This window comes from Chlamydotis macqueenii, chromosome 4 (genome assembly GCF_036417535.1).
Source record: "Chlamydotis macqueenii isolate bChlMac1 chromosome 4, bChlMac1.mat, whole genome shotgun sequence".
Taxonomy (NCBI): domain Eukaryota; kingdom Metazoa; phylum Chordata; class Aves; order Otidiformes; family Otididae; genus Chlamydotis; species Chlamydotis macqueenii.
Window position 1 is genome coordinate 17,625,330 of NC_141559.1, and position 288,358 is coordinate 17,913,687.

General features: G+C 41.3%; 3 protein-coding genes across 7 annotated transcripts; 1 reads left to right on the forward strand and 2 right to left on the reverse strand.

Moving 5' to 3' along the window:
* The first annotated feature begins 13,011 nt into the window (after positions 1-13,011).
* On the forward strand, positions 13,012-32,469 carry PPM1K (protein phosphatase, Mg2+/Mn2+ dependent 1K). 2 transcript variants are annotated; one of them, XM_086747125.1, is made up of 7 exons: positions 13,012-13,112; positions 16,257-16,750; positions 17,336-17,436; positions 24,754-24,919; positions 25,446-25,590; positions 26,617-26,751; positions 27,205-32,469. In XM_086747125.1, exons 2-7 carry the CDS (start codon positions 16,311-16,313, stop codon positions 27,334-27,336), a joined length of 1,119 nt encoding a protein of 372 aa, XP_086603251.1. In that variant the 5' UTR covers positions 13,012-13,112; positions 16,257-16,310; the 3' UTR covers positions 27,337-32,469. The 2 variants fall into 2 exon arrangements, with proteins under 2 accessions (XP_086603251.1, XP_010128333.2); XM_010130031.2 differs by lacking the exon at positions 13,012-13,112 and having other exon boundaries at positions 16,156-16,750.
* Positions 32,470-36,656: 4,187 nt separating this feature from the next.
* WDFY3 (WD repeat and FYVE domain containing 3) lies at positions 36,657-221,086 on the reverse strand. Of its 4 annotated transcripts, none has more exons than XM_086747767.1 (67): positions 220,741-221,086; positions 184,221-184,316; positions 162,550-162,760; positions 153,594-153,717; positions 144,712-144,821; positions 143,502-143,663; positions 141,539-141,731; positions 138,162-138,348; positions 133,881-134,047; positions 130,612-131,079; positions 129,103-129,201; positions 125,692-125,885; positions 123,184-123,641; positions 120,243-120,326; positions 114,434-114,611; positions 113,159-113,373; positions 111,366-111,478; positions 109,028-109,259; positions 106,269-106,369; positions 104,963-105,181; positions 101,375-101,556; positions 99,670-99,901; positions 96,638-96,798; positions 95,422-95,533; positions 94,802-94,992; positions 93,157-93,309; positions 90,793-90,866; positions 90,529-90,690; positions 89,016-89,110; positions 87,155-87,275; positions 85,394-85,611; positions 82,578-82,768; positions 81,117-81,251; positions 78,989-79,168; positions 76,758-76,991; positions 74,735-74,834; positions 73,033-73,193; positions 72,231-72,460; positions 71,228-71,337; positions 70,159-70,341; positions 68,158-68,315; positions 66,763-66,840; positions 65,520-65,747; positions 64,616-64,669; positions 62,112-62,280; positions 61,732-61,895; positions 60,812-60,960; positions 60,416-60,536; positions 59,966-60,051; positions 59,529-59,609; positions 58,921-58,975; positions 58,443-58,562; positions 57,553-57,670; positions 56,281-56,387; positions 55,352-55,505; positions 53,051-53,142; positions 52,500-52,712; positions 50,085-50,232; positions 48,876-49,030; positions 48,289-48,447; positions 46,631-46,810; positions 45,323-45,505; positions 44,350-44,446; positions 42,949-43,278; positions 41,765-41,876; positions 41,213-41,410; positions 36,657-40,427 (listed from the first exon to the last, which is right to left on the reverse strand). In XM_086747767.1, the coding sequence occupies exons 3-67, from the start codon at positions 162,727-162,729 to the stop codon at positions 40,307-40,309; spliced, it is 10,539 nt and encodes a 3,512-aa protein (XP_086603893.1). In that variant the 5' UTR covers positions 162,730-162,760; positions 184,221-184,316; positions 220,741-221,086; the 3' UTR covers positions 36,657-40,306. The 4 variants fall into 4 exon arrangements, with proteins under 4 accessions (XP_086603893.1, XP_086603892.1, XP_086603895.1 ...); XM_086747766.1 differs by having other exon boundaries at positions 82,533-82,768; XM_086747769.1 differs by lacking the exon at positions 120,243-120,326 and having other exon boundaries at positions 82,533-82,768.
* A 20,084-nt stretch (positions 221,087-241,170) lies between these two features.
* CDS1 (CDP-diacylglycerol synthase 1) lies at positions 241,171-279,725 on the reverse strand. Its single transcript, XM_086746579.1, has 13 exons — positions 279,627-279,725; positions 271,450-271,577; positions 267,414-267,510; positions 262,845-262,942; positions 257,462-257,601; positions 255,853-255,911; positions 253,549-253,631; positions 251,985-252,072; positions 250,831-250,899; positions 249,877-250,029; positions 247,209-247,328; positions 245,118-245,221; positions 241,171-243,926 (listed from the first exon to the last, which is right to left on the reverse strand). The coding sequence occupies exons 1-13, from the start codon at positions 279,723-279,725 to the stop codon at positions 243,797-243,799; spliced, it is 1,368 nt and encodes a 455-aa protein (XP_086602705.1). The 3' UTR covers positions 241,171-243,796.
* Positions 279,726-288,358: the final 8,633 nt, after the last annotated feature.

A 288,358-nucleotide genomic window follows, 5' to 3' on the forward strand; every position in this document is an offset into this window, starting at 1 on the left:
CCGGGACACCGTCCTCCCGCCTCCACCGCCCATCCCGGATACCCAGCCGTGCTCGACCCTCCGCCTACCTCCCCCGCCCTTCTCGGGGCTTTCCGTGGGTCAGCAGGCGCCGCGCTCCTCCCCTCCGTGCAGGCGCTGGGCCCAGGGGTTCGCTCCGGTCGGGGCTCCCTGCTGCGCTGGCGGCCTTACCCGTTCGCGCCGCTGCACCCAGCGAGAAGAGTGTCGGTCGAGGGTCGTTAACGGCAACAGTTCAAACTGCAACATTCTCTAGGTTGTCCTGCGCTAACCTTACTTGGAGATGGGAAGAGAACTCACGCATGGACCTCCTTGAAGTACCCCAGCAGAGGACGTTAAATGTCCACGGATGCTATTTCATCACCTCCTCGCGGCAGGGAACACTCCAGGGGCGCAAGGCCAAGATAGGAGGCGAAGGGAATGAAGTGTCTCAGTCACAGGGCTGACAGTGGTCACACAGCTCGAGTGCACTACAGGTGGCTTTGCTGGGCAGCATCAAGGGAAATGAATCCAGCCTGGTCTCTCGGAAAAAGAGTGCTGCTTTTCGTCCTGCCTTAGCAAATCGCTGGGAAAGCCTGCTCTGGCATACTAGGGAGGCACTGCAGAAAAGCAATGTCTTGGCTATTTCTGCTTTCCTTCAGAATACCTAAGCGAGGCAGACAAGTGTTACAGCGCTAAATGCAGTTCTTGCATGGTAATTACTCTGAGATATTTAAGTCAGCTCACTATTACAGTCTTAGTCCCTTTCCCATCTAAGGCGTTCAGAAATTTCTGTGGCTACTAGAGTGCTTGCTACAGAAGCACTCCACAATGCTGCAGGAGCACTGCAGTGTTGTTTCACTGGGGAGTTTTGTTCTCCACCTTTCTTCCATAAAGTGGGCAGTGCAATGTGTGCCATCCAGGCATCTTTTTCATGAGCCAGCTGCGTTGGGATGCAGACCCGACAAAAGCACAGCCCTGGCAAGGCATGGGACTCAAAAGCAAAGATCTCGTCTGTCACCCACGGGCTGCAGAGTGTCTCAGCAGGACTTGGGTAGTACTCATGCTTTGTGCTCTTAACCTTCATTTGCATTCACAGGGTCTTTTCTATAAAAGGAAAATGCTGTCTAATATGAATCTGTGCCATAGAAATTGCAATGCAACTTACTTAACTGACATGCAGGTCATGTTACCTGATTTATTTCTGTACCAGATTCTGAGGTTATATTTAATACGCCCTTTGGATTCTTGCTGTGAATGAGGAAGGCAGATGCGTGGACACACATCTTCTTAGAAGAACTGCTGTTTTCAGAACTGGTCCTGATGACTAGTAACAAGATACAAAAGTATGTTTGTCAGTAAGGAATGCATTTTACAAAAATACAGCTTTTCCAACAGAGCAGGTGATGGCTCCCCTGTACAGACAAGGGAGGACAGATCTGTGGGGAGACAGACTGTTGCCCATGTGGTGAGTTAGGGAAGGGGCTTTAGAATAACTTTGCAGCCCATCTGCCATCTCACCCCCAGCTTTTGCTATTGCCTGGTGTGTGTACAAGCTGCACATACTCAGATACCCCATAGTATGCCCTTTGGATGGTGTTTTGCTTTCTTCCTTGTCAAGGCACTTTTGTCTTCAAACAGTCTTCCCATAAAATACTTCCCATAAACTTCAATTTTGATTGCAGCTCATTTAAAGAGGTGCGCAGAAAGCTGGTGTTGTCCAAAGGCATGAGGTGGGTGACTGTAGCACTGCTTTGCCCTCAGACAGCAGGTAAACCCGGCAGTCTCACTTTGGTGAAGTGCCTTCAGATTAGCCAGGGAGCACTTGCTGAATGGGTAGGGAGGCACATGATGAAAAGCTGACTCCACTGTGATCCTGCATTTGTAATTCTATGCCTGGTTCTATGAAAGGCCCCAGTTCTTGAGAAAAAGGTGCAAGGAGGTCCCCTAAATGCAATGCCCTAATCAAACCTACTCTCCTTTAGCACCCAAGAAGAAATACAATGTGAGAACCAAACAGCAACATCTTCACTCATCAAGCCTGCAAATAAAACCAAATGGATAAGTTATCTGAAAATGTCCACAGCAATCTTGTGATGCCAGATAAACCCCTCCACAGCACAACAGACAGGTTTTCTTGATGTCAGTCAATTAATTCTCTGTTTAGGTATAAACCAAAACACCTGCTACAAATCATCATCATAAAATGTTGCTTGAGGTTATGTTTCCCTGTTTCTTTTCTACATGTTCTTTCTGGAACATGCTCTTCTAGATTTGACAGAGAGTAAGTCAGAAATGGAATTCAGGTATATGGATGAGTCTTAAAATCTTGAAAATAATATTGTGAACATTTGTGGAAGCTGCTTACGCTTTCATTGCTTGGATATTGTCTTCACTTGAATCTGTTTCATATTATGTAGATTTATGCAGAGACATAAAGCTATCAGATGTTACAGCTACTCATTGTGTTTGCCTTCAGAGCATCTGAAGGTCTGTCCTCTCAGCTGGATTGCCCATCTATAACTTGACACCTCCCCTCCCCGATTTACACACGTTGGGAAAGTGCCCAACAAGAAACTGGCCATCTGCAACAGGTGGTTCATGTCTTGATTTCTTACTGTCATAGACTGAGGTCTGTGAAATTCAACTTCGCTGCACAGTGTTACTTAAGTGCATTACCTTGCCCTTTGAGGCAAACAAATTGAATTTGCTGCTTCTGATGCATACTGTGTTGTACTGGGCACTCTGCCTTTTCTTTATTCCAGCCTTACGACATCAAAGCATTAATTGAAAGAAGATGGCATCGTACTGTCTGCATTAAGTGACATTTTACTGTGCAGGTCACGCTGGAGTCCTGTTATTTTCCATCTCCTTTATGGTGTTTTTAGTCAGTTGTTTTAAAAATTCTGGTAAGAAATAAGGATGATATTTGTGTGGCTTTGTCAAATATTTTTAATGTAGTTTGTGCAAAGGTCAAGTGCTCCTATGTGGTCAGCAAGTCATTTAAAATGAGTTAGTTACAAGACAGTCTAAAACTGCTGCTTTCTCAAAGGCTCATGCAGTAATACACTGAATTCAGAAACAGGTACATTGTGACTGCTGTGGTAAGTGGAGGCCTCAGACAGCACAGAGGCCGAGCAAAAAGAGACAAGAGGTGCCTGTGGAGAAGAGGAGGTAGAAGTCTTGCAGAAACAGCAGACAACTCAACTTAGCTTGAATAAGGTATTAATGGTGACCCTAACAGCTGGCCTTCTGGTCTTGGCTCCCCTGAAATGAAGACCCAGGGTGCATGTCTCCTGTGTGCCTGGAGTCTGGTTATCAGCCCCTGCAGAGGGGGAATGGCTGGGTCTCCTTCTCAGCTGCCCAGAGTCTGCTCAGGGATGCTGCAGCATGCGGAAAGGATCCTCCACTCCGGCTCTGCGGTTTCAGCCCAGACCTAAAGCAGCATATTGGAAAAGATGCACTCTAGCATCTCATTCACTGTTCACACTATGATTTAGAATTGACAGCTGTTAAGACAGAAGCAGAACGTGTACATTTCTGTTTGTTGCAAGGGCATTTAAAAACAGACTTTGTAAATTTCCAGACAATGGTGATGATGGCAGGGTGCAATGGCAACCACTCTGTTCTGTGTAAGAGGGAACACTGACCAACCATAGCTGGAGCATGATGATCACAGGGAGGAAGGAAATGGAGCCAGAGAAGGGGGAGATTTAATAAAAGTTAAATGTACTTTCCTGGAGCGTCTTGGCTGGTTCTGGTCTACAGTAAAACATTTACTGGTGTCAATAAGAAAATTCCCATTGATTTTATTGCTATGAGACTACTCCCCCCACGCCCCCAAAACAATTAAAGTTCTGGAAAAAAAAAACAGGAGGTGCTGAGTGTCATTAATTCTCTGTGGAAGTACATTGCTGAAGAAGCATCATGGCTTGTGGACTGAAGTGCTAAATAAAAGCACTATACTTACAGCTGAGCAAGATACACTGGATGTGCCTGACAGTACTGTGTTTCAGTGAAGAATGGCTGCACTTCCATACGTCCTGCACCTCTCCAAGATCTTACCTGAATGTGGGCCAACCCATTCATGCATTTTCTTATTTGTGGCACCAAGCATAAAACAGGGTTTTGTTTATTTCAATACATGAATCAAGCCATATTAGAAAAACACTTGTTTCATGGTGGTGTAGAAAAATAGGAGATCCAAAGAAGTCCCAAATGACAGAAACATCATAACTGTGCACAGATGCAGCTGCACAAAATGACTTACCTGGAAGATGAAGACAGCATCGTCTGAACAGCTCACAAAGATCTGCAGGAGCAGACACCCAAGGCACATGGAGTAAGGAGCTGTGAGAACCCATGAGGGAACACTCCTGCTTACCCAGGTTTTCCCAACTGATCAGATTACCTCTGGCATTTTGGTGTTCATCCAGGGCTACAACTGGGCTAGGCTTGCCCAGATTTAGAATACAATACGTGACAAACTGAATCAGGATGTGCTCACCTCCTTGAAATTAGCATTCCCTTAGCTAGATGCCAAAAACAGGTAAGCTCTGCCACCTCTTGTCACAGTAGAGCAAAGAATTAAGGAGTCATTCTTCATTTTTGTTTTCATCAACACTTTCTATTCTATGGGCAACTTTTTTCAAAACTGACTTCTGAATTACCCTCCACTTGGTCTTGGAAATATTCAGATAATATTCCTAACTATTGTCCTAGATAGTTAATCTCGCTCAGGCGAGTAGATGCAAGCGGACTAAGCACCATGTGACCAGTGTAACCATGTCACATCCGCTCCATGAACGAAGCTAAATACAAATATTACCTCTTTCCTCTCCCTCTATTCTGTTTCCCTGAAAACTAAACAGGCCTTTTCCTTCAAATGCTATCATTAATTTCTTTGTGCTGAAGAGTCTATGTGAAAAGGCAGAAGCAGGATTAACTTACTGCTGATGTAAGGAGATGGAGTCCTGTTAATTTCAGCAGAGCTGTGTTCTCTTGCATCAGTGGGGGACTTCGACCTGAAGATGCACTTTTGAAGATGAAACTAATCTTTCTGAAAATGGTGAAATGTTTCCATAGAAAAGTAACTAATTGCATGGGTCTTGGTGACTGGCCTAGCCATCAGGAAATCATTCCAGTGTCAAAACATTTTCAGGAATTTATTTGCCCACAAACAATCATTGTTATTTACTACCATAATTACTGTAACACCTTGGAGACCGGAAGACCATTGTGTTCGGCACTGCACAGAAAGCCACTCAGAATAAATCCCAAGCTAGTGCCTGCTTGCTGTCATCTGTCAAGATGAGAGCAGCCCCTTTTTGTCAGTTTTTCCCATGTGACACTGCCTTTCTAACAGGAAAGGTTGTCTGTCTGGCCACAGCTGGAAAAGGCTGGGACAGTTTTGTGTCAGTGGGCACCAGGGAAGGATCAGCACAAATGCTGGTGCTCCAGGCAGCCTGGAGGGCAGGCGTACAGGTTAGACAGGGCACTCCTATAATCCTTCTCAGTTCTTGAAGGAAACCGACAGTGGCAAGGAAGGTACCCTCACATTTCCACAAAGCTTCATATTAGCTATGCACAGCGCTGACAATATATGGAGCTATGTGCCATGCTGAGCTGGCTCCTCAGCCTTACGCTGCTAGTGGACCAGTACCTGCCTCGACAGCTAGCCCAGGAGCTAGTCCAGCCTCTGCTGAACTCATCACAGCTGCTCCTGTGATCACTCTTGCAACACCCGCTTTGCAGATAAGCAGTAGAGATAAAGCTGTGACTATGAAGTAAACTGAGGACTCAGCCACAGGCTTGGGTCATCCCACTGAAAGAGCTTTAAGTTAATGTTTCCCATCATCTCTGATATCCTAGAAAAAGACCTTGTCATTGCAACTGAACTGACAAAATAACCAGTTTATGCACCTTACCTCAATCAGGAAAAGTGCAATTTCCCATAAATCTCTCAGCGGTAGACTCAATTCTGGTTGATCTCAGCATCCTTATTCCATATTTATCCAGCTGTTTGTCCCTACAATCCACTCTGTCTCCCAGGGATAATAGTCTGATTCATGCACTAAACTGATCTGAGTTTTAAAATAACCAAAAAAATGGCAGAAGATTTCAGCAACAGATAGTCTGCAAGTGAAGAATCACAGCAACTACACCACAACCCAGATTCCCACTAACTGTAATGGGCCCATCCAGAAGGCAGATGGCAAAGCAGGCAAAGATTGCACGTGGAATGCAGTGGTATGCTGCTTACGCATGGTATTTCTACATGACACTCTCATGGAAAAACAAACCAAGGTTACATGCTGCTGAAGCTTTTGTTCAATGCTGGATGTGATTTTGAACACACCCCTCTTCCTGTGACCCAATGCAGTCCATGCTAAGTCAGCATGAGGATTCTCAGAAGTGAGAATTCTCTCCCCCATGCTTTGGGTGAGACCCTATAAGCTGAGAGGTTCACTTGTAAAGACAAGATTTCATTAAATCCGCTCCATTATAAAATGATGCTACAGGATTTCTTTTTGCACGTGGGCCCTGTGCTTTTTGTTTTATTACAAACATGTATTTTAACATGAATATTGCCTCAATTTTTGTCTTGCAGAAGAGGCATGGATTTATAATGCTGAAAGGTCATTATCCTATTCTTCCCTTTCGCTCTGAGGATGAAGTAGTAACCCTTGCTGTAACAGCAGGCAGTGTATTAGCAACAGCCAAGCACAGATGAGTACAGCATCAACAGGAAATAGAAACTGCTACCAAGTACAATAATGCCACAGACTGGGTGACACACGAGCTGACTTCTGCATGATTTCTACCTTCAGAAATTTCTGCTATTTCTGCCTTCAAAACTACAAATACAAAGTAGCAACCACTGTCAAAAAGCACTCTCTTTTTCTGTGTAAGTTCTAGAAAAGCCTTTCTCTTGAGAGTTACAGGAAAAAAAAAGCATGGCCAAGGAAGAAGGTATTCCTACTGATATGCAGAGCAGGCTTACCTAAAACCCCACAAATATTAGAATACTCTTATTTCTCAAGGATGGTCATCAGGGATTACTGCACTTTACCTCTTTTACCTATTTTCCAAGTTGCCCGAAAAAGACCACCACAGCCTAGCTCTGAAGGTCAACAGAGATGGGCTATTTCAGACCAGTGATGCAGTGACTGTCAGAGATGTGGGCACTGGCAGTCCCTCCTTTTCCCTCTTGAATACCTGCTCCAATTTTAGCTCAGGCATAGAAGCCAGAGAGGCTGCCTGTCTCTCAAAGCAACACCCTGATTAATTCATTTAGGAGTCTATCAGTAGGGCTTGGCATTTCACACTGCACACAGAATCCCAGGCCTCCTGGGTGCCAGGCTGGAGTGAAAGAACTCGCTGTTTGCATTGAGGGCAAAGCTGGCCGCTTTCACATGGTACACTAGGTCTGCCTCTGTGCCTCTGAACAGTTTTAGAGAGATGCCTCACATAGAGGCTTTGCAGCAACCAACTCCCAAGGTAACAAAGGCACAAAGTGAGAAGGCATCAGGAGAAAATGACTTTTATTCCTTCTTACTCTATGGCAGCAGGAACAAGCTCTGACCTACCAGCCAGAAACAGAGAAGTCTGCCCCTAGAGAATCCAGAGCTGCTGGGGCATCCGATCAGGCTCTCAGGACTAATGACAAACACCAGGCGAATGCCCTCCATCGGGATCACTGTTAAACACATTTTCCCTGAGCAGCATTTGTTTTTCTCATGTCAATTCTGCTAAAGCTGCCTTGAATCCCAGATGTCCATAGCAAATAGGGAAAGCAATTCAAAGCAGAATAACTAAATAACTCTAAAGCTTTAGAGGAGAGCAGGAGAGATATTTCTTTGTATTAATGACACCTCCCAAGTTCTCCACCATTAACTCTGCTAATGGCTTTACATTCCTGTTGATTGTAAACACTGAATAGAGGATAGAAGGATAAATTATTTGATGCCCCAGACACTTGAGAGAAAAGACCAAAAAGAAAGAATACGAGCTGTGCTCAGCTAAGAGCTGTGTTTGGTACCTCTTTAAAAGAGACTCACAAGTCAATAACATTTTGTTGGGGCTGAGGGGCAGAGGGGTAGATGAATGAGAAATAAAACCCCTCATTTCTCACAGTCGCTGGATGAGAGAGCAGCCAATAGTGAGCAGGGCCAGCTTCTCCACCCATCGGGGTGCCTAAGCTAGCTCACCAACAAGAGGTGTGTCCTTGCACAGCTGGAAGAAAGTCTGGCAGGCTCCAGGGCTGTTGGACAGCATGGAACTGTGTATGACCTGGCAGTATTTTAAACAAGTGTCTTTAATATTGCAAAGTTGATCCGAACCCAGCGTGATACTTAATAGCATGAGTCGATCTCTGATGAAGCATTGTTGCTAAGGAAACCACTTAAAAGCCTGCTTTAAAATATTTGCCACGTATTCAAAAGCCAGAATAATTTCCTGCTGTCAAATTACAAGAGCTCTTCAAAGGCCATTAGGAATATTCTTTAATCATTAAGATAGAAATATGCTTGTGGTTCCTCTCAGCAGACAGAGGGCTGAATTCTGATCTGGGATACTATCTTTGTAATACCCAAGTCACTGAAAGGAAATCAGCTGTGCTACTGTGCAGCCATCCCAGAGATCAGATTTTTCAACTACGTATTTCAAATATGAAGCTACCATGTCTGACATCCTAATGTTTTGAGGTATCGCAACTTCTAACTTACGATACTTCATAATGGTTCAAGTTCAAGGACAAATTCAACTTCCACAGCTAAAATGCTATAAATGAAGAATGCCAAAGGCACAATGTGAAGGACTAGGAACATTCTGTTCTAACTCACTTTTTCGTGCATTTAAGAGGACAGATTCTTCACCAGAAGCACAAAAAGCTCAGCAAAAATATTTTTCTGTTTCCAAATAAACTGCTCGAATACTCAAAAGTTTCAGGATAAACAAATCAACCACTTTTTTTTTTTTAATGTATGCTCTTTTCAGAAAACATAGTGTATTGGGTCTGGCTAGGATGTAGTTAACCTCCCTCATAGTGCTGTGTTTGTAGCTAGAGCGGTGTTGAAAACACACCAGTGTTTTGGCTACTGCTGAGCAGTGCTGGCACTGCTGGCTGAGGAGGAGGCTGAGGAGGGGGAGTGATAGAGCAGCTTGGTGGGCACCTCGTGGCCAGCCAAGATTAAGCCACCACACCTGGGATCACTAGGTACAGAAACCCGACTTTCCTTTTAATGACTACAGCTGATCCTCTAGGTATGCTTTTGATCTGACCTTCCCAGAAAGTGTACCGTGTTTAAATAGAGGAGTTTATTCTTCATCTTTACCGGGACAGAAGCAAGCCACGTAATTTGAATTGAGAGGAGTTCTGTGGCAACAGATGTGCAGCTGCCTCCTGTCTTTCCTATGAATGAGAACTGGTTTAGAGCCAGCAGTTTGATCTGGGCGCTCCCGTGACTCTGCTCAAGTTACACCATATACCTTCTGTCTCTGTGTAACTCGTGGGTCCCAAATGAGACAGAAACTTGTTGAGTAAGATAATCAGAGGAAACAAGACTATCATATCCTAAAATCTAAGCACGCAAGGGATGTCACATCACTCATAAAAGTATAGAGCATGAGTCTGAGAATTAGGTGTTGCACATAATTTGAACAGTGCCAAAAAAATATGGTTCAACTTTTCTATTTTTTTTTGTTTCTAATCAGAACACTTATTAGCTTTCTCAGTCATGTTTCCCTGTTAACAGTATTTTTATTTATGCAAGGACAATACCTGGCAAGAGTGCCAAAAAGCGCATTTCCCTGGAAGACGGAAGCAGCTTTTCACTCACAGCCTGAGGACTTGTGCAGTCCTTGTCAGCAAGAAGCATGGCTGCTCCACCAGGGCAGGCAAGGTGGGATAAGGGTGACAGTGAGGCAGGCAGGGATCTCACTGACAGCCCCACAGCACCCGAACAAGGAGAGCCAGACCAGCTGGTGGCAGCAACAGGGGTCAGCCACCGTCCAAGGACCAGCAAACCTGACAATAGAGACAACACAGGCTCAAGGTCAAGCCAAGAAGTGATATCAGCCAGGGAAGCAGAGGATCAGCAAAGTACACAGCCAGGCATGGGCATACCTACAGCATAGTTTGCACAAGGGCCTGAGCTTAAATTCCGCTCCCAAGCCAAGGAACAGAGATCCCCAATAAGGTTTCCCACATCTTCTTTCCCAGCACAAAGGTCCACGCTGACAGCTGGGCCATGTCAGGGCTGGCCATGAGCGCAAGCAACCAAATGCCTGTGGCAGGCAGGGGTAGAGCCTGTGGAGCTTCTCGGTGCGCTTAGGGTCTGACAGCAGCCATGCACGCCTTTCCCACATCAGCTCACTTGATTTTGATTTTGGCATTTGAAAAGTGCCATGAAAAATTATAGCTGTTGCCAGTTATCCGAAGGTCAATGTTAAGAGGGTGGCTACTTCCCTTCACCACAGCCATGGGATGTTTTCTGTTCTCTTCTGATCTGCTAACAAGCCGAGGGAGTACAAAGAGATAATTAGCTGGGAGTGTACCACAGGGAACAATTCTTCACTTAGGAGGATAGAAAGCACGGTGAAAAGGTAAGTTCTCTCACTTGTAATGTCAGACATTGCAGAGCACATCGTGCTGGTGAGAAAAGCACAATGTTCAGAACCAGTTTGCTCTGTATTTCTAGCTCAATCTGAGATCTAATACATGGAGATTACAATGGATATTTCTTTTCAACTCACCCAAGAATCACAGCTGCTGTGTGTTCAGTTGTAACGCCGGGCAGGACAGCATGCTAGCACACCAGCAACCAACCTTCCCCTACCCCCCGTAGTTTGGTTTGTTTTCCAGTCACATGAGACAGTCAGTTAAGCCTTTAGAGTCCAAAGATGGAAGCACACAGAAAAGAAGGATGCATAAAAAAGGGAAAAGAAGTAGCCGGAGAGAAATAATCACAGAAAAATATGTGCAAATTGTGAAGGAAAAGGAGAACAAAATAAAGCAGAATGGGTGGTGGGGGAGAAAAAGGTCAGGAACATGATAGACAAGCAAAACCAGAAGCAGTAAGACAGAAAAGAGTGAGAAATATAATCTTGCAGAAGCAGAAATTCCTTCTTAGGAGAAATGGAATCTAGAAAACCTAACTCATCCTTTAGGGAAAAAAATGCAAGGGGAAAGTCCAAGTTAACTGTTGGCAGTGAAAAACAAATGTTGCATAGTACAGGTTCCTGCCCTTCCTGTTTCTGAATTCTTTTGCCTCCTGTCCTCTGAGTGCTGTCAGAGGTCCCTAGCTGCACTAGTTTGCACACATTGCTGTATGGATCACTTCTGCTCAGGAGAACAAACGCTCTTTGCCCAATGCCAGGAGAACTGTTTTCCACAGAGCACTGTTTTTTCTTTGTCTCACTGAGGACAAGTGGGAACAGCCTGCAGTGACAGACAACAGCATTGCTATCCCCAAAGACTCACAGTGTCAAATTTAATTCAAAATGTTGAGTGGGACACCACACATCTGGAAAACAGAACAATCTGGTAGGTGCTACCATGCTTACGTAACCCCTTCTTCTACATGTAGATCCATATAATGAGAGCTCTGAGGGATTTTCTTGCTGCTTTTCTGTTGCTGGGAAGCCAGCAGCCTGTGGATTTTGCAGTCAAGGCAGATTGTGCAGCAGGCACTAGGACTGCTTAGCTATCCTCTGCTGAATACAGAAGGGAGACAGCTGACATTAAGCTTTATTCAGAACACGGTAAAGATGACATTGCAGCAGATGATAAATAAATAAACATAGCTTTATATATATTTTATATATATAGAAATACTGCAGCTTTGACAGTTGAAGGATGCCACCTCATAACAGCACTAGATACAGATATAGAGGTCCAAGTTTTTAAGAATCTATACTCATAGTCAGGAGACCAAAGAACTTGGTTTCTTGAAATATTGGTGCCTTTGTGAGGTCCCTAGTTGGGCAACTGAAAAAATCAGTCAATCTGTAAACCTACAGGTCCCGTATCACATTTTAAAGGGCTTTTTATAAGGTGACGTCAAAGTCAATCACAAAGAAAAGTTAGAGGAGATAATGCTCTTGAAATTTAAAAAAATAAACTACAAAAACAATAAACTTCCTTAGAGCACGAATATCCAGGATAAACTTGACAGCGACTCCCTTAAGCTCCTATGGAAACTACGTCAGCTCACATTTCTCTTCAGGTTTCTATTTTCAAGTACTCTTGTCTCCGCTGGACAGCGTGGGGTCAAGGGGAAGGTGTCTTTCACAGGCTTTTGTAATGAGAGTCGTCCGATTTGCCAGATTGCGTCCAGGGTCAGAGGCTGTGTCAGTAGCGCTGCGCCGTACAAATGATCTCTTTAAGCTGCCATTTGGACACGGGTCAAAAGAGAGGAGGAAGCACGGGTGGTTTTTTCCCATAGCAACCGGCGCCTTGAGCAGCACACACGACTGTATGTGAAATCTGTGGCCGTATTTTCCCTTAACAACATAACCACTTTTTTTCTAAAGCTCTCGGAGAAACCCGTGCGCAGTAGCTGCAGACACGGCCTCCGTGTCCTTGCAGTCGAGCTTTCCACCTGGCCGAGACCGGCTTCGCAGGGCGAGGAGGCCGGCAGAGCGCAAATAAGGGCCTGTGCAGCGCCACGGGCCCCACGCCTTCGCCGAGGCCGTACCTGTTCGGTTCCCTGCGAGGGGGCGGAGGGAGCCAAGCAAGAGCCGCCCTAGGGCTCTGCTCCCCGCGGGCCGCCGACCTCCCCAGCCGGGCCCCTGCCTGCTCCCGGCGGCCCGCCACGGCCCACGGCCAGGCGCGCGGTACGCGGGGCGGGGCGGGGCGGGGGCGGTGGGGGAGGCTCGGCCGCCGCGGCGGCCGCCATTGGGAGCGGCGGGGGGCAGGGTTGCGGCGGCGCGGCCCGGCCGCCGCCCGATTGGCCCGGCGCGCTCCCGCTGGCCGGCGGGGCGGGGCCGGGGGGAAAAGCCAGCAGGCGGGCGGGAGCGGGGCCCGCGCCTCTGCAGCCTCGTACCGGGGAGGCGCCGCTCTCGCACCGCTGGGGCGCAGCTGCCCGCCGCTGCCGGCTGCCCGGGCGCGGAAGGAGGTAAGGGCTGGGGCCCCTCCGCAGGGTAAGGGAGGGAAGCGGGGAGCCGGGGCTCGGAAACTTCTCCCTCCGCTCGCCCGTTTCGGGGCTTTGGGGCGGTGGCTGGGGCGGGGCCGTTGCGGCGGCTCCGCTGCCGCTTACCCCGACACCGGTCCCTTCCGGCGGCAGGTGCGGCCTCACGAGCCTCGGCGGGGGAAGGCCGGCCGCCCGGCGAGCCCCCCGCCGTCAGGCCGCGCACAAAGGCGGCAGTGGGGAAGCGAGGAGCGGGCGCCGGCCCGCCCGCCCGGCGCAGCCGGAGGGGAAAGGCTGCGGCAGAGACGCCTCTCCCGGCACGGACGGGCTTGCGTGAGCGATCCGCGCTGCTTGCATCCGTCTCTCCTCAGAGGCTGGAGCGGCGCTGCCTAACGTCACTGCACAGCTTTTGTGTGCGTTGAACACACCCGTCCTAGCGCGGTCACTCGGTGGTGTACTAATTCATAATTAGGAAAGAGCGGTAGAAACCTCTTTAAATTGCTGCTGGCTGTGTGGCTTATTATCCAGGCAGGAGGCGAGATTACATTGTCACTGATTTTAAAAAAAACCTCTCATTTAACATGAGCTTGACATACAGAAATGTACAGTACTGCACACATCTGTGGGGTTTGGAAAGCATGTGAGGCAAGTGCACTTATATGTGTTCAGAGTCTTAAATTCCTTTTTAAATACATTTAATTCCCCAGGGCAGCAGTCATGCCTTCTCTGTCTTCCGGGTTTCTTTTTTTTCCTCCCTTTCCTTCTCATGGTCTGGAAAATTTCCATCTGCCAAGAAGCAGACAGCCTGTAAAAGGAACACCGTGCATGTTGAAGTACAGTTTAATCACTCACTTCATTCACTTTAAGCATAGTCCTGCCGACAGGGGCGGAAATACAATTTCTTTAAGGATCCGATAGAGCACCTCAAAACAGATTTCCATCTCTGTCTTGGACTTTGGCTTTAACATCAGTGCCCCACCTTAACAATACCTCGGTCTTGTTTTGCCCAGATAGGCTTGCCCTGTGCTTGCAAACATACCGGTTAGGAAAGCACAGACTGTTACATGTCCAACTGAAAACATAACTACCTGCATCACAGAAACTAACAATCAGGTTCCTGCTCCTGATTTGCAGAAACACTTGAAAGGCAACGCTGTCATCAGTATTTATGCTTGCCTGGAAAAAAAGGGCCTTTTGAGAGTTGAATTTGATAGGGAACAAACACATTGATTAGCTTAGATTTTTTCTTTAATCCTCTGAATCATGCTGTGGATACTAGAAAATCTAAATAGAGCTAACATTTTATGTTCTCCTTTCAAGCTGACAGAAGTGAAGCCAAGTGTGGGTTTTGGCAATTGTCAAGCTTTCAATTTAGTCGTGCTGTGTTTCACAGAAGGAAGTTAGTATACTGTTGTTATGAGTCAAGGGTAACAGAAAAGAAAAAGCAACTCAAGAAAGTAAATCAGTTTTTAAATACCTGTAAATATACTGAAATAAGGATTTGATATTGCTGCCACCCTGCAATAAAATGGAAAATCTTAAAATTCCAAGTGGTCAGTTCCACTCACCGGGTGGCCTAGCCTACATTTGTCTGGTGCAACAGCTGTGATTCCCAGCATGTTCGGCCTTTTATCAAGTTGACAGCTACTCTCTAAGTGCTAAGCAAAGAAACCTTTCTTCATCTAAGACTACATGAAAGGTGAACCAAGAGCATCTAAAGCAACTTGCTTTGAGCTGTGAGGGACAAGTGTAATGGAGGCCTCCAGGAAGCTCCTGGAGTCACAGCCATTTTCTGCTAAAGGAACCACTTATTAAGTTACCTTTGACTGTGTGTTTTTGCAAGCACCTGTATTTTGTCTATTAAGTTTTAAAAGTAGTTTTAACAAATGTTTCAGATCTACAGATACAATTGTGATTGGCATGGGGAAAGCACAAACGGCAAGGCACTCCAGCCCAGAATTACAGCATCTCTGGGGTACATGTGTTGCTCTTTGCTGCTCGATTATGTCAGACCACCCTGCTGTCTTTTTTTTTTTTTTTTTTTTAATTTTGGCATTCACCATAAGCCTGTATATTTTAAATTCCTTTATTATAGCATAAAATATCTTTCACTCATAATTTTGCTCTCAGCAAACTTTGAGCAATTAAGTTAGAAATCCCTCACTTAAAATTTAATGTGGTTAGTTACAGTGACTTGATGGTCAAATTATTCTGGTGCAACAACATGGGCTTACTACAAACTGCATCCCAGCCTGCTGGACTTTCATCAAGTCGAGTGTTACTGTACAAAAGGTTAAATAAGCCAATCTTTCAACATTTTTCAGCATGCTAGACGAATCATCATTAGTGAATTTTTATCTGTGCTGAGCCAAGTGGTGTGTTTAATTTATTTGGGCTGGAAAAGATATATGAGAAGCCAGTCGAAGATCTTGCTTGCTTGTGTTAGCCAAGGGAGCCCATTTCAGGGTTAGGTGGCAGAGAACTGCAGGCCAGACAAAATAGCAAAGAGCTGCATGGATTTTTTTGGGGGGAAGTTTCTGTGTGCAATTGTGTTGGTCCATGGCTACACTCTTAGCAGTCGTTATTAGATAGCCTAAAAAAAATCACAATTCACTTCACAAGTCTACGATAAAAAGTATTGTTCAAGTCCTCAAGAAATGTGACAGAACCAAATATCATATGCAGATGAAAAAACTCTTTAAAATCTAAGCAAATATATTTCTCCTGCCTTCCCCCCGGGAGCCACAGTGCAGATGTTTCAGCAGTTGTTTGTAGGGCATGCATGATAAGATCATTTTCATGACCTTACCTCATATTTTCACATATTCATATTTTAGCTGATATGGAGCAAAGTCATTATTGCTGTCATTTGCTCCATCACAAGCTCTTCAACGTCTGAGAATTCAGGATATTGTTATGCAGGTGGCCAGCAGAAGTGCCTTACCTTGATCTGTCTGCGGTACTCCCCATTAGATGTGGGCTGGTCTGTGTAGGATTGTTTCTCAGTGAGTCATGCAGGCAGTGCTGTGCTATGCGGGCTCTGAGGGTGACATTGTTTCCCGAAGAATGTAACTGAAAATTCCCCTTCCTGTGCTTCTTGTTTCCTGATCGGTTTCCTCTTTGTTCTCGAAGACATTCCAGCAGCTCTGTATCTTTCATTCCTACGAATCTCTGTGAAGACAAGTTATGTCAACAGCTACTTTAATTAATTTGGTACGAAACGGAGGGTATCAAGTAAGAAGGAGAGCTGTGCTGACGTCCCGCCTCTTGCAAGACGAGAAGCGTCTGACAGCTGTGTGCTACAGCTCCACCTCCGAGCCCCGTGCTTCCCGCTTTGATCCAGATGGGAGTGGGCGACCTACCACTTGGGACACCTTTGGCATCTGGGACAATCGCATTGACGAACCTATTCTCCTCCCACCAAGCATAAAGTATGGGAAGCCAATTCCAAAAGTCAGCCTGGCTAAAGTGGGCTGCGCTAGCCATATTGGGAAGCGGAAGGAAAATGAAGACCGGTTTGATTATGCTCAGCTGACAGAGGATGTCCTGTACTTTGCAGTATATGATGGACATGGCGGGACAGCAGCAGCAGACTTCTGTGATAAGTACATGGAAAAATATATTAAGTAAGTGTGCATCAAGTGAACGCGTGTCAAATTAATTACAGTAGAGACTCCTTCCTTAGTACTGAAAGGGAACTGGTGGGTTGTACATTGTTGCTGATCATCCTAGGTTATATAGCCACCTAGCCCAATGGGGCAGCAGGAACACCAGACTGGAACAGTCCCTGTTACAGCAGACGTGCTACGAACTACTTATTCTGTATGGTCACTGCCCCGTGGAGCAAGCCTACAAAGACAAGAGAGGAAAATGTGATTGTACCCACCTTCTAGAAGAGGGCTGGGAACACAGAGAGAGTGTGAATTGACTCTTTTCAGATGAGGTCACTGTGATGGCTCACCTGTGGCTTGCTTGCACTCTTCTGTATCTCTGTGTCACATCCCTGGGTGTTGGAAGAGGAGGGTTCTCTGTCTGCAAAATTACAGGATTATGCTTCCAGTGCAGGTCATTAGTAAAATCATACTCCCTTTTCACTGAAATCCAGCATTATTCAATCCATGCAGGCAGGAGATAAGGCTATGGAAGAGATTGATCAAAAAGTATACTTCTTGGAAAGAAGTTTAATTTCCTGTTTGCATGTTTATTTCCAGAGAATTTCTTGCTCAGGAGAAGAACTTGGAAAATGTTTTGAACAAAGCTTTTCTAGAAATAAACAAAGCATATGAAAGGCACACTCATCTGTCTCCTGATGGTAGGTAAAAAAATATTCTACTTGTTTGGGTGTGGGGAATAAGGTTTTTCATATTTGCTCAGTAGTTTTGTAGTAAAATGTCCAGAAAAATCCTTGAAAGCAGTTTTACTTAACATAGATTTTTGCTCTGATCACTTACTGCAAATGAAACATTTATGCTTTACCTCCTTAAAGTGAAAAAGCTATAAAAAGTCTAAATCAAACTTACTGGGGGAGTTATTAATCTGAATGTTAGCATAATCATAAATTAATTTCTCTTAACATTATTCTGCCAAGTAAAGTGTTTGTCAAGTCAGCAAAGAGTGATTTAGATTTGCAAGGAGCATAACTTTACTCTGTGGGAAACCTGGAAGGGGGTTTTGGTTTGGGTTTTTTTGTCGGGAGTTTTGGTGGGGGGGGTGTGTGTATGTTTGCTTTTTTAAAAAGAAGCTGTTATTCCTATGTGTTAAAAGCAACAGAGTCAGAAGTTCCACTTTCTAACTTTGCTGCTGCACCTGAGGAGGAACGTAAGCCAAAATTAATACAACTGATGTTGCTTCTGCACAAACAGAATCACAGGAGTAGCTGGGTATGAAAGGGAAAAAAGCAGTGAAGAGGAAAATAAGGTTGGCTGTGGTAAAGCTGGCATCAGCCCTTTTAGATTCCTTAGTCCTGGCTGTTAATCAAGTTCTATGTAGTCTAGAGTCTAAGTACATCAGAAGTTCCAGTTTCAGCAATTGAAGTAGGGTAACCTGGGAAGGGAGATAGCATTCCCCATCCCAGTTCTGTCACAGGAGTTTCCTCAGCCAAAACAAAACAAACCCAACCAAAAAAACCATCACCACAAAACCCAAACGAAAAACCTGTCCCGGTGCTCGTGCAGGTGCTGGCAAAATGACTGAGGTTGATTCAGAAGAACAGAAAGTGTCTCTCCAAGAAAGACTTGAAGTCAACAAGCCCTCTAGCGACTGAAGTGATACTGTATTCTCAAGCTACTTTTCTTAAGTAATGAATGAATACAATCAAGCAATTGGAGTGGCTTCCTGCACTTGAAGTGCTAGATGACTCCAGGTGGACTCAGATACTTCATGGCAGGCCAGGTAGCCTGGCTGTTGCAGCACTGTGAGGGACACACACCTTTCCTCTTTCCTGGTACAAGCTAAGGTATCAGGGGTATCAGGAAAAAAAAGTCTTAAGTTCCAAAATGCAGCTCTTAAAAAGGGGGATTATATCTATAACGCTCTTTTCCCCATTACAGCCCTTTTTTTTTTTCTTATATTGAAGTACTTTAAAAAATAGTGATCTGGTTAAAAGTCCAGAGTCACTTTTGACCTATGGGCTGAGTTTTAACTGAGCTCATGAGAGATACCTGAGTAGAGCAGATGTGCTTTTTATCCAAGAGCCTCCTTCCAAGTACGTTTTCTTAAAAGCTCAAATTCAAGAAAGCATCTGAATACAGGCTTATGGGCTTCCCTGGATAAGGACCTTTCATTTTAATTAACGTGAAGATCTGGCTTGGCTCATTGATGTGACTTCTGTTAAGCTCCCTGAGGAGAAGGATTGGGAACTGTACTTGGTGTATTATTCTGTAACTCTGAAAATGGTTTCTGATTATAGCATTTTGTACGTGAGACTTATGGAATTGGATAACAACAACATTTGACAGACAAGTTGTGCAGCAAGCTGAGCATTTGGGAACTGTTTATAGGATTTTTTTCATATCATTTAACTAACTGGTGCTGCTTAATGAAACGTAATGCAAATGCCAGCAAATTTATGAAATGGTTACCAAGATACTGGACAAACCCTCTTCATTAAAAAAAGCTTGAGGTCAAGCAAAATAGAGGGCAAAAGCATTGTCAAACATTCACAGGGGCCACACTCTGCCAAGTACTCAGTGTTTCTCAGGTAAACTGAGCACTTGCAAGTTCTTGCAGGAGACAGTGCCCAGGGCTCTTAACCGGTTGCCCAGCTGAAAACCAAGCTATAGGGGAAAGGGTGGAGTAACAGGGTGCAAAGACAAGTGCAGATTTCTAAACAAATTAAACTTTTTGCATATCTGTTGTTAAAGTAATTCAATACTATGTTGACTGCTTGGTGTGGATATTTTTGTTGTTGTTGTTGCTATTTTGAAAGTTACATAAAATTTCAATGCTTGGCATGTATCCTTGTTAGAAGCCTACTTCCAGACTCATTCAGTTTGCCAGCAAAATTTCTGATTAATTGTGGCTATTCTAGATGTGACAGTCAAGACTGTTGCTGAAGTATCTTGAATATGGTGGCTGGTTGTGTAACACTGGGTATCTGGGATACGCTGGATGCTTCCCAAGACTGACCTCCTTTCAAAACCTGGCCATAACTGACAAAGTGGAAAGTAATAGCTTAGTCTTGTTGTAGACAACCATGCCAGGGTTCACTCCTTTCACTGTATCTGCAAAGAAACCTGGCACATGTTCAGGATGTCTAGGTCTTTACTAACACACAGCCAGCTTTGAAAGTGTGTCCCTGGGTGCTTGAAGGAACGTGACTCTTGGGACAAATCCATGTAGCCAAAATTGCGTGGATTTTGTTTGATGCATTGTTTATAGTACCATTTAAGGGGTAAAAACCTCATACAATGGCACAAATTTAAAAGAACTATGTATGTGCCTTGTTAGAGCACCTAGGTATGTCTTCAACGACATGCCCCTTTGTAGATCACTTTACAATTAAAATTAATAGTTCCTGTGAGCTTTCAATTTAAAAAAAGGTGTGTGTATATATATATGTGTGTATGTGTGTGTTCCAGATACTGCTACTGTGTCTGGTGTGCTCTACTGACCCACTGGAGACTGGTCCACTGTCTCTGCTGACAGTGATCTGTACCTGTTGTTTCACACAAAAGTATAAGAAACTTGCTGGAGGCAGATCTGGCATAATCTGCCCTCCACCTAAATCCTTTCTAATCATTAACAGCTGAGCCCTGAAGCATGGTGTTTGATACCTCTTCAGAAATGCATTTTCATTTATTTCCATGCATTTAAGTAGAGCAAATCACTTTTAAGTCACTGCTAAACTTAGGTATAGGACACAGTAAAGGAAGCTCACGTCCAGCAAATATATCATTAGCCACGGGACAACCGTTAACATAGATGGACAGAATTTCCTGGTGTTTTTGACCAGCCTTAAAAACTGAAATGCAAAGGCTGATTAGCTTTGTTCAGCTAGGACAGAAATAAAGAAGTAAATCATGTGCTTGAGGAAATTTAGAATCTCTGGAGAAATGTAAGACAAACCCTCTCCTGGCTTGGTGCAGTCCTGCAGGGTACTGCAACTGCTTCTGTTCACTGTGATCCACTACTCAGAGAAAACAACAGGGGGTCTTTCCATCGACCTCCACATTCAGTGCATCCAGCTCTAATCACATTGGCCACTCACTTCTGGAATAGCCATCTTATTTAAACATAGCCAGGTATTAACAGATGTATCTATGTTTGAAAGACACTCCTGGAATCTTATTATGCTGAGCAAACAGCAAAAGTTGTTTAAAAATAACTAAATTTAAAAAGTAGTGGGTTTTGGTTTTGTTTTTTTTTTTTTAAGTTACTATTCAAACATATGATTTTTATTTCTTTGAATATGTTAACCTGCAACACTGAAGAAAAGGGAGAGCTGCAGAAATTGTAGTTAAAATTCATAAATTCATTAGCATTACAAAGGCAGCCTTTTTATCGAAGGGCCCTGATAACTTAAGTTAGAAGATACCAATTACAATATAAAAGGGGTGTTTATTTTGCGTACTTGCCCAGAGGTCAGAACAAGTCATATATTCAGTGCCTTTAGGATGGCCCCATTATAGTTGGCACTGGATTGAACTCCCCGTTTTTGTCCTATGTATAAATATATATATAAAAACAAATAAATAACCTTGAGGAAACAAACTCGGCCACATCTTGTACTGAAGATGCTCTTCAGAGTGACCACTTGCCATGCATGAGACAGCTGGTCCTCTAGCATTGATATAATTATTTGGTTGATTTGTTGGTTGGTTACTTACCTCCACGGGGCAGGGGGGGAAGAAAAAAAAAAGTAGCTTTTATATTGACTGAATTTAAACTGGTTTTGTCACAGAGTTGTAGTGAGAAGGCATAAACGGTGGCAATTCTCCAGAAATACTAAGGCTGATTTATCTGTGGCCAAAGATGCATGTGTAAGCCTCAAGTACTTCCTATATGACCTGGAAAAGACAATGCAGGCAAATCCAAGAGTGACTGCTTCCCTTGTTCTGCAGCTCCTATTCTTTCATCTCCAGTGTTGCAGGTTTATTTTGTTTGAACAAAGTCCCTGGGTGAATTTCCTATTTGCCTCTGTGTGCGTGTTATTTGTGGCAGACACTGTACCTGGTCAGCAGCTCTAGAACTGGAGGCCCTGGACACTATATGCTGGGCTTCAGTGGAAAGAGAGATCTGCTTAATTTTGTCCCAGGTGAAGGAGTCCGGCGGTTCCTAGCCTGGACTACTGGAAGGTTCCCACATCCTCTTTGTCACATTAGTTGAGATGACTTGCAGTAAAAGTTGTCCAGTGAGTGTTAAGAACCTATTGAAAGATCTTAGTTTTATAGTGATATTGTTAGGAAAACAAAATAAACTCTTTAATTGTTAAAACCAACATATATGCTGATGCAATGTATTTGGATATTATTAAATAACCTAGCAGCAGTTGTAATAAAGCATTAGAAATGTTATCCCATCATCATTCCTGTGTTTTGGAGCTGTGCTAGAAATCACATAGTGTGTGTGGTCTAGCTAGATCCATGTTCTTGCATCCCAACCCAGATCATGAACTGGTTCCAAGGAAGAGAGCGTGAGCAGCATTTCTTTTTCTGGGAGTGCTATTTAACTCATAAGTGTTTATAAAGCTCAAGTCACTGTAACCATTATCACAATTCTGAACATTATCTTGACTTATTCTTTAGTACCATCCCTTAATTTTGTGATAGCAGCTCTTTTGGTGTTGAGAGTTTACACTTGAAAGGTGCAGATTCACCTGAATATCCAAATGTTTCCAGTCACTTATAAATTAAAGACTACAGATCTTAACTATTTCAGAAACTGCTTATGTTTGTCAGCATAGTTCCAAAACCAAGGAATGAAATGGGAGAGTAGCGGCAGTTCTACATTAATTTTAACGTCTAAATAAAATGTATTTTCTGTGAAATAAAAAGGTAGTTCTATGTAAGTTCTTAATTTCGCTTTTTTAACTGTTGTCTAAAACAGGTATTTTACTGGTTCTACTAAAATTTCTAATCGCACTGGTACTTGTTAGCATCTTGCTTTCATAGTGTGCCTCAAAGTGAGGCTGCACTGGATTAGGCCTTGCTTCAAATTAGAAACAGGATGTCAGTGCTTACCTGGACAGTCAGAAGCTGCTGGCATCTACGTAGTTTTGAATATTGTAGCCTGCATGGCAGCTTTAATGTAGTCCCAAGATTTGACCTAGGTCCCCATGGTTGATGTTCACGATTGACGTATTGGTTAAGTGTATAGCTAAACCAAGTCCTCACTGCAGTAATAATACCTGTTTTAAATAATAACGCAAGCTTAGTTTAGACTGTTTTGTGAGTTTTCTTTGTTTCATCAACTCACTGCTTTTGCTGCACAACAAGGCTCAATGCATCTTTCAGGGCTTTGTGCACTTCAATTTACTCCCAGCCCTGTTTTGCTTGCAGGGTGCTGAGACCTTGGAGGGCTGGGGAAAGAGGTCGCTAAGATCCCAGAGCACTCGCATTTCTGTTTCTGTAGTCCACAGAGGGTTGTGCTGCACATACGCAGTTTGCTGGCAAGCTGGTCAGAGATGGGGCTGGCTGGCATTCCCCAGGCTTAAACGTGCACTCCTATCTCAGATCCATCCCACCTTCCCCATGCAGAGGTAGGAGTGCGTGTAGTTGTAGCTGAGCTCTGCAGAAGTGGTGATGGAAAGATCTTTAACTGTTAGTCATGTGAAAACAGGAGGATAACTGGGGATTCTGATTCCTAAGTTAGCCCCAAACCCCTCTCGAACTGGCTTGCTTTTAGAACCTGGAAAAACTGGAAAATCCCAGAATGCAGGAGACCTACAGAGGACCTTTCAAGGGGATTTGCATTGGCTGTGAATGCAAATGTATTCCTGGCAATAGCTTGTCCCAGCCAAACATTTTACTGTAATAGCTCAAGTCAGCAGGAGTTACCACTTTCCAGGCACCTCTCACTGGGTTACCTTTGCATAATTTGCAGGAAGGGAAGATACTGACTGTAAAATGGGACTGCTCCTCTCAAAAAGCAAACAAAATAGGAAAGCTGGACATTTTCTTCACCACAGATAAAACCACAGATCTTTTCTGAAATAGGCAGACTTGCATTTTTCTTTTTCAAGCATTTCTTTTTTTCTAAAGCATTGTAGAAATTGAAATGAGAACCCTTAAATTTACTGGCCGCAGATAATCCAACCAGTTCCCTGAACGCAGGCTCAGTTCACTCCCTTACCCAGTAAGAGCAGGCAGCAGCAAGGGCTCTGGTTTGCCCTCTAGGCAGTCACCGTACACCCCTGTCAAGTGACCCCACCAGTGCCTGGGGCAGATGAGAGCCACTGCCAGCTGACTGCATTGGTTTGCAGGCACAAGGCAAGGCAGGATCCAGCTTCACCTTTGTGCTGGGACATCCAGCAAGTTGACAGGTCTGAAAGGAGCAGTGTCCCTTTCTGAAAAAAGCCAGTGGCCTGCTGGCTGAACCCTCTGTCTCTTGGCAAGACCGGAGGAAGCAGAGGCAGATTGTAACAACTCTGATAGCAACAGGAGGACCCTACAGACTGGGGTAAAGGAGTGATCTAGTGTTTCTGTTCTGGTGAACTCTGTGGAGGTACAATTACCATTACTCAATTGCCCACTTCACCACCTAACAGAAGGGAAGAACCATCACTTTATGGTGGGCTACCCGTGCAGTCACTGTGCCCAAGGATAAGGACGGTAACCCTGTAACTGGAGCTGAGCTAGCGGGGCAGAAAAACTGTTTGCTGCAAGCTGAAAGGAAGCCACTGTACCTTGTACCGCTTTTATTCCACTTGCCCTCTTTGCATGGAGCCATGTTGTTGCACATAAATACTTATCCTTTCCACTTCCCCTCTCTCCCCCTGGTCCTACATGCATGCATGTTTGCTGTATTTTCTTTTCTAAATGTAGATTTAGTTTAAACTTAAAAGCAGTTACTTACTGGTAATGTAGAGCACGAGTTGTCTTCATTTTACCAGTTGAAACTCTTGCTGTTATAAATGGTGCCATGTTTTGAGGCAGTGCTAAAACCTCTCTGTTTGATGTGACGTTTATAGCAACTCTGATGAACTCTGGGACCACAGCAACAGTGGCTCTGCTCCGGGATGGTATCGAGCTGGTTGTGGCAAGTGTGGGAGACAGCCGTGCTCTGCTATGTCGAAAGGGAAAGGCCATGAAACTCACCACTGACCATACTCCAGAAAGAAAGGAGGAGAAGGAAAGGTACCTGTTGGCTGATGATGTGGCTTCCCAGGGAATGGCTTGAGTCAGGATGTGCTCGTGTTCTGCTGCTGGGTTGTGGCTGGAAGAAAGCAGAGAGTTGCACATAATGCCCCAAAATCACCTCTGAGCTGGCAGAAAGCAGCACAGCTCCAGTTAATTAATCTGGTTCCATTTAGAGGACTGGGGATGTGGAAAGCCCTGCATGAGCGTAAACTGTCTCAGCAGGAAGATCAGCATAGCTAGGACTCGGTACAGAGCTGTGGCCATTTGGTTCAGACTTACCAAGACTGCCGAGTTAGAGACAAGACCTGCAGAAATGCACTATGGTTCCCCAGGTCAGGACTCAGCCCCCCAAGCCACATCTCTTCTGTGGAGCCCTGCAAACAGCAAAAGCCAACCCTCAGTCTTCCAGCTTAGGTCCTCTGTACCCCATTCCACATCAGTAGCTAGTGTCAGGAATTGCAGATGGGGTAAACGGTGCACAGCAATAACTCATATTCACTTTTTCTTTTGTGCCTCTGGACAGGATTAGGAAGTGCGGTGGCTTCGTTGCCTGGAACAGTTTGGGACAACCTCATGTGAACGGTAGACTTGCAATGACGCGGAGCATAGGAGATTTGGATCTTAAAAACAGTGGTGTGATAGCCCAACCAGAAACAAAAAGGGTTCAGGTAAAAGAAGGTCTGGTTAACAGGGACAGCAACATTCGGAGTAAGGGGCATCATAGGTATTTGATGCAGGTGGTGGTACGCCCACAACATGTGCCCATGTGAAGCCTGATGACCATGCGTTGATTTTTATTTGTGGTGAAGTACCCAGAGGCCAATTCCAAGTCATTTTGGATTAACAGTAACAGGTCAGAAAAGAATCTGGCACTGATACTAAATTCAACCAGATCAACTTCTAAATCACAATACAATATAGGATGAGGGAGGAAAGATAACACGTGATATCTGTTACTGAAATACAAAGGTGTTAGTCTGTTTGGGGCTTGTGGTCAAATGGGTAATTTTGAGGTGAATGCTGATATAAAACCATCACTGAGAACTAGGTGGGATATTGATGGGCTGTCATTGAAAAAAGCAGAATACATGGAGGTTTGTACAAAGGAGGAAAGGGGAGTTGCATGCATCTCACCATAGCTCTGTAGTTGACTGGAAAACAAATTAACCACCCAGAAGGTATTCAGCACAGTTGCCTTCACTTTTGTAGGAAGACTCTCCTCTCAGCTCACATTCTGTTTAATACTTTTCCCCAGTGGACCTCCCAGGGCCTGGGGAACTTATATTCAGTTGGTCCTAAGTAAACGCCACCCACTAGGCCTGAGGGATTTAGGGAGATGACCACAGTAGTGTCATGTCCTCTTTGAAATCCTCAGTTTAAGGAAGCATTTTGTTTACTGGGTAGTGTATGGATCTGGTCTTTTGCCCTGTGTGTATGCAGAGGGCTGCTTCCTCGAACGGGAAATACCTTAAGACAGTCTGTGCAACTGATGGATGTGCTGGAGGATCCAAGGGGCAGCCTTTGGCTAGCTGAAGGTTTCGGGGTTCCAGTTAGTCCTTACATGGAAAGCAGGAGAGCACTCAGCAACCCCAGAAAAAGTGCTTTGCAACAGAATGTAAAAAAAAAATGAAAGGAGTTACTTTGCCCTGCAGCACTTGCTCCATCATTGTGCATACTGTGTGCCTTTATCGCAGTTGCATCATGCAGATGACAGCTTCCTGGTCCTTACTACAGACGGCATTAACTTCATTGTGAACAGCCAGGAGATCTGCGACTTCATTAACCAGTGCCACGATCCTGCTGAAGCTGCCCACGTTGTTACTGAGCAGGTAATGCCATACCAAATGCTTGCTGGTTTTTGTTTGGTTTCATTTAAAAAAACCCCAGCAAGTATACGACCACATATTCAAGTGAATTGAACTGTGCTGGTTGAGACATTCAGTTGGCCTTTTCCTTACGCTGGGTCTTGCCACATCCTTGCTGGGTATAATTTCAATTAACTTGCTTAGCTCACAATCCACTGAACTGCATGGGACTGTAAGTGCAGTTTATTCCTGTGCTGAATATGTCATCAGCATAGACAGAAATGGCCAGTTTCTCACCAGGGTTCTGGATGGTGGCATATCCTATGGAAAGCTCTGGGGCATACCAGAATGCAGCATGAGGACTGGCAAGCGGCAAGGAAGTCTTGGGCCTCAGGGTGTGCTCTCCTACATGCACCCTGATGCTTGTTTCCTTTTCCAAGCAAGATGATGATACTGACAATTTGTTTCTTCTCTCAGGCAATACAATTTGGCAGTGAAGACAACAGCACAATTGTCATAGTGCCATTTGGAGCATGGGGAAAGTACAAAAACAGTGAGATCAACTTCTCCTTCAGCCGCAGTTTTGCTTCCAGCGGGAGGTGGGCGTGAAGACCTGCCACTGCTAACTTTTCCTGCCATAATCTGGACACAGTGTGCTACAAGAGAACACATCCATCTGTTCATACGTTGACTCAGTGTCTCGTCCATCTCTTCTGTTTCCAGTGTTATAGAAGATGCCACTGTTCCCTCGGTGCGTAATGCTCCGTTGTTGCTTATGGCTGATCGCATTTTGCTGGGTTTATTTATTCCAGTTGGTGTTTAGGCAGCTATTTCTTTGGGTTTGTAGTCCCAGCAGCTCTGCACATCACTTTGTTCACAAAGGTGAGGCTCGGGGCTTTCACCTAAGCCCAGTTGCACAATTGTTTCATACCTACCTACCTATATTACCCAGGACCCGTAGTTACCTGGCAGCTGTGTAAGTCTGAGTCTGAGCCACATGCTGGCTTCTTTGTATGGTAATACACGGCGGAACAGAGTATTCTTAGGTAGACAAAACGTGAGTTTGTCGTCTTCCTCTGCTGTGCAGCCACCCAAAACTCCCCTGTGCTTCATGAAAAGTGGGTGAAAAATAAGGGAGAAGTTTCAAAAGTGTTTAGGTTCTGATGCCAATGGCGTTTGGTGTAGCTGAATAACTTCCTAGGACAGTGCTGCTTTGCAGGGGTTATGCTCTTACCACAATCATCTGTGATCTTCTAGCTCCAAGGAGACGGAGCAGGCTGGAGCCACGCGCTGTCGGACAGATGGGAATGTTTCTCCATTGGGTGCAAAGCCTGTACGGTCTCTGTGGACCATGCCCCTTGCACTGTCTTCTCTTTGGTGTGCCAGTGCTTGACAGGAGCACAGAGGAGGGAAAAAGCTGCACATCTTTGGTATCCAGAGATTCGCATCAACTTGAATTTCTTTTTTTTTTTAAAAAAAAAAGAAAACCAGCTAATTTCAAAGAGTTTACTAATCAAGATTCTTTGGATGTCTAAGACAGGAGAATTTATATCTTCTTAAATATATGAGGATTTTCCTGCCCTTCGCTGAAGGTTTCTTTCAGTTAGCTGTGATCTCCTGTGTCTCTTCATGGTGTACAGGGAGCTGTAAAATGCCCAAAGCAACCCAGCTGGAGAAAGGAGAGAGCATTATAATAATGTAAGGTAATTTTTATAAGTTTTGGGTGTTGTTTCTAGTAGGTGTCAGATATTCAGACACCAGAAGGTAGTTTCATACTTAAAGGACACGTTTCCACTTCCCTTTCTGGAGGGAGTTTGTGTCCAGTGAGGCACTGGGGGCCAGAGCTCTTGAGCCAGCTCATCACTGCTGTGACATGGACTGCAGGCGATGTGTCAGCAGCAGGTGAAAATCTGTCCTAGTGTGTCCTACGCCTCGTTCAGACCTCCTTCTTCGTCCGCTCCACATCAGGTGTGCAGCTCCTGTGGCCTCCAGGTCACCCTGTAGCAACGAAACATGGGCAGAAGAGAACTGGGCTCTTCTCAGGCTTGCCACAGTATTTTTCGTTTTATGGATTTTTCCAACAACACAATTGTAAAAAAAAAAACAAAACAAAACACAAAAAGTGAGAGGTTGGCTGATACTGAATCACCTTGCAATAAGGAAGAATATTTCTGAGATGCCTGGCCCGATTCTCATTTTCCAGTGTGACGTACGCATCTTCATTAATTTTAGCCCTTTCCTTTCAGCCCAGGGTTACACCTTAGGCAGTCATTCCACATATTTTTTCCTTGCCTCTGGTCGAAAGCCTAGGAGCACCCAGTAGAGCACAGTGTTGTACTGACAGCATTAAGTACTAGGTGTTTAGAGAGTACGCTGGTTTTGTCCCATCGTGTGGTGTGTTACGTGGTGTATATTCAGTTTCTAAGTACAAAGAAGCTTCTGAATTGGTAAATGTAAATCTCTGTTGTACTGGATGCCATTGCCCAGGCCTCCGTAATGAGCAGATCACTGGTTTACAGTAGTAATCCCTTCTCTCTCCCCACATTTTCCCCAGGGTTGCGGTTCAGTGTTCACCTGAGGTCAGAATGTTTGCTACTTGTGGTCCCGGGCTCAGCCTTGCTTACCTGAGGCAGAGGGGCTTCTCAGTCTGCAGCAAGTCTGGAGATTCCCACAACCTATTTGTGGCAAAAATGGCAAAACGCAGCTTCTCCCAAACATTTGAGGAGAGGTCGCACCCGACAGCGGTTCAGAGAGCTGCTCTGTTGTTATGACCGGTTTGTGCTGCAGCATGAACAGCTGACAGCCTTTCTCCTGCCAAAGAAGTGACCTGGTAAAACAGCAAGTCCAACAGTTCCTAACAAAGGGTTAACCACAGCAGCAGCAGTCTTACTCTGGGCCTGTGAAGGGTTAGAGTCAAGCTCCAGAGAGGGAGTTGCTGTGGGGGTGGCTTTGGTATCAAGTGTCAGCCAGGCTTGAGAGGAGCTGCAGGAATTTGGACAAGCTCCATTGACCTTGTCCTGTTCCAAATGCTGCTCGTTTCTGTTCCACCGGCTGGCCCTCTACCCAGACACAAGATATCAAGAGCGCTGAGGGTGTTCGTGACATAGATTTTTTTTTTTTTTTTTTTTTAGCAGTGCTGGATAGTTGCCAAGCTGAAGACATGGTATTAAATGCAGGCTGCTAATGAAAAACACTGCAGATGATGAGGAGCAGGTGCTCTGAGGAATGACCTGGCAGTTAGAGTAGCTTTTAAACACTGACTCAGATCTAACGTGAAATGACAAGTTGTTTTTTTTTTTCTCATTGGAGGTTTTGGGCAGTTTTTGTTTTATCCCTTTCTGGTTGCCTGATTTCATAGAGAACAAAAGTGTTTCTTCTAACAGATTGGTTATCCTCTCAGAGGAAGGATCAGTCCATAACTGCTTGAAAATGGATGGGAGAAAGAATTTAGCATGCAGTGCAGTTTACCTGTGGAATCACTTAGTTGTATTGAAGTTGAAAACTCACCAGTATTTAACAGGCACTTTGAACAGCTACCAATGAATGTCACAAATAAATTAGCACATAGATAAAAATAAGATACAAGCCATTTTGCTTTAAGCAAAAGCAAATCAATAACTGAGAGGAGATTACAGAGGGGCATTTCTTACGCACAGGGTATTCCCTGCCTCTTCACTGTAGTTTTCTGCATCTCGTTCTGAAGTAGATGAGCTACTGATGGATGGAGCTACACTCCATTACCAGGACCATTGGCCTCTGCCTCCTGAACCGCAGTACTGCTTTTTCCTGCCGAGGTGACAGTGAACTCCTCTAAGGTTTAGCAGCAACTGCACCAAACTTTGTTTTTCTCCAAGAAGTCAGGAACAAACTGCAATTTCCTGAGTGATGTATTTTTCATCATTTGACACTTCACACTGAAGAATCATTAGCACAAGTCCCTGCCCTTACATTTCAGTTTTGGGGCTGTTTTGACACTGGTACCGTGTCGACAGAATGAGCTTTGCCAACACGTTAATGTGGGACATAGGTGTATGGCACTGAATTTGGGGTGCATGGACTACAAAGTCAGTTGAGTAAAGCCATGTTGGGGAAAATGGAAGTGGTTTGTCATCGTGGACCCAGGGGATCAAATTAGCAGTGCTGCGGTAACATCTGGCCAGCAAACCTCTTGGCACAGGGTTCTCCACCAGAGCTAGGTACTGCTCTGCTGCGATGAAGCTGTACTTCTAGGTTTGTCAGTGGTTTTTTTTTTTTTTCTGTGTGGTTTTTGGTTTTGGTTTTTTTTTTTTTTTCTATCTAGTCAATAATAAGCCTCCTGCTGCCTATAGCAGCTCTGCAAGCAACAAGATTTACACCCCAGGGATCAGCAAAATTCTCTTGCCTAGCTGAGAGCTCCTTTCAGTTTGAGGACAAAGAGCATATTGTCCTAACAGCAGATGTTGCCTGTCAGAGAGGTTTAGTATTGAAGGATCGGTAGAGGTATCTTACACTTTGAAATGAAACAGAATCGCAGTTTGTTCTCTAGCTCCCTGTCTTTCCCGTGCATCTGTTGTTTCAACAAGAAGAGTGGCATTTTTTTGTTTATTACAGACTGACCTGAACATTAAGGGTGACCTACTAAGCAAACCATGACAAATATTTGCTTTTTTTTCCTGCCTTTTAGAGGTGGATTCTGGACTCCATTGGATCTGGTAAGGGTATTTTTTTTTTGCCTGAACACTCCCCCTGGAGCAGTGGTATCTCTCACTGTACAGGCACTGCAGGAGGCGGGGCTGGGGGTGCAGAAAGCCAAAAATGCTGTACAGCTGTGAGGATATGGAATGCACAGGGGGTCTCATGTTGCTGGAGGATTTAGTGGGACACTTGCCGAGACTGCAACTGAAGTTCCAGCTCAGTCTCTCCACCACCTGGAAATGGGTCTTTTCGTACTTTGTAGAGGGAATTTGCTAAAATGCCATTTGCAACCTTGATTTAGAAGGGCTAGTCTCTCTGGAACACAAGCACAGTGCAAGAGACTGAAATGGGGATGAAATCTAACACTTTGCTTAACACCAAATCCTCAACACAGTGAGGAGTGTGGAGAGAAATTGGCAATATTACTGCTATTTACGTACTTGGGGGAAATGAAAATTGAGATAAGCTTAGATTCACCGCAGGATTTCTGCTGACTTCCGTAGGATGAGGGTATCAGATCACCTTTTCTGTCTCAGCAGGGGAATGTCCTGTGGTCAAAGGTATTGCGATTTCTAGCTAAGGGAGAAGCACAAAACAACAGGTAACAGTGAAACTGGCCTAATATTAATTTATCTTAAATAAATTCAGTTGGGCACTGCTGGGTCCATTGGTCACTCACCAAGCTGAATGTTTGGTCTAGCAACACTCTGGGTGTTCCCTGGTTCCCAAGCTGCTGCTCTCAATGCAGAGATACCCAGCGGGGTGTCCTCTTGACCCAGGAATTAGAGGCCTTGGGCAGTGGTTTGTGTCATAACTTTCTACAGACTTAAGTGCAATTACATTCGTTACATAGTTTGCCTTAAGACTGTGTGTAATTCCTGTGATTTGATGTTTATGTTTGGTGTAATCAGTGTCCATAATTCATCTAGTACTTAATTTTACAGAATGTCCATTTTGCCTTTTTTTTAAAAACACATTTGTTCGTCTTCGTCAGTTCAAAGCTACAGTGGAGCAGCTAAGTCTGTACTGGAATGCTTAAAAGATCTTTTAATAAAGAATTGGCTTCTAGAGTTGTGTCACTTCAAATGGATTTTTCATCTTCTATTGCACTGCAAACTACCAGAAAAGTTTCTGCTTCTCAGGTTTTGTTGTGACTGTCCCTTGGCCTCAGCCCCTGCCATAAAAAGCTTCTGATAACCAAGGCTTTGTCTACAAAGACATTCATCCAGTGATAATCAGTGCAGAGTACCTTCTGTCTCTGTGCTGTCAGTGTCCATGGGCTTTGCTGCATCAGGACAACATGTTCCAACTTGCTATTTTTGTCTCTTGATATGTTACAATACCAAGTAATCAGAAAGCCCTCCCTCTAAAACAAGTCCCTCTTAAAAAAATAATTATTTTGTGAAGCAGGAAAGCACCGTGGGTAGTTGTCATGGTGAGCAATGTCATCCTGTGACACAGTGGAAAGAAATTAGGCCTCCTCAATAAAATAATGTATTTTGGCTTCTGCATGCATTCAAGGCTTTTTAGTTATCCTAAAAAAAAAAGGACAAGGAAAAAATAACAGCCAAGGGTTTCAACTCACCCACAGAAGTAACCCTGAGAGCAGTGCTATTCCATTTACAGCTGAACTCAAACCTACTTTTATTCTCTCCCTTGAAAGGAGCAGCCTTGACTTCAATGAAGTCCTAGCAGTTTCCTACAGCTGAGCCCCAGCCCTTCCTTTTAGGACTGAAGTGAGTCCTTTTTTGTGACCCTTTGTTGCCAATCCCCTTCTCAGCTCAGCTTGGAGCCGATGATCTGCTAGATGGATGCATGTATCCCATGGTGGTAAGCATACAGTAATCATTGCTCAGGTAGGTGAGTTGGTGGCTTGGGTACTGTGTTGGGAAACCCATTGGCTTTGCCCTTGCCTCACGCCTGCCCTTTCACAGGAGTTGGGAAACGGCCCCCAGCAGTCCTTGCTTTCATGTGGGGCGCTCACAGAAGCTGGTCCCCTGGGAAGGGGTGAAAGCTTTGCCCAGAGCTGAAGGCAGCTTGTGTCAACACCCCCCACAGCCCACCTGCATGGGGCAGGGGTCGTGGCTGATTACACAGGGTTTTTGTCACTGCTGTTGGGCAAGAGCCATGCTCTGCGTGCACACACGCACACCCCGTACATCGGTATTTACGTTTGTAACGTACCCTTGCCCAGAGGTTGTCTTTGCTCTTGCTCAGCACTGCAGCACTTTAACCTCCCTGCAGCTCTGCCCAGCAGAGCAAAGTGGCACAGGCTGCACTGGCACCCAAAGTGGGAAGGGAGCAGTCCCTTCTGCCAGGGCAAGGTGCTGGTGGGACAGCCAAAGGCCCAGCACCCAGAAAGCTGGCTGGGTTTGAGCTACCACTGGCTCTTGGTAGTCTGGGTTTACTCTTCATTTATTTAATGTGGTCATTACATTTTTTTGATCATTCCCCTCCAAAAAATAATGACTTCACAGCTTTTCCTAAACATTCACACTTGGGAAAACAATGTTGCATCTCCCACTGGCCTGCCTGCCCCACAGCACACAGGGCCGCAGCCGGGGCAGTGTGCCAGGGCCCGCGGTGGACTCTTGAGCATCCATGAATCTGCTTACGTTCATCAGTGGCTGTGTTCAAGTTTTGGTCCCATTTCTTACAAATTCCCCTTCCTTTGTGGCCAGCCACACCCCCAGTGCAATGTCACTCAACTCCCCCAGGAAGACAGGGCAGAATGTGCCCCCCCAACACATCAGCCCTGTTTCTGTGCTTGCTTACCCTGTCCTCCTCTGTACATTGTGTGGCACACTAACCTCACCAGTGAATCAACAGCGTGTCCTGACACGGAGACAGATGTGTTCCACTGCCAGGAACTCTTTAAAAATACATATGCATTTTTTACAGTAGCATACAGCACAAAACACTCCGAGCCTAGAAAGCAGGCTCCAACCCTCACCTTTCTGAACTGTCAGTCGTCATAACCCTGATTAAAGACAATTTGAGCACAGCAAATTGCCCACAAATTTGGTAACATTGGACTGGGCTATGGCACTATCACAGAATGAAATGCTGCGTTTTTTTGTTTGTAACAGTTCCCCACCCTGAAACCAGACAGCTACAGACCTTCTGTGAACAACTGGCACACCCACCAGGTGCGTTGGAAGGACCCAGCCATTTGTTTTGGATGCTGAATTGAAAAACTGTCCCCAGGAGGTGCTTCTGCCTGGTGGGAGCTGTGGTGGAGCTGGAGTTAAAGGCTGGTGCACTTGCAGTGAGCTGCCCTGTCACTCACCAACTGCCTTGTTTCACTCCAAAACTGGCTGCTGGCCCATCTGATGCCTGCTGGGATTTTTATGGCTCCAACACTGATGTTTCAGCTGCTGACGTTTCATGAATTTCACAGGGCACTGTTCTTCCTTCTCCCGGACTCAGGATTAGTGCAGGAACCTCACAAAAGGCTATGGCTTTCCTAATTAATCGCCTTTTTGTTTGTCTGGGCAGAAAGGAACCAAAGTAACTCTCCCAACATCTGATTTGCAACAGGGATGCTTAATTGCACTATCTTAACATCAGCATGGAAACCTGTGCTCCACAGGGCAGGGACGGGACTGCACTTTCCCAATCAAAAGGTCCATCAGGACTGCAGCCCCCACCACTTGCCCATGCTTGCTCCTGCCACTTCCACTGTCCACCACGCCTGGGGATGCCAAAGGCAGCGGCACAGCCCTGCCTGCCAGGCTCTGGTCATAGCACTCAGCTTCTGGCTCCACAACCCGCTCAGAAAACTCAGAGTGGCAATTTTTTTTGGTATTATTTTCATCAAGGCAGGCTTCTCAGAGACCTGTGGAAGGGAGTTTTCGGGCACAGCACCGGCTGGCAGAGGTGGAGAAGAGCATGTGCACACTGGGATGCTGAGGGCACATGAAGATCACCGCCCCCCCCCCCCGCGAGGCTGGCTCACCTTCCCAAACTGAGCGATGCCCTCCATCAGACTGCACGAGCTGTGGAGTCGAGGCGCTGCAGTGCGCTCTGTAGGCAGGACGTGACACTAATTGCAAGTTCTTTGCATCACTCGAAATGCTGTACCAAGTTAAGCAGGAGTCAGCTAACTTAATATGGCGCCCACCAAGGAAGGTGGCTGATGCATTTTTTGTCCATGGGAAGATGACGTGGAAATAAGTGCATACTGAATGATCCAGCTGCACAAACCAGCCTGGAGCTACTGTTAGGAGAGCATCTCTCCCCTCAAAGAGCGGGCAGCAATGCCAGACCCTACACCCCGCAGGCAGAATGGTTTACTGGCTCAAAATACTTTGACAAAGTTCAGCCGTGCCCTGCTCCATGACAGCAGAATAGCATGCAGGACTGCAGCTGTCAAGCGTCTGCAGGTATGCTGAGAAGTACAGCAAATCCCTCGTAACTGTTAAAGAGAAAACATCTTCAGTGTATGGAAAGATTTAAAATATGGAAATCCCTGAGTAGGAAATTACCAATGCTATATAACCAAGATACGGCTTAGGAAGGCCATGAAAACTGCCTCTATAACTACTGCTTCAGAGTACACTTAAGTGTAACTAAAAACCACAAAGAGTTCACGGAAGGAGTTAAATGCAGTGAGCATTGACAGTTAAGTTCATCGGTAGAAGTTCCTTTTCTTTTGCCACCAAAGAAATCACTTACTGTCAAATACCAAGAATGCAATGTCAGTTCTGGTGCTCATCAGCCAAGGAACATGGTAGGCCCAACTGCATCAAAGCCTGGTTTTTAGTTAGAAAAAAAATCTCTTAGCCACCAGTGCTGGCAAATAATTAACTGCCAACAAGAAAACCCACATTCTTTAGCATTACCAGCTTAGAAAAGGGTATAAAAATGGACTGAAGATATTTCAGCATTTGGGGATCCCAGGCTGTTTCTCACTGGATGTCAAGTTCTGCTCCCGTAGTCATTCTCTCCTTGGGGAAGATAATTTAAATTGGATTTCAATACTTCCCTCTCTTCCACTGTCCTTATCGAGCACGACTTAAGTAATTCTCTTCTGTCTGCTTTCTCTACATTGGTACAGCCTATTCTTCCACACACTGTCAACTTCTGCTGGCTTCACACTCTACGACGACACTTATAAAGTAAAAAGAATACGCAAAGACACAGGATTTCACACTCCATCATCGTGGATGACTGTAGTCATGTTCAGAAAGCAAAATGGTAACAACAGAAATTTACTCCTCCTCTCGACAATACAGAAACATGTCACTCATTAGTTACCACTCCCTTGTTAAAAACATTTATTCAGCTGCCAATGTCTTTCCAACAAATGCAAAACAGCTTTTTGGTGGTAAATAGCAGGTATTTATTTGAAATGAAAAAAATACTTCAGTACCTGAACTATTGCATTTAATTATGTATTGTTGTAACTGTGTTACTCTACCTTTTTGCATTGGAGACAAATATACAATGAACATTCAGATATCACAGATTGCACACTAGATAGTAAATCGTCAGGCCTTTTACGTAACCACCAAAAAACAGATATTGGATTCTGCAATATAGTACAAAATTCCACACTCCAGTCTTAGCCAGTTATCTTCAATTTACTCCTGATGCTGTACAAATAAATGGCCATTTAACTAGGGCTTACAAGTTAATAACAGGACGAAAAAAATATACATTGCACTGACACAAAAAGTCAGCTGTGTTAATAGTCATGCAACAAGTAACCAAACTTGCTGAAATTAAAAATACTTTCTAAAAACAGTTTTAACTGCATAAATATTTTATACACAGTTCATTTACTGAAACAAAAGGAGTCTTTTAAATGATACAAAGCAAATATAAGTTTCTACCAATTTTATACATAAGAAAGTGCAAAATAACTTATCTAAAGTGTTTTGCTATTGAACCGATGAACGTCGGCTGGAGCAGCCAGCCCCCTCTCCTAAGCATGACATTACAGTTGCACACTACGTACGAATGTTAAGAGTACATGAATAAGCATACTACAAAGAACAAGGCAGGAGAAGACATGTGAGGTACTTGCAGAGAATAGAGTCTACTAATGTAAGTGTACATGAGTATATTTCTACTCAACAGATTTTTACGTGGAAAACAAAGCAAGTATTTGCATTAGAAGCTTGAAAGAAATGGAAAAAAAACCCACTCCCAAGTGAACAAAACAGTTGCCCACAGCACCAGCTGCCAGAGGAAATACGAGCAGGTGTGTTTTTTCCCCCTCCACCTCCTACAAGCAAGAACGTGGGTTTTGGAACAGCGCAACCAAAGAATTACGTCAGAGGGCTGCAGTGATTTGTTTGCAAAATGTAAATTGGGACTAATCTCTACACCACAGAATTGGTAAAGAATAATGACCTTGGTTTTTCAGTACACTGCCAAACATCAAAAGCGTAGAACACCACCCGTACAACGTGCTTATGCAGCTGAACACAGTCGACTACCTCCTCACTGACGGCCTGCTATCTTCACGACCCCGCATTAGTACTATATGCCAACTGTTCGCTTTAATGTTTAGATTATGTTGGTGTCACTGTCATAAACCTTGTTTTTATTAGGGTTTAATTATGTGGCTGTACAAGTTCCAGTCCGTACAAAAGAAGTCTTCCTTAAATTTGGGTTTGATGTGAAATCTGGAGGCAAGGGGAATAGAACTCTGTGGACTCAAAGGCATTTAAGAGTTGTTAAAATAGCCTTTTCTTCAAACTGAAAACATTAAGGCCACTAGCCTGTCTTCTGAGCTATGCTGGTTTTGCATCATTTTGGGAAGGGTGAAGGCAACATTAGAGAGAGTAGCTGAACACAGAAATTCCAGTGCTCCGCATATGCTTACTGAGGACCCTCTTGTTTTTAGGGACAGATCTGTCAGGGCAGCCACGCAGCTTAATCATCACTCTTTGGATCCAAAGGGATCTGTTTGGGTCAGCTAATCTCGACAAACCTGCATTTACGCAACAGTGTGCAAGGGCTCTAGAGAAGCCTTTCTGTTCATTTGGGGACCTAGGATACATACTAAAACAGGAATATATCTCATTTTACAGACCAGCACATACATAATAAACAAACATGTATCAAAATACATATTTAACCTTCAGTGCATAAACATGTTATACCAGGGTAAATAGTAAGTGGTCAGGATTAACAAATTATTCACTGCTAGAAGCTCAAATCAAGAGAAGGCAGGCGTGTCCCCACAGTGCCAAGGACCTTCTGGAAGGAGCTCACACCACCACAGAGGGTCTGGCATTTTTCATGGTGCAATTCCAATGACGACAGTGACAGTTTTAACCATTTGCTGTCCCAGGGCCAGAGTCTGCCCAGATCATTCCAAGTGAAGGATAATCTCATCGTCTCAAGTGAAGACACTCAAAAAGTGGGGCCACCTGTCTTCTGTTGGTTTGGGCCACATCCTTACTGCTATTTAAAAGAATCAGTTGTGAATATACCTAGATCTAGATCAGTTTGTCACCCATTTACAAAATATATACACATACGTTAAAAAACAAAACCAAACTAAACACCAGCCTGCTCCCTGCCCACCCCACCCCCCTCCCCGCCCAACCAAAAACCCACTGGCAAGACCTCATTCAGAAGTTTAGTCCACGGGTCTATCCGATGCATGTGTTCCAATCCCAGTGGATATCAGTGTCTGTACTTCATCCCATATGTAGTGCAAAATAAATGACAGAGTAGTAAAAAAATACTGCAATTAAATTCATATTGGAACTTAAAAACCACAATGGAAATCTACTGCTGTCCTCAAGTCGATGCCATGTGCTGAAACACTAGGATGGCTCTTCGAAGCATTTCTGACATGACTAGTATCACCCTGGGTTAGAGCAATGCCTGTTGTTCCAAAAGTTTTTTTGCAAACAAGCTACAGGACAACAGCGGTTAAATTTTATGCACAAGGAATTCATTCTGTACCTATATGCAAGCCAATTGCTATTGACTAAAGAAGATAAAAGCTGGTTCTTGCACTGCATGAATCAGCTGCTAATGAACATTAAGTAATTAACAAAACTGCAGCTCTGGCATATGTATAAAAGAGGCCTTATTAAATATGAACAACACTGAGGTGGTAAATAGTTTGGTATAAAATGCAACACAAGTGTACAATTTAGTTTCTTGGTTATCTTACAGCTAGAATAAAATACTCCAAGTCCTATTCTCAAAAATGTTTTCTTTTGAAAAAATCCATGTAATTCTACGAATAGCCTTACTTAAATTAAGATAGATACTGTGAGCAACTAAAAGAACAAACATGCACAGACTGGATTTTTAACAGAAATACGCATAATGCCTTTGAGTTCTCTGGGGTTTTTTTGATTTTTTTTCTTTTTTTTAAACATTCATACTTAAATTGATAGATGAGATAAAGATGCCACACAAAGTATAGTGGTTAATCTGAAGTCCCATGTAACAGGCAGTTAAGTTCATATTTAGATAAAAAGGCCATTATACCTATTTACAATATACACAGTTGCTTGCGAAGAAGGCAGATTTACAACTATCTTCTAAAAAGCCTTCCCCTCCCCCCCTCCCTGATAGAGATGACTAGGCTCTACAAAAACAAGACAAGAACGGGTGTTTAGGATAAGTGAGGATTTTCTCGATAGCCACGTCAACATAGGTTTAGGGATTGACAGTTCTATTGGGTTTGTGGTTATTAATCATGTCTTCCTGGGCCTTGCTCTTCACTTAATTACGCTGTTAGCCTCATTTACCTTCTGTCAACACCAATCAAATCAATGATCCCTTTTTACTTTTAGTGCTTAAAACTCAGTATAAACTTAAGTGTAAACAGACAATATTCTAATCCCTTCCAATCACTGCACGATACTCTCACTAGTTCTGGGAGTGACGGTCGAGCTGGATGGGGTCTCTGTTTGCCAGGACCCCATCAATTTCTGGGCCCCTCCTCTGAACCCCGCTCATGCTGCAGGTTGTAGAAGCAGTTCTGGCAGACTCTGACTGGTGACGAAATCTTCAGACGCTTGATTTCGGACTGAAACCTACTGCACCTGTAGTGGAAAACAAACATCGCTGTGAACACAGGTCCTCTCCCAGCCTAGCCATTTTCTGTCCAGGTGTGGAAATCATCATCATGACTTCAAATACCAGAAAACTGTCCAAGCTTATCTTGACAAAGAAATGCAATGCAGTGTGGCTGAAGCAGGATTTAGCTTGTACGATCACCACAGAATCAATGCAATGACTCTGCCAGAGAGGTAATTTTAAAAAAGCTGTTGTCACCGGTTTAGACTCAGAGCATAGCTACAGAGATGAAACTAGAAATACCATCTCTGATGCAGTGCTGCAGAGAAGAGACTCCCACCTCAGTTCCCAGGTAAGCGGAGCTCACCTACGTCCTCCGTGTCACACATTTTCCTGTCTGAGGCTGCATGCTACTAGCTCCTAAATCAGCATTCTAACAGTCCTGCCCACAGTTTACATTTTGATCAGGTTGCTTGTAGACTGACATGAACAACTAGCTGCTGCAAAAGAAGTTTGGTTGGTTGGGGTTTTTTTTTGCCTAAGTTCATTTGTCTAGAGTTTTTCCCAGATGGGTGACAGGGAGCTTTTCAAAGCTGCAAGCAGATTTCATTCCCTCCTGATACCTCTGGGCTGGTCTATCTTTTCTAATTCCTCCCTGGAAATTTTGAGAGTTTTGATGTTTTTTTCTTCATCAGTTCTGTTTAGGTAAGGAAACCTTATTCTTTCAGAAGTTCTGTGGTATGTTACAGTTTTACCCAGCCTAAAATTCTCTATGGAAAAGAGCCCAAAAGGAGACTGTTGGCTAGCTTACTTCTGGCAGAAGAGCTGTCCACAGTTCCTGCAATGGTGCCGCCTCTCAGTGAGTGAAAACCGGACCGCGCAGCCCGAACAGCTGTCTCCCCCCTCGTCCTTCACCCAGTGATCAGCTGCAGATCGGCCAGGCTGATCGCTTACGGACCAGCTGAACACTCTGCCTCGACCATCCCCAATAAGAATTCTGCTGTGATCCCTGCAAGAAAGAAGCAAAAGCATTCCTGCAACAACTCTGACACAGTAATGCGAAGACATCAATGACGGATTTTACATGTCAGAATATGTAATATGTTAACCTACTGGCATAGTAACTAATGCTCAAATTAGCCTGGTCTGACTGAGAAATGGAGCTACAACACCACTCCATGTAACGTAATACAGCCAAGTAAGTTACTTATTTTAGTGTGTTTTTATCTCAGTCCTTGAACAAGGCTGCCCTAAACAGAAGCACCACAAAACAGCATTATACAAAGAACAATGGCTGGTTCGTACTGCTTCCTGCTGATAACACTGAAAAAATGTTTTAAGCAATCACTTGTGAGCTACTCACTTAGAGATGCCGAGTGCAGTGATTTCTGCTGGATGTGCGTTGTCTTTGCGATCAAAGGCCGTATGCATAGTTAGTTTGCTTCTAAACACCAACTGCCGCTCCCATCTGTATCCTAGAAATGAGTGGGAAATAGGAAAGGAAAAAGCAAAATTACTTGTTCTCATTTTTGTTCCCTCCTCCTCAAACCTACCTTTATGTGCAACTTTGTAGAAAGAAAAAATCAACCCCCACAGATAACTCTGACTCAAGTTTCACTCAGGGAAAACGCATTTTTCAACTGCTCCCCAGTGCACGTAAGAAAGGAGAGGATACAAAACAATGCACAGAGCCTCCAAGTTCTCTAACTCCAGTTGGGAGCTGCAGAGAATGGTGACATACACAGGGAAGCCCTGTACCAAAACCTGAAAGGACTGGGACAGCTTCATTTTTTATTTTATTTATTTTCTTTTATTTTTAAAGTCAAGAATCAGATTTCCAACTGTCATTAATTTTCTTCATAAAAAAAGACTAAACAGTGACTAAACCAGTTCCGATGACATAGCAGTGTTTTGGCTGTTGTTCAGCAGTACTTGCAGAGTGTCAAGGTTTTCTCTTTTTTGCCACTCTGCTCTGCCCCCCAGCACTTGTCAGGAGTTTGGAGGTGTGTGTTAAGTTGGGAGGGGACATAAGCTGGACAGCTGACTCCAAACGACCAAAGGGATATTCCACACTGTATGACATCATGCTCAGTAATAAAACTGAGAGAAAGGCTTTTTGGAGAAGGCAGCCATTTGCTCAGAAAGTGCCTGGTCATCATTCTGCTTGCGGGAGGTGGCGAGTGATTACCTTTGCATCACTTGTTTTGTCTTCCTCTTTCCTTCACTTATTAGACTATCGTTATCTCAGCGCAAGAGTTCCCTTGCTATTCTCTCTATTCTTGCTATTCTCTCCACCATCCCACTGCAGGGGGTTGTGGTGGTGGCAAGCAAGTGGCTTCGCTGCTGGCCTGAGTAAACTGACCACAGCTTCTCAGGAAAAGTTCGAACAACATGCAACCTTTGCACACAACTTTTTCTCTTCACTGATCATCTTGGAATTTATCAGCCAGCCCTGCTCAGAGTTGCACAGACAGAGAGAGACTGCCTCGTGGATCAGTGCTGACAGCACATTTATCTGACAGAGGAAGTGTGCTCAGTTTCTTTTACCTGGTTTGAGCTTGCTGTAGTGCCGTGCTTCAGCATAGCTGGGGTGCGGGTAGTTAACCTGAGCATGGGGATGCATTTTTGCTTGTCCCTCAGAATAATTCACAAAGATAAAGCCATCTTTCTCATCCAAGCTGAGCTGGTCTGACCAACGCCTGGAGTCATCAGAGCCACTGTCTGCTGACCATGCTGCCGCTGCTCTGTTTGATGACGATCTAGGCCTGTGACTGGTGCTGCTTGGTTGACTCTGGCTCTCCTGCAGTTTTGTGTCCTGGCCTATGCATGTATCATCTGCTTCGGAGTCACTGCTGTCCTCTTCGTGGGCTTCCTGCCCTGGATTCACCCAACAGGAGAGAAGAGAAGATGTTGTTAGCAAGGCTGCTTATAGCCTGAGCTTTTTCCCCACTCTGCTTCCGCAGTACCTACAACCTAACAGGTACCACCACAGCGTAACTAAAGGGAAACTGCATGCAGGCATCTCAAAGCCTTTGCAGAGATTCAGCTCCTGCCAGGAATCACACTATTCATCGTCTCTGCACTGGTCTGTCGGAAAACGGCACTCCTTAGCTGAAGCTATTTCCAGTGATAGTCTGTCTGAGGTAAGCTATGAGAGACACGATGAGTAGAATTTTTTAAAATGCTCAAGTTAACAAAACCAAAACCTGCTGTCTTTCAGCCAAACTTACACAAGTAAACAGTCAGCCATGCTGAAACTCCAGTTGACTAAGAAACATGATGCAGATTCATTAATAATACGTTTTGTTAATACAGAAAAGCAACTGCCAAATAGATTTATATTCCTAGGGACATTGGAAAGAAAAAAAAAAGCTGTATTTATATAATAATTACTAATGAGTATCATGCAATCCAGATCCAAATCCAGATTATATCTTCAGTATGAGGAGGGCAAGAGGAAGACGACATGTCTAAAAGAAACACCCATCGAGCATGGACCACAGTCTTCAGACAGGGGAAAATGATATGGCCAGCACTGCTTGTCTAAACAGCATGTTGGTCCTTCAGTAGATTTTTTAACTCGGCTGTTACGCTGTAATTCCATTTCAAAATAAAAGAAAAAAAATATCTAGCTTTTGGACAATGGTAGCATCCATTCAGTTCACCGATAGTAGAAACAACCACCCACAGAAAAGTTCAGTCTTCACAGAAAAAAAGCTATCATGGGCATGATTTTTTCTTACTCATAGCAGTACGAAACTACCCTAAGCGAGGTGGTAAAGAAAGAACTCACATTCTCTATTTTTTTTTAATGCCCACGGGATGTCTATTGTCTTTTGAGACAAAATCTGGTGTCGTCCAGTCTATACTGCATTACCACAGGATTTTACCTCTATATGGTGAAGATCAGATAAAAGGCAAATACAAAACACTTGTCAGGAGACATACCTATTTGCGCTTCCTGACAGTCCTCTTGCATTTCCAGCATCTCCACAGGCTCTGGAGCTGGTGTTTCTGGAACTTGCAAAAACTCCATTCGCCAGAACTGGAGGGACAGGGGATAAGTAAAACGGAACTCTTAGCTTGCTTCTGAGCTACTTCTAGAGTTAAGATGGCTTATTAGAACTGTGCGTTTGCACTGGCAGCACAAGAGGCAGGTCACATCTCCATACTAAGCCCTATTATCGGGGGCTAGAGGACATCTGTGTTCATGCCTAAATCACAAATGAACAAGCCTTGTGCTGTTATTTAACATCTTAGCTGTTCAAATAATAATAATAAAAAAATCCACTCCACATAGCAATGTGACCAGCAGACTCCAGTTAATGCAGACTAGGACTGCACATGGCAAAGTACTGAAAATCAGTTCAGACTTGCCGTAATCAGAATTGCCACTAAGTTCCCCTTTTCTTTCTAGGCAGCAAAATGAGTCGTCTCAAGGTGTGTAGAACAAAAATAGTGAACAAAAACTACAATCTCCAGGCATGAAAGCTGGTGACCAAAAAGTGACCAAAATACAGCAGGAAGGAAAATGTATGTTGGTGACTCTTGTTAGTTACCACACCACAATGGGTGCATTGAAAAGGAGAAAGAAAACAGAAAAACTGCATAGGAAGGGTCAGCTCACTGAAAGAGTTTTCCATGAATCTTCAATGTCCATTTAACTTGTGGACAGGAGACAGTGCACCACCCTGGCCAGAAATGGCACAGCAGGTTCCAGCACCAAAAGCAGTATGCATTGTCTACGCAGCCTGGACTCCCTCCTTCCTGCAGGACTAATTCTTCAGGTGGAGCACCCAAGTACAGAAGGATGGCTTTTGGTACCAGCCAGGACACCATGCTGGACAGACATGACTTCTCTGACTATTACTACTACTAAGGCATACACTTATTTTTCCAAGCAGTGATTCCTGGTACTTACCCGGACAACTCCATCTGAATGTCCTGTTACTATGACGTTCTGGGTATCCCACTCATTCATCTCTGACACAAAGCAACACATTATTTGCTGGCTTCGGCCAGTGAAAGTGTTTACACTTGCGGTAGGGCTGCCATTAATGCTCCACACGTGGATGTAAGTGCCAGCACATGATACAATATCCCCCTGCAAATACAAATAACACCTTCATTTTTCAATACAAGCCTCAGGTTTTCTTCAGCAAAAAATACAAGCCAAGTTCATTTATAAGCCAAGTTCAGCTATCAAGGCTGGCACTTTTCAGGAAGTTCTACTCAAGCTGAGTTTGGCTACCTAAACAAATCTTTAGGATAATATGCATTATTTTAAAATTGTACATAGACAACCAGAATTAGTAGCAATCTACTTGTTGTATTTACAGCATACAAGGAGTAGATAAATTCCTCCACTTTTCACAGCATAACAATCCAACAATCCAGCAGCCTATTTTCAGTACTTTCCCTTCTCAGTTTTCAAAGACTGCTGATGTAATCTTCATTTTTTTTCACAAACATGTACCACCTTAAATTTCATTTGCTTCTTTATTGGGAAAAGAGTAAGAGATGGTCCAAACTAGGGCAGAGGGGAAACAGGAACTGCAGTCTAAAACACTGGCAACACTACAACCACCAGACTACTAGCAGCTAATAAACTGTGCCTTTTGCTATCCTCTCCTTGCATTACAGCCCCATTTTGTCTTGATTTTAGCTACTACCTCTGCTCCAGTTGCAACACGGTCCATCCAGCCCTGATGTTCCACCTACATAAAGTCTCAACTCTGGCAAATTCTTTGATGTGTATGGGAGCTGGATAAATGGCAACCTGTAACTTACAGGACCACCAGGGAGACAAGCTTTTAGGATATGCCTCTTTCCACTAAAATTGTCACTGCAGCTTCATCCAAGGTTTCTACTACTTCCTTTAAATCAAGTGTAAGGGAACAGAAGTCAACCAAGGTCACATATCAAAACCTTTTCTTAGCTCCTGTGGCAGGTTTAACAACCCACTTTGAAGGCCACGCTAGATGTACTGCTGCCAGCACAGTTAGTAAGTCCTTCCGAGCTCAAGCCGCGTTGCATGGAATAAACCCACATGCGTCTCTGCACAAAAGACGGAAATTATTCCCTAAACCAGCTAATTAGTTTTCAGACAAGTTATATGCGTTTTGCCAAACTAACTGAAAAGTCTGGTTTGTTTTTCTTCAGTTTAACAATTTCTGACTCTGTTGCTACTGTTCCCACTGCACACTGGTGAATGTTACTTGGTTCTCACCGTTAATTCATTTATACAGAGTGCTGAAACTGGAGCCCTGTGACCTCGAAGCTGTGTTAGAAAGGAGAGTTTATTCAAATCCCAGATGATGCAGGTGCGATCCCGTGATCCACTCACAATTATGTGATAAGCTAGCGATGCTGTTAAGCACGTGACAGTGTCAGTATGACCCAGTAATGCCTGCAAAACAAAAGTCAGGAGGAACAAGCTGCAATCAGGAGAGAGCACAAAGATTCAGATAATGTAAACATAAATATCCTATCAGAAGATGCAACTGACTTACAACTGTTCAGTTGGCAACTATTTTCATAATTGAAAATGATAGGAGTAACATTTTTTCCATTCAAAAAGTACTTTCACAAAACCAGCTTTCAAGGGTCTAATGTTATATAGCCTTCTACTGAGAAAAAAACAAAACAGAACAAAATTTCTAACCCATTCTGCATCCCCCATCTGCATCAGCAGCCTATTTGTAGGGTCAGTACGTGTACCAGGCTGCATCTGGAATTACATTCTGAAAAGTGAAATTCTTTGTAAATACAAAATGGCTCTTACATAAACTTCTGTTGTAGTTTGAGAAAACATAAGAGACAGAAGAAAGAGTTGCAACCAAAGAGGCAAAGTCAATTGGAAGGAGGAGAAAATCACAAGCATCTACTTTATTAGACATTTACATTTTAGTCTTAACCTAACCTTGAAACAGGAGTCTGGAATAGAGTCAGATTATTGCATCTTACTCAGTTACAAACCACTGACTAAAGTACAGTAAATGGCCTTCAATATGCCCTCCTGAATTTAAGTAAAACGCTTTGGAAACACAGCTTTGGACAGTTGTTGGAGACCATGCAAAGTTATTAAATAATTCTCTCAATTTCTTCTCCTGAGTGGAAGCTTTCCTCTCAAAAAAGTCCTGCTATTAAGATGCTAACAGGAACAGTAACACTTAACAATCTAGCTACCTATAACAATAATACACAGCTTTTAGAATATTTAGAGGTAGCCGGGTGTTTTTTTTTTTTTTTCGTTTGGGTTTGGGTTGTTGGGTTTTTTTTTTAAGTAAACACACAAGACTTACTCTGCACTTAGCAGCAACTGACTTTAAAGCACGGGTGCTCATTTGTTAGATTAAAAGTTGATGTTTTGAATTAACAGAGCAAGAACAAGTTAGGGCGATCCTGAACAAGTACACTCTGCTCCACAAACATCACTGCCAGAATGAGCAAAGTTTTGTGCAGAAGTGTAATTTAAATATAGACATTTCTAAAGAAAAAAGTAATTAAAAAAATCAGAAAGGGAAAATGAACCTTTAAGACAGTCTCCGTCACTTCCCTACCTGACACAGTTTTCAGATGGGAGTATTTTACATACAACACTACAATAAAGCAGATGATTTCACAAAATACACCTGTATAATTTTGTTAACATCACTACCAGATTCCCCATCTCACCAAAAAGTTCCTGGTGATCAACTATCTTTAAAAACGTTGCAATTTTAAAGATGCATTTTGGCCACTCAGTGAAGATCAGTAGCTTGACTACTCAGTTCTCCAAAGGTCTGCTGGACTCATGGTTCCAAAGCTTACTATGCCAGCAACATCCTTTTCATAAGTCCTTTGATCTTGTAACATAATTTATGTAAAATGCATCTTTATTTTTACCTGTTTCAGCGTGAGGGCTTTAGCTTTTTCTTTGGAGATGCCCATTTCCCACACACATACTGCTGTGCTTGTTCCTCCAGTGATAACAAGTTTGGGGTTTGGGCAAATGGCACACAGTATCTGACCCCATTCTGACAAACATTCATAAACAATTACTGCCTAGAAATAAAGAAAACAAAGAAGAATTACTTGCAGGATTAGTGTTTGGTAGGAAAAAAAAAAAAACCTGAGTGCCACTCTGCATGCTGGACCACTAAGCAACTAATTACAGTTTTTCCTCAAACAGAAGCAATTGCAGCCTCTGCCATAAGATGCCTCCTGAGCGAACATGAGAGATGAGCTTTAACTACATAGATTTAATTCATTTATGTTTTACAGACCTAGTAAAAAAAAAAAATAAATTAGTTAGTTTATGTCATTCTGCAAGTGTTATGATGAAAACCACCAACTAGGGAGCAATAAAACATAGGTAGTACAAGATTATTTCATTCACATGTTAAATAAATTTCCATTGTTATATTTTTTCACTATTGAGTACTAATTGATTTTGCTACATTCAGCACTGAAACAAATTTCAGATAACAAACCTTGTCCGACTCGTAGGTACCCAGTCTACAGCTGAGGTCCGCATAGCCCCAAGCAAAAGTTTTATTCCATGTAGGTGGGATGAGAACCTTATTCTGTTCTACTGCCAGAATGCCTTTATCTGTACACACAATCTGTCCCACAGGCTCCTTGAGCTCTGAAAAAGAAGACAGTTATGTTTTGTTGCTAGCAGAGACAAATACTATCTGATCCCATTAAATAAATACTTGACACTCTGCAAAAGCAGGATCTCTGTATTTGCTGTGCTATACATATCTTTGTTTCAACTGCAATAATGGCAACTTTTGCTAACATTCCTAACAAATGCAAGGCTAAGCACCATTAGTAGTGGTGATAACACCCTGAGGATCACAGCAGCTCTGATCCCATCTGCAATGCTGCGCAAGGTGTTCTTCACACAAGGTGTCTGTGCCCATTAAAAGTGATTGTAGCATTTTCAGCACAAGTGAAAATAAGTTTTTGGTATCGATTCCAACATCTTGGCCAAGCATTCCCACAGGCTACGTTCCTGACTACAGCCTGCAGCGTCCTATCTGTTTTTCCCCAAGCTTTGCAAATATAGATTACTGATTTCTAATTTCCTGCCTTAAGAGTGTAGCGCTGCTATGTCCTGTGTAATAGTATGTCCTTCTCTCTTTACAGCAGGAAGGCACAGATTCATTTAATCAACTAGGAAAGAAATAATGTATAGCATTTGCCTGCCTCACAGACAATTAACTTCCGTTCAGTTCAGTGTTAGATATGAAATAAAAAGTCAGCTTTTTTTTGGTCTCAGTGCAGCTACCAACACTAGCCTTTCCTGCTAATATTTCTCCATACTTCTTGGCACTGTGATAAAGAATCCCTCTGCTATGAAAATCACAAAACTTGAGGCTATCGCAGGCCAAGAAGCAATGTACTCTGAATACTGTTTGTTAAATTAAAACTTGAGAGGCGCTTGGGCCCAATTTTATCCCTCTATTTTAAAAAAGTTATATTAAAGGGACACAGATTTGCTGCTTCCCAAGTACACTTTAAGGTAGCTAAGAACATAATCTCACAGCATTAGGATATTTTAAATTTGTCATTCCCACAAAAGTACAGGTGTTAAGAACATTAGAACTAAGCAAACATGAAAAACGATGATCTTGCTGAAACTCTGAATACTCTGGCAAAGAAACTGGAAAAAACACCATAGTTGTATAGTTTACCTTTCACTGGGGCAAGAGAAGGCCGCAGGTTGTCCAAATGATGGAAAAAAATCTTGTCACTTGTGGAACCAGGGGGCACAGAGGTTCCCACAGCCTCTCCATTCAGTCGGCTTCTAACACGCTTTGGTGGGTGTGGTTTTTTAAAGAGCTGAAATTCATCAAGAAATTAATTATCATAAAAAAGTACAGGTTTACAAGAGCAGAAGCTTAAGAAGATCATCAGTATATCCAACCTACCTTCTAAAAATTCTACAGGTCAGCAGATGTTACTTAACTGTTCTCAGTATTCACTAATAACTTACGGCAACCGTTTCAATAAGACTTCAACAAACAATATTAAATTAAACAAGGATATAATGAGCAAAGGATTTTTAAAGCTACCTCCAGTTGCAAAAGCAGCTGAAGTAAAGCAAGCAAAAATCCCTAAATTGATGCATAAGTGGTATTAAATTCTAACCTAGGACAAACTGAAAGCTACTTTTTGGCTTGGAAACAAATTATGTCCCACAAACAGCAACTCACGCACTTGGAGGGGGCCAAGCTACCAAGGAACAGAGTAACAGCATGGGTGGGCAGGTATTTGGACCTCATATGACAACCACGCACAAGAAACACATCTTAGCACCTGATCATCTTCTGCCTTGCTTTTCATTACAAGTGACTGAATTTCCATTTTACTGCTTCAGTGACCACGCCTGGTATCTCAGACAGCATTAAAAAAGCTGATCACTGCCTCTATTACAGCACTGAAAGGACAACTGAAATTCCAAGGCTGAAAGTTATTTTCCTTACAGCCCTTTGAGATCTGTTACCTGTCTGCCTATCCAAAGCAGGGGTGACATGCATAAGCCTGAGGTAGCTGAGCTATGAGCATGCTTGAGCTATGAGCATGCTTGCACCTACACTCTTGAGTATGAAGAGTAAGAACAGGCCAACGTGCCACAGCTCTCCCTGAACTACAGCATGCCTCCCATCTAGCTTGGCTATAAGAAGACAGAGAATAGAACAAACCCTACCATTACATAAAAATGTGCTCCAAAAGCACTCAGCTCCAAATATTATTTAAGGAAGGAGTTTTGAGTTTCCCAAGTCTATTGCAGTCTGCCGATTTCCTCTAGCAAAGCATCATGCAATTTCTGGTAGATCTCATGATAGGTTTGTCCCTAACAGGCATTTGAAGATTCAGGGAGACCTTCGGACTCAGCTGCAATGCTCTTCCACTGCCTCGCTCTCAGCCCGAGTCTTTATCTGTACATCTGGTTTTAGCTGGGTCATGTCTGATTATCATCACAACCCAGTGACTGATTATTACTTAAGAGGAGAAAACCCCACAGCCACTACATATCTAGATTATTGAGAGAGAGCAAGGAAGTGAAAAAGAAAAGCAGCCACAGAGGATAGATGAGCAGTTATCATAGCCTTCCTTCCAAACAATGAGAGACAGATGGCTGTTAGTGGGTCCCCACAGGGAATATCCTGTGGCTGTCCTGAAACATTATGTGCTGCTGTAGTCTAGAGTTCCCAACACATGGGTTGGGTTTCCAGTGAACTGCTGAAGGTATCTGTGGTTTCCATCAGATCTAGGACTGGAAAAAATTCACCGCTGACGTTTAAAAGTTTCACAGAGAAAAACCCCTAAAGAAATGCCTAATGTAAAAAAACCCCACCAAACTCACACAGTAAAACTTGAGGGCTAATATTAGATTTAATAATTTAATGTAATCTCTTAAAGAGAAAACAAACTTTGAAGGCACACCAAAAACATGTCTATATAGCTCCTTAACTATAGGTGTCCTACAAGAGTCAATTGTCTTAATGTAAATTTTGAAGGTTTTTTCAACAGATTCTTCAAATAAAAGATGTGGCCAAGCCCTGCAGAATGCCAAGAGACTGATGTAAAAAAAAGGAAGCATAAGTTCTTATAGAAATTATTTTATTGTAGGCTCTGAGCAACCTGACCTAGTCAGGGATGTCCCTGCTCCTTGCAGGGGGGTTGGACTAGATGACCTTTGAAGGTCCCTTCCAACCCTAACCATTCTATGATTCTATGATAACTTAATATACCTAAATACTAGGCTTTACTTTGAAGTTGCACTTTCACTGCTCTCTTCTGACTTTGCAGCAGGAACATACTTATTTTTTTTCATCCTGATTTTGAGAGTTGAACCATAATTCATTTTGCCTTTATTTTAAGGGTGCAAAGGGGAAAAAAAAAGACGTTTCATATCTCACAAAGTCCAAAGTTGATATTTGTTGCATTTATAATGGAAATACAAATGATTTCACATCATTGGAAGAATATTTATGGAAAAACACTCCCAGGAAGTTTCAAGTCCTAAAACACTTTGCCATTCTATATTGATACATTTCAATTTGAGTGTCATCTGGCAAATAAGAATTCTACAAAGGGTATACCTGCTTTGGTATCTGTCCAAAGTTATTAATGAATCCTATGGTAGCCGTCTCTTTTAATGGATCATTGATGTTATATATGTCCACTTGCCCCTCATAGAAGAGATGGTGAAAGACATTTACGGCTTCTACTGCAGCAGGACCTTGCTGTTTATAGCCAAAGATCAAGTCAATCCACTCATGCAGATGTGCACTCACAAAATCACACTCCAGAGCCTGAAATTCAAAAGGGCATGCATTAAAACTAGCTATATCAGTCACCTGTTGAGTCTACTACATCTGCCACAAAGAAAAATGCAGAATATATTTTGACATATTCTTGTTATGTTTTGAAAAAGCTTTTCATTGAAGAAAGTTTTGCCTTAACATACTCCCTAGCCAAAAAGGAAGGGGAGGAAACACTGGTTCTACAGAGCTCTGCAACAATGAGCCATCAATCCAGAATTCATGGACTGGCTAGTAGCTGTGACTGCACAAATCGAGCTTAATAGATTAACATGCAGTGGAAAGTCCTAACTGACCTTTTCCATTGTTATTCTTAAAATGCAAATTACCTCCCGATGAACTCTGATAAATTCACGAGGATCTCCTTTTGCCCATGGGGGGAGTATTACATCACCAAGTTTAGTGCCATTTTGTTTGCAACCTATTAAAAAAAAAAAAAAAAAAGAAAGAAAAATTTTGAGAGAAGCATGGAAACTGCACTGCAACAGCAATGGTGGAAAAAAAACGAAAAAAAAAATCTAATTCTAACACATTTATGTTAGAACTCAGAACTTTTATGTTTCCCTATAAAGTGCTCTTCAAACATGATTACGTTGTCTTTATTTTTCTATTTAAGTAAGTTTCTTGCTTTTCTCTCCCCATCATGGGAAAGACCCACTGCAGTGCATGAAACTTAATGAAAACAACAGCCAGTAAAATAGCCTTCTGCAATCCTTGCACAATAAGAAGCTTGTTCTGTCAGTTTAGCTCGCACCTGAGTGGTCAATCCTGCTACTGGGAACTGCTACCATAGCAGCTGTCCATTTTGCACCCAGAGGAATGAGCACGGCAAGGTTCATTTTTCTCGACTTCCTTGTTCTTATTCTATGAGGAAAACTGGAATAAATGTACTAGCCCTGATTTAAGAGAGGACAATTTCCTGTATCTGGCATCTGCTTAGTATGTATATTGCAATTGCATGTCAATTGAGTATATTCTGAAGAAAATAAATGCCAGTATGAGACAGTGTAAAAGCAAACTCTACTGAGAAGCCTTGCTGGAACAGTATTTCATCCCAGGATTCATTTTCTCCACAATACAAACATTCTGTATCAAGGAATGGAATTATTGTTTTACCCATGAGAATGGCTACACATCACAGGAACACAGGCTAAATATTAATTTCCTAACAGTGAAAAGCTAACTGATATCGCCCACAAGCTTCACACCTAAGGACACTGGTGATTCCCCTGGGCACAGTCTGGCCACACACATTCATCTGGGTCCTGGATAGCCCTCTTCCCACTTTGAACATTAAATGGAGGCATGCTGTGACTACTAAAAATGTATTTGTTAGGACTTCCTAGTTATATTCTTGTTTTGTCACTGGTTGCCAAGAGACAATTCCACGCTTCCTGTTAGCTCAGAGCAACACGTAACAAGTTTCCAAGTTTACATGGGTATACAAGTACATTGCTCCAACAGAAACATTGCTTGCATCACCAGACTTTGAATCTTACTCTCTTTTTATGTGGAGGGAAGGGGAGCAGGATTGCTATGAATTAACACAAAAGTATCACACAGTGTTTGATAGCTGCTCATAACAAAGCCTGTTGTTCCTAAGGCTCAGTGAAGAATTTCTAGGACTCTGATGGTCACAGTCCAAAATTACGAGATACAGGGCTAAGTGGACAACACCTCAACATTTTTCTGGCAATGGTCATACACTTCTGCATGAAATAATACTTGGAAGAGGTTTTGCAGGGTGTTCTTCTGGTTTTAGTTTTGTTTTTGCAAGTTGTGCTTCCAATCTCTTACAATACATTTTGAGTAAAAGATTTGAGGCCATTATAAACTACAGCTTGATTAATCTTTATTATTGCTATTAGATTCATAGCACAGAGTTTAGAAAATATGATATACATACTAGGGAACATGTATCTCCTAAGGCCAATACGTGTGAAATCTGACCCCTGTTAGACCATCACTTTCACAAATGCTAACATTTCAACAAAACCTTTAGGAATATTTTAAGCGGAAGTTCTAAAAATGAAGACTGTCAAACAGATTTTGCAAAGCCTAAAAAAAAATATGCAAAACAGATGGTGAACACCATCATGGAGTAGTAAGTTACATGGGGAAAAATGCAAATTGGAGAAACTCCAAGTAGAACATGATTATCTGCTCATTTTGAACTGGTGAAAAAAAAAAAAAAAAAAAAACTAAAACATGCCATTCCAAACAAAAATCCTGTTTGGGTATTCCAGTATCTTGTTCAGCAATTCTCAGAACGAACTTTGCATTAACTGATGAACACTCAGCACTTGAGAAAATACCTTGTCTGATCTGAAAAAAAAAATCTTGAGGTATCACAGAGGAAATAAGAACTCCTGCTACACTCTTCTAAATAAAATGATGAGTTCTGAATACATCAGACTTTCAAACAGAATACTGCATAAATATATAGTATCAGGAAATACCAGAAGTAGTCCTGCTTATGCTTTCATGTCAGAACGTGCAAGTCATCTATCATTTTCTCATGCAGTCAAACAGATCTTTTTCTGCCTGTAGTACAAGACGCTCTTCTCATGTTGGACTGTCTGGCACTGCTTTCACACCCATAGCAATACTGTCAAGCTCTTTCTACCTACCTAGGTCAAAATTGTTGGAATTGAGCAGGAACTCGGGGAGGTAGAAGAACTCTGGGATGAGCTCCTTCACGTCTGCCATGTTGTGCTTTGATGCTGAATACCAAGCCTCCCGTACACTGTGAAACATTCGGTCAGCCAAGTCAAAGTGACCGCCCTGTGGGACAGAGCAAGAAGCATGTCAGCATCAGAGTATCTCTCAGCACAACTCATTTTCCCAAGGTGGCAAAATAATCTCTGCCTAATAAAGACACTATAGAAGGTAGCACATTTCTTCTTCTAACAAAATGGCTTTAAACAGCTGTATTAATTTTTGGTACATAATAACAATAAACATAAAACACTGAGATACAGATATACAGAATTTTAAGAAGAGAGTCATCTAGTCCTATTTCAAAGTTTAGTTTCTCCCAAAGAAACATAAATCTTTTTGCCTGATGGCTTCTGTCTAGGAAAATATTTGACATGTAATGTCATAAACCCCATTATCCAAACTGGCAAACAATTCCAGACTCTGCAAATGTTTGTTTATTTTAACACTCAGTACTAAAATGGTTCTTTGGATAGACATATTGGTTTAAAGTAACAATCTTTCAACACTTCCAGCAAAGAACTAAACAACTGGCATATGATTCTTTCAACAACAGACACATAAAGCATGATGAGCAAAGTATTTTTCACAATGAAACTTGCTTTGTTTTTTGTCTGCTGATATTTGGTTCTGCATACATTTAGAAAAGTGTTCAAACTATGAAAAAAAGTGAATTCCATTACATCTTTTACAAAGAAACATCAAAAACATCACAGGGAATAACAAGTCTGCTAAAAATATTTCTTCTACCATACCTGATAAAAACAAAGTCAATTGATCATATTTTTCACTCAAATGGACAGCAGGAGAAAAATGCAAAGTGAAGTGATGTAATTTTTACCTGTAATCGTAAGAAAATCTGAGTAAAAGGCTCCATCCGGACAAGATAGGAAGCCACTATCATGGCCGATGAATAGTGGGTCCCATAGTGATAAGCTGGAGTTTCCCCTGCAGAAGATTAAAAATCATCACCATAAAACAAATAAAGTAGTAAGGTGACAGAATCAGTACTAACTGAAAAAAAACCCATGTAATCAGTACTGCATTTTAATTACTCTGTGACCTTAGACACATTTAAAATTGGAACTGGTAATTTTCATTGTTGAGAATCTGAAAGCTTTATGTTTTGTCACAGCCACCACTTGAATTTTGGCTGCAGTCCAGTATCCTTAATTCAATGGGCTTCTGCAGAGCAATACTGAATGGTTAGTCATTTTTTATTTTAGCTAATTGAAATGTTGCAGTGCAGCCACGGTGATTTCTGCTGAAGAAACTTTTTTTTTTTTTAACTTTTAGTCTTATTGGTTACTGTGGAATTAAAGGCTTGGGCAGAAATAGATCTTGGAACTGTTGGCTACAGATTTTGTACAGTTTTACTTTCTTAATTTCCTGGCAAAAAGGCTGCATAAATACACTTAGAACATACCGATTCATTTTTAGAAATGAACGTCTTTGCCACCTGCTGTTGTTTGATACAGAACAGCATTGCAGTAGTTAAACAGGCTTATGTTTTCAAAAAAAGCACACAGAAGAAATGTATCATATAATAGCTGCCTTGCCAAACACACAATATCTATTTTCAATATATAAGGAAGCTCTAAAATCAAGAATACCTAACTTAATTAACAACTCATTCTGAGGTGGGTTTTTTTAGCTAAGAAAATGCTATTTCCTTAGCAAAAAAACATGCATTAAGAAAAGAAATGAAAAAGCTAAAGTGCTGCTAATGCAGAAGTATTCCCAATCCTTTGTACAACTTATTCTCTTGCAGTAGCACTCAGACTGTATCAGCAGAGAGAACTGGTTGTGTGCTTTGTGTGCCTGCCCATTTTAGCCTTTAGACAATGTTAAAACTGTTCTGAACGTGCAACTGGTTTGTCTTTATTTTTACATATAAATAAAAGCTGTCACTCTGATTTTAAACAAACAAGATAGGAAGAAAACCAATGCCCCTTTGCTCCAATTTAGTACTTGTTGGAGAGTCACTAAAAACCATGGTAGAGTTCTGCACATCCACTTCCAGGCCTCTTCACCCATAATATAAAAATCCATGACTCCCTCCCATCCTGTGACATGTCCCTCTGCTCTTCCTGCTGGATGTATCATTACTTACCATTGGGATCTTCCCAATCTTTGTATCGCTTCTTGTACTGGGCAAGCCTGTCTTCTGTTTGAGCTCCCATGGGCTTGGCCAGGTTTCGGAATGTCTTGGGATTAGTAAGATCTAGTTCCTTTAGAAGTAAAACAGACATCAATTTTATAGAAACATTACAAACAAATAAATCCTTTCAACACCTCTGATTACTATATTTAACACCACATAGCTCCTAAGGCTACACATATAGCAGGTGCAATGTTGGATGTGCTCGAAACAGTCCTTAGGTCTGATCTAAGAGAGTCAGTGTTTTTTAAGTCACATCTGGGCTTTAGATAATTTCTGCCCCCTTCCCTCATCCTGCTCTCCAGTTCCCCCTAATTTTGTTCTTGAACACTCAACATGCACACAAACAATATTTTGTGTTATGGTCTAGCTGGTAGCAACAGTTGCCTACAAAAGCATTAATAGGATGTTTCATCTTTTTCAAAAGCAAATTCTTCACTGCGGGGCCTGATTTCATAGTAGCCCCTACCACAGTCTTCTGGACAAGTATGCTTTCTCTGTGGGCAGTGTTCATCGGGATATTCAATAAAAAACTAATGCAAAGACTTACAGGAACTGCTGCAACTGCCTTAGAAGAAGGTATGTATCCCAGCCCTTGCTTGTGCACAGCCCAATAACGTCCGTAAAATCAGCGCAGGCATGAGCCCGCACGGAACAGTCAAGAATCTCTAATACCCTACCCACTGATAAGTGGGAGAAACATTACAAAATAGATGAAATAAAAAAACTGGTGATAAAGATAAATCGCAGTTTTACCAAGGCAGTACGAGCCAGTTGTAATATTTGCAAAACTTCCAACACATAAAAGACTACTGACAAGGCTGACAAGATGTTTTATTTACCTCGGAATCATAGTCTGCGAGGATCCAGGGAAAGACAGGGTACTGCATGAGATCGTTATAGGATCTGCCCGCCAGAGTGTTTAAGTGCATCAGGTACTGGAAGTTACTGATTTCTCCTCTCTTAAGGAAGACAGATAACAGCACTGTAAAGTGTTCACTTTACAACAATCAAATGTCTATGCTGCCAGAGTGTCAAGGTGTTCGGCTCTCTCCAAACATACGAAACTTACTTCAATATTACAATGCTCACTCTACTTTTATTACAGTCCCTCCCCTTGGATTTTCAGTGGTAGAACCATTTCCTATTTGATGATGGTATCATTAAATACTACAAACTAAAATGCTGAGATACACTTTCTATAGTAGTATATTCCATCTGTTCTATTAAGAGGATGCAACTTATCTGCACTGATTAATTATGTATCATCAGAAAATGTGTAATTTAATACAAAAAAACCCCGAGAATTTTCATACTTACTTCCCATCTTTGAGTAACAGATTTTTCTCCCACTAAACTGCTAAGCAAGCCAGACCTAATGGGAAGAAGGAAGTACATTTTCTGACTTAGCAGTATGATGTAGGTTACAGCTTTGCAAGACAAGCCAAAGTTTTAAGATTAAAACTTGTAAATTGTAACAATTAGAAAAACAGGGCTTTGCTTCTTTTTTGCTTTAGCAACGCCTTTTTAAATTTCTAATCACAGGCTGTTAAAATTATGCACATTATTTATGCAATTAAGTGCAAGTACAAATGTATCTAACAGGCTGCCAGTGAGGATAATATCTTTAACAACCTGAAGAAATCTAATGGCTATGGCACTCCAATTTCTTTCACAACATAACTGTATACCAATAACATTAATCCTGATAGCATACATTACATAAGTAAGAAGAAGATATACCAATGCTGCCAATTATATTAGTACATTTAAAATAAGGGGAGCCCAACATCACTAGTTATTTATTTAGACAATGCCCAATTTTAAATTGAGGTTGCAGTACTCTCCAGCAAACCCTCACCTTAATACAAGCATCATTTATTTGAAACTGATGAGCTACAGAGCTTCTGAGGAACAGAATCACCTACCCTTGCTCTACGCTGGTGTTTGGTCTCTGCCCAGACACTGACTCGGAACTGTCAGTTAGAGACGGCACCACAGCCAAAAACCTGCATCAGCAGTTAAAAGGAGATTAAGATTAGTGTTTCTGTCCTTGCTATGTCTTCTCCATAGAAACAGACTGCATTTAGTACAGACTTCGTTTAGAGCAGCTACGTAAACATCTTCAACAAAATTGGAATGACCCTTTTCTCACTGAACCCATACCACAAGTTTCGCATGCAGACATCAGCACTTCCTAGTGGTTCTCTTGTGCAACACTAAGTTGCTGTCAGGTTATCCACTGCCAAACATTCATCACTCTTGCAACCTGCTTCTGGTTGTTAGGCCATTGTAAGCTCAAATATGGCTCAACACAGACATTTGCAAGCATTCAGATTAAATGTTCTAACTTATTTTACAATACCTTTGATAAACTTTGTTTCTAACCCCTTTTTGGAAAGCTAGAAGATAGTTCCGTCCATCTCCTGAGAAAACTTCAATTGCAATTGGCTGAAAACAAAGAGGAAAAGCCCATGTCAACACTAAACATTTGCTCATCACCTCTGAAGGTCAGGTACAGACCAGTTTAGTCATACTGTACTATATCTGACACCAAATTATGGTGAAGCTGACTTTGCTTAGTGCAGCCAGATGTTTTATTTTCAAAACATTAAAATTCACCAATATACCAAACAAACTAAACAATGGTAAGCCAAATGTTCAAACAAGGATGCCTGACTTCAATTTCAACAGAGTGAATAGCTTCATTTTCCAAACACTAATCAGTTATGTACTTATTTTACTTTTTAAAATGACAACATCGTCAAAAAATTCCAAAGTAGGCTCCTTAATGTAAATATGGTGTCCAAGTTACCTGCAAAAGGTATCTCCTTTTATGTACCTCCTTGATATCTTCATATGCAAAAATGCTGCATGTTCTTTTGAGTTGACTTGGACCTTGCCTTGCTCCCCTAGGTATGATTGGCTCATGCATCCTGTAAATGAGCATAAACAAGCAAGACAGAAGTGATTCAAAAGGAAAGAAATTGAAAGAATTATTCTCTTAATTCATATGAGTTTCCAGTTACAGAAACAGTTGATTTTCACAACATAACCATACTACATTGAGCAATTTGTGAGCACAGAGAAAACTGCTCCTGAGGTCTTTCTGAATCTGACATTATTTTGGAGTTGACTCCTCAAAAAATCTCATTAAATACCTCTTGTTCAGCTATTACAGATTAAGGAAACTCTCTATTAATCTACTCACTTTGGAGGCAGTGTCTCAATATCCCGTATTTCTCTGGTGGCTGTCATTGTAAATCCATCAATGACGTAGAAGTGCTCTTTCCCAAACAGAAGCAGCCCTTCGCTGGTGTCAAGGCCCTGAACCCGAGCACATCGATACATATGCTGAATCTGTAACAAAAAGCAGATACTTAGCAAAAGCAGGTTAACGAGCTCAGGCTCGGACCATTGCTTTGTTGTAACAAAGCTTAGACACTGTTTTATTACTTGTAGATACAGCAAAAATTCTACTATTTTTCCTCTTAATCAGAGATACCTAACACCAGCGATTAGCAATTATGAAGGGAGTTAAATAAAACTCCCTCTGTATAAGATAGATCGATTTATTTACCTACTTAGCCACTCACAGTGTGCTTCTTGAGCATATTCTGGAACCTGTAGCCCACTCGACTATGATCACAAATGGTATACTTCAGATGGACAAAGTATGAAATACTGAATACACAGCACAGTCATTCAACACTGTTCTTGGGGGTAAAATACTACTTAACAAGGGGTTTCATTCTAATGAAGGGAACAATTAATTACAGTCTGCCGAGTTCAGTATTTGCATTTTCAATGTGTATTTTCTGTCTGGATGCATTAAGCTGACAGGGTAATAATCCAAGCATGGGATAGCTCACAGCTTTCATTTCAGGACAGGTTCTTTTTTTCCCCTAGCAGGCAGAAGGAAAGACAACGACTGTTTCCAGTACAGGGTTTTCAGCTCAGGACCTCTTGGAATCAGAGCACACATTTGGTTTCAAGGAAGAAGCTGACGAAATATTAAGCAAATTCAGCTGTAGATCAGGGAAGGTAGTTAGGACATTCATTCACGCTTGCAACATGTAATGCAGAAATTCCAATACAGTAAGTGCCTAGTATGTTTGAAGTACACAGTACCTTCTCTCCTTCTTCAAGAAGTCGAAGTAGAGTTGTATTGTCAGTCTTCTCCTCTTCATCTATTGAACTCCCCTCAACAACTTGATCCTGCGATTGGTCCTGGTTCTCATCATCTCCACCATCAGGAGCAGAGCGAGATCTTTTCAGGGGAGGCTTCACCAGGCCTGGAAAAGAAGAACAGAGATAGATAAATAAAAACCTGACACACAAAAATTCACTTCACAAAACCTTTGAACTTTGAAATTACTGATCCAATGCTAAGACAAAAAAAATAAAGACTCCTACAGGATCCTTACGCTTATCTTAGTGCAAATGGACAAGAAGACATAAAGGCAGATAAATTTAAAGAAACCAGTACAGGACAGAACAAATGATCTAACCTTTGACTCTTGCAATAGTGTCCTCCCCGTGTTCTGGCTCCTGCTGAGTTGTTTCACCCACTGTATTCTCTTCTATAGCATCCTGAAAGACTGCAGGGTTTCCAGAAGCCAGGCGCATGTAGTACTCCTTACTGTCATAACTTATAGCTCTTCGGTAACGTGCAGGTTTCTTAGAAATAATTGAAGAAATTGCTTGGTCAAACAACTCCTTCCTTACTTCAGTGAATGTGTTTCAGGACTACTGTGTGTAGCACAGTGCATGCCCACCAAGTGTTTTGTGCATGCTCAGTTATACATCAACACATACAGAAACAGACTCTTCAGTAGATCTAATCTGCCAGCTGATTTGCAAGGGAGCTATTCAGCCACTCAAGTATTAAAGGGGTTGCAGAAATGCCTGCAGATAAACCTACAACATGGGAAATAAGAAGGGTAGCCAGTATGCTATGAACTGTCACAAAAGACTGGGATACTTGTGCATAAAATTGATAGATCAGATGGCCACTTTATCATCTTTCGTAACTCCCTACAACGTATACAGCTTATTCGTTAGCCAGCTGACTTATTTGCTAGGCAACAGTTTGAATAAAAAATCACCTCACGGAAAGATACAGATACGTGAAAGTTGATATGAACTAAAAGCAGCCAGGGATCAGCTTTAAGGCTCAGAAATTCTTAATTAATTCAGTTTTTTCTTTTTTAGTAAAGATTCTGACAGTTTGTGGCACAAGAGCATCAGTTTAACCAAAGTAATTCTTCAAGTACCATTTGTACCTTTGGGTGACGACAACAGATTATGATACACTGCATTATGGCGGTGTTGGTGTGTTTTGGGGGGGTTTGGGCTTTTGATTTGTTTTGTTTTGTTCGGGGGTTGGTTTTGTTGAGGAGTTTTTTCGGGGTTTTTTGGTTGGTGACTTTTTTCCCCTTGTCTGTCCCGCCCCCCACCACAGGCTAATTCTTATGTTCCTCACTTGATTATGGAGGTAACATTTGAAACAGAAGTAAGAACCAAGTGAGGACAATAAATATATCAGAAACATCACAGGAGACACAGGTGAAGATAAAAGAGGTATTAAAGAGCCCAGAACCTTTCCAAAATTAAAACACACTGATGCACATGGATGGATGAAAACTCATTGATTTTATACTGCAGTTGAAAATGTTCTTCTCCAACTACTGTTTAACTGCACCCTCAAACTCTAGAAAGCTTTGTGAACGTGTTCAGTTCTCCATCACCAATATTTTTTTTTGTTTTGTTTTGTAGCATTATTTCCCACGAATTTCAAGATTAGATTGGGATAATTACAATTACTGGATTATTATAAATCCAGTTCAATGCTTTATATTATGTAGAATTGTAGAGTATCACTGCCATTTCAGTCAAGATTTTCCCTTGTTCACTTTTGTAGTAATAACAGGAAATAGGTAACTTAGGGGTTTTTTTGTTCCTCTGTATGACAGTACAGTGGGAAACTAAATGATTCATAACATCAAACTAGCTTTATTACAAGTGGATGCTCGGGATGACAAGGAGGTTAAGATCAAAACCATAGAGATTTATTATTTCAGGTCAAATCAGCTGCCTCCAAAATAAAAAATTTAAGGCACTGTGATCTAATTTGCTCACTTATGTTCAACTAAGACTGCAAAAATACCACTTAAATTATGCTTAAAACATCTACGGAAACAACTCATGAGTAGCCTACAAAGAGAAATCCTAACTAGCACCGCTAACATGAAGAAAGGAAAGAAGTAACAATTTATATTAGATATTCTGTATATAAAATTACTTTAATTTACATGTATTAATTTATTGTTGAATGTAATTCAAAATGAGTGAACACAGATTACACATTGTACTTAGTGATGGGCAAGACTGCGAATGCAATTAACAGAGAAGTAGCATGATACTGAAATGCTCAAAGAGCAGCCACTTCCAAACAAGATTGTTATTTTCAAGGCAGGATTCATATTTTTTGGACAAATGTGTCTATTTCATTAACACTAAAAATCAGAAGAGTCAGCTAAGACAAAGTTAATCTGGGTTCTAACAAAAGTAGGACTGTTAGAGCCCATTACAGCCAAAAAGGACAAAAACTGTTCACCAGATCCCCTCTTAGAAAGAAACATTTACTTTCCCAGTAAGTGCTTCCAAGTGATCACGTTGCCCATTACTAGACATGTTCCACCAACCATTAGTTCAGATCCCAAAGCCACAACACTTCACACAGTGAGAACAGTGATAGCACAGCCCAACACAGCCTGTTAGTGTGCAGCAAGAAATTAAGACCTACAGAAAGTTTTATTAGGTGAAGGCTAAGGAGAGCACAGTAACATCTTCTAACATGATTACTGAAAACACCTTTAGGCCTGGAAATATTTATTGAAAGAGCAAGTTGAAAGCCAAACGTAGAAGCCTTGTTAAGACTGCCTAACATGCAGGAGGAAAAAAAAGTTGTATTTATTTTACATTCTTTCAGTCGGTGTACTTGTTTCTTTACCTTTTGAGGAACGGTATCATCAGCTGTCTCAGGAAGTCTACTTGAGAAGTCAGACTGAAAACAGGGCATCAATTACATAAGCATCAGAGAAGGAACACTTTTGAGAAGAATGTATGATGGCATGTTCTCCACTTTGTGTGAATTAAACTGTCACTACAGCTATTCTGTGTCAGACTGCAAGCAGGCAAATATACCTAATGGTTTAAAACTGGTTGAAGGCTATTTTTTGTTTGCTTGTTATAAGTACTTTGACACTCATGCTTAATTTCAGGAAAAAAATCCTGTATGTATACACGTGCTTAAAAGACACCATAAAGACTGCTCAATTTCTTAAAAAACAGTGTTCCAAAATTAACAGGAACTGACTGCCAAGCTTTCAAAGGCCATGTGCATTTCTGCCACACAGCCCACATTCATATTTACGGATGGACGAAAGCACATTTCACAAACACACCCAAACCAAGGCCCATAGCCTGTTTGTTTTTGTTTTTTTTTTTTCTTTTTTTCTTTTTTTTTTTCAGATCACTGCTTACCGCATTATCTAGCATAAGGCTAAGAACTCAGACTGAAACCTCCCATGGTTACGGTACTTCTCAGGCTCTAGAGGCTTGTGAAGGTGCCTCTGCTGTTCACTGGCACAATCACTTAGCTGACACAAGCACACCTCATCTTATGTTGCAATTGCCAGTCTTTGAGTTCACTTAGTTTTGAGCCAAGTGATGCAGTCCCTTGCCTAAATATACTATGAGGAATAACTGGACCTTATTAACCATTTAGGACATACAGACTGAATATCAAGTAATACCAACAAAGTTAAATATGTTTCTTACAAAAAACTTCTAAAAAAATACGGATTTTACAACAGGGCATAAAATTACTTATCACAAAAATCTTGGATACTTACCAGTAAGTTTGTTTCTTGCTCAGCTTCAGGCATGTAGGGATACTGAGTATAAAACATGTCATTTCGCACCATCTTTTTCCTCATTCTGCAGGGACCCTCAGTCATCTCTAACATCCACTTGTCAAGATGAGAGCCAATGGGGGGACCCCACAAACCTCGCTCTCGTAGTAACTCGTATTCAATTTGAGACCACTCTTCTGTCACGTATTTTAATGCATTCTGCTGACGCTGAATAAAAAGACATTTGCACATGCATCAGGAGTGATGCTTTTAAGCCTGTCTCCATTGCGAGCAGAGATATTTTCACTACATTACAGAAAAATGTGCAATAATTTATAATTCTAATAGCATTTTCTAGTACATCTTAATAAGATTTCCGATGTCAGTTACCATAAAAGCAGGGCTCATATTGTAATCTTCTTAACAAAAAAAGAAAAGCAAAGAAAAAAGGAGGGAAAAACTTTGCTTTTGGTTTGTATAATTAATTGAATGTATTTCTGAATGGCAAATATGAAAGAAATGTAACACTAATCCACTGATTTTGAAAAGAGATTTTAAGAATGAAAACAAAAGACCTTCCCTGCCTGTATTTACACTGGAGAGAGAAGGTAAATGAAGCAAAGTTTGGTGGTTGCTTTTTTTAACTAATTGCTTTCAATTACTTGTTTCACTTGGAATTTGATTTCTTAAGATTCTAGCATGCAGCTCAGCAACCAGTCTGAGCCAAAGGTCTTTGGGGACATTTAGAAGAAACCACAGGGGGCAACGATTTCATTTCTGGAAGACACAGAGCAGCCACCTTCCATTGCCGCGTGATTTGGGAAAAGTATCAAAATTTTCTTTGTGTTACTATAAAAGTAGTGTTTGTACACAGTGCTTCTCTGCATCTTCTCTTTTTGTACAATGTTTTAGAAAGACAGCATATTCTAGCATATTTCCAATCTCTCTTTTTTTTTCCCACATGTCTAAGGAAAGACTACTTAAGCTTCTTGAAAAAAATTAAGATTTAACATGTAACATTGCTATAAGAGTTTTCATCTACAACCAGATCAAAATGAGCTTCCTCATTTGTTTGACTGCATTTAAAAAAAAAAACTGTTAAAAATAAAAGACATATCTAAACGTTCAAGGATTTTCACCAGGACAATCTTAATATTTTACAAGCCCCATACTGAGAAATGGGATCAGTATAATGTAACAGATGAAAATATCAGTGTCAGATAATTAATCCTCTGAATCATACCTCCTGATATTCCTTATACTGCATATCAACCAGGTCCCGAACCACTGCAATGTGAGTAAACATCCACTGGGAAATTTCCTAATACAAAAGTAAGAGGACAGACAGAATGACACTTTATACAAGATTTTGTTTGAATTAAAAGCCTACGAATACATCACCTTGCAAAAATTGCTCAGAAATTAAAAAAAAAAAAAAATTACTTAGATGATGAATTTAAAACTACTGCATGCAACAGTACTTCAGGTTTTGTTTTGTTCAGTGTTTTCGTCTTTTTTTTTTTTTTTTTAGAGAGAGGCAGTAAATTCATGTACGGGAATATCCTTTAAAAGAAACTGGCAAACATTTGGAAAATATTCCAAACACATGACTAAGAATTCAGAACATTCCCAAACAGCACTGACAAATATTACTGCTTTTCCCTATTTCCTTTTAAGTAATATTTTCTGGATGCTACCTAGTTTGTCAGAAATCCTTGAGACACTCAGCACTCCTCACTCTGTACTGCAATATACCTGTTTTCACTTATTGCTATTACTGGTAGAGCCAGCAACAGTTCCTGTCAGCTCAGTTTGCGGGTTTCTTCATTTTAGTTTTGATACGTATTCCTGCTCACCAGGAACAGGACTGAGAACACTGAGAATTTTTTTATTTTATCAAAATCACTGAATAATTTCCAGATCAGAAAGAGAACTGGTGCTGTATTTTTTTCACAGGACACAAACTCCTGATTAAGTTAACAGGAGTTATAAATTTCCTTGTAGCAGGAATACACCTGCCTCCCTTGACCCAACACGTCCTCAATGTTTCAAGTGCTAAATACAGTAAGAACTGAATCCTCCAGAACTTTTAAACCCCTCTCTTTCCTTTGCTTCCAATGCCTCAAATACTAATTCCTTGCAATGCCCCACCAGGTTCTGTACCACCAACAGCACCACTACTGTGCTACTCTGGTATAATTTAAAAAAAAAAAAAAAAAAAAATTTTTTTTTTTTTAAAGCAAGCACATTTGTTAAGTGACCATCCAGTTCTACCATCACATATTGTTTCACTGAACTCTTTCTGTATTACAATAAAAAAAAAAGTACAAAGCAGCATTTTTTTAGTTATGATGCATATATACTCATATAGGGATTTTCCAAAACCACACAATCTTGGGGGCAGGATGGAAAATAAGCTGAAGCATCTATCTCACAGCTTCCATCACAGAGCAGTATTGCAAACTGAATTACAGACTCAGACTAACAAAGCTATAAATTATGTACGTAACCAGAAGCAGCTGAGCGGTCTGATATCACTTCACACTCTGCAGGATTCCTTAGATTTGGATATTTACCACAAACTCTGAACATACATTGCTGGATTTTAGACAGTGTGTTACGAATGGACAGAAATTACCTGTGTAGAGAGGTTGTGTTTATGGAGTCCACTCTCCTTGCGGCTTCTCCTGGAACCAGTTAGTTTAGAGAGGCCGAACCCACTGCTAACTCGTGAAAGTTTGGACTGTGTGGTTGGAACCAGAGCCTCCCCTCTACTGATGCATTTCTTCTCATGAGCTGAAAAACAGAGTGTTGGGAGCACTTTTTAGGTGTTTTTTTTTCCTCTCCCTCCATTATAGTTGCTTTTAAAAACAGAATAACCTTTTCTGCTGCTTTAAAAAGGTGGATGTTTTGGGGATTAGGGTTTTTTGTGTGTGTGTGTGCAATTTTTTTGGTTGCTTGGGATTTTTTGTTGTTATTCGTTTGCTTTAAGAGTGCCCAGCAGCACTCATATTCATGTCATACATTCATGACTTGTATGAGGAAAGATCCTCGGGTAAAATATGGGAATTGCTTGCATTTTGAAATGAAGCATGACAAACAGATTTTTTACTGCTTTTATTGATTATCAAAAATCAGGGTCCATGAGCTATGAATTCTGTCCTCATCTGAAGAGATGAAAACCAGCTACGTATAAACAAAACCATCACCTAGCCTCCCTGTACCCCTGTCAACTTTAATTTTGATGATTTACATCCCTTAAAGAACACGTGGGTATTCCAAAGAAGGAAGACAACGTCTGAAGAAATATTTCTGTCTCAAAACAGTTACAAAGATAACAGAATTTATATTATAAACAGTAGATACTAGGGAAAAAAAATGCATCTGAGCACCTTATCTCTACCCAAAAAGTAGCTACTACATGACCACACTAACCAATCTGGCAGCAAAATACGCTGTATTGAGTGGAGAAGCTAGATAGGCCTACTGCACCTTTTTGTGCACATACAGCTATCCCAGTCAAGTCCTTAAGACTGGTGTGCTTATTTTAAAAATGGAAGTAAAAAAAAAAAAAACAAAAAAAAAATCACAGCTTAGTTCAACTCTCTCAACAGTTTAACATTCTCCCAATATTCAGTTAATGGATCATACTGTATATCAGTTACCTCCAATTTAAAAAGTACATGCTCATGTTCCTCGCTGTTTCTTCAATTCATTCCACCTCTGAGCTTTCTTCTTATTCTTTTAAAACCACTACTACTTTCTTATAGGAATAATTTCTCCAAAGATCTTTCACTCTACTCAAAATATTTCTGCAAATATGCTGACTATCAGGGAGACACTGGAAACTTGAGCAAACATCAGCCAAGGACAAAGTACATCTAGAAATACAGACCACAAAAACACGTATTCCAAGTTTCCAAAAATGCTTTCTGTCCATCCAGGTTAACCTCAATTATTTCAGAGTTGTGTAATCATCAGGTCTATGGAATTTTATTATCTGCTGTCTAAACTCTCACGAAGTCAGTCCAGCAGCAGCTGGCTGCCTTTATTACACAGGCCCAGGGCTAACTTGTGCTTAACTCATTGTCTACGAGGATTCCCAGGTCCTTTTCCTGTAAAGCTGCTACCTATACTGAACAGATTTCCCAGCCAAGAAGGAGATGTCATAGTATCATCGCTGCTGGAGATGGACTGCTCAGTCACACATTTCCAATTGTATCACCAGATCGAGAGGTCGCATGCTGCACCCAGACGTGCTCAAGAGGGGTCCCCCCCTCCCTGCCTGGTACATCCAATCCTGAAAACAGTAACACAACTCATCCCAATCCAGGTGTTCATGGGAAGGAGCTAAACGATTCAGTCACTGCAATCCACAATATGCTATTTGGTGCACACTGACTTAAAACACAGGATGCTGTTGAGACCACTGACAGGGTTGGATAAAGGCCCTGTGTGCAGTGGAGTGTAAGTATATCCTATACACAGTACAGTTTTTGAATGAGAGATGTTAGATAGTGACAGTTTAGAGTACTTAACCGCTACACAAAACCTAAGCCCATAATAAAACATCCAGTGCATATTGTTCGCTTCAGGAAAATCTGCCATTCAGAACAGATAAATCCTCAGTTACACTTACCCAAATGATTTTGCCAACACTTTAAACTTGCTTCCTCAATAAATGGCCTTGCAACAGTTATATCCACTTGGCCACGATCATTGACAGGTAGTGTCACTTTGAAAACTTCTTCTAAAACCTGTTTTTTACTATGGATCAGCTCTGTCCACACTCTGTTTATAGCTTTTAAAAGAAGCTGTCGACCTGCATAGATACAAGATCACAAACAGCAAGCTCTCTATAGTGCCTATAGAATTGGCATTTTTACAGTAGTTAACAGAATAATTTCTGCAATTTTACTCTAGTTTCTTCCCCTCTTGCATGACTTGTGAAATGCCTTTGGGCAGACTGTCTTTTTTTTTTGCCATTTATATGCTATCAGAAAGTAACGGTTAACTTCGGCAATTTTTTCTCTGTGAATCTGAAATACCAGCTCTGATTAGTTGTGATTCTTCTCCCACATCCATCTATAAACAAAATGAGATTTAAAAGATCTTATAGAAGTATATGTCTATAAACACACACATAATTCCATACATACTTTATGCTTTAACAATTTTACATATGATTATGTGCATAAGTTCACAGTGGCATCAGTATTAAATATAGACACGTAAGGGGAAAATAAATAAATAAATAAAATTAGTGAATAATTTATTCCACAGCTAGTTCATAAGTTTCCTTTTAGTGAAAGATCCTGAGGATGCCACTGAGCTATAATTTTACAGCTTATACCAATTATTTCTTACCTATGCTCATGTAAGATCCATCTGATACAAAACCATGGTGCACACTTAAAATGACCCATTTCTATTGCATTCAACATCGTGCATATAAAGCAGTATTTCTAATTCTGGTGTGTGTGCAGAGAACAATGAAGAGCTCTTACTATTTTAACAAAACAGTAACTTATCCTGGATATGCCTGTTTTGGTATTTCTAAGTGTTTTTTAATCTATTTTTTATATATTTTTGTACACACACCCCCTACACACCCTCAGCTCTAAGAGTAACTGGGGTAAAAAAGATCAGTGATGACAATACAGAAGTGGCATTAGCAGACATCTGTGGCTTTGTCACTTTCTGATTACCTTCGCTGACATCTTGATTGTAGACCCCATCTGGTTCTATATCAGAGGGGATCATAATGTGCCAAGTTGTCATCCTGGCTTCTGCTTCCAATCCAAACCCATCAACGTTGCTACAAATACACAATGAATCAACAACAATCACAAAAAAAAAAAAGAAACAAAAAAAACCAAAAAAACCCCTCCAAACTACCAAGCTAAAGCATTTGATTCCCTGTGACGGTATCACAAAGATTAATGCAATGCTACTACATTACTACTTCCCTTCTGTCCACTCGAGTTCTGATAATAGGCGGTCACAAGCTGAACTGAAGGTTTATGAAGAATGACACACCATGGACAGTAATGTTGCTAGAGGAAGATGGCAATATTTGAAAAAAACACAAAACAGATGAGGCCAGAAATGGAGAACATTAGCCCTAATGGACACTTCATCCAAGTGTCTTTGGATGAAACAAGTTGTCTGTGTTTTTGGAAAGAAAAACTGAAAATGCCAGGCAGACAACTGCAGCTATGCAGAAAAGTGGGTGTCTAACAGCATTTGTCACGGGCATCTGATTTAATGCTTCACTGGACTTACTCAGTGCTATACATCTAGGCACTAAGATACGGAATTCGTATGAAATTATTAAATAGACAATAAATCTAGTGACAGATCCCTTTGACTATTAATTACTTAGCACTAGTGTTTCTTTCTACCTTGAAAATATTTCAAATTATCAAAGCAGAACAACAAAACGGTAAGCTAAGCACTTCTGTCAGTATTTTAGAGTATCTCTGTAAAAGGAGGTTAAGAATGTTCTCTATACCTGAGCTCTTCAAGCCTAATTTTGTTTCACAATGAAAAACTTAAGCTTGCTTGCATTTCACTGGCTGGAAAGTTATAAACAGTTATCCAGAATTGCTGACTTAATTGCGAGGTGAATGTCATTGCTAAGAGAGAACAGGTCATGTTAATACTTCACAGCCCTGCTTCTGGAATGAACTTCTTATCTGAGATACTTACCTTCCCATGTGCAGATTAATCAAGCAGTGAGCTAGGCAGCTGATGAATTCTTGATCATGATTTCCAGGTCCCAAAATTAAGTTTCTGTTCACAGTAAGGACTCTTAGGGAATCAAGGAGAGCCACTTGCTGAGGAACAGTTTTGTGCGCCCTTGAGAACTGATACAAGATGGTCCTGTTCAGGCAGTGATAAATAGCATCCAGCGATAGTCCCTGAGATCTTCTTTTTGACTGATGTGAAGTAAAAAAACATTATCAGATAGTCGCAGAAACTCAATTTACTGGCACACAATCTTCCCCTGAATTGACCCATGTGAATTTTTCAAAATCAGCATTTCAGTAAAAGCACTAATGCCATGAATTTCAAGGACCAAAATGACATTAATATAGGATAATACACTTACAATTTTAACATCTATAAAGATGCTGCTGATTTCTAACAGTAGAAGTCTTCTAACAATCTCCAATAAAAGCGCATGAGGAAGCTTCCCAAAGGTCAAGGTAAATTTAGGAAGCTTCCCAAAATGAACGTGAGGTAAATTTCACTCTTTATTTTGTTTATTTCTAAAAATTAATGTCATCTGAAAGCAGTTTTTACTCAACTGCCTCATATTAAAGCACCCCACAGTGACAAGATGTGCTAGGAAAGCTCAGTAAAGAGAGAGAAAGCCTGGGGAAGAAAAACATACTTCTATGCTGATCTGACACACGTCATTAGCGGGTTGCTTAGTGACATGACTCCATGGATTTTATCATAACCTGTGAAAATGGTTTTTGCAAGCAGGCTAGTATAACACTGTTACCTGTGCAATGAGCTGGATTATGAAGTCCACAAGAAGTTTGGATTCTTTGTTGAACATGCCCTGCCAAAGCTTATCTACCACACGCTGTGTAAAATAAAACACATTGTTCACCAGCACTTGGTAGCTTCCTCCACTTGTTATAGGTAGAGAAGCATCTTCACCTAGGCAAAAAAAACCCAAAAGATTTCTTCATTTATCAAAAAAAAAAAAAACCAAACATATTTGTATAAATACATTCACATTAGTCAGTGCTTTCTAGACTTCTGTAAAAGGGAAAAAGTCTCAGTCAAAGAAAAAGCTAAAACCTTCCCTACAATGATCTTTGATGGTAAGTGAATATTTGAAATCAACAGTGACAAAGACAAAAAACGGTGGGGCTAGGGCGGGAAAAGTCCCAAAGAAATGGTAGTCTTGTGATCCCAAGGCATCATATTTATGTGTGGTCCTCCTTTCCAACTGGAATTGTATGTGTGCAGAACCACCTGTAGCTTTTTTAAATTATACTTTTGCTTTTTCAAAAAGAAAAAAACCTTTTTAAACACCTTGAGATGACAAGTCATATCAACCGGCACCACTTCTGCCTTGCTGTGCTTCGCTCAATAAAATTGAGAGTCAATGGGCATCAGCTGCACTGTGTCTGTGTGTACATAAATGCCAGTCCAGCTATATTAAGAGAAGCTTGAAAAATGCAAGTGCTTCCGTTAAAAAAAAAAAAAGTCATCAGTGGTGTTGATTTTGCTGGAAGCTCACCTACATTTATTCCCTTGTTGTCTTATCTGCACATAAAACAACTGATAGCATCACACCCAGAGGAAGCTGCCAAAACCTCAAAGAACAAGTGCCTGGGGCAACTAAAGTCCTGCTCCTGGGCTGCACAGAAGTACTTATAAGGGCAAGAGAATCTTCCCGAGAACCTGGCCCAAAGCTTCGATTCTGGATTTATTTTATTACTGCACTGCACTGCACTGCACCCATTGCTGTGGCAAGAAAGGAGGATCCTTACAAGCACTTTTGAACAGAAACACATGCTGCCCCATGACATATAGGATGCAGATAGAGCAGACCAAGAGCTCCTGGGAAGTCCAGCAGACCACTGTGAAATCCATCTTGGCACCTGAGCAGCGATATTCCTACAGGCCACTTCACGATCATCTAAACCCATGCTCTGGTGGGACAGCCTACCCTACTGACATCCAAGTTACAAGCTTCTAATTCTTTTCTTGTCCATTTATTGACTGGATTAATGGAGTGCTAATCCCAGAGGCTCCTTTTGCAGTGCTACATTCATAAGAAAACTACAGTAGGAGGAAATGGAAACAAAACTAACTTTTAAAAACCAAAGTCTCACCCATGATAAATTGACAAAAGCTCCAGATCCTCTACCAAAGCCAGAAGGACATGAGAGATGATGCAAGATCCAGTTTCAGTTCTTTTTGACGTGATTGCTGCTTGTCTGGCTTACATACCCAAAAGATTAATGCCATACACATTTTTTTAATAACCTATTTTACAGCTTTGGCACAATCAAGAGAGTGAGGGAACATGCAAGCACATCAACACCATTTACACATCAAAGGAAAAGAAAGGGCAGGGGAAAAAATATCAAGTTGTAACAAAACAGGACACTGATAAAGAAAAAGCTAAATAATCAAATCCTTTTTGCTAATTTCAATAGATTGATAAGTAAAGTTTGCTATATTACCCAGTAAAACATCAGCTGCAAGTAAGTGGTCCATCACTCCATCCAAAACGTATGTCTGAAACTCCTTCTGCTGTGTTCGTGTTGATCTTTCAGGGGAAGCCTGATAAAAGACATACAATGTTACGATAATATCTCTGAATGAGCAAAAAGAGAGAGGGGGAGGGTGTTCTATGTGAATTTATCTTTTCTCAGCTCTTGTGAATTGGTTTTTTTTTTTTTTTTTCTCCTCTTAACGTTCTGTTTTAAATAAAAAGTCTTGGCTTTGCCTAAAAACATTGCCTGTATGCAGTCTTATAAAGTAGTTATTATTCCTATTTAAATCCAGTAAATTTATCTTCTGCTGTAATAGGAACTGGAAAAGAACACATTCCCCCAAAGGTGCACAAATCTCTTACTAAACAAATGGTTAAACTATGATCTCCTCAGTTCACACAGTCACATCCTTCAGTAAAAAATGAGCAAATGGGACAGATCAAACACGTAAGTTGATCATTGCTTCTATGTGGAGTTCTGCATATTACTACAGCAGCCTTGCTGTAGTCATATAATGGATGTGCTAAACCTTTCTAATCTCCTTTGCACTTAATGGGGAATAACACTTTATCACCTTGTGTTGTTCAATGCATACATAATCATACCTAACTGAATGATCCACTTAAACACTCCTAGAAATCAACATAACATTAAGTCAATCTACTTTGTGTTACCCTGTAGCAGTTTAGCAGCATTATGTACCCAGTTCTCTGCTTATGCTAAGGGGCCAGTAACATGAACCAGTGATAACAGATTAGAACAGCAGTAAAACAACTGCAACCCACTGAACATGGCTTCAAATAGGCTTCCTGATGTTTGCGTATAACTGCATCTCTTGACAATTCATTCTTTGCTTTGTAACACCAAAGAGATGCCCATTTGCCCCAGAAAACTTCTTAGGAAATATATAAGCACAGTTCAAAATTCCTGCAGCTGTCAAAAAAATCAGTGAGAGTCAACAATACCTAGAGGAGGTAACAAATAGACAGGTCAAGGGAGAATGTGAATTGACGTGAACTGAACATTTCAAAATACATTGTCTGAAGGAGGCATGGGCAGTCGAACCGTAATTGAACTCCTCATTCCCTGCCTCACCATTAACAGAAGGATGCTTCCTGCAGGTGTCAAGAACTTTAAAAGATAATTTACAGGAAGATAACACAGATAGTTTGTGAATTTTTACAGCATATGGTGCCATATGTCCTGCCACTTCTTTTTATCTAGTATGAATAAAATAAAAACCTTAACATTTCTGCAGGGATTTGCAGAGATTTTATATTTTCAAAAAAGCCAATATAGCTGTCATGGTTTGAAAGGTGTTTAACAAATGAATCATACTCCACAAAAATAAAACTTGAAGAAAGCTACAACTTTTAATGCTGCACTGTTGAACATCTAGTGGTGTGATCCACTACCTGTGTTTCCAGATAAAAGGAGGTATTGACTAAAATGCCAAAACAAGATTATGGATGATCTAAAGTGAGGGCAAATAGAAATAAAACATGGACACAGCATGCTCAACAACTACCAGAGCAATCTGATTGGCCAAATGAAAGTTAAGAAGCCCACAAACAAAAGGGGTTGCAGTGTGGATGGGAGAACAGAGCACAGCAACAAAAACGCCAGGTAAGCAGCACACACTGTCAGCTCAAGCACCCGAGATGGTCACCAATACACACAAATGCTGGAGGGGGGCAAGGAGGAGAAGAGAACATTCTCAAAGGAAGGCTGAGATAAATCCTCTGCATTTGCTTTCTTAGGTCTTCCATGCTGCCAAAGAAAGGTGAGCAAACTACTTTTTTATGAGATACTAGCGTTCCTTTTTTTTCCCCTCCTATTGCATGATTATTTACAGGATTCTACTAAATCTCAGGTCATCACTCCCCTAACTTCGAAAGGTAAGTAGAGGAAAACATTTTAAAGAATAAAATGTCACAGTATGTTCAAATAATAAAAACAAAACAAAACACAAAAACCAAAGAAAATGTACCTCTAGCAGAAGGTCCACCAGTGGAGTCTGCTTGCTGGCTGGTGTGAGACATAAGTTATCAATTATTAGCACACGCATGAAGTCAAAAACAAACTTCTTGGCAGGGTGGTTGGTCAGGTATGTCTTGGTGCCAACATTGCAATACTCTGATTGACTCCTGTTCATGCCAGAATCGGCTGCAAAGGCTTTAAACTCTTCAGCTGGGGACCCAACTTCATCATCAAGATCAGTGACCTGTGAAAAACAGCATGTTAAAACTCTAGAGATCAGCAAATTAACAGCTGTCTTTTTGCTACTCTGTTCTTTACTTGTCTTTCTAAGGCTGTTCACTTCACATTTTGCTTCTCAAGAAGCCTTTTTACAAGATTATTAAGGATCAGGATTGTTCAGGATCAGTTCCCAAAGACACAACAGGAGAAACATCCATACTCTAGTTTCAGATTCCCAAGACAAACAGTAATCAGTAAAGACTCGCATGAGTTATGTGAACTAGAAATCACATTTCACATTCACTTACCAAAAAGAAGTACTTGGGCAATTTCTAGATATTTTGCAAAATAAATTTTCTCATTGCAAAACAGAAAAGTTTTGCAAAAGTTATTAACTAAAGTAGTTACAAAAAAAATCAAGAGAGAAGACAACTAAAAAAAGGTTATCAAGCTTACAGGACTGAAAACAAAAAAGGAACTGAGTCTTGTCTTTTTTTAATACAATAACTTCATCAGAGTGCAGTTGTGGGTAAGCCACAACTAAGTCTAAAAAAAAAAAAAGGGTCTCTACAGCTTTCCTGTTTCTGATGAACAAGAACCTTCGAGGGGCTAGCTCTTAAAAAGTGCTGTAACAAAAGCACAAACAGTAACAAAAGGTGTCAAATCCAAAAGACTATTTTTATGTAATGCCTTCCTCCAAATGCAAGAGGAGACAATATGATCTCCCTCAACAGACTTAGCACATCACTAGCTTACACGTGAAGTAACTAAATGTTTTGAACATTTAGGCTGCTTCACTAGGAGAGTTTTATCAAGAAATTAAGAGAAGCCTGAATGTGTACTCTTTCCAATTTTATTGGCAATCTCAGAAAGGCTGGAAGATCAGTTAAGAAATTCCTCCTAAGGCTAAATTTGTGTTATAGTGTTTTGTTGCGAGAATCTGGCTGTTATTCATCTATTTCACTGGAGATTGATTAGTTCTACACATTCGGGCAGAGGGAAATGCCGGAGGAGCAAATGAATTTGGAGTTAAGAGAGCCCTCAAACAGCAAAGAGCTCAAGTTGTCAGGCAGCTACATAAAGTTTCAAGGGACCTAGCAGTTAAAGTAAGACCTGCTCAGAGACACAAGGCTTGGCTCCTCTAAAAACTCTATACAGGTGAATGCCAAATCAGCATTACCAGTTTATAACTGGCAGAGAGATAGAGAGGTCCTAGCATCTACTTCAAGTTTAACTTAAAAGCAAAATAAACTATTTTTAAGAGAGACTCATCAGCACACACCTTTAAAAATTGATTTCCCACTTTTATTGACAACAAAAAGATAGCATGCCACCAGTAAGTATTTCCTGAAATGTTTTATCATATTCTCCCTAGTTCTAGCATCTGCCAACCTGTATTGTTCCATGTTCTTAGCAAAATTACTTTTAGATGTTGGCTAACAATACCTGTTTGTTTCCTTTCCATTTATATTCTAGAAATAGTATCATTTGTAGATGACACTAAGCTCAAAGAATATTTCAGGCAGCCATGCAAACGAAGTTGCCCTCTTCAAGCCCTCTTCTGGCTTGAACTCAGTAGTTCCAGGTAATACAAAACACTGTTTTGTGGTTAAGCCACAGAAGAAGAAATGGGAAGTGGGAGGAAAAAGAAACTTTAGATTTTATCACATCCTCCAGAGCAGAGGGCTGAAAGCATAGACTAACTCAGTTTCTTTCACTTTTGTAAATCTGAGCTAACATTGTTCAGATGATTGAAAACAATGGTCCACCACAAAACAAATAAGCCGTGTACATTCCCCCTAAAATGCATTTTCAGATTTCACTGCACAGCAACTGCCCCTTCAGGTGAACATGCACTTCCCTCAGTTCCAAAAACCAAGTACAAAACGTCCAGCTCAGCCTTTACTTTGTCGTCTTCTGTAGGATAAGCAGAGCTTTATCTTTGTACGACTGTTAATTCATAAATCCCCAAAAGTAACATTACCAGGAAAACCAAAACAGCTAACTAGTTGGATTTCCTACCATCTCAGAGTAAGGTCGTATGTTGAAAGGAAACACTGTTGCTGCCAGCGCACACAGAAAATCTGGACTCATCCACAAGGAAATGAGGTCTGGCACATTGTGATACAAATATCGAAAGAACTGCATCAAGGTGACTGGATATTCTCGAAGCCAAGAGCCTTCTTCCTCCGACTGCCAAGGCTGGGTTGAAAAACAAACAGGACATTAGCACAGATGGCACTAATTGAAAAACCTATGTTTCAGGAAGGAGCTGCAGGAAGAGGAGCTGTAGGGTCAAATATGCAACCAAACACATTGTCAAATATGCAGTGAAACACGTGATCGTGACATGTGATCAAAGATGGGGCTAAATGCGATCAACCACGTGGACAAGCACTTTTTCAAGCAGAGTAGAAATAAATGAACGAACATGTAGCCAAGCACATGACCAAGTGTGAAAAACACATCCAGAACATGTCAAGTGTGTGTTGGAGCACTTGTCAGAATACATGATCAAATGCGTGTCTAGAACATGACTGAAAACAGTGTCCTAGTATCATGTGACCTAAGAGCATGTGACCTAATATCTGATCAAACAAGTGTTCAACAGAACACAAGACAGAAAATGTGTTCGCATGTGACAAACTTGACCCAATGTGACAGAACACGTGTCTGAGCATGTCACCATATGATGAACACCTGACCAAACATGTCACCAAATACATGGCTAATCTTGCCTCCAGAAAGTGTGACACTTGAACAAGTTACTAACTTCTAACAAACACATAAACCACACATCCAAACCATGTGCCTGCAATAGGTGAAAACAGAACATGTGATAAGAGAACATGTGTCCAAGCCATCACAAACATGTGACTGAACACATGCAGCATGTCCCTGTATCATACATGCATGAGAAACACAGAGCTGAACATGACAAACATTACAAATAGGACATGTCATGATAAAACAGACTAGTTCAAGTTGCAACCACATGATGAAATGTAACCAGACACATGACTGAACATGTGATAAACCCACACCGGTGACACACAGCAGCCTAACACATAACAGTAACCTATGTCTGAGCATGTGTTTGAGCACATCACAAACAGGAGACTGACCATGTTTACAACACATGACTGACTATAAGACAAAACATGGGTCCTAACATGTACGGATTCAAAACATCTTGGTAAACATGACCTGACCCATGTAAAACCAAAATGTGATGTCACCTCTGAACATACACCTGATGACACAGCACAAGACAGCAAGGCAAGAGACCGTACATGCCTCTGAGCATGTCACAAATGCGTCTGAACAGGTAAAGACCAAACACAGGACAGAACAGGTCAGCAGCAAGAGACAGAACACGTGAGAACAAGAATGTGTACCACAGCATGTCATGAAGACGTAGCCAGTACACATGTCCAGAAGACACTTGTGAACATGTTAATATGAGAGAGACATGCAAGCAATGCTTCTCAGAGTGCATCACAAACTCATGACAACAAAGCAGGTGACAAGCAAACACAAGCTGCTTTTGAAACATTTAATGAGATAATTTTCAGCAGATAACCCACTCTGACTCCAAGGATATACAAAATTTTCCCACTAAGAAACCAACTTTGACCACTCTTGACGTTAGATTCAAAGACAAGAAGACGACACATTTTTCTGGCAGTAAATTCATTTCCCCCAGCATGTGGCTATTAATAGTCAGGGGACTTCTCTGCATCTGGAAGATTCATGCATGAAATCTGTAACTTGCATAGCTCTGAGCAGATGGGATATAGAGTCTCAAACATTCCCCCATGATGTTAATCAGAAAATAAATTAAATTATCTATGCCAAGGGCATTTCATCCTTCTGCTTTCTTGTTTTGTTTTAATTGCAGCAAAACACAAAGTCTAGCCTTTTTGTGAAAAAGCAGCATTAATTTTGTGGCCACTAATATTTCTACAGATACTGAAAAATAAAGTAAGATAGAGTAACCCATTGACAATGACGAGTTTCACCCAAGTATTACGAGCTTATTTCACAGCTGGGTTTGCAAAAATCTCAACTTTTCTAATTTGGCTTTTGACCATGTGACAAACTCAAACAATTCTGTATATTTAAATACGAGAAAAAAAAAAATGCTTACAGAATTCAGCATGCTCCTCAGCATTCCCAGTAACAAGAACGCAGCTTCTGTGCAAACACTGTGTATTGAAGAGGTAACAGTGCCACAGGAGGCAGGAACTCCAAAAATGAATGTCCAAATAGAGTCTAAATCAAACTGGAAGAGGTGAAAGAGAAGAAATAAAACATTAAATAATCCCTCTGTCCTATGCAATTTGATACTGCTTTTTATTATATGTACAATACACTCATTTGGCAGTATCTAAAAAAAAGAATTATTCCATATCCTCCAGACTTTATCCCCAAAAGCTTCATATGAAGGACACATGTGACTGAAGAAAATTCCTTCTAACTACAGGCTAACGTAACTGCAACTCTCACCTTCTCAAAGTACTTAAGCATTTCGAAACACGACGAGACCTATCAGCACAAGTGCTGCACAATTACCTGTTTACTTTACTCACATCTAGCAGTGAAACCCACTTGCCACCTCACAGAAAAAAAAAAAAAAAAGAACAGACCAACCAAAGCCGCATTTTCCAACACTTCAAAAAAACTTCAATCAATTAACAAATAAAAAAGCACAAAGTGCCCACCTCTAGCATTAAGAGTGTTACTGCTAAATATTTTAAGTAATTTAATTTAGCTTCGATTTAACAATATCATGCTTCAATGCTGTAAGCAGGTGGTGAGCTTCATGCTTCTACTTCACTGTAGCACAGTGCTGAATGTGCTGTCAAGCATTCCTCTTGAGAGAACAGGCAGGCAGAAAACCTTCTGGTCTGCAATTTCTACTTTCCAGTTCCCACTGCCAAATAAATACATACATTGACAACAGGTGCCTTGTCTATCTGGGGTGTGGCTTTTCTCTGTAAAGCACTACGCTAAGGCTTCCTATGACTCTGTTGGAGACCATATAATATCTATTCATTATATACAATTAAAAACAAGTCCAAAAATCAACCTGTTCAGAATAAGAACAATGAATGTTTTCCAGCAACAACTGAGATGCCTCCCTAGAAAACCAGAGACTTTCTGAAATAAAAACTTGTTTTGTCTGTAACCTCATGAACTCTAACACAGCAATTCCCTACTCTTAAACAAAACAAAACAAAACAGAAAAACAAAAACGCAACAAGGAAAGCAAGCAAAAAAATTATGGCCCCTTCAATGCCCACACCATGCCAGCTTGAAAAGGGATCTGCTTCTCACTTGATCCCAAAACAGACCAGAAAGACACCAGCAACAGCTATGCCATAAGACACTGGCTTCCACATATTCCCATAGCACCTTGTCCTCCCACCCCAAACTGTTCAGCACTAAACACCACATTGTAACGGTGAGTCAGCTGCAGAGAAGAAGGAGAGGGGCTGGTTAATCCATTATTTCCTTTCATGACAGACAGAATTACATTTACAGCTTACTAGATAATCCCTACCTGGCAACCCTGATTACATCGGCTGCTGATGACAGGTGCACTGACCTGCAGGTTTTCGGGCAGTTCAGTGACTGGCTGCTGCAGGAAAAGGGCCATGAGGAGGAAATAGAGTGCAGGTACATTAGTGTGCTTTGGGAGAAGGGACTGCAGAACGGGAAAGCCTGGGAAATGACAAGCATCCCGGTTAATCTCCCGGACCGTCGACCTGCCACCAGCACTCCTGCCGACATTGAACCCTAAGAAGAAAAAAAAAAATACAAAAAGCCAACAATATTTATAGGGAAACGCCTGTGAAGCTCACTCTTACTCAAGTAGTGAACTCAAGAGAGTAATTCCTCAGAGATTAATGCTGTAAAAAATTAATGTGTTCATATAGACTTACGCAATTCTGCTTCAGATGTCTGATTTTTTTAATCAACAAAAAAAGGAAATGATTGCCTTCCAGTACCACATAGATGACACTGCTCCATACACACTGCCCAATGCTACTACATACACAGCAAGATTCATTTTCTGACCACGACCACAATTTCAGACTTTTAAAACATCCAAGCTTCTGAAAAAAAAGATATTTTGCTGGCTGAGAGGGAAGTATCACCTTTATCTCAGGTACCGATTTAGATGACCAAACAGCAATCTCATGGCCCATTTAAATCAATGGGTGGCTCATTTGTTTCCAAAGATGTCTCAGGGGCACCTTGTTTCAGCTGTTTTGTTACTAATTCATCAGCTGGTATAAAGCATTAAATGCTCTTATTTTATCACAAGTGCTGCCAAAGGCACAAAACTCACCTTTCGTGACCCTGCTTCTAACTAGGTATTTCATTTTCCGATTCAAGAATTCCCACACCAGGACAGCAGAAGCACTTATTTTCAAGTGAGGAAGGAGGCAGGGAAGACAGTTCAGTCTCCACATCAGCACAGACAGTGAACCATTCTTCTGACACTGTCAGAGATCACTTTGTTTTTCTGAGGCTGTAATAGATATTCTTTCCACCAGAAACTGCCTTTTTACAGAGAAAATATCTTGCAGGAATCACACTAACGAAATCTCTGCTGCAAAGTTGCAGGAATTCCATCAATAACCTTGAACAAAAATGCCTTGTATTTAGTTTCATGAGAAATATTAGAGCCAATGTGTTGTAATTTATTAAAAAACACAGAGCATGAAAATTAGATAATCTATCACTATCATTTGATGAGACACAATTTTAAAAATATCTGTTTGGTCATAGTCTATATTGGATTCAATTAAAGTCATACTGTAACAAGAAAAACAGGAAAACTCTACAAATGTTCTCCAAATTGTAAATAAAAATCTTATTTAGAAGTATTTTGTAACTAAAAAAATGTTTATGTTATTGGACACTTAGAGTGGATACAAGTCAATTCCCTAAAATATCAATAGCTTTCCAATTTTAAGGCACATGTAGAAAAATTGTTTCTTAAATAAAACACAGGATTTAATTAGAATTAGTCAAACAACAGATGCTATAGTATGTTAACAATAAATGTTTGCACATGTATTCTGGTTTCAGAAAAACTGTTTTCCTTAACCTTCCCAATTCAATAATAATCATAGACTCATAGAGTCATAGAATGGTTAGGGTTGGATGGGACCTTCAAAGGTCATCTAGTCCAACACCCCTGCAGGAGCAGGGACATCTTTGTCTAGAAAGTCTGCTATCCTGAAGTCCAGGGCAGAGAGCTTGCTGTACACCCTTCTCATCGATCTTGAACTCCACCATTTCATAGTCACTGCAGCCAAGGCTGCCCTCAAGCTTCACATTCCCCACCAGCCCCTCCTTGCTGGCAAGAACAAGGTCCACCATAGCACCTCTCCTCATGGGTTCCTCTATCACTTGGAGAAGGAAGTTATCATCAATGTGTTCCAGGAACCTCCTGGATTGCTTAGCCCTGCTGTGTTGTTCCTCCAACAGATATCGGGGTGGTTGAAGTCTCCCATGAGGACCAGGGCTTGTGAACATGAGGCTGCTCCTATGTGTCTATATAGGTCCCCATCTCATCTGCACTATCTTCCTGGTTGGGTGGCCTGTAGCAGACCCCCACTATAATGTCACCTGTCCCTGCCCTCCCTTTACTCCTGACCCATAAGCTCTCAGTCAGCTCCTCATCCATCCTCAGGCAGAGCTTCATGCACTCAAGCTGGTTATGGCATAGAGGGCGACATCCCTTCTCCTCTCCCCTGCTTGTCCTTCCTAAAGAGCCGCTATCCCTCCATTTCAATGCTCCAGTCATAGGAGCCATCCCACCACATCTCTGTGGTGCCAATAAGATCACAGTCATGCAGGCACGCGCATGTGTTTAACTCTCCTTGTTTATTATCCATGCTATATGTGTTTGCATAAAGGCTTTTAAGTCAGGACCCTGATGAAGCCACTTTGCTGGCTGGAATTCCTTTGTGCTGCCCTTCAGGTGCTCTCCTGCTGACCCGTGATCCTTCTCCAGGCTTTGGGTATGTGTTGCTGACACTGGCATCAAACCGGTAGGAGTTGGATGAATTGAGGTTCCCCTCATGTTTCATTGTTCCATGATAGTTACAGAAAAAACTGATCAGCTACACAGGCTTCATGCAGATGATGAGGTAATACTGAGCTACAGTAAAATCTATGTAACGTCAACAGAAGGACAGTTTTGTAAAACCACTCCCCTTTGCCTAGGAAATCCAACTCTCAGTTGTAAGAAAAACAAAGTGCAGACGCATCTGATCGCAGCACAGACAACAGGAACAGAAAGGATGCATCCAACAGACAGTATTCATACAATAACCTCCGCCTTGACACACACGCACATGCACTCCCACGCAATCCTTCAGTCACGAGGGGGCTGAGATGCCATACCTAGCACAGTACCAATCTTATTGGTCAAGACAGAATCTGTCTGATCGAGCCAGCCTCCACCACTGAGACCCTCCTTAAATTTGATAAGGATCGACTGATTACTCAACAGGACCACAAGAATTCGCATGGCTGCTGTGACGGTGGTGGAATGCAGATGTTCTTCCATAAACAACAGAATCCAATCAAAACCCAGTGTCTTGATCAGTTCTTCACATGCCCTAGTTAAAGAGAGAAAAAAAAAAAAAGTCACATTTTACAGCATTTTGTTTCCTACTAGGTAGCAAAAATCAGTGTACCCCACTACAGGGCAAAATTCAAGATTAGAGAAAATTCAGATCTATTGAAGAGTTAAGTGAATTTTTAGGTAAGTTTGCTACACAACAAGAAATGTTGCTCACCAAATCTTGTTAAATGGAACACACAGTGTATCTGTTTAGCAGAAACAGAAGACTAAATACAGCTCCTGGGACTATTCCATTGCATGACATTTCTCCAGTTGCTGCTTTTGATAGCAAATGTGGAATGCTGAGCTGGAAATGTCTGTCAATAAATTATAATTTCCAAATACTTTTTGTTGAACCATCATAGGTAGAGAGTTTTCACAAGCCTTTTTCATAAACTGGTATTAAAAAATGAAGGTTGTTTAGTTTGGTTTTTTGTGGGTTTTTTTTTTATGAAGGGAAGAGTTGCTTGGGAATATTTGAAAGAATACCATCCTTTTATTTATTTATTTATTTATTTTAAAGCAGTATTGCTGAAAAGCTCAAACAGGTTTGAGTGGAGTGTCAAACAACACTCAGTCAATCACTACATAATCTACATATGCCAGCTTCCAGTAGTCTCAATACAGCCTACTGGGCAGTTGCTTAAGTTATATTTTGTCAAGGTTTAACCTGACAGTGTTGCAAAGTCTCTTCTCCAACTCACCATATGACTCTAGTGCCTCATTAAAATAAAATGCAATTTTAAGGAACTAAGGAGCATTCTAGGGTCAGTGATCCTAACGGTAAGTTGACTATTCCACTTCTCTAAACCCATATTTTCTCTTTAGACAGACCTTATTTTCTCTACAGTCACACATGAAGTTATGAGAAAACAGCACCAAGAAGTACGCGAGGAAAGCACAAGGTTAAAGAACTAACTCTTCAGATAACAAAACTTTAAAAAAAAAAAATCAAAGTATCTAAACATCCACACTTGTTCCCACTGCATCCTACTCAGTTGTGATCCTCTGGCTCTCAAAGTTTTAAAATTAACAATTTTACAAAGGCTATTTTTCTTCCATGAAGTAACAATAAGAAGCAAGCAATCTCCCCTTAAATCTACTATGTATTTTCCTCTCCTGCTGACATTTACTTCTGTTGTTCCTAACTTGAAGTGTAAGTTTCTATTCATGCTGTAAATCATGGTCTTAAACTTTTTTTTTTTTAAGATTCCAAACAAAACCAGGTTAATACAATAGCTTAAGATATGTGTTAATTACACCAGTTAAATAATTAGACCTGCTAAAGATACGTGTTAGTTACACCAGCATCTGCTTAGTATTATCATTTTTGCTACCAGAACTGGCAGCATAGAACTCAATAATCATACATTCAATTTCTGCTAGCATACCCAAAGCTAATTCAGTGACATCTGCATAAATCATTCAATAGTTCCTATAAAATTATATAATTCAACAAATGAACTGAGGGCTGTAGCATTCTCCCCCCTGAAATAAAAAATTATATCCTTTCTCTACCTCAAGATTTTTGTACTTACTGCAAATTAACAGTTGTCTTTTCTTTAGATGTATATAGAAGTTTTAGAAGGATATCCAAAAGCCTGTTCCGCAGTAGAATAAGATTAGCTGAAACAAGTCCTCCAAAATCATCCTCTGTTCCTAGACATAAGAAAAAAGAAAAAAAAAAAGAAAAAGGTAAAATTAGGCTTTTGGAATTCAGATGTTTTAACGGCTATTCATAAATTCCATACATAAGCAAATGCAACCAGATCCTACTCAGGTTGCGAGGAAGCCGTGCTGAAGTGCAGGCAGCCTGCAATACACTGCTGAGAAATGCTTGGTGCCCCATTATCATTGTAACACTGAGTTTGGTCAGTTTGAATAATGGATAAAAGGTAAAAGTAGCTTCTCAGATGGTAATCTACACTGAGATGGTCCAAATTACCTAGGTGAGTCACTCACATACAAAACAATCAAACCTTGTCCCCTTCATCCCTCCCTCTCCCCAAAACCCCACATAGGTGATGGGGAATCCCAAGGAATAAACCCGATACTTCACAACTCCCTCCAAATCTAAGAAATAGAGAGCAAAATTAGTTTCCTCTTCTGTCAACAGATCCCCAAAATCATCATGAGTTGAAAAATAAGCTTACTGCAAAATAAGCCAATACATGCAACTCAGGACTAGCGTTACAGTTATTTTGCGAATCTCTCTTATTGTACCTTATGCTGTCAAAGGAAGACCACATTTTTACATTACTTAAAAAGAAGAAAATCACAACTTAAGGTGATGTGCAAAAAATGAAGATAGATAAATGGACACTTTCTGGGCCAATGTTTTGTGCACAAGTCAGACACAAACACAAAGTATCTTCTATGGCAGAAATACAGCAGAACTGGTGAAGACCAGTAACCTAAAAATTTCACGTCCTTTGCCTCAAAAGCTTCTCTCTCCATTCCTGCCACAGCCTGAATTTCTCCTCAAGGTTCTTCAGTCCCCCAGGTAGGCAAAAAGCACCTCAGGCTGTGGCTAGCCAGGGGAAAAAAACCCACAGCTGGAACATAGAGAGAACACCAATTTGGATCTCTCTCCAATACCCACTCCCTCTTTTTCACTAAGAAGCTCCAATTTAATAATCTTTGAGACCGCAATAAGCAAAAGTATTCAGAAAAAACAGGAGAGGCACAGGGAGCTAAGGACGAATGTGCAGACTGCCTAAACATTGTTCTTTGGTAAAAAGACAAACAAAGCCAACTGTAAAACAGAAACACTTCTTTCTCTTGTCCCTGTGCACTAGTATATTCCCAAGAGATGTAGGAACATAGGATCTTTAGGCACTCCCTGCTAGCTATCTGAGTGGCATCCACTGTGGAGCTAAAACATTTCTGCTCAGGGAGACTGATCAAAACCACAATCACATAACTGTTATTTCTTTAGGAAAACAAAGGAAGAAATGGTCTCAAAACAATTCAATATAAGTGTTCTTGAAGGACAGTAAAACTACTTTTTTTTTTTCCCTAAAAAAACCCTAGGCTGTCTTAGTTAATTCTTATACTTCCTCCACACTTGGAGGGCAGATGCACGTAGTAATCAATGTTTGTCTTTTTTTCTCTCCTCACAAAGAAGAAGAGATGCACAGCTGACTTGAAGGAGCAAGTGGAGGAAACAGAACAAAACCATGCAGTGTTAAATGAAGGAAAACAAAAGGAAAGTACATGGATTTTGCACTACTTTGCATGCAATACTGAAAACTAAAGCACCACAACTAACTGGCAGCCAGGTTATAAGAAAATTCGAATATTGCTAGTGACACTATTTCTAACATTTTACGTATTTAAGCACAGAAGAGATCACAAAGTATTTATCTTCTACTGCTTCTAAGCCATGTCATCACTTACCACTGTCAAGCTTTTCTTCATTGTTTACTTCCATGACTACAAACTTCTCACAGACTGCAAATGTAGGTAAAGTGGAAGAGATGAACTGTCCAAACCTTGATGGATATAGAAAAAACATCATTCATTGATAAGACAGATGCACTCTCATCTATCAATAATTCACCTTAAATATAAAACCATAACACTAGTGAGAGGGAGATACCCAAAACAGTCAACTTTCTCATATCTGAAGACTGAGGAAAACAGTCTCTGTCTAAAGTTACTACCAAACCCCCAAATTAACGTGTAGTAATTAATGTAATCTTTGCAGACAAGTCTGCAGGTAAGAGATCCTGAAAATGCTGGGATTCAAGAAAGGAAACTGGGAGATACCACCAAGTCCTACTAAAAGGAACACCACAAATTAAAGAAAGGAGAACAAAACATTATTCTCAAACCATTAGAGCTGAAAAAGTATTATATCAAACCAGTGATTACTCAATTCTGGTGTAACATTTGTGCCTACAGCTTGAGATGATATAACACAAGCTCATGGTTTTCCAAGACAAGATCATTATGTGCTACCCAAAGAAAGGAGATGCAATATATTCCTCTTTCCTCTGGAACTAACCTGAAATGGTCCCTAGCTAGTATAACTTTTCCCGAGTTATATAATATTTTCCATTGTTATTTCCAGGAAGGAGAATAAGGAACACTCAGATAGGCATTCTACAATCTGTTCTGTAGCCATTTAAGCATAAAATCAACAGTTTCATTCTTGAATAATTTACTTTGTCCGGTATAATTAAAACAAAAACAGGTAAGATGTCCAGGCTGATGCTTCTGGTACCTTTTAATTGTACTTAAAGTGAGAAGCTGAAAACATGACCACTCGTACACAAAGAACTCCCAAGCCTTGTAATATTTTATCCATTTCCATTATAATGAAATGGGAGATGAGAAAAATTAAGTTATCAAGGAGCTGAACTCATCTGAAAGCATTTCAAGTACTCCTGTACATATGAATTGCCATTACTTATGTAACTTTCATCAGTCAGAATTAAAAGTACTATATCTGACAGCCTTAAATATTATTTTTTTTTTTTTAAAAAACTGATGATTAAGAAAAAAAATTTAACTAAATCTTTCATGCAGGAGCGTAATCAAAGCTGCATTTTAACCAGAAATATCGTTATACTCCATCTCAAGTAACATTCAATGGTATTTAAGAAAAGTGCTGTGCTTCACATGAACAAGGGAGCTGCAATACAGCATCTTCTCTTTTTGCCTGCAGAACATTAAGTCAGTTTAATAATTCATACCCATTTAGATACAAATTGAATTTAATATGCAAATCAAGCCATTCACAAAATTATTGCCTATGTCTAGTCAGTCTAGTTCTTAGAGGAAAAAATTCAGTACATGAGCATTTCATGTTACTTACTCCACAGCAGTATGACCATTAAGTATTTTTGACCAAGATCACCATCATTATAAAAATAAGAAAGCCAGAATTATCACAAGTGTGGACTACCTGAGCAAGTCACAGCTGCTAGGGAAGCCTTGAAGCAAAAAGCTCAGCACGTTACTAATCGCAGCAATAGTAGGCTGGGACAGAGACATATCTCGAAGAGTCAAGAGCAATCTTGGGATGAGTTGGAATTCCCTCATTAGCTTAGCGTTCTTTGCTGCTTCGCTGGAAGAAAGAAACAAAGGAGGTGTCAACTGAAAATCGGAGCATCCTCTACATACTACCTAATCTTGTAAGTCTCATTACTAGGCTGGCATCGGCTCATACCTTGACTCAGTGAGAAGTTCGATGAAGTGCTCAAATAATGACAGATGAAGCTCATAGGGTGCATGAAGCCAGACCTGAAATACAGAATAAACAATGATACGTTTTGTACACAAATCCACTTTAAGTTTAAAAACTGACATTAATATACCAATGTTTACAAAGAACTGCTCTTCTCCATGACTATTTACCTGGACATGCACTCAAAAGCTCATTGCAAGGTTCTCAATTGTATATTCTTCAACTTCAGGTAAGTATTAAACATACTAGTAAAGACTACAGAAACACACATTGGTACCAAGCATATTCTCTGTAAGAGTATCATGCTGAAAACTTTTAAAGAGTTGTAGACAAAAAAGTTACACGCTATCTGGAATTTCTCTTTAAACAGATGGTGCAATGACTCCAAAAGAGTTGGTGGGGTTTACAAGGCTGATGCGAAATGACATGTTAAGTTTATCTGGATCAAGTAAAGATCAATTCTCTTTGTGAAATTAGCTTACTATCTTCTGCCTAGATTAAACTCAAGATCTTCCCTGATGTTGATTTTTTAAATTACTTTTTATTTTTACTCAGCATTTCCTGCAAACTGTTTTAAATTATTTAGATTCTCTACACAAAAAAAAAAAAAAAAAAATCAATTGTTCAATTAATAGAAGTAATAAAGGACATAAGAACCAGAAAGTACATAGTTACAGCTGCAAATCTTAAAATTGACTTGCTGTTGAACAAAGTATAATTAATACTTGTGCTCTGGTATACAAAACCAGCTTAAACAAAAAGATTTCTAGCTTTTGTTTTTCTTCAACTCTTAACACCTAAAATGATCAGAACAAATCTTTTCATTTCCCTGTTTAGCATAAGAGTAAGAGAATCTGGGTCACTGATTTCTGAATACAGAAATAAAATAAGTAATTAAAAATAAAGCCAAGCAAAAAAAACCTGAGGCTTTTGGAAAGTTTCTTCTTAGTGACTCACAAACCTATTACTTGCACATTTTTTAATTTTTTTAGTCTCTTAAGTGTGGTCATTCTCCAGTTTTTCTTAGTCTTCAGGGGAAAAAAAAAAGGACAGACATGAACAAAACAATATGAAATTGGATCTTTTGTACAGTAGTTGCTATCTGAGTAACTATATATCATTGATGAAGTTTCTCATCTAGCTCCTTTATGGGGGAAAGAAAAAAAAAAAAAAAAAAAAAAAGAGAGAAAAATATTCTTCAGCAGAATTCATGCCTCACTGTAAAAGCAGCTGGGCTGTGATTCACACTTTCCTCTCTGCTAAACAGTTCATCTACCTTAAGATCTCTAGCACAAATATTACCTCTTTTAGATGTAATAATTCCTATTAAGTCTGTGCTTACTTCCGTCAGTACAAAGGAAGCACTACTGTAAAAGTGTTTGTTAAAGAATAACTAGTTACATGATACCGAATAATTTACGTTTAGACATGGCACAAACTTATTTCTAGTTTTAACATTATGCCTCAAAAAAAGAGGAAACTTTGGTGGGTGACGAATTACCTCTGCATTAGATCCTCACTAAGGTTCAATTAAAAAAAAAAAATTTAAAAAAAAAAATTTAAAAGAGAAGTTCAGCTCTGCCTTTTTCATGTCTTCTTTCTTTGTGCCATAAGTATAACATATTGTTGATCTTGGCAAGGGGGGAGGGATTGGGTGCATTAAAGACCTTTAAGCTCTTGAAAAAACAAAGTTAAGGAGGTCAGTTGATTTTATTAAAATAAAAGCTATAGTAAGCAGCAGGAGTTTGTGAGTCAGAATACTTTTACAGTCTGTGTCAGGTACAGATAACGCCAAAGGAGCAAACACTAGGTGACTAGTTCTACATATCATTTAACAGCCTCTATTACATTACCATTTCCTTCTGAACTTCTCTACTTTCCTTAGTTTAATAAAACAACACTTAAATATTTCATAGGTTGTACAAGCGGAATTTTAACTGCCTTATTATTAACTTTGCTGGAGATGTATGATAAAGTGATTCCTATGTGTTATGTTGAAAGTTTACCTCCTACTATTATTTTCAGTATGACTTTCATGCCTCGATACATGTACTGCAGTAGAACAAACAAGTTCAAAGAAATTGCTGAACAGAAAACTACGAAACAACAAAAAGCAGAAACATCTGTGGTACACATTCATTGTTTCTACAGTGATTCAAGCCATTCCAGCAGGAAAAGTTACCAGTAATCTTGCTGCTTAGCTGCTTTACTGTGCTATATATGAAATGGTTAAATTCTCAGGGTAACAACCTAGTTTGCTGTTGTTCAATATTTAAGGTGTGCTGTCAGCATCTGACATAATCACTATCCAGCATCATCATCACTTTTCTGTGCAGCTTTACATACTTCAAAATCACACAGCAGATCCTGGAAGGCAGCAGAATTTGGAATAATGGATGTCTCGTGTCCACTGTCGACAGTTCCCACCAAGGAAAAGGTCAGATGGAGTATGTGGCTGTTCAGAAGGGATCGTTTCTTCTTTAAGAGCATCGCCAGCAACTTGAACAAGTAAACAGAAAAGGAATTAGTAGTCTATGAACACAGAGCACTGTCTTAAGCACAAAGAAGCATAGATGAAATGTCTGTGTCCCTTTTTAGAAGGCCCTTAAAATATGTCTGATAGCTGAACTTTTGATGAAAAAGCTTGAAAGTGGCATTACAGGTGATTAGAAGAGGGGCACATCTAGGACACCCTCCAGCTCATAAAACATCTGTTCTACACTGCAGACTGCATCCAGGCCCTGAGGATTAGGCACACACACACTCCTCAGCTCTCTGGTAGCCAGTCATAGTTAAAGACAGCACATGATTCGTTCTCAGATAGTTTTGTTCCTGGACAGCAACCATGAACCCGGCAGACTTAAACAGAGCACCCTTAGAGTACTGCATGCACAAATGAGAGGTATTCTGGCACTGAAGAAAAGCAGCCATGACAGCATAAATCCAAGTAAGTCTGACTTTCTTATTTCTTGCTACCCTTTGTTGCCCTAGGCATGACTTGCAGATGTTGTCCTTTCAGTCCTCATTTCTGCTCTAACTTCTTATAATCTGGTTTGGGAAAGAACAAATTGCCAGATGTACTACCACTCTTTCTTGTCTTCTGATGCAAACTTGTTAAACTCTCAACATACTGGCCTGTTCAGCTTCACCATCCTCCTTGAAACATTACTAAAGAAACACAGATTTCTGGGAATCTCTCTCAAACCGTGTTATTTCCCAAGGTCAATACAAGTGGAATGTAAGGTTGTTATGCAGACTGCTTATGGTGTAAGAAGGACACAGTCTAGATTTATTTGGTCAAAATAGCAACAGGCTACCGGAATAATATGTTTTGATATAACTATACTAGCCACTAGCATTAAAAGGTCTGTAAATACACCACCCAAATGACAACATGAACTTTCTGCTTCAGTAAAGCAGTCTTCATGAGAAACATAAAATGCTTTGGTCACATGAAGATCTTTTCAAGTCAGTCAACCAATATGTCTGCGTAATATTGTATTTTCGCCATCCCAATGGAGAGTTAAGAAGTCTTCAGCTTGAAAGCAAACAGCATCACTAACTATGAAGTGTGTGCAGTCTCCTCAGAATGATGATTGTAGGACTCCACTTGTTCGGTTTTCTTCATGTGTCCCTATCGTCCCCTCTTGTTGGCAGATCATGGAGACAGAAGCTCCCAGGCTTGCAGGGGTGGGTTACAAACAAAGGAAAAGAATCATCTAAGTGCCATAATTGTGCTCTTCCTTGCTATTAATGGAGGCTCAGTTTAAGCAAAGCAGCTAAACAAGCACAACTGCTCAGCAAAACTTTCCACTCTCTCCTTTAAAAGCCATCATAAATAACGCATCTATGCTAATTAGCCAAGAGCTCAAATAAACTTAAGAGCAGAAACCCAGGTTACCACAACACAACAAGGAATTTCCACAGGAACTGCTAGGACAGACAGTGAAATTCAATCAGCCTGGTCTGTTTTAAGACATTTCTTACATACCTGATAACCTTTGATTCTTTCCATTTCTTTGCTGGCTAGTGGATTGCTCTTTACCACACAGACCAAGGCCTTCACAGCTGCATACAACCCTTCTACATCCGATGCCATGGCTACAAGTCCCAAAATTGCAGCAGCTCCACCAATGTACTGCAGTGTAGTGGCAACAGGCTTGGGGACAAATGTTCTTACTCCTGAGTATAGGCAGAGAAAGTAATTTAAGACAAAATGAAATCTAATTCTTGTAGGAAATCATTGTGAATACATGCAAGTAATTTCCATTCTAGCATTGCTTGAATTGTGAAAAGAATATCACGAGAAGAACTATGACACCTCAGAAGAGGACATGAAGGAAATATTGCACTTGGAAATAGTTTGTGACCTACAGTAAAGTTATTAAGTATATTTTCATAATAATAACTCATATAAACTGAAACAAGCATCCCATGTTAGCAAAAAAAGGAAAAAAGATAATAGTACGTTCATAAAACATAAACATTTCAAATAAATTTAACATTTGCCATTAACATTCATTAATTACATGATTATCTTCTAGATCAAAGTTCTTATTGACAAGTAATTAATCATGTTTAAACATAACAATTCTCAAGTACTCAACTCACCCAAATATCCTATTAAAGCTGCACCAATGGAGCGCGCTGGTCCATTCAAATGCCCTGCTGAGTTATGTAACAGCTTCACAGGTGTGGCATTTTCATGAGAAGAAATTGCCAGCTGAACAAAACAAGAAAAAAAGAAAGAGCTAAAGGGAAGAGTTGGTTTTTTTTTTTTAACGTAAGCCTGAACATAACTTACGTATTTTCCTCCTATGATAATGAGTGAGTAACATATAACAAAATAGAACTATGCTAGGGTTATTACGACATTCTCTAAAGTAAAGAGAAATCTCCAGCCTTCAAAGTTTAAGGAAGATTAATCTAACTTTAAAAATAATGCCACCGGATCATAGAATGGCTTGGGTTGAAAGGGACCTTTAAAGATCATCTAGTCTAATCCCCTTCTTGTGGGCAGGGACACCTTCCACTAAATCTGGTTGCTCAAAGCGCCATCCAGCCTGACCTCAAACACTTCCAGGGATGGGGCATTCACAGCTTCTCTGGGCAACCTCTTCCAGTGCCTCACCACCGTCACCGTAAAAAGTTTAATCCTTATGCCCAATCTAAATTCACCTTCTTTCAGTTTAAAACTCTTGCTCCTTGTCCTGTCACTACACACCTTGGTAAAAAGTCTCTCTCCATTGCTCTTATAAGCCCCCTGTATGTACTGAAAGGCCACAATAAGGTCTCCCCGGAGCCTTCTCTTCTCCAGGCTTAACAGCCCCAACACTCTCAGCCCTTCTCTATAGATGATCCTTTGTACAAATAATTCACTGACTTTTAATGTACTTTGAAGAAAAATGTAAACTGATATTCTAGTTTCCAAATCTGAATCACAGGCAGATGACTAAGCTATCAGCTTTGTTCATCTGCAACAGTAGAAATATTGTTCAACAATATAATCTTAACTGTTTTTCAACAGGATTACAACTGCCATCCACATTAAAAAGCCAAAATACCTCCAAAAGGTGCTAAGATACATAGCTACTGCTAATTTCAAGAATGCAAATAAAATCTAGGATTACCATCTCCCTCCATTTAAATAAAAAAAAACAAAAAAACCCCAAACAAACAAACAAAAAAACCCCATAAAGTGATTATGGGCAACTCTTCTGACAAGTACATTATTGCTCCTGGTTGCACTGAGCAAATTGCCTTGAAAGAAGTTAAAAGAAAGGAACAAACAAGTAGTACATAGTAACCAACTCATCTCCCAACATACCTGTTTGGCAATAGCTTTACTATCCAACTTGTTGTAAACTTTCCTTATCTTTGCCACTGTAAATGAAGAAACTGACAGTGCATAGAGACCAAAAGAGACCTTCTCTTCTGGTACCAAAGATACTGGAGATGGGTTGATTCCTTCAGACTTTGAATCTTTGCCTTAAAAACAAAACAGAAGTTTGTTTCAGTAGCAGCACTGCTTTTCTGTTCAGTTTTAAGACTAAAATACTAAGCAAACTATATTGCAGAATAGGTATAGAAGAAAGATTTTGACAAGTAGCTGAGGTTTGATATTGTCTTTGCATACTTGCTCGCTGCACCAGAGTTGCTTGATAGCATACAAGTCGTGGAATAAATCTGTTTAAGATAAAACGCCAACACACACTGAATACTTCCTTTCTAGAAGGTCTACAATATTAACTCATAATAGCAACTGACAGCCTGTGGCTTGGTCAAGCAATAAAAGATGTGGTGCTTCCTCATCTGAATTTCTGGAAGGCAACATTTCTCCTGTACTCAATTTGCGCATAGCCTAAGGGCTGTTCACTTCCCTTCCCACCTGAAGTAAAACAAAGAAATATTTGGTACATCTGCGTGTTTGCCTGAGACAATAGGCTTTTTACAGTGGTTTGCTAGGAAAACTACCTCAGAGAATGGTGCAAGAGATGCAAGACTGAATAAAGACCAAAAGGCCCAGGCATCAAAGAGAATATACAACTACATCTCTAATATTTTGTATCCACTGCTCCACAAGTGGATGCTTGTTGGGAGGCACTGGAAACACTATGACTGACAGCTGTCTACAACACTCAGAGGAAGCATGCAAAACTCAGCACCTGAAAGCTCAGTATAGAGATTCACTTCTGCATCTTCATTCTAGGTCAAAAGGTGTCTGCAACGCCAGTGAAACACACTAACGGAATTAAAAAAGCATGAAGGCTTCTCACCTAACACTGAAACAAATGAGAAGCTGGGTGTATACATAATTTTTTGAACCAGGGTGAAGTCTCTGTCAAGTCTCACTTAAAGAATTTCAGAGTCTTGACTTCCCAATAAATGAAGTTCTCATTGGATACTCTGTTCATGCGGATGCCCTAAGACCACTCCTCCATTTCAGCAAACAGACAAAAGGAATTCCTTCTCCTGAACTAGTATAGTAACTGCTCTCTGAAGTGTTTTTCCAAGACTTTTAAAGGGTATCAGGTTTTTCATTTTGTTTAAACATAGGACACACTCTCAGAAGATGATAATCTTGCTCACTGAAAACAGGGACAAAACTTCCGAAAGAAGCATTGCATGGGCAAATTGCAAATCAGACACAAATTCCCTGTAAAGGATAACAGTGGAAGACTTCAAGGGCTCTTCCTGTCTCCAGGATTCCCACAAATAATCATTACACTAGGGAAAAACAAGCATTTTTGGAAAGAGAAGCCAAGATAAAATACACAGCCTGACACTGCACCCCCATCAAACTCCTTAGAATTTGGCACAGTGCTCATGTCGTGGACACAAACTTAGCCCGAAACAGAAACATGTCCTCTGTTCTGGAGCAGACCTCTCCTGAAATACAATGAACTGAGCAAAGCTGGTAAGAAAGAAATACACCATCACACTGGAAAAAGTCAGTATGCTAAGAAATAAAGAACTCTTTTAAGTTACTGTGGGCTTCCTGGTGAATGTGGCCTTAGCATAAAGGCAGGAAGATCTTTAATCCTTGGAAGTGACTGAACAAATCCACATTCATGGAATTTGCTTTGCATAACTGTACTTGCGCAGTGCCAGTCAAAATGCCTTCCAGGAGAAATTATAATTGACTAGCAGATACCTAAATCCAGAGTTGCTTGCCAGGTTTGTCTAGTTGTCAAAAAAGCAAGTATGTGACACAGATTTGTAGATGACAAAATTTAATTCCCTAAAGTTTTTCACTCAAGATGGGCAAGGAAAGCTACCTTCTCTTTCATGGTACTTTGTTCTGTCACAGTCTGAATATCATCTACATTTGGAGGGTGTGTGCCACTCTAGGGCAAGCTTTCACCATGAAAAGTCAGACTCTGTGCACTCTCTGTATGTACTTTTGTTTTCCTGCCACTCTCATCACTAACTGCCTGCTTCCTTGAGATGGTGACAGTTTCTCTCCAGAAGAGCTGGAAAGCATTATGGTCCTTATGAGGAAAGACAATGTAAGGAAAAGACTACTTGATACGTGTCCCATTTTTATTTATGTTTCACTGAAAAGCCCTGTGATAGCCAAGTAAAGCAACGAGCATCTTCTGATGTAATACTGATGTTAGCGAAGCGGTACTCTAACTGCCCAGAAAGACAGGCAACTCTACAGAACGGGAAAATCTCGCCAGTGACAGTTCATCTTACCAGAGCTAATGAAGAATCTGTCATCTGAATAGTTAAAAATGGGGTAATGGACACACATTTCTAACAAGGTTGTTCACCTCTTTTTGTGTTGCACTCCCCTCAACTTCAAACACGAACACTTAAAAAATGTAACTGAATTGCCCATATTTGTTTGCAACAAACGTTTAAAGACTATCTGCTGCATGACAATCCCTCCCATTTTGATTTTTTTCTCAGTTGACCTATTTAGGCCCTAGAAACAATGACATTTCAAGACAGCTGTGTTTAAAGTACAGAACACATTGCAGATTTGCAAATGAGTGCTATCACTAGAAACTGACAAGTTAAAATGCCTTTCCAATTTCACTTTCTACAGATACATATAATATACAGTATGAATAATGACAACTTTAAGCACTTCTAACTGGTTTAAAACCAAAGTGAGGAATACAAGCACTTCTATCATATCTCAGTACAAGAACTACCAGAAGTATGCTAAAACAGTAATTTGGATTTCTATCATCCTCTTCAATAGCAGCTACTAATCTTCTTCCTATGAACAGCAAGCTTTTCCTCTCTGCTACGGCATACTCTCCTTTCTCACCTCTTCTGTCAATATGCATACAAAAGATTCCACTACATCTAGGCCAAGCTACTGGCTGCCATTTGAATTGTACTTACATGGTACGTATACAGCTTGAAAGCTTCCGACATAATTTGGTCCCAGCTCATAAATGGTGCTAACACCCAGGGCAGGCAAAACTTCCTCCAGGAAATGTGTAGGGCCCAAACGCCACACCAAAGAAGAGAGCTGGCGCTGTGCGGGTGGTGTGCCGATATAGGCATAAACAGTGCTGACCACGGGTGGATTGGCAGAACCAGACCCACTAGGGCTACTATGGATATAGTGAAGCTGCAAAGAGAGAAAAACACAGTGAAGGTATTGAGATAGCACAGGTATCGTGAAAAGAAAGTAGACAGATTCAAAATTTGGGAAAGTAATTTGCAAACCAGGGGACCTACCAAATGATTGCTATGTAACACTTGGTATTCTGATACCATACAGCAAAAGTCAGTGAAGAACATTAACCAGAGGGTAACTGCAAAGACCAGAAGTTAAGTGGCTTTCAAAAGATGAAGGTGTGTATGGAAACACGGGATAAGAACATGTGAGTTCTGTGCTTAAAAATGCTAAAGAACAAGGGTGTATCTTGCTTCTAAAACAGGGCGCTTTATGACAGTCATTTTTTGCAAAAGCAGTAAGATAATCTCATAACCTTGTGTTCTTTCTCCTTTTTCTTCAGCTGGTGAAAACAGGTCTTTGGTAATTATACTGTTTCAAGCTAAAGTGCAAACATGATTAACTCAGTTTGGTAAGATTTTCAGATGGCAAGAAAATGCTGGCCTATAGATAATGGCAGTAACAATCTCACAGGCAATTTCTATCTACCTTGTAAAAATTCTGTTACCAGATATTGAACATAGTAGCTATGGTCAGATACATACTCATGTTATCACAGCTATTAGCATAACAAGTAAAGTTATTATAGTCTTCTTTCTGCAAAAGGAATACAGAAAGGTAAACTTTGAAAGCAAATATATTGTTTTACCTATAGCAGTACAGTAATAATAGCTAATTTACACCCCACGCTGGGATTAGTTTACTCCCTTAAGGCCCATGTGTGCCAGGTGCCAAATGCTCTTTATCAGTTGCAGGTCAGGAATACTTTGTGCCCAGTGGACAGGTCCCACAGTGCTCCTCACTGCTCTCTGCTTTTGGTCTCCTAGTTTCTTCCACCTAACAACAAAATACTGACCTTTACAACTAAATGTGTTTCATCTACAACCAACTAATTACAACGCTGGACATCTCAGTGGCTCTCACTGACACAGGGATGGTATTTCTTGGGTGGCAAGAGGGTTGAGAAAGGAAAAATGTGGCTAAATTTGAAAAACTGTCTTACTCTGTAATCTCCCTATGATTCAAAGTTAGATCTGCTACATGGTCCTGGGATAAACTGTCTTCAACTTTTTATCATCCTTCTAATTAACCTAGTCAGCAGCTTAGCCATGCCACACTTGCCTCACATTCAATACAATGTATCCACTTCACTACAGCATTACTATCACTCATGCCTGAGAAAGTATTCATCATCTCCTCTTAACAGGACTAGCACTGGTTCTCAGCTGTGTAGTGAGCAAAGGCTCCGTTTTGCAAGGCTCCTCATTTTCAGTTTAGTTTTGGGGTTTGGTTTGTTTGGGGGGTTTTTGTGTAGTTTTGTTGTTGGTGGGTTTTTTTGTGTGTGGTTTTTTACATATATGTATGTAGAAGAGAGAGAGAAATCACTCCAACCAGTAAAAATGAGGACTTAAAGATCTGTTTTACCTTAACGGTGTTAACAAGCTGTCCATCAAGGTAAAGCGCAGCTGTGCTGTTCTTTAGCATGCCTTTACTCATGACCAGAACTAGATGATGCCACTGGCCTTCCACAATGAGGTCACCACAGCGAAAACGGGCACAACAAGGAAGAATTTCATAAAATGACGATTCCTCACTGAAGTCATCAACTAAAGGGAAAGTACCAATTAGTACTGGTAGAAATGTTATTCATCTTTTAAGCTTATGTCATTAGATTTTAAGCAAAACAATCTACAGCAATACACCAAAGCCAAAATTTTAGAAAATACATAGTTAATAATGTGACCAAAAATAACAAGATAAGAAAGAAGTAATATGATTAACAACATATGACTTTAGGCTTTCAAATACAAGAACTGAAAGAAAGAAATCAGAATTTTTGAGAAACTACTCAGATAAAATTGTCACAATTTGACAGGCTGAATGTCATTAGATATTTGCTTATTAACAAACCAGTATAGTTTTGGTAGTATTAACAATGCGTGTCTTCTTCCTTTGCCTTAATTCTTCTCTAAGAAAACTCTCAGCATACTTTTAGACTTCTGACAATTACATTTTACTTCCCCTCTTCTATCCTCTGTTTGAAATCTCAGCTGGAACGACTAGTTTGCTGAAGTTTTACTAACCTTCTCATGCCACTATGCAAGCCACAGAAAGAATGTTGTTGTTTTTCTGAAAAAGTTTTTACAGCAGTAGTCAGCAAGACATAACATATGTCTCTGCAGACTTACAGAGCTATTTTTCACCTTTCTCATACTGTAGAGAGAAAGATATCCATACTTCCTGGACCTTCTCCTCACACTTTTTCCTGCTCCACTGTGGTCTTCTCCATCTGCCGCAGGGAATCTCTGCTCCAGCGCCTGGAACACCTGCTCCCCTCCTTCTTCTCTCACCTTCGTGACCCCAGAGCACTTTCTCTCACATTTAACTTACTCCTCACTCCATGCAGCATTTCGCCCTCTCTTTCATGTATTTTCCCACAGGTGCCACCAGTCTGGCTGCTGGGCTCAGCTGTGCCCTGCGAGGGGTCCGTTGCAGAGCCACCCAGAACCGGCCATATCCAGGCCCAGGGCAACCATGGTCTCTTCCCATAGAAGCTCCCCCTTGCCCCTTCCAACACCTGACCACAGACACTCAGTGTACGTTTGCCACTATCTTGCTTAAACAATTAGGTCACACACAAAAGAAGATACAAGTAAAAGGATTGCCTTTCAAAATGGCTGCATCAGAATCATGCTAAATTACAAAGTAAAGTGAAGTTAAAGTTGAGGTTGAAAGCCTGAGACTTTTCTCCTTCATGAAAGCCACAAATACGGTGTCTGGCTAGAGAGACACACATCAAGCATAGACTGGGGGCACTCCTAACTCAAGCCTGAGCACAGTGGCTTCTCTTCTTCCCTTTTTGCAGTTCTAAGGAAAACTAATATTCTGAAGTGTTTCTACAGAAAGTGTAGCTCAGGGCTGAGACATTTCTGCCCCAGTCAAAACAAAGACTTCACAATGTCTAGTCCATTCTATTTTAGTACTGTAACTCCAGCGAGTCACCCTTGCCCTCCCTTCACCTTACCAGCAATGGTGCCTGGGTCATAAGGCCGCTGTCCTGACGTGACCACCAGCTGCTGTGGGGTGAGGTGAGTTGCACCCACAGCTCCATGGGCCACCCTCGCACCAATGGTGAGAGGAGTCAGAGATGGATGCCTGCCTTCCAGATGTGCAGCTAGAAGAACTCCCTCCCAGCCTCTCCACAGGGGCTGCAAACCACAAGCTGCTGACCATCCATCCCCAATTCTCACACCTATACTCTTCAGCATTTCCCAGGTCTTTCTTCACTCCCCTCCACCCCACCCACCCAAAAAACAGACAAAGATCCAAAAGTCTCCACCAGGGAACAATTCAACAGAAAACAGGAGCTTTTCCGATCTCTCTTCATTCATTCACATTGAAGGAAAAGACAACACTAATCCTCTTACGTCAACTGCCACCTGCACAGGGAGAGCACTCATTTCTTTAGAAACAGCACACTGAAAATGATAAAAGCAGAGTACTTGGAACTAACTTTCAGATACAAAAATAATCTCAAGGTCTTTTTCTCAGCCAAAAACCTTGGAGAAAGATCTTTAAACCACCTCGCTTATTCTCACAATAGACTGTCAGCGCTTGCAGTCCCTGCGCTGGCAGGCCTGCCATCTCAGTTCTTCAGGTACTTACCTGCTCAGCACTTGACAATACACCACCAGCTACAAATCCAGTAAAGCAAAGTATCCCGTTCAATTAAAAAACAGTCTTTGGAGTCAGAGACCTTCAGATCTCTGACAAAGCCTCTTCAAATCCAGCCTCTTAAAAGAGTTAGATAACAGGTCCTTACAGACTAAAAACATATGATCTGCAGCTCCAATGCAGGCTAAAGCAATTAATATAAAGATAAATCTATTTAATCCTCTCTTACAAGAATCTGTTCTTCTGAGAAAGAAAATACTGTCAATATCTTTGTAAATTAAGAGGTTTAGTTCATCCTTTATACTATGGGTCTTCAGCCCTCAAGTTTTAGGTTTTGAACCTGATTTCCACTAAGAGAAACTACTGTAGTGAATGATGTGAATGTTCGCTTATCATGAAAATAAGGAATATTCTATAACAGCTTGCTTCGTTGTTTGGTTTTTTTTTTTAAATAGTAACAGTTGTATGAATTCTTTATTAGTGCCTGCTACTCAAAAGGAAAGAACTGAAGCACAAACAGATTTTTGATAACTACTTGTAACCTAGTGTGTTGGTCTGGTAAAGAGCTAAATCTGAAACATACGCAGGAGGTTGCCCTGCTCCTCTCAGCTCCACAGCCAGAGTGCATAAATGGCCTGTCAAAATTGACCATTTTTGGAGGCTCTGATTGAATACAAGGCAGGGGACGAGATGGCTGAGCCTGAAGCCCCTGACCACACCAGTAGCTCTCTAGCAAGTTCACTGGCCACATCAGCTTCACTTACATCTTTCACTGCACCTCTTGTAATTCCATCTTTGATTACAGATAATGAATGAAGCTAGAAACTCTTTCTGAAAACTGATTACAGCACTAAACCAAGAAGTGAATGACTGATTGCCTTTAAATAGCTCTCCAGTGTTGGGACTATCCAGACTGAAAAAGCCTTCAGAATCTGTTAGTTTACTATTTCCAAACATTTTCAAAGCAAAGATAGACATCATCTCTCAAGGTGCAGATGTTAACTAAAATGAACGATGCAATACAAGTAAAAGGCAAAAACCTTCCAAAACCAATTATGTAATCCCTCCTTCAAATCTATAATACTCAGGATTTTGGCAAAAGAAAAATTATTTAAATGCAGATATCAAATCTTCTTTGGAAATTATGAAAGCCCCTTAATTTTTACATTAATGTTTACATTTTACATTTCTCCACTGTCAAAACTCATTAGGAGCTGGTGAAGTTGCAACTGAAGTTCCACCACACACAATTCTTCTAGATACTAGGTTCAAAATAAACTTGGTGTTGCATCCTCACATTACTGTCATGATTAGCTGATGACACAACACAACTCTTACCATAATTTTGAAGCAATTCTTCTTTAGTTGAAACAATCAGTGACCGATCTTTTGCTGAGAGGACAATAGCAAGGCACACATAATGCTGCTCCGAGGAGTTTGCACGCCGCACTACAGTAAGAAGTCTCACAGGATGGTTATTAGGAGGCATGCTAAAATGTTCAATGCAAAACCAAGTTGAGTAGCTTAAACCGGATGGTGGTGGGAAAAATCTTTCACCTAAAAACAAAAATGAAAGCCCATTACATAGCTGGAGTAGCTAGTACTTAGCATACCTACTTGTTCCTGTTTCTTTTTTCATCTCAGCTCAGCTGATACCAACTGTGTTTTCTCAAACTTTTTTTCATGGACTTCAGTGTTACTTCTTTCATTTCTGACTCAAGCTTGGAGGAATAGCCACATAAATCTAGCTCAGAGGGATCTTTTTCAAAACAAAGTAAAGCAACAATTTCATACTATTCCCTCCTTTTCTAAAAATAAAAATCAACTCTAAAGCTGTGCTTTTCAGAACAACTCAGTTTCAGTTCCCTAGACAAAAAAAGTGGAAATGCATCAGACCCTCAGAAATTGCTAATATAATTATGAGACGCTTCTTCAATGTGTGTGACTTGCTGAAGAAACCTTGGTTGAAGATCTCTCCACCACATACATCTGACTCCATTTAATCTCCTGGGGTGCTCCCACAGAACAACAAAGACCTCATAGACTTTGAGTAGTGTCTAACACTAATTCTGTTTTACTGCAGTAAACCTTCAACTTAGTTTTTAGACTTAAAAATTTCTTTTAACTAAGTGATCACGTTCAATTAGCCCCACAGGACACCAGGTTCCTGTAGGGTGAACAGCCTACAGTGAACAAGTATAAGGGATAGAAAATAATTTAGATGGAATTTTTGTGATGATGTGTGTAACTACACTGGTAATAAATTCAGTCAAGAATTCAGCAGAACAAAGCCACAAGTACAGCATTACAATCCATTCCACGTTTCCTATGCTCTTCACACTACTACCTCAACTTGTTCTTAACGCATCCAGGTTCATTATTCATATGCTTCCCTTGATTACAACTTAACTGCCTGCTGAAAGCCCTGTACTTTAAAGCAATTACACATACGTATTTTATATTGCTTTTCATTTACTTGGGGGCAAAGAGCAACAGGAACACACACACAAAAAAATCCAACAAGTTCTCAGTTACGAGTGTACAACGTCCAACACCATACTATCACTTCGTGGGTAATGAAGAGATGTAAAAGAACCAAACATCAGATACAAAACACTGCTAACAGTCATACTCAGGTACTTACCAGTGCCAATTCCACTGACAACCGCACCGTCAATAAGCCCTGTTGTAACAGCATTATTTGTAGGTGCATTATGGGGAGCCAAACTTGGCAAGAACAGGCAGCTGTTAAACAGAAGACCAGTAACACACTAGAGTTTATGAAAGTCAATATAACTGGAGTTCAATACAAACAAAACATAGCCTAGGAAAATATACCATAAGTACACCATCACTCTCCTTGACTGTACATATTCATGAAAAGTAGAAATGAATCCTCGAGATTTCTCCTTGTGAGGCTAAATTACCTCCAGTGCAAAGAGCTTTAGCAGCGTATGCCTTTGGTGCACAGGCGCAGAGACTTAGGTCAACGCAGCTTCACAGCATAAGATGCTCCCTTGTGGGCAACCATAACTCATTGCAGCCTTTGAGATGTTCTTGACTCTCAAAGAGACTGGATTAGCTAAACAGTCAAATGATCTAGTAATTGCATACTATGATGTTCTTATTTTAAGTATGTACACTCTCACAGTAACATCATATTTCACCAAATTAGCTACGTTTGGTCCTTACAAGAGCCACTGATGCTGTGGACACAATGAAAACAGATATAAGGAGTACCTCCCTTAGGTACTAAAAGATGTTTCATACCAAGATGGTTTCAGTGACCAGCCCATCCAAGGTGGAGTGAATCCCCACAGGAGCTGAGCTTCCAGTTTGTACAGATTGTCCTAGTGGAGGCAAAATGATGGCTCTTCTGCTTACTGAAGAATCACCATTTTGTTGACACTTAGACTTGAGCAAGCTAGTTCCACTATAGTGTAGCTGAGTTGCCTGACAGTTAGGAGTTATTTTGTTCTCATGTAAGTTTTAAAGAGTTAACTTGAACATCCATCTTGAAAGCAACAGCAGTCCACAGTTCTGGTCACTACTATCTCCCTTTTGATTACAGTTCTAATTATATACTTCTTCCTCCCTCTTGAAAATGTTCTTCCCTGGGCAAATCCCCCACGGTCAATGGTGTTACAAGCATGTTCTCTCTAAGCAGATAATTTGGAAGGGTATGCCAACCGTTGAGTTCATGAAATACTCTCGCACTTTAAAACAGACCAAGAAGGTTTTAGATTTTTTTTTTTAATTGATTACAACAGCCTTCTTAGGTGACTTGTTGAAACTACAAGAAGTCGTAGCTGCATGATGGGGACTACTTTCAGACACATTACCAGCATCTACAAATCTCCTGAAGCAACCACAGTTGCAGCACATTCATCTTGCTAGCCTATTTCAAGTTCTTCTTAAGTCCAAAACATTTTCTTTTCTCTGATGAAGGACGTAGAACAGAGCTTTAAGCACCACTTAGTTTTCAAAGAATCCCTGACTATACCGGATATGAAGGCTAGATACAAAATAGGCACTGCACCTTGCTTTGCAAAGCTGAAAAGAGAATGCAGAGCAGCAGAGCTCCGAAATACCCAGGCTGGACTGTGCTCTCAGACCAGTCATCCCAAATAAACCAGAACAAGTGCACTAAGATGCAAGTGGCTCTATCAAAGACCACATCAGAACAGAAATAGATTTAAGAAACACAGTAGTATAAATTTTAGGTCTGGAAAGAAAGATATGATTCTGTCAGGTGGAGCTGTTTCTGCTTTTATGAAGTTGTGGTACAGCCGGGGACAACAGATCAACCCACCACCACCAGAGGAGCTACTCATCTCATACAAGAATTTCTCACACTCTTTTGGGCTTCACAGCAATTGTAATTTTTGGCTATTCATGTCACTAAAAAGAAAACCTTTTAATAAAGCTTCTAGTCAAGGTTTTTAAGCTTTTAACCAAGCTTCTGGGAAATTATGAACTACTAATCATTCGAGGTGCCATTCACAATTATCTGACTTGCAAGGACCTCACAACACTGCCCTCTCTGAGATACTGGTTTTCAGCCTATTTGTGAGCCTCCCGCTATGGACCAGTTTACAGGCAGTTAAGTGTGTTCCTTACACTATTGGTCTGAATTTTTATAGCAATTTTTGAGATATTTACCCTTTAGCATAGGACAAAATGAGTGTTTTGAGGTTTTTCTATTCCATTTTTATAATCGAAAAGACATTTTCCTTAAACAGATGCTGAGAATGATGTCATGTTTTCACCTTCTGAACAGTCAAGTTAAATTATATTACATGATCCTCATAAAGTGCATCACTCAGCAGGTGTTTAATTACAGAGAGAAAAAAAAACCAGTAAATTAAGGTGATGCTGGGTGCTCAAAGACAAAATTAGTCAAGTGTTCTATTCAGGCTACACTTCCAGTTAATAATCAGCTTTTTCCAGTTACTTGGACTCAACATAGCTTCCTTCTTCGTTTTACTTGTACATCTGCTTTGCCCACTTCCTCATTTCCAAGTTTTTCAGCAATTTTAAGTGGGTTTCCAAGCATCTGGACCATCCAAATGTTGCACATAAACCCTAGCAACTAATGAGGTTCTGCAAGGGTATGCTAGTCTTCCTTTGTTCTTAAAAGGCACATGAAAACCAGAACTGAGAGATTACTACCAACACATCGACTTCTGCTTTCACATATGGCAAGCAAGCATTGGTTTGGAGTCATCAATAACAGAGTGGAAATGTATGTGGCTTGAAGTATTCTTTTCTTTTCTTTAAAGAATTAATTTATTTCTGGTTTGCAAACAGTCCATTAAAAATTACAAGTATTTATCTGAAAGAAGAAAGGAAGACGACATTGCACTGTGCCCCATGCTATTTTAAAGTACCGTAGGACCTTACCCGAACCCTTCAAGAGACATGTCAAACTCAACGAATGCCGGTGTAACTGATGATCCATGAAGCCTGATATCATGTGGGGTTGTCATGGAGACCAAACACTTCACTCTCGTCAGGGGTACTGTGCTCCCTTCTGCTGGCTTGAGCAGGCTCTTGCTTATCCGATAGTGGCTGTCTTCATGTAAACTGAAGACGCTGTCAGAACCCAGACCTTCCATTGAGGTAACCATGCTATCTACAGTAGAAGCCAAGAAACAACACAGCATTGCAAAAGGGAGGCATTATCAGGCTATTTATTTGGACGTTTCAAGTACTGCTGCCAATGCAATAGCTAAATTGTGAATCATGGTCAATTAGTTCAGCCTCTCAGTTAGAAGATTAAGAGTTGGGAATTATTATTCTCATTATAAAAATGTTCAACTCAATCAGAGAGATGAGCATCTTGTGCAAGTCTGTTATAAAGCAAAAAAATTGAGCCAAGAGGCCATCCCGCTACCTAACATTGGGAAAGTGTCCCTTTCGCAGAGGCTTTGTTTCAGATGCATTTCTGCTACCTGACTTAACAGGCAGGAAAAACTCTGCTTCACATTTTTCAGATGAAATAACTCTGAGCTAAAAGTCTCAGAGCTCTCAATAAGCAGAAAGGCTCATTAAGCTTAGTTTAGGAAATTTAACATAACTTGCAGTATTCAGAAGCTATCTTTGCTTTCTCTTTCCTAGGTTAAAAACTTCTCAGACTCACATTTTCAGTTTGCATTGTTTACTTTCCCCTGTGACAATACCCTTCTAAAAATAAATAATTAAATAAATAAAGCACTGGCTGAGAAAGAAGTTGAATCTCTCCTTCTCTCCTCTTACTTAATATGTATTGAACCTGATGACATAAACATGAATTATTTATTTTATTTATTTCATTTTTCAATGCTTGTAATTCAGTACCATCCAGGATACTTTCTAGTTCCATTTAAGTAATTCAGACATTTTAACTATTTGTTACAAGTGGCCACGCAACAACTGAGTTGACACCTAGGAATAAATATCACATGCTTTGGATGTGATGGCTTATCAATGATTTCTTGTATTACCATTTGCTGAGGCTCTCCTACACTACACAAACAGCTATTCCCAAGATCTACAACTCATGGATAATAATAAGAAAGAGTGCACATGGAAGAGAGGTTCAGATTAGCTGGAGGAATCTATCAGTTACAGATATTCAGTGCAATTTATCAGATTGATTCATTAAATGTCTGGAAAACAGATGCAACTTTCCAGTATGATAATCAGAGCTGATGTGTAATTGCTGATAGAATATGAAGTATTGTATCAGATGGATGAACTTCCACAACAAGATACCACACAAAGGTATAATGAAAATTTCCACTGCATGTGTCTATGTATGTCTATCTGTAATCTAGGAATATCTAGTGAATATTCTATCAAAATACATTGTGAATGCCCTCCTATAGTATTAAAACCAAGACTAAACCTGAAACTGAATTGTCATGGTGTCCCTTCCTCCTCCCTCCTTTTTTTTTTTTCTAAAGCTGATGGAAGTCTATCCTTGTTCTTGAAAATTTTTAAGTTACTCTACACTCAATGCATTCAATGCATGCTTACCACATACTAGTAAAGATTTCAATTTTAATATACTAGGAACATAAACACATTGAAAGCAAGTAATGAGCAGACTGCTGAACTTTAAATAATTAAGAGTGGGTGTTCCAATTCAAAATTCTACCTCTTTATAAAAGAAACTATTATTAGATTTATATTTTGCCAGATTAGGGAAATTGTACTTTTTTAAATTTTCTTTTTAATTCTTTCTAATTCTTTCTCTTTACTAGTGATGTTAATGATGACCCAGGTTCTTAAGTCTAGCTGAAATTAATGGAATCACGCTTAAGCACAGGAATTTCAGTTATTTCATCCAACATCTTACTGAACCCATGAGACACACTGCATAGATTTAATGACATGTAATGTGCATGTGAAAGTATCTGAGAAAAATATTTTTCCTTTTACTCTTAAGTAACTACAAACTCAGGATCTACTCAAGAGTTAAAAGCAAAATACTATCATATTTAATAGTTACTGCTCCTAAAATAAAAAATATAATTACCTCACTCGATATATATTAAATACAAATATTACATTCCCTCTGCTTTTAGAACCTTTTCCAATCAGACAGTTTGATGATTTCACATTCATACAAATCTGGGGTGAAGTTAGGTTTTTCTGTATGCTTATCTACAAATTTTACATAAGTATGCAATTGGGGGATGTCAGTGAAGCATTCTTTACTTTGCAGCATGCAAATTTCTAGCACTTCAGCACCTACTTCTCATTTCTGGTTCAAAACTCAGTGAACTGGGTTTGTGCACTCGGTACTGTTTCAACAGCTTTTTGTCCCAAGCTCCGCAATTCAAAGGATTTCCCAACCGTAAAAATTCCCTAAGAGAGAGAATAAAAAAATTACAAAACATTTTGTCTATTTAATTGCCTAGAATGGCACCAAAACTGATAGCATGTTTAAGACAGTAACTACTTGTAATAAACATAACTTTTGACTTAGATAATACATAACCTAATGCATAATTACAAGAAACACATTTGATCCATTTGAAACTATTTAAAGGTTTTAACACATACTCTCAAAAGCTCACACTATTTTGACTAATCAAACAATTTTGACAAAGCTCCCAATTCCCTTCTCTTAATTCCAAAGACTTGACAGGAGGTGCTGCATCTTGTAGGAGAACATCAGGATGCTCACTGATGCACATTCAGGAAGCTGAACTCTTCTGGAAAGGCAGACCACAGGCTGAAGTAAGCGACCTCAGTTTTGTTTTATCCATGTGCTCTATTTGGCTGGAGGATAGCATCACAGCCACCAATATCTCATCCATAGACAACTACAGTATCTGTATCTGTATCTACAGCTACCTAGGGCTATCAGTAGCTATGCTTAGGGAAGCTTAAGTCCCTGTGATACAACTACCAGCAAGCATGCTCCTTGCAGAATCATTTCTCACATGACTACATGCCACTGAAGTGAACCAACCAGCTGTTCTGGCTGCAGGTCACAGATCCATAGGAGATAAAACAATGAAGTTCCTTATTCCAGCTCAGATCACAGAATGACAGCATGGTTTAGGTTGGAAGGGACCTTTAAAAATCATCCAGTTCAACCCCTCTGCTGTGAGTTGCGATATCTTTCACTATACCATGTTGCTCAAAGCCCTGTCCAACTTGAATCTGAACACTTCCAGGGATGGGGCATCCACAGCTTCTCTGGGCAACCTCTTCCAGTATCTCACCATCCTCACTGTAAAAACTGTCTTCCTTATGTCCAATCTAAATCCATCCTCTTTCAGTTCAAAATCCTTGCCGTTGATCCTGTCACTACAGGCCTGGTAAAAAGTCTCTCTCTGTTGTTCTTACAAGCCTGCTTTTCATATTGTAAGGCCACAAGAAGGTCTCCCCAGAACCTATCAAGCAATCCAAAGCATCATACAACTGCATGAGTATTTAACAAATGGTTCAAAACATGCTCATAAACTTTTCAAGCTTGCTTTTCTAGTACTAGCATAGATGTACAAACCTACTTGCATTAATATGCAGAAAGATCAACTTTTTAAAGCTGCATTTCCTTCACACAAACTGAAGTGCTAAATAAAACTGCTGGCCTGAATCTTTTCCAATCTGAGGTATTTAACTTTGCACAGAAAACTCTAGGAATCCATCCTCTTCTATGGCAGTGTTGCTTTTAAAACCACCACATTTCCTCTTGCTGAGGACTTAGCCAGGAATGGCATTTTTTATAGCCTCTCAAGCTTTGCAGGAAGAAAGCAAGCATTTAACTTCAGTACAATCTCTGTGAAAAAGAACAAACAGATTTCTCTGCTCTACACTTCTCCTTCCTCTGCTGCCCTCCAATTCCCAAAATCTCTGGGGTTACATGCTGATTAACAGAAGCAAGACAGTCTATTTGATGAGAAATAAAATGGAATCCTGTGCAATCACTACCACACAAGATCACTTATGCTCTCTACCAATCTGAGCAATTTACAGCCAGAGGCAGAACAGGCAGCAGGGCTCAGCTCAACCAGACTTCAATGCTCTCTTCCTGACCTCAACACCATTGGCTGCAGCGCCTGGGAGGCAAGCCTTTCAAACATCCTTTGGAGTGGCGGATGCAATGAGTGGTCCTCATCAGCCAAAGCAGCACTGCATCTTTGTAGAAGTCGTGCATGGAGCCCAGCTTCGCACATGACTTGCTGGTTTCTCTCTGTGTGCACTAGAGATTGCAGGATATTGGCCACTGCCAGCTGGAGATCCAGTGCATGCTGAAAAAAAGAAGAGCATGCAACTTGAGAAGATGCAAACTGAGAAGGCAAACAAAAGGAAGCCCTTATGCATAATAATGAAAAAGAAACTACCATTAGCAAAAACACACAAAATGTCCTATACTTAAATATATGTGTGTGAGGGTGTGTGTGCATGTGTGGGTGAAGAGATACTTCCATCTCTTTATGAAAAAGGATAATAAGTAATATGAAGGATTACCATGACCATTATAAACAGAAACAATTCAAGTACGGATGGTTAAACTAACCTCTCCTTTTTACCAGCAGAAGTGAGTCAGTTTATAAGTTCTCTGTGCTTAGAGAACTTTCATTTTTGTGACTGCTAAGCTACTCCTGGTAACTTAACGTCATCATCCATACAAAATTTAAGATACACGCACCATGACTGCCAAATTAATGCCCTGAAGACAGCAATTGCCACACTTATCACCAGTGGAAGAGAAGAAAGAGGAATCAAATCTAGCAATTCTTTTAAGCTTTCGGAACTTTTTTTTTTTAAAAACCCCAGTGTTCTTCAGGGAAGACATCTCAAACAAAAAAATACCTCAGCAAGTTCAATACATGTCCACAAATCCTTTCTATACAAACTACCAGTAGAGGTTTTTGTTTGGGAGTGGTACAAAGTAGGCAGCACAATTCTGGAACTACAACATATTTCAGGTATTTCAAACAGCAGGTATACACCAAGCTATAATGCCCAATCCCATGTCCTCCTCATATTACATGTTAACACCTGATAAATCAGGGAAAACAAGGATTCATCACAAAGCTTGGAAATTTATCTCATGGCCACTCCAGACATTTCTTTAAATTTGCAGTGTTGCCAGGAGTTTGAAAGAGACAAGCAAAACAAAGCCTGTGAAATGAAACATTTTGTATCAGACCTCTATGTCACCACAGTTATTCAAATCAATTAGTCTGTGCAATCTATTGGCTTCTCAGCATGAAATGAGATAACATAATCAGTTTTCCTATTTCCCATAGCCATCCTTTTTCCCAGTCACTCTCAAAGCTTGAGATAGTAGACTTTTTCCCCTACCTCTGGGTGTGTAGTTGATCCAACAGAGGCCAGAAGATCCAGCATCGCAAGCATAGCACCAGGGTGGATAATGACCGCATCGGAGTTTTGTACGGACATGGGTCCTGTGTGGAGTTTCACATCAGCTATGTTTTTCTGAGGGCAAACAGGAGGTGTTGAAACAGAATGATATGTGTGCCTGCAGGACAGAAAACATCCCACAGTTACAACACCCATGTGTTATGAGCTTTGCATTTTTCAAACAACTGTAAAGTTGAATTGGCCTGTAGACATTACTCCCCTGTCCTTTCTCTTCCCTCAGTTAAGACAGACCAAGTGCTTTTCTCTTCACAAACCTGTTGGACATGTTTCCCCAAAGACCACCTGGAAGGGTCTCAACCTCTCAACTATGCCGGAACTCAGAAGTCTTTTCCACATGCACTATCCAGTTTGAAGAACTTGCTTTTAATGCTTCTCTTTTTCATTCTAGTTGCGGTGGCAGCACATGGCAACAGCAGCATGCAAGCTACCGCTGCTCCTGCTCTGAAGGACAAATTCAGCTTTGAATACATTTCTCCACCTTGGCTCTTCATTAACAACTGATTATAAAACAAGCTCTCTCAAATGTCTCTGCAATATCTAACTACCCCACAGGAAGAGAAAGTTGGTCTCCGTGTACACTTGCCCCAGAAATCCATGTGCTCTCAGTATTTCCATGACTGCTATAGCAATTCAATTTTATATTAAGCTGCTCTAGTCTGATACAGGGAAAAGAGGCTTTGACACAATGACTTAGAAGCAATCACGTGTTCTGAGAGCTGCAGGCATGTTTGTCATTGAAAGTCTCTGGAGGTATCAGCTTGATGCCATTGTTCTTTCAGCACATGACTCAACACAAAAACAGCACGAGCAGCTTACTGAACATACGCTTTCAAGATGATACTTTAGAAGCAAAATATAGCTCAAAAGACTCACACTCACCACAAAAAAAATAATTCCAACAAAAACCCACAGAACCAAAACTACCTCTCTTCCTGTCAAACCAGGTGAAAGAGGCACTTCCTTTCTCCTGTTCTCAGTGACAGTGACATTTACCTAACCTCTAACCCTAAAAGAAATAACATTTGGAGACTTGCTGTGCCTCACCCATTAGGCACTTCCAACTAGGAAATCTTTTCTCCTGGGAAAAACAGACATAGATGGGAGATGAAGAAGGTTGCAAGTACTGTTCTGTCCCAAACACTTTGAAGGTTGCACCTGGAACATACACATCCACCCCAGCAAGACATGTAATTTGTGGGGGAAGGCTGAGGCAATGAATTATTTAGCCTAAGACAAGACACTAGGGAGAACAGCACAACCTTCTGCTACTGGCTGGAAAATGGGCTGGATAAACAATGTTTCAACAAAAGCATTCCTATCGAAAATGCCCATGGCAGATAAACAACAACTTGGTACCTGAAATAATCTAAGAGCACTTTCTAAAGGAGAGTTTTTGAAGAAAGATGAAAATACTGATTTAAAAACACCTTCTATATTTATTTTTTCCACGTAAGGAGTACTTGTATCAAACCAACAACAAAAAAAAAACCAACCCAAAAAAAAAAAAACAGTTCAGAAAGATTTCTCTAGGCAGGGAAAAGAAAATAGATCCTACAAAATCCTGCTGAAGTATGCATCAAATGTTACAGGTCTATGGGTCAGTGAAGAACCTGCAATAAATTACTTTAGCCATGCTTATACATTCTTTAAGGGATCCCTTCTAGGGAGAGAAAGGAAGAAGTGGACAATGGGAAATGGCAGTGTACCAAAGATGACACATACGTCTACCTGACTTAACAAAAAATAAAACTGAAGAACAATTCAAACTTATATAATTAAGTACAACTCTTGATAAGAATTATAACACCATTTTCATCTAGAAAGAAATAAGTAATATTTATTGCAGATAAACCTCTGAATATCATTCCCCAAGAGTGATCACCATCCAAACTTTGTAAAAACAATGGCTAAAACTATTTTAAAAACAAAGATACATTCTATTCTCTACCTTACCCTGTCAGGCCCAAAGCATCCTCTCAAAGAGCACATCCTGTCAAGATAAGTTTTTTCTGCCAACATTTTCAGCAAACACCTGGCAAAGCTGTAATCCTTCATTAAAATTATACAGGAGGGATGAAAGAACAATTCATTCCAGGTAGCAGGGAGGACAGCTATGTACCGCCATCCCAACGCGTGTGCTAGCCGAGTCCTACCTACAGTTTTCATAAAAGATAACACTTGGTGGGCACCACTCGTCAGGGAAATAACAGCTTTGAGAAGTGGTAGACATGTCTGAGAGAAAATATTAGCTTATCTATGTATCCAGAACCATTCTAGACCATGTGCATCAAAACCAGAACTGTATTACTATTGCTTATAAGTATTATTTGTGTGCACAGTATCCGCTTGCTCTGTTAGTCAAACAACACGGGGCTCTCCCTCAGGCACCTGTCTCACAAGTCAAAAGGCAGAAAACCAGGCCACAGTAACAAGAGGATCCTGGAGGAAGCAAAGGGGACAGAAAACAATGAAAGATGAGCGAACATTTCTCTCAGAAGAGTCAACTTTGACAGAATCTGACCATATCTGACATTTAAAAAGAGGAAAAAAAGAAAATAAAATAATATTGGACCACAAAACTTAAGTCGCTTATTTTTGAAAGCAGGAAGATCCCAGCTAGTGGCAGTAAATTCACTAGGAATGACAAACATGACGCTGAACAACTGTGAGAAAGCAGACAGCTGCTCAAACAGACTTTTTGAAAAGCCTAGCCCTGCCTATTTTTCCACTTGAAAACATGCTTTTACACAAAGGATATGAAAAGTTACCCAGGACAGCAAAATCATTTTTTTCTGTCCACTTCTGCTTTGCGTCTTACACAACTCATTATCACACAAAGGCCTTTTTTTGTTTGCAAAGATCCATGTCAAACACACTCCTTTATTTCAGCAAAACCTCTTGTTACTATATTGGAGCTTATCTGAATTGCCCAAAGTACCCCGGAGGGATACTGACTTTTTAAAGTATCCAATCTTCACCTTGCCTTATACCAAACAGTTTTCAAATAACTGCTTGCATTTTCAGTACTACAAAAACAAAAGCAGCCTAACAAAAGAAGTCTAACATATCTATTCATATATACATATATTTATACTTTTATTACCAAACTGCGTCAACTACCCATCTGGCATTCTTTTAGTCATTACACCCTGGAACCAGCTCCTGTTTGGCAAGTGTTGCATATGTTCTGCTGCAAGCCTTCTCATACCTTTGCATTTGAATAATTCAGTGAATCTGAGCAGCCATGCCAGGTTCTCCAAGGGAGAACAGCAAGATGTAGTACAGGAAAGGGCAAACCATAATGCTAGAGGTTAATAGTGGGGCCAAAGCTATAAAAAGCCTCCACAGAGAATGCTGTTTTCTTTCAAGCTTCTTCAGAGTAAATGAGAGGGAAAGGAGTTTGGTAGCTAGGGTTTTTCTCTGTGAACTGCAACTGCTATATTTGTTCCTAAACGCCTCAGTGTTAGAAAAGAAAGGAAGTTACAGACTAAGAGGTTCTGGATTATCACGAAATTGGCCTTGTCCAAGCCAGACCCTGCAGTATATCCAAGTATGACTTGGGTAATGTCACTCAGCAAGAAAGAAAAAGGCTTCTCCTTACTAACCTGCTCAAGTACAAACATCTCCTTTTAAAGCAGTTTCCAAAAGCAGCTTCAGTTTCTTTCCTTTGCAAAATATTTTACATTCCAAACATGAAACTTGATGGCATATTTTAAGCTGAACACCAAGCAAGAATGATAGTATTTTCCACACATGGCACCTACACTGCAGATAACTCACTGTCTTTCAAATGTCTTTTTAGTCTTCAAAAGCAAATCTTTGACAAATCTGAATCTTCAGATAACGAATGGCTGCCCCCTTCCCGGAGGGCTCTGAGAAAAAAAAAAAAATCTCCTTTCATCATTTGCACAGGCCTGTAAGTCACACTGCTGTTGAATCAGTAAACTTTAAAAAAAAAAAAAAAAAATCTACCAGACACTAAAATGCATAAGTGTCCTGGTTTTATTTAGTAAGGGGGGCTATGGTGGCATCTTCTGCAAGAAGCTGCTAGAAGTTTCCTCTTTGTTCAGTGAACTCAGCCGGGCCTAGGGCGGACCCGCTGCTGGCCAAGGCCAAGCCAATTGGTAGCAGAATGTTCCCTGATAACGTCTCTGCAATAACGTATTTAAGACGGGGAAAAATTTAAAAAAAAAAAAAAAAAAAGAAAAAAAAAAAAGATGTGAAGAAGCTGAAGCAGTGAAGCAGGGGCAGAGAGGGGGAGGCGTGAGCCTTGTGGGCCTTGCAGGCCTCACCCTCTGGCCTCTCACTGGCTGGCTGACTGGGCCCGACTCAGCCCGGCCCAGCTGCAAGTGGAGAGGAGATGAGATGTGAAGAGATGCTGAGAGGCGTCTGCCTGTCGGCTGTGAAGAATTTCTTATGAGCGGAACGGCTGCAGATGCCAAGGTAGTGAAGAAGGAGGGGGAGGAGTAATGTTGCTCCCAGCCAGAATTCCCCGGCAGCCTGTGGTGATGACCATGGTGGAGCAGTTTGTCCCCCTGCAGCCCATGGAGGCCCACGGAGGAGCAGAGATCCACCTGCAGCCCGTGGAGGACCCCACGCCGGGGCAGGCAGATGCCTGAAGGAGGCTGTGGCCCATGGAGGGCCTGTGCTGGGCAGCTGGTCTGGAGGGACTGCACCCCATGGAAGAAAAGACCTACATCAGAGCAGTTTCATGAAGGACTGTAGCCCGTGGGAGGGACCCCACACTGGAGCAGGGGAGGAATGTGAGGAGTTCTTCCCCCAAGGAGGAAGAAGCAGCGTAAAGCAATGAACTGACCATAATCCCCATTCCCTCTCCCCCCACCCTGTGCTGCTCAGGGAGGGGAATGAGGTAGAGATAATGTTAAGCCTGTGAAGAGGGAGGGGAGGGAGGAAGTTATCTTGTTCTCTCATTATCCTGCTTTGGTTTTAATAATAAACAAATAGTTTTCCCCAAGTCGAGTCAGTTTTGCCTGTAATGGTAACTTTAAGGATCTCTCCCTGTTCTTATCTCAAGCCTTAAGCCTTTTTTTCTTATATTATCTCCCCCTATTCTCTCGGAGGGTGGGGGGAGTGAGAGAGAGACTGCGTAGTCTGGTCCTGAGCAGGGCTAAACTGCAACAATAAGAAAAGACAGTAGCTTCGGTGGGGGGAAGTAGGTGCTAGGATTTCTGAACAGTGTCATTGTGCTGTCTTTCCAAACCTTTTAATTTAGCATGCTTCTACATAATTTGGTAGTAAAGTACTGACAGGTTCATTCTTTATTTTTTATTCTGTGTGATTACTAACAGGTGAGCACCCTAACAAGTCATCCACCTTCCTACTGAAAGTATCTTTCCTTGTAAAATTAGTCAAGAAAAAATAAATACTGCTGTATTAATTGATCTACTAGCATAGTCTAAACTTCTTTGAACTGCTTCTGAGAGTGGTGTTTATACCTCCCTTAGATTGTTTCTTATATTAGACCCGATCTGTTTTTGAATGATAAAGTGCCTCGGGAGTCTGGAGACATCTCTAATCTCATATTTTAGCATTGCTACCTAGGATTCACTATGAAACATACCTTTACATTTCTTTTACCCAGTAAATACACAAGTGAAAACGCACACCTCAAATAGCAAGTTGAGAGAAAAAAACCCCAAGAATTAAGAAACACAACAGTGAGACAGAAATCAGAAGTGAGAGCAACTTCTTTTGAAAGGTTCGGTACCTTTTCCTGGACAAAGCTGGTGTACCCCAGGGAGAGGGGAGAGAAGTCTCATTTGTCAGGCAAGGAGGGATCTGTTCTGCACGACTACAGACAAAACAGACAGGGGTAGGACAGAGAGGTTAGAGAAGAAAACAGAGGCCATAAGCTTGTTAGTTTTACAAAAGCGCCAATAAAATCATTACTAGAATCCATTCTTCAGAAATAACACAGACAACAAAGGGCACTACTGAACGACACGAATCAGGTAAATATGCAGACATGCAAAGCGTGTACTTGTTTTATGGCACAAGTCTGCAGGGCTTGTTCATTACTCTGCACAGATTTATTGATATGACCACACTAGCAAAACAGAACATCTTTCAATGTTAAAGCGGAAATTGAGAAGAGAAAGTAAAGCCTCAGTAAATTAAGTATAACCAACACGGTTAAGAAATAAAATAAAAGTAAACTTTACAAGGAATTATGATTAGAAAAATTAAGAAAGAAGGAAGAATGCAGTCACTAAAGATGATAGCAAAAACAAACAAAAAAAAAGAACTTAATGAGGCCATTTACGCAACAACACCATGGGATTTACTTAACCCCATTGATTCCTCATACTCTACTGTTAGCTAGTGTTTTAACTTCTACAGTACACGCAACACATTCTCAATGCACATTTTCCTCCCCTTATCCTTAATAATACTTTAAAATAAGATGAAGTAAATTGATTTCTGTACTTGGTTTTTGGTTTGGGGGGGTTCTGTTTTTTTGTTGTTGGTTGTGGTTTTTTTTTTTTTTAAAAACAAGACAAAAGCATTAAGATTTGCTGGTTTGGAGGTAAAAATGTTCATTAAAAAAACCATGAAGTTTGTACTTTACTAGACACCTAGTGTCACGAGATAAGACATGATATTGTGTCAAGAGAGGACAGAGAGAGGGGTTACCTCAAACCCTTTTCAATTTGACCAGCCTGCTGGTTTCCCAAGAAAGATGAGACCCTTGTACCCAACAAGCCTGCCACACTCCATTTAAAGAGAAGACGGGGTTTCTTTGGACTCTCTGTAATTTGGCCAGCCTGTCAGGCTTACGTTTACAGCATCACCAGAACAAATCCCTCTTGACAGCCCGCAAGGTTGGAGGATGGTCGTGCAACCTATTCAGGGACTCTCACAGGCAGTGACACTAAGACAAATCCCTTATATCCCCTATATCAATTATTAAAGTTTCCGGAAACTTATATTTACAAATTTTATTGCATATGTTTGTGACAGGATAAAGGTTCGGAGATAGCTGGTGATAAGATACTGACTGGTGATAAGAAACTTGAAACAATATATAAAATAAGTTTTAATAGCTAGCAAGATGTTAGTGTGCATAACATAGAGCTCTTACCCCATATGCCTCCCTTTAGGGTGGAAAGAGAGGGTCAGCCCGTTGTCTGGTCACAGACATTATGATGGAAGTCTTCCCCAATATCCCTCTTTTCTTAAGACATTTTTACATTGCTTTTTACTTTTAGGTGGAGCTTGAGTGACTCTAGTCATATACATCTTTGTCAGGATTGGTGTAAGTTTTTTTCATTTTGCTTTTAAAGGTATAGACTAAAAGAAATTTAGAACTCATGCTCAGTGAGGGATGGTCACACCTCGGAAGCAGGTAGCTTTTGGGATCAAGGTGTGTTTTAGTATTATAATGACATTATAATGAGCAAATTCATCTAAAGAACACGATTTTGCCACAATTCTTGGCTCAGCAACTGGTATTCTTGTTTGACAACTGTTCATCAGCTACTATATGGCCTATTAGTAACCAGGTACCACAAAGTTCCTGTCCCTGCAGTGAGTGTAACAGAGTTTGGCCGTGGTGTCTCCGCTCTGCTCCACGCTCCATTTTGTTCACTCTGCTCACCTTAGCATGTGCTAAGGGAAGGAGAGTGTGTCGCTTAGGGAACTGCTGTAGCGAGCACGTCAATTGCATTTTATCCTGGAAGCAGTAACTGTATTTTAGCCTAGAAGTTCTTTGATTAGGATGAACCTTAAAGAAACGAATTTTTCCCCTCTAGTCATTGTTCCACATAATCCACCCTGTGAGTACAGTCACTCAAGCTTCACAACGCCTAAACAGATTTGGGAGTGTCTATACTATGTGGGACACCAAGTGTGTTATGCATGATAGATAGCATATGGATAGCAAATAGGTTAACCTTTTCATCATTTTCCAGGTCTTTGCATACAATGTTATTAACAAAACAAAACATATCAAAATGAGTATTAGAAGAACAACAACAGGGTGAAGTAATTTGTTGAGAAAGCCTGTCGCATTGGAAGTGGTTGAGTCACCATCCCTGGAGATATTTAAGACGTGTAGATGTGGAGCTGAGGGACACGGTGTAGTGGTGGACTTGGTAATGTTAGTTTAATGGTTGGACTCGATGATTTTAAAGGTCTTTTCCAACCTAAATGATTTTAAATTTGTCATGCTGTAATCTAATTACTTACTTCAAAGTCCCATATCCAAAGGAAAAATGAAGTTAAGGTGTGATGTTTAATTTTTCATTTGGCTTAATAAAAACATAAAAATCTAGTAGTTCTGTATGATAAAACAACAGACAATCTGCCTATCAACCAACAGGTCGTTTCAATACATCAAATACAACCATAAACTGACATGTCTATCTTAATTGTTACCTTGACAAAAACATCCAACATCAGAGAGAATGCTGTGTACCCTGGAGAACACCAGCAAGCTAAGTCAATATTTGGTCAGATGTTGACACCTTATATTTCTCTTACCAGAGTGAAGGGACAAAGAAATAGATTAAAATAGAAATACAAAAGCTTGCAATGAACTATCTGAAGAAAAACATTTTGGGGAATACTGGGGGAAGGAGGTGAGGGCAGGTAGGGCAGGAAGAGGGGGGAAAAAAAAAAAAGCAAAGAAAAAAAATTAAAGTTCATACCTGTCAAAAGAATCTGTTGCTACCTTGTAGAGGTAAATAAAAAGTTTGCTGCAGTGTCTTAGCATAGGTGACACAGAATCCAAGGATATTAGGTCATCCTCCAAAAGTCTTTGAAATAGTTGTGTATTTGAAGGGAAGACATTCAAGGAACTTATTTTTCTCAAGTCTGAGAAGCAGCCAAGTAATCGAACAGCATCTGCCAGTTTTTCATACTGGATCTCTGTTTTGAAGAAATGAGAGTTGGCTGGCTCGTAGCGCATTGCTGCAGTCAATGTGCAGAACACAGTGTGAAGCAGTTCAAACACTTGATTCTGGTTTACTTTCTCCCAGCCATTCTTGGGCGGCGAGCTCAAAGATCTTTCCATAGCAACAAGTAAAGAGGTGACATACACAAATCCACCAACTTTTCTAAAAACAGTTCTTGTGCGGTGACTTTCCCTCAGCACTGAGAGTAGGGCCTATGAACAAAACAAAAAATCAGAACAAAGAAGAAAAGAAGAAATGCAGTAGCATTACAAACAGCTTGAAAAAAGGTAGGAACATTTTTGTTTGATATCCTAGCAAAACCCTCAAGTCATTTGTCAGAATGTCAATACCAGAATTTGGTAATGCCTGAAGTCTCCAAAGATCAGCTTTGTACTGCAAGAGTCCCCATCCTCAAGAGCTTATTAAAAAAAAAAAAAAAAAAAAAAAAAAAAAAAAAAAAAAAAAAAAAAAAAAGAGAGAGAGAGAGAAAGAGTGGTGGAAAAATTAAAGCATTGCCTCTAATTTAGAAATAAGAAATTAAGAAGATAAATAAACCTGCCAACAGAAGAGACTTGACCAAGCCTAGAATGGAACCCAAAATCTCCAGGTAATTTCCCTTAGTGATAAGGCAGAGAACATAGCTATTGGAAAGGATTCTGCTCTGCCATCTTACTTCACAAACAATTTCAAACAAGAGTGGGCAAACGAATGCATGTAGCAATGAGAAATCTAAACCTTGGAGCATCCTAACACAGGTCTCCCAGAAATATACAATGCATAAGCACCTGACAGCCATGAAGCCACAACAGCACTCAAAGATAACAATGACAGGAAAAAAATAGCCACAGTATAAACAGTGGAAACTATGTGAATCTAGATACTAGAGAATAACACTCATTTATCTGTGAAATCAGGGGGTGGGGAAGCCCATCCACTCAACCAAAACCAACCAACCAAAAATAGCTCTCATGGGAAGTTTGCCCCACATGTGAATATGGAATATAGAAAAAAAAAAAAGTCTCTCTACACAAAGCAACACAAACAACAGAAAAATGTTACTGATATATAAAAATAGGCTAGAGGGGTGGGGGAAATCTTTAATGACCAAGAATTTACTTCTTCAGAATCATGCTTTTTTTTTGTTTTAAGCACTCAGAAGGTGGGTAGTGAAATAGTTAGACTGTCATTCCTTTGAAGGCAGTATCTCATTTCCTACCAAACCTGGTTAAACAGTAAAAGACACATCACTGCACTATTCTGGGCTGTCAGTTCCATAACCAAAACTTCTGAAAATAGCACTGATAGAAGACAAACACCACCAGTCAGAAGGACAGAAACCCTGACTTTGGATGTTAAATTTGTTGGGGAACTGCAATATCCTTTCTCTCCCCTTAAGTATCATGAATGAGACATGCTCAGAAATGACTGAAGACCTTGACAGACAAAACATGCCAAATTAATAATTTTATTACTAGCTTTTCTTTCTGTCTTTTGGAATAATATGAAGCTGTTCATCTTCCAGAGAAATAATACAGCTCCTTTAAACAGAGGTGAACCTAGATGTCTCAAGAGTTCTCTCTGGTAAAATTAATTTACTTCTTACAAGTGCCTCAGCTTTTCTACCCTAAAATAACAGTATTATGTCAATTTACAAAAATAACATTAGCTATTCTGAGAAGAATTTGTGCGTCTAGCTTAGCAGCCAAAAAACCTAATATGACAGACAACAGATAAGAGTCTTCTCTCTTCCTCCTCCACTCGCAGCCTTACTTTCCTAACTTTCCACTATTTTGCTTCAGCAAGCAAGTTCTTCAGCTTTTTCTTCTGCTGTGGTCACTGTGATTTACATTAACTAATTCAGCATTTATAACTAACAAATTGGTAAAATAAAGTAAGTCCACCACAGCATGTGTTACATCCTTGCTTTCCCCCCCCCCAATGTATTCTCATCATTTTTAACTGAATAATATTCTGCCAGGGAAAATTATCATAACTGTAGAACCTCATTTCCTATCCACTGAGGCTGATTACAAGTGATGATGCTAAAAACACATACTCACTCACTAGCCTTCATCTCTGATTCTGAAATCTGCCATAGACAGATGGAAGAAAACAAAAATCATGCATCAAATGTACGCATTTGAACTCCAGAGACAATCTACATTCAGCAGCTAAATATCATCCATCCAATCCAATCCCCTTCTCAGTGTTTTCTTTTCTAAGTGGCTTAGGAGCAAGAGTTCTGAGCAATACTTCATTTACCCTTAAGATGTCCGTTTTCAGCTGCAGTTCTGTAGGTGGAGCCGAATGCATCAGTCCCAACAAAGTGCCCATATCATCTTCTCCACTAGGTGATAACACCAACTGCTGGATGATCATCAGGGCCTGCTGTCGGCACTGGGGATACTTTACTATGTTGTGCACGCATCTTGCGCCACCAAATTCCCTGAAAATGCCTACTCAGAAAGGAAGGGGGGGCGGGTAAGGGAGGGGGAAGATAAGTGCATAAGGAGTATGAAAAATACAATAAAAAACAATGACAACAACAAAACATGAAAGGTGTTTATTTTCATTTCTATAGATTGAATGGCAAGGTTTTAGCCCTGTGGATGTTTAATGACTTACTACCATTTTTCCTCTCCTACCACAAATGAAAATAGAACTTGTATGATATTCTTCTGATTTTTTTTTTTCACTAAAGGTGTTGAGTACAAGGATGCAGGTCAGTTCTAAGAATTTACTCAATAATTCTGTTACTCCAACAGTAGTTCTTCTTTTCATCCTGGAGCTCAAAGAGTCACAGGATGAAACAAAGAAAAAAATATAACAAACCCTCCACCTTTAGGGAAGACTATATGTTGTTTTGGTTAAGGATAGTGTTTATATTACATTTAGGTCATTGCCAAAAACAAAACTAGGCTGCTTCTCGACCAGACAAGCAAACCAGGAGCACTGGTTGAGAAGTGATTCAGTCTATCCACAACATTTGTAACATTCTGCAGAAATTTTCTTGTGGCAAGACCTATCTCTGTAAAGACAAGGGTTAAGTCAAATAATGGTTCTCAAGCTTACTGGATACTCAGAACAACACATGTGCAATATTAAATGAAAATTAATTCTGAAAACATCATAAAACCCAAACGGGAATATATATATGGCACATACAATGTGTGTTTAGTACAGTATCACCTAGAGTACTGCCCCATGATAATTACTGAAGATTAAAACAGAGTAGGGAAATGGATCAACACTGTATTACTACATCAAAAGGGATCATTTTCCTTCTGACCATAAACTAACACAGTAGTTTAAATAACCAAGTTAGGAATTAACAAGCTAGTCAGGACAATGTTTATTCCCTCTAATGTACCTATACAAACCGTAGTCCCACTATCCATTTCCAATTTCCTGCCTCCTGCGTTCACTGACATTCTTTGGATGAGATACAGACTTGGACAAGGCAAAAGGAGAAGCCTCAGACCCTGAGACAGTTAAGTTAGTTGCATCCCTTCACAGGCCAAGCGCATCTCCCCAGTGGTCAGGTCTCTTGTTTTCAGAGAGACTGAGGTAATGTTTTATACCTTCTCCCACTCTCGGTCTAGATTCTCGAGTATCCAGTGAATCTCTCTGGGTCTGGACACTCACATTTCCTGTTTGAAATTTGGTTTCCAGTTACACAATATTCAGGAAGCCTTAGCAGAGATACTGGTTTAAGATCAGGAACTAAACTTTAAGTATATGAAGCACTGCAAGGCTGCATAATGCTTATTTATGCCTTGCAGTGACGATCCAAAACCTCTGCTGCCCCTGGGCTCACATCCCAGTCATGCTCCACAGACAGAAACCACAACTTGTTTGAAAAATGGTTTCTTAACTCCTCCTGTATCGTTCTGTCATACTCCTGAACTTGGAGAACTACTGGTAAAAAGAGCCCCTGAACAATCCAGGAGCCCTCAGAAACATCTATGGTGTCATCCCACAGACCTGATGCTTTTTACACTACTGTCTGTTGTTTCTCTGGTGAATACTCAGAGATTAACTCAGTACTGAGAAGTATCACAGAGGCTGCTTCAAGATTCCTAGGTGAGGTCAGGAACGCCATTTAAGGGCAGCCAAAGATTTGTCACACGTCAGGTGGACACCTCCATGGTCAAATCATAATCCACATCTCACAAGAGCAAGACTCAGGTGCCACAGACCCTAATGCCACAGGTACATACAGTCCTGTCCTGTGAACCAAGACCTGCTATTTCTAAAATATGAGGCAGTTCCAGTCCTTCAGAGATGTTATTGTCACACACTTACGCTACCTCCTCTCACTCACCCTTAGAAATCAAACAATCCTGAGGTTTTTTGTCTTTGTCCCCCCTCTTCCCACCAATTTCTCTTACATGGAAGCCCCCACATGTACCTTCGTGCCACTTGTTTCTAATTCTGCCTCTTCTTACATGGTAAAACCCAAGCTGAGCAATAAATATATAAGTGTGTAACTGAGTCATGCAATTCATTTGTAGTCTATATCAATTCCTCTCTAAAATCTCCTTATTTCAGCCAAATTCACTTGCTTCTTGGTTCACCATTGAACAGATTCATCTAGTAAATAAAAGATTATGGATTTTTTCTTTCCATTGACAGGAGAGGTAGCTTGGTGGACAAAAGGGAAGTGGCAAAGGAAACAAATCTCAGCTTCAGCAAAGCTTCTGGCAGCTTTCACATAAGCAACCCGACAAAACAGTATAAACACAATCATAACAGACTGAATGTTTAACTAATTGAAATACCAGTGTGGAGTAACCTCTGCTTCGCTGCAATGCCTTTCTGTTTTGATTAAGGGCAGGCAACTGGGGTTTACCTCAAGTGCCATGAATAATGATGGAATGAAGAACTTACTTATCAAGTATGTGGACAAAGCCAAGCTGGCAGATGATGTAAATGCCCAGTCGGCAGAATTCAAAAGTCATCTTTGTAAGTGGTTTGAAACCACAAGCTGAAACATTAACAGAACTTGAAAATAAGCGCATCAGTGAAATGGCACAGACAACACTGGAGGTTACTCCAACTGTGGGCCAAAATTTAAATTAAAAAAAAAAAATGCTTAGGCAAAAGCAGAAAAGAAAGAAGTTAAAAGCTTTACACCGTTAGCCCAGAAACTAATATTTAAACAAGTTGTCAACCAAGCTGGACAATTTTCAGGATTTCATTCTTAAGCATTTGTCACAGATTGTAATTTCTCTTACTTAAACGGAAACAAAAACAAAACCAGAAATGAGAAAACACCAGTCAGAATTGAAGAAAAGGAAAAAAAACCTGCTGAAATAAGGATATTTCATGGCCTTGTAGCCATGTAGCAGTAATTTTTTTTATACACAACCTGTGTTACAAGCCCTACTACAAATTATAGTATTGTTGGAGAGTGATGGGGTGTGGTCGTTGCCTTCAGGTAAACAGGAGCAAAGAAACTCAAGTTAAGAAGAAACACTATCTTGTACTCCTTTATTTTATGTACTCTATGCTACTTATTCTCTGTTCTGGAAAAACTTGACAAGAGAAAAAGTATATTTCAGTGTGTTTGATTACTTGCCTGAAAATAGAAAGTCAAGACTACTTTGCTTTCAGGTATGATTTCTGGAATTACTTTTTTAGAAATATTTTTACAGTGGTCTCTCTACTTACCTGCATTTGTGTTTGATCCTTGTAGTAGTACTGTCAAGGTCTCCATAACCAATAAAGCCAGCTGCTTTTGGTCCTCAAATGAACTGTTTCTTGAATCCCCTAAAACAATTTCAGACAACAAAGTAATAGTAAAAATCACTGTTTTCTAAGATGCTTCTTGACACTTTCCACTAACACTTATTTTCTTCGTTTCCCCAGAGAACATGCAGCCTAACCATATTCCAAAGTAAATTAAGATTTAGTCTAGACGTGCATTCCTGGGAAAGCTTAACTATGAATCATTTGAAAAATTAATTTATAAAGAGAAGGAATTTAAACAGAAGCTTCTGAGCACTGTAAGCTCAGTGGCTAACGCTGCATCTGTACATGCAGTTTCATATCCCTAACTGTTGTTTCTTGAAGTCACAAAACCATACCATAGTTGAAGACTTAGCAGGATCTGTTTTTGTTCAGTATTTCTTGTCCGAAAAGACAAATTCCACACAAAAGCACAAAATTGCATTCACAAAATTACAGTAAGTGTGCTGATGATTCAACAGGTGTACCAGATGAACCAACACTGCAAGTGGCATCTTAAACACAGAGTAACACTCCAGAAAAAAAGCTTTTTTTTTTTTTAAATTACTCTAGTAAGAAGCAAGCCACAATACAAGGGCATGTGCACCCATGTAGCACACTAATCAGATGGCAGCTTGGTCCATTTACTTACAGGAATGTGAGAACTGATGTGTTTTTCAATGGAGTTGCTGGCAACAAAGCTTTCTAACTCTAATCAACAGCTATTGCTCACTAATGAAGCTTCAGACAATAAACCCAGGTGAAACATCCAACAATTATGATTAAAAAATGTCACTAATGCATACACAATTTTAATAAAAAATGTAAAAAAAATTTCTCTGTGTGTGTATGTATGCATATATGGCACTTGGCAGTGCCTGCTTTGCAGGCTAAGCAGCTATGTTGCTTCTCCCTCAGATGTTTCATTCTGAGGATGTGACAACTAATTTTTAATTTTTTTTTAAAACACTTTTAGAAAAATGTAGACCCAACTTATTAAAAAACTCTGCAAACTTGAATATGTACTCCTGTAACAGCTCAGATATGTGGTCTATAGTATTTTTTCAAAGCTGAGGCTAAACACAATGAAATGCATAAGTACCTTTTGTGAGGAAGAGTAGAGATACTATGTACTTCTCCTTCATTTGCTCTTTTCATGTTTAGTAACAAATATTAAACCAATACATAAAAAACATTTAAAAAGGAAATTAGGAACTCCTACTATTTTGCATTCATACAGCATCTTTCATTAAAGCTCGCCTCGAGCTTCTTGCAGAACATTAAGAGAGAAGCAATTCCAATGAGCTTTTAAGATGGCACAGCAGGCCCCCAGCAGAACTCAGCTCTTGAGATACATGTGCAGACACTCTCATTCCTCCTCTTAAGTGTGAGCTTCCACCATTCCCAGCCAAAAAAAAAGACGTGTTAGTAAAATGGAAGAGCACACACTACCTTGATCATTCAGTGCCTGAGTGGGATCTTTCAGAAGGGCTGCATATTTATGAAGAAGATTTACCATCACCTCCAGAAGTCCTACTTCCCTGAAGACATCCTTAAAGATGTAGTCATGACGGGCAAACTTAAGCAGTGTCTTCATGGCAATGATGCTACACTGAAAAGAAGTGCTGGATTTTAAGAGGATGCTCACACTGATCAGTTCTTTACAGGGTATGTAATTCAAGCTGAAGACAATAAATTCCAGCATCTCAAAGTATTTGGTCTGCACTTCTGGAAGTTTAGGAATTTTCTCTGCAAACTGAGACAATGTGTGCTGTGATTCCAAAATGAAGTAGTTGGCATTGTCCGCCATATAAATATTCATGATGGCATCCAGGATGATTTGTGCTAGATAGCTGGTTTTTGCTCTCAAAAATGCATTCTGGAGGACCGAAAATGCTTGAACATTCCTCACACTATGACCTAAACCAGGAAACAAAGTAGGGAGGGGGGAAAAAGGAAAAAGAAAGTCTTTAATCATCATAAACAATGACTACACTTTATTAATAATGATCTATATATTTTAATAAGTGTGAATAAAATAACAGTGTATGTCACGTATAATAAAATTTTTTATTAAAACTGACTCTTCAATAAAGCCTCTGCACAATCACTTACACTGCAAATCCTACAACTTACTGCTCATTAAGATGGTATCTTCATCTTTGAAAGTGTTTACATCAGCAGCTAAAGGAAAGATCATTTCTTCAAAACAGGTAAGTAACCTGACCTGTTGTTAAAACGTGCTACAGGATATAGTTCTAGAGACAAAACAAAGCCTGCCTGTCATCTACCCGGGCCATAAGAAAGCTCATTACAGCAACAGTAACATGTTCTATATTCTATAATGTCCTCTAAAAGTATTTGGCAGGCTAAGTTTAGAATAACAGTCACCTGTATCCCCTCACTCAAGAGAGCAATAAGCAATGACAAATCCTTGTCAGCCAGGTTCAAAGCTAGAAAACACGCATGGCCTCCAAATTATCCTCTTGCTTCCACTCTTTGGCAATCATCTGCAAGAAGAAGAGAGCTACGCACAGAGAAACTCCACAGGGCAATGTAAGGCCGGCAGTTGCCTTCCTTTCACAGAGAGGTTGCTCTTGCTCAGGTCTGGACTAACTGGCATGAACTGCCATACTGGTGTCAGAATGTGGCATGGGGCTCGCATTGGGAATCAGGCCTGGGAATAAGAAAGCTTTGGTAGGGTCCAGTACTGTCAACAATCAGGGAATTAAAACAAAAGGAAAGAGTTGTAAAGCATAAGGTAGCACACAAAGACCTCACATATTTAAAAGCTCAGTCAAATTTCTTCTTATAAGTACCTTCAAGTTGAATAAAATCTCATTCAGTTAGCCAAAGAATGCATCATTTATGAGGGCTTCCTGTGGCCCTCAGAATTTTCTATGGGTAGATATTATTCTTATTCTACGAGAAAGATGCCTCAAAGCTAACTTTTTTAACTTCTGTGAGAACAGTACAAGTCACAGTGGACAAGTCCCATGATAACAGAAAACAACTAAAGGTAAAAATTATTTTTAAAAAAAGAACAATCAAGAGTGACAACCTGAAACACATTCTAAACAAAGTACTTAGGATGCTCTAACAATAAAATCTTGATTTCAAACAAGCTATATGCAAACCGTTAACCTGATTTAAAAACACTTCCAATAAACAAAGAATCCTGATTTAATACATGCGCTCTGTGGAATGCTACTCTCTTCATCATTTACAAACTAAGTCGACCAATTTAAAAGTAAATTCAATTATCTTCATGTCTAGCAGTTCCCTGCTAGTATTTGTCTAGAAGGCAACAGGAAAATTCCTTCAAAACTAGCATGGAACAACTTCACATACTGGAAGAACATTAATGGTACATTGTTAAGTCACACTCATTTGTTTCTAAAAGTACATTTTTAAGATGCTGTCTTTACAATGAAAAATGTTGAAAAGGGGATTTAAAGCTTATTATATGTGACAGGAAACTAGGCAGTGACAGACACAACTACTTATATTCTAATTTAGTATCAACAGTTGTTCCAAGCAATCAAGCAGATTAATAAGTTATCTTTGATTATTACAAGAACCCCTAAAGAAACCAAATCTTAACCAGCTCTTCAGAGTTCAAGAACTAAAAGGATTTAAATAAAAGCAATTAAGAAAATGAGCTAATATGGTCTTCACAAGAAGACAATTTGCCAACGTAATAAAAAGTAGATAAAAGGAACTGAGAAATGTCATGACAAATACCAGAAAATTAAACAATAATAATTCCTTTGAAGATTGCAATAGGCCATGGATCTCTCATGCTGTTGTATCAGAAAAGCTGATTAGCTTAAGAAAAATTAGTGTGCTACTACCAAAACGTGCAGAAATTAAGCTCTGGGTGTCACTATAATCTTCTTTCTCTATTTAGTGCAAAGGGAAAACAATTCCCATGAACAATGGACTCTCTCAATACCACAGAAAGGAAGTCATTGTCCAAGGAAACTAGATATACAAGAAAAACACTGAAATTAAATCCATTAGACTACAAATCTATAAATGTAGCCCCTATCACAAATTTTTTTCTTGTATCTGTAGTATTACTAAATCATTTTAAAAGTCCAAGTAAGAAACTAGCTCCACGGTCACTATAAAATTCCAAACTCCTTAGTTACACATAAAACTTACCTGAATTTTAAGTTTCTACACACGATGTTAAAAATAAGTTTATTTTTATAAAACTTTTTCCTCTTTCAGACTTTCTCAACCTTATCTCCATATCATAATTGACTGTGGTTGCAAGCACACCACAGATTTCACCACTATGTGAACATTGTTGATGAACCAACAGACTGCAGCTCACAAGTTACACTTGTCTAAACAAACAAAAGCTAGCATAAAGCAAGAGCAGCTTAAAACACAATAAATCAAATCAGTGCATCTCTCCATTATGAAAAGCTCTTTAAATGTCCACATAAAAACTGTCAGCTTTGCAGTGAGAGACGTTTGACTCAGCCTTTAGTCCTCAAAGACAAAAGCCCTACACATTTTTCCTTTGGGTACCAACCCCCAAAATAGAACCTTTGAAAACAACAGAACTAAGTATTTATATGCAATCTTAGTAAAAGAACCTATCCTCAATTGCAAATGGATTGTGTAGTATATGGTTTCTCTGCATTTCGTTGTTTACATTTAAAAAAAAAAAAAAACAACAAAGAGAGGGAGAAAGAAAGCAGACTCACCTTTGCCTGCAGGCTGTGGGACTGCAAATCCAGGGAGCAGGAAAGGTACTCCAGTGGTAACACCAGCTGGCTTTAATTCATTGACACCGTATGTTGTTAGGGAAGTTATCAAATTAACTAAGTCCTTCAAAGCATCCTTAGATTCAGCCTCTTTTGCCTGTTCTAATCTAAAGAAAATACAACAGATAAAGTTAGCAGCACTAGTTTATTTAAATTCAAATCACTTTAGTAAGATATTGTTTCCATTTTACTCTATTCATTTAGAGACCACAATTTTACTGCCCTGTTCCTGTAGTACTTTACATGTTCTCTGTTCGTATTTCATACCATTCAGTCAAACACTACTGGATTTATGACAGCATACATTTATTTGCCATAGAAATTCACCTCATACATCTTTCCTTGAACTCAATAGCTTGCTAAAAAGCAGGACAGACATGAAAACTATTTTTTAAAACCTCTTACAAACATGAAGCTACTGGATAGGAAAAGATCTAGATAGTCTGTCATTCAATAAATTAATACCTAACTTGCTAGATTATATCTGCCACTTTGAGAGTTAGCGTTTTATGCTAATGAAGGGGTATCTTCATAGAAGCCTAACACTTAGAAGCACACAATGAAGCATCTTCATTAGAACTACAGACTCTTACCTTTGAACACAAGAGGGTGGAAATGCTAACATCCTATTCCAACCATTGTTTCCCATCAGCAACATGCCATCAGACAAACTCTAAAAACTGACTCCAAACCTTAGAACAATCCTAATTTTCCTTCTACTCCACCAAAAATTAAACCACATTTAATTACTTACTAACTCTATAGATCTCAGGAGAAAGCTGGGGACCACAAGCTCCTATTCGCTCATGCAACATGAGCTGCATTTTTCTTCTCACTGACAAGCAACTGTGGGAGCCCTTAGAAGCAGTGCATTCTGCATCCTCCATCTTTTTCTCAGTCAGACGTGTCTGAACCTCCTTCAAACAGCCATCACAGAAGCACTTAGCTCACCTATTGCCATTCTGCTAATCCTCCACATGCCCTGCCCGTTCACATCATTGCTTGACCAATTTGGTGGCCTTCTATGATGGGATGACGGCATCAGTGGACAAGGGACAAGCAACTGACATCATCTACCTGGACTTGTGCAAAGCTTTTGACACTGTCCCGCACGACATCCTTCTCTCTAAACTAGAGGCATGGGTCTGATGGACGGACCACTCGGTGGATAAGGAGTTGGCTGGATGGCCACACTCAGAGAGTGGTGGTCAACGGCTCAATGTCCATGTGGACACTGGTCACGAGCGGTGTCCCTCAGGGGTCCGTGCTGGACCCAGCCCTGTTCAACATCTTTGTCGGTGACACGGACAGTAGGATAGAGTGCACCCTCAGCAAGTTCACCAATGACACCAAGTTGTGTGGTGCCGTCGACACGCTGGAAGGGAGGGATGCCATCCAGAGGGACCTTGACAGGCTGGAGAGGTGGGCCTGTGCCAACCTCATGAAGTTCAACCAGGCCAAGTGCAAGGTCCTGCACCTGGGTCATGGCAATCCCAGGCACAAATACAGGCTGGACAGAGAATGGATTGAGAGCAGCCCTGAGGAGAAGGACTTGGGAGTGCTGGTGGATGAGAAGCTCAACATGAGCAGGCAATGCGCCCTTGCAGCCCAGAAGGCCAACCGCATCCTGGGCTGCATCAAGAGGAGCATGGCCAGCAGGTTGAGGGAGGTGATTCTCCCCCTCTACTCTGCCCTGGTGAGACCCCACCTGGAGTACCGTGTCCAGTTCTGGAGCCCCCAAGACAAGAAGGACATGGACCAGTTGGAGAAGGTGCAGAGGAGGGCCACAAAGATGATAAGAGGGCTGGAGCACCTCTCTTATGAGGACAGGCTGAGAGAGTTGGGGCTGTTCAGCCTGCAGAAGAGGAGGCTCTGGGGAGACCTGATAGCGGTCTTCTGGTACCTCAAGGGGGCCTACAAGAAAGATGGGGAAAGGCTGTTTAGTAGGGCTTGTTGCAATAGGACGAGGGGTAAAGGTTTTAAAATAGAGGGAGGTAAATTTAGATTGGAAATTAGGAAAAAAATTTTTACGATGCGAGTTCTAGAACACTGGAACAGGTTGCCCAGAGAGGTGGTGGAGGCCCCATCCCTGGAAACTTTCAAGGCCAGGCTGGATGAGGCTCTGAGCAACCTGATCTAGTTGGGGATGTCCCTGCTCCTTGCAGGGGAGTTGGACTAGATGACCTTTGAAGGTGCCTTGCAACTCTAACCATTCTATGATTCTATGATCATCAGGGTGAAATTACACTTGCTCCTTTGGTCCTCACAGACCTCCTGCAATTTCTTATTAAGTCAACTTCTTCACACATCCTTCTGCATTACCAGCTCCAAAGCCATTCCTCTTTGCAGCTTGATGACCAGTGTCCAGATTTCATACCCCATGTGACAGTCACCTTCACAATAGTGCCACAGAACTGAACAAGTCTCTGTCAGTAGGTTTGAGCCAAAACATGTCCAGGGAGAACACATTACTGTTGTTCATCACGGACCGATACATACTTGTCCAAGATTATAGTTTTTGGAAACAAACTATGTTTTGACTTGTAGATCAAATAAACTAAAACTTCTAAGAAACGGCAAAAGATATGGCCACCAAAAGAGCAGTCATGTTTTGAACCATCTTCCATCTCCTCTACAACACACATATCTCTAACCAATACACCGTTTGTTGGTATGCACTGTCCACCTCATCTAAGGCATTTCTGCAAGGGTCTTAACAAGTTTTCTAGAATCACCCTCAGAAGAAGTGAGGATAATGCATTTCTAGGCTTTTAACCTTTACTGATGTCAAATGAAGAACCTATGTGCTCTCCTCCTTCAACCAGACATGCAAACCTCTGGTCTTCCTATGTTTCTATCAGGGATCCCCCATTCTAAAGGATGAGCAAGCTCAAGAGACTCAACCTACAGAGGATTGCTTTTGTACCTGAAAATGAAATTGCCAATTATAGCATATTCTTGTCAAATTCCACCTAAACTCTGGCTGACAGTTTCTGGAAAAGAGCTGAGTTTGAATTACATTACTTTGAATGAATGCTTTAGTAAATATGACATACTCAAACCCACCATTTATACTACAACAACAATAACAATTCCTTAACAAGTTTTTGAGCTTTTGTGGTACCAAAGAGAACTTATGAATAATTTTAACTGTAATTAAGAATTTCAAATGCCATGTCTATGTCTGGTATTCATTTAAAACAAACAAACAAAAAAACAAAGACCATACTACATAGTAGAAAATTTAGTTCAAGTATTTGGGTGCCAAAACCTAGCATCCCAGCACCCAAAATGAATGGCTTGAAAGAGTGAGATAACAACATTAACACTTCTCATTAATGGCCACTACAGCACTGTTTCTAAGCATCTTTGACCCGAGTATACCTCATAAGACGTACACTCATAGACATAATTTCCCTGTTTCTGTCTTGGATTTGTAAAACACATATGTATTTCAATAGCTAAGCATGCTTCTTCAGAATTTCATATCCAAACAAAGCAACACAGACTGACCATAGACTTTATGCAGCAGACATTGTTTTGCTGACTGAGAAGGAAAATAAGTTGCTTTCATGGAAAGAAATGAAATCATGGATGGATCATGCATCCAAGTTTTGTTTGGGCAGGCATTTTCATTACCCTATTTTGTGATGCATTAGCAGGTTAGCAGTACTTTTAATTAAAAAAACAAATTGGGAAAAAAAAAAATATACACACATTGATTCCCTAGTAACATGAGAGTTTTCTCTAGTACTCTGATGTTAGAGCTTATATGCAAAAAAGTCTCAATACTAAGCAGCATGTCTTCAATACTAAGTCACATGCACCACATTTACATACATGATTTTTTATTACCATACTATGTTAAAAACAAAACAGAAAAAAATCCCAACCAAACCTGAAAAACACTAGTTGCAGGCAAAATTTTATTTTGTGAATTCTTTCTAAATTTTTAGTACCAGTTGTTTTTAAGCATCTGCTTTCTTACCACGTACAGAAACATGTAGTAATAAACCAATACGGATGAATAAAAGGTTAAACAATGTAGTTTCATAAATGGAGAGAAGCATATAATTTCATGTTTTGCTTCTAATATCTTCATTTAATAATAACCTACAATCACTTATTTGTTCAAACCTATTCACCTCTTCTTTATTAAGACATGTTTTCAGAAAAAGCTCACAGTGATCTGTCTGCATTCCTTTAAGCGCTTTTGCATACCTGAGAAGAAGGTCACAGAGGAAGTTGTATCCTTGCCATATCCTAAAATCATCCAACAACGTTTGGGATACATCACTGGAGTCTTTGAGAAAACAAGAAAGTCCCGCAAACATCTCAACTATTTCTAGGGGAGAAAGGTCATCAGACTGTTGCATGTTCTGAACACAGGTGGACAAACATTCCTTTTCTGAAAAGAATTGCAAGTAAGAAATTTATGATTTTACTGATGTTGATCACAGCAAGAAACATAACTAGTACAAGAATCAAAGCAATAAGGTAACTGTGTTTTCTCTTATCATATAACATTTAATATCACAGAGCACCTGAAGACGAGTAGGATTCTCAAGCAGCTTTAGATCTGAACCCTAACCTCTTTTTGCCAACCCCTTCCTCCCTTTTATAATCTTTACTCTCATAAGGAGGAGACAATATAGACAAATACTGGTTTTTACCTAAAAAGTTTAACCAGATAACTCAGCAGAATAAAAATACAAATATGGCAACTGAAGTAATTCTAAAACATCACTTTTTTTTCTTTCAAAATACAAAGTTATACAAAGCACTGACTTAACTAACTGTTACTGGTGTTGGGTAAAACCCTACACATAACCTTTTACATTATGTCTTCTTATTGCTACTCTGGTTAGCATTTCCTTGGCTGGTATATTTGCTTGTCCAATAAATCTTGATCAAAGAAAGACAACTTATCTCATTCTGCACACCTCTCACACTTCGTCAGTTCATTGGTCAGTTGCAAAAAGCTTTCCCAAATCTCTAGTCAGATTTTAGGTTGCACTCCTGTTTTAAAGCTGCTCCCTTCAATCACCTGTTATTTCAACTTCACAGCATGCGCAAAACAAGTGCAAATCTTCCTAGCTAGACTGGTAACAAAATTTCCCAGAGATCAAATCAAAGCATGAGATAGTGAAAGAATGATCCTTTGTATAAAATAAAATGTCTTAACTTTATTCCTGAATATGACATGAGCCTCTTGACAGATGTTATCGTCTCTTAAGTCAGGTTCTTTTTTTTTTAATCAACAAGTGAGAAGGAATGGTTTTCTTTTCAATATTTTATTTCACTTTTTAGAGAATCTAGAATATCTTTTGATACACCACCCTCACTCCTCTGTGGATCAAGCCAATAGAGAAGTGATAATGCTAGTAGCTGCAAAATGCCAAATTACACAGTCAAAACTCAGTGATTTTCTTTGTTGTGCTTTGTAACATTTTCATCACTTATACACCTTCTACACTCATCAAAACTCACTAGAAGGCTGTTATAGATGCAGGTAAAATATCCATCACCTATTAAGTCCTATCTGAAAACACTTAACTGATGACTATTCTGTACTTCCAAGTGATACCGTAAATTCACATCTTTCTGACTGGAACTGGAAACATGCTGCTAGCACAAGAAAAAAACATAGACTGAAATTTTCTGTGAAGTATGTGGGAGCAGGGTGACATATTTTGTGAACTGTCATAACGATTTTGTTGAGCCTTGTAACTACTCACTTTCCAGGGTGTGAGGAAATTGCCAGTTTCTTTTTTTCCATTAGGTGTACACTGCTAAAATATATGCTAAGGATGTTAGTTCACTTCAACAGTCATTCTGATTTAAAAACTATAAATGCTTCTATGTGGTCCTACAGTCTAAAAGCCCTAAATATAATATTAAAAACATTCTACCAAATTTCCTACCTCAAATCCTACACACCTAAACACCCATGCAGTTTTAAATTAATGCAACACAAGAATTTATATGCAAAGCTGCTCCTGGACAGCTAATAACCTCTCCTCTCCAACACTGGTTTTCATCTCGCTTTGCTCTTGCAAATTCTTTGTTATGAACCAGCTCAGCAGCTGCCCTTGCTAAGCAAATAGTGACCAGTTCCTTGTAAAGATAAGTGATTATAAAGTACTACTTATATCACCTACGAAAATCTGTAACAAGCCAGAGAAATACCCCTGTACACTAGTTTTCATGCCTGAAACAGTCAGGCTGCCATTTGTCTCAAAAAAGGACAGGAGATAAAACTGAATTATTCTGGATGCTTCAATCATTTGGTGGCTCGCAGGCTGTATTAAGCTCATGAGATTATTTTATTTTACTCAAGATGCACAAAATCCACAATCTGTAAGCTGTATGGCAAGGTGAGGAAGAGGAGGGCTCGCCAGAAGAAACACAGGCTGACTGAATGGTCAGCAATCTAGTCAGCCAGCCAACAGGAAAAATGTACGGGCTGCAAACCCATCCAGCTGCCAGGCTCCTTTCAGCTGCGTCCCAAAAGCTCCACACTAGGTTGTGACACAGGCTCTAAGACAGGCTACACGTAACCATCCTAGGACCAGCAGGCTGAGACACCACCTCCTTCTGGCAGAGACTCAGGTCTCAGCCAAGCAAAGGAGAGCCTCCCCCCGCCAGGCCCTAGGGAAAATGTCCTTGTGCTAGCGACCCTGCAAGGAAGCTGGGTTGGACCACAGAGGAGAAAGCCAGCTGGCTGTTCCAACAGGCCATCAATAACCACTTGGAGGTTCACACTCAAGTGTTTCTGTGCCCACACGCTGTGCTTCTTCAAGGATTTCCTAGTGCCTGTATAGCCCAGGTTTTGTCGTTATCAGGGTATGCCACTCCCCGGATGCCCTGGATAATGAAGAGTCCATTGCAAATCAGTGGCAGTTATAACAGTCTGACTCAGCATCTTCCTGCAAATGCAAGATGTCTCAGAGAAAGAATCTTCTCGCAGTATACCCAAATTAGCGCTCTCTGGTTTGCATAATGCACCAATATTTACTACACGGGCTTCTAAGAGCTCAAATTGCGTCAGCAGAACACATGGAGCTGGTTCCTCTTCCTGCGGCTTCCTCAGATGTCTCTACACTTTTATTGCCAGCTAGAGCGGTACTCAAACAAGTAGCTGTATACAGGACACTGCTTGCTTGCCTCACACCTCTGCGAGAAGCTGCTGCTGTTAACTCAAACACAGGACAGAAAACAGCTAACTCCCATTAAGACTTAATGCTCGCAGCAAAAGTGGTGAACCTATGCATCTTCTCAGTGACTACTTTTCAATACAGGCAGTTACTGAAGTTGCTGAAAGCTTTTCCTTTTGGTTAGCATAAACTCGACACCAAAACATGAGAGGAAACTCTGTCTTCAAATGTTAACTTGAAATATGGATGAGGCAGACTCAGCTACAAACACCTCTCTTGCTACACAAGCACGCTGAAATTTTACCTATATGTAAATGCCTACAAGGCCAAAAAAAAAAAAAAGCCCGTAAGCTTTCCTTGATCTGTCATTTTCATGCCTATTTCCTAACTAAGAAAAGTATGAAAGAAAAGAAAAAAAAAATATTGGATAAAGATACATACCGTGAATGTATTTCACTACATTGACACTAAGGCCGTGACGCGATATGGTCATTAGTACTTCCCCTGCACTCTTCCTCCAAGGCAGATTATAGGGAGGGCACCATGAGGTTATTGCACTGAACAGAAGCTGGAGATCATCCTTTTGAGCCAGTTCTTCTGCCGGGGACACAAAACTGCACAATTTTACTAGGATCTGAAACAGGAAGTCATTAAACATCCAGCATTAATACCTTGATCATCACTACTTTTGTCTAGACTTAGTAAAAGATGAAACATTCTTCCATTTAGCATACGTATTAAATAAAGGCAATGTGCTGTTTTCCCTCTGCACGTTGTTTCTGTAATTTAAGCTGAAGACAAGGTTATTCAACACATGGTTATTTCAAGCCCCCGTACAGTTTAAAATGACTAGCAAAAGATCAGCAGCAGAGTTTAAATCGCTTAGGCTGACACAGCATACTTGATACCAGGTTATTCCATTCTTGGAGAATCTGCTCATTACCTAATTTACAGATCTAAATGCTGCAGTGGGGCAGAGGCTCTGCAAGGTAAACTGTTGTATCCCTTCCTAACGCACGAAGAAGGCTATCAATGTGTTACTGGCAGAGCAGCATCTCTACCATCTTGGACAAATAAAACAGTCCAAATAGTATGGCAGGAAAGGATACAACAACACTGTAGACCTACCTGGATGACTGACTCCTGGATCTGAATTTCCAGATTACCTTAAACAAGATAAAACGCAGCCACACAACCAAAATTACTATGTGGCGCTCCCTTTTCTGCATGTTTTGAGGACATCTGATGACTATTTTGTGTCTTGCGCAGGAAAAGCCGAGGCTCCCTCTCAGAAAACCGTAGGGAGACTTTGCAAGGCTGCCTGTGTCTGGAGGAGGTTTGGAAGCTACCTGAAACCTCACCCATTCCAGCTAGCCCATTTGAAAGCACCTCTTTACAGCCCTTGAAGCGGGACAGAAAAGAGCTGAGCTGTAATATACTATGTGGTAACATTGATCATTTATTTACTCTGCTGACTGAAACACAGCAAAGCATTTTCTGAGAGATAGCTCACAGTACATCATCATTTCTGCTTTGGAGGACAGCCTGTAGTACTAAGACCAAAAAAAAAAAAAAAAACAACCCACAACTCACAGGCAAATGGGTATGTTCTTATATAGTGACTGTTACTGGGCAGACACTGTGGCTAGTAATTGTGGGAATAAAGCTCTCATCTTTATTTTTGTAGTGCAGTTAGTTACCAAAATGCCTCTCAAATGTTATACTTATAAATCTGAACGATGTGACATGGAAACTGGTAGTATGATCATCAACTCCTTTCTAACAGTAATTGTGAGCCCCTTCTAAAAGTTTCAGCAGGAGAATGCAAGGGAAATTCTTTGCAAGATCTCTAATTGACACTTCAGAAAGCAGGAGCAGGTCAGATAGAGTCCCTGGTCTCCCTGGGAAATATGGGGGATAACTGTAATAGTAACTGCAAGCTCAGATGGTTCATTCTCATATTTAAAGGATTTGTTTCCATATACATGGTTTATTTCCATAAGCAAAGGCAAAGGTTACATGTTAAATTAATTCAAATATTATTACCAATACTAATGGTTTTTACTGTGTCTGTTTCAATCAGTAACTGCCAAAGATATCAAAGACTATTACTAGTTAGATTAAAAAAGAATAATCATCACGATGTTGCTCCTTTTGAGCAGCTGCACAGCAAAGTTGCATGCATTTTCATAGAGGAGATATTTCCCAAGGACAAAAACCACAGGGGGAGTAGAAATTTAGCCTCAACTGTCCTTGCAGGAAAATCTACCTTACTCTGAGCCATTAGTTTGTGAACAATAAAGGAAAAGCAAAACCTGGTTCAAGTTAAAAGTTTCTGGACTTTTCTCACATGAAGCATTTCCATTCCTCTTGCAAATCCCATGATCTATTTTACCCTTCTTACCTGTACAAAGACTTTCTGTAGTAACGCTCGGCGCTCTGCGAGAGGTAGTTCATTCTGTGCTCCTCCAACTACCTCAGGCACATGTGGAAGGTCAAAAAACAGATACAGACATTTAACAAGTGTGGAAGGCACTGACATTGTAGTCATGCAGTCCACAGTTTTCTGGGGAAAAAAAAAAAACAGAGGAAAAAAACCAGTTCAGCATATTACTATATTCAAAAAGTCATGCTCCTGTAATGCAGTTGACTCAAATGCTGGTTTTTCTTTCTTGCACCTTTGGTGAGGTGTCAAGGCAGCAGTACAGATTTACCATCTATTGTGGAATGCCTACCTAAACAGCAACCTTAAAAACAGGATCATAATTTATTTACATGACAATACCATCTAACAGCCATGGTTCAGAGCAGTCACCGCACAGGACAGAAACAAAAATGGACACTCTCTGCCAACAGAAGCTTACAAGTTAATCACAAGACCTTCAGCCAAGCTCTCATTAGCTATGTATTCTTTGTAAGAGTAGAAATGAGAGGACTATTCAATTTATGCTCTCACTTGGCAAGAAGGTATAAGCAGGCATGAGGAGCAAGGTAGTAGAAAATATGAAATCATCAGTGGGAAGAAAAGACAAATTGACCTGGAGGTTGGTGACATACTAAACATAGATACAATGATGTGTTGAATTATAAAGGCAGATTAGAGAAGAAAGAACAAACCACGCAGCTGTCCAGTACATTGCCAGAGATTGGCTCTCTAATGGAGGGCGGCAACAAAAGCAGAAGCAGTAAAGATTCAAGGTATCACTTGCATATCACTGCTGCTGGCTTAGCTTTTTGCAATAGCTGCTGTCCTCCTTGACTGGGGAGCCCAAGTTCAAAGCCCAAGTGATTTAGGTGCTGTATGTGACATGCATCTCATGGGGCACTAAGTAGCAGCATGCAAGAGAATCCTTTGGGGAACAATAAAAGCTGCGTGCATAATTCAAAAAAACATTATAAATTAAAGTTTCAAAACAATGATTTTTTTAGGCAACTGAAACCACAAGGAGCTAAAGCAGAAGTGCTGTGGCAGTACAACAGAAAAGGAATCTTCAGACAGAAAGCAGAATATAGTTAAAACATTCTTTTAGTGCATGTTCATGCAGCTCGTTATTTTATGACTTTTGTCCCTCCCACCTCACAACTTATTTTTAGCCTTGCTGTTTAAGACTAACCTGTCCTGATGAAGCTAGTAAATTGATTGTGGTGAGCAGCATCCAACCTCTACTTGCTTCTTCACTTTGATTAACCTCCAGAAACTGGACTATGGCACGACTTGCAGCCTCTGTATAGGAGCAGTTAAAAAAAAAAAAAATGCAGTAAGAATTAAATCTGGTAGTCTGCAGAAGGGAACACGTCCTCTCAACAGTCCTGAGCGCTGAGCATGAATTCACCTGTGCAGTATTACTTAAAAAAAAACCAACTAGGATTAGGCCTACACTCTCCAGACACACATTTCAGTCTCCCACACGCATTTGGGTTTGACACTAGCAAGGCTGCAAAAAGTATGTTTTGAGGTCATGCATCGTCCTTTAAACCAGCAGATTTCAGTAACATGCAACTTTTGTTTGGGTATTTTGGCTTTATCAAATAAAACATACACTTTTCTAGAGACATGAAGTCACCATCACTTAGTGGTCTCAGTGGGAAAAGCTGATACTCAATTTCTGAAAAAAAGGACTGCACTGAAACAACAGTATGGAGGATAATGGGAAAAGATTGGAGGGAAGGAGAGGTGCAGAAAGACAACGGGAATGAAAAACAGGAACAAAAAGGTAAAATTAAAACTAAGACCAGCAATTACCACATCCCTATCGTACATTTTTTGGAAAATGAAAATGCTAACTTATGGCTAATTCCTATGATCCGGGGACCACTTCTGGAATCAGATGCTATTCAATATCAGTCAGAGCCAAATATAAATATTCAGCCTAGTAAACAAGTTATTAGCCTCAATAAATAAATCAACAGAAAACGCAATCCTATTTCACTGCTGTCTGAATACACACTTACGTTAAGAAATCTATAACGCCAGTCATGATGACTGTCCATTACCCTTAAGGGAAATCTAAAACCATCTTTCTTTAATAACTGCACATTAATCATCTTCAATGCTTTTAGTGTCAACTAGGACAGAAAAGGAATGTGCATATTATTGCTTTAAAAAGGAATTACAAAGGAACTACTAACAGAGGAATAAATCAGCAACTGACGAAAAATCCCATTTTAATATTGGTTTGTTCGCTTCATCTGCTGTCAAGATTCCACAGCACATACCTGGGAAGGAGTTTTTTCTAAAATAAACACATTTCATATGGCAAAGTACTTCTCAAACTTCTAGCACTGACTACACTGAAAAGATTTTCTGGAGCACTAGACTGTAAGCTGAGCTAGACTAGTAAACAAATGAGGCAGATGATCCTAGAAGATGTCTATAGCTGTTTGCTTTACATTCCTAACATTAACTTTTCCCAAAAGCGAACACCACCATACAGAGCCAAAGCCATCAGCCACTACATGCATTGGTGAATCAACGTAACAAAAATCAAGGTGTGAAGAAACACTTTTATCAACAGGAGGACAGTTGGTAGACAAAGAGAAGTGATTACGCCCCTCCGCACAGTGCTAATTAGATCACATGAGGAATGCTGCATCCAGTTTCAGTCCCAACCCAATACAGGGAAGACAATGATCAGAGGACCACCGGAGATGTCTGGGGCTTGGAGTACCAACCCTGCAAGAAGAGGCTGAGGAACCAGGGAGAGGGGACAGCCTCAGGGGCACTGAACAGCAGCCGCAGTGCCCAAGGTGGGGGAAGCTATTAGGAAGTCAGAGCCTGGCTCTTCACAGCACTGCATGGCAGGAGGGAGAGAGACAACAGGCTTAAGTCAAAAAACATTCAGACTGTATATAAGGAGAAATTTCCCCCCACCTCGAGGACAGAAATGCACTGAAACAGAGCCCAGAGAGGCAGTGCTGTCTCCAGCCTTGGAGGTTTTCAAGACATTACAGGATCAAGCCCTGCGTAACCTCGTCCCATCTCACAGTTGGTTTGACTGTGAGCAGGAGTTTGTCAAGAGACCTCTCTTAATTCTACAATTTTCTCTCACATGAAAAAAGATTTATTTGATGTCTCACTCAGGGGGACTTCACATCATCCATGTTGGTGTCAGTTTCATTCTCTTACTGTGCAAAGAGGATGTATTTTTCCCTAAAGCCCAGAAAACACGTGTATAGTCATAATCTCAGAAAAAAAAAGATAACATATTTAAGGTAAAAATCCAGATTTGGTTCATTTGTGCAATGGCTATTTTCCCATGTTTTTGTTTTGCAGCCTTATTCCCATAACAGGTTTTTGTACAAACTGCTGGCTTTTCCAATTCTGGTGCTGAAGTAAGGAGAGGCACCTACCAAATCCCTGCATGAGACTAAGATAAAACAAAGCTTGAAATACCAAGATGAAAGGTAAGGTAATTTTTAAAACTCACAGAAATGTGGACATGTAGCAACTTCCCAGCATGCTGACCAGAAGTACCTGCTGGGCGCTTTGTTTTCCAAAACCATTGGTGCAAAACACTAGCCAGACGGTTGGCTGTATGAGCAGCCCAACTCAGAAAGCACAACAGCCATGCCACAGCCATAGTTCCTACATTAGGGGCATAGGCTAAATGCCAGAATTCCTGGCAAAAGCCACTTTTCCTAACTCTGAGTGTCAAGCATGTCTAAAACATGGGTTGCATCTACAACAGGACCAGCCCAGCGTTAGGTGCTAGTTTGTAGGCCCATTCTCTTTCTACCTGACCACAGAGAGAGCTGGGCAATCAGTCTCTGTAAGCAGGTACAACCGGTACTAAACAGGATGTGCACAGCCTCCTTTGGGCATAATCTCCAAAAGCCACCCGTGGAACAGGGTCTCTTTCAGTCATCTCCGAAAGTGAGACTGAGGGGTTAAGTATATGCTTCTGAAAAAGTTGTAATGCTGCTGGCATCCTAAATGGCATAGCAGTTGAACACTATAAATAGCAGTTTCAAAACTGTCAGTCTTAATTAAGCACTACCTAAAACACAGACAGCATTTTAAGTGCAGGAAGACGTTGTCATCTGCTCTGAGCAAATTTGATAGCACTATCATTTAAGATTAATTTCTATCATCAACACTAGTCTTAATTTATTTCTTGTACCTTCTCCCTGGTTTTGAAGTGCTCAAGTAATCTTTTTAATATAAGATCCGCTATGTGCCCCACCTAGATGTCCTTAGCCCTTCAACTTCTGCAGGACAAATCTCTAAATCTGGAATTGGGATATGTTCGCTGGCAAAAAAGCAAAGAGAAAAACCTAGAAAATAATATGTAAGCATACATATCTTGACAACTGTGCAAGCGTGTACACATAAGTATAAGCATGATTATGTGGTCACGTGGTTAATACACAGTAGTCAGATTTTTCAGCATGGATTCAGTATATATGGGACAGAGGCTTGTTGGAATAGAACACCAGGATTTGTTTCATACATAAGAGATGACGTGAGTGCTTTGCATCCTGGACTTCAGAGAAAAGCAGCAGATGGAAAGCAATGGTATTAGACCATTCAGATTGCAGCAAAAAGCAGCACTGCATTACAAGCAACATTATTGCCTATAGCAACAGCACTAAGGACAAACTCACTACACAAAGCTTTCAGTTAGATGTTCTAGTACCATAAACAGCATACAGTAGTGTCATCAGGCATTTGTATAGCTTATTCTGATCCTAGCATGGAATACCGGTGAAAAAATACCTATGCATATGCTAAAGGGGGTGGGGGAGCAAGCTAAGACAGGGACACCTTTTCTAATCAAGCCTTCAAGGAGTCTCCTACTACTTCTCACAAGGAATGCCTGGAAACAGTCAGATACCTAGAGTTAAAAAATACAAATTGTTTCAACTGCCAAACAAAAATGGGATGGCAAAAAGTCTTCCTTCAATCATCAGGGGCAATGCAGTGCTGTCATCACAAGCCGTAGATATGAAGTGGCTGATGGCTTTGCAGTGTGCAGAAACGAAGGGCTGCTCATCCAAAGATAAACAACTCAACTGTGCCAGTATTTAGCCTCACTAACCCAGCTGATAAGAGAACAGACTCTCTAGGATCTCTTGGAAAGGCACTATAGTGCACTACACTTGCCTTGCATAAGATCTGGTGAAAAGCATAAAAAAATAAATTGAAGGTTAACCGAAAGTAATAAGATACAGCAGTCGTTGATCAGAAATTACTCCTGACGAGTAGCTCACAAGACAGTTCTTCCCTTTCAGAGCAATCTTGCAAAGCAAAGTCACCCACAGGACAGGAAAAACTTATATATACACACACACACACATATATATATATATGTATAATGAAAAAGCCAAGACGTGCAGTCACAGCTTGTGAGATCATTTCCAACATAGTCTCTTCTCAACAAAAGAGAAGTTAACTAACATACAAAAAAAGTCTGAAAGCAGCCGCTAAGTCTACTTATTTAGCAAGAAAGATTCATTACAGGAGGAGCCCAAAAGGCTACTTATCAGCAGAAGAGAAGCAGCTTCTTTTAAGAACTGTTGGTAACTTACCCAAAAAGTGAGATGCACCTGAACAAATAACACTCTTGAGTATTTAAGACAAACATAGAATTAGTTCTGCTGATGTGATAGAGGTAAACTGCAATAAAAGTGAACAATAAAATCAGAGTTCACAGATCAGTGGAATTTTAAGAAGAATAAAGGTAGGCATTGTCAGAGGTCAAATACAAATCACTGACATGGTTTTCTGCAATGGTTAAACATTGTGACAATGAATATTTATCAATTTGGTCTCTCAGGGTGGTCTGAAGATGAGATAATGATAGTTTTTCAGCAGAACTGTTAGAGAAATGTCTAAAGAGCTTAAAAGCATTTTCACTGGTGAAACAGTTTGACTATATCACTGAAATGAAGAGGAAAAGAAAGAAAGAAAGGTGGGAGGGAACCACAAATAAATCTGACCAAACAAAAAACCCAACTCCAAAATCAAACCACCACAACATCCAGAGGGTACAAACAGTAATTGAAAATGTTGTTTCTGGTAGTAGGAGGAATTATCTGAACAGTCTAGAGGTATGGTAAAAATAAATTTAGCATTAAATAGTAAATAACAAGACAAATACATACAGAGAATGTTGCAAATATGGAATGAAACACTGATTGATATCAACAAAGCAAGACACAACTAAATTGAATTTAAAAGGTGCATAAAACAATTATGTACACAGACTAGCACACATGAAATCACAAAAAAAAAACCTCAAACCCAAACTTTTCAGATTGACCTTGAAATGAGGTTAAAATGTTCCAGTCCTGTAGATGAACTGCTTTGCTTTCTCATTCTTCAGTTTTCTACCCTTCTGCACAGGTTTCACAGATTGTCCTCACAACCACTTATTCGTACTCCAACTGGAGAAGGACCTTCCAGGTTGTAGGATTGCCCAGCACTAAGGGAATCATTCTGAATCTCCCTATGATATCAAGTGTTTATATAACCTAATGCATTAAATAATGGGAGCTGTCAGGACATCATTTGGTGTGCTTGGGATGCAGACAACATAGGACTGAGTTAGAAACCAATTTTAGTACCCATGAAATAATCACTACAAGGTACCAAATAACAGGTTTGCACAACCTCAACTGCTGAAATATGAGAAGCTGTTAAGAGTGAAAGAGAAAAGTGCATTCTCAATACTTGCCCTGTTTCTTGCTTTCTGTTTGTTAGCAACTGCAGCTGGGAACAGTTATGCAGGTTCACTGTTTGATCCAGGAAGGACAGCTTTATGCACTTACCTTTAAGTCTGCAATGTGAAACTATTCAATACTTGGGATTTCTCATTTACAAGGTGTACAGGTACTCACTGAAATGATAAACCAAAAGGTCCCAGGCTATTCAGCTCACAGCACTTGCAGCACAGAGAGAGCAGCACTCCTGCTTGCCTGCACACCAGCCAGCTCCATACCACCAGGATTCAGGGACCCCACTCTGCCGTGCATCAGCCCAGCTAGATACCTTGAAATGGCTCACCAGTCTGGCTGTCCACACCAAAGGGATCAACTGAACCAACCTTCCCTGCTGTATACTTATCTTTGCATTGGGTCTAAACTATGATGCTGTGCCAAACACTTTAGGACGTGCTGTTGAAACACCTGCAAAATCACAAAGGAATCAAGTGCATCCAAGGCATGTGGATGGATGAAAAATACATGAAATAAGTGTCGCTTCTCCTCCAGCATTAGTAGCCAAAGTAGACATTAGTAGCCACATTTATTCTACCAAGATTCCAGCTGTCCCTGTCCCTTTTTGAATAAGTCAATCCTTTTCAGTCAAACTTTCAGCCAGATGCACTTGCTATCAAGAGAAAGGCTCATTTCAGAACTGAGACTACACTGGAAAAAGATGTTTGAACATATATTTTAGCAAAGTACTACCACAACTTTTTGATCAATTCAGATAGGAAATTTGATTTATTTGTGGAAAATTCGGCAGATAAAAATCTCAAGTATATAGAGCTCAACCATGACTCCACCATCTTCTAAAGTAGACCAGATATCCCAAAGGCAAAGAAAACCATGCACTATTCTCATAGATATGGTTAGTGCTGTCATCTGCAAATTATCACCATTGTACAGCAAAGACTTAAATGTACAAGATAATTTAACGCAATTTTATTGCTTCACTTTTCTTACTCCAAGGTTACATCTATACCAGAGAAACAAGACAGCTGAAACTGTAGTTGAACACATAACTACAATGGCAATGTTCAGAGAATACTTAAGATAGGGTGCTGGCACAGTTACTACTGAATCATGAAACGCTGTTCTGAGAAAACTACTACAGCCTGCCAAGAATAACTGAGATACGCCTTCACGATGACAGGCATTACTCACATAGCTATTAACATAAATATTCAAAGGTTTGATGAAAAAAATTGCCCCATGCTCCATTATGAGATGGAGGAAAGTGAAAAAAAAATAAAAAATCACCAAACAAACAAAAAAGAAAACCCAAAACCCTCAGCACACCAACAGGTAAGATTTAATCATATCAGATTCCCAAACATAAAATACTGCCAAGGCATTTATCTCTTTATAGATAGAAAGTAAGTTCTTGTAAAATTTCTTCCCTTTCGTTAACTATCCAAAGTTGACTTTTGATAACGTTTGTATGGAAAGCTTGTCTCTAAAACAAGCTCAGCAACTCTGTTGACTTAAACAGAGCGCTTCACACCATTAGGAATTTGCACTTAGATATTACCACAGACATTTTCTTCACACAGTTTTTACTTAAGTTTTTAAGTTTTAAAAACATGCTAGGAGATATAATTCCTCTTAATAGCTATTTTTTGTCTGGTACACAAAAAGAATTGAAGGGTTTGGTTTTTTTGTTTGTTTTTTTTTTTTTTTTTTTTAAAAAAAAAAAAAAAAAAAGCAAGAGCCTTCACAATCCAGAGACACACTATTTTGTCTTTAACATAAAATGTATTCTAAAAAGCAAAAAATTTCATTTCTTTTTTTCAGTATCGCAGGAAACGTCTATCTAGCTATAAACGGTTTAACACAGAATTATTCAAAGTACGAGTTTTAACAGCTTGTTAATTGGTCATTTCTGGAGAGCAAACTGCAACTCCCTGGTCCCGCTGAGAGTCACAATGCAATTGCAGGACACGGACTTCTCAGGCCCTCTTATATAAGATCCGAAAAGGGTTTACTGACCGAAGTAATAGTAATCTTGATAACAGAGGAAAAATGACTGCTTTCCATTTTAATAAAAACATTAGTACTCAGTACATCAAAGCTTAGAAGAGTAAGAAACTTTTAAGTCACTGTGATTATGTTTCCAAGTGGGGTAAAAAACAAGAAAACCTCCCAAAACCAACAACGATGACCACAAAATCTACCTCTGACTTGTGAGGTTTCAAGGATGACAAGTAGGAGCAACAAGCAGAGGTATGGCTTAAGTAATAAACACACAAAAATGGCCATTCTTAGCAGGATCCAACTGACTAGCGAGCATAACAGATGTTCCCCAGAAAAAAAGGTCAAACATACACCACCATTCTGCCAGCAGAATGGTGGCTGTTGGACATTCATTTCCCCTAAATACTCAAAGAAAAGACATTTTGCGCCTGTTTACCCATAGAGAACAGGTTTTGTCTGTGATATCTGTTTAGCCATCTGGAATGTTTCACTGTTAAGTCACTCTGCTTAAAATGGAAAGAAATTCTAATTGGCACAGTTTGTGACTCCTAACTTAATGCATAATAATTTGCACAGCCTTTTATAGTCTGCTATTTCCTTATTTACCACCAAATACAAACTGAGAAGCCAGCACAGATCTTAAAATTAAGACAAAAACTTAATATTTCTCAGAAGTGTTCCTCTTCAGAGGAGGAACTCAAAGAGGAAAGATAATGAAACACGCTTTCTTGGCACATTGTCCTCAGTTACGCAACTCCCAATATGTGTTCAGGTTCTGACACATTCAGGGTTCAACAGAACCAAATCTCAACCTGACATTTAATAAACAAAGATGGGTCCACTAACATTTTTCTAGGGCTGGTGGTGTTGGTCCTAATGTGAGACTCGCTGTACTTTCACATCTTACAGGCTTCCAGACCAACAGCTAATTTAAAAATGCATGGGTTTGGAACGTTAATATATCCGAGGCACAAAATACACCACCACCAGGCATCTCAGGCAAGATAAGGTAGCTGTCCATATGCATGTTCTTGGTCTCCTTCTAATAGTAGGTGATGCAACTTAGCTCACTCCTCTCTCTTTGATATGTTGTCAAGTCTGTGGAACTTTGCTTTCTCTGTAACCCAGGGAGGTAAACTCTAGCCTCCTCCTCCTCTCTCTCTCAGCCCAAAGAAATTGAAGATAACGTATTTTCACTGCAAAGACTGCAATTTCTGAGCTTGCACAGTTACTCTGGATGGCAGCTCATAGTATTCTGACTGATCTGAAATTCATGATGGGCTTCTCACAAAGCCCGAACTTGTGCCTCATGCAATACCTGTGGACTTATTCGATGCTCTCCGTCGAATTTCAGTCACCATCAATCGTGACACTTGAGTAGTAAACTGCAGGAGGTCAGAAAATTTTTCTGTCATTGTACTTGGAGGAGCATTTCCAAACACCTAGAACAAGAGAAAAACGGACACATCAAAAAGTCATTCAGTTTACAAGGATCACTACGAACTATGACCTTCCTTTGTGAAGACTGAGTATTACTATGGAGATCACAAATTTTTATTTTCCTGCTTCAGTATTCATCACCATACTGCTTTTCACAACATATACTCTAAGATATATTCATAGTTGGAATTAATTCATCATTCAGGGAGGTAAGAGCTGATGAACAAAGAGGAAAAAGGGAACCATGAGTTTTCCTGCAAGTTAAAAACCCCACATAGCCGCAAAAGATTGAGATTGCACGTAATGGAGTAAAGACTAGATATCAGAGCAAATTCTCTAACAAGAGTTCTGTTTTTAAAAGCAATTCCTTTAATATCTGCTGGACTTAAACATCCCACAGAGGTGACTGCATGTACAGAACAATGTGTGTAAAATGTTCTAGCAGGGACTAGGAAGTAGAACGGCCCTGTTAAATCTTCCCTCGATAAACTGACGATACCAGGAAGCCTCCCATGTTGCTGGCATCCCAAGGCCTTACTCTCCTCTCTTGAGGTCCTCCTGAACATAACAGCAGTAGTTACTAGGTAATTTTAAAAATAAATTCTAGTAGCTTATTCTTCATGATTAAGCATTAATTTGGTTATTAAATCATTTATTGAATCACATTTAACAGAGAGAAACATGTTAATGCTGTGGTATTGCACTAAGCTATGGAACACGATATTATCTCAAAATGGATTAGCTAGTTGTTGAGGTAATTTACTTTTCATTCAAGACTGCATACAAAAAAGGAGTCTCCATCCACACTTCTGATGTAATCATTGCACTAAAATGGTCACAGTAAAACCACGATATTCATTATCAGATAAAGAAAGCAAGCAACCCAAATTCTGGTATCATCACTTGTGTCAGTGCTGAAAAAACAGAATTGCCTGCCAAATGCCTGAACTCCATACTTCTCTGCTTGCTTACATTTTTCTCCCTTGTGGCTATTTACATAACCTGCAGGAGTGTCACTGATAAGCCGGGAAGTGTAATAGCTTACAGTATTTTTCTAATAAAACTTTAGTTCAACATGAACTATATTTGCCTCTCAGAAAGAGGATGTGATCTACAGCAGTACAATTGATTTGGACTCAACCCATGTCCTTTCCCTGGGTGACCCAGTCATACTATTGCAGCTGAGCTGCTGACATACCTGATTGAAGTCACTCTTAAGTCTAGAGGCATCCAGTGAAATCTGCAATATTACAGCCAACAGGGATGTAAGACAATTGCAGTACTGACTTGCCTTGAAACCCCAAAGTTACTGAAGAAAACTTCAGAAGGCAGAAGACAGAATAACCTTTGTCTTAAGTTTGACTTCTTACTCCCCTTATGATCAGTAGCTCTGGCATATTACAGTACCTAAAGGGGTCTTATAGGAAAGACGGGGAGAAACTCTTTAGCAGGGCCTGTTGTGACAGGACAAGGAAGGGGTCATCGTTTTAAAATAGAGGGAGGTAGATTCAGACTGGACACCAGGAAAAATTTTTTTACAATGAGGGTGGTGGAACCCTGGAGCAGGTTGCCCAGAGAGGTGGTAGATGCCCCATCCCTGGAAACATTCAAGGCCAGGTTGGATGAGGCTCTGAGCAACCTGATCTAGTGGAAGATGTCCCTCCTCCTTGCAGGCAGGTTGGGCTAGATGGCCTTTAAAGGTCCCTTCCAACCCAAACTATTCTATGATTACAGAACAGCTAAAAATATTTTTCCTGCCTGCTCGCATTGCAAAGTCATGATGAAATGGAGCCAGAAATACAACATTGAAATTGAAAACTCAGTTTTGTATTTTTCACCAAAAACTTAAGCATTTCTCACACAGGAAATTTCAACCCCCATTATCAATAAAGAACGCAAACAGGAGCCCAGACATCACAGGCACATTACTGTTTTTGGCAGACAAGAAAAACACTCCTCATTTGGATTTCTCAGTATGCAACATTCCCAGGACAGACAATCCAAATTTTCCTAAACCTTTCACAAGACCTCATTTAGCAATTGTCTGCATCAGCTCCTAGTTCATTTAACTTCCACACAGCTATAAGAAGGGAAGAGGGCCTCAAGGCTTGCGTGTTGGTATAACCTAAGCAAGATTATCTAGACTAAAATGCACATTGGCAGAGTATCTTGCCATCATTAACTGTTCAAAGCTCTTTCAGTCAGACCAAGGAAAGAGGAAAAACTAATAGCCCTATTACCTGTCCTGAGTTTGCCTAGAGTCGTCAGCAGATTTCAGGAAATACCAGGAGCTCAAAGTTACAGTAAAAGCCTGACTGAGGTGAACTGATTTTGAATTAGTTGCCTCATAACCAAGTTTCCACTACGTAGAACAAGCGTCTGCACTGGATATTGATATACTCTTTGACTAAAGGTGGTAGTAAAAAACAGGAATAGGATATGAAACACGTTACCAGTAAATAATCTTTTTGATAAGGAAAAGCAAGGCTCTCTCGAGAGCACGCAAACAATGTACCACTTATTCAAAAACAGCCTCTTCATCATTCTGTCCATTTTTTTCATATACTGCAAAAATGTTACTACTGTGCCATAGAGCAATTCTTTTGCAAACACATCGAATTCTGGAAGGAGCCTTTTGAATATTCTTCCAGAGGACCAATCTTTTGTTAATTATGCACTGATTTAGCTTTTCATTACTATGCAATTCATAATTTCATAAACTTTCCAGAACAATAAGGAAAAAGAAGTGGTCTGTAAACCCATTTGTTACCAGAACTAGCCAGATGGTTTAAACTACAGCATGTTTGAGACATGCTGTATCTATAAACCAAAGTTAAGAATGCGTTAGCTCCTCTGGGTTTACTGATTAGTAATCCTCAAAATATCAAGAAGAAAACGGAACTGCGTTTCACAGAGAACTTCAGATACCTCTGAAGAGAGGAAAAAAACAAAAACAAAAACACAAAACCAAAATTCATACATGGTTAAGCAAGAAAGCCTCAAAAGAGCTCCTGGATACAGTGGTTATTCAACTGGCTGCCTGCTGCTGGCCACTTCCTCACTCTAGATCTCTGCATTCAATAAAAATCACACTTCTTCCAGAACTATTTCCTGGATTACAGACAGACGAACACTCCCTGCTTCCAGCCAAACACACACAGCTGTCACTTCCAACAGCTCACTACTCTGTACACGAGACATTATGAGGTATACATCAAGGGGTAGTATGGAAGCCTTGACCTGAGCTCCCTAATTTATTTGAGGTTTTCTCCTCCTAACACAGACATCTCAATCTTGTAACAGATAATGCTTCTATGGTACACCATCATGGACTTGGCTTAAAGCAGTAACATAAGAATTATTTAATCAATCAAACTTAAACATGTTACAGGTAGTTACCTGCAAAGTAACTGAGGGATTCAGAGTCTGAATTTGAATCAAGTTATTAACTGATGCCTTAAAACATCTGCAGCTAAGAACTACATTTGAGAAACAAAAAAAAAATTTAAAGAGGAACTTCAGGCAATGTTTTAGTGTTTCCTGTCAGCAAAAGTAGTTCTCAGAGGAAAGACATTCACAATCTAGAGTGAACCAAGATTTACCATATCTCCCATGAAAATCCCATATAAGACTCTTCGGAAAATGAAATATTTCCCTTGTTCTATTTTTTATTCCAATCAATTTTAGAGTTTAGCTTACTCTGGCTTGCAAAATTACTGAGCTAGCAGCATTGTTCCAAAACAAACCATACCACAGACAGTTCATACTCCAGAAGACACAAAACTAGGTAAGCCAAGGAACTCACAGTAAACTATACATAAGCCTCAAAAGAAGGAGGTGGCATTAAACCAGGAACCTAAAAAGTTAAACGGTGGAAGCAGAAATAAACAGATGACATCACAACTGCTCAGCCTCTTGAATGCAGGAAGACAAGAATGGATTCATATGAAATGCAAGGAAAAAAATCCCCCTGTAATAAGGACAGATGAGACCTGATTGATCAAGAAAAATCAGAATTGTTTGTGCTACACTAACAGTTTGTTGATGACTGTTATTAGGGACTGTGAGAAAGGAAGTGAAAGAGAACAAACAACACATGCTTCCTTCAATGTGACAGACTACGATCCAGATTTTGCAGAGGCTGGAAACTCAAGTGATAACATCTGGCAACAGCCTATATTTGTGGCAAGAAGGACAACTCCAAGAACGTCACAGATGAAAAACAGTCAGAGTTTGAGGCTGGTGATGTTAAAATCAAACAAAGAAACAAGAGGGAAGAGGAAGAGACACAACCACAGGTACAATCCAAAAGCAAAACATGTGGCAAACACAGAAGAATGTGTGTCTTCAGTATCAAGTTTACCTCAGTAAAGAAGGGAATAAAGAGTCTCTAGGATTTAGAGAAGGGGAAAGAGCCCATCCATAAAATTAGATGGATTCTGTAAAAAACAGAAATGAGACATGGGGAACCTGGGGGACGAAAAACAGAAAAAAATGAGGAAAAAACTGGGATCTCAGAGCAAAGAGTAGCCAAGATGCATTAATACAGACGGAAATTGCAGAAACCACTCATCTTCTCAAGAAATCTAAATGGTACCAGAGAATAGCTAGGTAAGAGCTGTTGTTGATGGAGTAAGAAGAAAAAACTTGGCACTACTGATTGACTTTTCAGAATGTCTCAACACACGACTTGAATTAAGAACAGTAAGAGAGAACAAATGGTGCAAAGACATGAAGCAACTACAACTCAGCTTCGACAGGGTCAAGTGGAGGGACTAAGAATTAGAAAAAAGCCAGCAAGCAGTGTAAAGGGGGGGGGGGGGGGGGAGAGAAAAAAGTGTAGTAAGAAAGAAAGAGAAAAGGGAGAAACAACAGAGAAATTAAAACTTAACTGTTCTTTTTCACCTTTGAAGCTTAATCACAGTCTAAGGAAAGACTGCTGCATACACATAAAGCATGCACTGCTGCAGTAGTTTTTCTTAAACCCAGTTATATCACCAATTGTGATTTCCATAGATACAATGCTACTGCACGTAACGACCACGAGGGCCAGGAAATAATTTCTTCTCCACCCGCAGATTACAACTAAGTGGTAAAGCAGCTATAGTGGGTACATTCTCTTTTTCAGAAGCATCAGCCACCTGTAACCACCAGAGGGAGATTTCCAAGCATAACTGCATGAAACTAACCTTCATGGGCTCAAGCCAAGATTAAGATTCCATTGTGCTAATTTGTAAAAACAAATTAAGAAAGTCCATAACTAAAGGGCACACAATCCAAGCAGATAAATTAAAGAGGAAGCAGATGAACTCAGCTTACTTCTCCCAAACTCACACAACAGGTTACCAGTAGAACTAGGAATAAGACCTAGGGCAACAGAATGACATTTAGGGGATCTATCCACTAAAGCATGCTATCTAGTAGACTGAAAATCCTATTAATACTATGCCTTGAGTAGAATTAATTTTTCTACACAGCATGTAAGCAGTTCAATGTCTAACACCATCATAAGTCATACTCTCAACAAAACATCAATCTGAAAAAGAAAAACTTGAGTTAATTTCCCTATCAAGTTTTTGCATTTTAGTTTTTGGATTATTCCAGTTCTCCACAGCAGCATATACAAGTACAAACCCATCATCCAAGAAAAAATTGGAAAGCAAGGGTTCAGGTCACAGCAGGAAAGAAAAGAAAAGCCAAATCTATACTTACTGCTCTTTCACGATCCTAAACCTACCACCAATGTCATTATTCACAATGAAGTGTCAGAGTAACTGAGTGACATAAGACATCAGGTGGATTTAGCTCCTATTAATTCCAGTGGCAGGCATCAAGGTCCTGCCTCCAAACAAAATCTCAGCGCCTGACTGCAAGGGAGTAGTGAAATATGAATATGAATTCCTCCTGCAGGCGATAGAGGAGCTGACAAGGAGGGGTGCCATGCTCGACCTTGTGCTCACCAACAGGGAGGGACTGGTCGGGGATGTGAAACTAAAGGACAGCCTTGGCTGCAGCGACCATGACATGGTGGAGTTCAAGATCCATGGGGCAGCAAGGAAAATACACGGCAAGCTCTCTGCCCTAGACTTCAGGAAGGCGGACTTCAGCCTCTTCAGGGACCTGATGGGCCAAGTGCCATGGGAGGCGGCCCTGGAGGGAAGAGGGGCCCAGGAAAGTTGGTCCATATTCAAAGACCACCTCCTCCAAGCTCAGCAGAGGTGCATCCCGATGAAAAACAAGTAGGGCAAAAAGGCCAGGAGGCCGGCGTGGATGAGCAAGGAGTTCCTGGACCAACTGAAAGTGAAAAAGGAAGCCTATAGAGGGTGGAAGTGGGGACAGGTAGCCTGGGAGGACTACAAAGAGGCTGCGCGAGTGGCCAGGGATAAGGTAAGGAAGGCCAAAGCCCTGGCAGAACTGAATCTGGCCAGAGATATAAAATGTAACAGGAAGAGCTTTTATAGGTACGTAGGGGACAAAAGAAAGTCCAGGGTAAATGTAGGCCCCCTCCAGAAGGGAACTGGTGTCCTGGTTACCCAGGACATGGAGAAGGCTGAGGTTCTCAATGACTTTTTTGCCTCAGTCTTCACCGATAAGAGTTCCTGTCCCACCGCCCAAGCTGTAGAAGGTGCAAGCAGGGACTGCGAGAATGAAGAACTGTCCACTGTACTCGAAGAGCAGGTTCGGGATCATCTAAGGAACCTGAAGGTGCACAAGTCCATGGGTCCTGATGAGATCCATCCTCGGGTCCTGAGGGAACTGGTGGATGAAGCTGCCAAGCCACTGGCCATCATATTTGAGAAGTCGTGGCGGTCTGGTGAGGTCCCCGATGACTGGAAGAGGGGGAACATAACCCCAATTTTTAAAAAGGGGAATAAGGAAGACCCAGGTAACTACAGGCCGGTCAGCCTCACCTCTGTGCCTGGCAAGGTCATGGAGCAGATTCTCCTGGAAACCATGCTAAGGCACATGGAGAGCAAGGAGGTGGTTGGTGACAGCCAACATGGCTTCACCAAGGGCAGATCGTGCCTGATCAATTTGGTGGCCTTCTATGACGGGGTGACGGCATTGGTGGACAAGGGACGAGCAACTGACATCATCTACCTGGACTTGTGCAAAGCTTTTGACACTGTCCCGCACGACATCCTTCTCCCTAAACTAGAGAGACATGGGTTTGATGGACGGACCACTCGGTGGATAAGGAGTTGGCTGGATGGCCGCACTCAGAGAGTGGTGGTCAAGGGCTCAATGTCCAGGTGGAGACCGGTCACGAGTGGCGTCCCTCAGGGGTCCGTGCTGGGCCCGGCCCTGTTCAACATCTTTGTCGGTGACACAGACAGTGGGATAGAGTGCACCCTCAGCAAGTTCACCAATGACACCAAGTTGTGTGGTGCCGTCGACACACTGGAAGGGAGGGATGCCATCCAGAGGGACCTTGACAGGCTGGAGAGGTGGGCCCGTGCCAACCTCATGAAGTTCAACCAGGCCAAATGCGAGGTCCTGCACCTGGGTCATGGCAATCCCAGGCACAAATACAGGCTGGACAGAGAATGGATTGAGAGCAGCCCTGAGGAGAAGGACTTGGGAGTGCTGGTGGATGAGAAGCTTAACATGAGCAGGCAATGCACCCTTGCGGCCCAGAAGGCCAACCGCATCCTGGGCTGTATCAAGAGAAGCGTGGCCAGCAGGTCGAGGGAGGTGATTCTCCCCCTCTACTCTGCCCTGGTGAGACCCCACCTGGAGTACTGTGTCCACTTCTGGAGTCCCCAGCACAAGAAGGACATGGACCAGTTGGAGGGGGTCCAGAGGAGGGCCACAAAGATGATAAGAGGGCTGGAGCACCTCTCTTATGAGGACAGGCTGAGAGAGTTGGGGCTGTTCAGCCTGCAGAAGAGGAGGCTCCGGGGAGACCTGATAGTGGTCTTCCAGTACCTCAAGGGGGCCTACAGGAAAGATGGGGAAAGGCTGTTTAGTAGGGCCTGTTGCGATAGGACGAGAGGTAATGGTTTTAAAATAGAGCAGGGTAGATTTAGATTAGAAATTAGGAAAAAATTTTTTACGATGCGAGTTCTAGAACACTGGAACAGGTTGCCCAGAAAGGTGGTGGAGGCCCCATCTCTGGAAACGTTCAAGGCCAGGCTGGATGAGGCTCTGAGCAACCTGACCTAGTCAGGGATGTCCCTGCTCCTTGCAGGGGGGTTGGACTAGATGACCTTTGAAGGTCCCTTCCAACCCTAACCATTCTATGATTCTATGATTCTAAGTGGCCATTACACCTTCCCTACAGACTGCTTGTTCAAAATCCTCCTTGTCCAAGAGGAATCCAGACTCAATACATAGAAAAAGGGCTACAAGGGCAATGAGGATACGCAGAATGTATCACAACAGAAGACTAAAATTGTTCAGCTCACATAGCCTTGCAAAACTGAGTCTGACAGGAGACATTACAATTGCTATCTCTAAATATGCATCAGTACAATAAATACGAAGAAGGGAGAAGTGATATTTAGACTCAAGAACAAACAAGTGGGTATAAACTTGCTATGAGTAAGTTTAGGCTGGAAATAAGATGACTAATAACAGCAAGCTCTGTAGAAAAGGTCTGTGACAATCTACATGCAACTGTGGATTTAACTTCAGAAAAAGCGATAATAGAATGAAATCTCTAATAGCAGGTTTGTCCGCTAACACAATACTAAGCAAGGAGAAGGGGAAAATTCAAAGCATGCCAATGGAAGAAAAGCTTCTGTTTTGCTAGAACCAAAGGTCTTGGGAATACAAAATAGGAGCAGTCAATTCAAACAAAGAAAACACTTATTGCAGATTCGCTAGCTTACCCTGTTAAACACTGGCAACATCATGTAAAGCTTTTCTTCTTGTTCTTTCTGGGTCATGTGCCGTGGAGGATGACAGAGCTCTGTGAAGAGGCGACGCAGATGCATCAAGCCCAGCGCGTTATCCTGGGGGCTACACTCCTCTTGCCGTGGCCGGCCCATGATCCTCTTCACCATATTCATCTTGACTGACTTCTGGAAGCTCCCTTGTATCCTGTTCAGAAAGGAAAATGAACTTACTTGAGTATAACAGATTGAAGCAGTATGCCATCAAAGCCTTTAAATATATAGCACCCTCTCTCACAGTAAGTACCACACTGCAGTTAAGAGCATTAGCTAATTTTATATGCTAGGCATTGATTAGTACATGCTTGGAGGATTTAAAGCGAACAACTTGAAACAGGAAAATATCTTATACTCTTCAGCACAAAGCACAACTGATCAGGCTTTGAAAACTACAGAACACTTTGGTACTTTTTAATAGATTATTTTTATGTTTCTTTTGTGCACATGCCACAGCATTTACAGCAGTGTTATCTACATATTGCAAAGTATTCTCAAAATAACTCTAGAATAAAATCAGTACCAGTTATGTACTTTAAAATCTGATCAAACAAGACCTTCAAACTCCCAGACATTGACTTTATCATACAGAGGCGTGCTTAATTTTTTTTCCTGACTTTCCTATGGCAAACAGACAAAGCTATCCAATGGAGGTATTGTTCATCTCACACCTCAGCTGTTGGGTCTGCAGAACACCTCGGTCTTCTCCCTCCTGAAGCAAAAGAAACTAGTTTTAGAATCATAGAATGGTTTGGGTTGGAAGGGACCTTTAAAGATCATCTTTTCCAATGGATGTCAGGGTGGCTGAAGTCCCCTAGCAGAATCAGGGCCTGCAAGTGCAATGCTTCCTGTAGTTAAAGTAAGAATGATTCATCAACATCCTGTCCTTGATATGCAGTCTGTAGCAAACACCAGCCAGGAGGTTTCCTTTGTTGGCTTGGTCTCTAATTTTCACCCACAAGCTCTCAATCTGTGCATTGCTGTTTCAAAAAAAGCACTGTTAAATCAATCCATTTTTTAACATAGAGGGCAACACCCCCACCTTTCCTTCCTTGCCTGTCCCTCCTGAACAGTTTCTAGCCACCAATTGTCGTGCTGCAGTCATGTGATTCATCCCACCAAGTTTCAGTGATGTGGTCAAGATGACAGCTTTCCAGCTTCTCCTGGTTGTTACCCATGCTGTGTGCACTGGTATAGAAGCATTTCAATTTTCCTGTCAACTCTCTCACCTTTTTGGCGTAACCTTTTTGGAGAGCTGGGACACATTCATCATTCCTCTGGTAGGTGCACTCATCTATCCTGCTGCTTGTGAGTACAGAAGTGTCCCGGCTTTGGATCCCATTCCCCAAACTCATTAGTTTAAAGTGTGATTTACTAAGTCAGCCAGTCTGTGAACAAAGATTCTCTTTCCTTTTCTAGGCATGTGGATGTCATCTCTCCCCAGTAATCTGTATTTGTCGAAGCATGTCCTGTGATCACAGAAACTAAAGCCCTGGTGACTACACCAGCCACAAAGCCAAGTGTTGATCTGCATGATGACCTCTGCCTGCACCCCTATCTCTGATGGGCAAGATAAAGTAGAAAATCACTTGGGACCATGTCCCCTTCACTCCTGCCTCCAGGGTTCTGAAGTTCTGCTTGATCTTGCCCAGGTTCTGTTTTATCGTGTCATTGGTGCCTGCATTTTTTAAAACGTCTCACAGATATGACTTAGCCTCTGTATTTAGCCTTATATTGGTCTTCAAAACAACATGGACCAAATCTTCTGAATGTGAGACTGAAGTCTATCAAGCAGGACCTTGCAAAAGAGGTGAGAGGGCCAGAGCAGATAAATCCATCAACAGACATAGCCCATTGGACACTGTGGCAAAGGGGACTATTCTTACAACTATATTCAAGTAAGGGAGAAAGTAAGGGGGAAACAGTTTCACCTCCATACATGAAGTTAAGGAGACCGACAATTAAATACTCCACAGAATTTTAACATCTACCTCTCTTCACTTAAAGGCAGTTGGAAAAACAAAGGTCAGTAACAGCTGTAAAAATTATTCAAGGACAGAAAATGCCTCACAGCAAGAAACTTAAAGGACTTAATTATTTAAATTAACAAAAAGAGAAGTTACCATGAACGGTCAATTATTAAAAGGAGAAGCAATGATTCCAAAGGTGCTGTGATTAGAGCAACAGAGGGAAAATACTCATTACTGAAGAACTCAAACCCAGAGATTAAGTTGTGAGGAAAGACAGCAGTCAGGTGCTAAAGCCAGGAAAATAACACCGGCTACAAAAAAAAAAAAAGGACTGCATTTGTCAACCTGAAGATAATTAACCACCAGTAAGAGGTATCATCGAAAGAAAAATATTCTCTCTCTAACCCAAGAACCAAAGACCTTTCTGGAATGTGTTCATAAAATAGCATTTTACTAACATGTAAGAAAAATTAGGAACTGACGCAAATGTACGTTTTGGCACAATGCAAAAAAAAGATTGATCTAAGAAATGAAGTTACCAAAAAAGCTAAGCTAACGTACAGGTCGGCAACTGTTGGTCCGTGCTGGAAATCTGCGTTGGCTTTTCACATTTGAAGAAAAATGAGATAGAACTGGATGCCATCTTTTAGTGTATTATCTCTAAGAAATAACAAAGGTAACACGATTCACGTAGTTAAGAATGAAACAGCAAAGTTTCTGGAGATGTTTCCTCCAGAAACCCACACCTTTCCCCAAACTCTTCAGGTTGGGAATTTTTCTTGCTGTAATAACACATAAACTAACAGAACATCGCATCCGAGCTCAAAGGACCAAAACTTCACTCCCTAAGCAGCAGGGAAAAAAGTCTATATTTTCATTTTCATATAATCTTTTAAAAATAGGATTTAAAATTATTTTTATGATTCACAAAACGCTGAGAACTCTAAATCCAGCACCCAATATGCATGTTGTCATTGAATCCACCATGCTGTAGACTTGTCCTAATGCAGCCAATTTTTCTTTTAAATCCCATTGCTTTTTTCAGCCTAAGTGGACACCTAGAACAGAAATTTGCCCTGGTTCAGCCACGCAGCTTGAGTTCTAGATCTGACAATTGCCTTACAGTTAGTCCAAATAAATGTTATACACTATTTTCCCAGTGTAGTGGGAGCCTACTGGGACGGCTTCTCCAAGATGCGATCCATTTACCTCCACTGGGGCAGTTTTAACCCAGAGGGATGACGAATACGGAGAACAATTCAAATAGACCTCATTTTCTCAACACAGTCACAGTTCCTTCTGCCTATTCCCCAGTACAATCATGTATTCAACATCAAGATAAGAGATAGCGCAGAGTAGGGGAGAATGGATGTAACTTAGTATAAATAACATCCATTTCAGGTTTTTCGCAGAAGTAACCAAAGGAGATTGACATATTCCATGTGCGTACTTACGTCAGCTGGAACTCCAACTCTCCCCAAAAAAAAGTCAACCCCCAAAAATGAAATACCACACCAAACCATCACAATACCACGGAATTTCAGATTTCTGTCCCAAAGACACCCCTGCGAAGCTCAAGAAAATCTTCCTAGAACTCACTGCTTTGGGAATAGCCTTAACTGTAAAGTATTCGCTTCCTTGATGTTTTTCACAGATATGGAGTACATGTTGCACTGGACAAAGTGAAGACAGGGTAGTAACACTGACATTTACACACAGAGATCTTTGCAATATATGCTGATTTTCTTTGACAAAGTTATCTGCCCTCTGGATCAGCTTTTTCTGACAGTATTTTCTGCTCATTCTTAGTCTTCAGAATCATGTAAAGTCTACCCTCAATTCCACTGTAGATCAAGTCAAATGTAGGCAGAATATTAATTTCAAGCAGAGTAGATACTACTTGTGGAGTTACTGCAGAGCTGAGTCCTCCTGTGTTTCTGTCCCATGAGAAAAAAAACTAGCATGGGCTCCATGCAACATCATCTGAATGATACTATACATGAAATCTGCAAAAATTTCTGTGATTTATTTTTGCCAGTCCAAAGAGTGATTTTTTTTTCTGATTACCATAGTACAGATTATCTATGGAAATACAAAGAAGATAGCTGGGATTTCTGGGAGCTCCAGCATTAGGTCCAAATCGTAAGACATGTGATAAGGATTATTCATGGTTTACTGCAGACAAAAGCTTCCTCATTGTGAATCTTGGTACCAGAACTTACTTATTCTAAGAAAACATTTAGATGTTTAAGCTTATCTAAAACTTAAAAATCCAAACCAAACCAAAACAAACCCACAACTAAAATCTTCAGAGGAACAATACATTAGAAATACTACACTGAAACATTACACATTTGCTGAGTGAAAGGACAGCGGCATGTTGCCACTATGTCCTGTATAAATATTTTGACTGAGGTTTTCTTTATTTAGGCAAAAGAGAAAGCACTACACCTAAACCTTTTACTACAAACAAAAAAATATCTAGAAGAAAGGACCTTCCTATACCAGTAAGTGAAAGGACCTGCACAGTCTTCAGTCAGCTGTAACCACCACACATGACTTGAATTCAGCAGTAAGGGCCTGCCTGTCTCCTTAATGCCAAAAATGAAAGGATTTCAGTATTTTCAGTAACAGCCAAATCACCTGTTCACGACTTCTTGCTTATAGCACATGACAATTAAGCACCCTGCACAGCAAAAGCCAACAGGAAAAGAATCTTCAGAGAAGCAAACTCATAAGTTAGGGAACACCTGTCTTGTAATTGCTTGTAGAGCTTGATTTTGGCCTGGCTATGTGCACGCATTACAGTAGAGTCTTAAATTGCATGCTCGTTTCCTGTAGTCCCCAAAGGGCCTCCTGCCTCTCTCAGTAGACAGGCTGGACATAGCCCCTGCTTCACAGCAGCTGCTCAGTATTCTGTTACTCCATCCATCCAAGCGTGATGCTACACCTTGGTTACTGCAACCCAGACTGAAAGCCTGCTCTGCATACACAGCAACGTATTGCCTCATGGGTTCTTCCGTTCCACTCATCACTGCCAGATCCAAATGCCTCACAGCTATTAAATCAACTTATTTTCATAAATCTGCCCCACAGCATTGGCGGGTTAATGGCCTCAATATAGACACAATGAACAGACACACACACTCCCTTACATCAAAATTGGTGGTGTCTAATAATCTGGATATCTAGATATCTAGTTTAAGAAACTTAAGAGCAGATAATCCTCTGTGGCATCTTCTAATGCTTGAATCTTTCTGCTTGTTTGCATTGTATCCCTTAGAGAACAGATGATATCATTCTCCCTGTCAGCTTGTGATCTCGAAGCTGGATGCCTAGTACGTAAAGGATGCAATTAGACAGCATCTCCAAAAACGCCACAAGTTTTGTGGAAGAGGCAAGGACAGAAGCTGGTTGTCAGGAAAGGAGATTCTTCTGTGCCTCATGTCCCCTCTTCCAGCATGTACAACCCAGTGCAGCCACACATTCTTTGCTACATGGCCCTGATGAGTTACTTCCCCCAGCAGGTCTGAGCAAGCATATTCCTAACAGGAAACCTTTAAGTTGGACAGTCTAGCTGTTGACTCTTTAGATTTTTTTAAGCTGAGTAAGAAGTTCAAAGTTATTTTGAAAGAGCAAAGTAAGCAAGTGGGAGCTCTATAATGCATCCTCACAGTGACAGCCACATGGTTTATCAGGAGGATTGAAGCAGCCTGACCCACTGCACTCATCTTCTGCTCCTTGAGCTAAAAAGGTGAATTAATGGCAGTTGCGTATCATCATGCTCTGTACAGAACAAAACTAAAATAAGATGAGTAAATTTCAAACATGCACAAAGACAGCAACAACATCAATGTTGCTCTTGTAAAACACATTGTGGTTTTCTCCTAGAAGCAGGAAAGTCTCCACGTGAAGAGAAATCAAGCAAGCAGTAAAGGCACGGCATGAGCATCCTTACTTAAATTACTCCTTTGTTTTCTTCCATTGGCTGTCAGATGGCTGCACATTTTCATGTGAACATAAGCAGAGCTGACCCATTTGAGTAGCTCTGATATAAAATCACAGAATAGTTTGGGTTGGAAGGGATCTTTACAGGTCATATACTCTAACTCCCCCTGCAAGAAGCGGGGACATCTCCAACTAGATCAAGTTGCTTACAGCCCCGGCCAACCTGGCCTTCAACACTTCCTGGGATGGGGCATCTACCATCTCTCTGGGCAACCTGTGCCAGTGTTCCATCACCCTCAGTGTAAAAAGTTTCTTCTGTATATCTAGTCTAAATCTACCTCCTTCTATTTTAAAAACCATTACCCCTTGTCCTATCACAAGAGGCCCTGCTAAAGAGTTTCCCCTGATCTTTCTTATAAGTCCCCTTTAGGTATTAGAAGACTGCTATAAGGTCTCTCTGGAGCCTCTTCTTCTCCAGGCTGAACAACCCCAACTCTCTCAGCCTGTCCTCATAGGAGAGGAGCTCCAGCCCTCTGAGCATCTTTGTGGACTCTGGACTCACTCTAAGAGGTCCACATCCTTCTGATGTTGGGAGCTCCAGAGATGGACGCAGTACTCCAGGTGGGGTCTCACAAGACTGGAGTAGACAGGCAGAATCACCTTCCTCGACCTGCTGGCCACACTTCTCTTGATGCAGCCCAGGATGTGGATGACTTCCTGGGCTGCAAGTGCACATTGCTGGCTCATGTTGACCTTTTCATCCACTAGTACCCCCAACTCCTTCTCCTCAGGGCTGGTCTCTGTCCATTCTCCGTCCAGCCTATATTTGTGCCTGGGATTGCCCTGACCCACGTGCAGGACCTTGCACTTGGCCTGGTTGAACTTCATGAGGTTTGCATGGGCCCACCTCTCCAGCCTGTCAAGGTCCCTCTGGATGGCATCCCTTCCCTTAAGTTTGTTGACCACACCACACAGCTTGGTGTCATCACCCAACTTGCTAAGGGTGCACTCTATCCCACTGTCCATGTCACCAACAAAGACGTTAAACAGCACCGGTCCCAATAGGGACCCCTGAGGAACGCCACTCTTCACCGGTCTCCACTTAGACATCAAACCACTGAACTGTAACTCTTGAGTGCAGCCATCCAGACAATTCCTTATCCATCGAGCAGTCCGTCCATCAAATCCATGTCTCTCCAGTTTAGAGATCAGGCTGTCATGTGGGACAGTGTAAAATGCTTTGCACAAGTCCAGGTAGATGACATCAGTTGGTTGTACCTTATCTACCAGCGCTCTAACCCTTGTCATAGAAGGCCACCAAATTGATCAGGCACAATTTGCCCTTAATGAAGCTGTGCTGGCTGTCACTAATCACTTCCCTATTTTCCATATGTCTTAGCATAGTTTCCAGGAGGATCTGCTCCATGACCTTCCCTGGCACAGAGGTGAGACTGACTGGCCTGTAGTTCCCTGCATGTTCCTTATTTCCCTTTTTAAATATGGCGGTTATGTTTCCCCTTTTCCAGTTGGCATGAACTTCACTGGACTGCCACAACTTCTCAAAATATGATGGACAGACTTCTCAAATATGACAGATAGCAGCTTGGCAACTTCATCTGCCAGTTCCCTCAGGACCCATGGATGCATCTCATCAGGTCCATGGGCTCGTCCACCTTCAGGTTCCTTAGCTGGTCTTGAACCTGCTCTTCTACAGTGGGCAGTTCTTCATTCTCCCAGTCTTGGCTTTGGCCTTCTGCGACTATGGCAATATGGCTAGAGCCTTCACTAGTGGAGACTGAAGCAAAAAAGTCTCATATATATACACATACCTATAAATAAACCCATTCATCAAGTTCTTCACTTTTCTGTTAAGTTTATATAGGAATCCTACAAGATGAACCCATGAGATTCTCAAAAGTTTCACTGGAGTTAGTGCAAGAGGTAACTTCTACTCTCTAAAATAATACTTGAAAATGTTTTCTACTGGTAGTGGAAGCTGTTGGACAAATGATCACAAATTATGTTACACAAAATACCAACAACTTACAAAGCTCAAAGACAGACAACTGCAAGAAAAACATAACATGCACACATAATCATTAACACAAGTTAGGGTATGATAATGTATGGGTAATACTAGTAGAGCTATCAAAACATTTGTGAAGAAAAAAAGTAGACAGACAGAAGCTGCATGAGACACACTTATTTTACAATAGCTATTATAGGTCCAAGCTGTGCATCTAGTTACAAAAGGGTGTTATTTAAATAAGCAGCTAGGTAATTATCTGCTTCATAATTACAGTCACAAGTGTTTCTCCAGGCACTATATTGGTATTACATCAGCAGCTTAGCAGTGAAACAGGAATCAATTTCTTTCTCTGCAGATTATAATGGGACACTAGCGCACACCTCCACCCCAACTATCTCAGGAAAATGAAACTTAAGATAAGTCTTGTTGCTACAATGAATCACAGAAGTCCCTTTACAATCAGTAAATTCCCCACCTGTTATTTCCCTCCACACTATGTCTGTTATTTCTTTCCTGATTTTAAGATTCCTTACCCATGTAGTTAATACTAACATCCCGAAGATGATGACATACACTATTAAAAAGGACCTTTTTTTGGCCTTCAATAGAAACAATGAAGAACTGTTACAGGCTAGATACACATCCATTTGTCCTTAGAACTGAACAGGAATAATAAATTGTCCTTGTAGGCAAAAACATCAGCAGGAGAGGAAGCGAGGAACACAACTACTTCCTCCTGTTCCTCCACCACCAAACAAAAACCAACTACTTGCACACAAAGAAAATCAAGCCCAAGGAAGCTGTGTTGCTGAAAAGGAAGCCATCAGCTCTCCCTGACAGACTTCACTAGCACGCACTCACTTGGGGGATATCGCCTGGTCCCTGTAAGACAGGGCCTGGAGCAAAGCTGGAGTGCTGACTCAGTCATAAAAGCGCCTGTTCCTGTACTAAGTTTTCCTCTTGTTAAACAGCTAGTCATCTGGTTAAAACAGGAACTATTTCATTGAGAAATCCTCCCAACAGGAAAACACTATCAACGTCCACTCCAGTTTTGTATTGCAAAGTATTACTGATTAAGCAAGGTGTGCAGGCAAGGATTTGCAAGGCTGCACAATTATTTCAGGGTTGTGGTTTTTGTGGTTTTTTGTGTTTTTTTTTCCTTTGCACTGAAATATTTTAAGACTTATATCAAGGAAGCTTATGTTATCACCTTCCCTCTTTTAGACGCATGTAAGTGCAGAGGCCAATGTAACGAAATACTGTTTTGTTTTGATAAATTGAAGAGATGCTTGCAGAGTTCTCTTTCAGTTCACAGGTAGTGTCCAAACTGGAGAATCCAATGCAGGTTTTTTGGGTTGGTTTTTTTTTTTTTTTTTTGCTTTAACATCAGAGAAGAGAGAGGGGAGAGAGAGAAGAGGATTGCTATTCTAATTCACGACATGTTTTTCCTGTTCCCTGTACTCAAATCAGATGAGTATTTAAAGATACAACTTCTTTGTTACTTGCAACATTAGAAATGCTCTTATGCTCAGTCTGACCTTAATGCCTTGACATTGTTGCAAACAAAAATTCTTAATACTCCAACAAATATGAAGAACTTAACTGGTTAGTGAGAAAGATACAGATATAAAACACAGACTATCAGTCTTCTTCCTAGGTCAATTTCTCACAAATTATTAATGATAATGACACATAATAGCAAGTGCTGATAGACTAGATTTCCTGTGGTTTGTACCCTCTTGAAGGTTAATGTTTTATATCCAGTGAAAAAGAACAACAACAATTAAATAACAGTGATACGTTTGACCTATGGTGCAGGGACGGAGGAAAGCTGTCTCACTAAAGAATAATAATGCATGTATTTCTCATTTAGTATTCATGTAAATGAAAATGAACTTCAGTTCTATCAAGCTTTCTTGCACTTCATTTTGTTCAAATAAGAAAATAAATGACTGGTTTTTACTTTGGTATATAGTCTATTTTTATTCCTGACTTACAAGTGGATAGCTTATGTCCAGAAGATAACTCTATCACTGCATTTTCTAATTCTTTAATTAATAACCACAAAATCTTATTTCCCAAAATTACTTCCAGTACTCTAATAAAATATTTCCAAGCTACAGACATTTCTTCCACCACCTCTTAAACATAAAGCCCTATCACTGCTGAAAACAATATGTAGTACTTCTCCAAACCGCAGTTCAAGTTACATCAATTTTCTTTGCTTTTATTTCTGTATATGAAAAGCACAGACAACTAAGATCTCAAGTGGCCACCATCCATTATGCCCTTGCGACTGAAGAGCCTACTTCAACTTTATTTTTTACTGCAATAGTACTGAATAACAGATACCTAGCATGAAGGACTACTGATGCACATGTAGGACATGATTAAAATAATTGTTCAGAGATATTTAGGGATGGTGCTCAAAACTCCTAGCTTTATCAAACAGAAAGGAGCTACAAGTCAGTTTTACAGAGAGCAAAGAAGAGACAGAGCAAGAGGAAGCAAGCACACGTTCCACCTTCTCCTAGCAGGAGCAAAACTGTCCACAGAGCATCTAGAATGTGATTTTTGGCTGGATGCTGGTAAAATTGCTTCCTACATCTTTATTTAGCATACATTAGGATCTGTCACCAGCACGAATGCAATTCTCAGTATTGCTTTTCTTTAAGTAAGCCTTTAATGAGACTTAAGGATTCCCATTTTTCAGCTCAGTAATAAACCGATAATTCAGCTAAAGAATTGCAAATGCCGACAAAGTTCAAATATAGCCTATTTAGACTGACTACACATATTCACTAAGATTTCTGAGTTTACATTTTTCAGTCTACAACTTTTTCAACTAAAATGAAAGATGAATTCTCATTTTGTCTTGAACTACCACACACTACCCTGAGAACCAGAAGGTAATTCTGCTTTTGTAAGCACTTGAACAGATACATCCACTACTTGTTTAAAAGCGACTCTTGAAAAAGGTCAGGGAAATTTCACAAGTAATTTTAACATTTCGCAAGCCAAATAGTATGTAACAAATATTCCATCAATGTCCAACTAAGAGGTGCATAAAGCCTCATCTTCGAGGTACCTGTAACAGTATAGACGGTCCTTCATCTCTTCACAAAACAAGACCAAGAAACACAGTCCGCCCCTAAGGCTACCCGAAATCCACATTTAACTACTGGGTTCTACACAACTTTATCTATGAATTTAAATGCAAGGTCTTTAATCCCCTCATCGTCATATAAACACAGACCTGATCTCCAAAAATCAGTTTGGATTTGCTAGCCATGAAGGAAGTCTGAACTTCCATAGCTCAAACTGTTTGCTCCACGGCATCTCCTTAGGCTGGGAAGAAAAAAAAAAAAGGTAACATTTATGCCAGAAAAAGGTTTTAAATAATTTGTGCAAGGCCAAACATATTGCCATTGCAGGGCTGAGGACCAAACAAAACTCATGTAAAAGAAGTCTTTCTGCTTTATGAGATGTGGAATGGTTGCTCCAGGGAAAAAAAGGGGGAGAGAAAAAAAATCTTACTGTGTTTCAATAACCCTAATCACTGGTTACAGTAAAGATTAAAGCAGTGGCTCTATATAGCTATTATGTTAGAAAGAACACCTGCATTAGCACGTTCTGGTGGTTTGTTCATAGACATTCAGGCTCTGAGAAACTATTTGCTCATGCTTGTGCAATCATACCACTATGGCACTTTTTCCACTCCTTTGACCTGTGCTGGTATGGTCTCAAACTGGCAATCCAGCCCTGACTACAACAAAGGCTGAAATACTTCTGGGCATACAATTCCTCCTCTCCTTCAAGGAATGCAAAGTACACTATTTACCAGAGAAATGTGGTAACCGAGGAGACAAAAATGTGTGCAAACTAAAAATCCTGACAGGCAGAAGGAAAGTGCAAGTTGGCTGGAGCACAGACACAAAAGATAATGACAAAAATAGGAGAAATTTCTCCACTGATATGTATTTTTGGAACACTAATTTATAGCAAAATTATGCATAGTAAGATAACAAGTTTCAGACTGAGAGAACAGAAATTCTGGTTTTCCATGTTCCCAGTTTGCATATATCCTAAACACAGCAGATTACTTTTGGAAACTAAAATTTACCAGATTCATCTTAATTTGCAGCTCTGTAAGTGGACACTCTTGCAGGTGTAATGGTGCCCGTTCACACCTGCTAGCTGGCAAGGTACTAGAACAGCAAACTCAAGTTACCCTGCAAACCTCAATACTGCTATGAACACCTACAGCTGGAAAACACACTGGAGGAAAGCAAGTACTGAAACCCCATTCCGGTTTTGAACGTACACTGGAAGAATGGAAACATCTCAGCAAAATCATCTGAAATGGAGGAATCAGTAGATTATTCATAATCAGAATATTACACTGAAAGCTTAAAAATCAACTAATCTATGCAGCGTCAGGAAAAGTTTGCTGAATACTACAAAGATAAGTAACAACTGGTTAAAAAAAAAAAAAAACAAACCAAAACTGAACGGGCTGTTTGCTTCCTCAGTATTTTTGGGGAGCAAATTCTAATTAACGAGTGCTTGCTATGTTCTGTGGTAAAATATCTTCAGCATCTTTGAATGCCGTTTTTCATGGGTTTCTTTGTTTCCAAAAGGTCTGAATAAACTGATTTGCATTAACTGAACAAACAGAATGCCAGTTACAGCCTGTTGGGAATAGAGCAGAACTGAAATTTTACTTTGCCAACCTGAAATGCATGGCAATGACTAAATCATGCCATTCAGGAGAGGAAATGCTGCTAAAAAATCGGGGGGGGGGGGGGGGGGGGGGTGGCGGTGCAGGAATAAAAAAGTGAAGGGTATACACAAAATGATAAACATAACAAACAAACAAGCAAGCAAAATAATCTGGCAACTGAAGAGATAAGTGTGTGCTTGATTGGTATGCAGACATCAAGAAAGGCATAGGGAAAAAAAACTGTTCCAGAAGGTGGCACTTGCATCTCTTGCATGGAAAAGTTATTCTACTAGAATCAACAATGAAACAATGAGTCGTTATTAGGAATGCAGGGAAGAGTACTTTGGTCTGTTTGCCTCTCCAAATAACTGGGACTTGGTAGGGATGGGGAAGAAAACCTATGAACTTGGAAGAGGGCACAGGCTGTTACATCCAAGCAGTAAGGCCATGCACTAAACACGGCAGCCCCAAACAGCATGTTCAGTAATGTCAATAGTGAGTCTAAGCACAGTTCTGATATTTAGCTAAAAAAAACCCACCAGATTTCTTTAGGAGCATAGTATTACACGAAGCAGGTCCCCATTTGTTGTGGTGGTGGTAGTGTTTTTTCTTCCCAACAGCATATCTAAAGCATGAATTTCCTCCAGCCATGTAAAAGAGCCATTTATATATCCAAAAGAAGAATATTTCTCATGCCTTTAGGAAATTTACATATGAAAGAGCAGTAAGTAGAAGCCTGCTACCTGCAAAATTTGTCTCCATAGAGCTGCCCTTGTTTCTAACATCCTGGATAAGAAAAACAAGAAAATGATCCTACCAGCACATGCTTGGCTGATGTAATAAAATTCCTCTCTCTGCTACCATCTAGTCAGAAAGAGAGCAACAGAAACAGCAGCGTATCAGCATTAAAATCAGCATTAAACCCTGGGCACAAATGTTTGTTTATTTCTGAAGCAATAGGCGTAAATAAGGGTGAATGATCACAACCTCTTTTAAGTTGCATGCTCACACTTATTTCTGTGCAAAACAAAATGAAACAGCCCAAGACCTTATAATCAGCAATTCAGGCCAGAGACGTACGGAAAAGCAGTAGAAATACTTGCATACACATCACTACTGCCTTTTAGAGAATAACAGATCTTTTCCAACTACTGCATTATTTCACTGCATCTTTGCATCCAACAGGAAGCGGCTGAACTTGACCACCTCCTACACATCCCCAGACAAAGGCTCCTCCAGAAACACCATGAGGAAGCTGGTAAGTGTGGACAACAGCATTGGACTACTCTTGAACTGACAGTTCTTAGACGGAGTTCCTCTACACTGAAGCTAGGACAATCCAAAGACATCCTACTGAGCTCCACTGGAATAAAGTTCTGCATACCATACAGCATAGAATCATAGAATCATGTAGGTTGGAAAACACCTTTAAGATCATCCAGTTCAACTGTAAACCTAACACTGCCAAGTCCACCACTAAGCCATGTCCCAAAGCTCCACATCAACACATCTTTTAGATACCTCCAGGGGATGGTGACTCAACCACTTTCCTGAGCAGCCTGTTCCAATGCTTGACAATCCTTTCGGTGAAGAAATTTTTCCTAATATTCAATCTAAACCTCTCCTGGTGCAACTTCAGGACATTTTCTCAAGTAACAAGTGATAGGACAAAAGGAAAGAGATCGACACTCACCTCGCTACAACCTCCTGCAAACTTTTCAAAAATCCATGCTTATTTAGCTTACTTTTTATTGCCAGTTGGTGTATGTATTATTTGTCATAACAACTTTCAGAACTACTTTTGTTTTCCTCTCCGCTACCCATGTTCTACTCCTGCTTGGCAATAATGCCAAAATGAAAGTTTTATTTCATAGAGAACAAATACTTTCTCAACAGAAGTTTATGCAGTTTACTGTAAGATTAAATAGGACAGCTAGAAATCCCCCCAAAGTGAGCTTCTTTTATTCAAAGAGAAAAAGTAAAGCCTATAGCACCCAGAGATAGGCAAATTACTATTTTAGTATGATGGGTTCTCCTCCAGCTTTGTTATATTGTACAATCTTCTTGCAAATGTAAGTCGATAACAACCTTGCTTTACTGTACTTGAAAACAGGCTCATATTACCTGTATTTTGAAAGCTACACATGTGACAAACTAAAATAAATTATTTTTTTCCTTTGGTGGAATGACAAATGTAACCTATCCATTTTTTCACTTATTTCTGTTCAGCCAACATCATAAACACAGAAAATTATGCACAGTTACATTACATACATTATTCAAAATATCACTATATTTTGACTAAATCTCAGCTTGTCATTTAGTTCAGTTTCTCTTTATAACAGCAAGTACGACTCCAGAGGAGTCTGACAACAAGAAGCACAACTTCACAGAAGCTAGTCATGTAATTAAATGTTAGCCTAGGGAGGAAAAAGCGTCATGCAAAGAAATACAAGCAGTTCACATTCATTTAGTTCTCATCTTACCTTGAATTCTTGAAGTTCAGTGCAAGCATCTTAGTTTTCAAATCCTCTCCTTGTAAGATATTACTAACAGGGGATGGCAAGTTCCTCTGCCTACAAGCCACTGCCAGCCCATCGCGAGTAAACATCCTCCTGGCAGTCAGGCGGCCCTCCTGAGCTTTGCGCTGCCAGTCCCCAGCGCCGGCTGTACCAGTGCCCAGGCTGGTTTGATTGTGGAGCGCAGCTGGTCCCTCCCAACAAGCACAGGGATGCGGGAAAGGGAGGAACTGCGAAGCTGAAGGGAAAGGATTCCTCCTCCTGCCTTATAATGCCCAACCACAGTAACTGATGCAGCCGCTTTACAATAATACATCAAAAGCACACAAGCAGCAGAATTAGACAAACAAATGCACACTCAAGTAAAAAGACATCTGGTCTGCACCACAGTCACTGCAAATAAGAATTACATATCACAGCTTACAAATTAATTTGTAAGATGACATTTTTCCTGCTTTTTCTTTTCTCATAGAAAAGTAAATCTGTTTACATTTCAGTTACAATAGAATTAATTATTCTATGGTTCTATAATTATTCTGGAAAAACAAAAGAAGTAAAAGAGATTTCTTACCAGAATCTAGATCAGATGCAATGTGGGTTTTCTTAACTTCAGGTTTAAATTTTCTGCTTTTTCTTAAATTTTTTTTTAAGCCATGTTTAGTATTCTAGCATGCAATGCTATTTTTATGCACAGCACCATGCAATATAGAAGAGCTGGTTCAGATTAACACTGCCAGGTGTTTTGTTTTAATAACAACAACAATAACTATTCAGAAATGGTAGGATTCCCCAAGGAAATCCATTACCCATAATGGTTACTCAAATGTTATGTCTCACCCCTATACTAGCCCCTTTCTCCAGTAATAGCCAAAGCTACAGAAAACTATTAGGATCGAAGTTGCAGCTCTCTGGAAAAAATTCTCCCAGTGCCACAGAAGTATGCTTAGATGACTACAATGACTACAGCTTTTTAACTGAGTTTATCCCAGAAAATAGCCCAAACATCCACACAGTAAAAACACAACTACTGAAACAGAGTTTATTCCCATCTCCCCTTGGATTCATCTACACATAAACACAATACACATACTAAGGAAATATCCTTCCTCACTGGAGGAAAAAACATAATCATCAACAACAAGCTAAAAAAAAAAAAAAAGGAAAATGTTACAGTAATTGTATATAAAATGTGCTGCAATGTCACTTACAGCTACAGAAATTACTTACTAGTTATGTATTACAAATCCTGTCTTCTGCAGTGTATCTGTGAAAGTGTATGGACTCACTTGGACATCCTGCAGAGTGCTTGGCCATTTCTGCATGCAAAGAGCTTGGGGACAGAACTCACTCTCCACAAGTGAGAAGACATGACTTTTCCAACATTATCCCTTTTCTCTAGTTTCGTGTCCCTTTCAAGCTTTGACAGTAAGCAGTGTACAGAATGATGATAACTACTCCTGTTTATCTTTAAGACAAACAAAATGCAACAAGCAGAGTGAAACTCAGCAACATGTTGCCAGACAAAAACACATAAAAATCAGGTAACTAAAAGCTCAATGCAAGGATTTAATTGCAACAATAATACCAATACCACAGCAAATGCTTCTTCTCTTATATGTCCATACATTCCTTTACCTTTTTACCATACATTCCTTTCTTTAATTTGATTTTACTTCTCTGTCAGAATTTGCAGATATTCCCCCAACTACCTACTCCAGGTTGCTCAATCTGGGAACAAGGAGCAAGAGAAAGAGGAAGGTGTTTGGGCTTTTTACATCAACTTGTTTGAGAATAGCTATTATTTGAACAAAGAAAGTACGCTCTAAAAGCTGAGTAATTTACACAGAGCTCAGAGGGGTAGCAATATTCAGGTACCTGAAGTAAAGGGATTTAATCATAAAATGCATAAAACCAGACACACATTCCCACAACACATCCAGATAACAACAGCCTTCAGCAGGATAGTGTAACCTGCACACTGCACAGTAACTGCATAATCACAGTGCTGACTTCACTCTTGTTACCAAGGTCAAGAGATGACATAATTCAAGAGCGACCAGTTCAACTCTGACAAATTGCACAGAAACAAAGTCAACTTACTAGCAAAGATGCACTTCGATGTAAGGTACAGGGCCTTGCATAGCAACTGTACATTCCCCATCAGAGGAAGTATTTGTGCAAGGCTTCCATATTAGAAGACTAAATAGAAGATGTGGTAAGATATCCACCTCTACCACAGGAAAAAGTTTCATCATCCTGAACCGCGGAGCAAAGCAGTGAGTAGTAGCTTCTTGCTAGCACTTCTCTCATACATGTATTACAGGTGTGACTTTTTTGTCTTTTTTTTTTTTTTAAGTGACCTTTTATCAACACTGAAGAGTAAACAGTATTTCTAACAAACTCTCACTGCAATACAGCCAGATGGCAGCCCACTTCTCCATTCTTATCTGTTCACTTACAAAAATCACTGCACATCAGAGTTTAATCTTCCAGCACTTTGAACAGTTATTCCTGCATCTACAGAAACATGCCTTTGAGATTTCTCCCAAGCAGCATTTTGAAGTTATAATCAAAGAAGAGAAAGCTCTAAAACTAGGTTTACTGTGCTTTCAGTTTGTTTCAATTCATGGGACCTGAAGTCTTTCCAACGGACTGCCTAAGGCCTGCTTTTCACAGGCTATCACACATCAGTAGTAGCTCTTCCAAAACCCTCTATTTAGGACATAAGATGGGGCATGAAACATTCACAACATTCTTGCTATTCCAGTTACACCACTGGTGCACCAAGTCTCTGCTGCTAAGGCGTATCTCTTACCAACTTAATTTGCAATTTTGCTAGAAAAACATTTGCTAGGATACCAAAGAGCAAGAGCCATATTCCAAGAAGTCAGGAAAACAGCAGTAGGGATTACAGAACCAGAGCGCAGAATCTCCACAGAATTAACCTCAGAGGTAATTTTTATTCTCACTACATTTCACATCCATAAGAGACTGTGGCATCACCAATAGATGGGAACAGGTCAAAGGGAGTTTTAGGCATTAATCTATCGCTAGCAAAAATTGACCCAATGTGAAATATTTGTGGTTACCTCTAAGGCAGCCAGCAAATTAATCTTTCATGATAACCTGATAGCTATGGGAAGTGCATTGTGTATGCAAAAGTACAGCACACAAACATCGCTTTCTATCGCAGAGGGCTTAAAACAAAACAGTATGTCAGACTTCTCTAACATAATCCCAGATGACAATTATTTCTACTTTTCAAATCTTATTCTGTAAAAGCTCTTAAAAATATGGCGGCTCCTCCCTACTTATATATTTTCTCTCTGTCGCAGACTAACGGAACTTCTACAAATAAACCAACATTAGGGCAAGGCTGTGCAAGAAAAAAAGCTTGAGGTGCTGAGGGAAGCACTATTAACTCCTCCAGCAACCTAGCAAAAAGGATACAGAAGTTATTTTTCCCTCATGTACATCTTCAACAAGCCAAACAATAATCCACATCATGAACACCTCAAGCACTGCTGCTCCTCGCCCCCTGCCTCCCCATCCTTTCTGAACCTCAAGCAGTCACTCAGACAGCAGCATATATTTTGGACTGCGCACACAGAAATTCAAAAAGCGAAGAGGGGCTGCAGGAGCAGCCTGCTTTCAGAGTCCAGATGAGCTGCTTTAGCTGCTTTATGGAGACCAGAGGGAGGCAGCCCTGGTGTAAGCTGCCTGACTGGATCTTTTGCTATGCCATCAGTGGAAAGGCAGGAAGGTGGCACTGCTAGAAGCCTGCAAGAGCAGCTGCCTGCTCCACAGTGCCTAACCTGCTGCTCCCCTCCGACACAAGAGAGAAATCCTGCAACTTTCCAAGAGCGTTGCTAACCTTCTACATGTGTAACTCAGCAGTGTCCCAAGACCTCAAATCCAGATACATCTTTTTATAAGGTAACAACTATTTCCATTCAAGTACTAGGTTTCCGTGCTGTAATTTTACTAAAAGATAGAAAAGTACCACAAACAAAAGACAGTGTTGGAAGAGGCCATCCAACTCAGCAAGCGCAATATACTTAGATTATATACACTGACTGAGTTACTGCGGTATAAAAAACAAACATTGGGTGACTCAGGTCAAACACACACACACACACACACATACACTTAGCTGACTCCAATTACAAAGGCAAACACCTTAATATAAACCTTTTGTGGTGCCCGTACCATCTACTCCCAAACTGACATCATACGCACATTTTGTAAGTAGACTCTGCTCCATCATCTAAATCACAGATGCCATTATTGTCAAATCCAGGCACAGCAAGCTAGTAAGGAAGCCTACTTCAAATGCCCTTCCCGGTGATTCAAAATCCCTGTTAACTGCTCCACTGAACCATTTTAAATAAATTTTACTCCTGTAGTATGGTGATTCAGGGAAGATTGCATTAAAAAACAAAACAAAACAAAACAAAACACTATATGCATTACATTCAAAAGAACATCTTTCAAAAGCGTATATATTTCAAGTCTTATCACTTCTGTCCCTTATGCAGTAATCCAGTCCATCAAGGAAGCAAACTAATCAGCTTGATATAATTTTCTCCCTGACAAATTCATGTTCTAAACCCAAGCTAATAAGCTCTGCTAGTTCTTGCATGTCCTTGGAACTGGAAGAACAGGATGCATAAAGTGCCAAGGAAGTATTTCCTATGTAAGTATCTGAACAGCAGGTCGTGATACTAATAAGACAGTCTTCACAGATTCACAAAACAGTCTGCATTCAACAGTCTGCTTGAAACTAACTGCTTTTACTAAGTCAAGAAAGAGACTAACAAGAGAGGAGATGAGCCTTTCATCTTTTTTTTTTTATTCTCCATAAAGTAGAATATATTTAAAAAAAAAAAAATCTCAACACAATAGGTTCAAGAGAACAAGGTATTTTTTATTACAGTAAAAAAAGGCATATTTCTATCAGACCCCCTTGTGGACAGATTTTTTTTTGGTTAATGAATAAAACATCGGAGACTAAAGAAGCAGCACAGACCTAGAACGAAAGCACTGATGTTGGAATGCAGAATTTCATACTGAAGGACATGTTTTGGGGTTTTTGTCTCTCTGTGTGCTTTTGTTAAAATAGAAGTGACACCTCCCCTTGAATATTTTACAACTCTCAGTTTTATACCAGATAAAATAAAGATGGTGAGAACACATAAATAACTAAAGCTCTCCATAAGAATAGGCACCACTTACAAGAACAGTTGTTAAGACCTACATACCTCAACGAGCGATGCCAACTAGCATTTCTGTGTACTAATGGGTCTTTTTCCACTGGGTCACCTCTTCACTTTCTGTATCTGCTGACATGCTGCAGCATTTTTTCCACTGTGTTTTTTTTTCTTTTTGCTCCAGAAGGATCTATACATTAAAGGGAGTCCTAGCAAAGCTTGGACATTACTCTTCAGTAATCACACCGCACACGTCTATGCTTTTAAAGTAAGATAAGAAAGATTCTAAATCCTTTCAATAACCAGACAAGTTTAATAAATTTTAACTCAATTGCTCCTATGAAAATGGAAATTAATTTCTTTGCTTAGGAGCTCTTCAACATGTCTACCTTCCCTCCTCTGCCTCCAGCTTCATCAAATTTTACTTGCTACATTCATTTTTCATCAGCAAAACAAAGCATTACCAAATTTAATAGTTACACAAGCTTTTTTAGCTTCACTAGTTAAGAAGAAATCCATCGGGTGATAAATCCACTTAATCCTCTTTAGCTTTACAAAAAATGTGAAAGTAAATTAGATTGAATATTCTACTTGCAAGAGGAAGCCTCTTCTAGGCCATAATATTTGTAGCAGGACTATACAGCTATTGGGAAAAAACACTCAGAGCAAGCAGTCAACCCAGCTTTTATACAATCCAAAGAAACTAGGATATAAAATCTAAATACAAGTAACTCAAGGCAAAAGCAGAGATAACATTACTTTTGAGTGTGTATAGAATGGGCCTCTCCGAGCCTGTCATTCTATTGAAGAGCAGGAATATTATCCTCTCAAAGTAAAAATGAGAGACTTGAAAAAACTCAAAAAATGATCATCTATTATGATCTCATGTATTCTGATCATTCTAATATTTTTTTAAACCTATCAATTAAAATCTCCATGTTTAATATAGCTTGACTCTGAGCACGTACTGCACCACACAACTTCCTGTGACCACTCAGCTATGTATTTCTACAGCATCTACACAGATAAACAAAACCCTAAATTTTGTTTGGGTAGAGCAATTTTAAACTGACCATGTTCTGACAGTGCCTGAATTAACTCTCTCTCTGTGACAGGCAAATGAACCTCTTCACATAGAATTTATAGAACAGCGTGCCGACAACAAATCAAAAGGCAATCTTACAAAAGCTCTTAAGCATCCACATCACTAACCTCTACAGCATTCCTGGGATCAGGGCAGACAGCTTCAAGAGAACAGGGCCCATTCCTTTCCAAGGTTTCTCTTCCAACATCAAAGCTGTTCTTTCACTAGGTAAAGTAAAAGGGAAAAAGGTTAGAATATAAATGTGACAATAAAATCATAGAGCTTTGCCGTTTTGAAATGAAAGAGTAGTCACTCCTGTGACAACTGAACTTTCACAAACCTTAGAAATCTTTTAAATAGCTCCTGGAAAAGGAGCTGTAGCAAACTAGAAATCGACACACAGCATTAAGCTTAAATAAGCATTATCTTCCCAATTAAATGATACTCACTGAGAGCACATGAACTGCTAGAAGAGTTACTATAAAGTGCAAGCCCAGTAATTAATGCACTGACAGCCTGTGATCAGCAAGAGCATCCCTCTGAGGAACTAAGTGATTTCTCATCATTACAGCATGGGAATAAGAACTAAGCTGTTGGACCCCAACCCAGCTTAGCAACTGTGAAGCTACTGAATGTGCCTAGCTTTCCCTAGCCTCTTCCCTAATCGGCATCTTCTCCAGCTAAAATTGTAACAAACACCATTAAGAAGTGAAACCCTGAAGACAACTTGCAATTCTCTTTCACGTATGTTACTTACTTGGTCTAACAGAAACTAGGTGCAGCAAAAAGAATGAATGTTGTAGAAGCACCCACCAAGGAACTGACTCCAACCAGGTCTTTTGGGACCTGAACCATTTAGTTTATCTATATTGCCACAGTACACTTGGAATGCCTTATCTCCAAGTCTTGATTCCCTTACATTTATCCTGCATCCATATTTTAATTTTGTTAGGGTCACAGTGCCTTGAGAAATACTTCATCAAAAGCATCTGCACAAAATGAGTTGTTTTGACTGGCAGTTTCAAACCCAATTAACACAAGGGGACAGGAGGTGCTGTTTAAACATAGTTAACAAGAATTAAATGCCTTCCTTGGCGCCAAAAATAAACCACTCCTACTTTACTTACATCAACCAATCTTTAGTATCGGCCAACTTTAAATTGTCCCTGTGGTCATCCGTTGAGTTACCAAAAGTGGCTGCAAAGCCAACGGCACACCACACTTATACCACAGCAATGAGAAAAAGGACGACATTTTCAACCTTGAATACACCGAAAGACTGGCATCCTCCAAAGAAATATAACTAAACTAAGTAACAGAATAGCTTAGTTTTGAACCCACTGGTCACAAACAGCAAAACTCCAGAAGCACCTGAGACAGCTCAAGTGACACCAGTCTCCTCTCATTTCCCAGCCTAATGAAGGCTCAGAAGCATCCCAAGCAGAAACGGCAGCTAGTGTACATCCTCCAACCACGCTACACTCCGACAAAAACCCTGCCACAAGTTCTGAGAAAGGAGAACCCTTTCTGGTCAGTGCCAAGGGGGCAGCATAGCCCCCGCTTAATCGAGTCTCTGCTGTGAAGGAGAAACACCTCTGGGAAATACACTGGCACGTTAAACACTGAAAACAAAGCCCTTCCTCTTTGTGCTTGAGGAAAGGATCTATGTTTTCCAAACAATCAAGACTCAAATTCACCTTTCCTATAAAATTTCTTAGGGCATTCATCCTCTCTTCATCTGAACTAGGTTCCCGACTGTCCACAGGGACAACGGACCTGCCAGCGGCATGCAGGCACATGAGGGACTCCATGGCTGTGCTGCCTACAGGCTTCCTTACCCATCTTTTCCCACTGAAAGGGCACAGAAAGTAACGTTAAGTCCATCCTGAATCAGATTGCATCCTTCCAGACACACAGCAAGAAGACATGTGGCACCTTGCTCTCCCATTTACAGATCCCACACTATTCAGAGGCTGCTGAAACCCTCAATGGAAAAGAAGTATAGCAAAAAACCAAACTACCCATTTCATGTTAGGTGTCTTCTAATGACCATTTCAAAAGCACATCAACTGGTGATTAACTCATGAAAAAGTAAATGACAAGTAACAATTATAACAAAGAGTTGTCATGTTTCCACTTGCTGTGCAAAACAAATACTTTCATGATTTCTCATCCACCAGAATACATCTGCACTGATGAACATACAAGTGGCATGTGATTCAGCAGACGCCAGCACAACTGAGAAGCCACACCTCTTAGTCACTTCATTTTCATGACCCACCACTGAACTCTGGGAGCAGCCACATCTATTATTTTCCAGAAACCAAGTGTCATTCAGAAAACAAGTTTCAGTCACCAAAAACACCCCCACCCATGGCTTACATAAAGCTCCCTGCTGCACTGAAGGCCTTCCCTTGGTTCGATGATTAAGAACACGTCATTTACAACTATTTTTCAAAACACAATATTAAGGTGGCCAGCTTGAGCATGGCCAATAAAAACATAAGTGACACTTCACAACAGTTACCATCAAGTTTAACAAACATTTTCTTTTTCAGACAAGTCCCAGTCTACAGACATATCTTGAAGTAGTTTGTATAATTACATAAGATTATAAAAAAAAATTTTCCATCACATGAATAAAAGCTTTTGGTTTATTTAACTGCATAATACATTGAGTCAGCATATATTTTATAATAAATGCACTTTTTATTATAAACATCTTTTTGTTAAGATAAAGGATATAGTCAGCTGAACTTTGACTACTGCTTATCCAAACATTCTTCTTCAGAACTGATCCCGATAAGTTTAAATCAATTTCTAATAATATATATGTATGATTTGAATAATTTCTCTCAGCTGCCATTACTTCTCTGTTCTTGCCATTCAAATAATTTGCTTGTTGTAACATAAAGCATTTGCACTCCTGCATCCCACTAGGTATTCCATCAGGAGTTTTAGTTAGGTCTCTATTTTTATTTTGACTGAGTACCTCAGCACTTCTAGACACTGTTTCTAGAGTTCAACAATTCAAACAGAATTTGATTGCTACCCTCACTAGACATTCCACAAAAAGTGCTGAATAATATATCTCAGCAATCACAAACCACTTGGTTACTGTAAAGAAGCAAATTGATAAGGTAACACCATAAAGTCTGCTTTTTGTGTCTCATTTCTGAAAAAGAAATACAAATACTACGCAGATTTCCAACTAAGCTGTGTTCTCCTAATTTAAATTATTTTGCAAGTATTCCTCTGTGGATAAACTATGTTTATCACATTTACACATAGAATACTGGTGCCATCGGAATATTAAAAAAAAAAAAAAAAAAAGCAAGCCTTAAAATAGCATCAGGTTTCTTCTGTGCTACACATCACAGGTATTCAACAGAAACCTATTCAGACCTAACCAGATATTTTCCTACCTGTTTCTATGTCTTGCAATGTTAGAAAACTCACTTACATGTTGTATCTGAGAGAACTTGAGGAAGATATGACAAACAAAACACACATCAGTGGGAGCTGAATAAGGCATTGATGTTGAAGCTCAAAACAGTTGTTGCTAGGAATTACAGTAATTGAGTGCTAGTACTTACTCCATGTCCAAGAGACAGAAAATCTTGCTTCTAACTGAAAGAAATCAAAGGGATCACAAAAATTACGTGACCCAAGTCCAAATTCTGCCTTTTGTAGCAGAGATGTGTGCTTAGCACACATTCTCTGGATCACTGGAGCACTTTCAGATGCACTACAAGAGACATGAAGATAAAGTCCATCTTTAGCCAAATGACGCAAGATGTCAGGACCACATACCAGCAGGAGTCGATATCTGAATTCACACTGTCTACAATGATGAGAAATAACTCGGATAACTGTACACAGAATTTGAGGGAAGGGATACAAATGTGGGCAGTATCTTGTTTAAATACCTACAGCTATTTTAACAGTACATCAGGTTGAAAGAGACAGATGTTTCCCCTCTGACAAAGACAAGACCTTAAAAGCCCACAGAAGGGTCAGCCTCATTTGTAAAACAAAACAAAAAACCAAAACCCCAAAAAAACAAAAACCCAAACAAACCTGAGGTAGAGCACTTCAGTGTCTAGCTCCCTCTAAAGCCCTCTTTCTTTACTGTTTCTTATTCGCTACATCTGCTAAACCAAGCTCTAGCATTGCGAACCCAAATGCAGGGACAAGTAAAGCTACCACATCTGTTTTCTTCAGTAAGTTCACAACTCTAGCAACATAGGTACTTTCTTCTCCTCACAGGTTTCGCCTCACTGGGTTCTATTGCTTTTTGTTTTTAAATCCAACTATTGGTATTCTTGTCATACTTCCACATGAATGCATACTTCCATGTGAAGACTCTATTAACCTCCTCATGCTCAAGAAAGATGAAGAAAATGCATTAGGGCACACGTTTCACCCTCTCATAGATCAGCCCCGGAAGTTCACAGTAGAAAACAGCAAAAATTACACACTTAAGTCTACCAACACTTATCACCACAGACTGCTTAAAAAATTTCACCAACTCTTACTCCATACATCTTCAACTTAAAACAGAACATGACTATCTGTAACTTGGTGTTGCCGCTGTTCGCAAGAGCAACTGTTACACAGCTTGGAAAGCGAGCAACACTAGGAAGACCGTACCAGTTAGAAGCAGGGAGGAAACACCACCACACCTTAAACACAGCTTTCTGGAGGTGGAGGGGGATCAAAATTAAAAATGTCTCTGCTTTATGACTATTTAAGAAAGCACGATTCAGGGCACAAAATTCTGCACAGATAATGTCCTCTATCCAAGCTCCAGAAATGCACACAAGAACAGATACGCACTGTAACCAGATGAAACCTCTACTTCTCACACATAACAACAGACATGCTGTTTGAGCAGGCAATCCCAATTATAACCAAGCTAAAACAATGCAACTGCTTTAGGTTGTATTCCCACAACTACTCATGTTTAGAGAGGAGAGGGGAAAAAAAAAAAAAAAAAAAAAAAGGGAAAATATCTTACTCTGTGAGACAATGTGCTGAGTCCCATGCCAACCCTCATAATGTAGATGCCTTCACAATCACAATGACAGATCATTACAACTACCCTACTCCCTAGAATTCTTAAGTGTTGCTCCTTTCCACTGAAGTCACCCAAGAGCTAAAAGCAATCAAACTACAGAACCATTGACAGACTATATCTCAGGTATCACGCACTCCCTACACCTTTCAGACAATAGTTCCTTCTTACCTGAAAAATTCTAGTTTTTGATGGGTTGCATTTCAGTCAGATTCTTCTCTACGTATATATGCAAATGCCAGCCAGGTACAATAAAAAGAGACATCACCCTAAAGAAACTGTTCAAGCTGCAGCTGCATTCACATCCCCAGAAGCATCTTAAACACAGAGAGGCAGAACACTAAAAAAGAACTTCAACAATTTGGGACTGGGTAGAATTTAAAATCAAGGAAGTTAACACCAACGAGTCAAGCTTTTTTTAAAGCAAAACAATAAAAGTTAAGGAAATAAATCCAGTCTTATTTACTGTAGGCAAGCTCTGTTGGACAGCCCAAGTCTTGCTTCACTGCTACCGCAGCTATTTGGAAGAGCCAGAAGACTTAACGAAATCCCTGCTTTCTATGCCACTAGAAAGAAGATGAAGTGCTCTATAAACTGTGCATTTATGTTAAGCCAAGGCCAAAATTAGACTGAAAAAGGAACAAGAAAATTGTCACACACTCTTGATGTTACTTCACTCTTTAATTACTTCCTAATTAAATTTGCATGCTTTGATAATATCTATTATTATAAGTTGATGCTCCAAATGGAAATAAATGCTAATTCCCCCTCCAAATGAACCATCAAAACCATGTATATTTAAATAGATTAGTAAAATTTATTTCAAGGTGTCTTCAGACTATTCTTATCTACTGTACTCAATCCTCAATTTACAAAAAGCTTTGCCAAGGATGCATTAATCCACAATCATCTATAAACAGTCTTCTGCTCTTAACAGCAAAGAAATGTGCTTCTTGTAGCAACAAATCACAATCTGTCAGTGCTATACTCAAGAAGTTCCCTATACAGATATGCTGAAATGACTTGCAAGTCACCTGTGACGTAAAATTTCATTAATTAAACTGCTTGATAAAAAACATTACCTTTTTACATAGAGGTTTTAAAACTAAATAATTGAGTCTTAATTTTACAGCACTGTAATTCCTATTATAGAAATACTGGACCCTATTTACATGTAAGCACAGAATTATACAGGCTGGAAGGCATCTATGAAGGTCACAGGGCCTAACCTTTGCTCAGCAGAGGGTCAGCTTAGATCAGGTTGCTCAGAGGACGAGGTGAGTTCCGAGCATCTCCAAGGGTGGAAATTCCGTTACTTCTCTGAGAAACCAACTCCAGCGTTTGACTATCTTCACAGTGTAAATTTTTATCCTAGTTGTAATTTACCTTGTTGCTTCTTGTGTCCAGTGCCTCTCATCTTATCCCTGCGCATCTCGAAGAGGATAAGGATAGTCAAGCTTTCTACAGTGGTCATCTCTTCTAAAATAAAGATTAGTGACTACATATATATTTATAAGTTGATCAAATATCAGAAGACAGAGCCCTTAATCAGACCAAATACAAATTCAAATAGTGAGTCTGTATTGTTTACACAAGCTATTATTTTATCTATGAAAGAATGAAATAAACACACATGACATTTTGCTTCATCAAATTGGAAACAAGAACTAGAATAACAGAGATGGGTTCTCTGTTTATTTCAGGAAGCTAATGCCTTGCTAATCCTTCAGCTCTCCACAGGAACAAATAAAACCCTATGGATACAGAGACAAACCCTGATTATCTAAATCACTAGTATATAAAATTCTGACATCCAGAGGTCAGATATCTCCCTGGAGGACAGATGCTCCAGCACTCCTAAGAACAGATCAGCTACCTTGATAATATTTGGAGGCTTGCAACACAATTTCAAGTACTAAGTTCAATTGCCTCAGAGGTAGGGGGATGGTTATTTGTTTCTTTTATTGAGAGGTGTAAGTTGTTCCAAATAATACACTCAAAAGTAAATAAAGATTTTTTCCCTCTTAATTAGTGTCTACATGCTAGTTTGCTCAATACAGCTATGCTCACTGATGTTGTATTGCATAATGTAATCAATATATCACTATGCTATCCCTGTCACTAATTCCGAGTTCATATTCATTTTTATTTACATTAATTAATCAAAGTTACATCACAAAGTTACAATTTCCTAGTAAGGACTGAAGGCTGACCTATACTAAAAGAAGCCATAGGCTTCTGGCAAACCAAAGATGAAGTCAGGCTTTTCACAGAACTGCATGGTGGGTGGACAAGAGACAACAGACATAAATTGATACAAGAGAGGTTCAGACTGCATATAAAGAGAAGCTTTTTTCACCCCACCGAGGTCAGAGGGGCACCGGAACAGAGCCCAGAGAGGCTGTGCTGCCTCCAGCCTCAGAGGTTTTCAAGATACAACAGGATCAAGCCCAGTGCAACTAGGTCCCATCTTGCAGCTGGTCCAGCTGTGAGCAGGAGATTGGACTACAGGCTTGCCAAGACTTCTTTCAACCTGAGAGATCTTGAGAGGTTCTTTTCCCCCACTGTCACATACACAGACATACTGTCTTGATCCCAGCGTCCCATTCTAAAATTTAATGTGCAAAGTCAGTTGATTTACTGCTCTGCTTTCCCAAATCTCTGAACTGTATGGATTCTTTCAACCCTGATCAACAGCCTTCAGCTTCCTGCCTATTCTACTTTACAACAGGGAAGGTAACATTTCCACCACTGGACATAATTTTCTCTCTGGGTGTCTGCTTGGGAGCCAGAATAACAGTCACGAAAACAGTAAACAGTCATGATAACAGTAAATGAAAAACAGGAGGAAAAGAGCAGAAAGCAGACATACTATAGGACATGTTGAACAGAGGACAAGCATACAGACCTCCTGATCAGCAGAATCTTTTGTATTTGAATCACATCCAACCCTAGAAGATCCAAGCAGATTCCTCCGGAACTGCTTCAGCTGCCACGTCCTGCAGCATGTGAGTCCTGTGACAAGATCTTCTCCAGCACCCCCAGCGTGGGGGCAACATTTTGACTGCACTAACAACCCTGCCTTAACAAGGATCACACAGAAACACGGCATGGCAACATTTTGGTGGTCCTACCTGGAGTCAAGCTGAGTTCAGGGTACTGCCCTAAAGCAGCTGCCCTGGTGAGCTGCCTTTGACAACAGCACAGCTACCTGTGTGGTGCTGTACTTCAGGTAACATTTTCATAAGGGAAAGAGCTGACCTCGCATCAAATTAGCTCTTGCATCAATGAATCCATTTTTGTCCATCTGCGACATGGAGAGATTGCCCCACAGGTAATAGAGAGGTAGCTGTGATTCCCGGCCAGTAGCTCTAGCCTACACGCATCTTCTCAACAGTGTCCTTGCCCAAAAGCCCAGAACAAGGCTTCACAAAATGCTCAGCACCAAGCCACTTGCTCAGAGCATGTTGAGTGAAAGAAAAATTAGGGCAGCAGGCAAAAAAGGAAGCAGCCCTCCAGGTAACTGGCCAGTCAGTCTGCGCACATTTCCCACCAATCCTCCTGTTCCGGGCAAAGCACACTGGTTTTAGGCGGTGTGCTGCACAGCCACTGTCCAGGTATTTCCAGGGATCAGAAGAAAGAGATTTGCAGAGGAGGTTTCATTTCTGGGTTTCCAGCTAGCTATTCCTGTTCTACAAGAACTCTTTTCTGGTCAGCGACCTTGGACTCAAAGCCTTGCAGTGCATATATTTCAAGAAATTGTTTCCTCTCAGCTAAATGAAATGCTACTTTTCTCAAAATGTCTCTGAGGTACATCTCTTTTTGCTAGAGAATTTTGCCAGCCCAGAGTTAAGGAAACAAACAGCCTGACCACAGAAGTATAGACCAGTATATATTTAAATGTTCATGAATATTCTAAGGATTCTGTTCAAGATTGCAACTGAACAAGTTGAAGGTGATGATACACATAAATCTTAATAATAAGGGTCTATTTATTCTACCTCACACTACACCAGGAATCTTCAGCTCCCAGAGCCTCTTTCCAAAGCACACGTACAGCTATAAAATGTTTCCGTAGCTACTGTGGTGTTGGCCATCTCATCACAATTTGCCAGCCTTCACCTCTCAGACGAGAGGTGCTGCAGAATTCTGATTCTCATCTCACAGAAGAATCTTTTTACTCAGCTCCTTGAACTCCCATCTGTAGCCAGTCATAAGTACTCTGTGAATTTGCAAGGCTAGCATATATCCAGACAGCTCTCTCCAAGTTCAAGTCATTTCTAACTTAACTGAAGTAACAAGGCATGTTAGAAAAGGAGCATTAAGACAATTTCCATAAACATCTGTTTCACTGCACAGTTTACCAGCTTCTGATGGTAAATGAGATCTTGTCTTATTCCAGTAGCTACTTGGAAACAAAGAAATTCACTGAACTACTACCACCATCTTGATAGGAGAGACTTTCTGAATATTGTCCAAGATCATTTATCGTGTTCCTGGGACAGCTTGTTCTGCAAACTGCCTCCAAAGTCCTCGCAGCTTTGGGTTCTGCCTTCTTGGCAGCTGCCAGGGATCTCATTTTGAATCAAACTTTTTCCTGCCTTGATTGGCTTAATAAAAGCATTGAAAATAAATTTTTTAAAAATCCCAACAAACACCAACAGACTACAATAATACTGAATATCCCAATAACTGTTTCAGCCTGCAATGAGAAATCAAAGGGACTCCAAAGTAAAAAGTCATCTTTTCATTTTGTGACCCCCAAGTGGAACAGAAGACTAGCTCCCGCAGTCACTGGGGGTCAGTCCTCCCCATGAGGCTCATGACTGGCACTTAATATACTAAACTAATTGACTTTTTATTTTTCCTGAACCAAAGGGAACCTAATGCACTGCAGGTCAAGTCCTAAAAAGAAATAAAAGAAGTGTCTAAATGGAGTCAGTCTTAAAGTCATCTGCAAAAATCATGATCGTGTACTTCTTTCTCCTTTTCCAGAAGGTAGCACTCTGCACTTGAAGCATGCTAGTCTAAGTTTCTCAAAAGGACTTAAATTTGCAACTGGGAGAGCTCAACAGAACGCTCAGCTCATAGGCTTTAATTTGTTCAGGCATCATAACTAAATTTTCTTTGTGTGTATATTTAAAATATTTCCACACAGTGGATCTCGTGCTGTTAAATTCACGTTCAAACAAAATTCAAATCAGCTTTACTCAATGCCTCTCCAGACAATCCCTTCATTCCTCAGTTCATTCATTGCTTTTTTCCTTTCCTTTCTTCTGAGATGCTAGATCCCAGAGAGAGATCACAGGCCAACAAAGATAATCTCATAACACACACTCTTGATCATTATTAACTTGAATCAGATTCAGACCACTAAATAATAGGCATTTTTTATCCTCCAGTTAACAGTGTAACTTGATGTATTGCCTAGCAATCTTAAGAAGCTGAAAGCCCAAGAATGCAGATAACAGATTTAGTTTTCAATGTTTTCTTTCTGCTCAAGCATGTATTCCACACAAAGGGAATTTGTCCTGCCAAGACTTCAGACACGAAGTCTTTACACAAAAAAAAAAAAATGGGTGAATCAAAGCCTTCCTTTCGAAGCACAAGATGTGTAAAAAGAATCACTAGGAAGCAAGTTCCAGATCCAGTCCATTTCAAATGGGTGAATTTTAACATACACAGGGGAAAAAAAAAATTAAATACACTGAATGACTTAAGTCAGGCAAACGTCACTTGTCAATATGAAATTGCAATGTGTCTTCGGTCACCCAGTAACCTCACTTTTTGACTGGTCTGTATGGTCAACCATGAAGAAATAGCTTAAGACAAAAGTATCAACAGATCATAATTTTAACTCATTCTCCACAGTTCTCCCTGAGCACAGAATCATATATTTATTAGTAAATATTTCTAACAGATTTGCAGTTATTGAGTTTCCCTATGTGTGAATTTTAAGTTTCCGTCTGGACTTTTGTCTTGTTTTGGTTTTGTGGATGAGAGGTTTTATGGTTTGGTTTTTTTTGCTGACGGAGGTAGATGAGACAACATTTAGGAAGAAGAATATAGCAGCTACCTGATGATACAGCTTGATCCTTCCTTCCCCTTAACACATTCTTACTCAACTTGCTCCAAATAGAATCTGAAGAATCAATTCTTCCTCTGCCTGTGAGTCACCAACAATATCATTCTTTGATAATTTCTTCCTCTACTATCTATCTGAAGTATTTACCAAACAAAAAAAAAAATCCTACTACTCTTATACTGAATGCAACCTAAGTTGGTCACAATTATTTTTCCTATTGCAAAGTTAAAACTACTTGAAAATTCTGCACGAGAAATATCAGAGTAAATCAGAAAAAAAAACCCCATGATTCTGGCTAAAATTATTTGTGCCATAACCAAAGCGCACAAAAAGTGTGTCCATAAAAAAAAAAAAAACCCCAAACACAATGCCATACCATAAAATTTCATTACCATTCTACTACACAAGAAATAAGTGAACATGAAGTAAAAAGAAAGCTAAAAACTGGCAAGGTATCAAAGCTGTCTGTTAACACTATTTAAACTGTTGTTTATTTCTGTTCAGTTTTATTTTTCATGAAAAAAAGTGTCCCTACAGTTAGTCTGAAAAGTACCTTTAAAGACACCATAGATTTTCATACTGCAACCCAGATCTGTCAGGAGAACTCAAGTTGGAATTCATTTCTTTAGAGAGACCAATTTCAGCAATAATACTTTGCCTTCTTTATAGTGAAACATCACCACCTCAGTTCTCTTCCTGACCAAGATTTGAAGCTTAAACAGCCTTTAAATAGAGTGATCAAGTATCACTCTTGATTAAAATTCTTCTCAAGTCTCTCCTCACCGGGTTACACAATTGAGATTTACTCTTGTAAGAGCAAAGGTGTGATGGACAGATTAGTTTGAATTCTCTTTTAAGAGAACTAACATTTTGTGGATATGTTCTTAGTAGTTACTTATGTAGAAAATCCAAACAACACTTAATAGGAGAGACAGTACAGAGTGATCAAGGAATTCTTCAAGAATATTACTGAACTTGAGCTGCTTCCCATTCCCAGTGTGTTCCTAACACCATTGTAAATTGGTACCGACCCTTACCTGCAACTCGATATAAGCAGATGTAGAATTATCATTTTCCATTGCCTTCCACAGAAAATAAACTCTGTGACAACCAAACTCAACAGTGCACTAATGCTCAAAAAGAAAAGGGGAGATTTAGGCAACTTCAACTTCAAAGAGAAATCACCAGATTTTTAAACAAATAAATAAACAAAATTTTTATTCTGAAGCAGCAGAGAAACCTCTTCCTCCTAAATCATTCAGTTTCTAAGATTTATAGCTTAACTGCTGACTATTTTGGAAACCAGTAGAAAGAAAAAAAAGCCTTTTAAGTTACTAATCCATACTGGATCTTGTCAAACACACCACAACAACCAGAGAGTCAGATGCTAAGTTATCCATGTATTCACTGAAACTGCTAAAAAGCAGTTAAATTCTTCTTGATGGTCGTATTCCTTAATGCTACATGAATCAATAGCAGGAACCACATGTACAAAGAGGAGACATGGAGGCAAACAATAAACACTCCAGGAAAACACTGATTCAAAGAATCACCTTTTTTTTCCTGCAGTAGACAGGACAGATACGATTCCTTACAACTCACTCCATTACGTGTTTTTAAAGAACCACTATTATTTTGGAATTCAAGTAAGTCCTTGGGCAAATTCGTGAACAGGTTTGTATTTCAAAAAGCATCTGATATACATCTCAAGTTCAGGTTAAACCATGCGCATTGACTTCCATTTCACTGTCTTTCAAGTGTTTGTTTCAGTACCTGGAAATATCACATACACAAATCTAACACAAAGATCCTTTATGCAGGGCCATAACCTACGGTTTTCCAAAGTGTTTCGAGGCAGCTCTTCTCTGACCTTTGCAAGTTAGCTATTAAGTTACAGATCGGCTTCAAAATTCCTTCATCTAAAAAAAGGTCATCTAAAAAAAAAAAAAAAAAAAAAAGAAAAAAACCCCCACCAAAACGCAAACAAAAAAAACCCCACATCCACTTCATAGTCAACAATGATAGTTCCCAAAAGCCACAGAAATCCAGCTTGGAGAACTTCTGAGGTCACCAAGAAGAACTCTGGGATTAGGACCACAGAACACCTCAGTCAAGAAGGTCTAAAGAACAATTTAAAAATTCTCAGTAAAGTTACGGGCCTTACACAAGCATCACTTTTGGGAACTCTACAGTAGACCAGGGCATCCCCACCACCATGGTGACAAAGAGCTAGCCATGATATCTAGCTGTTTTGTTGGTTTGGGGTTATTTTTCCAGAAAAATCTTTGCAATCCTTCTCTCCTCATCACTACTTTCTGGGCTTCCCCAGTATCAGCAGCTCAGATAAAACTGCTTACATAGTATCAGAACTGTGGGATTGAGGTATGAACTCTATCAGAGTCCTCACCAGCAACAGAAATAATCAAATAACTCTGTGGCAAACATGACTATGAAAAATGGATTCAACACGCATAGCTGGAAGGAGCTATACTTGAGAAACACAGTATCTTCTAAGCCAGAACTCAATGCGCTTGCCGTGAGAAATTTGGTGGGTAGCCGTATGAGTAGACAGGATTTAAGTATACACGTTATGCATCCAGTCTTTCAGTTGCAAAAGAGAACGTCTTTTCTGTATTTAAAGAACGTCTTCAATCTATGTAAAGCAGACTGAGGCACACTGTCACTGAAGGAAAAGAAATTCCCACAAAAATAGCTCAGACCAAAAGGATTACAATTTCTTTAAAATGGCAGCACTTTTACAAATCCCAGGACAACTTGCCATCTCCCCAAGTACCTGATTCACAGTACAAACACCATGAGCAAGAAAATGCATCCTTTGCATTCCCTATAACTTGCTTAGCATAAGATTTATAAACTAAATAAGGACTTTAAACCCTTATCCCCAACTTATTTCCTGATACAGGATACTAAGCACTAGGGTCTACTTATGACTGATATGGATCACAAATGATGTGGAAACATAAGCAGTGTAGCAAATAGTGTGGTATGACAGATCAACTATTATTTCTCCTCTACTGGGAGTTGTATATAGTACACTCAGTTCATCTGTAAGTAGAGAACAGTGTTGCAGTCTAAAAGTCTATAATCTCTTGTCCCATCAGCCAGTATTGCACAGGCAGGTTTCCGAATGTTTATCACAAACCAAAACAGCATGTCTACGGTCACTTAAGCTCACAGAAAGCCATGTACCTGAAATGGAAACAATATGACATAAAACTATGAACTGAAAATGAAGTGTGAACAGGGCAAGACGTACAGCATTTTTACAATATATTGACTGTCTTTATTACACTGCAGTGAGATCATTTGGCTGTAAAAGCACGAGATTTACAACTACCTCATCTTACACACAGGAGTACTATATTTTATTTGGTGATCCCTGGAGGGGAGGTGGGGAAGAGAATTAAAATTTCTCTCAGGCCCATCCTCTGAAGGAAGAAAGAAAAAAAAAAAAAAAAGCCAAACAGATTTTTACATGCTTCTAATATCATGAGAACATGAACTCTTAACTTTTGACCTTAGCTTCAACAAAGGCCATTTGCAATAACATGTCACTTAGATCCAAGCAAATGCCTTTTCTTATTATACCCATAAAGTATCAAGCAATTCCACTTCTTATGAAAAAATTAATTTCTCTACGCATTTGATACTTTGTGTGATACACAAGGGCAGTTTGATTTTGCAGTATACTGAAGAATAAACCCAAACAGGCTACAGTCTCCCTGGCATTGGAGAGAGAAGGAAACAGCAACACAGGGAAAAAAAAAAAAAAAAACCAAACAACTTGTTCACAAATGAAGCAGGGGGAAGAAAGAAAAGGGGGAAAAAAGCAGCAGACAGAATACAAGCAGCTGGTGCTTACGGACTAAAAAGGACTTCGGCTCCACAATAACAGGATCAGTTGCATAATCACCGTTGCCTGAGAAGTTATACAATGTCCGCCCTTCTCCTCATTAGGAAAACAAATAAGCAACAAAACAGTCCTTTTAGCATAGCAGCTAATAAATGAAATACCATGTGTTAAATCCTACTAAAGAGAAGGTACTCTGTGGTTTCAAAGATTACTTTTGAGCTTACTGGAAGATAAAATATTAAATTCTGTGTTAACCCTTTCTTATAAGCATCTTATTTCCCCTAAAAGCAACACGTCCTAATGCCAGTGCCAAGCCACAAGAATTTACCACCTGGCTTTTCCAGCCTTGCTCTCAGAAGACATGTTTCCATTGGAGAAAGCTGTCTCTAAGGCTAAGCTGCACAAAATACAACCTCTTCTGTTGCTGCAGAACTTTGTGAATTCTGTGGCTAACATGACATTTGAACTGGAATCATAAACTACCGAAAAATTCCAAACACTAACACAATTCTAATCCTATAAATGGATATTTTGCAGATACTTACAGCAGAACTGGCAAAATATCCATAAGAGAAATGAAGAGAAATTGACTTATGAGGAACAATACACCACTGAGGAACAAGCAGGAAAGAGGTTTTCCTGGGTGGTTATGTATTGTGCAGATCTGTACGCTGTGGCATTGCACAAAGAGTGAAAGTGAGGTTTAACTCAAGTGTGAAAGACTGTGAAGATATTGCATGCTGATTAAGAGGCAGTTGAATTTTAGCTTGCCAGCACTGAATCCATAAAGATAATTCTAGCCTAACTGCCCTCTTGTTAAGGATTTGGACCAAAAGAACAAAAGTTATATCTCATCTAAAATTCGCATTTCTCTGTGATTATCTCTTTTCTGCTGTAAGTCTTGCGCATTTGGTTGTTCTTACCTCTGGGTGAGATGGTTTATATCATCCCACCATGATGTGGGCTCACAGCCCAATGCTGCTGCATTGCAGAGTCAGCAAACACATGATGCAGCAATATGCCTGAGTTCCTTTGGATGTGGAAGTACATGTCATTGCTGCCAAACCCTGAAAGCCATCCAGATAAAACTCAGAGGCCCCATGGCACTTCAGAAAAAAAAAAAAAAATCAAAGAACACAGCAAAGATGCTAAGATGGCCATCTTGAACATTTTATGCCCTGTTATTATTTTCTATCTAGTCTCCAGAATATTGCAAAATTCACTGATTCTGCAAAGACAGAACAAACATTCACTCTTCTGCTCACCTCTACAACTCCAAGCATTACCCTCTGTGCTCAGCACAGACCACTGCCAGTAACAATTGCAGAAATTAGCAGGTCCCCTGGAAGAGACACTGAAATACCAGGATCTGTATTGCAGTGGGAGCACAGATCAATTTAAGAAGTAAAGGAGACATCTAACCTATGCTCCCCATAAGCCACCACTCCAGTCTGTCAGCTCCTGCGTAAGTAGACAGATGAGAATGGACCCATTTCTAGTCAAGGGAAAGAGAGAAGCTGCTGACCTGAAAGCCTGCACAAATGAGCATGCTGGCCTTAACACACATTGATTCTGTATACTCAATATATTCAGGGACCAGCAACTACAGAAAGGCCCACTCTTCACCACTTAACTCACCAGTCTTGAACTTGCCTCAGGAAAATGCTATAGATGCTATTCTGCCCTGCTAGCCTCTTGCTGTCACTATATCTGCAGCAGACTGTCTTGACCAGTTACAGTTTCAGAAGTAGTGGCCAGGTCACAGCAGCATTTCACTAGCAACTCCCATAGCAGGAGAGCAGCACATTTCAAACTTTTTTTTCCTTTCATATTAGGGATTGCTGCGGATGGCAATAATCCAATCCTTAAAGCCCCTTATTGTGAATATGCTACAAAACAGCATAGTTTTATCCATAATGACTCAGCTCTGAATTAAATAAGCCACTTACCTTTTCTAATGCTTCTGCAATAACTCAGAATTTTGATTAATGACCTGCTCTGCACCAAGTGCCCCTTACACCAGCTTCATCAGCAGTCCCCTTGCTCCCCTTCTAGCTCTCTGGCAAAGGCTGTGAACAATTCTCACCTTCAGGACTCAAGTCCATGACTCCCAAAGAGTCGTGGGAGCAATTTCACCTGTTCAAAGAGGAAAGCAACACCAGTCTGCTCTTAAGACATTACTGTACACTATTTCAAGTGCAATTGGAACAGCTGTTGTGGATCAAGAGTGTGATGCTCTTCCTTGTGCAGAAGATAAGAAGATCTGGCAATCTCCCCCACCCTCCCCCATTCTTTTTGGTTTTGGTGCTAAGGAGGGAGAAAAGCCACAAGCATAAAGTGCTCCAGGACTCCAATATGCAGAATCTGGCACTGTTCATAAATTTACTTATGAGACAGATACCTAAATGCTAAAACCAAAGCATGTCAGAAAGCTCACAGCTAAGCTTTCAGTGCTACTGGCTGTGCTACCCACTTTTCTATTGCATAGGGAAATGGTTTTGTCGTAGTTCAGCCCCGATCAGGACCAGACTATGCAGTCTCTCTCTCACTCCCCCCACTCTCCGAGAGAACAGGGAGAGAAAATATAAGGAAAACGGCTCAAGGTTTGAGATAAGGACAGGGAGAAATCCTTAAAGTTACCATCACGGGCAAAACAGACTCAACTTGGGGAAAACTATTCATTTATTACTACAAACAGCAGGATAATGAGACAGAGAACAAGATATCCTCCCCCCACCCCTCCCTCTTCCCAAACTTAACATTATCTCTACCACCTTCCCCTCCTAGGGGCACAGGGGGGAAGAGGGAATGGGGGTTGCAGTCAGTTCATCATACGTTGTTTCACGCTGCTGCTTCATGGTCGGGGGAAGAACTCCTCACATTCCTCCCCTGCTGTGTTGTGGGGTCCCACCCATACGCCACAGTCCTTCGTGGAACTGCTCCGGTGTGGGTCATCTCTTCCACAGAGTACAGTCTCTCCAGAACGGCTGTCCTAGCGGGCCCTCCACGGGCCACAGCCACCTTCAGGCATCCACCTCCCCCTGTGTGGGGTCCTTCACGGACTCCAGTTGGATCTCTGCTCCTCCGTTGACCTCCATGGGCTGCAGGGGGACAACCTGCTCCACCATGGTCGTCACCACAGGATGCAGGGGAATCTTGGCCAGGAGCCGCATTACTCCTCCCCCTCGTTCTGAACTGACCTTGGTGTCTGCAGCCGTTCCTCACAACAGGCTGGTAGATGTCGCTCAGGATCTTTTTTACATCTTATTCACTTCTCATCTATTCTCCACTTCTTGCAGCTGGGCCGGGCCGAGTTGGGCCCAGTCGGCTGCCTGGCGAGAGGCCAGAGGGTGAGGCCTGCAAGGCCCATGACGCCTGTGCCTCCCCCTCTGCACCTCTGCCCCCACTCAGCTTCTTCACATCTTCTCTTCTCTCCTTTTTTTTTTTTTTTGTTTTCCCCTTCTTAAATACGTTATCGCAGAGGCGTTATCACAGAACATTCTGCTACCAATCAGCTCAGCCCTAGGCCTGGCTGAGAGCACTGAACAAAGGGGAGCGACTTCTAGCAGTTTCCTACAGAAGCTACCACCTTAGGCCCCCACCTCACTAACAAAACCACAACAGGTTTACATAAAAATATGTATGTTATTAGTAAATTTACACATCTAAAAGATAATCAACTTAAGTGACTCACTTTTTAGATGTCTAGGGTTGCCCTATAGTTGATGGTTTCTGATTAAACAGCTTTCTGGAAGTATGATCTTCAAATCAGCATCTAAGGCAATGAGAATCAAGTACCTGCAAAAGGCAATGACCTCTCCCAAGGCTACAAGGGCATCCTACACATCTGTCTTGATTTTGGACAGCTAGGTCCACACCGTTAGGAGAGGTGAACTCTGCCCTCTGCGTGGCTTAGCTGACAAGCTGTTTCTTTTAACTCAATCACTCACTATCCACTATCAAATACTTCAAGTCTGTAATGACCTTTTTTTCAACAAAGAACAGCCAGACAGCTAACCTAGACTCACTGCAAACACCTCCTAAACAACTAGGCTTTTTACATCCAAGTAATATGTCTTTAGGCCTTGCAAATATAATCGAGTTACATTAAAAATACCTCTTCCTTCAAAGGGAGAAGAGATAAACGAACAAAGTAGAAGGAAAGAGAAAAAGGGGGAAAAAAACAAAACAGAATATTGATAAGCAAAGTAACTATCAGCAACATGGGAAAAAACCCACAAAACTGAGCAGGCAAGTTCTGGATGAAGGAGAAAAAAAAGGAGATATCTCCAGAAGATATGAAGGACATGCAAAATGGAAGACAGACTACAGTTTTGTGGACAGACAAGTCCTGAAAACCTATTTACTTAAACCACTAAGCAGCTCAAATACACATGTTCAAATCACAGACACATAGAATAGAATCACAGAATAGTTTGAGTTGGAAGGGACCTTCAAAGGCCATCTAGTCCAACCCCCCTGCAAGAAGCAGGGACATCCCCAACTAGATCAGGTTGCTCAGAGCCTCATCCAACCTGGCCTTGAATGTTTCCAGGGATGGGGCATCTACCACCTCTCTGGGCAACCTGTGCCAGTGTTCCACCACGCTCATTGTAAAAAAATTCTTCCTTATATCTAGTCTAAATCTACCTCCTTCTATTTTAATACCATTACCCCATGTCCTATCACAACAGGTCCTGCTAAAACTCCTCTCCCCATCTTTCTTATAAATCTGATTATTCCTGCTTTATAACCCTTGGGAAGAGGTGAAAAAATATTACAGCTACAATAACATAAAGCAATTCAAATAACTGTCATTTGTTTTTCCCTTTAAACCATTAAAATGCTTTTGCCTGCTTTGTCAGTAGCATACTCTAGGAAATCCCAAAGCTTACTGTGTTTTGGCCTAAAAAACACAAACATGAACATATCATTTCCTAAACTTATCAAGTCTCAACAACTACTTCTCTGCCCAGCAAAAGAAACAAACATAAAACTTTAATGCTTATAACAGCCCAGTCAAGATGTTTTAAGAAACTAACACAAAGAAACAAAATTAAGATAGATATATCTTGTATAAAACTGAAGTTCTTTAACTCACTGACCACTAATCCTATGGACAAAAGGGAGTCAATCCAGATTCTCTGAATCAGAAAGAATTATGCTGATCCAAACTTACCTGTGCATGTATACACTGAAAGAAAAATAACAGCAAAAAATTTAAGTCTAAAAAAAGCAATAATACTTGGAATGTCAATAACATCCTAGATTTAGATGAACTGAAATTATCAGAAGCAATTAAGGGGGGGGGGGGGGAAGCCCTATTTAGTTCAGTGTATTCTCTCTTTGATTTCTAGTGATAATTAACAAGATCTCTATATTTAAAAAAAAAAAAAAAAGGCAGAGAACAGACAGTGAGTTTTGAGAAGAGTTTGAGTGTATCAGCCCCATAGTACTATCTGTGGTTTCTGCCCTACTCTGAAGCACTTCCAGGAGGACTCTGGAAGAATTCTCTGTAGTAATTTTTTTCCAAGCAATATTTTGACATAAATCCAAAACACTGGATTTATGCTGAAACTGAAGCCCCGCAAACTGTATCAGCAATAGACCTGTAGAAAACCCACAAAAGACTTTCAAAAGAAGAATTTTCTTTCAAAGGCAGATTAGGAAGGACATACAATTGAGATTATGACATACAAAAAAAAAGACCTCCACAAAAAAAAAAAAAAGCAGAAAGGATAAACTAATGCTCTGGCAAACCAGCACACACACACATTCCCTTGTTCACTCTCATGAGTGGAGCTTTTTCCAAGAGCAAATATCAAAACAAACCAAAAAAGGAAAGTGAAATAATGTGTTTGTTTCATTTAAAGCACTCCCAGGAGCAACAGTAGCACATATGCCAGACTTACAAGAACAGACACTGCAAGAGAAACACTAACTGTGAAACAGAGATGGGTCACTAACCTGACTTCTCTTACTCGTGGTAAGCTGACACATTCTTTCCCTTTGCCTGTCCAGACTTGTTAGCATACTGCTTGGAAGCCGCTGAAAAACCTATAATCATGTTGATAATTCAGACAGCACCTCCTCCTCTATCAACCGAGGGTGACACCCAAAGGAAGAACAATTACTCTGCCCTCCAGCAAGAGGTGCCCAAAAGGGGCTGGTAACAAGGGCGTAGGGCATCACTAACCAGTGAGAGGAAGGAAGGAAGGAAGGAAGGAAATGAACAACAGGAATAAAAACTCAGGGTAACTGGAGAGCAACAGTATCAGAGGTGAAAAACAAATATTCCCTCCTCAAATCCTCAAACTCTTTCCTCCAATGAAAGAGCAGGGGCAAAAGCTCTGTCTATGTTCGAGTGAGAACAACTACTGCAACTTCTTAAACCGAAAGAGAATGAGAAAGAGTATTGTATGTCGACTGCAACATAGTTTTCTTAGGCTTGCAGTTCCACTAGGATAGTTTCTCTAGGAAGCTCAGAAGATAAATGGCCTTCCAAGAACTACTGCAGCATAAATGCACTGCTTTGTCTCCACATCCATCTCCCTGCCCTATTGACAACACAACCAGCACAGTGGAAGCCAAAAAGAAACAAAGTGTTTTAGTACTGAGAGGACCTCATATTCTGAAACCATCTGACATGCTTAAACTATTGGGAAAAAAAAATAAAAGAAACAAACAAAAAAAACCCCCAACAACAGCAACACAAAACACACCACCACAAAAAACCACACACCAAAACAGCAACAACAACAAAACACAAAAACAAAAAGCAAAAAAACCTACCTCCCTCCAAGCTCTCACCTTCTGGGTAATGAAATTTCTACCATTTTGAGACTGAATTGAAAGTGACCACGATAACATTGTGCAGACAAGTTATATTAGTTCAGATTTGCCAGGCATCTTTCTCAAAGGCATTTATATTTGCTATCTCACCTACATTATTAAATTGATCATTTTGAGATAAACATAGTCTCTTCACATAAATACACTCATTCACTACCAAAGCTGGCATGTGCTGCTCAGCATCATTAAACCAATACCTTCACCTCAACAATTTTGCTTTAATCACATTAAAGGTACACCAGCTAATACAACGTACATATCAACAGAAGCCAATAATTCACGGATCTGGATGAACACACATAGAGGATATGTGTTAACTGCTGACTGACACCACTATTTGGATCTCTTTGTAGAAAAGGTACCTTCTAACGTCATCCATTCTAGTAGAGTCAAACACACAGTTACATGCTAGGAATCGGTACTCCAAGAAAGAATTGGAGTACTTAAAGTACAAATTCCAAAAGGACAACCAACAAGCCCATGGCAACACGAGTTACGTGACCCTTGGATGCAGCAGCAGGCACCTCCAAGTTGGGGGAGATGGCTGGGGAAGGAGGGGAGGGTTTCAAAGTAGGCAAGAACTATTACTCCATATACCAGAATGCCAACAGACTACTGTGAGTCATCTAAAGGTCACTCTTCTTAAAAGACTTTAAGCTCAAGAGGGCAACTAGAACACAAATAATGACTACCAATCACTTAAATATATTTTATTTATCACTGAAAGCTAAATTTATTGCTGAAGGTTAAGAGAAAGTTACGAAGAGCCTGGGCCACCTTCTCTGTACGCAGATCGTATTTACACAGCGCAGGGCTCTTTGACCTAGTGCATAATGATATTACAACATGCACTGGAAGGTAAGCAAACTCACTTTCAGTCTGGAAAGAAAACCTCTTAGGAAAGAGATAATTGGCCAGGAGAATAGATTACTAACCATGTAAGATTGCCCCCTAACTCCAAGCTATTCATTGCACAGGACGTCTTTCTAAAAGAGACATTTCAATTCAACCAAAAGGTGTCGTAAACAGTAACACGTCACTGCATTGGTTATGTGGAATGATAGCCATTTCTTACTGTAAAAACCACTATAATCATCAAAAGATCACCCACTGAAGTACCAGATTCTTCAAAAGACTGTTGTTTTTAACTAAGAAAGGATACCACAGAGAGTGAAAAGATGTCAGGCACTGTAATTATACTGCTCCAGTACACACGTTTTTCAGACTCTGAAACGTAAGTGTTCTTGGTCCCTTTCTATTTCTCTCCTCCTCCTTTTCCATGTCTTTTTATTAAAAAATAATAATAATAGTAATAATTTAGACTGGGATAGCTATTCTTCAAGATGAATCAACAAGACCTTGCACAACAAAGAGCAGAAAATAAGTAGAATCTATTAAGAGGTATACATTTTGAGACAGCACTGTATTTTTAGTACAAGTCTCCAGCTCACAATTAAGTTTTGCCATCTTCTTCCCAGCCCCATTCAAAATATCCTGTTAGGTCTTCAGAATCCCATCTCATGAACACTCATTACAAATGGTGTAAAGAAGAGTGAGAAGCTCACTTATTAATATCAAAATACTTAAGGCAGCAATGAAAAAAAAGAAAGGGAGGGTGAAAACACCACTTTTGTTCCATAAGAGAGAAATAAGGAACAGCATTAACACAATATGCCTAAGTACATACAAATGTGTCCTGCCATTTATCGTCAGTTCATAAATAAAAGGGGAACACACTGAAAACAGGAAGCAGATAGCTGCAAGGATGAAGCAGAAGAAATTGATGTCATGAAACTCACTACTGTTTTAACCAAGTTTCTGTAACTAAGGAAAAGCATTATTCCTCCATTGGACACAATGAACACTGACAGCTGTAAACCCCCACGTGTTGAGGAGACCAGTCACTTAGGCAGCAGTTTCCCCTACGGACAAGTGATTTCACCTATGGGCCACAGAAACTGTCTTTCCTCCAGCCTGTGAATCTGGGGCTGGCCAGTGTCAGACTCACGGCTATCCGACAGGCCATGAACGACAGCAAGGCCCACGCTCCACGTGCCACCCTGTATTACTGCCCAAACATACAAGGCCAGAAACGTGTATTTCAGAGCACTAAAGCAACCAAGTACCATTCTTCTCTCTTGAGACAGTTCAGTCTAAGCATTATCCCTGTCAAGAGACCTTGACAGGCTGGAGAGGTGGGCCCATGCCAACCTCATGAAGTTCAACCAGGCCAAGTGCAAGGTCCTGCACCTGCGTCATAGCAATCCCAGGCACAAATACAGGCTGGGCGGGGAATGGATTGAGAGCAGCCCTGAGGAGAAGGACTTGGGAGTGCTGGTGGATGAGAAGCTTACCATGAGCAGGCAATGCGCCCTTGCGGCCCAGAAGGCCAACCGCATCCTGGGCTGCATCAAGAGAAGCGTGGCCAGCAGGTCGAGGGAGGTGATTCTCCCCCTCTACTCTGCCCTGGTGAGCACCGTGTCCAGTTCTGGAGCCCCCAGCATAAGAAGGACATGGACCAGTTGGAGAAGGTCCAGAGGAGGGCCACAAAGATGATAAGAGGGCTGGAGCACCTCTCTTATGAGGACAGGCTGAGAGAGTTGGGGCTGTTCAGCCTGCAGAAGAGGAGGCTCCGGGGAGACCTGATAGCGGTCTTCCAGTACCTCAGGGGGGCCTACAAGAAAGATGGGGAAAGGCTGTTTAGTAGGGCCTGTTGCAATAGGACGAGAGGTAATGGTTTTAAAATAGAGGGGGGTAGATTTAGATTAGAAATTAGGAAAAAATTTTTTACGATGCGGGTTATAGAACACTGGAACAGGTTGCCCAGAAAGGTGGTGGAGGCCCCATCTCTGGAAGCGTTCAAGGCCAGGCTGGATGAGGCTCTGAGCAACCTGACCTAGTCAGGGATGTCCCTGCTCCTTGCAGGGGGGTTGGACTAGATGACCTTTGAAGGTCCCTTCCAACCCTAACCATTCTATGATTCTATGATTCTATGATTATTCTAACAGTACCTGATGAGAGAGCTAGAGTGCAACAGAAAATTTATTTTTTACCCCAGAGCCACAGTGAACTGGTCGAAACAAAATCCTCATTACTTGTTTGCCAGACTGGGTTTTTTTACTCTTTTCCTTAATTTACTTAGTTGTTTATTTTCCTTAATTGTTATTTTACCTTAATTTACTTAATGTTGTTACTGAAAAAAACCAGGGGAGGAGGGAAGAGAATCTATTTGCTGGTCTTACTTTTTATTGATAGTTTTTACTTGTTAACTGACAAACTGGTCATAGCCATATAAGTAGTCATTAACAAGAAGGGAAAAAAAACACAGTCAAGTATTCTTGGCAAAACAATTCTACAAAATTCTCCAAGATATCTGCAGACAAATACATCTTGCCCAGTCTAAAGAAACAGCAGCAATATTTGTATTAATGAGAAAATAACAGACAAATAATTAAAGTTTTCATCAGGTTTTCCATTCATATGGGCAAAGCTATCTTCCTGAAACAGTTATACTCAAGGAGAGTTTTCATACATTAACATGAAAACACAACACACTGCACCTACTATGATTTTTTTTTTCTTTAAGTATCAAGACCATCCATTAATCCCAAGCAACGTGGTTCTTCTAAAAACCTAGGTTATTCAGTTTTTTTCCAAACATTATGCAATGCTTCAACAAGAAAGTATAACTTCTGACCAATGTTCTTTCTATGTTTCAAGTTAATACTAAACTGTCAGTCAAGTTAGAGTGTTCCTGATAGAGCTCCTGCCCCCCTCCCCCAATTAACTACAGGCTCATTTCCTTGAACCTACGCCCTGAGCAAAGTAAAAAGGTCAAAGGATGCTTACTGTTTACAATGAATTTGTTTAAACTCACAAAAGCAGCCCACTTTCTCCTCGGCAAGAGCCTTCCACATGCTGTGCTAACTTTCCAATGAGGTTTACGTTAAGCACTGCCAGGGCCTCACAGCGGCTGACACCAGTCACTGCTGCGCACTACTCCAAGAGCAAACGAATCAGAAGTCTAAGCAATAGACAAGTTATAAGCCCAATGGTGAAAAACAGTTGCAACAAAATATCTTTACTTTCCTATCCCATCAAATAACAAATGATCTTACTATCTTCAGTGGCACATCAAAATAAAAAAAAAAAAAAGAAAAGAAAAAAAAAAAATCACCCTCTGCCTAACTGCCGCAGTGCTTCTCAATGCACCTGGAAGATTCAAATGTCTTCATTTGCTGCTTAAAGCACACCAAAAGTTCACCCTAGATCCAGCACCTCTGCTTTCTTCCTGTAAAAAGTTAGGCCTCCAAACCCCATGCTCCCAACTAAAACACCCTAGCAAATGTCCTGCTTCAAGCAGGACTTGATATCCCTTCCAATCAAAATTTCTCTGACACATTCAAACAGTCGTAGGTGAACTTAAGTTTTAAGACGAGTCCTTCCTCCCAACACGTAATAAAGACCAGTATTCAAAGACAGCAGTGGTTAGTCTGTTGAACCCAAGTCTTGCCCCATCATTAACACCAAAATAAACCCTTCGATATGGTTCTCATACCCATAGATACCAGACAGCCTTTCTCAAAGGATCAGAGAAATTAATTTTAGAATACATGATAAAATAGGGCTGCTAAAAACATCTGGTTTTGTTGGGTATTTTGGACAAGGCCCATGACATAAAATAATTTTAAATGCACTTTTGGAAGCGGCAAGAAGTTCATTATGCCTCTTTAAGCATACTTTTAAGGATAAATTTGCACAGGCAGGCTGTGAAAGCAAAAGAACCTGACATTCATCCATCCCGCCTTCTCTCTCCACACACACACACCCCAGAACAGTCTCAAACAGTAGCTGAATCCTATGTAACTTAGTACAACTATTCACAGAAATAGTTATAAAGACACTGTATTTCCAGAAAGCTCCTAGAAGTAACCTTCATCCTCTTAGAAACGACAGAGAGCAAAAGAGACTATTGGTTTCCGGATACAGAACATTTGGCTCTTCATCGTACGGATTCACAGGCTGGTTAACCTCTCTGGCAACTTAATGCGTAGCTACCAGGAAATTAACCAAAATAAATAAATAAATAAAATGTCAAAATCACGAAATGTATTTCAATTGACCACGACCCTGCAATGTTTGAGGTGCTCCACCTTCCTACTCAAAGGCAGCATTGAGAGGAGTACTACAGAAGGCAGACAAGAAGCAGGTCTTCTAAGAATCTCCAGTTCACCACCACAATCCTCAGCTTAATGCAACAACACAGACCTGAACTGAACTCCATACAATATGAACACCTCTAACAATGGCATCCCTTTATTTTTTTAAAACAATTTAGATAAGCTTATTCTCGTGCGTTGTTTATTTTCATTTGAAATGTTCGTCCTTACTCAGACTGCAAGTTCAACTTCATTCCTCAAAGGATGATGGAAAAGAGGATGTGCAGGAAAGAGGAAGAGAGTTTTCATCTTTCAAATTTGTTCTGCCTGTGCCAGAAGAAGCTAAACCCTCACTTTGGTATAATCTCTACTCAATCTGAGCTACTTCAGAGAAACGTCAACTATATTTATCTCCTTTTATGAAGAAAGATCACAATTTAAAGACACTTACAGCTAGAATAAAAACATTTTTCCAAGTACATTATTTGCAATACACATACCCCTCCTCTGCTTCCATTTATTTAAAAAAAAAAAATCAAAACAAAAAAAACCACAAACAAACAAAAAACCAAACATTGAGATCATTGTGTCTATTTGAAGCATATATATACACATATGTGCTTTACTGAAATAAAAATAGGTTTATAGCTCTAGGTGGTTTGACTGATCAGTAGGCTATTCCAATTCACACCAAGAAACTGTACAAGTAATTAAGAAAAAAAAAAATCCAGCCACTAATATAGCATATCCAAATTCTGTTCACCAGTGAACTGCAAGCGATTTCAAACAGAGAGCAAGGAAGCTTCTTTTTTTTTTCCCCGGATCCAACAGTGCTAGGAACATGGTTATGTTCCTCCAAAATACTTCTTTCAGTTTCAAGTTACAATGCTCAGAGTAAGAAGCATTGCTACTGTGCCTTTACACTCTCTGACAATCAAAAGCTTGAAGAGATACTCCCTGGTTACTTCATGACCCACTCAAAACCTAAATTAAATATTCTTCACCAGCTTATCTGCACTGCTCAGAACTGTGAAAAAGAAATTTTTGCAAACCTAATTAACAAGCAAATTAGCATCCGCTTAGATCACATCCACAGAGACCTTGTTTTCACATTTCTGTTGTGGCTTACTGCTCAACTGCGACTGACTGAAGTATTAGCATTTAATTTGTGATGCAATATCAAAATTATTTCTATGCCTATTCCACATGACTGCTTACAAAGAATGTTTACTTCTTCCTGTTCAGAGATGCATCCTTTCTTCTGCAAGTGTAGAGAAACTCACAAATAAAATGAATGTCACTCCTCTTCAGTCACTTTATCAGACAAGAAACCAGCGATGATGAGTATTGCCAGCTCTGAGCACGTCCTTCTCAATCTCATCTCAACTCTGAGGGTTTTGCCATGCGAAGATTCCAAAAATGTTGTAGCCCTCATAGCTGTGGGAAAAATGTAACAACCGCATGCTCAAGGCTCAAAAGTAAAACAGAAAATCAATTTATTTTGTCCTTTTAATGCTTTAAAAGCCGTAACTTGAGTCATTCTCACAACTCAGAGCCTGCCCTGTAACATTTCAACTCTTAGGTCTGCAACTCTGAGAACACCAAAAGGCTTAACTTTTACATTAAGAAATGCACTCATTATCTGCTTTGTCCATCATTCTACCACACAATACATTCTGTACTCTATGCACTCACACAAATACAAAGCAAGGCCTTGATCTTGTCCCTGGCTCTAAATATGAAGACTCAAGGACCTCCATAAAACCCCATTAGAAGTTTAAAACTCCAGAAAGAATATAACTGCAAAGACAAGTCCTAAGACCATCAGTGGCACTCTGAATGCCATGGAGGTGGCGAACCTTAGCACAAAGAAACGTAGATAGCAGTCCTATTATCATCAGCCTGCAGTGACAGCACTCTTTTCTCTCCTGTTTCAAAGTCAGAGCACTAAAGCCCACCATCTCCCATTCAATGGTGATTCAAAAGCTTCCAGCATTAAAACAAACACGCATAGGAAAATCCAAAATCCTGTAAGTTTCTTCCACTGTCAGAACAGCGAGGCCCTGGTTCTACAACAAGACAACTTTGACAGACTCATGAGCTTACAGTATTAAACCTGAAGGAGCTGAGAATCCCCAGCTCTTGGCTCCCATTACTCCTTCGATTATTCTCAGACAACTGCTTTTTTCCTTTTTTTTTTTTCAAAAATTAAGGATCATTTTTGAGCTTGCTGCTGTAATTTCATATAACACTTGCCCCCTCCTCTCCACAGTTTGGGTGCAGGAACAGCTTAAACTAGTATTGCCACTGAAGCTTCCACTATCCAGCCAAAGGGAAAAAAAAACCCAACAACAACAAAAAAAAACCCAAAAACTTCACCTAGTACAGTCCACCTACTATAAACAACTCTAAGGCCAATACTCCATGCCAGTCTAACAAACCTCAGACAAAAGCTGAGGCTGATCATGCCAAGTGCACTTCTATCTGATTAACCTTCTGAAAGACCTTTGCCCCCCCTAAGGCACTCTGAACAATCTTTCTCCTTTTTGGGATTGTCTATCATTCAAGCACTTGAAAATTCTTTTAAAAGTTTGGTTACCAAGCCAAGTTGATATTTTGCCATATTATTAATGAAAAAGCACATGCATTCTGCGTGTTTTTTTTTCTCTTTAACAGCATATCTTCCAGACACCCTAAGCATTTTCCTAGCCCTACAATTTCTCTTTCTATTCCCCTAATCTCAAATTATACCAAAAAAGGATATACTTACAGTGCGAAGTAACCAAACACAAATTTTAAGTGTACAAACTCCCTCTATTACAGCTCATCTGCGAGGTAAGATTTTGGTATTTTGGTTCTCAGCAAGAGCTAGCAGCAGCAAGCAACACTACTTATCACCACGGCATCCAAATACAGTCCACTTTCTGAAGCAACATCCCATCAGCTACTACTACACAAATCAAATGACCTTGCTTTGAATTATACTGAAATTTTTACCATGTCTTCATTTGAAAATAATACATTATCTGGTAATGTAAGAACATAAAACATGGTTCACTTGCACTTACACTCCACCTGGCAGAATGATAGTGAGAAAAGTAACAGCAAGACAATCCAGGTAGAGCTGCCCTCTAATATCCAATGCATGGTGACACCTCTGATGAAACCAGTAGAGAAATAGAAAGCCAGATGAACATTTCTCTCAAGAGCTCCTGATCCACATTCTCACTGAAGTCATACCATTCCAAAAATGAAGGATCCTAAAAAAACATTAAAGAACACACGGGAATATCTTCCTTTTCTAGCCATGTGTCTATCTCATCACTACCAAATTGTCAGCTCGGAAGGTTTTGCTTTTCTCTATTTGCTTATTTGATACAGCTGCTCTAAGTTAAACATCAATTTTGGTAACTCCCTCCCCTACTCTGAAATTCTTCACTAGAAACCCTTAAATGCACATCCAAAACAAAAACTGGCATGGCCATTAGAAAGAAAATGGATAACTCGAGAGGGAATAACTTCTTGCACCAGCTAGGAAGTTCCCAGAAAAACTTGCTGGAAAAAAAGTAGGCAAAAGCCAACTATAAAGGGTCTGACTTCTCCAAGACAGGTGTCTTAGAATTGGAATAAGAAGCTTAAATTAGGCATGTAACTGACGAATACCCATTCAACCTGAAAAAAAAATACGAGTTTAACTCTTACATACTTTCAGTGTACTATGCAATTTCTCTAGAGCAAGAGAGAAAGGGATGAAATAAACCACCTGGAAAATACACTTCTTCCATGTGTTTTCAAATTTATTATTGTCTGTGCACTGTTAGCCAAGCTGCTTCCTTGCAGCATTGTAATAAACTGCATGACATGGAAATAACAATATTTGTGAAGGTATAAGAACTAAACATTCTTTTAATGCATATCTCTGATTGTTATAATTCAGATGTATCTATCGTCTCTCCTACATTTTTTAATATTTATCCAAAATATGAAGCTATGTGCCTTCATACCATTCAACATTCTTTACTGTTCTTTTCTTCTACACAATTCACTCTTTCCTAGTATAACACTACTCTATCACTTTTGAAATTTCAGAAGATACTTTTTTTACATGTACTACAGTAAGTTCTGCAAATCTGTTCCTATTCTGCAATATGCATTAGAAGTCACATGCTTAAGACAAGCGGAAATCCATCACAGGACTTCGATGAAACACCAAAACCAGCAAAGCGATCAAAATCATTTTCCTTCAAAAAGGAAAGATCCCAAAAGATGACATGTAGGTCTCACTGGAATAATCCAATTCCAAAGAAATGTCAAACAATTTTTTTCCCAAATCTCAATATATACAGTTCTACTTCCACACTCACAGCTTTGCTCAACAGGTGAGGAGAGAAAAAAGAAAAAGAAAAAACATACTATAAAAAGCCAAAAAGTTTCCTTGCTGTTATTCAAAATTCAAAAACCATCAGCAAAATTGTAAAAAATAAATAAATAAATAAATAAATAAATTATGTCAACTGCACATTTCCACACAGAATAGAAATGAGAAAAATTTGCCCCAGAGCTGTTCATGGGGAAAAAAACAAAAGCTGTTGGTCATCTTCACTCACAAAGGACTTTAGGAAACAAAAAAAAACCCAAAAACAAACAAACAAACAAAAACCCCCAAACCTCCTGCACATTTAGAACAAAGCAAATAGAAAAGGAACAAGATCTATTCTTCTTTCTTTGCACCTACTTCACAAAGCTGCACTTCACACCCGTTTTGAAAGGATCGGTACTGGCCAAGAGCTCCTAGCAGGTGTAGGACAGTTCCCCAACAGTGACACCAGCACCTGAGAGCGAAGCCATGGCCTCTTCATCAGCACAGACTGCTGTCTAGTACTCATAGCAGTCATCAAGTCCCTTTTTGTAGCAGCTTCTAGACAGAGAGGAAAAAAAAAAAAAAGGTGCCCAATATGTGAAACCCTACTTCAGTTGAGTACCAGCAATCTTCAGTACCTTCTGACTCATCCTCATGAAAAAGGAGGTATGTTGAGCTGGGTGAGGGGCATGGTGAGTAACCAACAACTCCCCAGTACCCTTCAGCTATCTTACAGATCAAGTAGAAAAGCCAAGTTCCCGCAACCCTTAGAGTTAGGTATTTAAATGCTATATAGGCACATATATACTACAATCAAATTAGCTAAAGATTGCTCCCCCTTCATAATTCGTACAAAAATTCCTTTTAATTACAGACGAGTATCAAATCAACATTGAGGGTTTAAACAAGCCAGTTTGAGTCAAAAAATACTGCACAATACTAATCCAACAGCTTTATACAGTATTTCCTATCCCTCCTTCACCTGTTAAGCTCTGATAGAGTATTAGCATAAAGATCAAGTAAGACATGCAACAACTGTGCTATAGATCATGACTTTGCTTAAATAATCACCCCCATCATCCAATAGGTGACCCAAACACAAAGAGTCTGTGGGCACTGTGTTATCTTCCACTGTCGAATAAGAAAGGTGCTGTACGCCCTTACCTGTAAAATCACAGTAGAACAGGGGATGTGATCAACCAGCAAAAGCTTATGCTACTGCATCACAAAACATGGGTTGCTTACCAAAAGATGCCCTCAAGGCTGGATTACCAATAACGCATATTCAGTCTTGCAAAGTTTGCAGTGCTACCACCTGAGCCAAGATGCTGCTCTCACATCTGTACCAATGCCTTCAGTTAAAATGTTACAAGCCCCTAGCAGAATTTCACACATAACATCAGAAGCTTTGGCAATGAGAGCACAAACAGGAATACAGGATATAGCAACACTTTTTATACTGTTTGTGGGACAGCTGGTTAAAACAAACGTGTATAGGGGCCTTATAATTATGTCCTGTCTTCTTCTACCCAGCCCGGACAAGGTGTGAACAGCCCAGAAGCAGGATGTAAAGTCTCCAACAGAAGACAGCAGGAGCTATACAAGAACACAACTGTTTATTACAATATGAAAACTGTAAACCAAATTACAAAGTTAAGGAAGCAAGCTGTTCCAGGAGATAGGACAATCTTATGTCAGCATGCCTCAGTCCCTTCAGCACTGAAGGGTGCATGAAGGCTTACAGTTGTAACTCAAGTTGTAGGTCTCTCAGAACACACAGGTAACAAAAAAAAAAAAAAGTATTTTTAAAAACAATCAGCATTGCCAATAACTCAAAGAAACCAATAGTGTAAGTATTTGCACAACTTAGGCATTTTAAATGCTGTGCTACTGTAACTAGCAACACCACCACCAACAACAACAACAAAAAGCATCAAGGAGAAAACCAGCAAACTTAAAAGCCTCATTACTAAAGACACAAAGAAATAATTTGTCTCCCCCCTACATCCATATCCAAAAGTTGTACTATGGACCAACAAAAGATTCTATTTCTCATTTCAAAATGTAAGTTTCATTCCAGTAACATATCATAAGAATAGACTTCCAACAGTTCTAATTATCAGAAAGGCAAGCACTAGGGGGTAAACTGTGACTAAGACATACAGTTTCTCACAGCACACTATATCCGCGCTCTCCAAAAATCTGTTCATTTTGGACAAATGACACAAGACTTCCTTACAGCAGGAAGTCCAGCAAGTCAAAGGCCACTGCTGAAACAGTATTTCCACTATTTTGCAATAGGAACTTAAAATCCCTTACAAACATGAACAAAACTGCTAATCAACATCAGCAGATTTGCGGTTCAGCAATTTAACCATCTGAGAGGGAACTACTAGCTTTTCTTTACACTCTTGAGCTTAGCACATCTTCAGAAACCCAAGTAAACTCCCACAACCCAACGCTACAAAAGTTAACATTAACATTTGGGAAGTGAAACACTATGTTCTGACACCAAAATTTCCAAACAATCTCATGACAGTCCTAAGCAGTTCAAGGGGTAAGCAGAACATCTGCCCACACTCACCCCCTCCTCTGCACATGAAGCATTCCAGAAGTTTTCCGTATGCTAAAAGATCCAACTGAACACTTGCAGAAAACTATGAAATAGTTAAAGACTGGCAGATGGGAAATGTGTTGCTGAATTCCTGTAACAGCAACACACATCAGTACATCCTGAAGACCTGCTTGCCTTGTAGAGGCTTCTGGCAGTTTAGCTCCAGTAACCCAGAGCTAAACACCAAGGTTTTGAGCAGATGGCTGTTAGCATACCTTCTCAGTCGATTCATGTAGCAAGACACAAGACAATGTAGCCTTCTGAACTAAATTTGTTATTTCCAAGTTTAAAATATTAAGAATTATAATAATTTTGTGACTTAGCATCATTCTGTTACTGTGTCAAAAGAAAGAAAGAAAAGTTCCTTTCCCATGCTACTGATACCACACAATACTATCAAGTAGCTGATCTTGATGCACTTTACTGCAAATAAACAAACAATCGACTGGACATACTAACTCGTACTTAAATCTTGATATAGAAATGTTTTAATACATTTTAAAACAGGTGCTGAAGATATTAAAAATCACAGGAGCATTGTGCTTAACTTGCTTAAATTTGAATCAAATAGATAATCAGCCAGCTAAGAGCTGCAATATGATTGTATCCATATAACCAAAAACATACTACATTTCTTTTTCAACTCTAGCAGCCTAAAATGGCCCAGCAAATTGGAAAAGCAAACAAACATGTCCAGTTCCTAGCAAACACATATCAAACTGAAGAATGCCGTTCACTGATCTCTAGTCTACCACCATTCATATTAGAGTCATTTTTCTACCCAAAATGTGTTGCTATTAACAGTGTTGAGTATTCCAGACCTGCCTTCAATCGAGCTCAACAAGATTCACACCACATACTGTGGAGATACCCACTCATAGTCCAAATACACAGCCAAAGTGAGATTATCAGTGCTTCTTGACCAGGATCACATACAGAAGGCACAATGCCATATTGACACGAATGCACGTTTCCAGCATCCAATGCATTCTGCTTCATAAACATGCCTGTCTATAACCTAAAGGTATAGAGAAGGATTTGATTGGCTTACTGCAACTGACCAATTCACACAACTGTAAATTTCATACTTTCAAGTGTTGCAAGTCTACCAACACTGCACAGGACAAGCTAAATGCTGCAGAAACACCAGTTCATGCAACCTACAGTTTGTTCACATAGCCAACTTCAAGATACTGCTAGCTTCTCCCCAAAAAGTGCCAAGGATGCAATCAAGTTGGCTCTCTGCAGAACCAGCCTGGATCCACGGGAGTCTGTGAGCTCAGGAACATCATACAGCTGTACAGCCATAACTGGGCACAGGGGCATGGACAAGCACCAGGTAGCAACACAGCTCTGGTACAGTTTATGACTTAACTGATCGTTTCCATCTGCCACAACATGGAAAATTTTCATTTCTTAACAGGAAACCTACCATTTGTTTTCCAGGGCAAAACTTCATGGTCCAATACATGGACACGCACAGACCTTGTCACAAACCTACACTGACATAAGGGCAGCTAGACATTATGGTTCTAATCTTTCAAGGTGAACATCACAGAGGGTTTCAGCACCTAGCGTTACGGACTGGCCTCTATGCAAACCTCTTCATTTACACGGACCACCTCCCTGAACTGCAGGGCAAAAATCACATTGAAGACAAGCAGCGGGTACCTCAGCACCACGAAAATCCCCCCCATACCATGCTCTGGACCCCTGGGAGCATAACCATGCCATCCCCGGGGACAAACCCGCTGGGTACTTTAACTCGAATGTCCCTGCTGCACCACGGGGTCGACAGCTCGAGGACTGCCGCCAAAACAACTAGCTACATTAAAAAAAAAATAAATAAAAAATAAAAAAAAAAGAAAAGAAAAGAAAATTAAGGGGGGGGGACAGCGACCTGCCTCTCCACCGGCGAGCCGGGCTCACTCCCCGCGCTGGCCCGGGGCGGTGGGCGGCCCCCGCCAGGGCCCAGCTCCCCGCCGGCCCCCCTGCACACCCAAAGGCCGGGGCCGGCGGGCCCCCACCCGCACCCCCGCCAGGGGCCGGGGCTCCCGCGGGAAAACCGCCCTCCCCGGCCACAACAAAGGCCGCCGGAGCGGCCCAGCGCAGCCGCAGCGCCCGCGGGGCTCTACCGTTCTCTCTGGGCTTCTCTCGGGCCGCCCCCCCCCTCCCCGCCTCGCCAGGCCGGAGCTCCGGCACAGCCCCTGCTCGCCCCCCTCAGCCGGGAAAGGCCGAGCCGGCTGCCCCGCAGGCAGCCCTGCCCCGGGGGCTGCGGCCAGAGAGCGGCCGCTGAAATAAAAAATTTAAAAAACTAGGGGGGGGGGAGGGGGGGCGCTGCCCGCGCAGTGACAGGGATCCATCACCTAGGGTACCTGCGCCGCCGCCGCCCCCTCCTCCAACCCGGCGACAGCGGAGGAGGCGGCCACCCCGTACGGCATCCCCGGGGAGCGGGGCGGCCGCTGAGGCCTGCGGCCGGGCCGAGCCGAGCGGAACCGGCACCCCGGCAGGGACGGGGGCTGCAGCCCGCCGCGCCGGGCCCGCGGGGCGGCGGCGGGTCTCCCCGCGGAGCGGAGGGGCCCGGCGGCGGTGCAACAAAGCGACGGGCAGGGCCGCCAGGCACTCACCGGGAGGCGGCGGGGGTCTCTGTCGGTGCCGCTGTGCCCGGCCCGGCCCGCCGGGCCGGGGAGGGGGCAGCGGGCGGCCTCTCCTCTCGTCTTCTCTCTCCGCTCCTTTCCACGGGCACGGCTCGGCAGGGAGGCGGGGTGGGGGGGAGGAGGTGTTACACGACGGGATGGCCGCGGCCGGGCGGTGCGGTCCGGGCCGGGAGGGCGGCTCCCCCGCTGCGGCCCGGGCGGGCTCCGGCGGGAGGCACCGCCGCCGCTGCAGCGTCCGGGCGCTGGGGTCGTTCCGGCCCCATCAAGGCCGGGCCGGGCCGAGGGGGCCGCGCGAGGCGGGGCGGAGGGAGCGGGGCCGCTCCCCGCGGCGGCTGGTGGCCATCTTAGTCCTCCTCCTCCTCCTCCTCCTCCTCCTCCCCGGCGCCGAGTGCCCCCTCCCCGCCCGGCTGCCAGCACTGCCTCCTCCCTCCGCTCCTCCTGCTCCTCCTCCTCCCGGCTGGCTGCGGTGGCCGCCGCTCCCGCGGCCCGGTGAGGCCGCCTGAGGAGAGTCGGTCCGTAATGGCGGGCCGCGGGAGCAGCCCCTCAGGCACCGGCCCGCCGCCCCCTCCCCTCAGCGGGAAGGCAGCGCGCCGAGGGGGTCCTTTCCTCACCCAAACCGAAGCGGCTCGAACACACACACAGGCCCTCTTCTTAGTTCTGGGGCTTTTTACCATTATCTTTTTAGAGCAGTGGGTTTCCCGGGCAGACGCTTGGGTTTGTTTTCTCCACATTCTCCGATAGAAATCCTGCTCCTCTAGCACTGGAGGCCGTGTCCTCTCCCCTCCGTCCCCATTGCCAGCCCCCGCACCACAGGCCTGAAGACAGGAGAAGCCATCCCTGCCAGGATCCTGCATGGGGGAGAAGGGGAAGGAAATGCAAGTCAATGCAGGAGCAAAGAACCCATCCTTGGGTTGGGGTTGAGGTGCTTTGCTTGGTTTTTCATCAAGTGTACACCTAGGAAAGTCTACTGGATATCCCTAGTATCAACCACAAAGAGGATTGTACATCTGGGCTGGCCAACCAGTCTCATCCGTATGATTCACATAGTTACTCTTTATCTAATTAAGCCAGAAGTTCAGTTAAATTCCCAACAGCCAAAGGACTTTTTTTCTCAGCAGGACAAAGCGTCCATTTAGCCACGCACTGGGCACGCAGTGCGAGGGGTCACTGGGGCAGGCTTCATCCACTCGGGTAGTCTTGGGGAACAGTGCAAAGGTGTGTCCACATGTGTGTGACCAGATACCCTTCTGCCTTTTTCCACTCACTTATAAACCTACCTCCCTCAAGAAATCAGCTGCTAACAGCCATTCACCCCCTAGCAATTTTGTTTGGCGTATTTTTTCATTTACAAAATCCCTTCTGAAGCCTTCACTGAAAAGACTAAATAGCAGTTTGGATCATCTGGCTGCAGGGGTAAAAGCCACAATAAACAATGCACAAACCACCCGAAACCTCTGTGTTTCATGGGCAAACTATCACAAGCGCTGGGAATCAAGACCATTACCTCTTGCCTCTGCTAAAGGGTCTTATTAAATGAAGCTCTGTACTCTTGTATTTGAGGACAAATGGAGTAAATGCCATTTATCCAGTCTTCCTTCTCTGGTTGTTAGCATCAAACGTGTAAATCCACTTAATGTTTTATCTGGCTGATGTACTGCTGTTCAGCTGGCAGTAGAAATCATCCCGTTCCCATTTAGGTGGGGGAGGCCTCTGCTTAAAACTCATGGATGTCTGGAGTGAGACTAATTCAGCTGCTAAGAAGCACTCACAGAAGATAAAGTGTAACTCCAAACAAACCAACCCTACTTTTCCCAACTGAAAAATAAAATAAGCAAGAACAAGTTTATAACCTCCTTGCCTACACAATACAACACTGCCTTTTCTTGTTGAAAGCGTTTTCAGACATCCCTAAATTCACTGTATTAATGGGAGCAAGATTTAGTTCAACTCAGGAGAACAGCCCAGGCTATAGTTTGGGTTGGAATGGGGCTGACTTGCCCTTTGCTGTACCTGTGCAGGATAATCAGTGAAGAACAGGCTTCGAGTCATGCACAGTATGTCAGCCATGCTCCTATCACAGCAACTGCAATACGATCAGTGGCAGAAGCTCTTTGACAGTTGGTATTCTCATGTCTCTGGAAAAAAACTTAAATTTTATGCCGTATGTATCTTGTTTTGTCCCTCCTAACTAAACACCTACTTTTCCCCACTTTTTGGACACAGAGCATTTTAACAACCTTCTCCCCAACTACTTTCTCTCTACCCAACTGCTCTTTGCAGCCTCCTCTTCCCACATCGTATGTTAACAGATGTAATCATCGCTGTCTGCTATGGAAAAAAGATAGGGTCATCTACAGCTAAGGCCATATGAGAGATGTTACAAGAATAAGAAGGGAAAATGAGGAGGGTCAAAACATGAAACTATAGATTTGCTTCCAGAGGATGCCTTTTGAGGATGCTTACCATGTTTTGTATACATCATGGAGTAATGTAGACACAGAAGGAAAAGTATGTGTGTTGAGTTACATTCTGTCACATACCAAACTGAAATAATTTGTCCCTAGAGTGAAGGCTAAGCTCAAAGTCAGTGGAGAGTGTGTTTGTGCTACAAAACAACCAAGGCCTGTATCTCAGTCCATTCAAAGCTAACGTACATTTCTTTGCACACCTGAATTTTTACAGGTGCATTCTCCTTAATGAATCAGCCATGACAGTCTAGAAGCAAAACCACAAATCACGCTACTAGGCAGAATTTGGCCTCATTTGGTATATTTTGATTCTGGACTGCAGCAAAGGGGAGCACTGATTTCAGCAGTTTGTTCCTACAGTTATTTCACTTACTGTGCAAGATACAGTCTGTGAATGGTACATAGCAGTTACACTTCATAAACAAATCTCGCTGTAATTTATGTGTAGGAGGATACTTGCATCTTTCATATGTAAAGGATTAACAACATCTATCTTAGCCAGCTCTACCGAGTAAGAATCAAAGCTTACTGAGATGGTGCTGTTCCTCATTCTTTATTAGCAGAGGTAAACTGAGTGGGAAATCACAAAAATCCTCCAGGATGGCAATGGGAGTTGCATGGACAGCTGTATAGCAGGTACAAGTTTTGCTGTGTGCCAAGTTGTACTGTTTTTTTCTTCTTGTGAAGTTAATGCTCATCGCATTCCTATTTATAGTCCCCATGTTTCGGTCAGTTGTCACAGTTCCAAAATAAATAATGGCAAGCTGTAACGATCCATACTAAGTGACAGCAGACACTCATTTTACCTTCTCAACATCTCCTCTCCTCTTGCAAAGCTTATCACGGGCAACCACTTATCTTTCTCAGAGGAGGTGCTATTTAGTAATTACGATGCTATAATAAGACAAAAGAAAGTATTTACAGTTCATTTTTCTTCCACTTTGCAAAGCAACTGTGCACAAAGTATTGCATCAATCATTGAAAACTGTGGAAATACATTTAAAATTATTTGCTTCCTTTATTAGAAAGTAAGGCGAAACGCATACACTTGTCTTTCAGTGGTGCAATGCCGCTCAGCTTTCACATGAGATCCTTGCATACTTCCATTGCATTTATTTCTTGATCTTGAGCAGTAAAGCTACACCTGTTCTGTTTACATACATTGGCTAATACCAAAGTACAGGCAAATCCAGAACTGGAAAGAAATTGTTACAAGAAAGTGAAAGGAAATTGAGGGAATTTTAGTCTTTTTTTTTATTAGAATATTTATTAACAGAAGAAAATAGCATTGTTTTCCAAATTTATGCAGCTGACCATTTTCATCATACAAGATTCTTATGACTTCCTTTGAGAAGTGCTCTTCCCTCCTTCCTTCCTGCTTGCTTATAGATAACTTTTGGTATTAAATAAGAGGAAGGGTGGAGTTGTGGAGGGTTTGGTGTCCCTGTCCTGTGACACTTGTGTTAAATTTGGCTGAAATTTGAAAAATTAAAAAAAAATAATCCCATGTCACATATGTTCTTCAGCAGAATAATGGGCTGCTTGTCAGAAGTTAATAAATTAAACAATCTGCAAATAGTCTACCGTTGAGCTCATAGCATTTGTAAAGCATTAACCGTCACCACAACAGGAACACCAGTAACCTGATGGAGTTGAAGAAACAGCAGCCAGGGCTGCTCCTTCCCTCTCTGAGGCCCAGCAATCCAGTCCCATTTTGCATAAATATCCTTTCTGCTGATGTCTGTTGATGTTAGTCACATAGTTCAAGTAAATAAACATTTGCATCCCAGTGCCACAGGTTCAGAGTTCAAAGGTGGATGGTTTAGGAATAGTTTGTAACGGCTTAACATAATGTGTTTTGTTTTTTTCCTTCTATCACAAAACCACTGATAAAGCAGCATTGGATTTATAAGAAAGAACATGAGGATGAGAGGAAGGAGGACAGAGGACAGTGTGATAACAGAATTCTCAGCCCACACCTGTAATTGTAAAGAAACCCTAACTTGCAAAGTTAAGTTCTCAAACAGGGTAACTCCCAGTTTGTGCAGAACAGAGACCTTGCTGCAGAGGTTACAAGCCTAGTCGCACATAACTAGGCATACATAACTGCTGTACAATGATTCAAAGAATAAAGCATTGATAGAAAAGAACACACACAAATCTTTATTGTAAACAAGAATTACATTGTGCATGCGAAGGAGTGGGTAGTTAAAAAGAAAATCAAGTAGTCTGCATGCTACCTAATATTCAGAGGATATGGAAAAATTAGAGCTCTGAGCCGTATTTAGTAGGTCTGAATTTTTATGGGCCTGTACGCTAGTGATTCTTATGGACTCTCAGACCTGCACAGGCAAAAGGCGAACCACAATTTCAATGGCCTGGATTACGTTCAGGCCACCTGAATGTGACCCCGCACGTCTAGTGAAAGTGGGGAAAAAGAGCAGGTGGCGACACAGAAGGTCCAGTTCAGCTGAGGTCGTTGTGGCTTACGCAGCCTCAAAGCCTGATGACCCCAGGAGTGAATCTGAGAGGATGAGATCACGCTCGGAGTGAGGGAAAATGCTGCCACCTGGTGCCTCTGGAGAAATTAAAAAAACAAAACAAAACAAAACAAAACAAACCACAAAAAACCAACAAAACAAAACCATCCGGAAAAAAAAAAAAAGGATTATCTTGATGGCATGCTTCACCTGCAGTGGTGTCAATGCTGCTGGTTCAGTCCTACAGACCTCGTTGTTACCATTCTGCATGGCATGCCTTGGCGAGGCATATGTTGAATCTCAAAAAGTCTGAAAACGTGCATTTTATGGTGGTTTGCCTAGAAGAGAGATATCTTTAAGTATTGATATAGTCTTTAAGGCAGATGATTTTACGAAATATGGTTTTAAATAAAGTCCCTTAGAGCTGAGAATAACATACACCTTGTTTATTTTGATGAAGTTATGCATATTCACAGCAAGAGACTAAAATATGCTTTTCTACCACAAATCCTGGATGTACATATTTTACTGCTGTGTATCAGAAGAAACTTGAAATCTGTACAGTACATTTGAAAAAGAACCAAGAAGCTGCTCTTTGCTATCAGGTTTTGTGAAGAAGTTTAACAGAACAAGGATTCAATGTTTTTCTTTTGCAAAACTCATTTTGACCTTGACAGTCACTGCACAACCTCTAATGCCCACTATTTTATCCTATGAGCATTGTAGATTATACTCAGTCAGTTCATGTCAGAGGTCTCAGAGGACACTAAACATTGCTTATTTTTATGATTCACCTTTTACAGCAGCCTATTTCAGCTTGTTGTTGATACACCCCCAGAGGATGTGCCAAATATGTACTGAGACACTCCGCGGTGTTAGAATTAGGGAGTGTTATTTTCATCTAAGATATTTTTATTTTTACAGGCTTTCACAAGAAAGCCATAACGGTAGCTTGGAGAGATTGAAATGACTGATCAAATAAAAACCCATACATTGCTCTATTTTAGATGTAACAGTAATAAAGATAGCTCTTTCTGTGAACTTAAATTTGTTTGTCCCTTTTTTTGATAGGCAAAATGAATGCTTAACCAAAAGTTCTGGAAGAAGCAATGTACGAACGTCCCATGGCAAAACTATCACCAGCTGAGTACTTGGTGTCACAGAAGGGGTGATTTAGATCGCTTAGAGAATCACTGTCAAAGGTGCTAGCAAAAGTGACTTTAATATGATGCTGTAAAGGCATGATTTGAAGTTTGATGCCAAGGTTCACTCTATTGATTACCACATGGCAAAACATACAAAGGAAAATTGAGTTACACTTGAGTTAGAATGATTCACAGAGAGACTGGAAATGCAAAGGGGAAGGAGGATCCTCCTGCTGAGTCACAAGGTTCAGAATGGATCCCCTTGCTTTCTAAACGTCTTCTCAGAGAGGAGTCTAGGTGCAGCTGGATCCCAGCTTAGACTCAGACTTAGTCAGCGGTTTACGTCTAAAGAATTATACATACAAAATTTATATATTGTTTCATTAACATCAATTCAGCATGTAATCAAATTTACCAAGGTAAAAATCAAAGTTACCATAATACAGGGTTATGCATGATATCAGTCCCTTACCAAAGATCTGCCATTGGTAAAAGGTCTCTCTTCCTCAAGGAGCAACCTTGAGAGGTGTCCCGGCTCAAGGGCAAATCACCGCTAGCAAGGAGAGCTCAAAAAAGGCTCCTTAGGCTGTCATATTTATGGGATAAAGTGGTTGGCTCATAGTCAAATTACATGTGATGGAAAAGATATGCATGAGACTCCTTGTACCCACAATTTTCTTTGTTCCTTGATAAATGAGTCTTGAAAAAGTCACTTGCTTTTCATGTGCTAATTGCATAATTGGTGTTCCAAGCTCTCATGCATTGATGCTCACTGTGTTGCTCTGCTCCTTTGTGGGTTTTCAGAGAACAGGTTGAAACTAGAGACATTCTTGACCTGGCTATGGCTCAGGACTTTACCTCCTTCAGAGCCTGCACCAAACCACTGCCAGTCTGGCCAAGGGGTCAAGCACACCTGTCACATTTGGGTGGCAGCTTCCTTGTGCTCTTTATTTAAATTTTTCATACATAAATACTGCCTAAAAGAGCAGGTTCTTCTCTCAACACTCAATTGCCACAATCAGATGGAACATCATAGAATCATAGAATAGTTAGGGTTGGAGGGGACCTTTAAAGGTCATCTAGTCCAACCCCCCCACAAGAAGCAGGGACATCTCCAACCAGACCAGGTTGCTCAGAGCCTCATCCAACCTGGCCTTGAACGTTTCCAGGGATGGGGCATCTACTACCTCTCGGGCAACCTGTGCCAGTGTTCCACCACCCTCAGTGTAAAAAATTTCTTCCTTATATCCAGTCTGAATCTACCTCCCTCTATTTTAAAACCATTACCCCTCATCCTATCACAATAGGCCCTGCTAAAGAGTTTCTCCCCATCTTTCCTATCAGCCCCTTTTAGGTACTGGAAGGCCGCTATAAGGTCTCCCCAAAGCCTTCTCTTCTCCAGGCTGAACAGCCCCAACTCTCTCAGCCTGTCCTCATAGGAGAGGTGCTTTGGCCCTCTGATCATCTTTGTGACCTCCTCTGGGCTCACTCCAACAGGTCCATGTCCTTCTTATGTTGGGGCCTCCAGAGCTGAACACATGAGAGGACAGTTCCTGCAAAGTCTGTGTTCTAGGAACTGGGAAGTGGCCAATAGAGCTTGAAAAACCTCTCTTAGCTGGTTAATAGGAATATTCACTACATGGGTCTAAAAGATTACATTTTCCAGCAGATGCTACAGGAAGTAAATCAAGGAAAAGGAGTGATATCTATAAGGAAAATAGTGAACATAATTCAATTGCTTTCTCAATGTTAGAGATAGACCTGTGCAGACATCACTTCAGCTGTTCCTTCTCCATGTCACCTAATGAAAGATCATGCAAGGAGATTTTTCTTCCCCATTTGAAGGAAAGCCAGAGACTACCTTTTCAGGAGAAGAGGACTGCACTTCTTAGCTCTTCTTGTCAAAGCCAAAGAGGTAGGAAGTAATGCTTGTAGAAACAGTTGCTGCAGTAACTCCATTCTGCAGCATCTTCAAGAGGTGCCAGTTTTTTGGCCACCCAAAGCCTCAGTTATCCCTCATAAGGAAGTCTTCGACCTAGCGTTTTCTATAATTTGTGACACAATATTGAATTATTACCAAAATGACTCGCCTTCAGTCAGAGATAAAGACTGCAGGAGAAAACGTGCTGGACTTCAGCCTCTGTGATTCAAACTTGCCAGTTATCTTTTCATTCCCTTCACCTGGGAATCACAGCTGGTTCTCACACATTCCTGTTACACGTCTGAGGAGACGACTCCTATGGAAGTTGTCTTCAGTTCAGCTTCTAGTAGAACAACTAGTGCAAAGGGAAAAATAAAGCAAATTTAAACAAATACCAGGACTAAAGCATATAACATCCTGAGTTCGCAGCACAATTCATACTAAGAACAAAATTTGTGGTAGATTGACAGTACTGGATTAATTTAGGAGACTTTAACCTTTATAAATGATGCAACCTTAAACAGGAAATACTAATTCAGAAAAAAAAAATCAATATAATTTTAACTTGAAGGATTTGCGTTTTCCTCTGTGACTGTCTAAAACTGTGAGAAGACAAAACAAAAAAAACCTTAAATTATGTTGTCTCACATACCTCCTAATACTCTGAGAAAGGATTCACATTTCTGTGACAATTTTCCAGTGGTAAAATAGCTTTTAAATTCAAGGTGAGATTGCTTTGTCAACAGGACTTGATGGTGTAGTTGGACCTGCTGTAGAGGATTGTATTACATGACCTACAAATGCTATTCTGTTCCTGTTTCTCTGTCACACAAACTGCCCATTAGATTTACCTAAAATTGAAAGGTGACTCAATCTCCATACTCAGAAATAACACTGATATTTTTTGCATGAGTGCAAGCTCTGGCTTGCATTGTGATGATAAACTCCTTTCTGAGACACCCAAGGAAGATCTCTACCACGTAGGAGTTCCCATCACCGTTCCTAGAGGCTTACTGAGCAATTCACATGCTTCCCACATACCACATTTCCACCATCTGCAGCTTTCACGTGGTTTCCAGATGTCCTATTGCCTCTAACAGCCTCCAGAGCAGGGTTTTCGCACCGTTTCCAGGGCAATGCCAACATGGCCACATCAGAGCCCCAGCACACGAAAACACCCTGTCCAGCCTAGGCAGCATCTCAGCACCTTCTCACCACCAGCCAGAACGCTAAACTCAGGCCAGACACACTTGCTTTAATTGCACAAAGCTGCTTGGTTTCTGATTTGCAGTCATACCCTGCTTTTCTGCCTTTTGGCAATCCCTTTGGCAAATTCAGCCTCTCCTGGTACCCTACCATGATTTTCAGAGTTCAGTCTGCCACACCACTCCTGGAGAGGCTTTCCCTCATTGCCCTCCAGCTTATGTTTTGTTTTTTTTTTTTTTCTGCACAGGGAATTGTGTCCAACATGCTGCAGAGGGGATTTTTTGGAGGGAGGTTGCAAGGGGAGAGAGCTGCTTGAAAGAGCTAGATGCAGGGAAGGGCACTGAGCTTTTTAGGGAGGGGAATGTTTCGTAAGTTGAGGAAAAAAAAAAACTGAGATGGCCTGAAGAGTATTGTTTGTGTGCTTGAACCAGCTTCAGTCAGAAAATGCTGTTTGCTCCTTCCCGGGGCCAGACACAGCACACCGGTGCATGTGAGCAGCATAGATCAGGGGAACAGATCTCTCAGCTGGCTATTTTGCACAATTGCTTTCATTTTGGGTCATCTCAATCCGTATAGATAAAGCTTCACCTGCTTTTTCCCTCACCCCCTTCCCAAAATACACAAAAGGCGATTATTTTGGCTCAATGAGCGGGTGGGAAGCAGAAGTGGCCAATTCAGAAAGATGGTCTGCCCAAAATTGTAGGAGACATTTGCATGCTGTTGTGAAAAAGATGTGGGACCGTGATAGATTGCTTGATTTTTCAAGTTGTTGCACCTAGACAAGTCGTAAGTTAGAAGTTTACTTGGTGTTTTAAATAGCTAGTTCTGGGAAAGTATCGTCTTTCCCTCAGGTTTGGGGTTTTGGTCTGTGAATACAGCTAATTTAGGCATTACACTTCAGTCTCTGAACTGGGAGGGTGCTGGATCAGGTGCTCGTGGCTTTGTGGGACCACCAGGTGGGTGCACTCTGCAAGGCCGCACTCCATGTGAGTTCTGATAAAGATGAAGCCGTTTTTGAGTTGAAGCTGCAAGTAGCTGCTCCTGGAGGCAGCTACGCAACCAACTCCCTCCTCTCCTCTCTTCTTGCACTTGAAAGATCAGGCAGCGTTCAAAAAAACTAGCCTGGGTTCTGTGGAATGAAGAGCCATACTCGAAAGACATTGGGAGGAAGTACAGCATCTAGCTCAGCCCTTTCAGTCAGAAAAAGAAAGGAGATAGATTTCATTTGAACTACTGAAATACATTTTAATTTTTTACACCCAGGCAAAATACTGTTTAACAAAATGTTGCATTCAGCTGTCAGTCTCTCAGGATCTATGTGAATGCATTTCATTTCTCAGTTTCTCCTTAGATCATCTCTCAAAAGCCTTGCTGTAGAGATTTTTGCTTTAGTGTTTTGTGTATTTGTTTTTAAATAAAAATAATTTAAAACACCCCAACAGACAGCTATCTTTACAGCCTATCTGAAAAGGCATACAGGTATAAAACTTATTAACTAACCGTTAGACAGAGAACAAAGCTTAATGCCGATAAGGTTGATTTATAATGCATTTTCCCAAAAAACAATTACTGCAACAAGAGTGTGAGAACCAGGCATAAGCAATGGAGAAGTTGCACAGCATTTAATAAAAACAGGTTGCTATATTAATCCTCAGTAAAACAATAGTTTAGTCCTTCTCTAAAAGTACAATAGAACTACAGTCTGAGCAAACATAGTATTATTAACCCAACTGTATTCTCACTTAGGTCAAGTTTAATTAAGACTTGTCTTAATTCAAACAGTAATACCGTATCCCTGATCAAGAGCAAGTTAAAACTCCCCTTGCATTGAGCACCATCATGTTCCCAAGAGCTTCAGTGTTAGCTCAAGTTAATTACGTTTAAATTATTTCCTTTGGTGTACTGATGTAAAGATCATCATCTGACCTCTCAGAACAAGAGCAGCAAATGAAAGCTTCCTGCCATTTACAGTGAAGCCTGCCTTTCTATTGCACCCTCATGGTGGAACTTGCCTGCCTTAAACTTTAACACTGAAGGACTACATCATTTTAAAAAATAATTGCTTAGTTACACTGCTTGACTTCCTACCTCTTAAAATTCTTCCAAGGAGGTTTTCAAAGCCTCAGTTTCCGAATACCTTTGCCTGGCAATGGCATAAAAACAAAATCACCGCAGCCTTTTTTAATGGTTTTGCTCATGGCTCATCACACTGCAAGTCCTCAAGCTTTTAAATCTAGAAAACACATTAACTGCATTGCTAGCTTTCACCACATCGTTGGCAGTTTGCAGTCACTGCTTACTTGAAGTTAGCAGTGTGACAACAGCAAGCTTAAAGGCAGAAGCAAGGGGAGTCAGCTGGTTTTCCTCCCTGCCTTGGTGGGCATGGATGCCCCATCCCTGGAAGCATTCAAGGCCAGGTTGGATGAGGCTCTGAGCAACCTGATCTGGTTGAGGATGTCCCTGCTCCTTGCAGGGGGCTTGGACTAGATGACCTTTGAAGGTCCCTTCCAACCCAAATGATTCTATTATTCTATGACACAGACAGGGTCTCCAGTGAGCAGTCATACTTGGGCATCACAACTCCAACAGAGCATAAATGCTCACCTGTGGAAGTTTTTAAACATAGGAGTACGTGTGTAAATTGAAAGTAATTTCTGGCTACAGCACAGTTAGAGGCAGATAGCTTCCAAGTGAGGCAATTAAGAAAAAGCTCTACATTTCTTGAGCAGTGTTCCTTTTTGTTTGTTTTGAAATGAGTAGGGAAAGGGGTAGGAGTGGAACAGACTGGGCAAAATTGCTTTCAATTAAATCTGTTTCACAAGGAAGTTTTCAAAGTTTTTAACCTAGGAGCATTCAAATTATCAGGCAGTTGGGACCTTTTCCACATACTGGGAGCGTACAGGTGCTCCAGCCACAAAACTAAATAAAAAAAACATGAACCAGAAGAATTTATCTGAAGCTAGTGTTACTGAGCCACTGTGAATAAACCATCCTTGTGTTAAAGGCACGCCAAATCTCTGCACAAATTAAAAAGCAACCACAAAGTACAAAGAGGAACCTTGTCTGATTCTGACAAATGCTCTCTTCTGAACTTTTGTGGTATGTGAGTTTCTACAGACTGTAAATAAATAAAGAAGCATTTAAAGCTTTCTCCTAGAGATTTACAGTTTGTGATCTGGTAGCTAGAGACAACCCCACCTGCAGCAGACAGGCCGTTCTCTTGTCCTGCTGTCTGTGGGTCTTTGCAGAAAAGAGCTGGTAAGCAGCAGAAGTCCACAAGCCATTTTTTTTCTGTCTTACAGCCTCTTTTCAAAAGGGGTGGTATTACTTTTGCTGTATACCAGATGAGATAAATATGATAACCTCGATGCTGACATATTATTTAGAAGAAGACAAACACAATGCTGTTTTCTAGCCACAGCTTTGGAGGACGTTGTCCTCAGTTTGAAGTCAGATCAAATACACCAACGCCTACAGACTAACACTCTTCTTAATGCCACCCTAGCAGAAGCAGGGTTATCTACTAAGTCTTACAGTGATTTATTAGATTAGAAAAGATCTTTTTGTTTAATGGTTAGTGCAGTGCAGGCTTGTGTCCCCCCTCAGTGACATTCTTGGCCTTAAGAGCTGCTATGGATGTCAGCCTCCGGGCTGCTTTTATAGTTATGCCTTCTGCTTCTCTTTGGATGGGAAGTGTTTGTAAACATGTATTTTTGCAATGTGAAATTACTTTGGTTGCATAATGACTATAATTTGCCAGTTTACAACAGAGCAGGCTAAGGTCAAATTTACATTCTGCTTCTGAAAGTACATCTGGCAATAGCAGAGGTGAGGATGCCGCAAGCTGAAGGAACAGCTTCCCCTCACCTCCATTCACTTTGCTGAGTGGCCTCCCAAGTTTTTATTTAAGGCTGAAAGTAGCTGGCTTGGGACTGGTTTGGAAATGTGTCTTTGCTGCAGAGGAGGGTCTTTCGAGCGTGGGAAAAGCTGCCCAATAACAAGGTGTCAAGTTGCTTTCAGCCCAAGGTGAAAACCTAAATTCTTCTTTTCCCAAGTGTATCCTTCAAGTACTACTGATTTCATGGGGGCAGTCCGGTCACTTTGCTCAAGCACCTGGGTATAAAAGCCCTTAGGAGAAAACCCGTCAAAGTAAACCAAAGGCTTCAGATCAACATTATGTGTTTTGATTAAGCCTATTCCAGCTAATGTGAAAGCGAGAGTTAGCCTTTGCTGCACCTTTGGGAAGCTGTATTCTCAAAATACATTTGAAGTTACTTTTGCTCAGACAAACAGAAAGGTTATGGGGGATTTAAATACCCAAATCCAGATTTGTGCTCTGCAGGATTCCTACTCAGCTGCTAACTAACCCTGAAGGTTTTTGAAAGCGTAAATGCCTACACACTTTCAAATTAAGTCTCCCCACGTTCACCAACTTCTGCTTCTGGGACTACTCAAAACATAGGTCTCCTTCAGCCTGCGGTTTAGCCTGCAGATCCACGCTCACCCTGAACACGCCAAGCCTGCATACACAGCCTTCCACGTCCTCTCCTCTGGAGGAGCTTGGCGTGCCGCATCTGCCAATGCCAACTCTTCCCAGAAGGGAGTGGAAAGACACGTTTGCTTCCCAGCACGGAAATGGCACTGGGAGCTGGGACTGAGCCTTGCAGCTTTGGAGGTGAATGCCTTGCCCTTTCGGATAACTAAACATGCATTTTCCTTCTCAGACAATCTCCACATCAAAGACTTCTGCTATGAACAGCCATGGGAGATAAGATTCCTGACGTAGCACAGATGTGCTCTCAAAGACAGCAAGGAGACCAAACCCCAAGCTGGGCAACTGTTCTTCCACTGCTGTATGCTGGAGTAGACATGGAGGGTGATGGCTGCACCCCAGCCCTTCTCCTGCGTCTCGGGGAATGATGGTCCTCATGGCTCTCCAGAGATTATTTGTTCTTTCCCTTCAGCAGCAGGTACCTCGCTATAAATCACAGTAGCAAAAGACACTGTATTCTGACCAGAAATTTAAGGGGCTCTAGGATGTAAAGAAAGCTTTCTGCAGCTGGGTTCACCAGCCCTCACATTCTGAAGCACCTAATTCTTACAAACATCTCAAAAATTACCTGATGTTGACATTATCCTGAAGTCCCCAAATGCATCTGGACATCCAGCCTTCTAGCTCCAAAGCGGCATACCCCTGGTGACACTGGGAGTCTGCTGAGACACAGATTTGCCCAGCAGAAGCTGTCCTTTCTGCTTGCAACCTGTGCCACAGCTGGCTGTCCCTTGCTGCGCTTGCCAAGGAGAGCCCACCACAGGACAGTCTTCTCTCCCAGGGAAGGCTGGTCTGGGGAAATGAGCACCAGGGAAGGAACCTGAGTGGAGATGCTCAACTTTAGCAGAGCTTATTTGCTTGGGTGTGGACCCTCCAGCCCAGCTGGTCTCCATATCTGCTGAAGCCAGCATACTTGGTCAGCCCTTTTTGTCTGCTCTGGTTTCCTCCATGCGATGGTCATTCTTCAGCTTCCAGGTTCTCCTGTTTGTTTTGAGAAAAGCATTTGGGAAAACTGTACAAATGGTGGCTCAAAGGAGTGGAGCAGATCCTGTGACACAAAGGCTTATATCCTTGCCAGGAAATTGAGCTCATTTTTCCCTCTGCTGCTGCTCAAACATCTGGCTTCAAGGCTTTGAGCATTAACAAAAAAAATTGACATGCGGCTTGCTTTGTTGATGTTTGCAGCTGTTCCACATCAGATCTGGGAATAAAATTAATAGCATGTCACTGAGCCAGCCACAAGCTTTAGAAAGTTTCTGAAATTTCTTCTAATGAGAGAGGGTTAACACACTCTTGGACGTACAGTAAAAGACTTTTGTCTTCAACCTGAATTTCAGCTAGCTTCAGATGCCACCATACTCAATGTTTTGAAAACCTAGTTGTTGGAGTTCCTGAAACAAGCCTTCTAATCCCCAAAGGACCAATGTGTTAGACCTCCCCTCCCAGACCAACACAGGCAATAGGGAAGCTCCTCTTTTAGAGTACAGCCCAGGTGCTTTTTGCTGCTCACATCAAGGAAGTAAAACCCAGTGGTCACCTGATGAACGGCAAACAGGCCTCAGGTGGAGACCATCCAATGCCAGGAGCTTTGTCTTCTATGAAGAAGCTCAACCTTGGATATTTATTCAACTCCATATGTGTGTCCTCTGTCTAGAAAGCAACTATTTCTTCAAATTTGATTTGGAAACCTGCCTTTCAAAAAATGAATCATTATAAGCAATTGCTTAGTAAAGCTAGTTGCTGCTAGAGGGTTTATGAGCGAGTCACCTCACGCACACAGTACCCGTATGCACGTTGACCTCGAAAACCTGCTCCTTGTGTCGCTGCCTTTCAACTCTGAGACCTAAACAGAACAAGATTTCACTCATATGACAGAAATTGCACATTTAACTGCCCGCTGTACTCCAGACATGCGTAGTACTGACAGGGAAAACTGGTGGAGGGTCCTAGGGCTGGCAGTCAGCGGCTCCAGCTGACGGTGTGCAGGAGAAGGGCGTCGGGAAGAGAGATTGCAGTAGCGATAGAAATATCAGTCTAAGGATATCTGCTGGTGCACAGATTGTCAGTGTCACATCTTTTCAGATCATGGAAATGGGTCATAATGCTAAAAACTGCTGACTAGCTTTTAGTAGATTACTCTGCACTCTTGAATTAGGGTTTCCAGGACACTGCCTGTTTAAACAGCGTACCTTGTTGTCTTGGGTTTACTCAAAGCCCATATCCAGGAAAAAATAAATGGTAGCAGGACATGCTGTTGCAAACTGGCTCAATCTTAACTCAAGGTAATAAAGCAGTAAGAAAATGTGGACTAAAACTAAATCACAAGTTACTCAAGGCAAGCTTTGCAATGGGCAGCACTGAGCATCAGCTAGAGTACTTGTTCCCGTGCTCTGCAATTTAGCTAGCTGACCGTGTGGTGCTTGCTCCTGCTGGTATTAATAGGAGACTGGCTGGGATGACAGATGCCACAACTCTCCAGACTGTTACAGCTTCTCTATTTTTAAGCTGGTTATATGAGGGGTGGTTGTTTTTTTCATCAGGGTGTTCATAATCTAAGATTGCCTCAGCTGAAGTGAGCAGCAGGAGGCTGCAGCACCTCTCTTAAGCCCACCCTTGGTCAGGCAGTCCCAGCCCTCAGCGTTTCCGTGTCCCCTGGCAGGGAAGGGCCCTGTGTCTGCCTGGAAGCTGGAGTGCTCTGCGGAGCTGGCCCACACCCAGCGTATTCTCCCTGGTGCTCCCTGAGGTTCACCAGCTGCTTGCTTTTTGACTACTAAAACCTCAGGAGGCTTTAGTGCAATAAATCTTTCCTGTGACCATAACCACTTCACCAGTAGAAATATGAATTTTGAACACCCTGCTGAACGGGGCAGGGATTGCTCTCTACAAGGGGTCAGTAGTCTGCAGCAGGTTTCTGCAGAGACAGTCCTTCCAGGTGTGTCCCTTTGCAAGGAGGCTGGAGGTGTAGGCTGCAGGAAGGGCGTGGAGGAGGAAAATAAATGGGTGGTTGGAAGCATGGCAGGGACTACTTTTGCCAGTCATTGCAGGAGTTACCTGTGCCTTGTAAAATCATGGGGAATATTAGTAGAAGGACATTCATTCCTGAAAGCGTCACATTTACATTAGCAACATCTGTATTTAATCCCCATGAAGTCAAATATGTCCTTTTCCTGTCCCAAGCATTTGGGATTACAGACCAGGTAATTACTGAACAGAGTGGAGGAGTGCAGCATCGCTGCATCGGCAAGCGACACAAGCGTGGTGGGGGCTGCTAGCACCCAGGCACCACGCACAAGTTATTTGGGACAGTTCAACAAGGAGGGCATTGGTGGCATAGAACTGCTTCTCCTGCCCTTTTTCTGAGGGCTAATGGGATCACAAGCTCACTGTCAGTAGGCCATGTTGTGGTACTGGGTTTTGCTTTTTATTTTGGTTGTTCCAGCCGCAGCAGCTGCAGCAGGCTGCCTGGTTTTTTGAGTGCAGGAAGGAATGTGCAGGTTGCACAAAACAACCCTTCTGTTCTACTCAGCTCATTTGGAGTGGCCAGTCCACACTGAAGCACGCTACTACAAGAAACATACCAACCAGATTGAGTGTTTTTTCAAGGGAACAGACTGATCAGAGGAACGTTTAAAGACCCAGCCTAGAAGGGCTGCCTGGTCACCCAGAGCCAGTCTAGGGAAGGGATGACTTGAAAGGGGGGGAACACAAGAGAAATTAATGAAAGGCATGATTTTAGGTCCTGCTGCTCTGCATAGATACTTGGTGAAATGCTTGTGGAAAACATAAAGTTTGTTTCTTTGGACTACATGGTCTGCTTTGTTTAAAAGAGGGAAAAACCAAGTTCAGTGGGAGTGATGTCCACATATTGCGGAGGGAGTGCTGTCCGCAAACCGGTGCGGTTGGTTCCGCAAAGCAAGGCTGTTTGCAGGTGATACATACTTGTTATTTAGCCTGCCCATATTAGGGCTATTTGAGTCTTACAAAGTGAGCCTAAAAAGGGAGACTAACAGCTAGACAGGAAATGGAAGGTCAACAGAAAAAAGGGCTGTACTCGATCTGACCAAAGGTTCACCTGAGTGTCTTGTATCCGACACTGACCATAACCAGATGGCAACAAAAGCATAAGGCCAGAGCAGGTATTTAGGATACTCCAAGTACTCTTCTGGCCTCCTGCAATTTTCAGCTCATCCTAGGCCACATACCAGTCTGTTCAACAAACCTCAGTGTTGTTCAGACTTGCCTCAAACCCATGTTAATAGTAAGCATCCAGAAGATCATTTGACAAGAAGTGCTAGGGGTTTGCAGTCAGTCAGCTGAGAAGCCATCATCTCAAGAGCCACTGTGCCTTGAGACTCGGTGCCTGGCCATGCAGCATGGAGACCCTGGTTCACGTCCGCTCAGGCCAAGCCATCCCCTCTAACGTGTGCTCTGCGCTGCCCAGGAGCCTGCCTATGTTGTGGGGCTCAGCCTCTCCTCCCCACCATGGCACATTGCCTTGTACAGAGGGGCAGAAGGGGAGGGGATCTGCCTGCTGGTTACCTTGTGTTGTCACCCATGCACTTGAATGAACTCAGTCTTGAGGGTTTCACCTCAGTCTTGGCAAGGACTTGCTCTGGAACAGCAGCTCCCTCCCTCTGTCTTCTGCTTAGGTGTCTCTTAGAGCGTGTCTCTCTAGCTGTGTTCAAAATAAACATGTTTTTCTCCTCCAGTACTTGAGAACCAAGTTAATTTCCCTGGTGTACGCTATGAGCTCCCTGGGTGCAATGGTTCCAGAAAAAAAAAAAAGTTGTTTATGCACCTTGGCTAGAAGCCTGAGGTCCAGTCAGGTTTAGAGCCTGGTCATTTACCCAAGTTGGAGCTGAGGAACACACGGACCAAGGGAAAGCCCTGACTTCTCCAGTGACCCAGCACAGGTCACCAGACCCATACTAACACAAGGCTTCTGCAAGACAGGAAGCGAGAGGGACCAGGCCTCCCTTGCCAGGCCTTAAATGTTCTGTGGCGGGTGTCTGAGAAACCCAGGTGGCTGGCAGGGCGTTGTCTGCTGGGCTCGGGTATAGTTCAGGTGGATTGCTATGTGGTAGATGAGATACCTCAAAGCATTGCTACTGCCAGTTGTGCAGGGGCTAAAAGACAGCCTGAAAGATGCTGTACAAAGAAAAGGTTGTGCACAACTAGGCACAATTACATTAAATGCAGACATGTTGGTTTTTCACGTTCATTTTCCTCTTCAAAACAAATATGAATCAACTGTCCAGAGGCTTGCCCGCATCTTAGTTGCTGCAGGAAGAAGGAGCTGGCCTGTAGTTTTACAGAGTTTCTCTCTGAATTTGAAGTCAGAAACTTGTTTCGGTGCAGCTGGACATGGCACAGCACAGAGTTGGGCAGAGCTTGCCTCTCACTGTCTCAGGCCACCCTACATTTGGTGGGTATGACAGTTTGTCACACCAGAAACAAGGTCAAAGTATGCAGAGCTACACACGCCCTTCAAGTACAAACCCCAGTGATTAACCACACTCAGGTAGTTACTGTAAGCCACTCTTGGGCAATTAGAGCTCTGGCTATGTTTTCTTTAGAGGCGTGCATGATTCCTGCCAGATAGCACAAGTATCTAATTTCCTGTGATCAAAGAGCAGGGTCCTAACAGCAGAAGCACAAACCTATCCTCCTGCTCCGAAAGCTGGGTGTGGGATTAGCTCAAAACTTGAGTCCCTGCTGAGCCGGGGGCAGCTGGTCTGGTCCCTGTGCCCCGGAGCAGCGGCCGCTTCAGGAAGCAAATGGCTGCTATTGCACCTCAACTTAGGCAAGAGCTGGTGGCAATTACATGGGGCTGAAGCTTTAGACCTCCACTTCCCTATGAGAACATGTTGCCTTTTCATACTGACTTGCAAAGGATATGTCTGTGCTAACAAAATCCTAATAATACCAGCCTTAACTGGTTACTTTAGAGTAAAAGGAAGTGGGAGCAGTGGTGGCTGAGAGAAGCAGTACCATCCTTGTGACAAAGCAGGGGCCCAGACACCAGAGACAGTCCTGCCTGGCTGTCCCAGGAAGTGCCCCTACCACTGGAGCTCACCCATCGAGCAAGTGCCGTGCTCACTGCGGCACTTCTGGTTGTTCGTGCTAGCACAGGTGAGTGACCTCTCTGGTTGTGAACCATGGAGAGAACAGAGAGAGCCAGGATCAGGCATCCTTGATGCTCGTGGCAGCCTCTTCCAGCCTCTCCCTGGTGTGCTGCAGAGGCTGCAGGATTTCCTGCATGGAAGGAAGTAATTACAGAGGGCAACAAAATAAGTGTCGCTTTTCCATTCTGTCAGCTCCAGGTAACTGCAGAAGCCATGCTGCACTGCAAACTGTGCACCACCTGCTCCGGGAGAAAAGCACACGGCATTGAAGTGAGCACCTTTTGGAAAAGATGACAAGTTTGCATGTCTTGGGAGATTGGGCACATCACACAAGTGGCAGCAACAGTCAAGGATGGCCTGAAGTCTTGAGGGACTTCTTGAGGAAATGGATAGCAGGCTTTGCTAATAAGAACATAACTTTAATGAATAATAGAAAGGAATATAAATCCTTGTTAAGAAATCTCCACCCACTGTGCCTGCTATAGGAAATACAAGACAGGAGCATTTCTGGCCCAGTTTTATTTTTATTTTTTTACAATGCCTGCTTCAATGAAAGATTGAAACAGTCAAACTAAAACAGACATGATATGCTCATACCATTTACAATATTTACATAATATACATTTTTTTTTTTGCTCAATAGCAACTTGGAACAAAAGTTCAAGTGTAAAGAATCACTGGCGTAAAAAGTGAAACTTTCCTGTTGATCACGTTGCAATGCTTGAACTAACAGAAGTAGCAAGTGGGGTAAATGCACTTCATAGCAAGCAAGCGTAGTTGTCACTTCACAGTGACAGGTCCTGCTGAGTTTATTTACACCAAGCCTAAACCAGCAGGAAGCTATCACTCCAGGCAGAGAATTGATGAGTGAGTTCAAGTGATCCTTTTTTCATTTTAACATTGAACAGCAGAACCGCAGTGTTGAGCTTTCTATTGTGCAAATAGATAGCAATTAATTTCAAATCCTCTGTTGTATTAAATTCTAAAATATATTTTAGGTTCCTTATTATACATGCTATAAAATTACACTAAAAAGTTCAAGTTTCTGAAGTAACAATTACCTTTCTATATGTATATATATTCTATATATAATTTTTAAATTTTAATTATTTTTTTAATACCCAGGATAAAGATATACCAGCTCCAGTATGGCTGTGTTTTTTCATAAACATCTACCTAAGTCCCATACATAACCAAAGCCTCATCTAAAAGTTAGTTTTCCAGGTATACTACTTTGGTCACACTCTCATTTTCCCTTCCCTTCTTTTTAAAGCACTTTTCCACGTATGCCACTCCCTGGCTGGGCTACCTCTTCACCTCAGGCTATGCTGCCCTTCTGGTGGAAGGGCTGAAATTTGGTCCCCTCCAATTAATAAGCAAAGTCGCATAGCCACCGACAGACAAGCAGCTGGTGATATTTTTCACCTCTTGGAGTGTTCCTTCAATACAGTACTGCAATCTCCAGGTCAGACATAATTTAATTCTGTGAAATACCTGATCCACAGGAATTGCTTTAGACCTGGATTTTGTTTCATAGCCAGGTGTAGGGATGCTTTTCCATACACAAGCTGTATGCACACTACCATGGCCTAAGTGCAAAACAGAGTGCACGGTGGTCTCGGCTGCATGGTGGTCAACAAAAAGCAGTCTGAATTTTACAGATACAGCTTATCAGCCACCCTAGTGATTTTCTCCATGGTTTTATCCTCAAGTAGCACCAACCATTTAAAATTTTCACCTTTAATATCTATATACATACAACTTTTACTATTTTATATACACACACATGCACACATATGTGGCATCGGAACATTCACCGCAGGAGAAACTTATTTACAATTAGCTGGAAAAATTAAATTGTATCAAATTACAGTATACCAACAAAATGGCATTTGTGCTTTCTGTTTGTACAGAAGTAATTTTTGTAATTTAAAAAAAAGTTTATATTTTTATTTGCATCAAGACATGTCACATGATGAAAAAAATTAGAAAACAGCTAGGATTGAGAATCACATAGCATCAGCTTTCCTTGTATGCCCTACTAAGTCTACAAAATAGCTGCTTTCTATAAAAATTCCCCATTCAAACACCTATGTGGTTACCCAAGCTTGATTGAGGATCGTCTTAATAAATAATAACACACAGCAGAAGAACCATGCATCCTGTCTTGCACTGTGCACATTCATGAGATAAACGTTTCTGCCGTCTCTGAGTAACATGTTAATAAAACAGCACTTAAACTTCACCTTTTACTCAGGACTGCAAAGTGCTTTTAAAAAGAAAGAAATACTCCCATTCTACGCAGTAGTTAAGAGGCACAAGGAATAAGGCTTGACTTACTGTCTTCATACACTGACCAGGCCGTGGAAACCAAGGGCTTGAACTCCAGGTTCTCCCCAGTCTGTTTACTGGGTTGGAGAATCCCATTTTCTCAGGTAATCTCTACTCTTGGATGTAGGTTCTTGTTTGTAATCCATAATATTAACAAAAAAAATAGCATCTCCACAGCCCAAACAGCCCAGCTATACTTCAATAAAAGTACTTTTCTCTTGAAAGCATGAAATTGTTTCATAAGAAAGCTGTTTAACTAGAAACAGCTAAGTTTAACCTTCACAGCAATTTAGTAAATACAGGTAGTTTGATACAGCAGGCTGTAAGTACCTCTCACAGGTACTGGGCTAACAAGTATTTTCTGGCCAATTGTAATTTCAGCACAGGGCTACATAAAAGTGACTGCCTGCCTCATCTGTTTAAGCTTCAGTAACCACTGAAGACCAAAAAGATATACAATATTAAATAATTCATTAAAAACTAATGGCGATTTTTTTTTTTTTTAAATACAAAGCCTGTCAAGCTGGGTGCTGAAGGAAGACTGCTGCCATCCAGTTCAGGAACTAAAATATACAGCATGTGCCCTGTTACTTTACAAGCATTTTAATTATTTCAGGAGTAAGAGATCTTCTGTGTCCTAACAGGAATTCATAGCATTCACATTAATTTCAGGAAACATTCACCTCTTCCAGACCACAAACTACTCTTCTTTTAGCTATTATCCATGTGCACATTTGCAATGCTTCTCCACAGGCTTCTTGTAAATGGAGGTTTCTTCTAGTCCTCCACTATGACAAACTACCCTCTCAGAGATGGCTGCAGGATCCCTTTTTCGACGAGGTGGGATTTCAGGGTTTTATACACGCTTAGTTGTTGCTCAGGCTGAAGTATCAACAGCTGTTTCAGTAATTTGCTGGGATTTGGGCCTCTGTTAACAAAAAAGATTTATTTTTTTTTGTGAGCAGCAGTGTTAAATAAACTTTTTGACAGCTTTACATTTTCCTCTTGCTGCAAAGACAATGCCTTCCTTTTTTTTCAGGACACCATGTTATGGATTTCTCCCAGTCTGTCTCCTGAGGATGCATGGGCGAGCATCACCGGCAAAGCATGCTCCTTAGCTCAATCTGAACAGAAACTAAAAAGCATTTATTGCATTTGTTGTCAAATGGGGATATTAAAAAGGCTTACAACAAGTAAGATTCACTGATTCATCCTTAATCACTGTAATCAACATTGTTCATCAACAGATCTTTTTTAGTTTAGTATCTGTTGCCAGATAAGCTGTGTAATATTAAACTAAATGGAAATTCAGCCAAGTCAGTAAAGAAAACTGCAAATTAAGCCAAGCTTTTCTAAGTAACAGCCTCATTTTTAGCTAGTCACTTATTTGCAGTCTACTTCCAAGATGGACTGAATATGAGGCAAAGAACCTGTGCTGATTAGGTATCTAATAATCATTTAGCCATATGCATTTACAAAACTAAGGACATGTATGGGCTTGGACACATACAGCCCCGGTCCTCCCCTGCCCCAGGAACTAAAATGACTGACTGTAAGAGAATTGTCATTCCCATGATTTCTTCTTGAAAGCTGGTGTGAGTCAGGGAGGATAAGCAATATTTTTAAGAAGTTGTCTCCTCTCTTTAACCATAGTGTTTTCATCTTAAGCAGAAAATCCCAAGTCAAGTGACTGAGAAATACTGAAACCTGCGGGAAGAACTGCAGTCTCACAAACTACAGGCTCTTCAGGAACCACACAGGAAAAGCAGATGCTGCAGTAACCCTCCTGCCCAAAACCTCATCCTCATACCTCCCTGTAATCAGTAAATTCTAGTAAAACTTCTAAGAGGTTGCTACACAAAACTTTCTGGTATTTAGGGTACACAGGTTACTTTTAACAGCAGTCACAGAAACATTGAGGCACAGCTCGAACCTGACACAAATCCTAGGCAGTGACATATATTTTCTTAACAGTTCTGTATTTGAAATCATTGCATAAATCAGATTTAGAGAACTGCAATCTCTGCTATGCTAACAGTGCAGAACATAACTCATATGAAGTAACTGTGGTATAGCTCTTATGCAAGCTTAAGTAGTTAATACTGTAAAAAGCCCATACCTTATGAAACTGGTGATATAGACATGAACAAAAGTGGCCATCAAGTACTGACAATCAAAGCGATCCATTATCCCACCATGCCCAGGGATTGTGTCTGCAAAATCCTTTTGGGTGTGAAGGATGGGGAGGGAAGAAAACAAACAATCATGGTCAGTGATTCCGATGAAACACACGTTAGTATCACTTGACAACAGCACATTAAGGCTGCAATTAAGCTGTTGTTTCACTGCACTGAGCCAAAAGTTAGCAAGAGCCTCCTTTGCTAAAGGAGTTTTTAAGTGCAAAGGTGAGTCAAGAGGCGAGAAGAAAAAGAAGAGATGAAGCGACTTGTCCACAGTACCACACAAGAGGATAGCGGTAGGTCAGGTGCAGGTTTGCCAGTACTGAGTGCACTTGTGTGCCTATAGATACTTCATTTTGTAGCAAGCCTCTTGAGCTAACAGCTCTCATTTCTTGCCTCTGCAGAATCTAATTCTCCTCTTCAATACTTTTATTGCTTTATCCTCTACTGGTAGCTGCTGCTGAAGCACTTGTTACCAGGGAATACATATTTGACACCAGAGAAGCAGTAACCTGAGGACTCTTTCCACTGTCTAACACTGGCTTTGCAAGTTGTAGTGCCCATTCACCTGCCATTTTTTTCACTGGATTCTTGGTAACCAGAGTTAAAAACCATAATGTGTGCCTACAATATAAATATATTTAACAGCATCAAAAAGCCCTATGGTGAAAAAATTATCACTACTTAAAAAAAAATATTTCTGATGTAAACAATGCTGGATACACTACCTTTGTGTTACCCGATCTTGTCTGTAGAACAGCTTTATTAGTCAAACTACCCTCATATCCTTGTTGTCATCCACACTCACTTGTATACTTGCTGGGTGAAAACTCTGACCTCAGTTATGTGGGGTGACTGCCAGCAAGTTAAACCAGTCCTGTGCTGGTGCCACTCCTGCCTGCCAGTGCCGGGCAGGCATGGAGTGTCTAACCTCACCTATGTGCTGGCTTCAGTAACAATTCCACAATATCCTTGTCTTCCCAACAGTCCTTTGGCCACCTTGGCGCCCAGAAGTATTTAAAAAAAAAAAAATTCTACTTTTAAATGTTCTGCTTTAAGAAAAAGTGCTACTTTTCAAAGCATTTTTTCCCCCAAAAGCCCTTCTTCACACAAACAGTCTTTTGCTACTTGGACGTACAGGTACGACAGCGCACAAGGCTGTAGCTAGCAAAGTGCCGGACAAGCTGCTTGGACCGGCATGAGAAAGAGGAATAAGTACAAGCACATGTATGGGAGTTCAGCACAAACAGAGAGGTTTATATGCTTCTGTGCAAAGCACATGCCAAAACTGGTGGACATAGGGAACAACAACAAGAACAACAACAAGCAACAACAGGGTAAGAATTACAGCAGTCCTACCAAGACATAAAGAAGGTCGGGAGAAAATTTGGGGCTGCCCTCTTCCCATACTCCTGCTGCCACTTAATACCAGCCAGGGACAAAACTGCCACAAGCGACAGCGCACACCTTGCAATAAACAGAGGTTAGCATGTCACATCATTTGCCAATACACACTCTTGTTACAAGGCAGCAATGTATTGGCAAAGGCAGCCAAATATGTCATGCTTCGGTGAACCTGACACGTCAGCATCTGTATACGACACAAATACGATTGGTAAAACACAACCAGCCACAATCTAAAGGGTAAACCACTGTCAGCGCTTCTTAGGCATCTACACATTGCCTTTCATGTCAACTATAATATCCCACAACTTGCTTGTCTAAACCACCTCTGCAATGTGACTTGGAAGACTAATTACAAAACCAAAATATGAAACCAAATTATTCTTGGATTTCCAATACTAAATTCACATGTTGATTACACAAAGTTTTAAGAGTAACACACACATATATCTGATAAAACCCAAGTACTGCTGCTGATGCTAAAAACCAGCTCAAATGTCATCATACCTCAGTAGAAACACTAGGTACAACAATGAACAATTTAAAAGCCCCAAACTTAATGCACCAATTTATCTAATTCAAACAGAAAACCAAAACAAAACCAGCTTACAGGAGTCATTACACACCTTGATTTTGAAAGCTCTTTTAAATCCACTGGCGAAGAATCCTCCAAATGGCCCAATTAATGAGGCAAATGTTGAGAGTGCAATGCTGTGCATCTGAAATGGGTACATATTCACCGTTTCCTACAAGAAAAATAATTAGCACTGTATTTCAATATGTTTGATTGTAGGCATTTTAAGCTCAAATACTATCAAATGGGGCTGTTACAGAGCCAATTTCCACAAAGCTCCAGTTTTTCTGACACAAAGTAATACTGTAAAGAAAGGAAAAGTAGACATCCTGTATAAAGCTGCTGAAAGGTCTGGTCATGTGAACAGGATGAAGTTTTTGGGGTTGCTAGGGCAGTTAACTTTAACAAAACGTGGTTTTCAGCCAATGACTTTGTTGATCATAAGGAATATAACTACTAATTCCACAATGTACGATAGGATTCTCCAGTCTTTCCTGGCTTGCTTTTCAAGCTCCATTTCCTATAAAGAAAGGAGCTTTCCACAAATTCCTAGTACTGCTCTAGGAAGTGGCCTGATGCTCTAGTAAGTGGCCCAATGCTCTCCACAAACTTGTGACCTTCATGCAATTCACTGTCACTTCTTTCAAGTGCTCTCACAAGACAGATATGAATTTTGCATGAGTCCACCATACTATCACCTTTGTATATGTACAGCAATAATGGGAAATAGAAGGTTTAACCCCATTAATACTTTTTGTTTTGCATTTAAACAGATGCTGTTCCCCTCAGCCTGTTCATGGACTGGAAATTTGTTTTGATCCGTTCAAGTTCTTACAGATTAGAGAGACTTCAGTGGCAACAGGTACCTGTTTTCCTTCCTGACACAGATTAAAAAAAGGGGGGGGGGTGGTAGGTTGGGGTGGTTGTTTTTGTTTTTTTTTTAATTGGGGTTTTTTGGTTGGTTTGGGTTTTCTGGGTTTTCAGGGTTGGGTTTTGTTGGGGTTTTTTTTGTTTGTTTGTTTTTTTTGTGTGTAACTTAGCTTTGAGCACTTTCAAGTCAATGGTACAAGCTCCAGCCTTTGAGGGAGCACTACGCTCACCTCATCCCTGAGAGCAGAGCACACCCTTGATAAACACCATCTGTAGCTGAAAAATCCTGTACCTTCTGTTTTCAATTTGCATCACAGCTGGCCAACACCAGTTGCCTTCTTGACTACTTTGTGCAGTTAACGTAAGGCACCTTTCTTGTAGGCTAAACTATTCAGTTGATCAAACCAAAAAAGTTGAGTTGGAATGATTAGGTCAGTTTTGTTTGGAGAACACAAGGCTCGACACCTTTTGACACCAAGCAAAATGTCATCCAAACATGACATCTGGACATATTTCTGAGAGAGAACATCAGGAATTGAGTAACAGAGGGAAAACCAAAAACAGGCTGTTGCCAAAACAAATAGATTCAATTCGACCTTCTAATTATTAAGTGCTAAAACTAATTATCTCCTCAAAATTTGGCAAAAGTACTCCAGAAGTGCAAGTGGAACTACCGTCTCTTTTTAGGGATAACTGACAGCTCTTTATTATACTGGCACAGAGCTGGGCGTTCCCATCTCCCTGCTCTTTGTCAAAATAGACAATATAGCTGGACACAGTAAGATTTCTCTCTGCTCAGTTCGTGTTATGTTTTTGTGCAGAAAAATCCTTACTAAATTTGCAATCAACCCCACTGTCCCTGAAGCAACAGTACGTTCATTTGGTACAAACATATCGGAACTCTTTCTGGATTTAATCTTGCTTTTCTAAGTACCAACTGTAGCCATTAATTACTTTTAGTCTTAGGTTTGGTTGCTACAGTTTCCAGTTTGTGCTTTCTTCTTGTAATCCCATGAACTTTTCTCCTTCAGTGTTAGAGCCATGTAACCACAGGTAAAGCCCACTGCCTTCCCTAGAGCTGCGCACACAGCATAGGTGAGGGTAGCGCGGCAGAACTCACAGTCACCTCCTCTTTGCCCTGAAGGAAAGATGATGACAGACGGCTTTGTTTCTATTTAGTATTCTCTTCCTGTTGGAGTGCCTCTGGAGCTTGTGACTTCGGAAGCACTGCTTTGTATAGTAGGACAACTGACAACCTATTTCCTGACAGGTAAAGGTAAAGCAGTTCATTTAAAAGAATTTGCAGGCTGGGTGAGAAGAAGAGGGTCAGTGACTACATTACATGAAACTATTACTGGTACTCCTTTTTCACTCAGCATGGAAGTAATGGCACTAACACACCAGATGCTATGTGGTGAATAAAGTACAAGTCCAATTCTAACAGCAGTTACACACTAGCTGAAAATGGAATGAAGTTCTACAAGATTACTTAAGCTTGTTACTAATTCGGTGATAACAAGCCTTTGTCCACTTTCCACAAAAATTTAAAGGTTGCTCTTCAAAAATAGGTTTGTCTGCAAAATGCTTAAGTGACACTCACTTCCAGTACAAAGAGAATACAGGCCACAAGAACACAGGTGGGTTTTCTCAGGTGACGCCAGCAACACATTTCAATTCTGCTTGGGTGACCATCCCCCCTATTTGAGCAATGGAGTGGGTTATGGCATCGATTCGGTTCTTACCCTTCAAGCCTTACCAGCATTCATATACCTTTTGAAAAAGGTTCAGAAAACCATTCAAGCTGGGAAGTACAATTTCAATGTTAACTAAAGCCTTGTTTTTTTCCTTACCCATCCCAGCACAGCTTGAAGCAACGGTGGAACAGAGTACTTCTGCATCTGAAAGAGCTCCGAAGGTTCACACTCTGTCACAAATCTATTGGTTTCACTGTTATATTCCACGGGGCAGACAAAGTACTGATGTTGAGCCAAAAAATAGGAAAACTGAAAAGCAAAACAAGGACTCCTGAAATAGGCACTTGTTGTTACAGTAAAAAAAAACATACTGTAATGGATGGCTTTGTCATCACAAGCTGAGGATAATGAAAATCTTAATAACAAAGAGACCCAATGGAATAAAATTGGTCTGCTTAAGTTGGAGAATGCCTCAACAAGGCAGACAAATGTGAATGTTCAATGCGCTTAGTGATGACTTCCCAACTTGCCTTCCTTTTCATATCTCCCAGGCTCATATCTACTAGATGTTTCTGCATTATAAAATCCCAAAACATCAGCCACTCATCATTTCTTTGCAGTTCACTTCTCCATTAAAACTTGAACTATCACTTCTACCAACTTTGGCAGGTACAAGTTCTCCTGACCTTGGTGACAAATTACTTATCAGAACAGTTACTGTATGCTGTTATCTTCTATGCATATCGTCAGTGTAAACTACTTCTCAGGAGAAATGTCATTATGAAGTATGTAATATAAAAGTACTAAAATAATGCTATCAATAAACTTCCATTTCTAAATAGGGATGCAGCTAATAGATAAAACAATTCCAGATATAGTAACAGTAATGGCAAAAATGGTCAATATAACCTCTACAGGAGAGATGCAAGCCTTGTCTAGCCTTTCTGGCTAGTTAAGAACTGGCAGAATTCTCTAGCGAAAACAAAAAAAACCTCCTAACTCTTAGGCTTTCAGCAGTTTGAGATGACCAAATTTGTCAGTAATTTTACTTCAAGTAAAAACGGGAAGTTGAAGACTGAACCTATAGAAGGAAGTCCTGTTGTTACTTACAATAAATCCAAATACAACTGTGGAAAAGAAGCCTCCAATGAACCCTTCCCAGGTCTTCTTGGGAGACAGCTAAGCACAAAAGAGATAGTGTTACCCCCATCAGTTGCATCACTGAACCCTTTTTTTACTGTATTTCTGGACCTTTTTTTGTGAAAATTAAGCTCCTACTTGGTTTTTCAAAGGTACGTGTGAAATACTGAATGTCAGCAGTTGCAGCCACTGAACGTGATCAATGGAGGACTATGGCTAGGACCTGTCCCAGGCAAGGAGGGAAAGTGCCACAGTTTGGTTGGTGTTACTGGGCAGCCTGAAGGAACGGAGAGCTCCCTTCCCATCAGCTGCTGCCGTCTGGAGGCTGCTGCCCGCCTTTGGCCACAGCTGACCCGGATCAAGCAGCTGAGTTCCTTCAAGCAGAAGACTTGGAAACCTGCATGAGCCATGCTATGGCTCTGCTGGAGGCCTCTGCTAGCAAGTGCACATTTAGACAGTGACAGAAGCCTGGGTGTTAGACAACTACTGCTGGGGACGTTCCTTGAGAGACACTGGCTTCCTATGTACAGACTGGCAAACTAGTACAGCAAATAACTGCAGGCTTGAGAGACCGGCATAGCAAGCTATTTTCTTCATCAAACTCCATCACATTTTCTATTTAGGAGTAGTTTAATAAGAAAACAAACTAAATACCCAAAAGTTAACACAGCAACATCATGGAAATAATAATTCATGGCTTTCTGTGGGGTCTTGCATATCCTATCAGAATAGGAAGATTACTACCTGAGCCTTTCCCAGTGCTAAGGCAATGAGAGCAGATGAGGAATAGGTATATATGACCTAGTGGCTTATTTCAAATTACAGTTTCTGGACAGTAAGCATACAGTTAAATTTGCATATGAAACCCAAAATGAAAGCGATTATAAATGACGATGCAATAGGCTCAAATTATATTATACTGTAATGTCAATATTGCATTCACATTAATCCCAGTTTCCACTTACAAATCTTCAGAAACAGGATAGTCAATTTGTTTTTTTAGCAAAGATGTGTATCATGCAGTACAGCAGAAAGTATTTTTTCCATTAACATGTTTTTTAACAAGTATCAAAAATGCTATAAGTTGTAAAAGCTTGTTAGTGAGGAAGTGCCTAAGTACATACCTTAATTAAAGGAGTTCTGCCAAAGAAGAATCCAAAAATGTAGGCGGTAATGTCATTACAGATAACACTTGAAATTGGAACCAGAAACCTAGAGAAAGACATTAAAAATTTCATGGAGAAAAAGAAAAGCTGCCCAAACCTAAACCACAGGACAGAAATTGAAACAGCAGCATTTCTTTCTGGGAATTTTTTCTGTAGTATTTAGAAGGAATTACGTTTCATAACGTGTTCACCTAGTTCCCCCAGGAGCAGTATATTTATCTATACTGGTTTTAGTCTTCAGCCAATCAAGACTGTTACAGATCCATGTTAGTTCGAGTTAAAATATTATTTTAGTGTGTGAGCTTAAAATATGAACAGGCTGGCTTTTTCCTATCAGGCTTGAAGACTGGTACCACAGTTAAGAAGAAATCAACAGATATAAACATGTTAATGTTATTGGTAACATAAAGCAAGCAAATTCCTTTTAAAGTTTAGTGATACCTAAATTTAAAAAAAAAAGTTTCCCTTTTTTTCCTCTTGCCACTTTGAAGCAGCCTGTGTTAGCTTTCTATGCATTCTTTGTATGCAGACAGCATCTGAATTTGTTACTCAAGCCTGTTAAGCTCTTTTTTTTCCCTGTTTCAAAGGAGTATTAATAAGCTAAAAGTCAGATTTTGTGACCATTTGCCAAATTGCCTAGCACCAAGGGGAAATAAGAAATAGTTGGCTAGCAAGGCAACTAAGTCCAGGGTTTGGCACATGAACATGATCACTATGAAAAGAATTGGTTTATACAAACTTTGTCAAAGGCTTTGGGTTTTCTTTCTAACTAAGAGCATGTTTTTTCTGCAGTAATCTCCTCAGCTGTACACGTATCAGGGGAAAAAAAAAAAGAGCATACAATATTAAGTCCTTGGAAGAACATAAATAATCTTCCATGTGCTCCTTCCCTCTTTCTCAACTTGTAATTTATCCTGTCCCTGAAGAAGTGGAGGGTGGAGAAACACACCCTCTCTTTGAGGAGCAGTTTTAAGTAATCAAGTTTAACTGCATCATCAGACTTTAATATATCGCTGGAAACGGGGCATTAAGATGACACAACAATATCCAAGATTTAAACTCTTAAAGTATTTGAAGTAATCTGAATTTATCTGAAGAGGGAAGTTGGAGGGAAGGTGGCCAGTTTGGGGATTTCAAATTAAATGGCCCAACTTCAATAGTTCTGAGCAACCTGAAGCTCCCAAGTAATTGAAAAAGAATTCCTGGATATTCATCCATTCAGCAAAATGCTATGGAAACTATTTTACCAAGCATGCAAGCAATCCTATTCCTTGCAAATAAATGAAGTCGTTGTTCAAAACTATCATACTTGTGGCTGCCAATCCAGTTAAAGAGGTTTCTGCTTCCTCTCCTGTATCCTTTACCTCCCAGTTCCTCCAACCCTCCTTCCAACTAGAAATTATGCCTCCTTAATTTGTGCTGCTTTCACTGTTCCCATGATTATTCCCTAACCAGATCTACGTAAAAGAACCAACCTTCCAACGCAACAGAATTACAAATCAGTTTATTACTGTCCCCTTACCAGATCATGCCTTCAAAGAGATTTTGGATGACAAGATGAGATTGAGTTACAGTGATCAGCAAAGTGACATGAGTCCATGCGAACTGTTAACAATGCAACAACACAACAGTTAGTGAAAACACCAGTCCATACACCTTGAAAAATATTGATGTGTCAGCTAGAGGAGCTACTTAGGAGCTCACAGGAGAGACCAATTCTAGTGATAATGCAAGAGATGTGTGCATACAGTATATCACAAGTTAGCTGGCTTTCTGAAGTAATACTGAAACTTTAACAGGTCTCCCCATCACTTACCTCCACCCAGAATTTTTTTTCATGCAGTTTAATATCGGATTTAATAAGACATACACCTTCAGCATGAAAGCAGCAAAGAAATGTAAGCAATGTGATATTCTGTATATACATGTAAGAGACATGTTAGAACTGTAACAATAAGATGGCAATGAACTACTCATGGAAGAGTCATGTTACACAGATGTGGATATCTCTCATAACAGAATACCAGTCCTCTTATGGAACATGAAAATTCTCAGGATTAGTGAAAACAAAGTGTTAATTTTGATGCACATGGTCATTTAAACAATCATTTTCCTTAATATTACTGTACGTACTTGGTGTTTATTCTGTAGTACCAGTGTACAACAAAGTGGTTCCCAAACAGTTTACTAGATTTTATTCTCAAAAAACTTTTGAGTCAAGAACTGGTAGTTTTTCCATGAAATGCCAAATTTAAGCACTCTAATTGTCTGGGCCATTTAACACTCAGAATGTCCTACTTAAATTCTCTTATCCCATGTGTTTTCCTATGGCTGCCAACATCTACTTCCAGCTAAGACAACTCAAGAAGGCTGAAAGGGGGACTGCAACAATTGAGTAAAGCTTTCTGAAAATATTGCCTGCTGGTTAATTAAAGCATCTCTGCAGTAAAATTTTTGATATTTGTACAGTGATACTGGAACACCACCTAAAACCAAATGGCTAATCTCATTCTCTGTCCAAACACTGTGTTGTCACACAGCGGATGCATGGCTCCCCTCTGTTTTACTGCAATTCTTAGGTAGTCACACTTTAATGTTTTCTGGGCAGGCACTAAATCATATGACTGACACCACATTTTTTTCTGCCTTCTTTCCAGAAGGGGAAAAAGGAAAAAAAATAATGGAAAATTAATGTATTTACCTTGTGCCAATCTGAAGATGAGGACTTTTTTTGCAGATTAGAAAATAAAGACCATGTCTCCTAAAAAAAAGCTGCATTTCCCTATCAGGCAAGTTCTCCCACAAACGGGGTAAATTTTTTTGAGTGAAATATTTTTATTTTTACATGCTCAAACAGGGTTCAGCTAAGTCCTAGTCTACAGTTAGGGATCCTCAGTGGTAAAGTGCTATCTAAAGTACTGTAGAAACAGAGGGGTTAACTGCCTCCCCAGAATTTTAGGAAATCTTTAAGGCTGCGCAATGCTCTGACTGCTCAGGATCTTTAAAGACAGGAGCTGTACTGCATTACCGTTTCACACTGTTGCTACTAATCATTCCTATACAGAAGGGAGGGGGTGGGGCGGGGGGGGTAGTTCAGTAGGGTTTTTCGGGTTTGTTTTGGTTTGGGTGGTTTTGGGGGGTTTGTCTTGGTTTTGGGTTTGTTTGGTTTGTTGTTTTGGTTTTTTTTTACCTGTGATGTTACAAAATTAGTTTTTGACCTATAAGATACAAATAAGAAAAAGGTTCATGCTCTTGATTAGCTACCATGCTGTTTATTAGGTGGACAAATACAAGAGATGAGAACACTGTTTTCTTTTAATAGGCTAATGATCTATTGAGGCACAGCAAAGCAGAAGACCAGAACTGCTGTTCAGTGTCACACAATAAATCTTCCATACAGGGGTTAAAATGAAGTTCCCTTTGTAGTACTTCAGTGGGGCCTCTACACAGTAACACTTGAATCACAAGAACCACTTCCTATGCTGAACTATTTGGCTTCAGACCTGGGAGGGAGATGCACACCCCTTTCTCCAGAAATCTCTTGCATATCAGCCTGTCACTAAGGGAAATGTATCACGTTGTATATGCACAAGACCTCACCAGTGACAGTTTGTATTGACCAAAAGGCGACATCCTGTGATACAATAATAATAAGCTGCAAGGTGAGCAGGTACTGAAAAGCCCAACACCACTTGATTTCAGGTTACTGTTGGTTTAAGCACATTTTCCACACCCCTCTTCCAAGGTATTTTATGAACATAGGGACATGACTGTTTCTAGTGACATTCATAGCGTGAGTGACCACAGCAAAGTGGGTAATACACACCATGTAAAACTGCAGACGATAATGTTTCTTCACTAAACTCAAAACAAACATGCAGAAGCCTGTAAAACAAAGCAAGTGTAGTTTGTACCATCTTATATTTTATTACACTGAACTGTGATATATCAGTAATTCTCTTCCCTTGAAGCAGCTTTTAATCTCTCTGCTGCTAGGAGCATTTGCCTGTATTCGGTTAAGCGTACATATAGAATTATTCTCATCAGAGCACAAGATTTAGTTCACATCAGTAACAAGCCCCCATTTCACTACTTAGGTCTCATTGTAGACATCACTTTTTAGCGGAGGAGACCGTCACCTTTAAAAACCACTCAAAAACCAGGTCAACAAGCTGGTTTTGAATAATTAACAGAAATAACTGAAAGGAAAAGACCAGCTTGCCTCTTTTCCCCAGACAGGAATATGGCTGCATGCGATGCAAGCACGAAGTGCAGGCATTGGGAGAATCCAACTGACTGAAAGAAATGTTCTGGGTGGCTAACAGAGCACCTCGTCTTCTCTAAGGGCAACTTCCTGCACCAGCAAGGGTCAGAGGCCCTCAAAAGACCCTTAACCCTGGGGACAGCCCCTCAATGACCCCATGATCCCAATGCGACAGCCGCCAAGGGGCTCTGCTATGCTCTGCCTCCTGCTGTTGCTCATGACTGGCTTGTCTCATCTTTCCCCTCATCTCCCTTCAGCAGTCATGAGGCATTACTTAAGTTGGTTTCCTCAAGCCAAAGCCAGCTGAAAAAGGTCAAGTCTTGCAAAGCTGGTTTCAAGTTTGCGATCTAAGCACCAAGAAGAATTTTTATCTGGTTTAAAAAAAAAATTAACAGTAGACAGACTGACAGTTCATCATGAAGATCAGGTTTCTTATTATATTTTACAAGTATTTGTAGCATAGTAGTCTCCTGTCCCTCCGGCCAATCTGAGTCTTCAGTTGATTTAATATTAGGCTCAAGTAATATTAAGTGCATTGCTGAAAACACCATATTTACGTGTTCACAAAGCAATACCCCACAAGACTGCCAGACTGTGCCTCTTCTTCCTAGAGAATAGGCTTCTAAAAAGTCTTTCTTTGGATAGGGAGGAAAATCTATCCGTGAGGCAAGCATCTGAATATCTTGCAGACAAAATAAAGCCGCAGGCATTCTGAATAATCAGTTTAAAATACATGGGTCGATCTTATTGCTGTAGGTCTATCAGAACACTTGCACAACAAAGCATCCACCCAGCACAGAAATTACACATCCATGTCATCTCCACAGACTGCCAAAATAGTGTTCACGTACTCAGGTACTGAGCCCTAGTTCTTCAGCAATCAAAATTAATTTATGCCAACTTCTCCTGAGTGCTATTAGCTCAACTTTCTCAAGATCATCTATTTGTTTAGGCTGCTTTCTTCTCAGTGAAGGCAAAATTTATATTCATCTTTTCACAGGAAAAATGGAACTGCCAACACCTAATTTCCTCAAACATCAAGAGGAAGAAGAAACTAAAACTGCATAAAGCACTTTTAGGGGAGCAACTATTTTTAAAAAGTTAAAAAGAGATAAGCACAGAAACAAATGCAGCACAAAGTTACTTCATTTTTGCAATTTCCTACACTTACCTGTTAAATAGAGTGCAAAAGATATAAACCTGTGGTAGCGAATTAGGAATTGAAGCTGTTCTCTTCTCTGAACAAATGTAGCGAAGTAATCAGCTACAGTCTCTCCATAAAAGAAGTAGTTCACACACAGCAAAAAGTACCTACAACATAAACCAGCTAGTAGTTATTTTAAGATGGTAATATATATTAAGGGTCATTCTTAAAAAAAAACAAAACCAAAACCAAAACAAAAAAACCCAACAAAAATACCATAAAAAAAAAGGAAAACCAGAAGGGTAGAAAAGACATGTGACAAAAATCAAATTCAAGTATAAATCCAGTCTTATACTTCTGGGTCAGTGTCTGCTCTGACAAACCAATTTTACGATTTTATTTCTTCCAAAGTAACCGCTCTAGAAAAATAAACAGATATTGCAGGATACAGTTGAAAAATTCATTTTGTCCTTAACTACAGTATTGAATAATCCACACCTATGCAAGTCCTTTTCAGATATTCTAGAAGTACAGAACAAGTCTTTGCTCTCATCGATGTTGACACAAGCTATTCTACATATTCTTTTCCTGTGTCCTAATAAGGGTAGCTTGCAATTTCTGCCTTACAAACAGGAAAAAAAAAGGTACTTGCATAATGAATCCTCTGAGGTTATAGGACGGCAAATCTGACATGGTGTGGTGATGCCCTGGTTCTCAAGGGGGACTTCAACCACCCTGACATCTGTTGGAGAGACAACACGGCAGGGCACAGGCAGTCCAGGAGGTTCCTGCAATGCGTGGACAATAACTTCCTCCTGCAGGCGATAGAGGAGCCGACAAGGAGGGGTGCCATGCTCGACCTTGGGCTCACCAACAGGGAGGGGCTGGTGGGGGATGTGAAACTAAAGGACAGCCTTGGCTGCAGCAACCACGACACAGTGGAGTTCAAGATCCATGGGGCAGCAAGGAAACTACACGGCAAGCTCTCTGCCCTAGACTTCAAGAACGTGGACTTCAGCCTCTTCAGGGACCTGATGGGCCGAGTGCCATGGGAGGCGGCCCTGGAGGGAAAAGGGGCCCAGGAAAATTGGTCCACATTTAAGGAGCACCTCCTCCAAGCTCAGCAGAGGTGCACCCCGATGAAGAACAAGTCGGGCAAAACAGCCAGGAGGCCTGCATGGATGAGAAAGGAGCTCCTGGACCAACTGAAAGTAAGAAGGAAGCCTATAGAGGGTGGAGGCGGGGACAGGTAACCTGGGAGGACTACAAAGAGGCTGTGCGAGTGGCCAGGGATCGGGTGAGGAAGGCTAAAGCCCTGACAGAACTGAATCTGGCCAGGGATATAGAAAGCAACAAGAAAGACTTCTATAGGTATGTAGGGGACAAAAGAAAATCCAAGGAGAATGTACCCCCCTCTGGAAGGAAACTGGTGTCCTGGTTACCCAGGACATGGAGAAGGCTGAGGTACTCAATGACTTTTTTGCCTCAGTCTCCACCGATAAGGGCTCTTGTCTCACCACCCAAGCTGTAGAAGGTGCAAGCAGGGACTGTGAGGATGAAGAACTGCCCACTGTACTCAAAGAGCAGGTTCAGGAACATCTGAGGAACCTGAAGGTGCACAAATCCATGGGACCTGATGAGATCCATCTGTGGGTCCTGAGGGAACTGGTGGACAAAGTTGCCAAGCCACTAGCCATTGTATTTGGGAAGTCATGGTGGTCTGGTGAGGTCCCTGATGACTGGAAGAGGGGGAACATAACCCCCGTTTTTAAAAAGGTAAACAAGGAGCACCCGGGCAACTACAGGCTGGTCAGCCTCACCTCTATGCCTGGCAAGATTCTCCTGGAGCAGATTCTCCTGGAAACCATGCTAAAGCACATGGAGAGGAAGGAGGTGGTTGGTAACAGCCAACATGGCTTCACCAAGGGCAGATCGTGCCTGACCAGTGTGGTGGCCTTCTATGACGGGGTGACGGCATTGGTGGACAAGGGACGAGCAACGGATATCATCTACTTGGACTTGTGCAAAGCTTTTGACACTGTCCCGCACGACATCCTTCTCTCTAAACTACAGGCATGGGTTTGATGGACGAATCACTCGGTGGATAACGAGTTGGCTGGATGGCCGCACTCAGAGAGTGGTGGTCAACAGCTCAATGTCCATGTGGAGACCGGTCATGAGTGGCATCCCTCAGGGGTCCGTGTTGGGCCTGGCCCTGGTCAACATCTTTGTCGGCGACATGGACAGTGGGATAGAGTGCACCCTCAGCAAGTTCGCCAATGACACCAAGTTGTGTGGTGCCGTCGACACACTGGAAGGGAGGGATGCCATCCAGAGGGACCTTGACAGGCTGGAGAGGTGGGCCCGTGCCAACCTCATGAAGTTCAACCAGGCCAAGTGCAAGGTCCTGCACGTGGGTCATGGCAATCCCAGGCACAAATACAGGCTGGGCAGGGAATGGATTGAGAGCAGCCCTGAGGAGAAGGACTTGGGAGTGCTGGTGGATGAGAAGCTTAACATGAGCAGGCAATGCACTCTCGCGGCCCAGAAGGCCAACCACATCCTGGGCTGCATCAAGAGGAGCGTGGCCAGCAGGTCGAGGGAGGTGATTCTCCCCCTCTACTCTGCCCTGGTGAGACTCCACCTGGAGTACTGTGTCCAGTTCTGGAGCCCCCAGCATAAGAAGGACATGGACCAGTTGGAGAAGGTCCAGAGGAGGGACACAAAGATGATAAGAGGGCCGGAGCACCTCTCTTATGAGGACAGGCTGAGAGAGTTGGGGCTGTTCATCCTGGGGAAGAGGAGGCTCCGGGGAGACCTGATAGCGGTCTTCCAGTACCTCAAGGGGGCCTACAGGAAAGATGGGGAGAGGCTGTTCAGCAGGGTCTGTTGTGATAGGACGAGGGGTAATGGTTTTAAAATAGAGGGAGGTAGATTCAGATTAGATAGTAGGAAAAAAATTTTTACAATGCGAGTTCTAGAACACTGGAACAGGTTGCCCAGAGAGGTGGTAAATGCCCCATCCCTGGAAACATTCAAGGCCAGGTTGGATGAGGCTCTGAGCAACCTGATCTAGTTGGGGATGTCCCTGCTCCTTGCAGGGGGGTTGGACTAGATGGCCTTTGAAGGTCCCTTCCAACTCTAACCATTCTATGATTCTATGCTATCTACCCCCACCCTGAGCCACTGGGTGCTTGCTGCAATTCCTCTCCTCCTGGTCAACATAACACAGAGTCACCTGATGCTTGATGCAACTCTGCTCCCCCTAGGTAACATAACATACCAACCTAGGGTGAGTCAGGAACAGACTGTGAATACAGTGAGCCCGCACCCGCTTAATGCACCTGGCTCCTGTTTTCCCCATTACTGGAAACAATGGAAATAGTAATAACAGTCAATCACCTCCTGACAGCCTAACACACAGCTGCACCTGGTCAGAGCCGAAAGGCCTGTGTGATGAGGAGAAAGCACCAGAACATTTTGTCATCTGAGTCAGGCTAAAATGGAAAAGTACCTGACAAAAGTTAATTATTCCAGACCCTATAAATAGCGACCCTAAGTGAGACCCATTGAGCTCCCCTGGGTTGCAGTGGGCTGTGACCAGCATTTCCCCTGCGTTGGGATGCCTCTCAGGCATAGCCTCCTTAGACTGAAGAGGTTTAAGGACCATCCACTGGCAAAGTCAATGGAAGGCCACGGTGAAGTTTGACTTCTCAAGGTTCAGTTATCCCCCACTGAGGAATGCTGATGCATTGCAAGTATTTACTCTAAGCTTGAAAAACAAGAGGGAACATTTAAATATAGGTTGGTCTCCTCTATCCACCTCTCTGTCTACACAGAGAAAAGGAGGAAACTTTCAACTATAGGCTAGTCTCCTCTAGATAAATATTTCACTGGATCCAAATAGCTAGGTCTGTTTGCACGTTTTGTGTTTGTACACCTATACTGATTTAGGATACCCTGTAATAAGTTAGTGTGAATTTTGTCATCTTGAAAGAAACTCCTTTCAGTCAAAACAGTCAGTATACAAGTAATTTTGTCACAGGTTTTCACACAAGTTCAGTTACTCAGCTTTCTAGAGTTAAGTCACAATGAAATCCTCAGATGCCAAGGTAGCACTCAACAAAAATCCAATAAATAGCGAATCCACATACTCTTCAGCTTATTACCAAAGTCAGCCACAAAAGATAAAAACTTATGATTCAAGACTGGATCTCCGGACAGTCTCAAAGTGATCAGTACTTATCTCTTCCCCCCAGTACATGTTAATGCTCACTTTGCAAGGCTTCACATCTCTAAATAAGCCAAATAGTTGATGTTCAGACTACTAACAGGATTGTCTCATCTCATTCAAATGTCTTAATATTTAGTTTCAGTGGCAAGATGTTGGACTGAAAGGAGCTTTGATGTTAACTAGTGGGGCAATGCAGAAGACTTGATTTTGAGCTCCAAACATGAAAGTGACACTGGTCAACTGCCAAAGTAGACTAAGCAGTAGAGTGCACATCTCCTCCTCTAAAAATTTTGGTGAGACCACAGATCGCTCATGTATGAGTCTGCTCTAGCTGTAGATCCAGAAGCCATGGAATAAAGCAGACAATAGATCAGTCCCCTGGATAATCCAGGAGTGACCAGAAGGGAATTGATTAGCATTTACAGAACAGCTGACAGCAGGAATCCACCACATTACACAGTAAATTTGCTTCTGGAAGTGAAGCCACAATGTAACAAGAGATAGTCAGTCAGTGACACTGACTCTAATTAAAAGCTTTTATTTTTCCTCCCACAACTCAGAAGAAGAGTTGATTTTCCCAGTCCTATGCAACCCTATATAAGCTGGACTTTGTCACAAGTATCTGGGATTTGCCAGAAAAATTAATCTCATCTTCTGGCTTTCAGAAGGTCCTCCAACATTCTATTTATGCAGTCCTGTGATTAAGTGCATGATTGGAAAGGATTTAAAACTTGTATGTTATTATTTTAATTCTCTATGTATGTGAAGAGAAGCCTTTAAGGTGCCTGTTCTATTTACTTCTTGCACAAGGTTAACAGCCAAAAATAAAAAATCAAAGTAGTTCAGGTAATACATACCAGGTGATTATTTGTCTATGCACATTTTTAGATAGCTTACACATGCTCAATTCAGACTTAAAGTATATATGTACGCATACATGTATGTGTACATATATATACATATTTATAACAAGGAAAAAAATTGAAGTAGTAAAAGGCCAACTGACTTGTCCAAGTTCACAGGTGGAAGACAACTACAGAATCCTGTATTAGAGACAGATGTCAAGTTTTATGTCCGCACATGACCTACAAAGCTATCATACCATGACAGGATATGAAGAACATGAAGTCTTAAGTTTCACATCTGTACTTATTGATGTTCTTGCTTGCTACTCACCAGCTGAGAGATCTAAACCACGGTAAATCATATGAGTGGTAGACTCTGTAACCTATAGTAATGATTTCATGGTAACACTTCACTTGAATGCTTAAGACCTAGAATAAGAGAAATAAAACACTATGTAAATAAGCTGCAGTTGTTTCTTAAAGGCAGCAAGTAGTACTGTAATCTGCATTAAGCAGAGAAATTATTCTGAATTCAAATTCCATGCAGAAAACAGACAGCTTCAAAGTCCAAGGAAAACTAAAGCTCCATTTAAAATCCCCAGAAATCTCAAAACCACTAGGCATGCTGAGAAAAAAACCACATTGGGCTAGCTGCCAGATTATGCTTGTGAAACAAGGGAAAGCTCCTGACTTTTCTTCTTTAAAACAATTTGGCAGCAGCAGGTCAAAAGTACTTCCTCTAAAGAAGGCTCTTCTATTTCTTTTGGCTAAGCTTTATCTTTAAATTTAGTTTAGGAATTATTTTATAGGTCCAATGGAATAAACTAGCTGTGCAACACAACTCAGACGGTCAGATCTTCCACTTGCAAGCATCTCATTAAGGGCAATTTGCATTGATGATTAGAAGCAAAGCTGATCTAAACCAGGTCTGAATGTCACACCCTCCACAGCCTTCATTTTGTTTTGCTGATGTCACTACTTCTGCGCCTGCCCGTGCAAGCTGGTAGTACATCCTGGCAGTCTTTGGGCTCCAGAGGAGACTCTGCCAGTTTTGTCTAATCCACAGTCACCAACCAGACTGCCCTGCCTAAATATCAAGTATTGCCAAACACAGGCCGTTAGTAATCCCACGCAGAGGCAGGAGTAAGAACCTATCCACGCCAATTGCGCGCGTCGGCATGCCAGGCTCTGCCGTATTCTCTTACTACCTGCATTCATGGATAAACTTCATCTTGCTCAACATGTGAACGTGTTTTAAAACAGTCTTACACCATTTCAGTGAGTTAACTTTGAAGCTCCCCTGTGTCATGCTCTTTCTTCTGCTTGGCCTGCGTTATAAAACTTAAATGCTATGTGCAAGAGCAACATTCAGGTATTGCACCTTACACTGGAAAAGGACACTAGGGTCCAAAGGCATGGAAGCTTGTGCCTTTTACCTTAGTAGCCAGCAAATGTAAAATATGCCTCCCAACTTTTTAGAGCAGTCTCAGGGCTTGTCCTCCAAACTTCACTGGACTACCCTTCCTACAAGTCTCTGGGCATTTTCAGTCTCAGTGTTAAGATTTGGCTTTAGCACAACAGCTCTTGTTTAAATGTAAATTATTTGATTCCAGTGAAATGAAATAATTCATTAACAAAACTGTTTTTTCACTCCATTCTTTTTACATATTCTCAAATTTTATGAACAGTTTATTATATTAGAAGACAGAGTTTTAACTCTGTAAGTAATTAACTTTAATTACTTTTTGGTTCATCTCTTGATAGCTTTGCCCATGATTGTGACCTCAGAGTCACGTGAATATTCCGAATCACACTGCAAATTGATTAGTTCCTTTTTGCTCGTTATCATCATTCTCTAGTGTAACAGACTACTAAGGGAAGGATTGTAAAAAAATATATCTCTACAATTACCTACACTTTAAAGGGGCTTTTTTTTGTTGTTTCTTCACACACAAAAAAGAAAAATCTCCACCAACGAAAAAATGAATTACTAGTTTGTTATGTCATTCACCTGAAAACAGGAAATATAAACCAGACTAATTCAGATGTAGACTCTAATGCAGACCATAATACCGGTGAAACAGCATTCCAGCCTCTCAAGACAATAAAGGGGAGAAAAAAAAAAAAAAAGGCGTTTATGGCCTTTGGAAGAAGGAGTAGGCAACTCAGGAGGACTATAAGGATGTCATGAGGTTATGCAGGGAGAAAATTAGAAGTGCCAAAGCCCAACTAGAACTTAATCTGCCTACTGTAGTAAAAAAAAAAAATCTACCAACAAAAGGAGGGCTAAGGAGAATCTCCATCCTTTACTGGATGTGGGGGGGAAACATAGTGACAAAGCATGAGGAAAAGGCTGAGGTACTTAACGCCTTATTTGCCTCAGTCTTTAATAATAAGACCAGCTGTTCTCCAGGTACCCAGCCCCCTGTGCTGGAAGACAGGGATGGGAAGTAGAATGAAGCCCCCATAACCTAAATGGAAATGGTAAGTGACCTGCTGCACCACTTACACACACATAAGTCTATGGGGCCAGATGGTATCCAGCCAAGGGTACTGAGGGAGCTGTTGGAAGGGCTCACCAGGCCACTTTCTATCACTTATCAGCAGTCCTGGCTAACAGGAGAGGTCCCAGTTAACTGGAGGTTAGCAAATGTGATGCCCATCTACAAGAAGAGACAGAAGGAGAGTCCACAGAACTACAGGCCTGTCAGTCTGACCTCGGTGCCAGGGAAGGTTATGGTGCAGACCATCTTGAGTGCCTTCATGTGGCATGTACAAGACAACTAGGTCATCAGGCCCAGTCAGCAGGGGTTTATGAAAGGCAGGTCCTGCTTGACCAACCTGATCTCCTTCTGTGACAAGGTGACCTGCTTGGTGGATGAGGAAAAGGCTGTGGATGTTGTTTACCTGGACTTCAGTAAAGCCTTTGACATCATTTCCCATAGCATTCTCATGGAAAAACTGGCTGCCCACAGCTTGGATGGGTGTACTCTTTGCTGGGTAAAAAACTGCCTGGATGGCCAGGCCCAAAGAGTGGTGGTGAATGGAATTAAATCCAGTTGGCAGCGGGTCACAAGTGGTGTTCCCCAGAGCTCAGTATTGGGGCCAGTTCTGTTTAATGTCTTTATCAGTGATCTGGACAAGGCGATTGAGTGCTCTCTCAGTAAGTTTGCAGATGACACCAAGCTGGGAAGAAGTGTTGATCTGCTCGAGGGTAGGAAGGCTCTGCAGAGGCATCTGGACAGGCTGGATCGACGGGCTAAGGCCAATTGTATGAGGTTCTGCAAAGCTGAGTGCCGGGTCCTGCACTTGGATCACAACAATCCCATGCAATGCTCCAGGCTTGGGGAATAGTGGCTGGAAAGCTGCGTGGTAGAAAAGGACCCTAGAGGTGTTGGTTGACACACGGCTGAACATGAACCAGCAGTGTGCCCAGGTGGCCAAGAGGGCCAGCAGCATCCTGGCTTGTATTGAAAATAGTGTGGCCAGCAGGAGTGGGGATGTGATTGTCCCCCTGTACTCAGCACTGGTGAGGCTGCACCTTGAATATTGTGTTCAGTTTTGGGCCCCTCACTGGAAGAAAGACATTCAGGTGCTGGAGTGTGTCCAAAGAGCAAAGAAGCTGGTGAGGGGTGTGGAGAACAACTCCTATAAGGAGTGGCTGAGGGAACTGGGGTTGTTTAGGCTGGAGATAAGAAGGCTGAGGGGAAACCTTATCGCTGTCTACAACTACCTGAAAGGAGGCTGTAGTGAGGTGGGTGTCGGTCTCTTTTCCCAAGTAAAGATTGATAGGACAAGAGGAAACGGCCTCAAGTTGTGCCAGGAGAGGTCTAGATTGGATATTAGGAAAAATTTCTTCACTGAAAGGGTTGTCAAGCATTGGAACAGGCTGCCCAGGGAAGTGGTTGAGTCACGATGCCTGGAGGTATTTAAAAGATGTGTAGATGTGGCACTTGGGGACATGGTTTAGCAGTGGACTTGGCAGTGTTAGGTTAACGGTTGGACTTGATGATCTTGGAGGTCTTTTCTAACCTAAATGATTCTATTAATATAATCCAAAAGGTGTTTCATGGGAGGCCATGAAAAAGCAAAAGCACATTTTGACAGTTAAACAAACTTAGAGTAAAAAATCAAAGCAGTAAGTTTCAGTGTTTCAGACTGCACATCCCTGCCTGTTACTTGCCATGACTGGGAAAGATAGTTAAACCATTATTCAATAAAAATGGCAGCAACAAAAATGATGGAAAGAAGCAGTAACGGCTGACTGGGTATGCAGGGTGTATGACTATTACTATTATTATTTCACTTCATGACCTAAAAATGCATTTTATCTCTGTACCTTGGAAAGGGATCTAGCTCCATTCTACAGATAAATCCAAGGCCACAAGGCAGCCCCGCAGAGAAGTGGGGAATTAATGGAGCATGCCTGAGGAAAGCCTTTCAGTGCTGGTCACAGCCAGGAGAACAGAGCTGCCTGCTTTCCTCAGCCTTAAAAATGAAACTCGTGTGTCTTTGGTTTTTTGGGTTTTGGCTATGTTTGTTTTTTTAAAAACAAAAACAAAAACAAATCTTAAAGAATGTAACTGTAGGTGATGGGAACTGGACAAGGAAATGGACGACAACAGTTTACTAAACTTCAAGGCCATGTTCAACTTCTCAGAGTTACTTTAATTCCTACTTAAAAAAAATGTAATTACAATATATAAGAAGTCCTTAATCCACAAGGCCCAGTTGTGAATCTGTCCAGTTTGTTTTTTTTTTTCAAAATTATTTACATTCACACAAATAAGAGACAAATTGCTCTAAATATTCTGTGCAGTTTGCTTCCAGCTGTCTTAGGGACAATGAACAAAGAGATCAAGTAACTTTTGCATGGCAGAATGTATTTAAACAAACTTACCAGAAGCATCAGCATAAATGATCCCAGGTATATGATCAGAAAAAACACAGAAATCATAGCTAGAGTGAGAATCCCACGAATCCACCAATTTTTCCATCTATTTTTTAAAAAAGAGAAAAAAAGCAAGCAGTTACAAATGAAAATAAATGCCACTTCCTTTACTAACTAGATATTGAAGTGTATCAGAAACAGTAGGAGTTCCAGAAATGTTTGCGCTTAATAAAACACATAGCAAGAACCACAGAATCAACCAACTATTCCACTAAACAGCATATATAGTAAAAGAAATTGAAGTTAGCCACCCTTCTTCTTCCCCCATGCTCCCCACCCTCAAACATAATTTGCAATTAAATGGATCAACCCCATATTGAAGCTGCTGTGAAAATACATCAAGACCCTCAAAAAGCATTACATAATTGGCAAGATTGATGGGGGCTCAGCTGTCATTCACATATGAAAGAAAAGCTGCCAGGTAAAAAGCATACGATTCTTTGAGGAGTAACAGACAAAATACCAGGCGATCACCAACTTTCCATAGCAGCAAAGCAGCTATTTTGCCAGTAGAGGGTTATCTATTGAAAGCAATCCTGTGCTCTTGTGAGCACTGGAACTAGGACAGGAAAATATGTGACAATGAGTGGTGATGGGTCAAACTAGCTGTACTCTTTTGCCCTTGTGAACCTTTGCAGCTGCTTCTGGTAACCTAAGGGAAGTAGAATAAAATTTCCTGTAACCATAGAATCATTCAGGTTGGAAAAGACCTTTAAGATCATCAAGTCCAACCATTAACCTAGCACTGCCAAGTCCACCGCTAAACTATGTCCCTAAGCACCACATCTACACATCTTTTAAATACCTCCAGGCATCGTGACTCAACCACTTCCCTGGGCAGCCTGTTCCAATGCTTGACAACTCTTTCAGTGAAGAAATTTTTCCTAATATCCAATCTAGACCTCTCCTGGCACAACCTGAGACCATTTCCTCTTGTCCTATCAATCTTTACTTGGGAAAAGAGACCAACACCCACCTCACTACAGCCTCCTTTCAGGTAGTTGTAGACAGCGATAAGGTCTCCCCTCAGCCTTCTTATCTCCAGACTAAATAACCCCAGCTCCCTCAGCCACTCCTTATAGGAGTTGTTCTCCACACCCCTCACCAGCTTCTTTGCTCTTTGGACACACTCCAGCACCTGAATGTCTTTCTTCCAGTGAGGGGCCCAAAACTGAATATAGTACTCCAGGTGCAGAATGCCATCTTTGAAAAAATAATAGCTGTTTGTCGAAAAAACCCAAACAATTGGGAAGTCTTTGCTGTGGTGTTTTTTTGGGGGGTTTGGTGTGGGTTTTGTTGTTTTCTTTTTTCCTTTTTTTTCCTTTTTTTTTAATTTCTAAAGTAACCAAAATGTTGTTTCCCACACCGCCAACCCCCTGCCCCCGAAGGCCAGTATCAGGAAAAATCAAGAACTCAGTTCATTTTTTAAAAACAATTTTTAAAAACTCATCACATGCTCCATTCTGCCATAAAAATCGTGCTCAGTTATCAGTAGTCTGTATTTTATTGTTCATATTACTTTTCAGTAAGTTTTTCTCCTCTTTTACTTGTGCTTTTCCCTTCAAGAATTTTGCCTTTAAAATTACATGGAACCACCTAACCACAAGTTACCGCTAAACATAAAAATCGCTACTATAGCTTAAAGAAATTCTTTTTCATGTTTTGCTTTCTATCAGTCTTGTGTTTCATTGCTGCATCAGGAGATACACCTGATTCAGGGGACACTTAGTTTTGCATCATACTTCAGTTTTAAAGTAAACTTCAGCTTAAATTAAACTTCAGTATTAATTTTATTTTCAAGGATGTCATTCATCATCAGGTTAATGGCAGCTAAAAGCCATTAATTGGATTTGCCTTAAGTATCAGAACAAAGGCACAACAGGCTTTATCACAACAGACGCTTTATGTTCATCTATGACGTGGGCTGTAGAGTAGCAGTTTTCTCCTAGTGGCATATCTATAGTAAGACTCCTTTAGAAGAATTCAATTTCCCTTAAGAATACTGTTAAAATACCACACAGTATCTTGAAGGTGTTGACAAGCACAGCACTGGAAAGACAGCTTCAGTAAGACAACAAGCTCCAGAATTTAAGAAGCCACCTGACAAGTTTATTGTATCCTAACTCTCCACTGGAAAGTTACAGATACCACTCCCTCTAAAGGCCAAACACAAAGAAAAACAGTATTTCTGAGAGCTACAGTGCAACTCACTCATGTTGCGCATTATAACAGCGGCTCTGGTGGGACTGCCAGTTACTAAACTAGTGGGTAATTTTGAATGTAGCGTTTATAAAACACCAAGAATTAAATTTTGCATGCAAAGCACCTCTGTGCACCTTTGTGCAAACACTCCAAAAAAGAATTTCAAGCATGTGACACAGCAAAGGTTTTGCCTGTGCCTCTTACTTGCAGGCTTTGAGGTTATCACCATGCAAGCGCCCTCTGGTACAAGTTTGATTTGAAGACCTAAGACTTCCACAACATTTAACATGGTAGGAGAACTCTGGAAGTGACAGGAACTAGATACTCCTTGCAGTGTGATGGCAGTAGAGAACATCACCTTCTGCTCGCAGCTGGTGCAGTTTAGAGACATCCTTTTTGAAACCTGGGAACAATATGTGTGTTTATAGCTCCCAGACATCACAACAGAAAACAGACAACAGATTAGAAAAGGAGCAAGTGAAAAAAACCTGTAGTTTCACACTGCTGTTGGAGATAACCTGATCTCCAGTACGTTTTTACAAGGACTGGAAGTTTTTAATCATAGTCTGGATTGGAGGTCCTTCTTCTGGCTCTTGCAAAACCTAAGTTGCATCTAAAATATACATTGCATATTGCTTGGTTTGTTCTGTTGAGCATAAAGTATATATGACACAGCCATTCATTTTACTAGGTGGTTTTTTGGTATGTGATCTATCATACACCTGAATGTGTTGGGGGCGACAAATATCAGAAGCCCTGGAACTGAAAAATAAGGGACTTTCTAAGAGAAGCAAAATCGAGGACACCTCGTGGTGAGAAAAAGATAAGGGACACCTGGTGGTGGTTAGAGGAACTATGGGTATAAAAGCACGGAAACAGTAAGAATAGTCGGCCCTCTGCCCAGCATGCAGTAGGGTCTGAGATCATGACTGAGACTTTACACAACTGGACTATGCTATAAACAACTATGCACCGACAAAAATGCTCTTTCATTGCATTAGTGAAAAAAATGTAATGCGAATTGCCACCTCCAAAAGGGTTTGACTGATCAAGTGTTGTAAAGGGACTGTATAAAATTATACTAGGAACGTGATTTGTTAGCCTCTGTGAATATGCAGGTCCCCACGATTATCTGTCTATGCACATCCGCCCATATTTGCTAGACCTTAAGCTCCTATGAACACGGGCTGGAGTCAGAAACCTAGTTTTGAAAAGAGGTGTCAGGAAAAAAAATGAAACATTCCTTTAAAAGGTATGAAAATAAAAGCTATGTTGTATTTAACTGTAAAGAAAAACTATTTAGAAGTGGAAATGCTGTCACAAAAAGCTAGCAAAGCTCATGCAGAGAATTTACACTTCTTCCCCTTTCATTCATACACAAATACCACCCCCACCTTAACCTTGGATGTAGGAAATCAGTCCACTATAACCCCCAGAAATAGCTATACTGGATATCAAACCCAATGACTGTTCTTTAGCACATTTTATTGCAATGCTCAAACTGAGCAATGGCAAATGTTTACATAAACTGTAGCTAAAGATGGCAGCAGTTTACTTAGAAATGCATGCAACGGGCAATCTTCAGGTATAGGCAAAAAATACTACACTGAAGGGACTAACAGAGCATAAATAAATCAATGATATCAAGTAAAAATTTATCCTTGAATTTTCATGTATATCACATTAAATTTAAAACTTCAGTACAAGAATTAAAACTGCAACACAATCTGTAAAAATTTTAGCCAGTAGCTATTACATTTGAGAGCTGTTTGGTTTACTATACCTGGCAGACAAGCCTGACAAAGCCCTTTTGAGGATTTCTGGAGTGCTGTCTGTCGGTGGAGGAACATCAGGAATATCTGAATCACTTCTAAGATCCAAGTCAACAAGTCTTTCTTCCAAATCCACTTCCTATAACAACAACAACAAAAAATCAACACAACATGCAAGATTATTAGTTATTATGTCAGAAAACAGTATTCAGAGTCATAAACATTACTTTAGGAACCAATAATACCTATATCACCTTCTGAAAATACAACAGTGGTGTACAAGTGAAACTGTAGATGTTGTAGGAGACAAATGTATCGTAATAAATGTTTATAAGAAGGCTAGTACTCAGATGTTGTCAGCACCTCCTGTGCTCAAGAAACTTCACATTCTAGGCACTTTTTCAACCCACATACACGAGTATCAGGATAAATGTTTCCAGAAACAAAAAATAAAAAAAAAACAAAAGGAAATGGAATGCATAAAAAACATCCGCTTTGTACAAAGAAAAGAGGTCGCTGGCACAGTCTCATGCATACATACGCTAGGACTTGAATCCTCTGGCTTGAAAAGAATGATCCAAAAACAAACCATGAAGTGACCAAGTGCCCTACAGACACGGCAGTACTCAAAATAATTCTTGTATGACTCCAACACTGCAGTTGTGTCCTGGTTTTGGCTAGGATGGAGTTAATTTTCCTCTCAGTAGCTGGTGTGTTTTGGATTTTGTATGTGAAGAATGTTGATAAACACACTCATGTTTTTAGTTGTTACTAAAGAGACCAAGGTCTCTGTCTGGCTTCCCAGGTCTTGCTAATGTGCAGGTACAGAAAGCTGGGAGGGATACAGCCAGAATAGTAGACCCAAACTGGTCAAAGAGAGTATCCCATGCCATAAACGTCACATTCAGTACTTAAGTGGAGGGGTGAGGCAGTCAGCTCTCTTTTTCTCACTCACTGTTCAGAATTGTTCCAGGATCATTTACAGGGTTTGTTTTGTTTTGTTTTGTTTCATGATTGCTGCTCGGGGTGGGCTGTATCAGTCATCGGGTCTCAGGGCGGTGAGAAATTGTTTTTGTTTGGTTGGTTGGTTGGGGTTTTTTTAATTATTATTATTGGAGTTTTTTTCTGTTAGTATTATTATCAATTTATATATATATATAATCTTTTCCTTCTATTAAACTGCCCTTATCTCAACCCACAAATTTTCTTTCCGATTCCCAATTCTCTCCCCGCTCCACTGGGGAGGGTGATTGAGCAGCTGTGTGGTACTCAGTTGCTGACTGTAGCTAAACTGTGACAAGTTGTTTCTTCAGTATCCACTAATGACAACAAAGGAAGATATCCGCTAGACAGACTGTGTGCCTAACCCAAATGCAAAATAGGCGGTACATATTTTAGTGAAACAGTACAAATTGTGAACAGTGATCAGACTAGACTGTCAAGACTATTTTTCCTCCAGTTAAAGTCAAGACTAAGAGTGCCGATGATTTACTTCACTCGTTCTAATGTTACAAACACTGAAACTCTCTGATGAGTCAGAAGGCTGCACTTGGCCTTGGCACAGCAGTAAGGCAGAGAGCTGTCTCTAGCTCAGTGTCTGGCTCTCTTGCAACCTGAAATTCCTCCTGACCTACCTGACTTGCCTCACCTCCTTAGAATCCCAAACCGCTTCCAGCCTGCCCTACCACCTCAGGTTCATCAGTTCTTAACAGCTCTGAGAACTCTGAAGTAACTGTGCTTGAAAACTTTTTGCACCACTGCTATACTGCTGTTTCTGAGTCTCCCTCTCTTTCCAACTTTCTCATTGCAGATCTCAGTTTGTTCTCCTCAATCTATTTCCATGAACATGACTGCTTTTCTTTCCTACTTTTCCTTAATAATATTCTTTTCTTCCCTTGTTTGGAGTATTTTTAGCAATTTGGAAGACAGCAGAGGTGTATCCTCCCTCTTGCCCCCTCCATAAGACACCACAGAACGAAGGTGGTCTACAGTCCCAGCCATCGCATGGTTACTCTTTTCATAGGCTATTGCCTTTTCCTCTCAATCTGTTGACCTTTTCCAGGAGGTTACACTTCAGTGTAACCACTGCCTCGGTGACTGACCTCTGCAAACACCACAGGTGGAAAAGATAAGGCTTTTTCAAGCCGCCCATCCAAAGCCAAGGCCCAAGCCCACACCCAGGGGCGGTGCGCGGCGGGGCTGGGGGCCGGGAGCTGACCAGGGTGCTGCAGGCGGGCTCCCACCTCCCACCCTCCCCAGGCCCGGTCACCGCCCAGGGCGCTCTGCCCTGGGACACCAGTCCGAGGGAAAACACCACCCTTTTCATTTTTAAATTGGTTTTCCCTTTTTAGAACCCCAGACCCTGAGCTGGTACTATGCACATGCACAAGGGAAACAGGTAACAACAGGAAGAGTAATTATCTTTTTTAACATGTTAGGCCTGTGTTTTTCTCATTCACCTTAGCGTGCCATGCACATGATGAAATTCTTGAATGGATTTTACATCATTTACTTATTTGAAAAACATGATCAATGTTTTCCCTATTCCTTGAAACCCCACAGTTGAATAATTATTAGACAGACACTGTATATAATTAATAAAAGTAAAAAGAGCAAATACTCTAACTGTGGCCCAGACTTCTGAAAGTCTATAGAACACCTGAAAAAAAAAGGCACATAAAAAAAAAATTACTGTGCTTGCAACCTTGTTATTCAGAGATGTTTCTCATTGTGTTGTACCAGAGCTTCTGAAATCAACTATAGATGCGACTGGGCAGGGGGAAATCACAGGTCTCTCCCAAAGCCATGTTCCAACTACTGTGACCTGCACTGGTGTGCAGCAAGCTGTCTGCACAGTTCTAGAAGAGACTACTGACTGTGCAGATGATGAGCAGTAATCCTGGCCCTAAGACCATGACTTAGCGTCTTTAATATTAATCCCTGCTTGCACATGGGAGAGACATTCTCTCTCTTTTAAGCACATGCATTTGGTAATTTTTTTTTAGCTGTACATTGCTACAAAAACCAGTGGGAGACAAACCCCCAATTACCTTCAACTTCCTTTTGTAACATACCTCAGAAATGACCTTGAATACTTTATTTTCCAGTTAATTGCTATAATGGCCACAATCATTTCCTGAATAAGGCATCTGCAAATTAGAAAAGTCAGGAGCCAAAAAGGAAGTTGTTCCCCAAAAGCTATTTAATTGTCCTCTGAATCATGAACTTAAAGAACCCCATCACTGGAGGACAAGTCTTTTTTACTAATTGTTTTTTTATTTATTTTACATTAATGATTATAAACATTCCAGATGACAGCCACCAATAACAACAATCACTATGGAAGGAAACACTAAGTTGATCACTATCAAAGCCCTCAAAAAAAAAAAAAAAAAAATCAAGAGTCTTGCTACTTCAGCTTGACCTTGCAGTTTCGGAGTTCAGTATAAAACCACGCAGCCCTTCCTTCTCCTGCTCTTCAGGTTTGGAATTTGGCCAAGCTGCACACACAGTAACAACAAAGACCTGTAAGGTGTATTAATTGAAATGCCATGGGTTTCACACTGTGAGCAGGTATTTACAAGGTTTTCAAAGGTTAATTGAAAACAGAAGTTGTACTGTCCTAAGTGACCAAGACACCTTTCAACCCCAACTCCAAATTGAATGTTTGAGCTGAGGTGTTTTCATTTTTTTCAAGAGTTCTCAAACTGCAGGTGATAGAGACTTTTACATGCAGAATGTGTGCCGCTCCCGCCTCCTTGATTCACATCCCAAGCATCTGTAACGGATAGATGTTGCAATCAGGCTGTTGCCTTGCTTCTCTTCAAATGAAGGCATGTGTTCCTTCGAAAGAACCTACCTGATTAGCTCATAGAATACAAGTCCAACAAAGCTGAGATTATGCAGGCCTAACAAGTACAGAGAAGAAGGCAAACATGACAGCTATTCACATGCTACAAACAGCACAGTGCGTAATAAACACGCCTATCTGACACACTACGACGCTCATCAGTTTTTGTCATTTCCAAAGTACTGGAGACAAAGGTTTATTTAGTTGTAGGTTTTGTTTTGCTTTAATTTTGGCATTCTTAAAGACAAGACTTTCATCCTTCTTCTGTACAAGACCACAAATACTTTGCTATACAAAGGAGGAACTCAAACAGTCAAGAGCCTGAGCCTCCCTAACAGGAGTTCAAAACATGTGACATCTTGCCACAAATTAAGCTTCCATGTCGATTTCGCTTTGCTGGCTACTTCACAACAGCCACCAGAATACAGCCATGTGTCATGCAGAAAAAACCACACATGTTAACCTTTCATCATCTAAACAGACACAGGTATCTGAATTGCTGTTTTGTACCACACGTCCTCCACTACAATTAACATGTGCTGAGTGAACCACGCACAAGAATTATTCTAGTTACGAAGACACTTGCAATGTTAAGCTTGTGCTACATTTTTTCCAGGACACAATAAGGAGCTCCCAAGTAGATAGCAAATGTGTTTTTCCTGGAGAATGCAGCACCTACATGAAAGAGCAACCGAGAAACCAAAGACAGCCTATGTGAAAAAAGTTAGTAAGCAAAATAATTTAATTATTGTAATTTTACCTGTATAAGTGTTACTTAAAGTAACTTTTCTCTTCCAGCCTTGACCTTTCTGCAGTCTCTCTCACAAGTTTTACAATTAAGTCAATAGTTCAGTTACACCACATTGTAGCATATTTAATTAGATGTACTTTGATACCTTCCTCTCAAGTCAAGATATCGAAGTGTCAGAAGATCCTGAATAATGAAGCCTTTTTTTCCAAAGTGTTAAAGCCTGACATATGCAGAAACACAAGTGAGAGAACTGCACACACTGAACTGAAGACTAAAACCTTTGGATCCTTTACTATCCACATTAGTACCAATCCACCACCACTTCCAAGAAAACAGAGGTTTGGAAATGGTCAGCTCTTACTATTATTACCACGCTTGTAGCACACAGCATAGACTTCTCTGTGAAAACTAAACAGATCAATTTTCTGGATATTCCCAAAGAATTAAGTTAAATGAAGTAACTAAGTGATCCATGACAGACTCTATTGTTCCACCAAATACTGCCACCAGGAATTTCATTTATCCCCAAGCAGGTTTGGGAGCTTTTGGGCATCAAAGACCCAAGTCCCAAACCCAGCTTCAAAGGCCTGAGCAACTTACCCAGCGACTGATTCCCTGGAAGGGCTGTTTCAAGGAACAGAAACAGCTTTTTCAACACCAAAGGAGAAACAGTGGTCAGTGATTCCAGGCTTAGTTTAGTTACAAATAATTAACAATGACCCTAGGCAAACAGGCACTTGTTCCCACGGCCAGCAATGCAACACGATTCCACTATCCCCTCCCCGTCCTATCCTGACAACTCTGCGCAGTACACAGGGGAATAACTGTGTGGTTACTCCCTAGATACACTCATTTTTTTTGAAGCATTTGAAAGCAGTGTCACCTGCTTTTTAGTAAAGAATGCAAACAACTGGAATTTTAAAAGAAGCGTGAACACACGCAGATCAATCTGTAAAACTTTAACTGACTTATACATATTAAGTATTTGAATGCCAAATCGTTCCTCTTGCTCCCAAGGGCCGCAGAATATTTATGAAGGCATTTTGACAAGACAGTCTTAGGAAAAGAGTGTCCAGGGCAAGGAGCAGCAAATAAGAAAGTGACAACCAAAAAGTCACTCCTCCATGCCACAGGGCAACACAAAGGAACAACAAACTCATGAAATTACAAAGCCCTGCAGGGCAAAGTAATGTTCACAAGAATTTAGCAAAAAGTCATCAGCTCAACAAGCCAGTGAGCAACTGAAGACAGCGAGACTTGCAGAGATTGGGCACTTCAGGAAGAAGCTGCGCAAAGGGCATACCATATTCCTTCATACAAAAACAAGGAAGTTAACTTGTACTTGAAATTACATGGATGCAGAAATGGCTACCAGTTGTTTCCAGTTAGTGGTGAAAAAACACGCAAATGAGAAAAAAAAACAATCTTTACTTAAATCCAGTAGAAAATTAGCATCTACAGACATAGTAAGCATAACATGAGAAGTATCAGATTACACACTGAAAACAGGACTAAAAGTACAAAAGCTAAAACTCTTCAGACATATTTAGTATTCATGGTGTTCTTCAGTAAACACAGAGTGCTTTTTTACTTCGGCAAACAAGGCACTTTAAAGCATGTTGCCTTTGCATATCTGGAAGCCTGAATTAATTGGGTCAACAAAAGCAGAAGCAGCACAAAGCAGTTACCTCTCTCTTCATTACAAGTGAGGAAGAGGGTGACATTTCTGACCTGTGTACTAGGGAAGCAGTGGAAACCCACGGCATCATGGCCATCCTGAGTAGTTATGAACAAGTTTTGGGTCCAAATACAGAACGACCACACCAAACAGATCGTCTCAAAATAGCCAAAGGACAATAAGCAGTCCACTTGTTGTAAAGGTTAGGCAAGAGGCACAGGAGAAAGACAACCATCTTAAGGTGGTGTATAATGTGGCACCTGTGAATGCAGATGACCTGATGCTTCCCATCAAATCACCTACAGCAGACGCTGCTTGGTACTCATATTCAAAACAGAGACCCAAAGTGTGACCTACCGACTGAAAACCCATCACAAAATGCTGATTTATCTTTACGGTTACCAGAGGTACTAAAGACAGCTTAATACGTAAAATCAATCCTTGATGTCGCTTGTGAGCCATGACAAGGGTCACCGGTGCTATGCACATCACAGATAGGTGGAACAACTCTAACGGGAACAAGAAGGGTCCTCCAAATAATCCATCAAAAAGTCTTCTGTGTGGTGGAAAAGGCTTTCCTTATCAAACAGTTCAACCAATCATCGCAAACATACGTATATTGAAATTCATCTCCTGTATCCAACATCCTTGCTGCATACACAGCAGCAGAACCCTTTCTGTTCGTCATCTAAAACTGAATGAAATACCAGACTGTTGAGCAACTAAAGTAAAAGTGCAGCAGGCCTACAGGCAAGAAAAGCATTTTCCTCTCTGGAAATCACACAGGTAAACCAAGAATATTAGCAAGTTTTAGATGTACTCTTTTGAGATCTGGAGAGTAGAGGCTTTGAATGGGAAGACTTCTTTGAAGGCAGCTCACTGCACACCCCAGAAATGAACTTAGCCTACAAAATAAAGCAAACCTGAACAACTTCAGAGAAAAACACCCTTCTGAGCACCCTGCTACAAGAAACCATGTTTAAAAGTTATTTCTCATCTACAGAGAAATACTCTTTGCACAGGTATGGTCTAAACGTTCCTGTCTTTGATCACAACCCTCAGTGCAGCACAGTACCGCAGATTTTCAAGTTCATTGACTTTGAGTTCACGCAACCAAAGCGCAGAATAAAAAACTGACTGTGGAGTTTCACTTTCCAGTTCCTTGCCACAATGCCTAGGGCAGACCCTGCAAGGCTCTGCAACTTCGACATGCATGCAGGTTTAAAGAGTCGCCGGCTCGCGAGCCCTGCATTGCAAACTCAATTTAGCAATCAGAAAGATTTTAAAAAAAAAAAAAATTCTAGTTACCAAAATGAGAGCATCTCTTTCATTTTATTCAGACAGTTGGCAACTGTGATGTGCTTAGTTTTTGCAGAGATAAGGCTTAACTCCACGGCAAACAAAAGAAGAGCACGGTGGCTGTTTTGCCACTACAGTGAACCCGATGCATGAAACCCCTTGCCTTAGCAGAAATGCCGTACTGTAAGCCCTTTCCGGACCAGAGGTGACTGCCTATCACTGAAAAGGCCATAAACCAGAAACGGTTGCTGTGGAGGTGCTGACACGGCCTTTGCCGTTCCGCGCCCGTTCCCGCGGCCCGCTCCGCGCCCGGCCCAGCTCCTTCGCCAAGGCGGGGGGCGGGGGGATCCGGCACCCGCGGCCCCGCAGGCCATGCTGCGGGCCCGAAGGGAAACCGGGCGCTCCCGTTTCCGTGGCGCTGGGGGTGTGGCAGTGGGGCAGGACACGCGTGGGCCCCTAACTCCCCCTGCACCGAGCGCGGGGGCCCCTTGGCGCCTCGCCCTGTCGCTGCTCCCGGCGATCGGGGGGGGGGGGGGGGGGGGCGTGCAGCGCCGCTTCCCGCCCCTCGCCCGCGCACCTGCCCCAGCGGCCCCCGGCCCCGCGCCCTCACCTTGTCGCTACCCCCCTCCTCTTCCTCCGCCGCTGCCGCCACCTCCTCCTCCTCCTCCTCTTCAGCGGAGGCCGCCCTCCGCCGCCGGCGCGCCGACATCGCGCCACGGGAGCCCGACGCCCACCCGGCGGCGAGCGGGTGCAGGCGGGGCCGGCCCGATCGGGACGCGGAGGCCGCGCCTCGGAGCTCGGCCGCCGCCTCCTCTTCCTCCGCCTCTGAGGCTCCTGGCGCTACACCCCCCCCGGGAAGGGGGGCGCTCTGGCTGTGGACGCCGCCACGGCTTGGGGGCGCGGCCGGACCCCACCGCCCCGGGAGCCGAGAAGCGCCCGCGTCCCCGCGGCGGCGGCTGGCGGCGGAGAGGGCGGGGCGGTGTGGCCCAGGTGAGCCCGGAGCTCCGCCCCCGGCGCTGGCCCCGCCCCTTGTGCCACGGGCCTGTGCAGAAACGTACCGCGCCCGCCTGAGAGCTCACGGTGAAGAACAACGCTCCGCAGGGGCAGTCACCCGTCCCCCGGAACAGCTACCACACTGTCGGCTCTCTCTGCCCCGCAAACAGCCACTGCGCACCGGACTGGCTGCCCTGGCAGCTGTGCAGAGGGCGGGTGCGAGAGGCACTCGGTGCGCGGGCCAGAGACATGGGGGCAGGCCCGGGTGCGCAGCAAAGCGGGACACATCCCTGTGCAGGGACAAGCAGACCCTGCTGATCACCATGACCTGAGGGCCTGTCCAGAAATCACCCTTTGTCTCCTGAGACTCGCTAAAACTTGGTGTCCTCCTGGCCCTTTGGCCCAGTTTGGGTGACAGCATCAGAGCGCCTCGCAGCACTAGCACGCTGCGGTCGGGTGATCAGGAGACCAAACGCCACCTTCCATTCCCAAAGCCCACTGAATTCCTCTGACCGCCCTATTACCATGCCCAATCCGCCCCGCCACGTTTGTATGGCTACTGACGGTCTGGCCGTGGCAGCAGCCACCTGCTGTCATTTCCCTTATCCCTCTGGTGACTGTTCCACTGAGCTTGACTGGTTTTATTTCACGATTTAGCTGTATCATATAAACAACATCATGATTGTTTCCCTCCGAAGGTATGCTTGGCATGTTTTTAACGACAGCGCCATGGTTCGGGAAGTTAGAGTGAGCTGCTGTGAGAGGAGACGGGTTATGGCATTGATAAACGAACTGTGACCTTGCTACTGAGAAGCGCAGACCCTCCAGTGCTCCGGGAGAACAGCCATTTCTGTGAGCGGTTTTCCCCGGGCACCGCTGACAGTCTCAGGGGATAGCATGCCTGCAGCCTCCCCAGGCATGTGCAAAAACCCTGGTGTGCTACGAGAAGGGCTGCTCCAGCAGACGGCAAAGCAGAGACCCAGCACCAGACCAGACAGGGCACAGAGGCACAGTTCCTGCCACCGGGTCCTTTATGGACGCAGGTGACAGCGGCAGCCCGCTGCAGATCAGTGATATGGCCGTATGGCCTGGATCCTCCACACTTGACACTAAGTACAATTTTAAATGTATTTCTCCATGAGTGAAATATTATGGGGGAAAATGGAGTGAAAACTCAGCTCTCTTTCCTCAGAATATGCAAGGGTGGGAAATAATTCCCTAGCGGGGAAGAAACCTAAACCATACAGGGTGAGCTGGGTGCCAAGTGGATCCCAATAGGTAACGAGGTGTCCTTTCCACTCACTCCTCTTTCAGTATGTTTCCACTATTGTGTTTTCCCTTGTGAGCATTTCTCCAGCAAAGCTTTCAGAACAAACTACGGTTTCCCTTACTTCAAGTGCAAGACATATATTTACTCTGTTGGCCCTGCAATGGGACTAGCTGCCTAGAGGAAAGTATAAAAACTATTTTCTTTGTACAGACAAAATAAGAAGTGGTTGGTCTGGTCTCCACAGCTTTGCCACCTGTGGTGGTTGCGGCGCGTGGAGCAGACAGCCTGGCTGTTTCCCCCGGTATGTAGAGCCTACACTCTGGTCTGTAGCCCAGGGTGGGGTGGACACCGACTGCCCTACAGCCACCATGGAGCAGTTGGGTCTAGCTGAAGAAGTACATGCCTTGTTATAGACCTTCCTGCTAAACCTGCCCTAGCAAATTCAGAGCTGACAGTAACTAGATGCTATGTTTTTGCCAAAGAAAAGGCCTTTCTGTGGTCGACAAGGCAGAAACAATGCTTCCATACTTGCATACAGATCATGAAGCACATCTTTACGTCCCATCCGGGAGAGGAGAAAGACCCTCCATTTCTCCTACATCTTTGCTCCATCCCTAACCTGAACAGTGAAGGGGAAAAGAATTCACCTAGAAAAGCTTGGAGGAAAAAATATTTGTTTAGCAAATGGTCTGATGGAAGAAAGTAACAATAATGGCAAAGGAGGAAAAGGTGAAGTGCTCGAAACGTATTAATTAGCAGAGGCGAGGCGAGCGCAAGATGAGTCACTGCATTTTGGGAATAAGACAGAGCAAGCAATGAACAACTGGTGACACTGGGGTGAGGGAATGAGCAATCTTCTGGGCAGGGCCACCAGGAGAGAGTTAAAAACAAGGACCAGGCTCCGGCAGGATCAAGTGGGAACCCAGGCTCAGCTTTGCGCCTTCTCTGTCCCAGCCGGGTGCTCCTGTTGCTGCCGCACACCTTCTCACCCGTGGAGCCCTCAGAAATGTGAAGAGGGCCAGCGAAACAGCTGTATAGCAGCAAAGTGTTTCAAGCCCCTCCAGCCCACAGGAAAGAGGCAAGGGGGGCTCCCAGAAGAGCTGTGGGGTAGGGGGCTTGGGGAGCAAGCAGAGTGTGGGAGCGTGGTTGTCCCACTTGTGGGCTGCAGCCTCTTGCAGTCATGGGAGCCCAGTGTGTCTCTTGAGTGGCAGCTGGTTAGACTGGTTGGATGGGAATTTTCCAAGTCGACACCCTGTTACTCAGGTTCCTTTGGGGCAGGTAACTACACTAGCTGGAATGTAACATCACTTCTCGAAGTGTTGTGACCCTGCGTGGTTTCACAACGTGCGGCAGAAACCTCCTTGTTCTCTAGCATGCCAGCCACCAACTTTTCCGATACGCAGATGTTACCACCTCTCTTGTACGGAAGTTCAGTATCTTGATGTGGGAGGCATTGGAGGTTTTTGTTGCTCTGCCTTGCCTGTACCTTCTTCTTTTATTCCCACACAAATTCAGGCAGCTCAAAGCTGCCAGCAAATAACCCAAACCTCAGTGACCTGCCCCAACATTTTCTGCAGCAAGGGAAAGCCCCTACCAAGTTCATCCTTGCTCTTCCCCCGGGTGCCCAAAGTTAAGACACATCACCTGCCACGGCCATGCTGCCCCTGGCCCCGCGCTCCAGTTACCCACAGCAGGCAGAGCTGCCTCTCTGCTGCGTGCCTTGACCTACGCACAGAAGGAAGAGTTCTCCACAGGCAAAACTGAAGCCCTGACATTAAAACAGTTACATAAGCCCTGTGTTAAAGCACTTGCATAAGTGGCATACAGCCTTCCGACAGAAAGGCAGCCGGCTAGGGGCTGCTGCCGTCTCCACTGACCGACAGAAAGCCCCTTGTGCAGGAGAGAAGCAGAGTGGTGCTGCTGCGTTGCTGCAGCAGCAGAAGCAAATGGGAGGAACTGGTCCCCCATCTGCTCTGAGGCTGAGGAGCAGGAGGTACCCGGCTCAAAACGCCCGCTGGAAAGAACAGCACATATGCAGACATGACGGCTGAGGAGCCCTATTGCTGGCAATCTCAGAAACAGAAGTTGCTTGCAGCTTTTGGGTTTTTTAAATGGATTCTTATGAATGTGCAGAACAAGTGAGACAAGTGAAAAATGTCGATACCTACTGGTCAGCGTAAAAAGCAACATCAAACCATTTCAACAACGGCTTGGTATCTTCTCAGATAATATTATTTATGAACTATATCATAATGTGCTGCATTTAATCAGTTTATAATATTTTTGCATCCCTAGATCATTATAAAGAGGATAACCCCAAGCCTGAAAGGAGCAGAGAGAACAGTGGTACAACAGTCTCAGATCACGCTGAGTGTTTGTTCTCCAAAGCACAAGGCGAGCTATTAATACCCTGTGTTCCCCCGACAAAACCGAGAGCTGCAAAACGCTGCCTGGTGCTGCCTTGAGACGGCGCGTGGGAGCAGGGCGCTGGAGCCCAGGTGCTCGAAGCTGAAATTCCAGGTCAAAAGCTCGTTATTACACAACCTGTGCACTCTGAGATGAATCCTCCTCCAACTCTAAGCACTAGACGCAGATGCTGTAAAAAAGGAAAGCCGCACTGGAATATAAAAGTGTATGAGTCAGACAAGAGGCTGCTTTTCCCCCTCTAAATGAATACAGCATGAGCTCTAATACTGTCTTGCTAGTCTTAACATGGGTCAAACGCCGATGATGCTTTGCCAAGCGCATACATATCTATATTTTAGTAATTTAAATCCACCAACAGCACTGAATTGTTCTTTTCTGTTTAGTTAACACGTCCTGTAATCTGTTTATATTTGCTAGTCTGGCATAAAAACATCATAGTCCGTGGTATTTGCGGTTGAGAATTACTTCTTATTACTTGCACATTTGAAAAAGTAGGCCATTTGTATGCCAGGAAAAAAAGAAAACAACAAAACAAACTGACCTCATTATTTCCAAATTAAGCACCAAAGTCTGAGGAACATAATCTAGTGACCACTGTGAAAGGTCTGGCTGTAGAAACCTTTGCCCCAGGCAGCTGTCACCTTCGGTTTGGTCCAAGTGGCTGAGTATTGCACAGCTACTGAGTTATTCTTGATCCTTCCTTCTTACCATAATGCCTGGGATGCTCTTGCTTTTTCCCAAAAAAAAAAGAGTTCACACGCAGTGGGTATTTGGCAAGCTGCTGCTGTTTTCATATAAGATGCGAAAATAATTCTTGAACTTACTTGTGGCGGCTGTCTGAACATGCCATAAATCTGCAACACACCCTTTTCGTGCAATTTCATGTGCACTGAATGTTACATTATCCATGCAGATCCTTTCTTTTAATATAAACCTCTGTTTGGAATACCATAATTTATCGGCTTGCAACTCTTCATGGCTGGCAGGGGTGCCCTTTGCAAGGAGTGTGTAGGCATGGAAAAAAGGTGGGGACAAGCCTGATGAGGAAACAGACTGGCTGCTGCCAAGGGTAGAGACTAGACTTTTGCAGCTCCAGCTGGGTAAGGCTGAAGGGGTAATCGCTGGATCCTTTAAAGGGACTGACAGCACCGCTCTGTCGAAATGCGTGAGGCTGCTAGAGAGAAAATAGGAGCTGGCTCCATTCTAGACAAGTCCCACGAAATGTAGTACTGACAGGATCAGCTGTTCCCCGCTGAATTCAGTCTAAAGTCTTTGGAGAAATTAGCTTACTCTCTGGGTGTTTGGGGCAGGTAGGACTGAAGAGCAAATCTCTCTCCATGAAGTTTTAGAAGATGTTTTTAAAAAGGCCTCACTACATGCACAATAGTTCCTTTGGGTGACCCCACAGCTGGGGCTGCAATGTGGCAGCTCACCAGCACCTTCAGAGTGACACCAGCCTGGCAGAGACTCAGGGGGTGCTGGGACACCTGGTCCCTCACAGGAGAAGGTCGGGAACCCCAACCCACAGCCTGCAGTGGGCAGGGCAGGAGGAAGGAGAAGGAGACCTGTTGCCTCCTATGCAGCCCCCGCGCCTCTGTTTAGCAAAACCCCCTTGACAGGAGAAACTTGGCCAAGCAAACTCACTGTGCCCAGCGCACGTCCCAGCAGTTTCGCTGGAGGTGGAGCCCATTTATGTTCATATATATATGTTTGGCACTAGCCTCAACACTGCAAGTGCCTGCATCTAGCAGCCAGCTCTCTTCATCTGCAAAAGATAATATCTTCTGCACGGTCTCAAGGGGACTGTTCTTGTGCCCAAACTTTCTTTTCCCTCTTCAGTCTCAGGTCATTCTCATTCCTTCTGAGCAGACCACAAAGCTCTCTGGTGGCTGGGCTCTCAGGGAAGGGGCTCTATAGTGCACTATGAGCAATCCCCATTTTGTCCTGTTGCTCCCCTGTGTGCCAGACACGAGGCTGAGCCCCAGTCCCATCAGCGGGTATTTTGCCATCTTCTTACAACAAGGCAAAAGCTGTTTTGCAGTTTCTGCAACATCATCTCCCATTCTCAGGTTAGACTAATGCTGCCACATGAAGTATTTACTGTTTGCTTGATTTGTGATGCACAGAGTGCACTTGTCTCTGCTTTCTGTCACCGGAATTGCTCCCCTCCTTTTCATACTGCTTTCAAGAAGTTTATGCAATTTCATTTAACTGAACTCTAGTATTACCCACCCTATTACTTTCCAGTTCATAAGAAAAGTTCATCTAAGGTATAAGCAGGCATATTGCCATTGATTTTTAGCAGTTTATGAAATCTCACTCTGTTTTGCCAGCAATACCATCTTACTGTCTTATCTCAAGGGACAGGCGGAGCACTATGGCACGCTCGCCGTGTATTTTATAAGTGGCGAGCAGTCGGCAGGATGCAATTAAGCCAAGTATTACAGTCACAATCTGGAACAGTTGCCCTGTAAAGTCCTGGTTTGCTGCCATTTTGTCGTGGTAGTCTTCTTATTGAAGTACATCTTGTGCTTCACAAATGTGCTCCTACATATTCACTTAGGTGAATCCTCTGAGAGTTATCTTCCCATGTTATGGTCATAAAAATACACTAGAAATTACTAACTCATTATACTTTTGGCATATTATCTATCTTTCTCCAAATCCCATGGACCGGAACTGTGCTACATGAGACCCTGAACTCTTTACGAGGGGGATACAGGTTGGGAGAAGTATCTTCCCCTTGTCTAAAAAGAGCCAAGAAAAAGTGAACTACAAAAGACAGACTCAAGACCTCTTCTCTTTTTCAGGTTTTCAGGATTGTGGTTGAAAGCCCCTTGGAACACCTTGAAAAGTGACTTCTGGATGTATGCCACAGCACTCCTGTTCCTGATCACACTTCTCTCCTCCCTAAGTCACCAGCGCACATCGGGGCAGCTGTCGGCAAGTTAGAATCATGGAATGGTTTGGGTTGGAAGGCACATAAAAGTCCAACCCCCCTGCAAAGAACAGGGACATCTCCAACAAGATCAGAGCCCTGTCCAACCTCGCCTTGAACGTTTCCAGGGATCCATCTACCACCTCTCTGGGCAACCTGTTCCAGTGTTTCATCACCCTTATAGTAAAAAAAATTATTTCTTCTATCTAGTCTGAATCTACCCTCTTTTAGTTTAAAACCATCTAAAACCATTACACCTCGTCCTATCACAGGCCTTGCTAAAAAGTTTGTCCCCATCTTTCTTGTAGGCCCCCTTTAGGTACTGGAAGACCGCTATAAGGTCTCTTCTCTTCTCCAGGCTGAACAGCCCCAACTCCTTCAGCCTGTCCTCGTAGGAGAGGTGCTCCAGCCATCTTATCATCTTCATGGCCCTCCATTGGACCCACTAGAACTGGTCCATGTCTTTCCTGTGCTGATGGCTCCAGAGTCAGATGCAGTATTCCAGATGGGGTCTCAGAAGAGTGGAGTAGAGGGGAAGAATCACCTCCCTCAGCCACGCTGCTTTTGATGTGGTTGACTTCCTGGGCTGCAAGCGCACATTCTGGCTCATGTCTAGCTTTTCACTCACCAGTACTCCCAAGTCCTTCTCAGCAGGGCTGCTCTCAATCCCTTCATCCCCTAGCCTGTATTGATACTGGGGTTGCTCCGACCCACGTACAGGACCTTGCACTTGCCCCTGTTGAACCTCATCAGGTTTACATCTTCCCAAGTTTGTCCAGGTCCCTCTGGATGGCATCCCACCCCTCAGGTGTGTCAACCACACCACACAGCTTGGTGTTGTCTGCAAACTTGCTGAGGGTGCACTCAATCCCACTGTCCATGTCATTGAGGAAGATATTAAACAGTACTGGTCCCAGTAAAGACCCCTGATGGACACCACTTGTCACCGATCTCCATCAGGACATTGAGCCATTCTTACAAATTTTTCTTATGCCTCTTTCTAAGTTATTCTTTCTCTAAGTTCTTCCTATGCCTTTTTCTTACCTGGGGGTGCCAGATTTGTTGGAAAAGCACTTGATCCTGAATAGACAGCTTCTTCTAGAGATGTGCTTTGTGTGATAAATGGGCTGAGGAAGCTGGTGTCAAACAGCTTATTAACCTGTCCCTCAAACCCCTCAGCTGCCCGTGTGCCTTGTGTTGAGATCATGGTGAGGGAGGGATCTGCACCACCGGAAGGATTGAGTATTGGCTACCCAAAAGGGACACTAGTTCTGCTTCTTAGCATTTTTAGCTCCCTCTGAGGCTCTCACCAAACTGGCCAGTTCTCAGTCAGGTACTGCTGGAAGAGCAAGAGCCGAAATGAGAATGGAGAGCAACCACAGCAAGTGGCTCTCTACTCCTTCTACTGTTGCTCCAGGTAGCTGCCTGCTTAACTGAAGCCTGCAGCGCAAAGCCAAAACAAGAGAAACAAGTCCAGAACCATATCTTCAGATTCACTCCCTCTTCAATCCACATTTTTTTTTCATGCAATTGCAAACTAAAGAAATTCCCTGTTCACCAGTACCAAAAGACTCACTTTCAGCCAGTTGCTGTACCAACATGCTCAAAAGGTGCTTTCTGAACAGCATCCTTCATGCCACTGGGACAGCAAACTGCAGTTAGTACTGGAAGAAATTATTCCAGAATAGCAAAGCATCAAGAACATGCCTGGAGG

Coding starts and splice junctions, on each gene's coding strand:
- PPM1K (XM_086747125.1), top strand. CDS start 16,311: ATGTCAACAGCTACTTTAATTAATTTGGTACGAAACGGAGGGTATCAA. Junction 24,920..25,445: donor AGAAAGGAGGAGAAGGAAAG/GTACCTGTTGGC, acceptor GCCTCTGGACAG/GATTAGGAAGTGCGGTGGCT. Junction 26,752..27,204: donor CCCACGTTGTTACTGAGCAG/GTAATGCCATAC, acceptor TTCTTCTCTCAG/GCAATACAATTTGGCAGTGA.
- WDFY3 (XM_086747766.1), bottom strand. CDS start 162,729: ATGAATATGGTGAAGAGGATCATGGGCCGGCCACGGCAAGAGGAGTGT. Junction 111,479..113,158: donor CTGCAGCCAATGGTGTTGAG/GTCAGGAAGAGA, acceptor TCTCTCTCTTAG/GGAATTTTTACGGTTGGGAA. Junction 90,691..90,792: donor GAACTTCTCACTGAGTCAAG/GTATGAGCCGAT, acceptor TCTTTCTTCCAG/CGAAGCAGCAAAGAACGCTA.
- CDS1 (XM_086746579.1), bottom strand. CDS start 279,725: ATGTCGGCGCGCCGGCGGCGGAGGGCGGCCTCCGCTGAAGAGGAGGAG. Junction 267,511..271,449: donor TTGTCAGGCTTGTCTGCCAG/GTATAGTAAACC, acceptor TTTAAAAAATAG/ATGGAAAAATTGGTGGATTC. Junction 257,602..262,844: donor TGGTTTAGATCTCTCAGCTG/GTGAGTAGCAAG, acceptor TTTATGTTGTAG/GTACTTTTTGCTGTGTGTGA.